The sequence below is a fragment of the Pelophylax lessonae genome (genome assembly GCF_965119305.1).
Source record: "Pelophylax lessonae genome assembly, chromosome: 7".
Taxonomy (NCBI): domain Eukaryota; kingdom Metazoa; phylum Chordata; class Amphibia; order Anura; family Ranidae; genus Pelophylax; species Pelophylax lessonae.
In genome coordinates, this window is record NC_138774.1 from 222,180,235 (window position 1) to 222,468,592 (window position 288,358).

General features: G+C 43.3%; 1 protein-coding gene across 2 annotated transcripts; it reads right to left on the bottom strand.

Annotated features, from left to right (window-relative positions):
• Positions 1 to 2,523: 2,523 nt before the first annotated feature.
• On the bottom strand, positions 2,524 to 218,655 carry NTNG2 (netrin G2). Of its 2 annotated transcripts, XM_082263920.1 has the most exons (9): positions 218,399 to 218,655; positions 190,349 to 190,628; positions 189,808 to 190,256; positions 109,394 to 110,037; positions 78,991 to 79,163; positions 69,955 to 69,981; positions 29,058 to 29,225; positions 12,037 to 12,171; positions 2,524 to 3,864 (listed from the first exon to the last, which is right to left on the bottom strand). In XM_082263920.1, the coding sequence occupies exons 3-9, from the start codon at positions 190,018 to 190,020 to the stop codon at positions 3,650 to 3,652; spliced, it is 1,575 nt and encodes a 524-aa protein (XP_082120046.1). In that variant the 5' UTR covers positions 190,021 to 190,256; positions 190,349 to 190,628; positions 218,399 to 218,655; the 3' UTR covers positions 2,524 to 3,649. The 2 variants fall into 2 exon arrangements, with proteins under 2 accessions (XP_082120046.1, XP_082120047.1); XM_082263921.1 differs by lacking the exons at positions 190,349 to 190,628; positions 218,399 to 218,655 and having other exon boundaries at positions 189,808 to 190,259.
• Between the last annotated feature and the right edge of the window lie 69,703 nt (positions 218,656 to 288,358).

Here is a 288,358-nt window from a genome sequence, read left to right on the forward strand (position 1 = left end):
GCTCAGCTTTTCAGCAAGCCACTGAGAGATTGAGCCAGCCTCATCTCATGGAGCTCTGAGAACTCAGCGATCAGCAGTGTTTGATCGCTCAGTTCTCAGTTTTAGAGCCAGCGGGGGACCGATGCTGCATCAACCTAGGTAAGTATGAATTAAAAAGAAAAAAAAAAGGCCAACTTCTCTTATGTCAATATATGAATATTCAGGTGTGAATTCAGGCAAAAAAGCGGACCTGATTCGCACCTGAACTGGTAAACAGGGATGCACCGGACCCCGGCACTCCGCGGCCACATATGTGTAAACCCCGGTCTGGTTCACTGTAGCCAGACTTGAAAAATTCACCTTTGAGATGTATACAGGGAACATAGCTTACTTAGTACAGTATGTACTTCAGTGTTTTATTCTGGCTGTAGTGCAACAGTTCGCCCCCAATGCTTTTTGTTAATAATCTGGCAATTCTGGAACACACCTGATTGTGATATTGGAACACACTCAGAAGGCTCCTTAATGCTTCTCCCATACAGAGATCCTGATGTAAAAAATACCAGTACTAAGAGTGGCAATCAGATCCAGACCGGTCTAGAAATTTTTAATGGAATTAGTGATGCCGGAAGCACGTGTTGGGTAGTTACACAATATAGCTATCAGGGAGTACATTCTTACTGGCCCTTTATGGAGCAGTGCTTGTGGATACAGTAGTTTACAGACAACTCTGATAAAGTTAAATCAAATAGACTTATTAATTTGTTGGGTTTTTCATCAGTAGCTCAGTATTTGATTTCACTTTTTGTATGAAATTGTGAAATTAATGAGGTCACCTTTTCATGGGCTGACCAACAGAGACCTACCACGTATGAATAGACTCTTCTTCCTCCCTTTCTCCGCAGTCACATTTTTATTTCTTATCCTCCAATACCCAAAAGTTGTCATGTGTGGCATTGTGTTTTATATTATTCAGCACTTGTCCTGTATGTTGTTGCAGCCCTCATACTCACCTGTGTTCCCTATTTATTCTCTGCATTATTCTGTCTATCCATGTTCCTGGGAAAGCCCAAGACATCCAATGGACTCCGAAGAAGGGTTGGGGCCCTGAAGCATGTCAGTGGCAATAAGCACCTGACAGAGGACCGAAGTGGTAACCACAAAAACTCCCTTTAATTACTACCATACTAGTGCATTGGTCAGTACCCTGATTTCTGTTTCTTGTCAATAATGGGGCTGTGGTGTACATCAAGCTTTCTGGGACATATCTTTGTACAAATGTCAGCGTCAGGCACCTCACAGAGTTTAGAGAGTGACATTCTTTTTAATTATTCACTTAATAAAATATTTAGGGGCATTATGCCCTAATGTATCCCTGTTTGCAGCTATTAGAGATGCCACCATAGCTCTCATGACGCCAAGACATTGCTGTTTCGGGTATAAGAGAAATTGGGATAATCTGAGTTGCTGGAAGACATATACTATATTACCAAAGGAATTGGAATGTCTGCTTTTAAAAGCACATGAACTTTAATGGCATCCCAGTCTTAGTCCGTAGGGTTCAATATTGATATTTAGTCCACCCTTTGCAGCTTTAACAGCTTCAACTCTTCTGGGAAGGCTGTCCACAAGGTTTAGGTTGAGTGTGTCTATGGAAGCGCATTTGTGAGGTCAGACATTATTGTTGGAGAGAAGGCCTGACTCTGCGCTCTAATTCATCCTAAAGGTGTTCTATCAGGTTGAGGTCAGGACAGTGTGCAGGCCAGTCAAGTTCCACCATCCAAAACTGGTTCATCCATGTCTTTATGGACCTTGTTTTGTGCACTGGTCCAAATCATTTGGTGGAGGGGGGATTGTGATGTGAGGTTGTTTTTCAGGGGTTGAGGTTGGCCCCTTAGTTCCAGTGAAGGGATCTCTTAAGGTGCCAGCATACCAAGACATTTTGGACAATTTTATGTGTCCAACTTTGTAGGAACAGTTTGGGGAAGGTCCCTTCCTGTTCCAACATGACTGCTCACCAGTTCAAAAAGCAAGATTTTTAAAGACATGGATGGACCGAGTTTGAGGTGGAGGAACTTGACTGGCCTGCACAAGATCGATAGAACACCTTTGAGATGAATTCGCGTGGAGATTGCGAGCCAGGCCTTTTGGTCTAACATCAGTGCCTGACCTCACAAATGGGCTTCTGGAAGAATGGTCAAACATACCCATAGACACACTCCTAAACCTTGTGGACAGCCTTCCCAGGAACATTTGAAGCTGTTAGAGCTGCAAAGGGTGTGCCAATTTAATATTGAACCCTACGGACTAAGACTGAGATGCCATTAAAATTCATGTGTGTAAAGGCAGGCGTTCCAATACTTTTGGCAATATAGTGTATTTCCTATGTCTCCAGAATTAAATGACTATTGCTTGTTTAAAACTAACACTACAATTAATTTTAGTTTTCCTTTATAGGTGTAATTGGATTTAGGAACAACTGAGGATTTAACTGAGGCCACTAAAATGAAAACTATCATAGTGAAAACAACAGACAACAAACAATGTTCATACACAATTTGTTTACTTTGGATATTTCTGAACATGTCCGAGTTTTCAGGATAAAGCGTTCTCTCTGTGTTTTTATTATAACATCGAAACAAAAATAATCTTCTACAAAAAGAAAATGGATATACAATATATCGATAGAATCTGTTTCTTTATCATACTCTGCCCTGCGATAATTTCTTTTTTAAATATATTCTTGGTTTACTATTTGAACTGCTCCAGTTGAATGGAGCAGTTACATTGAACCCGTAACCCTAAAAGAGGTGCCCGTAACTCTCCAACCCCAACCACCCTAAACCCTTCTCTTCTGCACAAAGAGTAATTGCGTGTCACAGTGAACATGAATAGATCTTACACTAAAATGTAAAAGTAAAAACATAAAACTGTATTATGTATCTTCTTTTTCCAAAAATAACATTTCTTCTGGGGTCTGTAAGTGGGATTGCACATTAAGAAATTGACTCCGCCCATCGCCACCCCCCAGAAAAACACTATGTGGGTTAGTTTAGGCAGACATTCTCATAACACAAAGAAACAGCAAACAGTCAAAGCCAAATAGTTATGATTCAGATGCTTCCTCCCGCAACGGTAACAAATGCCTGTGCGGTCGACTTTTATACCCATCTCTATGCTTGTATATTTACTGTTTTGGCACAGGGTCCATTTTCTGCATCGTAATAAGAAAGGGCCTTTCTAGAATCCACCTTCCCTCTTTGCAAGATCTGTCACCCTTCTAAGTCTCCGCCCTGATTTAAAAAGAGGGGGAGGGGCTTCAGGTGACATCCATTTTGTTTGATTTATCACTTAGCTGGTGGCCAAGTGCAGGTAGGTATTGCAACTAATGGTGTCCCTTCAAGGTTATATGGGCCACACTACAAATCTTCAAAAGATATGTCACTTCTTCCACCTGAGGACTGCAGCAGTAATAATCTCCACATTGTACGAATGCCATGGGCTTTTTCTTCGTAAGTCCCAGGTCACAAGGCGATAAGGCACTGCAGAAGCTGAGTTACCATCATTACTTCCCCTCAACCTTTTTTCTTTTTTAGTTCTTCCTAACAGGGGAGTAACGAGACAAGTAGACACCTCCTGCAGTGTGTTCAGCCAATCTTAGTCATGGGCTTTAAATGATTTCAAGGCTCAGTAATAGTGTACAGACAAGGAGTAAAACTGAGATGACCATGGTGCTGGAGGCGGAGTCACAGTTCCTGTGGGTGGAATCACATTTGGCATCTTGGCATAAGGCTCCTTTAAAGCCATTGGGGCAGATGCATCGCTGGCCTTCGTGGCAGGTGCCGCCGTTCTGGCAGATGAGCAGTTCATCATCGCAAACATTGGCTAAGAAAGGGTAAGAAAGAAAATATATATCAAAATGACTGTACATAAAAATAACCAGTGCTTCAAAAATGGTGAAAGGAGAGAGTTTTACCCAACAGTATTTTTTAAAATCAGTAAATACTTGGGCACATTAATGCATGTAGGATTGCCTCCAAATAAAGAGATACCTAAAGCTATCCTAAATGAAGCTGTCTGTGAATTCCAAGACCTTAGGAACCCTGAATGATAAATTTGCCTTCTAATAACTTTGATTGATCTCTACTTACCATTTGACTTGTAATAAAGAAAGTATGCCTTCCCTTTTTCTAGATTAGCAGTCTCCAAACTGCAGTCCTGGGGCCGGATGCGGCCCTTTTCTTGTCTTTTTGTGGCCCTATGGGGCTCTGTACCTTTCAATGACACCAACAATGGGTAATAACTCCTGTCGCTAGCTGACACCGACAATAGGTCACTATTCCTATATTTATACTCTTTTGGGTTCGGCTTTGCTATTTTTATCAATCATTTATTCATTAATTTATTTACTTGAGCCTTGGTATTTTTTAAGTATAACCAGCCTTGGCCAGGCGTATATGTGATACTTTTCCATTAATTAATTGTTTTTTATTTTCCAGGTGAGTTAACAGTAGTAATAGACTGTCGTATAAACAATTTGTATACCATCACTCATCTGTTTTATTCATGTTTTATTTATTTATATTTTTATTCCTTTATCTATATATATGATGTTTCTATATGATTAATATTTGCGGCTTATTGGCTTGCCAACTGTTTTTTGCAGTTAATATTTTGTGGGTATTCATGTTTTTTGTAATTTTAAATTTTCTTTGGTGCCTTTAAATGGAATTGGTGCTGGTATGGGTTAATTCCCCTAGCAAATATGGCGCCCGATTGCTGACACTTTTGGTAAATAACAACTTGTCTAGCAATTTCCAATATTTAATTTGTTGTGAGATGTCCATGGAGCGGCAGTTTCACTGGTCTTTTAAATGATCTAGCCATAATTTTTTGCCTTTTGAAACATATATTTTTACCGTAACTATGGGCACTGATCCCTTTGCAAACATGGCGCCCGATGAGTAACGTCATGGCTAGGGGCGGTACATGCTCTCTCCTTGTTCTATTTAAGTGGTGGCGCCAACACACCGCTTGTACCCCCAGGAAGACGTCACCTGTGACGAAACGTGCAGGGACCGGCGTGTTGACGTCACCACGTGGACTCGGAAGGACGGGCGTTAGTGTTAGCCGGCCGGCTTCTTTTTGTATTACGAGCACATATTGCTGCATTGAATATGGATGCTTACATGGCTCACGGTCGTTGATTGTCTCCGGTGGGAGATCCACTACACTAATGGTCCTGGTTTAGTGTATTTACATCCCTGTACCGCTACCCATCCACTGGAGTGCTTTGATTGGCTCGTTGATTACCTTTATCTGGTAAACTCACAGGTTTGGTGGTTTGTCAGACGCACCGTGGAGGAATCCATACTTATTGCTGTGGTGGAGGACTTTATATCTACACGCCTTGTTGCACCATTTTTTATTTCTATTCTTTGGGACATTATCAATTTATGGTTTATCTACCTTTGATTATTTCTCCTTTTTTTAGTTGGTCATTTATTCACTAGTGTGTATTTATTAGTTGACACACTGTACATTTTACATTGTTTATTTATATTCATTTATTTATATATACCCAATCACCTGTAGCGCAGCTTCACGTTATACAATTTCTTTAAGGTGTTATCCCACTATAAGCTGCAGCTCTTTTTCTTTTGCTAGCGCGGTTAATTTTTTATTTATTACAGGTCACTATTCCTCCCATGGACACCATCAAAAGGACACAATTCCTCCCATTGAAATGATCAATGGGGCGCAATTTCTTCAATTGACATCAATGATGGGACACAATTCCTTTCATTGATACCAAAGATGGGGCAAATTCCTTCCGTTAAAACAAACGATGGGCCACTAGTCCTCCCACTGACACCAACAATGGGGCATTATTCCTCCCACTGACACCAAAAAAAGGGCACAATTTCTTCCACTGACACCAATGATGGGACAGAATTCTTTCCATTGACACCAATGATGGGTCACTATTCCTCCAACTGACACCAACAATGGGGCAATATTCCTTCCACTGACATCAACGAGGCACTAGTCCTCCCACTGACATCAATGATAGGGCATTGTTTAGTAACTTTGGACACCAGAACATTGTTTAGTCCCACTGGACACCAGGACATCGTTTAGTACTACGGACACCAGTACATTGTTTAGTCCCACTAGACACCAGGACATTTTCTACTCCCACTGGCTCTAGTCTGGCCCCCTAAAGTCTGAAGGACGGTAAACTGGCCCTTGGTTTAGAAAGTTTGGAGACCCCTCTAGGTTCTGTCCAAAGGGTCCCTTTCTGGTCTTTCATGCTAAATACTGATGTCTATCCATTTATGACAGACTGGCACTTCTAAACCCACCTTGTATAACCAGCATGCTGGATTTGCTTACAATTATCGCAAGCGGCTGCTGTAGCCCCTATCGATAATCACTGTCTTTTCCTGGCGGGAATGGCTTCCCCCACCCCCCTGCCAGGAAAAGACAATGGCCTGGCAGGAGATATTCCTGCATCAACTTTGTCTCTGCTGATGGGGGAATCGAGCAAATTTCTTCCAACTGCAGGAGAGAAATTTGCTCTGAGTATGACCGGCCTTAGTGTCATCTGCAAACAAAGGGTATGTTTATTCCCAAACTTTATATCATTTTATAGGCTAAATAGAGGGGGTCTTAACACTGAACCTTGGGGTACACCACTAATAACCCTAGACCATTGAGAGTATAAATCGTTCATCACTACTATTTGATTAGAGGCTTTAAGCCAGTTTTCTGTTTATTTACAGACACAATTCTCCAAGCCTATAGATTGTAACATACACTTTAGCCATCTCTGGGGAAGTCCAAGTATATCTACATCTACTCTCTTATCTAAGTTTTTTGTTTGCTTCCTCATAAAAATGTAGCACCCTCCTAGGTAGGTGCTAGTGAGAAAGTATAGTTTTGAGCTCTGTCTGCTTACCAGAGGAGCTGCAGGTAAATCTATATTGCTCTCTGCCTATCAGGGAGCAGGACCTATAAGTAAGGTCTGCTCAATGTGCTCAGTATGCGATTCATTCAGTCTGAAGAGTGTTTCACGCTGGTCAAATAGGGAGGCATGTTGGACAGTGGGAGGAAACCGGACAAATGGGTGCATAGGCTTTTGATACAGTCCTGGTCATTGGCAGAGGGCAGGTTGCCTCGGTGCATTCTGGCATGCTGTATAAAAGCCAGGAGCACATGTGCTGCAGGGTCTTTGGCTGGAGAGCAGAGTCCCGGAGAGAGGGGGGTGGCTGCCTTCTCCTCTGTAGAGGTGTCATGCGGTCGCAGGAGGTTGTCCTGAGGACCAGAGGAGCAGTTGAGAGGAGCTGAACCCTGAGGTCCAAGAAAGCTGACTGAGAGGGGAGACAATAGAGACCCGGGGACTACAGTATCGTGAGTACAGGGACTCGTGTCAAGGTGCCTGACCTGAGGGGGGCCACCCCTGCTTGAAAGATAGTCAGTAGGACGGGTGTCAGCAGAGAAAGAGAAAGAGGATACTGGGGAGTGTGTCCTGAAGATAATTGTTTGTTCACCGAGTCGTCTTAGGAAAAGAGACTCAATCCAAATTCATCCAAAGTGGCAGGGTGAATCAACAGCCTGGCTGTATCAGAAGATAGGAGTGCTCAACATTATCCATAATTAAATTGGAGTATCCTACTATTTCCTTCTCCTATCCCCATTTTGAAAAAAAAAAAAACACAAAACAACCAAAAACCCCTAGACTGATTATTGGAGTGAGCCGTGTGAAGGAATTAAGGACTTGTATCTGTCATGACTGTGTGCTGGTAACTCAGGGGGACCCGCAGAGTGAATAACTGGCAGTCCTTATGGGGGACAGTGCTACAAAAAGAAAGTGGATTTGACAACATTGGTCATTTGTGAACCAATGCTATCAATCCTTGATATTGTTTTCTAGCAAGAATTTCATGGTCATTTATCAAACTCTCATGTATAGTACATTCCGGCTATAGCAGTTAAACTAACAGGTCTGTAGTTACTTGGTAAAGACCTTATGTTCTATTGAAAGACATGTAATAGTTCTTTAAATAAAATGGCAAATCCTACATCTATCTCCCATTTATTATTCGGGTCTTGTACATTTCTGGAATATATCTTAGTGTGCAGCTGATATAAACATAATTTAAACTCTTTTCATTAAGGTCAAAATAACACAAATCTTCCAGCACAGCAGAGCAAAGGGCAGGCTGCATCCTGGGCAGATTTAATGTGTCTGCGTTACTTAATCACTTGCGAGTAAAGGTCTTCCACGCAGAACTGTGTCTCCAGAGCACACTGGGAATTATAGACCGAGACTAGACAGACACATGGTGGCAAGCTCTCGTAATATTATTTTGTATAATTTTCACTTGCTGTTTTTATATAGGCTTATTAAAAGTGGAGAGAATAAAACTTTAAAAAAAACCTTTGTTTTGGACAGAGTGTGGAGCAGTGGTCCTTTTTAAAGAGGAAGTAAACCCTCCTCTGCAACTTTTACCTATAGGTATGCCTATGATAAGACTTACCTATAGGTACTGTAAATATCTCCGTTTAGGAGATATTTACCTTACATGCAGCCAGTGACATCACTGGCGCATGCGCTCTGAAGGAACGGCCGCTGGTGCCGTTCCTTCAGAGCCCCGTGCTGTGACCGTCGGCTCCCGCGCGCGTGCGCGGTGTGACGTCACCGCGGCTCCAGCCAATCGGATGGCCGGATGCCGCAATCCCGGAAGACGGGCGACTGAACATGTCGTCCGTCATAGAGGTAAGCGGGCGGCACGGCGGGGGCTCGTTCAAGGGTAAGTATTTCATAATGAGCTAGTATGTGATGCATACTAGCTCATTATGTGTTTCTCTTGCAGGTTGAAAAAAAAAAAAATTGGGGTTTACAACCTCTTTAAACAAAAAAAAATTCACTAAGCCCTACCTGCATTTAGCAGTGGGGGGTCACTCTGACTGGCATTGGGATGTGTATCTTGCCTGTAAATACTTCAATAACACACTCATCAATGCACAATGGCTTTTTCGATAAGCTTTGTTGCATTGTGCTTCTCATCCGACATGTTTCATTCTCTTTCAGGGCTTAGTCAGAGTGGACATATGATTAGGGAAAAGAGGGTGAAGGATCCAGAAAAGTTCAGTGGCAGAGGCAATGAACTCTGTGCAATAAAGCTTAAAGTGTTACTAAACCCACAAGAGTAAAATCAGTCAGTATATGCAGTAAAGCATGCTTGTTATACTCACTGTGGAACCAAAGGAGTTAATCCTCTGCATTGTGTAAAAAGTTTGTTTGCTCCTGTATACACAAATCCTCCTCTTCTTCCACTGACTCCAAAACAGGTCCAGATAAGACAGAGTCCATGGAGTCAGGCTGCACATGCTCAGTTAGGTGTGTATTGCTAGAAAGTTTTTTTTTTTTTCTTAGGAGGGTGCATGTGATCAGCACAGGGCCAATCAGCACGGTCCAGACAGGGGGTCAGGGGTCTTGGACCCTAATAAGACAGCCAATGCAGTATGAAAACTCCTCCTACAAGCTTTAACTAGACACTGATAGAAGTCACAAGATTGCAATATACTGCTGATGAGAAAAGGTATTGGTTTATATTTACTAAAACTATTGCATTTCCATGTTCTGTGTACTGTGGGAGACCAGATATAGTGAATGCAGGGTCCTAGGTTTAGTAACACTTTAATGAAAAGAGATACTACAAGTTGTGTGGCGTATGCTAATAAATTGATAATGCCCCCTCTTCCACAGACTCCTTGTCGAAAAAAAACAAAAAAACAAATGTCTCACCTTTGAAATACGATGTCTCTCAAGGATGAAACCTGTATTTTGAGTCACATTGCAAATGTAGCACTACTCCTTTGGGAGACGCAGATAATACTGTCCAGGTCTTCCCAACTTCTGCCCCACAGCCAGGCACACAACAGGCTCATTTGCTCTTTCTCCGAAGACCAGTCTAGGGGATGTTGTTTGTGTTGTTTCTATTTTTGGAGAACTTGGATAGGATTGAGGGAAGTGATGGGATACTCCAAAGATAAGAACTATGTACAACTGAGGACTTTGTATTACTTTAGGACAAGCTATGATGAAGTCTGGGCTTGTACCAAATAGTAGACTTCAGCTTAAGTAGTATTAGAGCCACTAGAGCAAAGTCCTTTTAAGTAGAAAAGTGTCTGTACAAAGCTCTTCAGAACATCTGCTAGTGTCAACTTTAACTCACCCACAGCTGAGTATAACTATAAGCAGTGGTGTATTTTGGTTTTGTGCTGCCCTAGGCAAGACTAAAATTTGGCGCCCCCCCCCCCCCTCCTATGTAAATTTGCCCCACTCCTTATTTTTTAATGGATGTGACTCCCTCCAAAATTGAAGGACTACAAGTCCCAGCATGAACCTCTGATATGTCACGGGGAGGGTGGGAGAGAGAGAGAGAGGGGGGTGGGTGAGGGAAGAGGAAAGAGAGAGAGAGAGGAGGGATGAGAGGGAGAGGGTGGGTGAGGGAGGGAGGGAGAGAGAGAGGGGGGATGAGAGGGAGAGGGGCGAAAGAGAGGGGAGGGTGAGAGAGAGAGGGGGTGAGAGAGATGAGGGTGAGAGAGGGGGGGGGTTGAGACAGAGGGGGGGATGAGAGAGGGGATTAGAGACAGAGAGAGAGAGAGGGGGATGAGAGAGATAGAGAGAATAAGGATGAGAGAGAGAGGGGGGTGAGAGAGAGAGGGGATGAGAGAGAGAAAGAGAGGGGGATGTGAGGTAGAGAGAGGGGGGGAGAGGGGAGAGGGAGGAGAGAGAGGGGGATGAGAGAGGGGGGGGGGGGGGTGAGAGAGAGAGAGAATAAGGATGAGAGAGAAAGGGGGGTGAGAGAGAGAGAGAGGGGATGAGAGAGAGAAAGAGAGGGGGATGTGAGGTAGAGAGAGGGGGGGAGAGGGGAGAGGGAGGAGAGAGAGGGGGATGAGAGAGAGAGGGGGGCTGAGAGAGAGGGGGTGAGAGAGAGAGAGGGGGGAGAGAGAGAGAGGGGTGAGAGAGGGAGGATGAGAGAGAGAGGAGGGTAGGGAGAGAGAGAGGAGGGTATGGAGAGAGAGAAAGAGAGGGGGGTGAGAGAGACAGAGAGAAAGGGGGATGAGAGAGAAAGAAAGAGAGAGAGAGGGGGGAGGAGGTGAGAGAGAGGGGGGTGAGAGAGGCAGCTTTATCAATCAGTGGCCAATAGAGTCTAAGGTGGAGGAGGGGGCGGTTTTTTGACGCCCCCCTGTAAAGTGCCGCCCTAGGCCTGGGCCTTGTTGGCCTAGGCCAAAATACAGCACTGACTATAGGTTTTGCAAGGCCCAATGTCCTCAGTGTAATATAGCTGTCAAAGATTAGGGAAGGTACAAATACATCATTGCCTCTAACTCTAAACGTCCCTAGATGTCCAAATGAAAAGCTACAGCATACCTGAAACAAGGTCATTTTTAAGGTCTTTGGATCTAACCTCCTTCTTAGGTTTATGGTCAACTTTGAACTCATTTGTACCCATTTCAGTCTGAATGTTAGATGACTATTCCAGTTCCTTGGATCACGAGAGTCTTCTTCTACCCAACACCTAGACCTCCCAATGGGATACCACTAGTTTGTTTTTTTCAAATATAGTATTAGCACCTAAGTATATCTACCTACGCTTCCAGCACCATCAATCTTCCAGTAATTACAACCTGATAGAGGTTATATTTCTTCCTTATTTTACTGAGGAAAATTTTTTGGTGCAATCTGTCTCTTCACTGCTCAGATTTCCTGTCATCCTCCTTCCCAACAGGAAGTATGGGGAAGTCTCCAGCAGGAACTCAAACCAATATAAAAACTTGACAGAAGTTCTATGCTTTCACAGCTCTGTGCAAAACTAGGGACTATTAATGCCAAGGTTATAATTTCATGTACCGTACATCGAATAAAACTGCCATATAACCCTTTTGAACTTGCCCTCATAACAAAGTACTACAATCTTATAACCAGACTATCCATCTTGTACATGACTCCTATGTGTTAGGCTCATGGGTTATGTTACTTACGGTGGCAGCCTTGCCTCCAGTGGTAGCCAAGGTAACACTCATCACACTTGGTCCCGGTGGCTCCAGGCCGGCACACACAATCACCATTTTCAATGCAGCGTTCATGCTCCGATCCATGCTGGTTACAGTTGCAATCTGCAAACACAGAAGAATTCTCTTAGCTAGAGCTTAGTCTTAATAAGCAACATAATTATAATGACATATCCATACAATGGGGAGAATTTACCAAAATGGCAGCACCCAGAAACTGAAGCAGTGATGCATAGTAACCAACCGATCCAACCCGATTGATTGCCATGCAAAGCTGCTTCCCTAGATTCTGGCTGCTCCAGTTTTACTAAATTCCCTCAAAAAATATTTTAAATATTTCTTAAAGTCTAAATCCAATCATTACTTCTCCATTCCCTACTCTCCTTAGATATTTATTTATTTTACTGTTCGTAGGGTAACTTTTTACATTTGTGGTTTTTTTTTTATAGGGATAGACTGATATGGTTTTTTTTTTAGGGCCGATACCGATATTTTGGTCACAACGTATCGGCTGATATGGGCCGATATTGTTATACATTTAAAGTTTTGAAAAATAAAGACAATTTTTGACACAAATCTGGTACTGAACATGTTAATTTTTGTTTAATGCTTAATGGCTGGCTTGCTGGCACCCTGTGGTGGATGGCTGGCTTGCACCCTGTGGTGGATGGCTGGCTGGCACCCTGTGGTGGATGGCTGGCTGGCACCCTGTGGTAGATGGCTGGCTGGCACCCTGTGGTGGGTGGCTGGTAGCCTGCACCCTGTGGTGGGTGGCTGGCTGTCACCCTGTGGTGGGTGGCTGGCTGACTGGCACCCTGTGTTAGGTAGGTGGCTGGCACAGGGGCTGTGGGTGGCTGGCTGGTAGAGGGCCTGTGGGCGGCTGGCTGGTACAGTGCCTGTGGCTGGCTGGTACAGGGCCTGTGGGTGGCTGGTTGTCTTGCATCCTGTCTGTGGTTGGCTGGCTGTCTGGCACCCTGTGGTAGGTGGGTGGGTGGCTGGCACCTTTTGGTGGGTGGGTGGGTGGCTGCCACAGGGGCTGTGGGTGACTGGCTGGTACAGGGCCTGTGGGTGGCTGGCTGGCTGGTAAAGTGCCTGTGGTTGGCTGGCTGGCTGGTACAGTGCCTGTGGCTGGCAGGTACAGGGCCTGTGGGTGGCTGGCTGGCTGGTACAGGGCCTGTGGGTGGCTGGCTCGCTGGTACAGTGCCTGTGGCTGGCTGGTACAGGGCTTGTGGGTGGCTGGCTGGCTCCCTGGTACAGTGCCTGTGGCTGACTGGTACAGGGCCTGTGTGTGGCTGGCTGGCTCACTGGTACAGTGCCTGTGGCTGGCTGGTACAGGGCCTGCGGGTGTGGGTGGCTGGCGGGCACCGGGCTGCTGTCGGTGGGTGTATGGCTGTGATACACTCCCGCAAAAATATCAGCAATGTCGGCCAGTTCCGGGGCTGATACCGATATATCGGGGAAAGTGCATATCGGCCACCGATAATCGGTCTGTCCCTAATTTTTTATAGCTCTGCATAGAAAATACAATAAAGATACAAAAAAAAACTTTGTATCAGAAATATAATTGCTTTTACAGAAAGGGAAAAATCGCAGAATGACATGTAGCACCCTACAGGTAGGTGCTAGGTAAAGTATAGTGGGTCTTGGCTGCCTAACAGCAGGGCCATGATTTCAGCTGGCTGCCATGTCTCTCAGGTGTGTCTGCTGAGAGGGGAGTTTCCCCACTGGCTCCATGAGAAGGTTCTCATTGGGCAGTGGAGGAAACCCAATCAGAGACACACTCAGGCCTGTATCTATCCCAGAAGGCAGATTCTGCCGTAGAGGATTCTGGGAGTGGGTATAAATTCTAAAGGAACGCATGATGCAGCGTCTTTGGTAGGAAGCAAAGTACCAGGAGGTAGAGTACGGCTGTCTCTCCTCCTGTCAGAGGAAGCGGGTGTCCCGGGTGGCGCCCTGGGAATCCAAGGAGTGTGAAGCTGAGCTGCAGAGGGGATCCATATGCCGAGAACCAGCGGAGAGAGAGAGGGGTCCAGTCCCAGGAAAGCCTACAAAGGTTGTGAGTACTGTGGATTGCCCCTGAGGTCTGCCTAGTGTCAGAGGGGGCCACTCCGGAGAAGGTTCTATGGATCCAGGAGTCAGCTAACTGTTAAAGGGGGTGCCTAGTCAGAGGACCTTAAAGTATTATAGAGGGTACCTAGTCAGAGGACTCTGAAGTATTAGAGGGGGTACCTGCAGTTTGGGCCCTGAAGAGTCAGTGTACAGTGTGCAGTGTACAGAGTTAAGAGTTGCAGCAGCACAAGTAGTGACAAGGAGCTACCTCAGCCAGTGAAGGGTTAGAGGGAGCTGTTCAGTGACTTTTGAGCTACACTAAGTTTCAGGAGTCAAGAGTTCTACAGTCCTGGAGCTTCTGAGCTAACAATCCAAGTTAAAGTCGAGGTTTCAGCACTAATTCAGTCAAAGCAGCATTTGAAGCGTTAGGAAGCGCTGGTCGGCATTCAGCTGGCACCAAGACAGTGCTAGTGAGCATTTTTTTTGTACAAAGTCCCAGTTAAGCCTAGAAGAGCCAGAGGAGTATCCCACTCATTCCCTTCTCCCATCCCCTAAATACAATAAAAAAAACAAACCAAAAATGCCAGAATGATCATTGTCTCAGCTCTCACACCTGGGTTCACAACTTTAATGTGTTGGAAGTGTCCAGACCCACCTCAGGCCCAAGGCCTGGAAATATTGCTACAGACATTTCCTTTTTGATAAATTATGAGCTACATTTGTTCCCATACAGAACTCTGTTTTACTGTGTTCATTACAGCTAAATGCAGCTGGTTTAACAATATAGCAACACTCCTCAAACTTGTTTGGTCAGGATTTTTGCACCTTGCTGACCATGGAACGTACAGGTGTACAAGATGCACCTGGTTTAGTTTGGCTGGTGGAATGAGTGCACTGTGGCATCTTCACTTGGCGTTTAAGAGGACCATGTCCCAGCACTGGTACCACTATTACTAATTGAACACTTGCTAACACCTGATAGGATCTGGCCTGTTAGAAATGTAACATAGGAAGATCCAAATTTATAATTCTTGCTCCTTGGGCCAACTGTCATATCGTTGCCCATTCAACTATCCCAGAAAATTACCTAGCTTGATTATCGCACAAAATCAGAATGCCCTATCTAGACAAGGCACAAAAGAGACAGCTCACTCTATGCGCCTGCCTATGGCATGATATAAGACTAGACACACAGTTGCCTTATCCTGCTAATTCAGTTCTAAGTGTACGGCAGGGGAGGGAAGGGCTGGGAGGCAGGGGGTATATTCCAACTAGAAAAATAAAAGGAAAGACAAAAGATCAAAACCCCATAACTTAGTATAGTATGTTTTCAGTGATTAAAGAGAGCACCCACTCTGGTACAAGAGCAGCACCCTCACATTAGATCATTGCAGATTCGTTTTTTGGGCTACCCACATATTTTTCTTTTATGCTAGTGCTGGATCCTCACTTGGTCAATCTATTAACACCAGGATCATATGTAGCATATGGCTGTTATTTTTTTATTTTATTTGTATTATTAATATTGAAATTTTCTTTATTTTATGTGTGTTGGTTTGGTCAATTGACGTGAGCTTTTTGATGCATTAGGAGCAGGATAAATTAGATTGGCATTGAGTGCTGTGGGTTTTTTTTGGGTCTTCTATAACCCAATCAATTAGTTGTAGTGAAATATAGTGGGCTGGTGGCACCGTATAGAGATACTTTCCCCATGTAGACTTCAATCGGGAGTCAGGACCCCTAGTGTATGACAACATATTAACTACCGGTTAAGTCACAGCACTTAGTAGAGGGAAGTCTTCCAGCATCCACCTACTTTGGAGCTCCATGCACTAAATAGCCTATGAACCAAGGCTAGTAGGGTTAGAAAGGCCAGTAAGTGTTTTTTAAATAAGGGGACACAGGCAGGGCCGGTGCTTCCACTAGGCAAACTAGGCAGCTGCCTAGGGCGCATTGCAACCTAGGGGCGCAGCCATGAGTCGGCACTCTCTGTCCATCATAAATGATCCTTGTGAGCTGAGGGGAGGGGGCGGCAGTGGGGGAGAAAGAATGGACAGAGGAAGATGCCAGGTGTCTGGGGCAGTGGCTGAACTACCAGGCCCTGGCTTTCCACCACTGTTGGGGGGGGGGGGCAAGAGGCAGGAAGGGAGCCCACAGGAGTGCTGCCTGCATGATGATCCTATTTGGCTGGAGCTGAGTGGTGTAAACCCTGGGCAGGAAGTGACTCTCTGCACTGAGCTGGTGGGCAGCCGTTCATTTCCCTGGGTCGGTATTAAGCAGGGAGCGGAGAAAGGCTGAACCTGACCCCAAGCTTGGCACTGGAGGGCGGCACCTTTACTATAGCAGAAACGACGAGGCACCGGAATGGTCTGAGGAGGTTGGGGATTAGGGACGTGCGGAGCTCTGACTGCGGCTTCTCCCTTCACCAGGAGCCTGTGGTGAGCACTGTGGTCCAGGAGAGGAGCATCCTAGGAGAAGGAATCAGCAGGATCATGGTGAAGGAGGGCAGAGTGTGGGCCACTCTCTTCATACTGCCCAGTGAGGGTCCCCAGAACAGGGGATCAGGGTCCCTGGGTGTGACATGGAGGTTCCCTGGTGTGAAAGGGAATCAGGGTCACCAGGTGTGCCATGGGGGATAGGGGACACCGGGTGTAACAGGGTTTTGGGGTCACCAAGTGTGCCATGAGAAATTGGGGTCCCTGGGTGTGCCATGGGGGATTGAGGTCCCCAGGTGTGACATGGAGGAACATCAGGTGTCCCCAGGTGTGACATGGAAAAACATCAGGGTCCCCAGGTGTGACATGGAAAAACATCAGGGTCTCCGGGTATGACATGGAGGAACATCAGGTGCCCCTGGTGTGACATGGACGATCATCGGGGTCCCTTGGTGTGGCATAGAGGGACATTAGGGTCCCCAGGTGTGACATGGAGGAATATGGGGGTCACTGGTTATGACAGCATAACATAGAGGAGCCATCAGATCAGGGTCACTGGGTATGACATAGAGGAGTTTTTAACCCCTTCCCTTATACATTTTATTTTTTTGGGGGCGGGGGGGGGGGGGGGGCGCAAGTAGCTTGTCTTGCCTAGGGTGTAAAATAGTCTAGCACCGGCCCTGGACACAGGACAACCATAGGGGTTTGTTTACTAAAGCTGGAGAGTGCAAAATCAGGCTCACTTCTGCAAAGAAACTCAGCTTCCAGGTTTTATTGCCAAAGCTTATTTGCAGAAGCTGGGGTTAGAAGCTGATTGGTTTCTATGCAGAAGCGAGTCTGATTTTGCACTTACTAAAAAAACACCATAATGTCAGTGAATTGGAAGCTCTTCTCTTTCTGTAGTGTATTTTGATCAGTTCTCTCTCTCTAAAAATGTCCTGTTTCTGGGCAATTTTACCCTGCTTTTTTACCCTGATGACCTGCTCTCTTTATTGTTATTGAAAGTTTGACAGCAATATGCCAGTGACAGGACATCACCTGTCTTGCATCAATTAATTACTGGCTAATCTATTTTTGCCAGTCATAGCAGGTCTATTAGCGTTTGAAGAAAAAGCATGTGAGGTTGCTAAAACTACCTAACTATAACAAACTGAAGTTAATCAGATAGGGTTGCTGCTATAGTATCTAAGCCAGGAAAAAAGATCAATTTCAAATATTTGCTACCTGTGTACATTCTCACTGTTTCCAAAGAACTACAGCTTTAAGGAATCCCCTAAGGACAATATTTTAAGTATTTGTCTATCTTCAATGTTGCCCTTAAATCGCATGTCTCTCCCTACTGTATGTAATTTTTGTTTGCATTGGCATGTTCCTCATGGCAGTGCCCAGCTTCCCAAGCCTTTTTTTGGACAGAAGTTTACCTGTATTAACTGGGTTCACCCCTATAGATTTCCATGGGATTCATTGCTAAGTTCACATTTGCTGTAGTGATCGGCCGATATCGGTTTTTCGTTGCCGATACCGATATTTTGGTCAATGCATATCAGTATCGGCCGATATGGGCCGATATTTTTGTACATTTAAAAATAATTTTTTTTTTTACTTTACAGGTACTCTTGTGGAGGGATTTAAAAGACCCCAAACCCGTCCTCTGCACTTTAAAGCATTTAAAACGCCAAGTTTGGCTGTTTTGAATGCTGTCATTTTTTTTAATCTGGCGCCAGACAGTACCCGGAAGTGATGTCAGTCATGACATCACTTCCGGGTTTTTGCACGAAGACTCGATCAGAGCCGAATTAGGCTTTGATTGGGTCTTCGGCGGACGTGCAGGCTGGTTGCCCGGGTCTCCCCATGGGACAGGAGATCCGGGTGAGCCGCGGAAGGCGGCGGGAGGCGGGGGGACGTCCCTTCCCCCTCTCACTCCTTGTAATGACAGCCGAGCAGCTTCTCACTCGCATTGGTTGTCATTACAAGACAGCCGACCCTCGGCTATGGATGCCGGTACCGGGGAGATGCCTCTATCTGCAGGCATCACTCCAGTACAAGCACTTTCCCGAAATATCGGCAATATCGGTCACCTTGGTATATATATCAGGGAAAGTGCTTTGCCAATAATCGGTCAATCTCTAATTTGCTGAATTTCAAAAAGGATAAGCCAATGGCAAATCAAACCTTGTCAAATTCGCACATCTCTTACTGTCACATGGCAAAGGGACCTGGTCTTTGGAAAGGGTTTTTCCCCCAACCCCTTAAAGTCAGGAGGATGAAGTAGTGAGGGATTGCAGGCAAGGTGAGTCTAAGGCTCCATGTACACGGGACGTTGTTGAAAGTCCCTTTGAATGCTGGAATTTTTAGGACGTTTGAAACGTCTGTTCGGTCGCGTTTGTACCCGCGTTTAGCGGGCGTTTGCGTTTAGAACCGTTCCTAGAGGTCAAAAAAATTATTCCCCTTTAAAATGGAAAAACACGGGTCATCGCGTTCGGTCGCGTTCGGACGCGTACGGTCGCGTTTTTGCGTTTGAAACGCCGGGAAACACACGTTCGAACGCAAATAATTGCGTTCTATAAAAAGTCCCTGAACGCAACTGCCTGCAAATGACTGCAAAACGACCCTGTGTACATGGACAGATAAGATAAAATATAGATGGGTTCAGGGGCTTCTGAAAAAAACGCCCAACTGCTCCTAAACGGCCATTTCCAGCGTCCCGTGTACATGGAGCCTAAGGGGTCGGGAGATATTTTTTCCAAAGACATTGGGGTTTATTTACTAAAACTGCAGAGTGCAAAATCTGGTGCAGCTCTGCATAGAATGCAAACAGCTTCTTTTTTCAGCTTCTTCAAATACAGTGCCATGAAAAAGTATTCACACCCCTTGACATTTTCCACATTTTGTCATGTTACAACTAAAAAAATAAATGTTTTTTATTAAAATTTTATGTATTCGAGCAATATACAGTGTCACATAATTGAGAAGTTTTCAATTTATTTTTCAAATAAATATCTGAAAGGTGTTGCATGCATTTGTATTTAGCCACCATGAAGCAATACTTTCAGTTTAGGTGGACGGCTATGTATTGGTAGGTTTGCAGTTGTGCCATACTCTGTTTTTGGATGACGGATTGAAAAGTGCTCCCTGAGATATTCAAAGCTTGAATATTTTTTTATTTATAACCTAACCCGGCTTTAAACTTCTCCACAGCTTTATCCCTGTCCTGTCTGGTGTGTTCCTTGGGCTTCATGATGCTGTTTGTTTTCTAAGGTACTTAAAATTTTCACAGGTTGACTCTATTTACTAATTAGATGACTTCTGAAGGCAATCTGCTCAACTAGATTTTAGTTAGGGGTATCAGAGTAAAGGGGGGGCTAAATACAAATACACGTCACACTTTTCAGATATTTATTTGTAAACAATGTTGAAAACCACTTATAATTTTCCTTCTACTTCACAATTATTGCCACTTTGTGTTGGTCTATCACACAGGTGTCAAACACAAGGCCTGCGGGTGGCCATTTCATGTAGCCCTTGCACCTCTCCTGCAACTGCGGCACTCCCCTTGTCTCTGCCCCCACCGTTTCCCTGTAGTCGGCAGCAGAGAGGACAGAACTCCTTTGCCAGATCCTGCACTACTCTGTGCAGCTGCAGAAGGGCTTGTCTTTGCCCCCCCTCCTCAGTAGACCGCATCAGAGAGGAGGGCAGAACTCCTACTACAGATCCTGCACCTCTCTGTGCAGCCGCAACACCACCTTGCCTCTGCCTTCCCTGGTCTCAGCATTCAGCAGACTCTGGAAGCTGTCTCCAGCCCTCCTCTGGTTCTCCTCCAGACCCTGAACTTCTTCCCAGATCTACCCGCATCTTTTTCCTGGCAGCAGCACAAGGTAAGGGGGTGCATTATGATGTAAGGAAGGGTGGGTGACTCTTGATTTCTCATGTAAGGGTCTAAGGGGGCGTGGGGTGCTCTGGACATCTGCTCTGGATACGATGAAGTGGAATTTGACACCCCTGGTCTATCACATAAAATCTCAAAAAAATATATTTACGTTTTTGGTTGTAACATGACACAATGTGGAAAATGTCAAGGGGTGTGAATACTTTTTCAAAGCACTGTAAGTTTTAATAAAAAAAACCTGGAAGCTGATGGGGTTTCTTTGCGGAGCTGCACCAGATTTTGCACTCTCTAGTTATAGTAAATCAGCCCCACTGTCACTTAGTCCTGCGTGGGCAAGGTCTTTTTAGTGGACGTTGAACGAAAAATATTTATTTGTGACAATGGCATGGTATTTGATTTAGTTGAGTCCATATCATTTTCACAAAACATGTTGTTTAGCTGTATCAAATTCATCCTTTACAATACCTGTTTTGAACATGTATATATAAATGTGAGAAGAGTTGTTACGATAAACCATGTTCTCTGAGACAACACTCTCCATGATCAATAATCACTGCAGCATTGAGGCACACTTTGTATGGTGCTCTATCTTCAGGCTGGAAGTAACCATTCCTACCAAGAAAGGACCAGTTTGATAGCGTTTGCTTCCAAGGCCAACACTTAACGTTCCTCCCTGGTCTGCCTGGGATAATGGTGTATTTCGCACAGCATTGGTGAACTGTAAGTGCACAGTATACCTTTCTGCCAACCAAAATGCACAAACTGCAACAAGAATGGCCCAAATTTCCTTTGCCTCACCGCTTGTTCCCACACTTCAACCAACCAGCACCCTTGGTCTCTCATCAGCTATTGTCATCCTATTTACCTTGTATTTGCCTACAGACAGGCCAATCTTCATACTACATAGTGAACTGAGTTTGCTCAACTAAAACGGTTTACCTTCCTCTTTTCTTCCATATCTCACCTGGGCTTTTCTCCATGTCCAAATACATGTTGCTATTTTGCAGGGAGTTTCTTCTACCCTTACTTACCTATTTTTCCTGTGGCATTCGCAGATCTAGTTACCCCTGTACAGAATGGGTTCTCTAACCCCCCCCCCCCCCTTGAGACATTGCAGCTTTTTACCCTAGCCCTAAGCCCCTACCATTCAGCCACTCATTTTTTTCTTTTTCCTCTCGATTTACCGTGACTTTATGACGTCAAGTTTAAAAGTTGATATTGGGTCTGCTTATCCAAAATTGAGGTATGTTCTCTGTCTTAAGGTATGTTCTTTATCTTCTTCAGGAACATGTAATACGCGGTTATATTTTTGTAATTCAAATATGTATCTGACCTATCTATTTATCTAAAAAACCTAAATAAACAATTAAAAAAATAGTTTTATATGATATTTTAATTTTATTTTACTGAGATAGTTCTTCTCAACAGTATAGACATCGGGTACTTGCAACTTCATGGTTTAGATAGCAGCAGCTCTTTCTCTTTGCATGGGTAAAACAATAACCCTCCCTCTTCGCCTCAGCTCTATAGAGGAGGTACACTTGCAAAACCCTAGGGGGTGGTCAGGATCAAGAGTGCCATACTCCCCTGGCATGAGGAAACCTGAACACTAACCACTTGGCAACCTGTCATCCACAGGCACTCTTGAGAGATTAAAGGGGCAACCTCTTACTATACTGCTCTGTCTAAGCTGTGCCACCCCATGCTAATATGCTTTTCAGTGACTGGGGAAATCCACCATTCAGAACAAGAGCAGGCTTCAAAGGGAAATCTATCAAAGACATCCCATTAGGTACCCCGTAACAAAGAGTGCTTGGCAAAGTGCTTCCCCTTGCACCATGCAGGGAAAAGTGACAGGTTTTCTTGATAGGGCATCTTTCATCACCCATCTTTGCTGTGCTCTCCTGCTACTTTTGTTTGTCAGAGCCCCTAGAAATGAACAGTACTCTCAGATATAGAAGCATGCAACCTCCTCCCCCTTTCCCCTTTGCCCCAGGATGCATTGCCATTGCTCATAAAAAGGAGAATAGCTGAGAAACCATCCTTTGTTATTAATATTGCTGGTTCCATTTGTGACTAAACCTAATTCATGAGTAGGGTAATGTGCATACATAGACACAGATCACTGACTTTATCACCCATCTGGTTGACAATACGAGTCTATAACACATTTCTATGTGGGCTTACTACAATGCTACCTGGTAAGCTGTTCAATATTCAACTGTGGACTCTGTACATGTCACCTTGTCATTTCTGTAGACATTAGATATGTGCTACTATCTTCATACAGGCGGTCCCCAGGTTACAACAAGATAGGGTCTGTAGGTTTGTTCTTTAGTTGAATTTGTTTGAAAGTCGGAACAGGTACATTTTTTCTACTCATAAAGGAAAGGTGTCCCCCGTAATTTTTCCAATCATCACATTAGGAATATTCAAGATTTGATGGTTCTTGCCATTGAGTCTATACTCAGGGGTACTCTCACTGATAGTGAGCGCTTTTCTATACTATGCAAGAGAGAGACCTTCTGGATATATAGGCTCAATACTCTATCTCCCCACGGCCTGAATGAAGAGCTTGATACTCATGTTGTCGTGTAAGAGCAGAGACATGATGTTATATGATTATGATTCAATTTTTTTTTCCTTATTTGCATTTCAATTTTTATTTTATTTTTATCCTTATTTGCATTTTTATTGTTATTTTTATTATGTCAGCTAGTTTGTTCATTTGTTGTTATTATTATCAGGGCCGCTGATAGGGGGGGACCTCCAGCCCTCTTGTAGGGGGCCCGAGCACACAGGGGGGCCCACACAGAGAGGAGGATTAGTGATGGACAACAAATACAGAAATCTTCCTCCAGCACCTGAATCTGATCTGTCCCTCTCCCTGCTATCAGCTTTTATCTGTTGAGAAAGAGACAGTTGTCCCTCACTAATCCCCCTCCCTTGTGTGGCCCCCCTCCCAGCACTTATCTCTGCTCAGGAGCTTATTTGTAAATTGTAACTTTGTTTCTCTCTCTCTGTCTCTCTGATCACTGAGCTCCAACTGCCCAGCCTGTATATTTTTCTCATCTCATCTTTTTTATTTAACATAGTTTTTTTTTTTAGATTTAGCAGGAATTATGCGAGTTATGTTATATTTGTGTCTGATAATAGTGATTTTGTTGTAATTTAGCTAAATATATCTTTAATATTTTCTTGGGGGGGCCCTGCCAGGTAGTCTGTACTGGGCCCCGCGATTTCTAACAGCAGCCCTGATTATTATTGTTCCTTATTTATTTTTATTCATTCTTTGTCAGCAGCCATCTTTTGGGAGGAGTAAGTGCAGGTGACGGGGGGTTTCCCCCCCTTCCCCTTCCTATTTAAATTCTTCTTTGGTTTTATATGCCAGCTGTAGACCTGAAGAAGGGGTTTACCCCCGAAACATGTAGTCGGTCAACGGTTCCTGGCATTTTTCTCCTCTCCAAACTGTAGCTGGCCGCCCTTTGTATTCACTCTGCAGACTCTCGTTGGTGATCTGCCCGTCTGGTGACGTCATTTCTGGTCACCGTAACGGTCTTCTCAGCAGGGAGAGACGGCTGATTCTGTGCACTCTGCGGTTACTGCCGACACCTCACCTTGATGTGGCCGGTGTCACTACAGTCGGGTGCAGGACAGGTTTCATGATGTTCCCTTCTTTCTCCATCATAGAACTCTTCTATTTGGCCTCTTACCATCCTGTTGCTGGGCGGTATTGCCCGCTCCTCATCCCATCCTCCTTCTGGGAACACAAAGTTATTAGTCATCTGCACTGGCGCCATTCAAGGTACCGCTGTTTTGTAAGCAGGAGTCATTTGTAAGTCGGATGTTTGTAACCCGGGGACCGCCTGTACCTACTGTATATGACTATTGATTGGATGTAATTTTTGCTGTTTTCTTCTTTTAATAAAGAATTTATTTTAAACAGTTAGACTTGGTGCTCTTTCAGGTATACAGGCTGGTGAGGAGCAAGGGAAAGGTAAGTATCAGTTGGTGTGTGGGGCTATTAAAAGAACCTGTCCCATTTCACTGAATAAGCATAGGTCACCACTTTTGTCAAAGGAAATACATGACTTCTATGCTATCATTACAATGAACAATTCCCAGCGGCGGTCAGGGCCCAGCCACTGCAAAAGCTCCACTTCATATGTTCCTCCTCATATCATTCACTGACAAGTGTCTGTGGATGATAGCAGGGAAGCCCCAGCATTACTTAAAGGTAATTACATTACTCTTGTAACGGTGAGTAACCTCTTGTGCCGATAAGAGTTTGTTAAGAGTCAAGATAATATATTGCTGGAATATTCCGATCAACTCAAATGCTCTTATCTGGACAGAGTCTTCACCAGCACAGGATACATTGTAATCCAATTACCAAAGACTTGTGAGCCATTACTCAGCAGGCACGCTTTCTGCAGCTGATGCACCAACCCTAATGTGTTTATGGCTTGTCTTCATACCTAAGTGAGTGAATTACCCCAGCAGCAGACAAGCAAGACATAAAAATTGTAAGTGAATGGACTTATAAAAGCCCATCCGGAAAGAATATATAAAAGGGCATTTAAAGGGAACCAGTTGTAAAAGAAGTGGCTGTGTTGCTGTTCCAAAGCCCTTGCTAAAATTGCTACATGCCTGGATCTCATTTAGTTGCTCTGTGTTTAATACTTAGTGAATTGTTCTGGAAGAACATACCTCCCAAGTCCCCATGTGAAAATCCTGTGTCCCACAGACTTGCCACATGTCTTTGAGATCTGATAGTGGAAAATGTATGTATGTATATATATATATATATATATATATATATATATATATATATATATATATATATAAATATATATTTATTAGGGACACCGATATATCGAGGGCCGATATGCACTTTGCCCGATATATCAGAATCAGCCTTATGATTTACCCATATTGCCGATATTTCGAGAAAGTGCATGTACCGGGGTGACGCTTGCAGCTAGAGGCATCACCCTGGTATCGGTGTCCATAGCCGACGGTCGGCTGTCTTGTAATGACAACCGATGCAGCTGAGAAGCCTCTCGGCTGTCATTCCACCTTCCGAGGCTCGCTCGGGTCTCCTGTCCCACCGGGAAACCCAGGCATCCTACCTCCACCGCCGCACCATCGCCGCCTGACCGAGTCTCCATTTCTTTGAATTTGACGCTTTCGGGTACTGGCGGCGCCGAATTCAAAAACTTACAGCATTCAAAACAGCCAAACTTGGCGTTTTGAATGCTTTAAGTGCAGAGGAGGGGTTGGGGTCTTTTAGACCCCCAGATCTTTTCACCACAGTACCTGTAGATATTAAAAAAATATATATATTTTTTAATGTCCGAAAATATCGGCCGTTACCGATATCCGATGACCAAAATATCCATATCGGCGGTAAAAAAATATCGGTCGATCACTAATATATACAGTGCCTTGAAAAAGTATTTTCCACATTTTGTCATGTTACAACCAGAAACGTAAATGTATTTTATTGGGTTAGACCAACAGAAAGTGCAACATTAATGTGGAAGGAAAATGATAAATGGTTTTTAAAATTGTTTACAAATAAATATCTGAAAAGTGTGGTGTGCATTTGTATTCAGCCCCCCCTGAGTCAATACTTTGTAGAACCACCATTTTTTCCAATGTCCCTTCATTCACTAAGAACTCTGGTCTCTTATCCAACAAGGTCACTATACTGTGCAGAGTTCTCTCCTCACTCCCATCACTACATCTGTTACCGATTACCAACTAAAATCTGCTATGGCTACCAAGTGCTGCCAAAGAAAAGAACCACGAACATTCAAATTATATACATGTGTACTACAAAAAAAATTTAAACATATATACAGTATTTTTATATGTAATTGATAATACGATAATATAAATATCATGCGATGCGGATGCGATGTCCGCCAGCCACTTGGATCACTCCCAATGGAGACAGAACGGCAGTCTGCCGATGTAAACACGGCAGACCACTGTTCTGTCAGTCAGGGGCAGACTGGCAACGTTCAGCCCAGGGGGCAAGTACAAACCAGAGGCCCATGGTGCAGCGACTCTCCCTCACCCCCCCCCTCCCACTCCTCCTCCTGACCCCCATTCCAAGCTGAAGCCCCGTTCCAGATACTCTCTACTTACCGTCTGAATCCGGGTTTCCAACCTGGCCAGTAGGGGGAGGTTTGGGGGAGCTGGGCAGCTCCCTTGGGGCTTGCCGGCACAGAAGAGTGTCCAGTGGGGCATGGAACCGGCTTCTGTCAGACACAGTTTACACCATCCATGCTGGGGGGGGGGGGGTGCTTTAGGCCTGCGCTCTGTCCTTGTCTTCATCCAGCACTCAGTAAGTCAGCGGTGGGGACTTTTTACTTCTCTTCACCAGGAATCCTTTAGGCATGTCTGTGGCAGAAGTGGTGCAGCCTTTTTATGGGGCATCAGAGCAGCCCGAGGGGCAATTGCCCTCCTGCCCCCTAGCCCAGTCCTCCCCTGCTGTCAGTGATGAACATAGGGATCCTGTGTTCCTTCTATTTAGTAACACAGATCTCTGTGTTTATCCAGTAAGTAAATCCCTCACACAGTTAGGAAGCACCCCTTAGGCTCACATTTAACCCTTTGAGCGTCCCACAATCCCACGAATCACCCACTCACCAGTGGGGAAGCCGATGCACGGGGCCGGCAGCCGTGATCGCTCCCCGTGAAGAGAGAACAGCGGTCTGCTGTTGTAAGCACAGAAGACCATTGTTCGCTCAGGAATCAATGCTGAGCTCCTGTGTTCCTCCTATACAGTCTCTGTATTGATTTCACAAGCCCATCCCCCTCACAGTTAGAAAACATCCCTTAGGTTCACAGTTAACCCTTTGATTGCCCCTGGGTTAACCCCTTCCCTGCCAGTGTCATTATTGCAGTAACAGTTAGGGGTCTGATCTGTCTGCCGCAATGTCACAGTCCCGCTAAAAATCGCTGATCGCCGCCATGATTAGTAAAACAAAAAAACAATTAATGAATAAAAACTACATAAATCTTTCCCCTAGTTTGTAGACGTGATAACTTTTGTGTAAACCAATCAATATACACTTATTGGGATTTTTTTTTACCAAAAATATGTAGCAGAATACAAATTGGCCTAAATTGATGAAAAAAATTAGATTTTAAAATTTTTTTTATTGGGAATGTTTTAGAGCAGAATGTAAAAAATATATATATATATATATATATATTTTTTTTTTTTTCAGAATTGTCGCTCTTTGTTTATAGCCCAAGAAATAAAACCGCACAGGTGATGAAATACCACCAAAAGAAAGCTCTATTTATGGGGAAAAAAGGACATCAATTTTATTTGGGTACAGTGTCCCATGACCGCTTAGTTGTCAGATAAAGTAACGCAGTGCAATATTGCAAAAAATGACCTGGTCATTAAGGGGGTAAAACCTTCTGGTCCTTAAGTGGTTAATGCAGCAGGTGAAAGACACATCATGCTTACTTCCCTTCGACATCAGAAGATGTCCAGCAGTGCCATAAGCACAGAACTAGTGGAGACGAATGGGACCCAGGTACACCCATTTACTGTCTGGAGAAGTCTGGCCAGAAGGGTCTTCATGGAAGAACTGCAGCCAAAAAGCCATACCTCCAACATGAAAACAAGGCTAAGAAACTTAACTATGCACAAAAACATAGGACCTGAGGTGCAAAAAAATGGCAGCAGGTGCTCTGGACTGATGAGTCAAAACTTGAAATATTTGGCTGTAGCAAGAGTGTCTGCAGGCAACAGTGAAGCATGGTGGAGGTTCCTTGTAAGTTTGGGGCTGCATTTCTGCAAATGGAGTAGGAGATTTGGTCAGGATCAATGGTGTCCTCAATGCTGAGAAATACAGGCAGATATTGATCCATCATGCCATACTATCAGGGAGGAGTGTGATTGGTCCCAAATGTATTCTGTAGCAGGACAATGACCGCAAACATACAGCCAATAAACAAGAAAGAATCCTGGAAGTGATGGCCCCCACAGAGCCCTGATCTCAACATCATTGAGTCTGTCGGGGATTACATGAAGAGACAGAAGGATTTGAGGCAGCCTACATCCACAGAAGATCTATGGTTAGTTCTCCAGGATGTTTGGAACAACCTACCTGCCGAGTTCCTTCAAAAACTGCGTGCAAGTGTACCTAGAAGAATTGATGCCGATTTGAAGCCAAAGGGTGGTGGTCAGATTTTTCTCCTGTTTGCTCCTTTTGCATTTCATAAATTGATAAAAAAATATTTAAAATATATATATTTAAAAGTATTCTTACTTACATCATTTTTTTTTTTTACACCTGCCTAAAACTTTTGCACAGTACTATAAATAAAGTATACTTATATACAAACATACATGCACAATGGCCAACAATGGTGGGCATTGTTTCCCACAAATTATGCTGAGACAGCAAAGAGAATTTTACTCACTTGACTGAAAGTGAAGGTAAATCTCCCCAGCTAGAATATAGACAATAAAACAAACCCTGACAGGTATTCTAACCCTCCTCATTCTATCCAGAGATACAAAAAAAGCATTGGTTTAGAAATATTTTTAGCTCTCGTTCTCTCAAGAACATACTACAAAAACGACTCACGTATGCAGACATTCTCATCGTCCAGTTCAGCAGAAATATTACGGTAGAAGCCCAGCCGGCAGTGCTGGCAGTGCTGTCCTCGGGTATTGTGCTTGCAGCTGACACAAGTCACCACATTCAGGAAGTCGATTAAACTGCAGCGGCTGGAGTGGCCGTAGCATTCGCAATCTGTAGAATAAAGAACAAGCTTGTGAGATTGAACCCACCTGACTCCAGTTTACCCTGGGATGTTCAGTGCTTCAAGTGAATGTGTCATGTACACAAAGTGACGATAGTCAATTTAATAGTGTGCCAGTCTTGGGCAAACCCTTCACCTGGAACTTGTGTCAGCACTCTGGGATGAAGCTGTAATTATGTCACTGTATAACAAAATAAATAAATAAATAATAAAATAAATAATCAACCCCTGAAGAAGTCACGTGACCGCGACGTAACGCGTAAGGCGTGAGCGGAGGCAGGACGCTCGTGAATTACTGCTGACAGCTGTGTATTTTCAATGTGTGTTTTTTATTGCATTTTAAATAAATCATTATATACTGCACAATGCGAGTATTCCTCTTATATCTATATCAGTGAAAATATGGTGGAAAGCAATTGGAAAGATTCCTAGGAACATCCTTTCAGCAGCAGGGATAATACACCATTGGAAATAAAGGACAGGTGACATCTAGTGGCAAGCAAGCTAAGAGCAATTTGATAATAAAGGCAGATTACAAGGAGTGAGGTGTAAAGGAAGAAGATCACTATACAGTATATCACTTACTACTATTGGTGAAGGGACACATTGAAGTTTTTTGGAGAACTTCTGTGTACACAGACTTTTATATTATTTTTGTATCATTGTTTTGTTATTGGATCCGTAAGAAATTTTGATTTATTTTCTTTATTGCTCTTTGCAATCACACTGAGCATTTTAATGACCTGCTTTGCACTTTATTTATTATTACGTTATTGTTTGATGATATATATTTATATAGCATTTACAGCTTATTTATTTATTTATATTTTACACATTATTTGAAGGTATCACCCATATATATATATATATATATATATATATATATATATATATATATATACACACATATACACTTAGCACTTTAGAGGGTAGCACTACACTATTATATACACTTTTTTTGCACTATTCAAACTGCTAAGGATAAGTGCTCTTGTGCCAACAGCAGCCATATTTATTCAATATTTCACAATGTATAATCATTTATTCTGTCACCTTAATACCGTTATCCAGAGAGAGACCAACATATTTACTGAATAACAAAATACTATTGGTTCCCATGCCATAAATTGCCGTTGGGTCAACCTTGGTTGTGCCCTTTTTGGTTTCAAAAATTTCTTTAGGAGCTACGGGCCCCTTTCACAAACAGAATTCTGAAACTGGCCAAGATCAAAGATGTGGCTACCATGAACTGCTGGTTGGTAGGATATTCTACTGAAAACAGGCATCAATATATTAATTATGTTAAAAACAAAAATGTAATATATTGCAGTTTACCGGTCCTCAGATGAGGGGGCTGTATTAGTTTTCCTTTTTTTAGACATTTCCCCCTTTATTTTTACTTGGCAATACTGCGAATAGCTCAATTCCTGTCCCTGTCTTATTACTCCATTGTATCTATGGTGGCAGCCATGGTTGTCCCATAGGATGGGCTTCAAACTAGGGATCGACTAATTATCAGCAACACCGATATATCGGGGGCCGATATGCACTTTCCCCGATGTATCGGAATTGGCCCCTGAGGTTACTGATATTGCCGATATTTAGGGAAAGTGCTTGTACCGGGTGATGCCTGCAGCTAGAGGCATCACCCCGGTACCGGTGTCCATAGCCGACGGCCGGCTGACTTGTAATGACAACCGATGCGGCTGAGGAGCCACTCGGCTCTCATTACAAGGAGCAGGAGTGGACTTCCCCCCCCCCCCCTCCCGCGGCTTGCCCGGGTCTCCCATCCCACCGGGAGACCAGGGCAGCCTACCTCCACCGCAGCTGCTGCTGAAGAGAAGATCTGGGTCTCCATGTAAAAAAACAAGAAGTGATGTCATGACATCACTTTCGGGTACTTGGCGCAGAATTAAAAATCTGACAGCAATCAAAACAGCCAAACTTGGCGTTTTGAATGCTTTTCGGTGCCGAGGAGGGGTTTGGGGTCTTTTAGTACCTTTAGAAAAAAAAAATAAATAAAAATTTTTTACATGTCCGAAAATATCGGCCAATATCGGCCGATACCGATATCCGATGACCAAAATATTGGTATCGGCATTAAAAAAACAATATTTTGTTCGATCACTACTTCAAACATGTCTACCTTTGGTAATTTCCATTACATGGTAGATTATTGGGATTAGTAGTTTACAAAAGAGAGATAACATTGTTCATATTGTTTTTTTCACTACCAGGAACTGACCAATACACAGCTTTTTTTTCGCAGGATCAATTGCTAAAAATATCCTCAGGCCTGAAGAAATAAAACAATTGCAGCCACTAAATCTAAGGATCGGTAAACTGCAATAAATTACATTTTTGCTTTAGAATTAAATTCTTCAAATGACACAATCTTTTTTTTTTTTTTTTTTCAATAAAAAGCTTTATTGAGAATATTTAAGCAAACATATGCTGTAAACATAGTACAAATTGAAGCAAAAAATAAAGACACAATCTATTTAAGACACTATTTATATGGACTATGTCCATAGTTTATACCACAATAGAGACATTATTCTTCTATACTTAACAGACTGATGTCTGGTAGTGTTTTCTTTTTTCTGACCAGCAGTTCATGGTAGCAATAAGACATCTTCCATTTTGGCTAGTTTCAAATTCAACTTGTGAATGGGACTCCAATCACCAGGACAGGAAACACAAAATCTCCAAGAGCGACACAGACTGAAATACACTTTTTAGTAGAGTAGGGGAAGGCTATGAATCTCATCACCTTTTTTTTATTTTTCTGTGTTGGAGATTTTCCGTTAAATGCGTTGACGCATCTCTGTGTCATTTATTTTGAACAGCAACCCAATCCAAGGCAGTGGTCTCCAAACTGTGGCCAATGATGGGACAGCTATTCCTCCCACTGACACCAATGATGGGACACTATTCTTTCCACTAACACCATAACACCAATGATGGGACACTATTCTTTCCACTAATACCAACGATAGGGAACTATTTCTCCCACCAATACAATGATGGGACACTATTCCTCCCACTGATACTAATGATGGGGCACTATTCCTCCCACTTATACTAATGATGGGGCACTATTACTCCCACTGATACTAATGATGGGGCACTATTTCTCTCACTGATACCAATTATGGGCCACTATTCCTCTCACTGATACCTTTGATGGGGCACTATTTCTCCCACTGATACCTTTGATGGGGCACTATTCCTTCCACTGATACCAATTATGGGGCAATATTCTTCCCACTGATACCAATGACCTTCTGGACTAATACCAAAGATGGGGCACTATTCTCCCCACTGAAATCAATTATGAGGCACTATTTCTCCCACTGATACCAATTATGGCCCACTATTCCTTCCACTGATACCAATGATGGGACACTATTTCTCCCACTGATACCAATTATGCAACACTATTCCTCCCACTGATACCAATGACGGGGCAATATTCTTCCCACTGATACCAATGATGGGACACTACTCCTTCCACTGACACCAGTGATGGGGCACTATTCCTTCCACTGTTACCAATGATGGGGCACTATTCCTCCCACTGACACCAATGATGGGGCACTATTTCTTCCACTGATACCAGTGATTGGACACTATTCCTTTACCAGTCACCAATGATGGTGCAATATTCCTTCCACTGACACCAATAATGGGGCACTATTCCTCCCACTGATACCAATGATGGGGCACTATTCCTCCTTCTGCTAACCACCAACCCCGAGGAAATGTTTATTCTCACTGAAACTAGGCCTGGGGCATTTTCTACTTCCACTGCCCACTATCCGGCCAGTCTGAAGGAAAGTAAACTGGCTCTTTGTTTGAAAAGTTTGGAGATCCCAGCACTAAGACAAAGCACCAAAAATGTGTAACATATCCAATTTTTTAAACATTTTTGTGCATTGAAAGCCCATTGATTTTAATGGGCTGCCTTGATGCAATGCTCATTAAATGTGATTTAACGCACACGCGTTACTGAAAAATGTAAAATTTCACTTATAGGTTATATAGACACTCTAGAGAAGGAGAGGAATATAACAGGCAAGTATGAAGGGGGCTGTGCTGGGTAACTGACTCTTGCTAAAGTAGTCAAATTTTCTATCAAGTTCAAAGGCACATTGCAAGTGAATAAAAAATAATTAATGCAAAGGGAAAATGCTGCAAGAAAGCATTTACAACTCGTGCTGTTTCTGTGCTATTACCTGCACATTTTGAAGGCGGTGACAGGGTCTCTGGTATTCCCATATAAAGGCAAAGCCTAGTCTATGCTCCCATCTTTCATAGTAGAACACCTCATTTTGTATTTAGCGATTGGTCATGTACCTCGTTACTACACTGAGCCACTGTCATTTTGAGATTTCTCGAAGTCGTTAAAATCGAATGTGCATCACAATGTAAGGAGCTGTTGGATGTTTCAATCGAGCATTATTCTATCCAGAGAGGACTGTGCCAGATCCATGACCTTGCCGCAGGCTCTGAACGATGTTACGAGATTTAATCAAACACCAGTAGGGAAACTTACACGTAAGTGTCAATCTCCCTACAGCATGGCTGGAGGCCAGCATCTAGGCTGAAAGGGGGGGTTCTGACAAGGAATTCTGGGACAGTGGTGACGATACTTATATTCAAGGGCAACGTGATTAAAGAGGGACTCCGACATACTGTAACTAACCTCGTTAACCCTCGTTTTTTAATGAAGGGTTATTTAAATCCCTGAATATGACTAAAGAATACTTTTATCTATTTTCGCTGGAAGGGAAGAAAATAGAATGTACAATCCAGCCCATGCAAGCTTAGTGTTCCCTGCATAGAGCAAGCAGACCTATTATTACGTGAATTTTAAAAAAGCCATCAAAAACTTTTTTTTGGATAGAATGGGGAGGGCTAGATATTCTGCCAGTTTTTTAATACTGAGCGGTCAAGCATGAAGCAGAGGAATCTTTCTGTCTGTGGCAAAAAAACTTGACAGAGGTACTCCCTATTCTAACCAAAACTAGTAACAAAAGTTTTGCCTGAAATTCCACTTCAAATTGCACCTCTAGCTAAAACGTATATCTTGGAAGGGAAGTGTGGACGGGTTTTATTTATTTCAGGTTTTTACCATAAGACGTGGAAATGTTGCCTTCCCTCCTCTCTTCTCACACCATCAACATGGCTGGAGAAGGCAGTTGGGTGCTGTACATACTGTAGCTTACTGAAAACATCACATCACCTTGCCTCTGTACTGCTCTCAAGAGCCCTCAAGCATGATGCATGCAGTAGGTTAGCTCTTGGGAGGAGTTACACCCAGACGTAATGCTGAGCCTCCATGACTAAAAGAACTGAAGTCCAATAAATTAATGGGGAGGGCCAGGGTTCAGTAAGGAAGGGGAAGAAAGGACTAGATGATGCTGCAGTAGTGCAGCCAGGAAATAACTTTCTGCAGCTTCTAAAATACACTGTGAAAAGCTCACAGTGAAATCAAAGTGATCAAGCGCACTACAGAAGAAGAGCTTGTACAACTGTGCAAGACTTAAGGCAAGGCTAGAGTTTAGCTTTAGGTATTTACTTGCAAAAGTAAAAAAATAAATCTTTGGCTTGATATGCGCTTTAAATGTTTTTCCCGTATATCTGACCACTGGAGCAACAGTGACTCTATGGCGTAACGCGTAGGGGGGAGGCACCTGACGTCACAACACTCTGACAAGGATTGTGTATGAACGAGAGTGGTAATGTGCACAGCCATGTCTCGCTGTTGATCCGCGATTACACCTGTCCCAGAGGGACATAAGCGGCAAGCGCTGTTTGAGCAAACTTAATTGTGAAGTCACAGGAAACAAGGTGAAAGCACACCTGGTGGAGGGGGAGCACTTTATGCACAGCAGTATAAGCACGGCTTGAATATTAATTTAAAAAGACATCAGTGGAGATTTTTTTGAAGACTTTTTTTTCAGCATTTCTAATTCTTTGGATTTCATTATTCTAATATTTTATTTGGATTGTTTTGAACACTTTGTCACTTGAATTTTTCACATTGGACTGCAATAAAAGTTGGTTATCCTCATTTAGGAAACACTTGTATTGTGGATATTGTATGGACATTATAACATGGATTTTTGTATGATATATTGAATTGATGCAATTGTAGTTTTTTTTCACTTTATGGGGACACAGTGTGGCACAGTGTTTTTTTTTTTTTTAACAGACAACACTGTTATTGGGTAATGTGTAAGATAGTGCGGGTAAACATCAGTAAAACATCCCAAAGTAAACAGAAGCCAGTCTGAACAAGGAATTAAAAAAGCCATTTTACAGTTAAAAACATTAAAATAAAAATAAGTCAAGATATTAGCCACTTTATATATAATGACTTATTTGAATTAGATGAATGGGCAGGAATGAACTTATTGTGTAGGAATTCTTTAAATGCAGATGAGGGAGTGAACCATGCATTGTGATAATGGACCATGCAGATGAATACAGAACCAACAGCCCATGCAAATGAACAAAGACTTGAAAATGCAGATCAAACATTTTAGCACAGACACTCCAACATTCACTCCTCAGATACGGCTTCTCAACATTATTTAACCAACTAGCATTATTTAACCAATCATGTAGAAAAACAATCCTTCATTGCTGCTACATCTGAGGTTATTTAAAACAACACACCTTACATTTTGACTCCATCAACATGATGCATCTGATATTTTTTTAGATAACAATGAAATAACCAATTTTGTGAACAGAATGTCTTACCTACCTGTCCAAGAGGGGGATTGTCCCTCATTTAGATAACGTTTTCCATTTAAAATGAACTCAAGGACTGATTTTTATTGCATAGTAAAATTGGACCAGTTTGGACCAATGTAAGTATACATCTTCCATGTTTTTGGGACCACTGTGGAAGCAGAGAATCACTGTTGTAGACGCCGCTACTACAGTGATTGCCACGGTCTTCTGGGGTTCCTGTGCCAAGCAGCTGCCGTTCCTCATCGTGAACAAAGGAATTCACTTGTTCACTTTAACAGGACATAGTATGTTTGGAATCTAAAATATGGACTTTGATATGTATTGACTTTTGGGACATGGCACAATCATACACAAGGTGTATCCACAGCACCACCCAGTGGATAACATATCATTTAATTCCTTTAACAGAGCCTTGTTTTTTTTTTTTTTTATTAATGCAAGGCATTCTCTGATTAGAGGAGGTGGAGATTGTGACATAACTGCTCCGCCTCTTCATTTCATCCAATTAGAGAAAACCTTGCATTTACTTAAAAATAAAATACAAGGCATTCTGTGAATGGCACCTGTGCTGAGCAAGCGATCCCCCGTGCTCACTATGGAAAATGGCAGCAGGACCCAGAAGACAACGGGAATTACTGTAGTAGCCTACGACTACTACAGTGATTCTCCACTTACAGCAGTCCAACAGGTATGAAATATGTATGCTTAGTTGGTCTGAACTAGATCAATATAACTATGCAATAAAATCCATATCTGGGGTTATATTTAACTTTCAGTTGTGTCCCTCAGACACAAAAGTGGAAGAGATTGGCCAGTGATTTATCCCATGCAGTTAAATGAGTTGTGCAGCTGGTTCGGACTATTTAGCTTGAGGGGGCCATTGGTTCTTTTATTTAAGTAATGAATGCCAATTTTTAACATCACCGAGCTGCTAGAAATTGCCAGTGTTGCTTACTTTTCCAATCATAGGAGGTTCACACTTGGGAGCAGGAGATAAGGCCCTTGCCATGGGGAAGTGGTGACATCAACGGGAAGCAAAGCAATGTCATAATTTCTATTGCACAGATAGGACCAAAAAGTACAATATATCATGAAACAAAACACTTGGATTAGAAGACTAAGGGGGGTATACACGCTCTGGAGCAATAAAACTACGATATAAGAAAATAATTCAAATGTGAACCAACCTTGCCCTAAAATGTTTATGTAACAGGATCTATGTAGCTGTAAGTGCCGGTTCACACTACCGCAGCATTACTTCGGGGGCGACCACTGTAGAGGCAGGGAATCACTGTTGTAGACGCCGCTACTACAGTGATTGCCACGGTCTTCTGGGGTTCCTGTGCCAAGCAGCTGCCGTTCCTCATAGTGAACACAGGAATTCACTTGTTCACTTTAACAGGACACAGTATGTTTGGAATCTAAAATATGGACTTTGATATGTATTGACTTTTGGGACATGGCACAATCATACACAAGGTGTATCCACAGCACCACCCAGTGGATAACATATCATTTAATTCCTTTAACAGAGCCTTGTTTTTTTTTTTGTTTTTTTTTATTAATGCAAGGCATTCTCTGATTAGAGGAGGTGGAGATTGTGACATAACTGCTCCGCCTCCTTATTTCATCCAATTAGAGAAAACCTTGCATTTACCGCAGCATTACTTCGGGGGCGACCTATGAAGTCGCAAGTACCGCGACTTCGGCGCGACTTGCACGGACTTCATATAATGAATGTCAATGCAAGTCGCTCCGATGTCGCCCCAAAGTAGTACAGGAACTACTTTCTAAGTCGGAGTGACTTGAGTCGCTCCTATTAGAATGGTTCCCGTAGCACTGCATGGGCTGCGACTTGTCAGGCTGACCAGTCGCCTGACAAGTCGCGGTAGTGTGAATGGGCACTAACTGTTTCTGTTTTGCATGCAGTAAATAGACTGCTCCTGATGAATAAATAACTGTGCTTTAAAGGCTAACTCCACCTCTTTCACCATTTTACATGTGTATTTAGGGTGTAACATGTAACATGGTGCCAAGCAGACCCCCTCCTCCCCAAAAGGCACACAAGGGTTCCTCTTGCCCACAGCCACAGTCAGTTTTTAATTCTGCACGGTTGTGCAGGCTTAGCATAGAGATCTGCAAATTAACAAACTACAAGTCCCATATTCCACCATGGCCAACAGACTCAAAGTTTTAATGGAATACAAGTGCAATGATCATCACACTTGTAGTCTATTGACACTTCCTCTAGCTCTCCAACTGAAAGCTCATACCTCAGTACGGACAGGGAAATAGTGGAAGAGTCTGCAGGAGCCTGATCGAGGGCAAGATTCTGTTCTCAGCACAATGCGGTCCCAACATAGGATGACAGGTGTATAGGGGAAAGGGCTTTTCTTATATGAACTCTACAGACTAAGTTACGCAGGCCATGCATGGGTCAAATTGCAAACAAATTTTCTTTTGAAAATCAGAAACTTAGTGCGTTTTGTAATCCGATGATGCCCTCATTGATTTAGAAATTCGACCAACCAAGCTGTCAATTTCATTTCATGTTGCGACAGAAAATAATTTTTGTGGCCAGGAATCTTTTTTTCATTCGGGGAATTTTTATTTTCTTGTGCTTATGCGCATTTTTTTGATTATATTTATCACATGATTCTCCCATCATTGACCGTTTGTTTTTCAAAAAATTTCCAACATGCCCGATCACTCAAATTCGATGGCCGCACGAAAATTATCCATTGCTGCGGCCCACTATTATTGCGAAATTTGAAAGAAAATACTTAGATAAGATTTTCGAAAGAAAAATTGTTTTGGAATTCGACCAATGTACACCTTATAAGTTCTGAGAATACTTAATTCATCATTCGATTAAATCAATTTCAGCTACATTACTTACTGGAGTCTCTCCGGGCACACCTTTCATCAACTTAGCAGAACAGGAGGCATCATGTACAGCTCTAAAGGGCTCCACAGGCATCTGTTTTAATACTAGCACACATATGTTTGGGCTCTACAAAGCGCCTGCACTTCAGAACTATTTTTGCCTTAGAAACATTTTAAGGTAGGTCAGGTTCACGCTAAATTTTAACTTGACTTTAAAGTTTCTCCTACTGGTTCCTTCTAAAGAAAGTTGGAATCAAAAAAGCACACAACTGCATTGTACAACCTTTACCTTTTGGATTCTTGACCAACGTATCGGTGACATAGGCCGGGGTCGGTTCAGGTGCTATAAAAGTCTTTGAGGGTGCTTGAAGGTAAAAAAACCACACACTTTCTGGTTATGAGTCACAGCTTGGCTGAATAACTACTGATAGGTACTGAAACCACAGCTACCATCACAGCAAAATTATCAATTGTGTCTATTCTACTTTGTTAGTCATTCTTACACTCTATCACCTGTACAGACTGTGAGAATAACCAACACTGGGACCTTTTAGAGATATTCCCCAACCAGTTCCTTGTGAGTCACATGTGGGCCATAAGTACCTGAACTTGTCTTTATATCAGCCTCCTATTATCCCCGCACAGCAACTCCCAGAATAGAAAATGGAAGGGTCAGTCAAACACGGCTCTACAGTATTGAGGTACACAATGCTTACTTTATGAAAATGCTTGTATTAGAGGAGGGATAATAGGCGTTCTACCTCCTTGTCTAGTTACAAGCAAAGATGAGTCTTCGATCACGGGTTATAGCTTATTTACATTTTAATCTCCAGGGAGGTCCAGGACCTGGCTGTGCTATTTAGTAGGGATGCCAAGATCACAAACCTGAACAGAATTACCTATCGTTTGGCAGGTAAAGCAGTTTACATACACTATATTACCAAAAGTATTAGGACGCCTGCCTTTAAATGCGCATTTCATTTTTTGGCCCAGTCTTAGTCCGTAGGATTCAATATTGAGCTGGCCCACCCTTTGCAGCTTTAACAGCTTCAACTCTTATAAGAAGCCTGTCCACCAGGTTTAGGGAATGTTTGACCTTATTTCCAGAAGCGCATTTGTGAGGTCAAGCACTGATGTGGACAGAAAAGCTTGCAGTCTCCGTTCTAATTCATCCCAAAAGTGTTCTATCGGGTTTAGGTTGGGACTCTATGCAGGCCAGTCAAGTTCCTCCACCCCAAACTCACTCATGCTTTGGAGCTTGCTTTGTGCACTGGTCCAAATCATTTGGTGGAGAGGAGATTATGGTGTGGGGTTGTTTTTCAGGGGTTGGGCTTGGCCCCTTAATTCCAGTGAAGGGAACTCTTAAGTCGTCAGCATACCAAGACATTTTGGACAATTTCATGCTCCCAACTTTGTGGGAACAGTTTGGGGATGACCCCTTCCTGTTCCAACATGACTGCACACCAGTGCACAAAGTAAAGTCCATAAAGACATGGATGAGCGAGTTTGGGGTGGAAGAATGTGACTGGCCTGCACACAGTCCTGACCTTAACCCGACAGAACACCTTCAGGATGAGTTAGAGTGGAGACTGCGAGCCAGGCCTTCTGTCCATCATCCGTGCCTGATTTCACTAATGCACTTCTGGAAAAATAGCCAAACATTCCCAAAGACACACTGCTTAACCTTTTGGACAGCCTTCCCAGAAGAGTTGAAGCTGTTATAGCTGCAAAGGGTGGGCCAACTCAATATTGAACCCTACGGACTAAGACTGGGATGCCATTAAAGTTCATGTGCGTGTAAAAGCAGGCGTACCAATACTTTTGGTAATAGAGTGTATATGTGTATTAGGCAGTTTGCTTGAAGCTCAGCTTTAACAGTACCATCAATGTGAATTTTTTATTCTGTACTAGTATTTTATACCCAGCAAGGCTCACCAGCACTCATTATGCCTGCACGTGGCTCACAAGCTGACAATGGTCAGTACCCTCTGCCCCACCTCTATACCTACAGCCAAGTACCTGATTTAGAATGTTTCTTGCCAGTAGACGTTGTCAGAGGTGGTTCTCTGGGAGTTGGCGGGGCAGCTGAATATTATAAATATAGACAAAGAGAAGAAAACAGCACAAGCTGTACAATATTTGAAATTGCTTTATTATTTTTAAATAAAAGCATTCAAAATCTGACAAAATAAGTTGCCAATGACAATCAAAGCGTTCATGACATAGTGTCTGCGTACCCTTCTGTCCTTTATTGCCAGTCACCAGTTTTTGGGTTTAGGCATAAGAAAAACGAAATGGGTTATTAATAATGTTCATCAGTTTTAGGCTCCATGCACACTGGCTTAAATAGGAGTTTTGCGTTTTGCCTGTAGAAGCAGCTCAATGTTATCCTATGTGTCCATGTACATTAGGAGGATTAGAGGCATAGTTTAAGCTCAACATTTAGAGGAAGGAAAAAAAACCCTTTTTGTTTTTTTTGGTCTCCTAAACGGGTCTAAACGGTGTACAAAAACCATTCTATATGAGCATTTTTTTCTGCCAAGGGAGCTGCCATTTTTTTTAAGCTGAGTGAGCATGGAGCCTTATAATGTTCCTGCCCAGCTAAACAATACCACCTTCCCCAGAGTAGAGTTGGCTTTAAAGAGTAACTCCACTTTTGTTGAAAAAATTAAAAAACTACAATCTCCTCTGGTTGACCGATGTGCATTGGCGGGATTTTAACAAACTTTGTAGCAGATTCATTGCTCTGAAGAAAAAAACAGTTTGTTTTATGCCCACCTTACCAACCGTTCAGTGTCCTCCACCCCTCTCTGCCAATCCCTTCACTGGCTTCCACTCACCCAACGAATAAAATTCAAAGTGCTAACAATAGTTTACAAAGCCATCCACAACTCTGCCCCCAGCTACATCACTAACCTGATCTCAAAATATCAACCAAGCCGCTCTCTTCGGTCCTCCCAAGACCTCCTGCTCTCTAGCTCTCTTGTCACCTCTTCCAATGCTCGCCTCCAGGATTTCTCCAGAGCTTCTCCCATTCTTTGGAACTCTCTACCCCAATCTGTCCGACTGTCCCCTAATCTATCCATCTTTAGACGATCTCTGAAAACCCTTCTCTTTAAAGAAGCCTACCCGGCTACTAACTAATAACACTGTTTCACTTGCTCCATCAGCTCATCCCCACAGCTATTGCCTTTTGTATCAATTGACCCTCCCTTTTAGATTGTAAGCTCTAACGAGCAGGGCCCTCTGATTCCTTTTGTTCCAAATTGTATTGTAACTGTAATGTCTGCCTTCATTTTGTTAACCGCTGCGCCAACTGTTGGCGCTATATAAATCCTGTATAATAATAATAATAATAATAAATATGTCCTTTTCTGGTTCAATATTTTTTTTATTGTAGGTATGCCATTAAAGCGGCTGTATACCCAAAAAAAAAAAAAAAAACCTGCAAGACAATGGCATTTTTTTACTAGTATGCATCGCATTCTAGCACAATATGAAATACCTTAGAATGAAGCCCCCGCAGCGGAACCGGTCAAAAGCACAAACACACACACAGAAAACCGCTCAGGTGTGAGAAGTCCAACAATCCAAGTCGGGTGCACGTTAGACCCGCAATCCCGACAACTATAATCTTTGGAAGTACTCCAACTTGAAAATTGCAAAAAAGTATTAAAGAATCCAAAAATCCATGATACACAAAATAATCAGAGACAGGAGACAGAGCATAGTTGACGCGTTTCACGAAATCATATTTGCTTAATCATAACTAAGAATCATGGATTTTTGGATTCTTCAATAAATTTTTGCAATTTTCAAGTCGGAGTGCAGTCCTCTACTTCCAAAGATTATAGGCGCCCGGTAATTCAAAGCTCAGACGTCTCAAAGCTGAGACGGCTGACATGTTCAACCCGGCGTTTCTTCCGGGTTCGTGGGCTTCGGCGCCACAATGACGTCACTGCCGCACATCCACGCAGGAGCCCTTGTCACGGCAAGAAGCTCTGAAAATCCGGCACGATATGCCGGACCTTCAGAGCGCATGCGCCATTGACGGCAGCGGCTGCATGCAGGGCAAATATCTCCTAAACAGTGCAGTAGATATTTATTTTACCTACAGCTAAGCCTTATTATAGGCTTACCTGTAGGTAAAAATACCAAAGGGGTATACAACTGCTTTAACACATATAGTATTATCAAAAGCACCTAGTCAGTCCACGCAGGGGCTATGACTGGTGGCATAAAGAACACAAAATACACAACATAAACAAAGAAGGGATGGCCTCCCATCTAAACAAGCACAGAAATCTTGAGTGCAACATACATTTAGCTTGGGGTTAGCCTCATAGGATGCAAAAGAGACCAGGACCCATATCCTAATAACTCTTTTGTATATAGTCCTGTGCATCTGTAGGTTTTTGTCCTTTTCAGACTGAATCTCAATGAGAGGGTCTGGTTCATAATAACCACCTGATGCACTCTCAGGTTTCTAATGACTAAAGCTGCAAGGTCTGCAATCTTTTCGAAATATTCCAGGCAATTAGACATCCAATTGCAGGGGATGCCTACAATTTCACCAAAAACATCAGTGGGCCAAACAAACAAGCAGGACAATGACATATCTGGGGACAACAACTGTGTACTAAGACAGGGGCCCCAACCCCTGGGCCACAGATCGGTAGTGTTCCGTGGCCTGTTATTGACCAGGCTGCATGGCAGGAAGTGAGGGGTGACAGGAATATCACAGACCGCGGTCACAGCTCACCTCCTTCTGTGCCATTTAGCCTGCGTGTCCTCTTCGCATCCCCTGCCCAGTGGTGATATCATCCTATCAGCAGAGCAGGGGAGAGCAAAGCTGGAGATCTGCACAGAAAACAAGAGTCTTTTCATATTAACCAGCGGGTAATCACTCACTTGTTAACATGATAAGTTGGGCAGCTCCTGCCCTCCGTCCAGATCTGCAGCTCCTCCCACCCTTTGCTCTGCTAATAGGATGACATTGGTGGCAGGAGATGCGGGAGAGGAGGCACAGGCTGATAACGGCCTCTGCCCTAGGAAATGTAGGACTGTGCAGGGGAGGCAGAGATTTACAGGGTCACTGTGATGTTAAACAGGAAAGGGGGGGGCATGATTGAAACGGGGGCCTGTGATTGCTTGGGGCACTGTAATGTAAAGGGGCACTGTGTTATAAAGGGGACTGCGCTGTAAAGGGCTACTGGAAGCATTACAGTGCCCCTTTATATCACAGTTCCCTCTTTACAGTGCAGTTCCCATTACATTAATTTAAGGGATCTGCACTGTAAAGGGGAACTGTAATGTAAATGTGCACTGTAATGTAATGTAAAGGGGGGGGGGGGCTGTGATGTGAAGGGGAACTGGGGACACTGTGGCACAGCTGTGGACTGAATATCTCCTCCCATCCCCCCCCTGGAAAAATTAGCTACCACTAAACGGGCCCTGGTGTTGAAAAGGTTGGGGACCTCTGTACTACGACACAATTCAGATTTTGGGCATCCTTGCAAAAAAAATTCATTTTTGGTGGAATACTCACAAAGGGAAATCACATCTAAGGGATGCAGACCCTGCCACTTTCTTTATTAGAACACTGCAGGTGCAGCAGCTTATTGATAATTTCAAAATCACATCTATACAAATTCACTCTGCACAAGGACACAAACAGCTATTTCTTCAGAATAACAAAAGGTAGGAATCTGCCACAAAGTTTATTAAAATCCTTGCAATGTACAGAGATCACCCAGAGGGGAATGATTTTTTCCCTCAACAAAACTGGAGTTACTCTTTAAAGGGTAACTTCACTTTCATGGGGAAAAAAAAATAGCAAATAAAGAAAAACAATATAGCGTATACAACTGCGACACAAGTCATATTGTAATGTTATTAAAAATTTCCTTTACAATCTGTAGCTTTTGTAAGTTTCTGAAAATGCAATGCAATATGGCCACCTGGAGCTGTTCTGTACACAGAATGTATACTGACCACACCCCCAGAAACATCATTTCCTGCTTGTGTGATTGGCTCACCAATTTTCCCAGAAGTCTACCTAAGATACAAGTTAGATTTCTGGCATCCCCTGCAACAAAAATGTCATTTTTGGTGAGATACTCCCAATAGGAACACGCCCAGCAACTTTCCTCATTAGAACCCTGCAGCTGCCGCAGCTGATAGATAATTATGAAACCACTCTCATTTGACCCACTCAGCACAGAGGAACAAACAATGATTTCTTCAGAATAACAAAAGATAGGAATCTGCATCAAAGTTTGTTATAATCCTTGTAATGTACAGAGATCACCCAGAGGGGAATGTTGTTTTCTCAACAAAACTTACGCTTTAAATGAAACAGAGTTAGGCTTTACATTATAACATGGGTTGTGTAGCAATTTTATATGCTATATTAATAATTTCTTTGTATTTTCTATATTATTATTTTTTGTTATTTATTATATTTTTTTCACACGAAAGTAATGTTAACCTTTAAATGAAAACGACTTGTGTTTATGTCATGTAGGCCGATGGCAGGCCTTGCAAGGTTTTATGGTCAAGTTTGTAATAACAAGACGATAGCAAGCAATGAAGAACGAAAAAAGACAAAACAACTGAAATAAAAATTATGAAACAAAACCAATTTCCTTCCTCATCATTATAATGCTAAGCAAGTGGCTACAAACATGGCGGCAAGTGTGATGTATTCATTTGACATCTGAGGGGTTCCGAGAATTCTCTGTGTGCCATTGAACATGGTGAAGGCCTCGGGGATAATTTGACTTTAATGCACAAATGACCTTTTTTTTTTGCCTATTGACTTCCACAGATGGAGAGCTACAAGTCATCGTAGACATGCATGAGACCCCAGGCTACTAAATGCCATTGGACAGGTGCTTGTAGCTCTGGGCGAGACAGCAAGGCCTCCGTTTCCACGGTAACAGCCCCTCTGTCTGCCGACAATGTTTGATCAGCTGTGATGAGAGAGAATGGGGAATGGGGTAAGAACGACCTATCGTAATACACGATGAATAACAAGAGATGGATCGCTGAAATTACAAATCTGCACTTGGTTGTGGATTTGTTACATATTTATTTACTCATTCCCATGGAAATGATTAACAATTCAGAAGAAAATATAAAAATCAGTACAATTGTTGCAATTTTGTTAAAGCTTTAGTTAGAATATAATGCAAGGTACCTTTATGCATGAAAGCTGCAAGTACCATTCACACATTTGTAGCCTTCTGACATGGTCTACTAAAATGGTATTTAAAGCGTAAAACTTTACACATAACAACTTGATAAAAAAATAATGTTCTTCATCAAGGAACACACATTCCACATTAATAATTAAGCTACCAAAATTAGTGTCTGCTGTATATTACCTCCAGCATTGTTCCTGTTTCTTCTTGCTGGAGGCTGCCATTTTGCTGAAGCCCAGAGCACCTGAACAGCAGTAAATAATAAAGGAGAAATAAACCCATCGATTTACCAGTCCAGAGCCCCTGAACAGCAGTAAATCATAAAGGAGAAATAAACCCATCAATTTACCAGTTTCAAAAAAGTTACATTCTTGGAATGCTGGGATTGCTAACTATCACCTTTGCTTGTTTCCTCAACTGTCATCAAATGGCTGGTGTCATAACTGATCACATGTGCAGCATCATGGCAGTTGCAGATCAAACAGAAGCAGCTTACATGGCTGTAAAGAATGTGAGGGTTTAATTCTGCTTTAAAGCTGTCAGCAGATCGGCCTCTAAAAAATCAGCAGTGCCTAAAAATGCCTAAAATGGAGAGCAACTGAGCATGCGCAGAGCAGGGTGAGACAGTGTATTACAGGATTTTAAACAGTATAGACACTTAGGGGTTTATTAACTAAAGCTAGAGAGGGCAAAATTTGTTAACATTCTGCAGAGAAACCAATCAGCTTCTGACCTCAGCTTGTTTAATTAAACTTTAGAAATAAAACCTGGAAGCTGATTGGTTTCTCTGCAGAATTGTGACTAATTTTGCCCTCTTTAGCTTTAGTAAATAAACCCCCCTTATTTTTAATGATTTACATAGCTATACCTGCATAAGGGGCTAGCATTAAGTGATCTAGCAGCAGGGCCATCTTACTGAATGGGCACGCTGGTCAGTTGCCCGGGCGCCCCACTTGCCCAGGGGGCCCCACCGGCCCAGCGACCCGATTCCCGTGTGCATCCCGCCACCAAACTTAGGAGGTGGCGGGATGCACTATGGGGCAACAACTGAAGCCCCATAGTAACTCTATGGGTGACGTCACTTCCCATTCATTTCACAGCCATTGTTGGCCGTGTCCTCTGCAGAGCTTCCGCCGCTGGAGATCGGGTCGGATCGGCTTAAAAAATGTAAGTATACTGATTTCTTCTTTACAGGGCTAGATAGGTTAATGTTAGATCATGGAGATCTATAGATGCTGGGATTTTAGTTTTAGAGTGGACATATCCTTTAAAGCACCCTCCCGCTCTTGTTTTGAATTGTTATACACAGATCCTAATGGGAGTGCTGATTGTCACTTTACCACACCCTGCCCATAAGACATCATATGACATCCTTAGGTTGAAGTGGTACATAGCAGGATCGTATGATCTCTGCAGTTACACCAGGCGGCTTTGTTTACATTAGCCACCTGCCTTTCTCCCTCTCAATCGGGAGATTGCGAGTGGCCGCCGGTCACTTGCGCGGGGATGGTCGTGAACGAGTGGGGGTACGAGCGCGCTTCCGGCGACGCACGCTCACCCCCTACACGCTCCTGGGCGAGCGACGTAGTACTACGTCGCTTTGCCCACGAGGGGCTGACTGCCGCAGTAAATTTACTGTGGGCGGTCAGCAAGTGGTAAACAGTGCATGTCAGAGCACAAACCAAGCCATAAAGTCCAAGTAATTATCTGTAGACCTCTGAGACAGGATTGTATCAAGGCACAGATCTGGGAAAGGGTACAGACAAATTTCTGCAACATTGAAGGTCCCAATGAGCACAGTGGCCTACATCGTTCGTAAATGGAAGAAGTTTGGAACCACCAGGACTCTTCCTAGAGTGGGCTGCCCAGCCATAATGAGGGATCGGGGGAGAAGGGCCTTAGTCAGGGAGGTGACCAAGAACCTGATGGTGACTCTGACAGGGATCCACCGTTTCTCTGTGGAGAGATGAGAACCTTCCAGAAGAACAACTACCTCTGCAGCACTCCACCAATCAGGCCTGTATGGTAGAGGGGTCAGACGGAAGCCAATGCTGAGTAAAAAGCACCTGAAGGACTCTAAGACCATGAGAAACAAAATTCTCTGGACTGAATAAAACAAGGATTGAAATCTTTGGTCTAAATGGCAAGCGTCATGTCTGGAGAAATCCAGGCACCGCTCATCATTTGGCCAATACCATCCCTACAGTGAAGCATTGTGGTGGCAGCATCATGCTGTGGGGATGTTGTTCAGTAGCAGGAACTGGGAGACTAGTCAGGATCGAGGGAAAGAGGAATGCAGCAATGTACAGAGACATCCTTGATAAAAACCTGCTCCAGAGCACTCTGGCCCGCAGACTGGGGCGAAGGTTCATCTTCCAACAGGACAACGAATCTAAGCCCAGATAACAAAGGAGTGCATACAGGACAACTCTGTAAATGTCCTTGAGTGGCCCAGCCAGAGCACAGACTTGAACCCGATTGAAGAGATCTGAAAACGGCTGTGCACCGATGCTCCCCATCCAACCTGATGGAGCTTGAGAGGTCCTGCAAAGAAGAATGGGAGAAACTGCCCAAAAATAGGTGTGCCAAGCTTGTAGCATCATACTCAAAAAGACTTGAGGCTGTAATTGATGCCAAAGGTGCTTCAACAAAGTATTGAGCAAAGGCTGTGAATACGTTTTCCTTTTTTATTTTTAATAAATTTGCAAAGATTTCAAACAAACTTCTTTCAAGTTGTCGTTATGGGGTATTGTTTGTAGGATTTTGAGGGAAATAATGAATTTAATCCTTGTTGGAATAAGGCTGTAACATACCAAAATGTGAAAAAATGTAAGCGCTGTGAATACTTTCCGGATGCGTTGTACTTCTTTACAAATAAGTAAAATAACTAAAGCTGTAGAGAATAAAATGTTTTTTTTTTTTTTTTGGTAAACTTCACCTTGCATCATAGTAAGCCATATTTCCAATTAAACGATTTAACGCCAAAAAAAAAACACATTTTTGAAAGTTTTTTTTATAGAGCAATGTTTGGAAAGGGTTAAGGTTCCTATTAACTGTTTCCTATAGAATTTAGTAACCGCAGTAAGATGTTGTGTTGCCTAAAGGTACCTTCAAGTGCACTTGGGAACATGGAGTCACACAGAGTCGTGCTTCACCCAGGATATGGAGATGTTAAAAAGGTCTAATGCTGGCCAAACACGCACAGAATTTCGGCCGTTTGCAGACTGAACGATTATTCGTCAGTCGAAAGCGAATTGGCCACTAACTTACAGAATAAACTCTTTTACATAATCGTTTTCATGATCATAATGATCGTTCCATAACATGTACAATACGAGTCAAAATATTATTTTACCATACACGTAACAACTTTTGTAGAAATGATAAGAGTTTTCGCTATGGATCCATCGACATTAGCCGGGCACACGATTAAAATCGTCCACTAACGGCACGATTTTCAAACGATCTTTCCTAAAATGACCATTTTCGGCCGAAATTCTGTGCGTGTATGGCCAGCATAAGTCATACTGTGTATACAAATTTACCAAAAAAGTAGAGAAGAGGGGTGGCTATAATTTTAACCAATAAAAAGATGTCGCAAACAACATGGTCGGAGGGTTTAGATACTCTCTCATGTTTTTATTGTTGTATAAGCTTCCATTGTGAGATTTCCTCTAACTTCCTGTAATAGTAACTGGGACAGAAAGCCAGATAAAATTTCCATTGATAGCACGGACTAAAAACAACACATAAAAAATGGTATTGCTATATACTTATACGTACGGTCCTGGTGACAACGTTGTCACTGGGACAGGAAGTGAGGGTAAATCTCACCAGCAGGAACACATGCAGCAATGAAAACCTGAGAGGGGTCTAAAGCCTCGTACACACGCACCGATTGTTGGCCGACCGATCGGCCGTCTTTTGTCCAGTGTTGTTGTGTTGGTTGAAATGTGCCTAGACAGCACACGAATTTTGTCGGTCAACAATAACCAACTGCAGAAGTGATGTCATGTTCTGGTTTACTTTTCGTGTGTTTTTTCTTCTCTGAGCATGCCCAGTCTTGCTCATCACATTTTTGTCTGCCGAAATCTGTACTGACTGAAGAACAATCGGCCGTTCTGGTGACTGCCAACAAAAATTTTATAGCATGCACACCAGATTTTGTTCGGCCGAAAAGTCGCAGTCGGTTGTCGGAAAGCATCATACTAACAAGCCGACAATCGGCCAATCGGACGTTGGCCGAAAATTCACGGCCAACAATCGGTGCGTGTGTACGAGGCTTTACTCTTCCACAGACCATAAGAAAACTATTTTGATAGGAGTGAGCCGTTACAGAAATCCTGTAACTAAAACAGAGATGTACTTATTTTTTTTCTTGCAGAGCTGGTGGTATCTTTCAGATGTTTAACATTTAGCCTCAGCTCCGAGAATGATATTTTTCTCACAATTTTTACTGCTACAGAAGCGGATCCAAACTTTAATGTCTAAAAATAAATCCTAGTTTGGTGGTTTTATTTGAGTCAATCACTGACGGATGATTCTTCGTCAGTGTGGGTTGCCCTGGCAACACAAGACTAGCACAACTTTCAAACTTTTCTAAAAGTATGCATATGGATGTTTCTAGGACAGTTTTGTACAGCTCTGTACTTGAAAAACCCTGGTTGACCTCTCATTTCGCTTTTAGTTTAAATTAGAAGAGAAAATTGGGGCAATTTATGAGAACTAAGAGAAAGAATAAAAGTGCCTATAACAGCCAATCAAAATGCACCGAAAATTTTCTGTTTCATACGCTAACCTAAAATAGATTTAGCGGTTTTGCTTGGGTCAGGGCTCCACGCCCCACCAGGATTTAACTGCTGCATGGCTATCACTGGCTGAAAGCATAGTTTCTCTTGTATTTGTAGACATTCTCTAAAGCACAGGTGTCAAACACAAGGCCCATGGGCCGAATCCAGCCCTCCAGGCCATTTCATGTAGCCCTTGCACCTCTCCTGCAGCTGCTGCATCTCCCTCATCTATGCCCCCAACTTGTCTCAGCAGATGGCAACAGAGAGGACAGATCTCCTCTGCCAGATCCTGTGCTTCCCCATGTAGCTGCACAGAGGACTTTACCCACCCCCCCAACTTAGCAGTTGGCAGCAGAGAGGAGGACACAACTCCTCCTACAGATCCTGCACCTCTCTGTGAAGCTGCAGCACCCCCTCCTCTCCACCTCCACTGGTCTCAGCATTCAGCAGACTCCAGCCCTCCTCCAGACACTGCAGTTGCTGCTTCCCAGCTCTGCCTCCAGCTTCTTCCCAGCAGCAGCACATGGTAAAGGGATACACTGTGATGTAAAGGATGAGAGGGTGGGGGGGGGGCTCTTGACTTCTGATAGTGCTGGGCTACAGATAGAACTGGCCCTCTGAGGGCGACTATAATGGGGATGCGGCCTGCAGTGAAATTGAGTTTGACACCTCTGTGAGAGGATGCTCTACTGACGAAGTCAGAGGAGAGGATGCTCTACTGACGAAGTCACAAGTTGGTAAAAGTTAGGTGCAATGCCAAGCTCTTTGTCAGTCACCACAATGCCAGGAACAAGGTAGAAGAGCTTACTGATAGGGTCTTGAACTGCACTGAGCCTTGGATGGGGCTTTTAAACCCTTCCCCACCCTGTCCAAAAGACAGGAATCCATCCACCTGATTGCCAGAAAGTCTTCTTTCAGAAACTTCACATTAGACCTTTGCAAATCAACATATTATTTCAACAGCTTAGCTTACAATGATCATTGTTGCTTATTCATATAATAGACATACCTCTGATCTTTTCAGGTATTTCCTGGCGCTGGACTTTAGGTTCCAGCACTGGTGGTGTTGGTGAGCTTCGAGGGGCTTCAGACAAACAGATTGCAAAATGAAATTTAGAAAAACAAAATTCTTAGGATAGGGGATCACAGTGCTTCTCACTACTACTAGAGCTAGAAATCGGGAGCAGAGAATAAAATAACTGCTAACAGTAGGCTTTGATGGGAGGCTTTGGGAGGCTGGGAGGCTTTGGCATGTTAAGAGGTCAAACAAAGGGTCAGGCCACCTATAAACAATTATCTCAATTATATTTGGTGTAGATCAGTAATATAAACCTATCAGCGAACACAATTCCAAGAGAAAAATGAATCTGTGATTTACCTATGCAGGTAACAAGTTCACTCAAGTGCCCCTCTCCCTCTACTTATACTCGCGCTCTATTTGCTCCCCTGCCACCCCTGTGTAAGCTCCAAGTGGGTCTGCTTGGAGCATGCATACAGCTAAGGATTCTACCCCCCACCTTAGGCTCCCATCAATGCATTGCAATGGGATTTTGCTTAGCTCCAATGAGTGTACAGGGCAGTGGTTGAGTGTACAGAAAGTGTAAGCAGCACGTGACCCAATTAAAGCAGACTCAATTTAACATCAGCATGCATGTTGATGTAAAACATCGAACACTGCTTAAAAAAAAAAAAAAAACTATTTATGATTTATATATTTTTAATTTACATCAACTTTCTGTTTCTCCCCTGAAGGCACTGGTGACAAAGCCATGGCCCCTTGAGATGCCCCCTGAGAAGGCAACGTCAATAGTGCCCAGTGTCAAATTTCGATTTAGTTTTAGTCATAGTCTTTTGGCTAAAATGCCATTTTAGTTTTAGTCGTACTTTAGTCATCTGAATTGTTGTAATTTTAGTCGACTAAAATCTCCAGTACATTTTAGTCCACAAAATTCCTCCATTTAATTGCCTAAAATCTCCAGAACATTTTAGTTAACTAAAAATCTAATGGGTTTAGTTAAATTGTAATGCATTATTTAAGCATTTCTCTAGAATTGCTAAACTCATTTTATACTTATGGAGGCAAAATCTAATAACATGTTATTATTTATGGTATTAAGGTTTGAGCATTCACTACAGACACAGATTTAGCCATTGTGATATAGAACATCGTTTAAAAAAAAAACGAGTTTCATAAACAAACAAAAATATTGCTTTTTAATAAACAAGTGCAACTTTAAAAAGAAAAAAAAAAATATATATATATATATACCGTATTTTCCGGCGTATAAGACGACTGGGCGTATAAGACGACCCCCCCTATTACATGATCTACCAGTAATACTTATACTTAGGTTACCTTGGAGATATTATACTCGGAGTATAAGATGACCTCCCATTTTTGGGGGATTTTTTTGAGGTTCAAAAGTAGTCTTATACGCCAGAAAATACAGTATATAAAAATAATTATATATATATATATATATATATATATATATATAAAAATAATATAAATAACAAATAAATAAAAAATTGTAAATTCTATTGGCTGTAATGCTATTGCTCACACTGTATTGCCTGAATATATTACCAACATTAAATATTAAGAAAAAAAAGAAGTCTTTCAGCAATTTAGTAGATGCCCCCCTACATATTCGTATCTGGTTGCGCAGTGTTCATTTTGACGTCAAATAGTCCTTTGACTAATATGCCATTTTTGTTTTAGTCATATTTTAGTCATCTGATTTAGTTGTATTTTAGTCAACTAAAATAGTGTTAATTTAGTCTACAAAAAAAGTTTATTAGACGAAATGAACACTGCCTTTAGGGAGATCCCATACCTAATCTGTACTCTAATACTGTGCATGTGCGAGATGAAGTGAATTGACATCATGCTTTTCATCATGTGCATGCACGCTACAGCATTAAATTAATTTTCTGCTACATAAAAAAAACATCCCATGAGAAGATATGAAGGCAAAATATGTGCAGCTGATTTTTCATAGCAACAGTTGTGTGGAAAAGTGAAAATCAGTGATAGCTTCCATGGCTAATTTATTCATTTCTGTATTTATTATAAAAGTATGGAAAAAAAAGAAAGCTTTATAAAAAAAATGGCTTCTGGAAAAATAATTAAAACTATGTGCTAAGTAAAAGCACACGACTTCTCCTTTTTATGATGGTAATATTGTTCACACAGTATTTTTTAAAGACAAAAATTATGCTAATAACATTCTTGCCAGTGGTGCCCGACTACAACCGGAGGTCATAGAAAATGGCTGTACCCCTGCTGCTTTAATTAGGTCACATAACTTATAAATATTACACAATCATCAGCGTATGCTTTGACAGCAATTGTCTTTCAGGAAAAATATCAGCATGGTCTTTTCAGCAAGTAAAGAAACCCCAGAGACTTACAAGTGTGTCCTTAAACTTTTTTCATTAATCTTTCAAATAGATTCACATGCCAACATATGTTTGAGGCTTTAACTACTGCTATGCGAGCTTCAACCTCTAGGAGGTGCTACAGCAGGCAGCTGTCTCACTATTTGGAAATTCTTTTTAAGCCTGTAGCAGCTGGCGGGGACCTACCTTCTGTGTGGTGGTAAAATTTTCGTGAGGGAGGGGAGCCCACCTGCAAGGGGGCTGCAACAGAGGAACTTGTGTCCACTGATGAGAAATCTGACACAGAAGAATCTGAAAAGTTGAAGGCTTCCATATAAACTCAGATAACTATTATTAACCTAAAGCTAGCCACAGATGTAAAACAATTGTCACCTGATTGGAAACATTTGTATGGACATGTACAGTATATGGACATAATCCAGCCCTCTGCACACCCCCTGATCTGGAAGATTGAAGTTGATTGTAACATATAGCTTTTCTTCATCATCATAAGGGCCAATACTGTTGTAAAAACCAGTTCACTTTGAGCCAAAATCGTCTTTTTAGACCATCTCGGTCATTTAGGCAAGTGCATTTTTTTGCTAAATGACTGTCAACATTTCAAAAAAGATTATACACAAGAAGGACCCTGCAGCGGTTTGATGCTTACTGTTACATTTTTGAAAATTCAAAGAGCGTTCAAGTCACTTTCAGTAAAGCCTCGTACACACGCAACGATATCTGGCCGTGAATTTTCGGCCAACGTCCGATCGGCCGATTTTCGGCTTGTTAGTATGATGCTTCCGACAACCGACTCCGACTTTTCGGCCGAAACAAAATCTGGTGTGCATGCTATAAAATTTTTATTGGCCGTCAACACAACGGTCGATTTTTCGTCAGTTACTACAGATTTCGGCAGACAAAAATCTGAATGAGCAAGACTGGGCATGCTCAGAGAAGAAAAAACACACGGAAAGTAAACCAGAACATGACATCACTTCTGAAGTTGGTTTTTGTTGGCCGATAAAATTCATGTGCAGTCTAGAGCACATTTCAACCAACACAACAGCACTGGACAAAAGACCGCCGATCGGTCGGCTGATAATCGTTGCGTGTGTACGAGGCTTAACAGGAGGGCATGGTTTCTATGCAGCCCAAGCACATGAAAGAAGGTGCAAGAGGTCAAGATGAAGGAAAGCTCTTACAGTTGATGAATGAGCCCTTCTGTAGAAGGACCACACATTATTAAAGATTGTTAGGGGCTGTCACTCAGTGTGGATGTTGCTCTATGTTTAAAGAACATCTAAACCCAAAATCAAGAATGCAATACATTGTGGCCTACCAGTCCTTAGATGTGGTGGCTGAATAATTTTTTAGATTTTTGTTCTTTTATTTTTATCCTGCTAATAACCTAATTTCTGTCCTGAGGTGGCTACGCTCACTCACTCTACTGTATCTACAGAGAAGCAACGTTGTCACCCTAGGCTTCTCTACTGGTTTGGACTACAAACCCGTCTTCTTCTCTTCACCTTCATTTCATGGAGAATGGGACAACTTGTACTCTACAGAAGATAGCTTGGAAGTGACAAGGACATTGTATTTCTTTATGTAGAATGGGACAATTTGTACTCTACAGAAGATAGCTTGGAAGTGACAAGGACATTGTATTTCAAGATCAATAGGTACTTGCTGAAAATGTACTTAACCTGAAAAATCTAATAAAATATTGTGGGTGCAGCTCATAATATTGTATGTATTGTTTCATCACCAGTGAATTGTGCTAGCTGCTTTCTTTATTGTATATACAGTATTTTAATATATATTTTCACATTAGTGTAAGCGCAGGTAGAGTGTGGTTTGATATATCTGAAAAATATAATGACTGATAATCTGCTCTATATTACATTTTTATTCTTAGGTTTAAATGTCCTTTAAGTTTGACTTTGGTCAGGTAGCACCATCAAACGAAGAAATGCAGATACAATGCATTGCGAAAGTATTCGGCCCCCTTGAACTTTTCGACCTTTTGCCACATTTCAGGCTTCAAACATAAAACTGTAATTTTGTGTGAAGAATCAACAACAAGTAGGACACAATCATGAAGTGGAACGAAAATTATTGGATATTTCAAACTTTTTTAACAAATAAAAAACTGAAAAATTGGGCCTGCAAAAATTATTCAGCCCCTTTACTTTCAGTGCAGCAAACTCTCTCCAGAAGTTCAGTGAGGATCTCTGAATGATCCAATGTTGACCTAAATGACTAATGATGATAAATAGAATCCACCTGTGTGTAATCAAGTCTCCGTATAAATGCACCTGCACTGTGATAGTCTCAGAGGTCCGTTTAAAGCGCAGAGAGCATCATGAAGAACAAGGAACACACCAGGCAGGTCCGAGATACTGTTGTGGAGAAGTTTAAAGCCGGATTTGGATATAAAAAGATTTCCCAAGCTTTAAACATCCTAAGGAGCACTGTGCAAGCGATAATATTGAAATGGAAGGAGTATCAGACCACTGCAAATCTACGAAGTCCTGGCCGTCCCTCTAAACTTTCAGCTCATACAAGGAGAAGACTGATCAGAGATACAGCCAAGAGGCCCATGATCACTCTGGATGAACTGTAAAAGGTGGCGCTACAAAGTATTAACTTAAGGGGGCTGAATAATTTTGCCCGCCAATTATTCAGTTTTTTATTTGTTAAAAAAGTTTGAAATATCCAATAAATTTCGTTCCACTTCATGATTGCGTCCCACTTGTTGTTCATTCTTCACAAAAAAATACAGTTTTATATCTTTACGTTTGAAGCCTGAAATGTGGCAAAAGGTCGAAAAGTTCAAGGTGGCCGAATACTTTCGCAATACACTGTAAATACAGCAATAACCATACAATGCATAGTAAAGACTCAAATTATTTTTTTGGCAAGTTAATGTCTGCCACTAAATGAGCCAATATAGATGAGCTGACCCTAACAAAACAGAGAATGCTAATAAATGGTAAGTCTTCTCCTTGGTGGAACAAGAATCTCAAATACTTCCCTGAAGCTGATGAAGGGCTTTGGATGAAACAGAATTTTATCTGATTTGCTAAAGGCTTGCAAGAAGTCACAATTGTTATATGATTATACAACGCCATAGCTTTTAGTTTAATATTTAAGTCGGTGATCTCTGCGACTTGTAGGGAAATTCACAGCCAGCCAACAGCAGCTGAAATAGTTTCCGTTAGATTTAGGTATAGTAGAAAAGAATTAGAACGTGTCAGATTTTTACTGATGCCTTCATGACCATTTTCATTGATGCCTTCATGACCATTTTCACTGATGCCTTCATGACCATTTTTACTGATGCCTTCATGACAAGAACTGCTTTCTGAAGACATCTGTCAAAGTTGGAAGTTACTGCTACTTGGGGACACAACTTTCTACTCCCTGTCATGTCTGTAGGATAGGTTTTAATCCTTCCTTACTCTATTAAAAAAAAATGTTTGGGCTTAAGTTCCACCATGAGAAAGTCTTAAACAATCCTTAAAGGAGATGTACAGCCAAAGCCCGTATGGCTATACATCTCCTATGGATCACAGGAGTGCAGTTTTTTGCACTCCTGTGACCTGTTTTCAGCAGAGAGCAGGTTGAAGTCCACTCTCTGCTGGCGTCACCAAAGTTGGTCCAGGTACTATGTCATTGCGACCTTGGAGTCGGGATCTGCCAGGTGCCAGGACCGAAACCCGGCTCAGCCTCTCAGCGAGCCACTGAGAGCCTGAGCCAGCCGCTCTCTGCCCCTCCATAGCCCAGCGCTCCAATGAGCGAGGAGTGGGCACAGAGTTGCTGACTGACAGGCAGCAGCTCTCTGCTCGGGGAGCTGTCAGAACTGAGCGATTGACGGTGTTCGATCGCTTGGTTCTCAGTGCAGAGGCGTCGGGGGACAGATGCAGCATCGGGCCGACGCTGCATTCAACCAGGTAAGTATAAAGGGGGGAAAAAAAGTAATCCCATACATCTCTTTTAAAATAAAAGCCAGATCTAGCAGAAATATGAAGACTTATGGGTTTTTAGGACATTTCAGAATTCAAACAAATTTAGAAAACCTGAAAATAATGAATTCAGAGATTTTGAGAACTTTTAAAATATTAGAGTTTAAGCATGGCTTATGGCACTTTTCCACTAAAAAGTACCGGCTCGGCTCTACTCGGCCCTGCTTGGCCCGGTTTGCTTTTCCACTACTGGTACCAAATGGTACGGTGTTGGAACGGTTCGGTACGGTACGGTTTGCTTTTCCACTAAAGTAGTACTAAAGTTAAGTGGGTGGGATGACAATGATTCTCTGACCAATCAGTGGCTAGTAGTGACTGCATGCAAAGGATTGTGGGATATGGTACTGGGTATGGTGCCTCTTGGAACCACAAGGTCGAGGTGGTACTGTTTTTGAGAGCCGTACCGTTCGGTTCCATGCAGTGGAAAAGCGCCGCCGTACCGTACCGAACCGTTCCTACACCATACCATGCTGTACCAGCAGTGGAAAAGCACAAAAGCAAGCCGAACCGTTCGGTTCCATGCAGTGGAAAAGCGCCAATAGATAACTAGAATAAACAGTTTTGCAAACCCTAACAACGAATATTTAGTTATTACTGGTTTTGTTCAGATTTATATTTAAAACTTAGAGTACTAAAGGAATTTTAAAGAATTCGAACAGAAATTCTAAATGCCTCTAAAAAGGAATTCAATGTGGCATTCTTAACAATTCATCTAAATTTTGAGATTTCATACAGGAGTTTTTATATTCTAGCATTATTCTAAAAAGAATCATCACAAGCTAGAACATCTAGACTACATTAGACTCTTCTAGATCACACCATCTATTCCTTTTGGTACCTTCTTTCTTCTCTGTCTTCAGGATGTAAGTAAAGGCTGAAGTCTGAACATCTGGATCCACTGATGACCAGAAGGTAAAAAAAATATAAACCATTAGGTTTAATCTAAAAAGGTACAGCCTAGCTACTCTAGAGGAAACTTCTAATGTGGATTAAAGGAAAATTATGCAATTTCTAGTACATTTTATTTTTGACAGTTCTATCCAAATTTTCTTGAAAACTAATGGTCTCGAACCATGGTGAATATAATCCTTCAATTTCCAGAAGGCATCTGGGGCTGCCATTGGTGATTTCATATTGTTTAAAGTGATTTTAAACTTAAGCTTTTTTTAAAGTAACAAACAAGTTATACATACCTGCTCTGTGCAATGGTTTTGCACAGAGCAACCAACGGCGCTCCTGGCTCCACTTGCCTTCAAATACACACCCTAGCAAGCCGCTTGTTAGGGGAATACTCATGCGGGCTTGCTCCTGAGTACCACTGGCTGCATCCATTGATCATCTCTTGTCATAGGATTTGATTGACAGCAGCAGGAGCCAATCACTCCCGCTACTATCAATCTGAACTGTAAGGAGGGAGAGAGCGGAGAGACGCTGCTCTCATGCACAGCGCTGGATCCAGATAGGGCTCATGTAAGTATAAGAGGGGTTGGGATGGGAGGGGTATCCTTATTACAAAAAGTGTTTTACCTTAATGCTGAGACTGAAAAAAAAAAAAAAAACCTTAAGGCTTTAAAAACACTTTTAAGGTCCATGCACATAAGGCGGCTGGAAAAAAATGCCAGAACCTTTGGAAGAAAAAGCAGCATAAAAAATGCTCATATTGGCTCGTATTGCACAAGAGTTTATGAGAGTTTATGGGCATCTGCTTTTATAAACTTTTTTTTCAAAGCATTCCCCTCTTCTGCTTATTTTCACTGTAATCAATGTACACTTGAAAACACCAAACGCTCTTAAATGCTGCATTGGTGAGCATTTATGAGCATTTATGCACGTCAATAATTTTTTTGTCCGAAAGCTCCTATCAAAAATGTGATCTGATGGGGTTTTTTTTCTGCCTGAAAACTCTTCTCTGCAAATGTGCCTGTAAACTCCCAAATGTGCATGGAAAAATATAGCTGCTTAAACAGGCTGAAGAAAAAATGCCAAAAGTCTTTAAAAGGAACATTTTCTATGCCCAGTGTGCATGAACCCCAAAAGCGCACACTGCTGTATGTCAGGTGACCCAAAAGTGAGCTGAACCAAGCCTGATCAAAATTATTTTGAGCAATCCAACATCGAGATCTTACTATCCTAAATACAAACTCTGCATGGGTATTTTGGGTGTTCACACCTACCTTTGCATCTTCTATCTCAGCCTTTCTCAACCATTTAAACACAGGGTAACCCTTGAAATAACTTTCCGGTCTCAGGGAACCCCTGATGAAAATGAGTATATCTACAACTCATGATACAATATTGTGATGGTCAGTGGGAAGAATGCTCCTTACACTTATAGTCATTGGGCAAAATTACCCTCTCACAAAAGCCTGTGGTGTCAGTGGGAACTTATCTGAGAGGCATAAATTGCTCATTGGGGAATTTTCATCTCACTCCCTATCCTACAGACAGGACATTACTCAAGGAATCTCTAGCAACCTCTGGAGGAACCCTGGTTAAGAAACCCTGTTCTAGCTGCTATAAATGGGTACAGCAGGTGTGAAGACCCAAAATTTCACCAATAAAGTGCCCGAGACACAAGAAACTGCTTGATGGTTTAAACTCTTCTGTAGCTGCAATATCAATTTTGGTAAAGCTGACCCTTAAATAAAAAAAACAAGGTAATTACTGTTTAAATTTTGTAATAAAATATATACAAAATGTAGTGGAAAGTGCAGCATAGAAGCAAAGAGAAACCTTCCTAATTAGACATCAGGATGCCAAAAGTGATTTAATTGGGAAAGGTGTGCAGTAACCCACGAGAAGCAGCTTTTAATACACAGCAACAATAAAACATGGCTGCAGGGCCGGTGCTAGACTATTTTACGCCCTAGGCAAGACCAGCTACTTGCACCCCCCCCCAAAAAAAAATAAAAAAGGTAGGGGTTAAAAACTTCTCTATGTCATACCCAGTGACCCTGATCTGATGGTTCCTCCATGTTATGCTGCCGTACCCAGTGACCCCCATATTCCTCCATGTCACACCTGGGGACCCTGATGTCATTCTATGTCACACCCAGGGACCCTGATTTTTTTATATGTCACATTCTGGGACCCCAATATTCCTTCATGTCTTGCTGTCATACCCACTGACCCCGATGTTCCTCCATGTCACACCCAGGGAACCCCGTGTTCCTCCATGTCATGCTGTCATACCCAGTGACCCCAATGTTCCTATATGTCACACCAGGGGTCCCTAATGTTCCTCCAAGTCATACCCGGAGAGACCCTGATGTTTTTCCATGTCACACCTGGGGACCCTGATGTTCCTCCATGTCACACCTGGGGACCCTGATGTTCCTCCATGTCACACCTAGGGACCTCAATCCCCCATGGCACACCCAGGAACCCCAATTCCTCATGGCACACCTGGTGACCTCGAATCCCTGTTACACCCGGTGACCCCTATCCCCCATGTCACACCTGGTGACCCCAATTCCCTTTCACACCAGGGATACTCCATGTCACACCCAGGGACCCCCCCTGTTCTGGGGACGCTCACTGAGCGGTATGAAGAGAGTGGCCCACACTCTGTTCTCCTTCACTGTGATTCCTTTTCCTAGGACACTCCTCCCCTGGACCATAGTGCTCACCACAGCTCCAGCCGAAGAGGATCATCATGCAGGCAGCACTCTGGTGGGCTCCCTTCCTGCCTCTTGGGGCCCCCCCAACATTGGTGGAAAGCCAAGGCTTGGTAGTTCCGCCACTGCCCCAGACACCTAGCATCTCCCTCTGTCCCTTCTTCCTCCCCCACTGCTGCCCCTCCCCTCAGCTCACAGGGATCATTAATAAAGGAGAGTGCCGACTCGTGGCTGCGCCCCTAGGTGGCAAAGCGCCCTAGGCGGCTGCCTAGTTTGCCTAGTGGAAGCACCGGCCCTGCATGGCTGCTGATTTGTTGCTGGGGGGTCTTCATGCTTTCTTCATAACAAATGTCTCAATTCGCTAAAACTAAATTACCACCGAAAAATTAGCAGTAAAATATGCATAACTTTTTTTTAGTGTTCGCAATTTATAAAAAAAAAAAAACGCTTCTAAAATAATGCACGCATTCAATTTATTTTGCAATATTTAAAGTATTTTTTTTTTTTTTGCACCTAATTTTACCGCAGGCTGCCACAGAACATACAACATTAACAGTGGTATTCCTGCTGCTGGGGATCCCCTACAATTTATAACAGGCTCTTCAGGTCTGGTATGAATGTAAAGGGGGATCAGACACCAAGAAAACAAAAACAAATGGCATGGCCCCCCCCCCAAAAATCCATACCAGCTCCTTATCCAAGCATGCAGACTGGCTGGCTCCCCCTGAACCATACCAGGCCACATGCTCCTTGCACTGCAGCACAACTAGTTGTGCTGCTGCTCCCTCTCCCAGTCTGAGTGTTCCTGTACATGGACTGCAAGAGATGGTTAGTTAGCAAATTTGAGGCACTGACACTGCGTGCATTTAAAAAATAAATTTGAGGATGTGGTAATGAATATAGAGCTGCATTAATTTGTGTCTTTTATACCTGCCTGGAGCTCTGCTTTAAGTTTTGGTGGACTATTACTTTTAAATTTGAAGTTAGGCTGGAAATCCCTTTTAAAATGCATAGAGATTCTTACTGCCTTTAAAAATTGACTGCGTTTTGGCAAAGAATTAAAAAGCCATGAATCTGTGACTCCTTGTAGCAGCCCTTTTCACCCTTTGATGAATTACTTTGTAATTTCCTTTTGCACAGAGAGGGTGAGCATTAGACCTACAGAAAACGAGCCAACGAAACTTCAGAATTGTTTGGCATAAGTACAGCACTTTGATGCATGAGAAAGTCTTTGAAGTAATTACTCCATTGGAAAGGTGGGGTTTGGTGAAAGCACTCATTTGTCCTGCTTAGCATGGCCTGAAGTCTATACTGCTAATTTTTAGGCTGTTTAGCTTGTTTAAGATTTTAATCTATTTAAATAACCCTCCAAAAAGTTATAGAGGCACTCCAGTATCTGCTTTATGTTAATGTAGATCTAAACCAATCATTAAAATTTAAAAAAAAAATCTAGCATGTCACTGCAATTTCAACAGTTGTGTTCAATCTAGGTAAAATTGCAGTTTTCATTAAAGTAATTGCTGGTGACCCTGCTATGAACACCTCAGGCACCTCCAGTTATGGGGTGACAACTGTCTCCCAGTTGTGTTCCTGTGTTGTCACCATTTCAAATGTTCTCTTGGTGGAGACTACAAGTGACTGGGCCAACAAGCATTGTGCAGGCATTGTCCACCTTAGGGAGCTGGACCAAATCAATGATGTGCAGCCAATGCTGGAGTGAGTGCATGTAAGCAAGAAGTGGCCTAAAGAAGATGGAGGGGGTCAACAGCACCAAGATTGCCAAATAGGATATAAAAATGGCAAATGTTATTATACCTGGACCTTTATCAATCGAAATGTCATCCTGTTGGGGTTTAGATCTAATTTGACATGATGCCATCTATTACCCTTTATTAGCCAGAAGAGCCCTTTGCCTGTGCTCTCTTTGATTTAATTTTACTTTATTACCGGGGCTGTACTTTCCCTGGCCACATAACTAAGGCCCATCAGCTGCCATCCCACTACTCCATGACAGCACCCTTTGCGGCCACTAATGGCGCTTTTCCACTGCATGGAACTGAACGGTTCGGCTCACTTTTGTGCTTTTCCACTGCTGGTACCGCATGGTACGGTGTAGGAACGGTTCGGTACGGTACAGCGGCGCTTTTCCACTGCATGGAACCGAACGGTAAGGCTCTCTAAAACAGTACCACCTCTATTGTGGTTCCAAGAGGTACCATACCGGTACCATATCCCACAATCCTTTGCATGCAGTCACTACTAGCCACTGATTGGTCAGAGAATCGTTGTTATCCCACCCACTTAACTTAAGTACTACTTTAGTGGAAAAGCAAACCATACCAAACCATACCGAACCGTTCCAACACCGTACCATGCGGTACCAGCAGTGGAAAAGCAAACCGGGCCAAGCAGGGCCGAGCCGTTACTTGCAGTGGAAAAGTGCCATAACTCATTCCCACTGGACAGTGGAATGGCAGTTGGCTGGGCTAAGCAACATTAGAGAAATGCTTCTCAAACCTTTTTAGTCTTGTCCCTATTTGAAAGCAGCTAAACTTTCATACCCCTCCCGTACACATTTTCTTTTGGATCAGACATATGCTAGTTTTAATAGTGCAGTTACAGATTTTACCATATTAGAGATAAATTAATAAACGTCAACTAAGCATTAATACCAAGGTCTCAATTGAACCCAACAGCAGAAAGGTTCTGTTACTGGCACTGAATGGGCTTTACCTGCATGTCAACCTGTCCTCCACTAACTATACAGTATATAGACCAATACCGACATCTCTACGCAGCTTTAAAAGTGGTAAACAACAATTTTATCATGCAAATACTTGCTACTGTATCTGTCAATCACCCAAGCGGCAAACTCCAGCATAGCAGTAAATTCCCGCTCACCCAACTCCCAGACAGCTGCAACAGCGGGTCAGGACTTACTACACCAATATCTCAGTACAGGCCGCATGCTGCTGGGACTTTAGGAAGCTGGATGCTGTTACTTGCAGGCTGGAGGGGAAATCACTGACAGCTTTTCGGTGTTTGGTATCAGGCTGCTGTGCAGAAAGACATCCCTAATCCATTCCATTGTGCCCCTACATTTTGACAAACACTATGTTGGAGGAAATCAAGCCCCAGTAACAAAAGTGAAATTAAATCAGAAAGGGGCATTCAGTACCCTTTTTTTGCTAAGAAAGGCAGCAACTTCTAAAAGTTTTAATATAGGTTCAGTTGACCTGTGGGAGGACAACATTGTTTTATTCCACCTAAAAAAAAAATTGAATTTTTGTAAAATCTTACCGTAAAATTCCTTTCTCTGAGTCCTCTGACAGTCACCGCCCCTCATATAGTCTTCATCAATGGGTATTTACCTCTTATCCACAGGAGTAAGCTAGGCAGAAGATTTGTTAAAAACACAAAACTTTACATAGACACATCTACAGGGGCTGTCCCTCTGGTCCAATACCCCCGGCTAGCCTCATTCCCAATTCAGTTTGGTAGCAAGCAGTAGATAGTCCATGAACCCCAAAAGAGGGGCGGGGGCGGCAACTGTCAGAGGACTCCGAGAAAGGAATTTTATGGTAAGATTTTACGAAAATTCCGTTTTCTCTTACGTCCTCTGACATTCGCAGCCCGTCATATAGTCTTCACCAATGGGATGTCCCAAAGCAGTGTAGACATGAGGGGTGGGAAACGCAACCGTCTTAAGGTAACGAAGCACCCAAGGTCAGATAAAAGAACCATATCTGAACCAGAAAGGTAACTCACCGGGTAACAGGAAAGCTCAACAGGAGTGAACAAACCCAGGAAGGTAAAATAACCAACGGGGAAAAAACCCCCACAGGAGGGGACAGGCTAAAAACGCCATGTCTCCCCCAAGCACTTCCGCACTCAGAACTTTGCGGCCAAAGGAGGCATCTGCTGATGCCGAAACATCAAGTTAGTAAACTGTGTAAAGGTGTGGCGGGACGACCAGGTCGCCGCATTGCACAACCGGGACACCTACGCCTGATGGCGAAAGGCCCAAAACGCACCCTCCGCTCAGAAGAGTGCACCGTGACAGGGAAGGGCGGAGCCCAACCCCTAGGCAAAACAAATAAAAAGCTATTAGTGCAAAGTAAAACACACTTTGCAGAAAATAAAATGTAATAAAACAGAAGAAAAGGCTGAGACTGCAGCCCCAGCACAGGGAAGCCTGCCTACTCCTATCTAGGCAAAAGACAAACTGAATTGGGAATGAGGCTAGCCGGGGGTATTGGACCAGAGGGACAGCCCCCTGTAGGTGTGCCTATGTAAAGTTTTGTGTTTTTAACAAATCTTCTGCCTAGCTTACTCCTGTGGATAAGAGGTCAATACCCATTAGTGAAGACTATATGAGGGGCGGCGACTGTCAGAGGACGTAAGAGAAATACAATTCAGAGCAGGTCTGTTTTAACGTTCTGTTCTGAGTCCCTTGTAGGACCAGCTGCTTTTTTTCGCCAAGTGTTATAGAGGCCCTGACTGGCTAAGTATTTTATAATATAATACAGAAATTATATAGCGCTAATAGTGTGTACAGCACTTTACAATATAAAGGGAGACAATAGAGTTAAAATACAATAGGATACAAGAGCATTAGGAGGACCCGACTCTAGGGAGCCTTTTCAATCGAAAGGTGAGGGGAAAGTGGTACAAAAAAATATAATAACTTTCAGGGATGAGCTCATGAAGAAAGTGAAAGTACAGTTTTTAGGTGGAGGGTGGGGTACTTTTTACTGAGTGTTTAGGGATCATTTAAAGGCGAACAGAATAGAATGAAAGATACCCAGACAGATTTGGGTAGGGGGTTCCAGAAGATGGGAGAGGCTCTGAAGAAGTTCTGGAGGTGGGAACGGAAGGAGGTTGATGAGGAAGCTAGAGAGAAGGAGGTCTTGGGAGAACCAGAGAAGACAGTTTGGACAATATTTTCAAAATAAGGTTGGTAATGTATTTAGACATCACACGCCAAAAATCAGATGTCGACAAAGTATTTTATTCAACACATTTTTGCCACATTTTCCGGGTGGCACAGAAACTATAATATTGCCCTTTAACCTAAATGAAACCTTCACAGACATGTGACATAGCTATTGAAGAAGGCCTTTTCTTCACCCAAAATAAAGGAATAAGGATCGTGGACAGCAAATACTGTATTCGATCTTTATCCTGCAATCCGCTGACTGCAACTCCTAGAATGATCCTAGTCTGAGACCTCTTCTGGTGAAGAAGACTTTTAGGCAGGGCTTTTTTTCTCAGAGAATAGGTGCAGGAACTCCTCCCTTCTGAGTCACCCCTTGACTCTGCCCCCCTACCCACCTCCGAGCACCGTTTCTTAGTTCTACCTCTTACCCACCTCCTAGTACCACCCCTTTTAGAGAATTGATGATAACAAGAGAGGCAATATAATAGATCTAGCAACAATGGACACCCCAGCGACAATAGATCCACCCCTGCATCAATGGACTCCCAACAGCCAGCATCAATAGACCCTCCAGCAGCAAGCAACATTAGACCTTTCTCTCAACAGTAGATCCCTCCCGGCAATGATTGACCCCCTGCAACATAAGAAACCGCCCCAGCAATAAAAGATACCCCACCAGCAACAACAGACTTCCTCAGCAACAATAGTTCCTCTGCACAAATAGATCCCTTCCAGCAGCAAATAGATCCCCCAATAGCCAGCATCCACAGACCCTCCAGCAGCCAGCAACAAAGACCCCTCCCTCAACACTAAGTCCCTCCCAGCAACAAAAGACCCACCCCAGCAACAATAAATCCCCCATGAGAAACAAAAGACCTCCTCAGCAACAATAGATCCCCATCCTCTGCAAAAATAGATCCCTTTCAGCAACAATAGATTCCATATTAGCCAGCATCAATAGACCCTCCAGCACATCCCAGCACCCCTTGCCATTACATATATTTAGTTCTGGAGGTTCCTGAACTGCGTTCCCCTGCGTTCCCACTAAAAAAAAGCCCTGCTTTTATTTAGGTCATGTCCACAAAGAGCAGTGTGAAAAACTGGTCACACATCCTGAAACCAATTTTACTCCAGTATTTGCAGCCAGTGGATTGGGGACTTGTGATATTGACCAAAGTCATTCAAGTTTCCTAAACTTCAGGATCTATGTCTCTAGGAAAGTAAATCTCTTCTTTAATACTATCCTACAGCAGTTTAGTTCTGTCAATCTTCTGGCATCCTAAAATCTCTTCAGACAGGTGTGAAGACAACAAAAGGATGGCGTCAGCAGTGGTGGACGCTACTTTGGGGGTTGGGGTTACTCCTGTTCATTGTAACTGAACAAACCTTGGGTGGTGTCAAGCACAAATGTCACTTGAGTGGTGGTTAGTTCAGTTGTTTGAGCTGGTCTGGCTGTGGTGACCTCTGGCCTTGCTGTCTCAGGGACTAGTGAAACACAAACACAGAACAATGTCTATTGGCTACTTTGAAAGATTTTCTTTTGGCCAACGACGAGCCAAGCAATTACATTCCTACAAATTAAAATAGTTTAAAGACACACAGCATTTACAACAAAATGTCTGCCATACTGTGATTAACAAACACTCAAATTTAAGACATTTAATTGTTGTCTTGACACATGGACATCAACTTTATGACTGGCAGAAGCACAAGGTAAAGTAATATGCATCAAAGTACCAAGTCCTTGTTTATAATGAAGAATCTCTGAAATATGGGGAAATCCTTGGGTTAGGATAAGGCTAACTAATTATAACACACAGAATTATGTTCTTTAAAACCCGAGCATAACATTTGCGACAAAGTCAAAAGCTGTAGTTACTTTTATCTATCACAAGGTGGCGATGCAGAGCCAATAATAAACACACTACGCCAATTCACCAACAAGCAACTAACAGATACGAAACTGTCACAATAAAAAAGAAAAAAGTGAATAGTATAAACTGGTGCCATATAAATATAAACACATTATTGTTCTTTTTATAAAGAAATGCTTATTTTTACTCTACTTCTGTCATGCCGGCGGCTTTCTATGCAAAGCAGAGACAGATTCAGAAACACTGTTTACAGAAATAACCTTGGCCTCTGTTACAATAAAACGAACAGTTATTTATGTTTGAAAATCTCAGTCCCAGATGTCAACGTGCCATTGTTTTGAATACCCAAATGTACATGTGCCATTGCTCCTGGACCATGATTACCTTGGTGCCACCATTCCAAGGTATGTAATGTCATTGTGCCATTGCTCTGGGATCCTTAAGCCCCGTACACACGTACCGATTGTCGGCCGTAAATATTCGGCCGACGACCGATCGGCCGATTGTAGGCTTGTTAGTATGATGCTTCCGACAGCTGACAGCGCATTTTCGGCCGAACAGAATCTGTCGTGCAAGCATTAAAACTTTTGTTGGCCAACACCAGAACGGCCGATTGTTCGCCAGTCAGTACAGATTTCGGCCGACAGACAGCAGATTTGCAAGACTGGGCATGCTCAGAAAAGAAAAAACACAAGGAAAGTTAACCATCACATGACATCACTTCTGCAGTTGGCTGTTGTTGGCCGACAAAATTTGTGTGCAGTCTTTTGCAGTTTTCAACAGACACGACAGCCCTGGACAAAAGACGGCCGATCGTTCGGCCGATGATCGGTACGTGTGTACGGGGCTTTAGTGTCAGCATGGCACCATTCTGCGATTACAGATGTCGGTGTGCGAATATTGTGAGATACTAAATGTGAAATGTATGTCTCTCTGACTATAGAAACTGTGTTACGATATCAAAATGACAGTCCTAAAATTGCACACATCCCTTGACCATTTTTCAAGTTTCGAGAGCTTTTCTCAGGTTTGCCTGGCAGGTTCTTGAACCAATCTGAGGGTCACACACACACACACACACACACATCTAGGAGCGCACACACCAAAAAAAACAAGCCGCTGACCACAGTGAGCGTTCTATGAGGATGCAGGGAGGTGAGAAGAGGGAGAGATGAGATCATGGAGATGGGATAGAAAGGACATGACAAGGACATTCCAGGGATCTACTCACTGCCGAGAGTGGAACCTGATGCTGCACCTGGAAGAGAAAATAAGGAGTTAGCCTGAGGAACTGCTTGACCAAAAAAGTTGTAAGAACAGGAAAAAAAAAATCTTCAGAAGAAGCGGATGTTGCCATTCTTCAAAGTGGTTCGTTTCTTTCATCATAGCTAAAACTGGAACAAAGTTTACGTTAATTAGTCAAATTCCTGCAGAACCGTACTATAGCAAATTAGGTATGCTAAATTTGATCACATCGAAAACTTCCAATACTTCTAATGACAAGAAAAGCTTTTACTCCACATAGGAGCTGTACTGAAGTTTTTATTGGAAAAAAAAAAATGTCCATATGCTTTCTCTGTGCCCCTGCTCAAAAACCCTGAACATCGCTGCATCGATAAATTTCAGCAGAAAACAAAGGATTTATGAATCCAGACTATTTTGTTGCAAAAGAGGCCAACCAGATCAGATTGGGAGGCTTCCTAACAAGGCATATGTGGACACATTTCCTATTTCCTGCCTAAAAGTTGAAAACCTCCTTAAAACAAACATGGCACAAACCTTGGCTATGCAAACTAAGCACATGCCTTAAATGGGCAAAGCAGTGACAACCACATGTCAAAATGACCAGTATGTTCCATCTTGTATTTGAGAGCATTCCATTTAGATTCTCCAGTCTCCTCCAATAACCCAGAACATACTGGTATAAATGGTTCCTTAGAAAACTGGTCCTAGATGTGTAGATTTGTGGAAGGGTCATTAGGTTGAAAATTCCTCCCGGGAGGAAATTCTAACAAGGACTAGTAACTTTTAGTCTGGGCTGGAGGGGGGACCCAACCAACTACACCTTTCATGGTAGGGACAGCAAGTGTGCCACATTAATTAGTGGGCAAGATGAACACCTATGCTCTTATAGGACATTTTAACTCACCTGGAGAACCTACATTCCTATAGGACATTTTACACACATGGAACACCTACATTCCTATAGGATATTTTACACACATGGAACACCCATGTTCCTATAGGACATTTTACACACATAAAGCACCTACAGTTGTATTCAAAATTAGTCAACCCCCAATGCTGTAAAGGGTTTTAGGGAATTTAGTGTACATTTGTAATTGTATTCAGAATGAAATCCTACAAGGACTTCTAAAAGAACCATATGCAACTAAAATGACATCAATTGGTTTTGTAAAACAGTAGTAAATGTTTCTTTTGTGAATTCTTCATTGACACAATTATTCAACCCCTTAAAGACTACCACTCTGATGAACAGAGGTTCATTGAAGTGTTTTCAATCAGGTATTGAAAACACCTGTGGGTGTCAGGGAGCAGCAATAAAGCCTAATAAGCACCAATTAGGCAGCTTTAAAATGACTGTGATACTCAGCTCCTTCTAGACATTTACTGGTGTGGTTACAAACATGGTGAAGTCAAGAGAATGGTCCAGGAAGACAAGAGAAGAGGTGATTACTCTTCACAGGAAGGGCAATGGCTATAAGAAGATTGCAAAGATGTTAAACATACCAAGAGACACCATAGGAAGCATCATTCGCAAATTCAAGGCAAAGGGCACTGTTGAAACGCTACCTGGTTGTGGCAGAAAGAAGATGCTGACTTTGACTGCTGTGCGCTACCTGAAGCGTAGAGTGGAGAAAAGTCCCCGTGTGACTGCTGAGGAACTGAGAAAAGATTTGTCAGATGTGGGTACTGAAGTTTCTGCTCAGACAATACGGCGCACACTGCGTAATGAAGGCCTCCATGCCAGAACTCCCAGGCGCACCCCCTTGCTGTCTCCAAAGAATAAGAAGAGTCTACTGCAGTATGCCAAAAGTCATGTGGACAAACCACAGAAGTTTTTGGATAGTGTTCTGTGGACTGATGAAACAAAATTAGAACTGTTTGGGCCCATGGATCAACGCTATGTTTGGAGGAGGAAAAACAAGGCCTATGAAGAAAAGAACACCTTGCCTACTGTGAAGCATGGCGGGGGGTCAATCATGCTTTGGGGCTGTTTTGCTTCTGCAGGTACAGGGAAGCTTCAGCGTGTGCAAGGTACCATAAATTCTCTTCAGTACCAGGAGATATTGGATGACAATGTGATGCAGTCCGTCACAAACCTGAGGCTTGGGGGACGTTGGACCTTTCAACAGGACAATGATCCCAAGCATACCTCCAAGTCCACTAGAGCATGGTTGCAGATTAAAGGCTGGAACATTTTGGAGTGGCCATCACAGTCATCAGACTTAAATCCGATTGAGAACCTCTGGAGGGACTTAAAGAAAGCAGTTGCAGTGCACAAGCCTAAGAATGTGACTGAACTGGAGGCTTTTGCCCATGATGAATGGGCGAAGATACCCGTAGATCGATGAAAGACACTTGTGTCAAGCTATGCTTCACGTTTAAAAGCTGTTATAACTGTAAAAGGATGTTGTACTAAGTACTAAGATTGAATGTCACTTGGGGGTTGAATAAAACTGATAATGATGTGAGCACAGAAAAGACATTTGTGGTTATTTCATTATAAATCTTATGTTATATTTGTCTGACCTACACGTGCCTCTTTGATTTAATTGTAAGCAGGATGACTGAATGATCAAAATCAATGTCAAACTGGCCAAAACAATCAATTTCAGTGGGGGTTGAATAATTTTGAACACAACTGTACATTCCTATAGGACATTTTACACACCTGGCCCACCCACGTTCCTATAGGACATTTTTTTTTAAACTTGTTTATTAAGAAAAACATGTACAAGATGCATATACCAAATACATATATCATATGTAAACATAGGTTATAACAATCTGAGAAAGTTCAACAGCAATATTTGTGGACTTGTACTGTCGAAGACACATATTCATGCATCTGGCAATAATTAACAGGCTGGCAATGAAAAGAAACAACAGTAAACAAACCAGAGTTATGTCTATTGAATTGCTTACCAATCAGGAAAGCACCATTAGCCCTCCGAAATTTCAAGCAAAGTCCAGAGTATACACAAACTTCCTGAGTAACGTCATCCATACAACAATGTCCACTAATGGTGCTATTTGGCAAATGATGCAGCGACTCATTGGTATCTTGTAGAATCCAACAGGGGTCCCCAGATCTTGGTGAACTTTTCAGGACACCCCCTAGCCTCCTACGTTTGTTTATATAGTGGGAGGTTTTGATTAACTAGGGGTTTCCATAAATCATTGGTTAGGGATTCTGACCTAGTCCAGTACAACACAACTACCTTTCTGGCATAGTACAGTAGTAGTCGTAAAAACACTTTAGTTTGTTATGAAAATCAACATTCTCAAACACCCCCAGAAGGCATAATTTAGGAGTACAAATATTAAGGAGCTCAAAGGCTCCTGAAATGAAGGCAGCCACTGCTGACCAGAAGGGTCTGACCACAACCTATAGGACATTTTACACACCTGGAGCACCTACATTCCTATAGGACATTTTTTCACACCTGGAGCACCTACGTTCCTATAGGATATTTTTACACACCTGGAGCACCTATGTTCCTATAGGGCATTTTAACACACCTGGAGCACCTATGTTCCTATAGGGCATTTTAACACATCTGGAGCACCTACGTTCCTATAGGGCATTTTAACACACCTGGAGCACCTATGTTCCTATAGGAAATGTTTTCACACCTGGAGCACCTACATTCCTATAGGACATTTTAACACACCTGGAGCACCTACGTTCCTATAGGGAACCTACGTTCCTATAGGGCATTTTAACACACCTGGAGCACCTACGTTCCTATAGGGAACCTACGTTCCTATAGGGCATTTTAACACACCTGGAGCACCTCCGTTCCTATAGGACATTTTTACACACCTGGAGCACCTACGTTCCCATAGGGCATTTTAACACACCTGGAGCAGCTACGTTCCTATAGGGCATTTTAACACACCTGGAGCACCTACGTTACTATAGGATATTTTTACACACCTGGAGCACCTACGTTCCTATAGGGCATTTTAACACACCTGGAGCACCTATGTTCCTATAGGGCATTTTAACACACCTGGAGCACCTACGTTCCTATAGGGCACCTACGTTCCTATAGGGCATTTAAACGCACCTGGAGCACCTACGTTCCTATAGGGCATTTTAACACACCTGGAGCACCTACGTTCCTATAGGGCATTTTAACACACCTGGAGCACCTACGTTCCTATAGGGCATTTTAACACACCTGGAGCACCTACGTTCCTATAGGGCATTTTAACACACCTGGAGCACCTACGTTCCTATAGGGCATTTTAACAAACCTGGAGCACCTACGTTCCTATAAGGCACCTACGTTCCTATAGGGCATTTTAACACACCTGGAGCACCTACGTTCCTATAGGGCATTTTAACACACCTGGAGCACCTACGTTCCTATAGGATATTTTTACACACCTGGAGCACCTACGTTCCTATAGGGTATTTTAACACACCTGGAGCACCTACGTTCCTATAGGGCATTTTAACACACCTGGAGCACCTACATTTCTATAGGGCATTTTGAAGGTAGCTATATAATGCCCAGGAAAAGTCACCCATTCTGATCAAGGTCTGAATAGTGAAATATCTCCAATCAGGATAGTTTTTGCACTGGCCCGGGGGGCGAATCTCCCCCTGTCCTCCAGCTCAGCCCTCCACTGTGAGGACTGATAGGTTTCTATGTACTCTGTAAAGCACCATATGGTAAGTAATAATAATCTGTGCAGCAAAGTTACATAAATGTCAGCCGTCTAGTTTCCTTTGCTAGTATAAGTGATTCCACCTATAACATACAGTATTAGTAAATGTTATAAGGAACTATTTCAAATAAAGTAACCTTTTGTCTACAGCTTACTAGTCCTTTAAATCTCCCCCGGGGAAGGGGCAAGACAGAGGATGGAGAGTTTTGAAAAATACAGAGAACAAGGATCTGAGTCTAAGCCCTGCGTGTCTTTGTCAGGTCCTTTGAAGGGATACAGACGGCCGGCTCAATCTGACAAGCTTGTTCCCTTTGAAATCCTCCTTCTCTCCGCAGTAACGGTGACACCCCAGTCACAGTCCTCTGAATGCTTCAGTTTTAGCTTTGATCAATTTAAAGTGCAGATGTTTAAAGAAAGAATAAGAGGAAGGAGAGAGAGGGGGGAAAAAAAAATAGCGGTCTCTTTGGAAAACTCCAAGAGGACATCATCTCTGAAGTGATTGTATTTTGTGCATCTAGTGAATGCTTAACAAGATAATCTGTCTGTAATTTTCCTCTGCTTGACACAACAGTTTAAGCTTGATCACTTATCAGTCTCTAAGTGAGCTCCGGAGAATGTAAGGTTCCTTAAAGCAACCCGTAGGGGGAAAAAATGATTACAGCGGTACTTCTTGTATTGGATGACTGCATATCAGGTCTATTTTTCAACCCAGTGCCCCAGGATCTCTGATTAAGGTGGCTTTGCTGGTCATTGGCTTCTGGTATTCCCCTTTCTGTGCTACACTGTTGGCTTAGTTTGAGGGCCAGCCTCCCTAACCACTAAAGGTGGACAAAAGTGGTCACTCTTTGTATAGCAAACAACTATTGGAAGACATTGGGTAAAAGGAACAGAGCTGATGTGCAGGTTACCAGGGTTTTTGTTTTCTGTCCAGCCCCTTGGACCAGATAGGTGTTTCTCTTTGGTCAATGGCTCTGGCTTTCCCTCTCCTGTATCTTATTGTTGGCTCATCACTGTGGCAGGCAGCCTCACTCGCAGAGAGAATTAGCGCTTAATTTCTGAAATGGTGGACTACAGGAATCATTTTAACCAAATGTAAATGTGAAAATTAAGATGATAAAACAATAATGATATGAAGCAATATAACTCAATGATCGTTGAATAAAAAGTGCTAAAAAATGTATATAGATGACCAATGCTAGATAATAAATTGATAATAAATAGATGAATGCTAATGGTGAACAACGAAATAGAATAAAGGTGCTAACAAGGAACATAAATAAATAAATAAAGTGATGAGTGCCAGATCATAAAAGTGATGATAAAAAATAGAAAATATATAAATGCTGATGGTGGGCAACCAAAACGGTTGCGCAAATGACGGTGATAGAGATAACGGAATAAGTGCAGGTGAGAAAATCTGTGCAAAATATGCAAACGTGCAAATATAAATAATAGTCAGCAAAATGAATGCTGCAAAGTATTTCCAAATAATATATATATCAATGAATAAATAAATCAAACAAAGCACAAAATCTCATAAAAATATGTGCAAAAATATAAATATATAGTGCTATTAATATCAAGTGAGGGTGGTAAAAGTTCATATGTGATCCAGTGACACTACAGGAACAATTCCGGTGACAGCCAAGTTTTGTGAGCTAGGGATCCAGATTAAGTGCAATGGCTGCTCACCTGCATTAACATTCAAATGAGCGTTTTAGTGCAATCAATCACCATAGGGGACCTCCGGATGTTCTCCAATAATTAAGGGGCTTATTGATGTAAGTACGTGGATCTCCACAATATAATGCCCGATCAGTATTCGCTTCCTTATAGTGTTGTCATCTTTCAGGTGGATAATAGATCGATATTCCTGGGACACTCGCTCATCAAAAATAAGAAGGGGCTCTCATAGTGTAGTAAATCAGGATATATTTAATGGTATAAAATGCAGAAAACTTACAGTTAAGACTGGATAAAAGCTTGTAGTCAGCACAGTACCGCCGATGCGGTATACTCCGATACTTCCGGTCTCGGCCGTAGACCGGAAGTGACGTCACCACGGCTTCTCCCGACGCGTTGCGTCACAAACACACGTGACTTTATCAAGTGTTGGTTGCCCACCATCAGCATTTATATATTTACTTATTTTTTATCATCACTTTTATGATCTGGCACTCATCCCTTTATTTATTTATTTATATTCCTTGTTAGCACCTTTATTCTATTTCGTTGTTCACCATTAGCATTCATCTATTTATTATCAATTTATTATCTAGCATTGGTCATCTATATACATTTTTTAGCACTTTTTATTCAGCGATCATTGAGTTATATTGCTTCATATCATTATTGTTTTATCATCTTAATTTTCACATTTACATTTGGTTAAAATCATTCCTGTGGTCCACCGTTTCAGAAATTAAGCGCTAATTCTCTCTGCGAGTGAGGCTGCCTGCCACAGTGATGAGCCAACAATAAGATACAGGAGGGGGAAAGCCAGAGCCATTTACCCATTTTAGTATGTTGTGACACTACTGAATTGGCTGCTGATTTCTGGTTTTCCACTATATTTATCATCTTTAGAATTTGCATCATCTTATACCTTACTGGTAGCGCATAGGTTCACTTCTTTTATATTAGAATCAGTTTAATCATCTTTTTACCTTCACTGATTCGCTTGCCCTGGAACTTTCCCAACAGAGATTAAGAAAGTTTTCTATACTAGACATTCTTCCCAAGGGCCTAATTCCCCAATCTATACAACTAATGCTTACAAGGTATTATATATTGCCTGGAAAGTGGACCTCTTCTGTACCTCAATCATTCAGATAGTGAAATGGGAAAACAACACAGGGGGTGCCCACAAAAATTCTATGCATGAAGGTAAAAAACCTTCAGTGTGCAGCCCTCCCTAATACTTTACCTGAGCCGGATCCTAATCCAGCGATGTGCATGAGAGAAGATGCTCTCCCAGTCTCTTTCTTCTCATTGGCTGAGACACGGCAACAGAAACCATTGGCTCCTGCTGCTGTCAATCACAGCCAGTGAGGAGGAAGCGGGGGGTGGGACTAAGCCATGCTCTGTGTTTCCTATAGACACAGAGTAGCTTGAGGGGCACTCAGCAAGGGAGATGGGCCTGGAGTGCCGGTGGGGGACCTAAGAAGAGGAGGACCAGGGCTGCTCTGTGCACAAATATTGCACAGAGCTGGTAAGAGCCGGTTCACACTGGGGCGACTTGTCAGGCGACCTGGTCGCCTGACAAGTCGCCGCGGGTCACATGCCATAGATTAGCACAGGACCTGTTCTAAGTCGGAGCGACACAAGTCGCTCCGACTTAGAAAAAGGGTCCTGAGCTACTTTGGGGCGACCTGGAGCGACCTGCATTGACTTCAATGATATGAAGTCCGTGCGTCATGCTCCGAGGTCGCGGTGCAAGACTTCACAGGTCGCCCCGGCAAGTCGGGTCGCGCCTATGTGAACCGGCTCTAAGTGTGATGTGTTTATTATTTAAAAATAAATAAATAAATAAATTGGACCATTGGAACCACTTTCATTTTTTTGTTCAAACCGCTGATTGAATAAAAAAAAGTAAAAAGAATTATGTATAGCCTGCCTTACCAGTTTTTTCTTTGTTAGTTTGGTTGTATACAAAATGGAAAAAATAAACTTTCTGCTTTAAAAAAAAAAATAAAGTTTTCCATATGACCTTGATCACTGTCCTACGGAAGTGGTTGCTTGGGACCTGCTTAGTAGATATTAGAGCATTGCCTAAAAGAGGGTAATCCAAACTACAGCCCTCCAACTGTTGCAAAACCACACGTCTCATGAGGCATTGTAAAACTCTGACATTCCCAGACATAACTAGGCATGATGGGAATTGTAGTTCCTGAACAGCTGGAGGGCCATAGTGTGGACACCCCTGGCCTAAACAGACAGGTTTGGAAACCTAGATCAACAAAAGGTCACTTTCCATGTAAAAGATCAACAAATATCTAGCCAAATATCAAAAGGTAAGGATGGAATATATGGCCATATCTGGGTTTTTAACATAACATGTATGTAGACAGGATGAAGGGATGTTGGCTTTCCTTTGTTGACCACCTGAACTGCGGGTACTTTGTTTATTTCCATTGACAGTATCCAATCTACCCTAAACAGCAACATTTGCTAAACCAAGTTTCCCCATTAATTGGCCTGGTATTGAAATGAGCGAACATCTCCAAATCTGGGTGTAAATGTAGGAGACAAAGTAAATATTAGTCAGCTCAGGAAATCTGGTTTTCCAAGGAGTAGGAGACAAGCACAATATAAAAACTGAAATTTGAATCACATTACTTACAACCATTGGGGGATCCATGAGGTAATGGGATGTAAGAGCCAGGACGCCAGGAACGGTTGCGAAAACTCTTCTTGCACCTGCCGCAGTCCTGTCCGGTGGTGTTATGCTCACACTCACATTGTAGGGCCCCATCTCGGAAGTTACATGCGTTTGAATGCAAGTTACATTTACATCTGCATATAACAGAGAATAAAGTCATACAATTTGTTCAGTAACAGACCAGAAAATACATCATCAGCATTTGCAATTGTTTGCCATGGATTCTGATACAGCATTGGTGTCTGGCCATTGGACTGAAGCCGACCAAACACATTACAATCCTCTATTAGGACCTCCATGATTAAATGAAAAGGGTGCAAAGGCATAGGGTATACCTGGCTGGATTGTTTGGAATGGATTAGGTGGGCCTTCCAGTAAAATGAAGGGTCCACTTATAGTCAGGGTCCCCTCCTGCTTTAAAATCTCCTACTTTTAGTAGTTCCAAAGTGTATCGGTAAAGAACAAAGCTTACGTTTATACTAACCTTACCGTCTTGGGCCTGGGATGCATAGACGAGGATGACGTTAAATTTCCTCTAACTAGATTGTCGGGAATACAGGGTAGCCAAGAAGATACTTTCCCAGTGGACCGGACTGCAAGATTTCACCTCCTCTACATTCCCCAAGAATCTTCCTGGAAGAATGTTGATATCATACCCAAGGATGAGGACGTATAAACCTGACTTTTTTATCTACACATGCATTTTGTAGCCAATGCCGGGACAAGGTCATCTAGAGCCCAGGGTGAACATTCCAAGCTGCGAGACCCCCCCTCAACCCCCCCCCCTGAAGATCTATAAGCATTACTTTTTAGCAAACATTGGGCACTAATCTGCATGCTTACCCCTTAAGCATAAGATCATCCTCCTCCCAGAACTACTCTGCCCCCCTGCTGAAATACCCCCTCCCAACACAAATATTTGCCTCCCCTATTCCCCAAATCCCCCCAGAACAAATGCCCACCCCCCCCCAAAAAAAAAATCCCCCCCCCAGCACAAATTCTCTACCCTTCAAAACCCTCAAATTTCCATTCTGAGTACTCCCCCTCATTCCAAATCCCACCCAAATTTTCCCTCTTAGCTCAACACCCCCCCCCCCATTTATCTCTACCAGCAAAAACCTCAAATCCCCCCTCCTAGCACAAATTCTCTTCCCCCCATCCCACCTCCCAACACCATCCATAGCAACCCCAACTTTTTCCCTCCTAGAACTATTCTTACCCCCTTCTGCCCCCTAATTCCCCTTCCCAACACAACCCCCCCCCCCCCGATCATCCCTACTAGCACAAACTCCCACTCCCCCCCAAAAAATATCCCCTTCTAGCACAATTTTCCTCCCCTCTTTGCCATATCACCTCTTCTAACCCAAATCCCCCCTCCTAGCACAAATCCTCTACCCCCATCCCAATTTCCCCTTCTAAAACAATTGTTACCTCCTGCTGCCCCCTAATTACCCTTCCCAACACAACCCCCCCATCTCACATGATACCACAGTGCCCAGGACAGCCGCCCCTCCTGCCAACCACTTGTCCTAGCCCTGTTTGTAGCACTAGAATTATATGATTTTAAAAAGGGGGAGGGGGCCCAGACATTATATGCAGACTGCACTGTACTGCAAGATCCACTTTATTTTGGCCTCTGCTCCACTTACATGTAATTTTTCTGTGTTGTTTTGCTTTGCGTCAGATTACTATTGTTCTGTAATATGCTGACATCTAGTGGCAGTTTTGGACAAGTACAACTTGTTTATTGTGTTGTAATGGTATCTCTCCCTGTCCTCCCCTCCTGTTTAGTGCTAGTTAATTCAGTTCTAGCTAGAACCTCCCCTGTTTTTTCCATGTTCCCACTGTCAGTGTTGGTTTTAGGACAGTCACTGTCTTACAATTCAGAAGACTGGAAAAAAATGTACTCTGTTAGCAAAAGTAAAATTGTCTTTGAGTCAACGTCTGAATCTTACTGAAGAGTTAAGCTGCCTGTGGATGGTGCCAAGTCAGCAGGTGATCATACTGTCCAGACATACTAGGCATAATGAGATATGATGAGATATGTCATTACATAAAGCTGTGAAACAGAACACTCTTTATAGTTATTGTTAAAATTAGATTGCACAATCAGATTAAGATGTCTTTGGCCAGCTAGGCTATGTCAGGGCACACTATATGTAGGTTTTCTAGTAACTGACTTTTTGGCTAATGTTTTCTGTTCACAAAAGTTTACTTTCACATAATGTACAAGAATATTATAGTATTAGTATGATTTTATAATGCTCATCAAGATATTTAAGTAAAATTTGCAGGAAGATCAGGAATTCGTGTTCCAAAGAAAATAAATCCTGACTAGCAATAAACTCTCTTTCCATGACGGAGCCACATCTACATTTCAGCCATGTCCACTTGCATAGCAAACAGCGAGGTTGTGAATTATTTAATGTCTCTGGCCCACTGCTTTCCTCGCCTGACACTCCAATCAGAGAGGTTATTGGAGAAAAGCCCCACATATACACATTGCTACACAACACTTGAGCGCACACAGGCGCAATTCAGAATTCCACACACAGAAGCCTTCAGGATTCTGCAGGCTGAATTTAACTCTCTTAGATCATGTACTGTCTCTTCCAATATGACTTTGCTTTGCGCATGCAAATGAGGCCTGTATAGTTCGATTTTTCACCAGTTGCAGATGTTCCAGCAGTCAGATGAAATGTACTAGTCACTTTCCTCTGATTAGATGGCTGAGAAGTCTCTGGGTGCAAGAGTGGCATTTTATCTTTTACACTGGGGGGTTAATGTGCAAAGACAGGTGCAAGGATAGAGAGTCCAATGCCAGATATATTGGGATAAATTTACTAACATTCGCCTTCTTTTAAGAATTGCCTACCTCTAGTGGTCAGAGGCAGAAGTGTAACAAATGCTAAGGTTTATAGCAGAATTGCCTCCCTCTAGTGGTCAGAGGCAGAAGTGTAACAAATGCTAAGGTTTATAGCAGAATTACCTCCCTCTAGTGGTCAGAGGCAGAAGTGTAACAAATGCTAAGGTTTATAGCAGTGATGGTCAATGCTCTTGGTATTAGGGGTTTAATTTACTAAGACTGGGAAGTAAATTAGAAAAAGAAAAGTGTTGCGCTATCAATAATCATATATTAAAGTGCATATAATGATAAATATTCCATTCATACCACATAATCTCATCAACAAATAATATGACAATTTATAATATCAGTGCCATCATGCAAAAACAAAAAAAAGCCAGAAAATATAAAACAGTTCAATACAAGATCCTCAAGGTGATATTCAAAGCATACACTTGAAAATTCCTCAAAGTGGAACTCCCCCCAAAAGGGGAAGTTCCGCTTTAAGGACTCATCCCCCGCTCCTCTTGCACAACTGGCACTTTTAAGATGCGGGGCGGGAGCAGGTACCCGATTTTGACAGGTACCTGCTCCAACTACCATTCCGAGGCACTCGGCAACGGAAGTTCTCCTCCCTTCCCCCTGCAGTGTCAGTATCCTAGAAGACTGCATCCACCAGTCAGGATGCGTAGCACGACTCGCGCATGCGCAGTGGGCACCCGGCCCATAGTGAGGATGCCGGCGCCACTGAGGAAAGGCGAGAGGCTGTTTTTTTAAAAGTCAGCAGCTACACTTTTTGTAGCTGCTAACTTTTGTTTTTTTGATAGGTGCCTGGAGCTCCTCTTTAATGCTGCTAATAATCACCACTGCAAGTGCTCCCCTCCAAGATGAGCAAAACCAGCTTCTTACCGGAGAATAAAAAACGCTATTCAGGTCTGTAATTGCCTTAGTGAGCTCAACCCTCACTCTGGATATAAATCTGGGTGGATAAAAATCAATGCTTAAAAAAATCTGATTTTTTTAAATTTAAATCTATTTTTTTTTAATTTAAATTAGATTTTTTCCTATTTTTATCAAATTTATTTTAATAAAATGCTTTTGGGGTAAAAACCTATCTAAAAATAGTTTTCTATTTAAGATACGTTAATAATTTAGTTTATTCAGCATGAAATGGAGCTTAGTTATGTAGCATGAGGCTGTATATTCTGCAATATTTACATTTTTGGTAAACTCATTCAATAAATCCAAGCTCTGCAAACTGAGATAACATGCACTGTATTGATGCCTACACACAATTTCACACTGACCATGAGATAAAACAAAGTTCAGGAATATTCCTTTATCCCATGGTTTTGCAAAGCTATGTACACTACAAACTGTATGATCGAATCTGTTCTGATATCGCTGTTTTACTAACCTGACAGCTTATTATTCTAAATAGGAAACATTAATTTGTTTGCAAATATTAAAGATTCTAACTACTAGCAAGAATAAGTTCTTCCATTTAAAGAGCACCTGTCATTTCAGATTCATCATGGCAGCGCCTGTTGGCGGGCATCCTCTAACCTGCTGCCGTCACGTCCCTCGCCTTATTGTGTCACTGCCGCAGTACCAGTCCTCCCATAAATGTATTGGGACTGTCGATGAGTCAACAGCAGGTCAGAGGAGGAGTCGCTGTAGGACAGAGATGACAGTTGCTCTTTAACCACTTCTGGACCGGAAGGTTTTACCCCCTTAATAACCAGGCCATTTTTTGCGATACGGCACAGCGTTACTTTAACTGATAATTGCGCGGTCATGCGACACTGTACCCAAATAAAATTAATGTCTTTTTTTCCCACAGAGCTTTTTTTTGGTGGTATTTGATCACTTGCGTGGTTTTTATATTTTGCGCTATAAACAAAAAAATACCAACAGCTCTGAAAAGAAAAAAAAAAAAACACAAATCACATTTCACTGCATTTTAAAAAAACTAAACACTAAACTTAGCCCATTTTTTTTGTATATTGTGAAAGATGATGCCACGCCAAGTAAATAGATACCCAACATGTTACGGTTTAAAATTGCGCACACCCGTGTAATGGCGACAAACTACGGTCAATAGAAATCTCAATAGGCAATGCTTTAAAAAATTTTAACAGTTACCAGTTTAGAGTTAGAGTGTAGCTCTTTTTTTTAAACTATTGCTCAGGCTCTGGCGATTGCGGCAATACCTCAAATGTGTGGTTTGAACAGCGATTTCATTTGCGGCTTGACTTCTGTATACGTTTTTTTCCGTGCACGAGCTAACGGTGACAGGGGCGGCTAAAATTTTTTTTTTTTTCTAATTGATTTTATTTATTTTTTTAACTTTATCACAGGTTTTTAAAAAAATAAAATCTCATCACTTTTATTGCTGTCACAAGCAATGTAAACATCCCTTGTGACACCAATATGTAGTGACAGGTACTCTTTATGGAGGGATCGAGGGTCTAAAAGACCTTAAACCCCTCCACTACACTTCCATGTATTCAAAACGCTGAAAACTGCATTTTTGAATACAGTCGTTTTTTAAATCTGCCGCCTTTTGCAGCAGAGTAGCCCGGACGTGACGTCATGGATGCCGCCTCCGGGTTACGTCATCGGAGACCCGATTGAAGCCGCTTCCGGCTTAGACCGGGACTCCATCCAGCCGGCGGACGCGCCGGCTGGTTGCTCGGGTCTCCTGGTGGGACGGGAGACCCGGACAGAGCGGCGGGAGGGGGGGACGTCTCCTCCCGCTCACCTGGGTATCGATCGAGTGGCTCCCGAGCCGCATAGGTCGTTACCAATGGAAAGCTGACCGCCGGCTCTAAACCACGGTACCGGGATGGTGCCTCTAGCTAGAGGCATCACCCGGTATAACACCGCAAAGTCAGCCGACGTACCCCTACGTCACTTTGTGGTAAGTGGTTAAAATGTTTTGCAGGTTACCCGTTTAGAGTTACAAAGGAGGTCTAGTGCTGGAATTATTGGTCCGCTCTAACGTTCACGGCGATACCTCACATCTGTAGTTTGATCGTTGTTTATATATGTGGACGTGACCTACGTATGGGGTCACTTCTGCGTGTGAGCACGGGGGGGACAGAGACGATTTTATTTTTATTTTTTTTATAATTGTTTATTTTAATTATTTTATTTTTTTACTTCCCCTTTAAATTTCTCTTTTTTTTCTGATCACTTTTATTCCTATTACAAGGAATGTAAACATCTCTTGTAATAGGAATAGGGCATGACATGTCCTCTTTATGGAGAGATGTGGGGTCTATAAGACTTCACATCTCTACTCTAGGCTGGAAAGTTTGAGATAAAAAACCCCCCAAAAAAAAATGATCCCAGCTAAACACACGGCAGTGTTTACAACTGCTGGGGCCGGGCCTGACATCATAACATCGCACCCGGCCTCTGAGAGTCATAGAGATGACCGGAGACCACCTGGTCCTCGGTCAGCTCTATGGTAAACTTCCGCTGCCGGCAGATTCCTTCTCCAGGCCGCTGATTGCACAGCGGCGGGAAGGGCGGCGTCCCCTCTCACCGCCTGTAAAAACAATTAAAAGGTCTAACTGCTGCTATGAATGTTTTTATTGTGCAGGGAATCGCCGGCTGAAAAAAAGGTATCTGAATGAAGCATGCAGCGGAGGGCATCATTCAGATATCTCCACTCAAACCTAAAGAAGTCATCTGCCTTCCCAATTTCTCCTTTTATAGCCACCTCAGAAGCACTGCGATCGGAGACTACAGGTGTAAGTCATGAGCCAGAGTGAAAGCACACATCCTGAGCATCCCTTTAGATCCTTCTATCCCTTTATCCCATGTTCCTCTCTGATAACCACTAAATGGTGCAGACTTTTTGCGGTGATCAGTTGCTTGGTTACTGTTCCAGAAGCAGGTCTGATAGAATGGAATCAAGCAACTGATGGCAAACTGCAGAGCTAAAGCATACCCCCCAACAGTCCCAGATTGTGCAGGACTGTCCTGCATTTTGACCCTATTCTTGATGTCCCATGTACAGGGGCTGAGTCGCCCTGCCTACAGCTCATTCATATGTGTAGCACTAATCCCTTGGGAGCTGCTTGAAGCGGATACCCCTGGGTTACCCATAGCAACAACTTATGAACTCTTAGTACTTTAAGTGTTTGGCTAAGTCAGGAAACAGTCCAGGGATTTGATTTTTTTTTGTATTTTATTAGAACTTGGGGTGGGAGAAGGGATGAGTGGAATACTCCAACTTGATGAACTATGCACAACCGGAGGACTTCTAGCCAAATTGAGTGCAGCAAGGCCGCTGCTTCACCTTGCCACTGAAGTGAAGTATTAGATAGGCGAACTATGTAGTGAATTACTCTTCAGGGCTCCACTTGGCACCCCCTTTACTCTTGCTCTTCAGGGTTCTACTTGGCACCCCCTTTACTCTTGCTAACTGTGTCAGCTGACCTTCTGCCCTCTGACTTCACTGGAGTGGTCCCCCTTCCTGGGCAGACCCCTTGGCAAGCCCCCTGGTACTCACAGACACTGTTTTTCCCAGTTGACTCTGCCTGCAGCTCCACCGTCAGCTTTCCAGGACCCCCAAGGCTCAGCTCCACACCTGGCTCACCAGGCCGACTGCCTGTAACCACTTTCCTCAGACTACAGAAGGAGAGACAGCCGTCACCCTCCTTCTGGGACTCTGCTTCCCGCCAAAGACACCCTCTCACATGTGCCCTTGGCTTTTATGGTCAATCCCAGGATGCACTGCAGTGGTGCCCTTCCACTGGGACTGCCACAAAAGCCCGTTTGCCACTGGCTAGGTTTCCTCCGCTGTCCAACAGGGTCCCCTATTGGATACAGAGGGGACACTCCCTCAGACCAAGTGACTCACACCTGGACACATGCAACAGGCATAACTAACAGACCAGGCTCCCCTGATAAGCAGATGGAGCATAACAATGCTTTTATCCTAGCACCTACCTAGGAGGGTGCTACATATGCAAATCACAATGGGATGAGTGACCAGACTGCGAGATGTGCATGTGAATGAGCTTTATCGCTTTATTTATATGCAAATCCCCCTGAAGCTCATTCATATGGCAATCTGCATGAACAAGGCCATTATGGCTGAAACGCGCTAACCTTTGCTTATGGAGTTAAAATAAAATTGACAATAAACGCACAACAAAAGTGAGGAAGGGAGAGCGGGAATAAGCCGGGGTCAAGCCCAGAAGCGGGTAGTCAGTCTTCAACCAAGCCGGGGCCGAGTCCAGAAGCAGATAGTCTGCCGATGCCAGGTCATCTGCTGAAGCCGGGTCAAGAGCCAGGAGAGTGGTCAGCCAAGCCAGGTCATACATGAAGGAACACGGAGAACAGAAGACTGCTAGCAGAGATGCACCTTGGAGCACAAACACAAGGCTAAGGACTGCAACCCATCAGGTGATAGATATAGTCAGGTGTGCAGCATCATCACTGTGCAACACCCAGGCAGCAGGCAAGTGATGATGCAATCAGAGTTTATAAGAGGCAGCAGTCTGCTCATGTCCAAGATGGCTGCCAACAGGAGGGCAAGGTAAGACCTTGACAAGTCAGCAGGTTCATCCCCTCCCATGGGCATACAGCTTCAAACAACCACCTGTAGTACAGCCCGCAGAAAAAAAATAAAATAAGAAAATGGGAGGGAAGAAAACCCATTGGCTAGGAATTAGCAGGAATCCTAAGTTTCCCAAACACATTTGTAAGGGCAGCCTTCAAATTCTAGTTGGTAAATTGGAAGGGTTGTATAAGTGAAGCAATTTTCGAGGAGGTGAAAGTACGTTCTATAAAGCGTCTCCATCTGGAGAAGAAACGCCTCACTGGAATTATTTGGACTTATTGAGGAGCATGTATGGAGTGGAGGATGGTCTTCTGTCCATTTACCTGTGAATGCTCCCTGCTTGGTCCTTTTCCTCCACCCTCTGGGTCTGCCCCACTTGTGTCTTCACCAAAGCCTGGTTATTTCCCCTCTCCCATCTTTTTTTCTTTTCTCTGGGTATAACAGGGATATTTATTGGCATCTATTGGCACCCTTTGAGCCCCTGAAGAAGCCTAGATTGTGAAACGCGTTGGAACACAGCACCCTTTTCTCATACTGACTATGTATATTTGTCAACAGTCACGGTTTTGTACTTCCTATGTTTGACTCTGTATTTTGATCTAATATTGGGAGGGTGCATAGGGTGCTGATTATGGACACTTTCATTCTGTCATAAGTTTTTACTATTGGGATGTTTCCTTTTTAACAATGTTCTTTGAAACAAAATTATGAATTTTATCTAAAATTTGTGTGGATTTTTCCTGAGGCTAAAAAAAAACTTGAAAATCCCTTATACTTTTCATTATGTGCTTGTTTTTTTTTTTTTACCAATGTACTTTATAAATTGGCAAATTGGTGGAAGGTTATTTCCCCAGCGCCGTTCATCAGCACAGATGGAGAAAGCAAAACGAACTGCTGTGTACCAAGCCAATCTGAAGGGCTCGGTACCATGTGATCACTGTGATGGCCAGTCACTGTGGTCTCATGCTACTGTTTACATTGGTGATCCCTCCCTTTCCGCTCAATAATGAGAATAAGAAGCAGATAATTCATTCATCCAGTTTCACTGATTTTTTTTTGTTACTTCTTTCATGTCCCCTCCATCTCATCTCCATTGTGTTTCTATGTAAACCTGTATATTAACCCTTCACATTCCTTATTCTGCACATCTGCACATTAATCCTTTCACCTCCTCCTCCCTCTCTATATGACCTGTATAAGCAGTATTAATTTGCAACATTACCAAGCTCTTAACCCCCTAAATACCAAGTTTTAACCCCCTAAATACCAGAACGTTTCCTTGGGGTGTCTACTTTTTTGAAGACAGTCAGTTTGTTTTTGTACTGTTCTTCATTTTTATTTTATTAGAAAGTAAGGTAAACTATTTTTTTTAATTTGGTCTTTAGTAATTTGGTCTTTTTTTCCAAATAGAGGCTAATAAATACTGCCAAAAGAAAGCTCCATCTGTCTCAGAAAATAAAATAATTTGGGCTCATTGACCGAGAATTGTCAGTTAATCTGTAATAGCTTTGAAAACTGAAAAACTGCAGGGTAATAAAGGTTGGTACTTAAGTGGTTAATATAGTCCTATAGTGAGGAAATATGATGGCATGCCATTCCTTTGGAAAAAAAATAGCTTCTTGGCTGTCATGCTTTTCCAATGGCTTCCAAAGTACTTTCTAGTCCCTTACTTAAACAAGTACGCAGTTAGGTCATAACTCAGTTCTGACTGTCATGCATGCTTGATCTAAGGTTGCCGACATAATTTACAGAAGACAGGCTGGAAACTACCATTTATAAACATGTGCGGTTTGTTTCGTTCTGAATTAATTTTTGGACAAATTTGTGGTTATTCAGATATATCCGAATACATGAATTGCAGCATAAACAAAGTTTCCTGAATGCTCCGAATAACAAAACAAAATTTGTTCAAATTTTGGAAATTCAAATTAAATTTTGAACTGAATTTTACATCGAATTTCAGGCGAATTTGGATTGTAAACATATTTCTGAAATCAAAGACGGTGTGTATTACCACTTTCGAAATAATGCTTTTTTTGTTAAGCCAAAGATAAATTTAAAGAGTCATTGTAATCATTTGATAAAGATTTTTAGTTTGTTTACTTTGCCACATTTGAATCGAGAAAAAGAAAATCAAAAGTTTTAGAATTCGACCGATTAAAAATGTATTTATTCAAATGCTTTGAATAAAAAAAATAAATAAAAATAATAATATCATTAAAATAGAAGAACATTTGAAAAAGACATCAAACGAATTCCAAATAATTACGAATATAAATCCAGAATACGAATTCAATGAATCAACCAAATTTAACGAATCTAAACAAAACAAAACGAAACAAATTTTTTCGTCATGCACATGTCTAAAATTTTGGTAATAGAGGTCTGTAAATGCAGCCTCCGTATTTCTCTCATTACGGTTTCATATTAGGGAGACCCTGTCAGTCTTTAAAAAAAAAAAATGTATCTGCAATACCCAGAGCCAAACCAATTTACTAACCTCTCCAGTGGCCCACATCCCGTACCTTTCCTCTGTTTCAGTGCTACGGGTTCCAGCAATTGCTTTGGCATTTGACAATTCCTGGAAGGTCAGATAGCTGTGTCCCCATGCTGTAATTCCATTTTCTAACATCTACCTCACTGCTGTGTCATGTAGTATGTACGAGTCGAAGAAAGGAGCCACAATATGATCATATGGGTCGAAAGAAAGAACCACAGGCCTTAACCTCATGCCTAGCCCTATGCAAGTACTGACTTTATGAAAGTCAGTATTTACTAGGGATCGACCGATTATCGGTGGGGCTGATTATCAGAGGCCGATATTCACCTTTTTGAAGTATCAGTAATGAAACTTGCTGATATGACCGATAGCACACGTCATTGCGTATGTTGTGCCATGCGCTTCCGCGCACTGGGCCTGCACGTTCTGGCCTCTTATACCACCTCCCTCGCCTCAGACAGTGCACACCACAGAGGACATGCCAGCCAGCCACCCACCCACAGCAAAGTGCCAGCCAGCCACCGCAGAGTGCCAGCCAGCCACCCACAGCCTAGTGCCAGCAAGCCAGCCACCCACCCACAGCAGGGTAACAGCCAGCCAGCCTCCCTAAGCCTGGTGCCAGCAAGCCATCCACAGCCTGGTGCCAGCCAGCCAACTAAAACAGGGTGCAAGCCAGCCACCCATAGCAGGGTGCCAGCCAGCCACCCACAGCCTGGTGCCAGCCAGCCAGCCACCCACAGCTTGGTGCCAGCCAGCCACCCACAGCAGGGTGCCAGCCACCCAGCCACAGCAGGGTGCAAGCCAGCCACCCACAGCAGGGTGCCAGCCAGCTATCCACCCACAACAGGGTGCCAGCCACCCACAGCAGGGTGTCAGCCAGCCACCCACAGCCCCTGTGCCAGCCAGCAAACCACAGCCCCTCTGCCAGCCAGCCACAGCAGGGTGCCAGCCAGCCACCAACAGCAGAGTGCCAGCCAGCCATAGCAGGGTGTCAGCCAGCCAGCCACCCACAATAGGATGCCAGCCAGCCACCCACAAGAGGGTGCCAGCCAGCCAGCCACCCATCCACAGCAGAGTACCAGCCAGCCAGCCACCCACAACAGGGTGCCAGCCAGCCAGCCACCCACAGCCCGGTGCCAGCCAGCCACCCACAGCCCCTGTGCCAGCCAGTCAAACACCCACCCACCCACAGCAGGGTGCCAGCCAGCTAGCCACAGCAGGGTGCCAGCCAGCCACCCACAACAGGGTGCCAGCCAGCCACCCACAGCCCCTGTGCCAGCCAGTATCTGCATTCAGTATAAACTCTCTTTCATTTTTTTGCAGTGGAGATGGATGCAGACAGAAAAAGTAAAAGCGTGGTCTGGGACTATTTCTCGTCTCAATCATCCCCAGGAAAAGCAGTAGTGTGCAACACATGCACAAACAATGTGAGCATGGGATCAGCAACTGCAAAAACCAAAAATACGTCAAATCTTTGGGTCCATCCAAGAGTTCCTCATGTTGAATTATATAATGCAGCACAGAAAAAACAAACTAAATCACAAAGTTAAATACCTTCACTATCCAAGACAACAATAACAGATAGGTTTCAGAAAAAAAACAGGTAGCTAAATTCGGATAGAAGACCCAAACTGCTGGACAGAATAATCACAGAGATGATGCTCACTGATAACCAGCCATTTACAATGGTGTCTGACTCTGGATTTGAGCGGTTGATGTCCATGGCTGAACCAAGGTACACATTGAAGAGTGAGAAGTATTATTGCACGCAAATGCTGGGAAAGATTCACCAAAAGGTAGTTTAGAAAGCAAAGACTATGCTGCAACCAGAGAATGTTGGCAACTCACTCTCATTCACGACTGACTGCTGGTCAGGACAAACAGAGTCACTAATGAGTCTTACATGCCACTACATTGACAGCGGATGGACAAAAAGGCAATCGGCGTTGAATACAAAAGTGATGCAAGGATCCCACACTGGAGAGTACATTAGAGAAATGTTTCTAGGCATGCTTGAAGACTGGGGACTAAACAAAGTGATGCTTGTGCTTCGAGACAGCGGAGCAAACATGGTAAAAGGAATGGGGCTTGCTGAAGTGTCAGACTTCAGTTGTGTCATCTGTCATCCCATGTGTGAGAGTGCTGAAGATGCTTCTTCAAGAGAATGAAGGACCCAACACACTTAGCATTAAAACATGTAGGCAGGTCACGAGGGACAGCCTCACCAAAGGTTTTGAGAACCATGAAGAAAATAAAAATGTTGTGCTGGCATGTCTTTTGGTTCCTCAATACAAGAATCATGCTTTCTCTTGTGATTATGTATTGGCCAAGGCAAAACAATGGCTGACAGAAGATATTCAACAGGAGGTGGAGGAGGTTCCTGCTGAAACATCAAGTCAGGAAGAGCATGTTTCTAATCTGGAAGAGCAGGATGCTGCAAAAACAGACAAACGTCCAAAAAAAAAAACAACGGAGAGAAGAGGATATTCATCATGGTCGAATTGATGCCATTCTCAGTGTTTTATTGGGGCCTCATGCAGAGGATTCTTCTGAATCTGCAATAATCAGCCTGGATAATGAACTCTATCTCTATTTGAAGGAATCAGTAACTGACTGAAGAAGATCCTCTTAAGTGGTGGAAAGAAAATGAGGCACCAAAGACTTTCTTCTCATGCTAGAAGATACCTTTCTGCTCCTCTTTGCTCGGTACCAAGTGAGCGTGTTTTTAGTGAAGTGGCCGCAATTTATGAAAACAAAAAGAAGCCGTTTAACTGGTGAACATGCTGAAATATTCTGCTTTCTGCTTAACTGGGAGCATTAACCACTTAAGCCCTGGAGGATTTGGCTGCTCAAAGACCAGGCCCTATTTTGCGATTCGGCACTGCGTGACTTTAACGGACAATTGCGCGGTCGTGCGATGCTGTACCCAAATGAAATTGACATCATTTTTTTCCCACAAACAGAGCTTTCTTTTGGTGGTATTTGATCACCTGTGTGATTTTTACTTTTTGCGCTATAAACAAAAAAATAGCGTCAATTTTGAAAAAAATTATATTTTTCAAATTTTTTTATATGAATTTCCCCCCCAAAAAAATGTAAAAATCAAAATTTTTTAACATTTTAGGCCAATTTGTTTTCTGCTACATATGTTTGGTAAACAAAAATGGCAATAAGCGTATTTTGATTGGTTTGCGCAAAAGTTATTGCGTTTACTAACTAAGGGAAAGATTTTTGTCATTTTTATTGTTTTTTTTTTTAACGAGTAATGGCGGCGATCTACGATTTTTTTTAGCGGGACTGCGACATTGCGGCGGACAGATCGGACCCTTGACTGACATTTTTGACACTTTTGGGGGGTACCAGTGACATTACTACAGTAATCAGTGCTATACATATGCACTGTTACTGTAAAAATGACACTGGCAGGGAAGGGGTTAACTTTATTAGTGATCAAGGGGTTAAGTGTGTCCCTAGGGGCGTGCTTCTAACTGTAAAGGGGCATGGCTAGTGATTTAACCACAGAGACATACGATCCTCCTACATAGCAGGATCGTATGATCTCTGCAGTTACATCAGGGAAAATGACAGGCGGCTTTGTTTACATTAGCCGCCTGCCTTTCTCCCTCTGCACCGGGAGATCGCGGGTGACCGGCGGACATCAAAAACCACCGGTCACTCGCGCGGACATGTTAGGGAACGAGCGGGGGTGGGAGCGCACCTCCGGCGGCGCGCGCTCGCCCCCTAGAGGCTCGTAGGCGAGCGACGTAGTACTACGTCACTTTGCCTGTACGGGGCTGACTGCCGCCATAAATAGTCGTGAGGAGGTCGGCAAGTGGTTAAAGTAAGTATAGTGTCCACTGTCTAGCTTTTGCACTGCAGTAGTGATTTCAATTTAATTATTGCAGTGAGTGTACGGTACTACTGCAGCAGTTTATGCCATTTTTCTATGTTTTGGGAAGCCTTTAAAAAGTTGTTATTATTCAAGCACATTATTTTTCACAGTTGTCTACTTCTAGGCCTTGTTTGTTCACCCACACCATAGACCAGGGTTTCTCAACCAGGGTTCCATGGAGCCCCAGGGTTCCTCAAGAGGCTGCTAAGAGTTCCTTGAGCAATGACCAATTTCCTCCTCTCAGATAAGTTCCCACTAACACCACTGATCTTTTTAGCTATGTATAAGGAGGTAATTCTTCCCAATGACCACAAGTTTAAGGTGCATTCTTCCCACTGACCATCACACTAATGTATAATGAGTTGTACATATACAGTAGTCCTTTTTAGCAGGGGTTCCCTCAGTCCGGAAAGTTATTTCAAGGGTTCCTCTGTGTTGAAGAGGTTGAGAAAGCTGGTATAAACAAAGACGTCCGTTTTGCTGCACACGTTCTGCAAGTGCACAAAAAAACAATTGTTCTTCTCTTTACTCGTCTTCTCTATGTGCCCTGTTCACACCACAATGTGCATGAAAACTGATGTGAACCCGATGTCTCTGCAAGTGAAACCTGTGCGATTTTCCCATCAGTTTTCATGCAGGTATGGTGTGAAGAACGAGTCCTAATGTTAAAAATTTTAATATACATTAACATGTTTAGTGCCGAAAATTGTGTTGATTTTAAAAAGAGTGACCAAAAAATCGTTATTGGCTCTGAAAAAAGGATATCGGTCGATACCTAGTATTTACACAGGATCTTATGGGGAGGGGGGCTCCAGCAGTGCGCTGGGAAGGCAGCAGGCTCTGTAAAGCTACAGTATTCACTCACGGCCACTTTATTTGGTACACCTGTTCAATTACTTGCCTGCTGAATGAGCTTGAGCACAGTGGCCTATAGTCACCTAAATATACTCCTGCCTTCTTACACATTCACATGCCTCCTTGGTGAAAAGTAGATGTGCTGACACATTGTACACGGTCCACCATTGTCACTATCAGGAAACCCTTAGAGCCAGTTCACACTACCACGACTCAAAGTCGCCCTGACTTTGGGCGACTTTGAAGTTGCCCGTGCAGCACGACTTCATCGCGGCTTGCAAACGACTTCTCATAATAGAAGTCAATGCAAAAGTAGTACAGGAACCTTTTTCTAAGTCGGAGCGACTTGAGACGCTCTGATTAGAACGGTTCCATTGCACAGCATGGAGCGCTACTTGTGAGGCGACCAAGTCGCCTGACAAGTCGGAGTAGTGTGAACCGGCTCTTACCCTTGTAATGGTTAGCAGCTGATGATGGAGCACATACAAGAAGTGGCTTAAAGGAGCTGCAGGAGATTGGCAGCACTGTTATTCGCTTACCAGCCACTTTATTTGATACACCTGTTCAATTGGTAATACAAATTGCTAATCAGCCAATCACATGGCAGCAACTCAATGTATTTAGGCATCTAAACGTGGTGAAGATGACTTGCTGAAGTTCAAACTGAGCATCAGAATAGGGAAGAAAGGGGATTTAAGTGACTTTGAACGTGGCATGGTTGTGGGTGACCGATGGGCTGGTCTGAGTATTTTTAAAAACTGCTGATCTACTGGGATTTTCATGCACAACCATGTCTAATGTTTACAGAGAATTGTCTGAAAAAGAGAAAAATATCCAGTGAGAGGTAGTTGTGTGAACAAAAAATGCCTTGTTGATGTCAGAGGACAATTTGCACAGGCTAACCAAGATTGGACAAAAGAAGACTGGAAAAACGTTGCCTGATCTCGATTTCACCTGCGACATTCAGATGGTAGGGTCAGAATTTGGCGGAAACAACATGAAAGCATGGATCCGTCCTACCTTGTATCAATGGTTCAGGCTGGTAGTGGTGGTGTAATGGTGTGGGGGATATTTTCTTAGTACACTTTAGGCCCTTTAGTATCAACTGAGCATCATATAGCGCAACGGCCTTCCTGAGTATTGTGGCTGACCATGTCCATCCCTTTAGGACTACAGTGCACCCATCTTCTGATGGCTCCTTCCAGCAGGATAATGCGCCATGTCACAAAGCTCCAATCATCTCACCACTAGTTTTGTGAATATGGCAATGAGGTCACTGTACTCCAATGGCCTCCACAGTCACCACATCTCAATCCAGTAGAGCACCTTTGGAATGTGGTGAAATGGGAGATTCGTATCAGGAATGTGCACCCGAAAAATCTGCAGCAACTGCGTGATGCTATCATGTCAATTTGGACCAAAATCTCTGAGGAATCTTTCCAACACCTTGTTGAATCTATGCTACAAAGAATTAGGGCAGTTCTGAAGGCAAAAGGGGGTCCAACCCGGTACTAGCAAGGTGTACCTAATAAAGTGGCCGGTGAGTGTACCTCTTAATGGTCTGTAGTGCTATTTTGCTGTGCAGAACCACATCAAAGGTTATATTTGTCAATGGCTCTGCTACATCAAACACTGCCAGAACCCTGCAGGTATCCCTGAGTCACGCTCGGGGTGGATGTGCAGAGCGCGCAGCGGTGTCTTACCTTCTCCTGGCGATCCAGCGATGATCTCCCATTGCTGTGATCGCCAGCCGAGATCCCCGCCGCTCGTCCGTCGGTCTGATGACTTCCTGGTTCCGTTCCCTGCAGCAGCAATGGTGCATGGGAGCAGAACTAGGAAGGGAAATTCAAATGTTGCACAAAACACAAAGACATAACATTTATATTATATTTTATATATATATATATACATACACATATATATATATATATATATATATATATACATATATATATATATATATATATATATATATATATATATATATATATATATATATATACACACACACACATATATATATATATACATATATATATATATATATATATACACACACATACACGTACATGTATATATATATATATGTATATATATATATATATATATATATATATATATATATATATATACACACATACACATGCACGTATATATATATATATATATATATATATATACATACACATATATATATATACACACACACACACACATACACGTACACGTACATATATATATATGTATATATATATATATATATATATATACACACACATATATATATATATATATATATACACACATACACACATATATATATATATATATGTATATATATATATATAATATAATATATAACGCATGAATTAAAATCTAATCAATAATATAATTTTATTATATAAGATTATATATATGTATATATATATATATATTATATAATAAAATTATATTATTGATTAGATTATAATTCATGAGTTTGTGTTTCAAATTTATCACATCTGGGATGTCTACTAGAGTCTTGTTTTGGTCAGGTTTAAATCAGTAATTACTAAGAATTGTAGGCCTATAATACATAACGCCAAATTTCCATGCAAAATATTGTACCGCTTTTGGTACATAATTCCTGACATAATCATACCGCCAGGGAGGTTAACAAAACAGACCAATGTAGGCACCGTGGGGCAAAAAAAAAAAAAAACCACGAACCAGCAACCTGCGCAACTTGTACATACCTAGCCTCATACAAGACCTCAGTGAGCTAACACGGAGAAGCCCTACCAGCTCAGACAACTGTTGCATGGATGTGATAAGGGAAACCCTCGGAATTCATGAGTAGACAGCAGTGATGCAGCAGCCACTTCTACCGAGGAGTCACGCTAATTACTTCAGAATTGATTCACTTCTCTGGAATCAGACCCTGGTTAAGTGGCTGCGTGTGAACATCACCCCATGCCTGATTAACTTCAATTAGACCCTTTTAGGCCATGACTGGTGACAGAGCAAAACAGGAAGGAATATAGCTACCGTGATGCTATACTATTGAGTTGGGAGACAAATGATCCCACCGAGACCAGGAGAGAAGGAACAACTATCATTAAGTACCTTTGGATGGTATTGATTTCATTATTGTCTTAGGTATGAATAAATAGATGGAGGTCCTCTTTGCAGGACAAAGGGAGGCGTCCATGTTAGAAGTAAACTGTGGTGTATTTTTAGTGGAAGCTCAAAGTTAAAGTTCATCCTGAAGTCATTTTTAGATGAAATTTTTTAATAACATCTGCACCTGTTTTTGGTTTATAATTTTTATGATTATATTATTTATAGAGAGATTTGTAGGTGTTCCATGTGTAAATCAGACGGTGTTCAGTAATGATATGCCACTATAAGGGTAATGCACACAGAGCTTACACATGGCTGGCGTGATTTCCTGATGCATTCTAATGGCCGATGAGCCGCAGGTGCTTTGTATAGCCTGTCATACAGGTGTCTTATGGCATATCTTCTAAACGTGAAAGTTCCATGCTCAGAAAAAATGGACGCACATGCATGGGTAAATGTACGGACACGTACAGACTTGTATGGCAGCCTGTATGCAACACATGTGGCTCCCCGGGCATGGGAAAGCAACAGGAAATTACGACAGGCATCTAAAATGGCTGTGTGAGGCGCTATAACAGTGGTCTCCAAACTGTGGCACGGAATCCGGCCCTATGCTTGCTTATTTCCTTTACTGACCCCAACGAAGGGGCACAATTGCTCCCAATGACACTGGTGATGGGGCACAATTCCTACCGATGACAACAACGATGGGGCACAGTTCCTCCCAATGATGCCAACAATGGGGCACAATGTCACCAATGATGGGGCACAATTCCTCTCCATGATGGGACACGATTCCTCCCAATGATACCAACAATAGGGCACACTTCCTCCCAAATGAAACCAATGCCGGGGCACAGTTCCTTCCAATGATTCCAACAACTAGATGCTATGTCACCAATGATAGGGCACAATTCCTCTCAATTCCTCTCACAATAGGGTGCAATGTCAATTCCAATGACCAGAATAAATGAATATTCTGGCTAATGCCATATTTGGTAACTGCTCAGGTCCCCCCCCCTTTTTTTTTTTTCTTTGAGTGTCTGTTGACAATATTTTCCTGTTCTTGTGGTTTAAGGGGAGGAGATGGTTTACCACAATAAAGTGTTCAAAACTATATATTGTAGTGGTGCACCGAAATGAAAATTTCAGTGCCGAAAGCGAAAATTCAAGATGCACTTGGCTGAAACTGAAATTGACCGTTTTTAAAGAATATATATTTTTATAAAAGATTGTATTATATTCGACTTTTTAATTAATATCGTGAATTTAAATGAATATCAATTTATTGTCGGCCATTATTGGCACCTTCTAAAACGTTGTAAATAATCCTGCTTGCTGCATTTTTGGTGCGGATTTGGCAAACGGCACCAAAAACGCACCAAGAATCCATCAAAATGTACCTGTTGCATTTTTCATGCATTCTTTGAGTCACATGGCCTATAAAAAACACAGCATAAGAAAGGTAAAATTGTGGAAAAATCGCAATAAAATAGCGGCAAAATCGCGGGCATTTTCGGCAGCCATTATCAGCACTTTTCTTTCTTTCAGCACGATGCCGAAAACCCTATTTTCGGCCAATAATTTTTTCAGTAGCTGACATTTCAGTGCATCACTAGTACATTGTGTGTTTTGAGATCATTACCCCTCATTTCCAGTTTATTTGTTTGGTAAATTATGTAGACATTATGTACCTCGTCTAGTGTGATCGGATACCGGAAAATTACTGCCAGGTTGTGCTCTTGCAAGCTATTCCTGCTTCTTTGTGGAGCTCTTGCTCGCGTATATTTGTAAATGCACATAGTCTAAATATAGTATTACGAAAAAAAAAATATTCTGGCCAATGGAATCAATGAACTTGATGCACCTAAAAGCATCTAAACACATGTGCAAAGCGCGACTTTAGGTGAGTTTTGTTTAAGCTTCTTTCCTGCCTGAAGCAAATGTGCCCAGGAGAGGAAAAAAACATCCTGTCTGTATAAAGCCTAAAAAGTGAATCACCGCAGCTCACTTTGGGGTGCTATGTGTAAATGAGTCCTTACAGCTCAATCCCTATTCTGGGAGCTCGCTCTAAGAACAGAAAGCTCGGATGCAATGGATGCATCAGAATGACCTCACATATGCGTTATGTGGTCGGCAAAAGGGAATCCTATACTTCAGATTTCCAGTTATTGCCTGGTCTGTCTCCAATTACTCAGGGGATTAATACATGCAGGACACATATCGACAGCTTAACTTGATGAAGAAAATGAGCCTTGGGTAGGCCATGAAACATGATGTCACACTCTGCAAGCTCAGCTAATCACAGCTCTGTAAAAGAAACCACTACAAGACCCATAGAGAACGCAGACTATCGACACCACGCTGCAAAGACTTAAATATTACAAGACCCATAGAGAACACCAACTATTGACACCACGCTGCAAAGACTTAAATATTACAAGACCCATAGAGAACGCCGACTATCGACACCACGCTGCAAAGACTTAAATATTACAAGACCCATAGAAAACACCGACTATCGACACCACGCTGCAAAGACTTAAATATTACAAGACCCATAGAGAACACCGACTATCGACACACTTCAAAGACTTAAATATTACAAGACCCATAGAGAACACTGACTATCGACACCACGCTGCAAAGACTTAAATATTACAAGACCCATAAAGAACACTGACTATCAACCCCACGCTGCAAAGACTTAAATATTACAAGACCCATAGAGAACACTGACTATCGACACCACGCTGCAACGACTTAAATATTACAAGACCCATAGAGAACACCGACTATCGACACCACGCTGCAAAGACTTAAATATTACAAGACCCATAGAGAACACCGACTATCGACACACTTCAAAGACTTAAATATTACAAGACCCATAGAGAACACTGACTATCGACACCACGCTGCAAAAACTTAAATATTACAAGACCCATAGAGAACACCGACTATCGACATCACGCTGCAAAGACCTAAATATTATAAGACCCATAGAGAACCCTGACTATCGACACCACGCTGCAAAGACTTAAATATTACAAGACCCATAGAGAACACCGACTATCAACACCACGCTGCAAAGACTTAAATATTACAAGACCCATAGAGAACACTGACTATCGACACCACGCTGCAACGACTTAAATATTACAAGACTCATAGAGAACACCGACTATCGACACCACGCTGCAAAGACTTAAATATTACAAGACCCATAGAGAACACCGACTATCGACACACTTCAAAGACTTAAATATTACAAGACCCATAGAGAACACCGACTATCGACACCACGCTGCAAAGACTTAAATATTACAAGACCCATAGAGAACACCGACTATCGACACACTTCAAAGACTTAAATATTACAAGACCCATAGAGAACACTGACTATCGACACCACGCTGCAAAAACTTAAATATTACAAGACCCATAGAGAACACTGACTATCGACACCACGCTGCAAAGACTTAAATATTACAAGACCCATAGAGAACACCGACTATCGACACCACGCTGCAAAGACTTAAATATTACAAGACCCATAGAGAACATAGATTATCGACACCACACTGCAAAGACTTAAATATTACCTGACATTTATTAAGTACAACAATAATGGAATGCCTTTGGTCTGTCTTTTTAAAAATACACTATATTGTCAAAAGAATTGGGACAACTGCCTTTACACACACATGAACTTTAATGGCATCCCAGTCTAAGTCCATAGGGTTCAATATTGAGTTGGCCCACCCTTTGCAGCTGTAACAGCTTCAACTCTTCTGGGAAGGCTGTCCAGAAGGTTTAGGAGTGTGTCTATGGGAATATTTGACTGTTCTTCCAAGAGCGCATTTGTGAGGTCAGGCACTGATGTTGGACAATCAAGTTCCTCCACTCCAAACTCGCTCCTCCATGTCTTTATGGACCTTGCTTTGCGCACTGGTCCAAATCATTTGTTGGAGGGGGGATTATGGTGTGGGGTTGTTTTTCAGAGGTTGGGCTTGGCCCATTAGTTCCAGTGAAGGGAACGGATAAGGCATCAGCATATCAAGACATTTTGGACAATTTCATGTTCCCAACTTTGTGGGAACAGTTTGGGGATGGCCCCTTCCTGTTCCAACATGACTGCGCACCAGTGCACAAAGCAAGATCCATAAAGACATAGATGAGCGAATTTGAGGTGGAGGAACTTGACTGGCCTGCACCTCTGATAGAACACCTTTGGGATAAATTAGAGCAGAGACTGCGAGCCAGGCCTTCTCATCTAACATCAGTGCTTGATCTCACAAAGATGCTTCTGGAAGAATGGTCAAACATTCCTATAGACACACTCCTAAACCTTATGGACAGCCTTCCCAGAAGAATTGAAGCTGTTATAGCTGCAAAGGGTCAATATTGAACCCTACAGGCTAAGACTGGGATGCCATTAAAGTTCATGTGCGTGTAAAGGCAGGCGTCCAAATACTTTTGGTAAAATAGTGTAGGCGTAACCAGTACAGGGTAATACTACTATACAGGGTCCCATTAAAGCAAAGTTACATAGGTTGGTGCCTAGGAAGGCAAACATTAGATGTTGCTAGAATCAGATACATTTTTTTATTTTCCCATTTTATGTGATTCTTTGGGAAGATCGACTTCTAGGATGACTTGGATCTATTGATACTCGTTTTAAACCAGATTTCTGACCCTAATATGGAGTTAACTTTACCATCAGCCATGACAGTAACACCACCGGCAATATAATAGAGGAAGCTGATTGGATCTTCTATACTTGCATATCACGCCTGTCTAGACTCTTATAATTGGGAGTCTGGACCTCTGGTAAGGAGGCGTTTTATATCAATATCGGTGGATGATCAAAACGCACATCAATTACACTCGCTGCTATTGGATGTTCATCAAGGACTTCCCCTGCACTTTTTAGAACAGCACTAGTTGTACCCACTTTATGGACACTTGTTTATACAATATCTATGTTTAGCGCAGCAACATTTTTTATTGTTTCACATTTATCACGATTGGTCATGTTGTGTTGTTGCCAGCAGCTTGCATTTTTATATTTAGTCTTTATACCTGCGCAATCATTTTTTTTGTTTATAGTGTCTGATAAAAAGAACAATGTATTGCAGTCAACAACTAGCTGATATCTAAGAGCAGCACAGATAGTTCTTATTTCAACCTCACGATAAAACAATTCCATGCTAGAAGTAAAAAAAAGAGTAGCGCTGTCCTTTTTATTTTTTCCTGTGCTGTGAATGTCGGCTCCCCTGGGTGTTCTCACATGTTAGCCGTCTCATTGCTGTTTTTGTTCCGCCATTGATTTCAGTGCTAAAATAGCCATGCACTAAATTAGCTGCGTAGTGACATTTTTATCCTTTTAACTCACATTTCATCAGAACTTTGTTTTTCCTGGCAGGGTAATATCATCGACAACCTGTGACTAGACAGCTGACAATTCAAGTTGCAGCTTTTAAATAATCACTTAGCAAGCATTTCTGAAGTGGCCATATGGAATTCTAAGGACGGAGCGTATGCCAAGCATTGCGGTGTGATAAGCAGGACTGGATATCGGGTAGACGGCCCCCAAGACCACCTTCATTTATGCTCTGCTTAATGGTCATAGAAGTTTGTGGTCACAGAGTTCCATGCAGAATTAAAATTATTTCCATGTGTAACTGAAGCTGAATTTCTTGATTTTATGTTCTTCCCTAAGAATCACATAAAATGGGAAAATAAAAAAACTGATCTGGTTCTAGCAAAATCTAATTTTTGCATTCCTAGGCACCAACCTATGTCACTTTGCTTTAATGGGACCAGAGATGTATAGTAACTAAGTAGAACTACTTCACTACTGTACTTAAGTACCGAAAGGCGGTATCTGTACTTTCCTAGAGTAGAATTTTTTTCTCCTACTTCCACTTTTACTTCACTACATTTTTTCAATGATTTCAATACTTCTACTCCAATATTTTTTTTTTTTGTGCTGCATAGTTACTCGTTACAATTATAAAAATGACCACTGCCAGAACAGTAGATGGCAGGTTTCATGAAGCTCAAAACATGTGTATTATCAGCGCATACGAAAATAAAAGCTACTGTATGTATAAATAAAAGCTGCATTTGAAATAATAAAAAACAATATGATGTTCAAACTTTTGACTTCTTTCTTTAATAACTACATACCACAGTACTTGTACTTTTACTTTCAGTACTTGAGTAGCAATTTTTTTTTCAAAAACTACTGGTACTTTTACTTTCAATACTTGAGTAGCAAAATTTAAAACAAAAACTACTTGCAATACTTAAGTACAAAAAATGTTGAATACTTTAGTACTTCTACTCAAGTCACTTTTTGATCGAGCACTTCCACTTCTACTCAAGTCACTTTTTGATCGAGCACTTTTATTCAAGTATGGGTTTCGAGTACTTTATACAACTCTGAATGGGACCCTGTTTAGTAGTATTACCCTTTACTGGTTACTATACACCACATTACCTAAAGTATTGGAACATCTGCCTTTACACGAACATGGACTTTAATGGCATTCCATTCTTCAGGGCCGGATTAAGACCATCATGGACCTGGTGCTGGGGATTTTGGTGGGTCTTTTGAAAATGCAAATAATTAAAACAAATTAAATATTCAAACAAATTAAATAAAATAGAGAGGGGGGTGGGAGGGTGAGAGAGAGGGGGTGAGAGAAAAGAGGAAGGGTGAAAGAGAGAGAGGGGGAATGGGAGGAGGGGGGTAAGGGAGAAAGAGAGAGAGGGGGTGAGAGATAGTGAGACACAGAGAGAGAGGGGGGCTGAGAGAGAGGATGCCATTAGTTATTCTTAGAATTGTAGTAATGTGGCGGCATAGTAGCCTGTGATTTATATATCAATGCCGCCGTGATTTGCTTATAAATGCCACCATGATTAACATATCAATCATGTGAACACTGCACACAGAGCAGGGCTGGAAAGCATTGGTGACTCACTCACACTACTGGGCTGGGCCTATCTTAAGGAAGGGGCCTGGAGCTGCAGCTCCAATAGCCCCTATGTTATTCTGGCCCTGCCATTCTTAGTCCGTATGGTTCAATATTGACCCTTTACGGCTATATTAGCTTCAACTCTTTTGGGAAGGCTGTCCACAAGGTTTAGAAGTGTGTCTATGGCCCCCTTCCCCTCTTCCCTAATATTAAAGTTAAATGAGTCCTAATACAGAAATTGTGTCATGTTTTTGTTGCTTTCTGTGGTCCCTTTAAAATGTCTTACTTTGTCTAATGTCACCTGATGAAAAGTAATATGGAATCCTTCACAGATATACTATTTTACCAAAAGTATTGGGACACCTGCCTTTACACAGATATGAACTTTAATGGCATCCCAGTCTTAGTCCGTAAGGTTCAAAATTGAGTTGGCCCACTCTTTGCAGCTATAACAGCTTCAACATTTCTGGAAAGCTGTCCACAAGGTTTAGGAGTGTCTATGGGAATGTTTGACCATTCTTCCAGAAGCACATTTGTGAGGTCAGACACTAATGTTAGACAAAAAGGCCTGGCTCACAGTCTCTACTCTAATTCATTCCAAAGGTGTTCCATCGGGTGAGGTTAGGACTCTGTGCAGGCCAGTCAACTTCATCCACCTCAAACTCTCTCATCCATGTCTTTATGGATCTTGCTTTGTGCACTGGTGTGCAGTCATGTTGAAACAGAAATAGCCCATGCCCAAACTGTTTCCACAAAGTTGGGAGCATGAAAGTGTCCAAAATGTCTTGGTATGCTTTACGCCTTAAAAGTTCCCTTCACTTGAACTAAGGGGACAAGCCCAAACCCCTAAAAAACAACCCCACACCATTATCCCCCCTCCAAAAAATGATTTGGACCAGTCCACAAAGTAAGGTCCATAAAGACATGGATGAGCGAGGTTAGGGTAGAGGAACCCGGATGGCCTGCATAGAGTCTTGACCTTAACCCGATAGAACACCTCTGGGATGAATTAGAGTGGAGACTGCGAGCCAGTTCTTTTTGTCTAACATCGGTGCCTGACCTCACATACATCTCTGGTCCCATTAAAGCAAAGTGACATAGGTTGGTGCCTAGGAATGCAAAAATTAGATTTTGCTAGAACCAGATCAGTTTTTTTATTTTCCCATTTTATGTGCTTCTGCAAAAATGGTCAAACATTCCCATAAAATTGTGCAAAAAGGTAAATCAGCGCAATTAAATATAAAGTGGTATAGTGTTAAGACCCAATAATTTGGGACACATAAAGAAAATACAGCAGCTATATAGAACCTCCTTCACTAACGGGGAAAATGAACTATAGACAAATATGTATACAGCGCTATATAAAATCAAATAAAGTGACAATGTGCATCATATAACATTCCCATGGACACACTCCTAAGCCTTGTGGACAGCTTTCCCAGAAAAGCTGAAGCTGTTATAGCTGCAAAGGGTGGGCCAACTCAATATTGAACCCTACATACTAAGACTGGGATACCATTAAAGTTCATGTGCTTGTAAAGGCAGGTGTCCCAATACTTTTGGTAATATAGTGTACAATCTCCTTAAAGGTAGCTATATACACTATAATCTGATTGTACAACCCCCAGCTGCAAAGTGTAGGGGTGTACATACGCCATGGAATTATCTCCCTATTGCCTTTGGTGGGGAGTATTTATGCTGTACACATGTTCAAAAGCATGTGGTGGTGCACCATTTACAGGGTTGAGGTTGTGTACAAAATATTACCTGCTCACCCCTTGTCAAACACCTCTGAAAAGGATCTGTGGTGCATCACTTTTCAGAGGTGTTTGACAGGTGGTGAGCAGGCAATATTTCATACACCACCTGTCTTAACCCTGTAAATGCTGCAACAGACACATGTTTAAATATAGCCCTGATGTCCTTTGAGTGCTGTATGTATGACCCCTCGGAGTGATTCCTCTCACTTCCTGTTCCTATGATACAACAGGAAATGGGGTGAGGGGGGATCTCACTAATGGGAACATAGCAATAAAAAAAACTTTTGCCATCCTTCCATCCTTTAAGAAAACTCTTTATCTTCTTGTGTTTTAGCAATTCATAAAATCTGAGAGCGCTTACTTAACATTCTTTTACTCTCCTCTTATATAAGCCCACTAACACCACTCACAGGCAATCCTGAATTCCCTACAGGGTTGCGATCAAAACCTCCCCCTTCTTTTTCTACTTCTAAAATCAATTTCTTAATGACAGATGTTATTGATTCAACCAGCCTGAAACCTTTGACACAAATGAATGAGTTTTTGCCCTTTCATTCAAGTAGGTGGCTATTGTATTTCCAACTCTGTAACTTCTATAATTCATTAAAGACTACAGGTGATCCTCATCGTCCCTTTACCATTTTTTGAATATTTTTGTACACAACCTGACCCACCTACACATACTCTTTCCCTTCTTGATAATTTTTTCCTAACTGAGGAGCTAGGAGTTATTTTTTGCGGAGGAAGAAGTTGGTAAATCCTGCATATAGACCCAAAAATCTTCTGTTGCGAGTAGAATACAGGAACAAAATTATAAAGTCATTACGAGATGGTATCGCTGTCCTTGGATACTACACAAAATATTTCCAAATACATCAGACCAATGTTGGCGATGTCTGTCGCATGTTGGTACCATGCAACATATTTGGTGGAGTTGCCCTGTTTTGCACCCATTTTAAAATATATAGAACCTTTGCCTCAGAGACAGTGCCCCACACTCCACAAATAGCACTATTATCTATGTTACCTGAATCTGTTTCAAATGTTAAAAAGGAGAGTTTTCGTTTCTTCTTAGTGGCTGCACCTGTCCCCTCAATACCCACCAGTGCTGCTAATCAGTGCCCACCAGTGCCATCTATCAGTGCCCATCAGTTACACCTATCAGTGCCACCCATCAGTGCAGTCTCATCAGTGCCTCCTAATCAGTGTCCACCAGTGCCCCCGATCAGTGCCCACCATTGCCACCTATCAGTGTCCACCAGTGCTGCCAATCAGTGCCCATTAGTGCCTCATTATCAGTGTAACTTATAAGTGCTGCCTACCAGTGCCTATCAGTGCCCATGAGTTCTGCCTATTAGTGTCATCTATCATTGTCCATCAGTGCCACCCATCAATGCCCATTAGTGGCATCTATCAGTGCCAATCAGTGCCCCATCAGTGCAGATCAGTGCCACCCATCAGTGCAGATCACTGCCACCCATCAGTGCCCATCAGTGCCACCTGTCAGTGCCCACCAGTGCCACCCATCAGTGCTGCTAATCAGTGCCTCATCATCAGTGTCACTTATCAGTGCTGCTTATTAGTGCCGTCTACCAGTGCCATCTATCAATGCCCATCAGTGTCACACCTCCCTGTGTTGTCTATCAGTGCCACCTAACAGTGCCCATCAGTGCAACTCAGTGCCTCCTGATCAGTGCCCACCAGTGCTGCCTCATTCATGCACATCAGTGCCACCTATCAGTGCCCACCAGTGCCACCTATCAGTGCCCACCAGTGCCTCATCCTCAGTGTCAATTATCAGTGCTGCCTATTAGTGCCACCTATTAGTGTCCATCAGTGCCACCTATCAGTGCCACCTCTCCATGTCATCTATCAGTGCCACCTATTAGTGTCCATCAGTGCCACCCATCAGTGCAGATCAGTGCCTCCTGATCAGTGCCCACCAATGTCGCCTCATCAGTGCCACCTATCAGTGCCCACCAGTGCCAAATATCAGTGCTGCCAATCAATGCCTCATCATCAGTGTCACTTATATGCCTATTAGTGCCATCTACCAATGCCTATCAGTGCCACCTCTACATGCCACCTATCAGTGCCACCTATCAGTGCCCATCAGTAACACCCATCAGTGAAGATCAGTGCCTCCTGATCAGTGCTCACCAGTGCCGCCTCATCAGTGCACATCAGTGCCCACCAGTGCCACCTATCAGTGCCCATCAGTGCCGTCTATCAGTGCCCATAAGTGCCACTCATCAGTGCCTCCTGATCAGTGCCCACCAGTGCGCCTCATCAGTGCCCATCAGTGCAGCCTACCAGTGAAAGAGAAAAATTACCGCTTTGCAAAATGTTATATCAATATGAAAAACGTTTGTTTGTTTGTTTGTTTTTTTTTTTTTTATAAATGTTTGGTGTTTTTTTGTTTGTTTAGTAAAAAATAAAAAACCCAGTGGTGATTAAATACCACCAAAAGAAAGCTCTATTTCTATGAAAAAAATGATAAAAATTTCACATGGGTACAGTGTTGCATGGCCACACAATTGCCATTCAAAGTGTGAGAGCGATGAAAGCTGAAAATTGGCCTGGGCAGGAAGGGGGTATAAGTGCCCAGTAAGCAAGTGGTTGGGGCACCTATGAGCTTTACTATATGTTTTCATGTTGTTAATTGTGTTTCTTTCTTTCCTTTTTGTAAACCTTTACAAATATCTATAATGAAAAATGTCAATAAAAATATATTATACATATATAAAAAACAGAGGTTCTAAACCTTTATTAATCTATCTGAAACTAAAAAGAAATGTCAGCTGAAGTCACAACATCACAGATCTTATCCATCAGACACTCACCTGGCTGTCACCTCTATATTGGAAATGGCGTAGAAATACTTTCTCAGATTATCCCGCTGCACGTAAGTCCCACCCAGTGCCGGGCGCAACAAACGGAGCCGCAGGTCAGTGAAAGTGAAAAAGTCCTTTAAACCTTTGGCGCTCTCCATCCGAGTGTACAAGTCCTCCATCTTTTGCAGATCTGAGCCAGCAAAGATTGCGAAACGTCGTCGAACCTCAAAGAGCACATTTTTCTCCTTCTTGGAACCCGCCCAGCGGGAGTACTCTTCTGTGCACAGCACGCGGGTGACGTTATTTGCTATGAGATTCACCACCTTCTTGGGGGTCATGCTAAATGCTTCAATACAATCATCAGCGTAGTATTGGTAAGGGTGCCAAGTTCTGCCATAGTCTAATGACTTCTCCAGCATCATCATAGTGGGCCGTCCATACTCAAAGGTGACTACAATGTCATCCGTTAACTCAATAGTCTTGTTCCAGGATAACGTGATGTTAGCCTCCAGAGGATCTGGGTATCTTTTCCATGTGACGCTTTGCCAGTAAGTGGCCAGGTCTTCTTCGTCTTTGTCCACCATGAGACTAGGCGGGTGGGCAAGGTCAGGTGTGAAGGCATCGCACTCATCGCTGCAGAGGTACGGGTTCTCCTGTTGGAAAGAAGGCAAAGGTTTTTGGTTTTACATGTGGCTACATGACAAATTCAAGTCAGCAATGCTCAGAGCTTTCATTGGTTTTATTTTTTATTCATTGTTACATTTTTATTATTTTAATTTTATTTAAGAGCCCATTCAGACTAGCGCGACACGACTTTGGGGGGCGACCTGTGAAGTCGCGTGCACCGCTGTGCACCGCGACTTGCAGAGACTTCATATAATGGAAGTCTATGCAAGTCGCTCCAGGTCGCCCCAAAGTAGTACAGGACCCTTTTTCTAAGTCGGAGCGACTTGTGTCGCTCCTATTAGAAAGGGTCCTGTGCTAATCAATGGACCGCGACCGAGCGCGACTTGTCAGGCTAATGTGAATGGGCTCTTAATCTGAACTTCATTAAGGTAATAAATAATGTTCTGGGAACTATCTCCCTCACCCCTCCCGCTTCCTTTCCAATTGTAGAACTACAGGCAAAAACCTTTTTTTTTTTTCTTTTTTATTATGGCTAAAGCAAGGGAGGGTTATAACCCCTGTCAGATTTTTTTTTTTTTTTTCACCATCTGTCTCCCATTGCAGAGATTTCCCTTCACTTCCTGTCCCATAGGCCAAACAGGAAGTGAGAGAGGAAATCTCTGCAAATCAAGTGAGTTCCTTGGGGACCCCCATGTCACCAGAACTAGTGTCCCCCTTGGAAGATTTCCCCTCTGATTCTTTTCGGGGACAACCCAAAATAGTTTTTTTACTTTCACTTTCAATGCTAACAGTAAACAGGACAAATAGAGAGACTGAATCTCCCTAACCGCTTGCTGACCGCCGCCCGACTATATACGGCGGCGGTCAGCCCCCCCTGGGCAAAGTGACGTATATATAAGTCACTAGCCCGCGAGCCAATAGGGGGCGAGCGCACGCCGCCGGAGGAACGCTCCCGCCCCCGCTCATTCTCGGACACTCCAGCGCGAGTGATCGGCGGCTCGGATGGTCACTCGCGATCGTCCGCTGCAGAGGGAGAAAGGCAGGCCGCTGATGTAACCAAAGCCGCCTGTCGTTCTCCCTGGTGTAACTGCAGAGATCATAAGATCCTGCTATTTAGGATCGTATGTCTCTGTGGTTACATCAAAAGAAACGCCCCTTTACAGTTAGAAGCATGCCCCTAGGGACACATTTAACCCCTGCCTCTCCAATAAAGTTAACCCCTTCCCTGCCAGTGTCATTTTTACAGTAACAGTGCATATTTATAGCACTGATTACTGTAGTAATGTCACTGGTCCCCCCAAAAGTGTCAAAAATGTCAGTCAAGGGTCCGATCTGTCCGCCGCAATGTCGCAGTCCCGCAAAAAAAAAAAATCGCAGATCGCCGCCATTACTCTTTAAAAAAAAAAACCACCAAAAATGACAGAAATCTTTCCCTTAGTTAGTAAACGTAATAACTTTTGCGCAAACCAATCAAAATACGCGTTTTGCAATTTTTTTCTTTACCAAACATATGAAGCAGAAAACAAATTGGCCAAAAATGTTAAAAATTTTGATTTTTTACATTTTTTTTGGGGGATTTCATATAAAAAAATGTGAAAAATATTGTTATTTTTGCAAAATTGACGCTCTTTTTTTGTTTATAGCGCATGATCAAAAAAATCGCACAGGTGATCAAATACCACCAAAAGAAAGCTCTGTTTGTGGGAACAAAAGGATGTCAATTTCATTTGGGTACAGCGTCACACGGCCACGCAATTGTCCGTTAAAGTCACGCAGTGCCGAATCGCAAAATAGGCCCTGGTCAGGAAGGGGGTAAAATCTTCTGGGGCTTAAGTGGCTAATGGGGGCACAGACAGCAAAAAAAATGACAAGTATTCTAATCCATCTCCACTCTACCAAAAAGCTATAAAAAAATTTAAAAATATTTTTTTATTTATGCTTTGATTTTTAAAGTAAAACTAAAAGCAAACCTTTTTTTTTAGTTATAGATCTAAAAGAGGAAAATTGGACCGGACTTTAAAGGCGAAATAGAATGCATAATATGAGAAAACAAAAATATTTTATTGGTGTACAAATTTCATAAAAAACACATAAAGTTCAATTGTTAAAAAAATAATCACATACAAATCATGTGTTTTTTACATTTGTACACCAAAAAAATATGGTTTTTACTCATATTACGCGTTCCATTTTGCCTTTAAAGTCTGGTCCAATTTTCCTCTTTTAGATCTTAGTATATTTAGGGATGTGACAAAGGAGTATTGTCTGTATTATGTTTTTGGGGGGTTTTGGAAAGAGTGGAGAGGGATTAGAACCCATGCCACGTTTTTATTGCTGTCTGTGCCCCTATAAGGGAGGATCACCCTCTCTATTTGTCCTGTTTACCGATATATTGAAAAGTAAAACAAAATCGTAAATTTTGGATTGTCCCCAGAACAGTAATAGAGGGGAAATTATCCAATGGGGACACTAATTCTGGTGACCTGGGGGTCCCCAAGAGATTACATAAATTTGCAGGAATTTCCTCTCACTTCCTGTTTAGGCAATGGAACAGGAAGTGAAGAGAAATCTCCCCAATGTGACAAAGATGGTAAAAAAAAAAAAAAACCTGACAGCGGGTATAATCCTCCCTTACTCCATGCAAAATGAGAAACACATTTTGCCTATAATTCTACTTTAAAGCTGAACTCCAGGAAACATTTAAATTACTCCTGCAGTGGTGCATCCCCTGCAATTTCCTATTGAATGCAGTACTCTCCAATCGAATGATTTGAAATGCGGGGCGGTGACCTTAGGACCTTCACCTTGTCCAGAGAATGCTTGGCATTTATTGAGCAAATGCTAAGTGTTCCCTGAATGGCACTCATGCTGAGCGAGAAACCTTTTGTTTTTTCAGAAGGGCAACTTATCGGCATGGAACCTGGAAGTTAGTGGCAATTACTTTAGTAGTGGTGCCCACTATAGTGATTTCCAGCTTCCACTGTGGTCTTTAACCAGTTGCCGACCGCCGCAAGTACATATACTGCGGCGGTCAGCCCCGTCCAGGCAAAGTGACCCGCCCCCGCTCGCTCACTGGGATCCTGGTATGACATATACATGCTTACATTAAGGTCCAAGCTGGACCAATGTATCCATGCAAAAATCTGCATACCTGTAATAAAGCATACATTATAGCAATGTGTAGGTGTTTTTGCACTTCTTTTTAGCTGTACCATCATCAACGACTAAAAAATTGCAGCTTTTAAATGGACTGATGCTAGAGCAGCCATTCTCAACCAGGGTTACATCGAACCCTAAAGTCCCACAGAGGTTGCTAGGGGGTTCCTTGAGCAATTTCTGCCTTTCAGATAAATAAACACTGACCCCAAGGATCTTTTTAGCTATCTGTAAGGTGGAATCCTCCCAATGATCTTAGATGTAAGGGCTGTCTTAATGCTTTGGCACGCCTGGGCATTTCCCAGGGGCCCCAGGTGCATGGGAGTCCCATGATCAAGGCCAGGACAGCGGGGGAGCAGGCACTGTGTTGGGGGGGGCTTGCATTGGCGATTTGTGCTGCTCTTCTTTGACAGGGGTAACTGCAATGTCACTCCTGTCAGAAGGAGCAGCAGTTGGCTTCTACTGGAGACAGGATTTAGCTTTCTCCCCCCCCACTTGCAGGAGGTGGAGAACTCAATTCAGTCTCAGTGCAGGAGATGAAGGAGAAGCTGCCTTCATTGCAGGTGGAAACTGCAATGTGTCTGTGAGTACCAGCGGGAGAGGGGGGACCACAACTGTGATGTAAGGGGCACTGTGATGGGGACACCTTATGTATATGGACACTGTGACACTGTGGACACTGTGATGGGGACACTGTGATCTGATGTATGCGGACACTGTGATGGTCATACCTGATGGATGGGGATAGTGTAATAGGGACACTGTGATGGAGACACCGGATGTATTGGTACACCTGATGGATGGGGATACTGTGATGGGGACACCTGACTTAAGCGGGCACTGTGACTGAGACACCTGATGGATGGAGGACACCTGATATAAGGGGGCACTGTGATGGGGGATACCTGCTGGATGGGGACACCTGATATAAGCGGGCACTGTGACTGAGACACCTGATGGATGGAGGACACCTGATATAAGGGGGCACTGTGATGGGGGACACCTGATGGATAGGGACACCTGATATATGCGGGCACTGTGACTGAGACACCTGATGGATGGAGGACACCTGATATAAGGGGGCACTGTGATGGGGACACCTGATGGATGGGGACACCTGATATAAGGGGGCACTGTGATGGGGGACACCTGATGGATGGAGGACACCTGATATAAGGGGGCACTGTGATGGGGGACACCTGATGGATGGAGGACACCTGATATAAGGGGGCACTGTGATGGGGACACCTGATGGATGGGGACACCTGATATAAGGGGGCACTGTGATGGGGGACACCTGATGGATGGAGGACACCTGATATAAGGGGGCACTGTGATGGGGGACACTTGATGGATGGGGACACCTGATATATGCGGGCACTGTGACTGAGACACCTGATGGATGGAGGACACCTGATATAAGGGGGCACTGTGATGGGGACACCTGATATAAGGGGGCACTGTGATGGGGGACACCTGATGGATGGAGGACACCTGATATAAGGGGGCACTGTGATGGGGGACACTTGATGGATGGGGACACCTGATATATGCGGGCACTGTGACTGAGACACCTGATGGATGGGGACACCTGATATAAGGGGGCAATGTGATAAGGAAACCTGATGCAGACTGGTAGGGGCCCCAGTGCATTACTTTTCCCAGGGGTCCATGAAGCTATTAAGTGGGCACTTTGTAAGGAGCATTCTTCTCAGTGACCCTCACACCAATGTACCTGAGCTATAGATAACACAATTATTATCAGGGGTACCTTTAAACTTAAAAGGTATTTCATGGGTTCCTGCATGTTATAAAGGATGAAAAAGTTTGCAGTAGAGCAGCCTTTATTAACCTTTTCAACAAAGAGGAACCCTTGAAATAACTTTCCAGTCTCAGGAAACCCCTGCTAAAAATGATTATATCTACAACTCATGATACATTAGTGTGATGGTCAGTGAGAAGAATGTTCCTTACACTTGTGGTCACTGGGAAGAATTACCCCCTTATAAATAACTAAAAAGATCAATGGTGTCAGTGGAAAGTTATCTGAGAGGCAGAAATTGCTCATTGCTCAAAGAACCCCTAGCAACCGGAGGGACCCTAGGGTTCCACTGAACTTTAGTTGAGAAACCCTGCAATAGAGTATTGATCATACAGACTTTCTTCAAAACATGCTAGTTGTCTGGCTGTCATGCTGATCCTTTTATAGTGTAGCTACGAGAACGTGTGCTGAATTAGCTAAAACAGCAAGGATGAGGTCAGTTACTGACGCTGAAAGAGATGACCTGACCCTCAATGGGCATTCAATTCAATTTAATTCCAAACGTGTTCGGTTGGGTTGAGGACAGGGTTGTGTGCAGGTTACTGGAGTCCCTTCTATACCAAACTCATCAAACCATGTCTTCGTGGTCTTGACTTTGTGAAAAGATTCTTCCCCAAACTGCTACAAGGATAGCGATGCACAATTATCTAAAATGTATTTTTATTCTGTAGCATTAACAGTACCCTTTATTGATAAGACTTGAATTTAGATAGGGTACTCACAGACTTTAAAAAATGATATCCAAAATCGCGCAAAAAAGGGAAGTTATCGCATCAAAGATAATTATTCAGAAATGTCTGATCATATATAACAGAAAGGGAAAACGAAAGTTCTGAGGCTAAAATGACTAAAATATGCTAGGATGCTAAGGCTCGGTTCACACTACGTCGCTCCGACTTAGGGGGCGACCTGTGAAGTCGCGTGCAGCGCGACTTCGGCACGACTTGCACGGACTTCATAAAATGAATGTCTATGCAAGTCACTCCGAGGTCGCCCTGAAGTAGTACAGGACCCTTTTTCTAAGTCGGAGCGACTTGTGTCGCTCCTATTAGAACCGGTCCTGTACTACTCAATGGACCGCGACGGTGCGTGACTTGCCAGGCTGACCAAGTTGCCTGACAAGTCGTAATAGTGTGAACCGGCACTAAAGGTGCATAATAGTCTATTACATAGTTACATAGTTAGTGAGGTTGAAAAAAGACCTCAGTCCAACCTATGATGTGTGTGTGCTGCTAGCCGTACATTGTATACCCCTGTATGTTGTACATTGTATACCCCTGTATGTTGTACATTGTATACCCTTGTATGTTGTGGTCTTTAAGGTGCCCATCTAATAGTTTTTTGAAACTATCAATGCTCCCTGCTGATACCACTGCTTGTGGAAGAGTATTCCACATCCTTACCGCTCTGACAGTGAAGAACCCCCTACGTACTTTAAGGTTAAACCGCCTTTCCTCTAGTTTTAGTGAGTGGCCACGTGTCTTATTGTATTCCCTTTCTCTCAATAGTTTGTTCCATATGCTAGGGTCGCCAGTACAGTATTTGTACATTGATATCATATCCCCCCTCAATCGTCTCTTCTCCAGAGAGAATAAGTTCAGTGCTTGTAGTCTTTCCTCATAGCTGATGTCCTCCATTCCCTTAATTATTTTTGTTGCCCTTCTCTGGACTCTCTCCAGTTCCAGCACATCCTTCCTGGGGACCGGTGCCCAGAACTGGACAGCATACTCCAGATGTGGCCGGACCAGAGTCTTGTAGAGCGGGAGAATAATCTCTTTATTTCTGGAGTGAATCCCCTTTTTTATACATCCCAGTATTTTGTTGGCTTTGCTTGCAGCGGCTTGGCATTGCATGCCACTGCCAAGCCTGTTGTCTACCAGTACCCCCATGTCCTATCCCATCTTAGATTCACCCAGAAGTTCCCCCCTATTAGAAGGTCTTCTATTTACATCCAAAAACACTAGTAGCAGCTCCCCAATGAGACTGAAGTTATCTCTTTAAGGAAAAAAGGAGACAGCAGAGGACACCAACTAAGTGTAGTATATATGGAAATTTTATGGCAGAAGAGTGGAATGATTCGGAGAGTCAATGCTCCTTCATTGATGCTCCAAAACGTGTAGCCAAGCCCCGACCTTGCAGTCCTCCTACGTGTGGCATTATCTCTGGTCCTGTGCCTTCCGTGTACTCCACCATGGCTAAAGCACTTCTTGGATCGGCTGTCTGTGCTTTCCATGTAGCTGGCGGCCACTACTTCGGAACTCAACCACCACGATCGGCTGTCTGTGCTTTCCATGTAGCTGGCGGCCACTACTTCGGAACTCAACCACCACGATCGGCTGTCTGTGCTTTCCATGTAGTTGGCGGCCACTACTTCGGACCTCAACCACCAACAGTCCACCAGGATGAATACTGTCTAGCCTACATGAGTGTTGATCAGAGACACGCTTTTACTTGTTTTTACAATGTGAGTTGCTACTTGATTTTATACAACTACATTTCCATATATTCTACACTTAGTTGTCTCCTTTTGGCTATATAGGTAGGCGTAATGGTAAGGGTCTTTAGATGTTTGCTGTAGAGTCTACCATCAATATAGATAGATTGCTTATTTTTCCGGTCAGTCTAGTTTCATTCAATGGGAAATTAGGAATGCCAAATTTCACAAATCTGGTGTGATGAGTAAACAGGGAAAGCCAACTGCTCTAACTAAATAAATCAACCTTCTATAATATATGAAGAAAATTGGAACTGGATTGACAGGAGGGGAGGGATATCATTAGAGCCAGAAAATATTGGTTGCACATGAGAAAACATTGGAAATGGAAAAAACATATAAATATAGGGCTTTAAACTGAATACGTCATGCTTGTTATGTATAAGGAGCCACAACACCTTAGAAAAGGGAGACGTGAGAGCAGCAACGTGCTATCAAAATCTATCCCTGGCCCATTTATTCTAACTTGCTGGTTTGATCTGAATTCACTTTCAATATCCTGTAATTACATTAAAGGACACAGCGGGCAGAATGTTCTCTGCAGACAGGAAAAAACACTGAAAATGCAATCTTAAATGTCTTAAAGCAGACCCAGGACGCGAAGGGCAGCTCATCCTATTCCTTACCCCAGGCTCACACATTTGCAGCAATTTTTTATTGTTTTTGGAGAGCACTTTTTTTTTTGACAACTGCCCTCTCTAACTTCATCAATTCTTGCCTAGGAGACGATGAAGTCAGCCTGGCCTGTCAATCCCACCCGCAGCCTCCTGGGACACATCATACATCCCAGGAGACTCTTCCTCCATCCAGGCTCATTTGTAGTAGGGTACATACTATTTATTTATCAACGAGTATGAGTATCAATAATTTAGATCAAGTACTTACCAATACTTTGCAGTGCGATTTGCATCAATATAAAAAAAATTGGTGCATGCGATTTGTTTAGGAATGCAGTGTGATTCCTGTCCAAATCGCATGTGATTTCCCCCACTTCACCTCTGTGTGTGTGTATAGAAAGGGAAAAGCACCATCTAGTGGGCAGTTTAATAAAAATGTTAGAACCCACAGTACATATCTTGCCAAATGCAGAATCTGCATAGGTGTCCCAGTCCCGCTGATGATAGCAAATGACGACCGCTAGAGGTGCTCACAGGGCTGGAGGAGATGTGGAGGTGGTCCGCTCCTAAGCTGACATTGCGTCCGCCCTATACCCACAGGGTCCCGGAACATCTCCTCCAGCCCCGTGAGCACCTCCAGCGGCCTTGATTTGCTATCATGGGCGAAGCCAAGACACCTATGCAGATTTTGCATTTGACCAGATATGTACTGTGGGTTGTAAAATTTTTAATAAACTGCCCACTAAATGGCACTTTTGCCTTTCTATACCCATGTACACAGCAGCGGTGGGGGAAATCGCATGCAATTTGGACAGGAATCGCACTGCATTCCTGTTCAAATCGGTTTTGGTATTGAGAGCATTTGCGCCAGTAGCGACACTCGTGCAAATGTTTGGTATCGGCACTGATCCCTAATTTGTAGTATTTTTTTCAGGTAGCAGGAATTTTTTTTTTCTTTTTTGGCAGGTGCCCACTTCCAATTCCTCATTCCTAGGTGAGGGTGATGTCAGTCTCCTAGGGCACGTTACACATTCCGAGAGGGTGTAGTACCAGTCTTACTGAAATGCCATGCCTCAAGCGTATCTCAGGAAGTTAAATCCAAGACGGTGGCACCATGGGCATCCGCAGGTAGGGGCAGGGGGGGGGGCATTCTTTACCAGTTTTCAGAGGGGCGAGCACCACTCAAGTGACCCGTCAGCTCTCTCCTCTCCCCAAATGACAGCTTCCTGCAGCGGGCGGGGCCAAGGATTCCTCATTGATGTCAGTCGTGAGGGGAAGAGGAGAAGAGGGGGAGAGGAGTAGAGAGGCGGTGGGTCACCTGAGCGGCGAGTGGCGCTCTCAAAACCTGTAAAGAATGGCTTATTTTTATAGAACACAGACACAGGGGCACACAGGAATATTAAACAGACTGTAGACAGGATATAAAACTTTAAATGAAACTACAGCAGCAGAGGGGGGGGGGGTGCACTGACGCAGGAGCAGACAAGCAGGGAGAGAGGGGGGGGGGAGGACAGAGGAGGATAGGAGGGCTGCGGGTGAAGGAGGCACGTAAACTGACCACAGTGTCAGGGCTCAGCAGCCATGGCATAACGTGGTCAGTTTACAGAGGGGAGGACATAGCCAGGCAGGATCAGCCAGGTATTTTAGGTGATAGAAGGGGCCAAATTACACAGCAAAGCACTGTGCTGTATAACATGCTTTAAGAGAACAGGATCAATTTATTTTTTTTAGGTTAACAAATGCTTTAAAAATAAATGCTGGTATTTGCTCTTTAAAAATAAATACTCAAAATAAGTATAATGACTAAGCCCTTCCCCTTCATGACATTGTTAAAAGGGGGCGGGGCATTTGTGACCAAAAATGATGCCTCCTATAGGGAGGACAGAGCTGTTCTCAAGTGGGCTGGTAAAGTCCGTCTGAACAGATGGCCGACCCAATGGCTTCAGTATTTCTGACTTTTCTCTAATTTTACTGACTTGTGTACTTGTGTACAGAGCCACCGAGGAAGAGGCTTATGCCTTGAAACGCGTCAGCCGTCATCCTAATAGGACAAGGGACATTCGTATGGACTACTCTCGATACTCAAGATTTTGAGTCCGATGTGATTGATTTATACCTTTGCTCGTGAGTAGCCATTTTTATGTTTTAACAATAAATATAATATTGAGGATAATGCGCTAGGTCGATACGCCTTTCTTTGTGTTTCTTTTTTTATTCACCGTTTCATCAAGGGGGAGGGGGCCCACATTTAAAAAGCAGACCTTGCTTTCAGGTGCAAGGCCCACTTTAACACAAAAGTATTGGGAAGCTTGCCTTTACACCCACAGGAACTTTAATGTCATCCCATTCTTATTCCATAGGGTTTAATATTGAGTACCCTTTGCAGCTATAACAGCTTCAGCTCTTCTGGGAAGGTTGTCCCAGACGGACCACACCATACCCTCCCCCCCGGACCACACCAGCTCCAGCCAGCACACCCAACCCCCCCCGGTTGCCAGCTCACCCACCCTGGGCAGGCAGCGGCTTCCCCCTGCGTCTCCTCCATGGGTCGGGCTTTCCCTGCGTCTCCTCCCTCCTCAGCCAATAGCATGGCCTCTGCTTTTGGCTAATCTGAAAACGGGTCTCAGGATCCGCTTCCTGATTAGCCAGGAGGAGAATCCGTGGGGCAATAGCGAATATTCATTCGCCATTGTCACACAACTGGGTGGGCTCAGGGCGCAGTGCTCTGCGCCCTGGACCCACCCTTTTTTGAAGCCTTTGGCTCTAATCACGTGCTTCAAAAAAAAAAACCCCATTGGAATCCATGCATCCGGTGCCCTGCATGTAGATTAGGGGGCCGGACGCATTGGATAGGGGGGCAGAGCCCCTGTGCCCCCAATGGACTGGCCGCCACTGTTACAGAGGCTCTGGACACTGTACAACCCCCTCATGGCTATAGCCCGATCTCCTGCCTAGTCTTTGAACTGCTCTGGTGAACAACAGCAGATTAAGTTGCTCTACCTGAGCCAACTCCTAAAATGGTGCATTCAAATGAATGCATAGTGGTTCTGTACATAGTTTATTCAATGTTGTCAGATCGTAAACATTTAAGATTAACTTCACGTACATCAGTATATGAACAAGAGCCCTCACTCTGAAGTTTCAATCAGACAAAGCCAGCCTGAGAGCAGACAGCATCTGCTGGAATGTCTCTTTAGCTACCTCATAGAACTCTGGGAGTCCTTTATCATATAATAAATGTTTATTTGTAGAAATAATGATTGTATAAACATGATACAAAAAAAAAAAAAAAAAACCACAAAAAACAAAGAAATGCATGCATCAATTGAAAAAAGTCCAGGCTAAAAAAATTAAATTGACCCCAAATATTGGGCCCCATTAAAACCTGTGCATTGCAGTAGCAGGTGGTAAAACCTGCGTTTTAATGCACAGCCCACACACCCCACATGTGTTTCAGCACACCGTAATGCTCAGATGTGAACCATGTGAGTTCGGGTGTGCTTCAGGACATTCAAAATAAATGGGCTGCCTTGAAGCAGCGCACTTTCACACACAAGAATGTGTTGCATTATTGAATGTCTGAATGGGTACATATAATTTTACTTTAAAAGAAGCTGCTGGTCAAAGTAGATATACAGAAGCTGGCATGGGCTATACTTAAAGTTGAGGGCTACTCAGCACATCTCTGCTGTCAGCAAAGTTCATGCTCCTTATTGGAGATCTCTAGCTCTGGTTCATCACAAAGTGTGCTGGAGCTCTACAGAGAACAAGGATACTACTCTGAAGTATGCTGACAGGGGACAGGCTTTTCTTCTCAGGCTGTAGCTGTTTTTTAAAGAAAATGTAGCACCATAGCATGAGCTATTTACCACCCACCCACTCAAACTAAATTTACATAATCTCCCCTGCTTAGGGCAGGGTAGCTAAAAAAAAAAAGAACTGTAGGACTTTGCACAATTTTTGTTTTAATGCACCCGGAATGTTTTTAGATGTTCAATTGAGCTTCAAATGAACCCACTCTAGGGGCATATCTCCTATAGCTCCAAACGCCTCGGGTAGTGCCTGATTTTTACAGATCCTTCACAAAACCGCATTTAACAGACTGATCCATCTAACACCACTTAGCAAGACATTTCCACCTGTAATGAAATAAAGATCATATGTATTCTATGCTATGTCTGTGATAATTCTCATGGGAACCAGACTGAAGTGGTTTTTAAAGGATCAAGAGAAAAGTCTATATAATGATTGGAAATGATGTACAATGAACCTTGAATACTAAGTGAGCTGTGGGAAATATATATATTTGCATTCACCTGATAGGAAAATATTCTCTCTTGGAGCTGGGCCCATTTTTGCTTTAAACTGCATTAGTACCACCAGCAACATCTATCATCCTATTTCTTTTGATGAAAATATGTAAACCTGTAACGGGGGAGTAAGACTGGTGATCCGTCACATCCTCCATTTTTCCACAAGCTAGGGTCACATGAGAGGTTCCCCCTCGTGACGGGTGTTTGGACTATGCCAGGCATTGAACAGGGTCACTAACCCTTGTGAAGGGCAATACTTCGCCCGAGGTCATGCTCACCAATGCCTGGGGACCAGGCAGGTGCCACGGTGATGGGAAATATCAAAGATTCAAACATTCAGGCAGTCTCCTAACTCCATGATTAGCTCTGTGTGTGCAGCACCAAGGATATGGAGTTCCTCCTTCAAACTTTTTCATATAATGTTCTACACACTCATGTTGTTGTATGTGTTGCATTCGGAGGGGCAGGCTGAGCCTCTGCGCATTCCACCAGTCAGAATAGGGTCCCACCTAGCACGCAAATCTCATGCGTGCTCTCAGTTCCCTCTTCTCTTTCCATACCAAGTGACCAGGCCTAGATTTCCGTAATGCTACTCAAGTCCCAGTGACCGACGGAGATGGACAGCTAGGCAGGGAGTCCAGGGAGGGAGAACCGGTCACCTATCGGGTACCCCGCCAATGACTGGTTGCGGTTTCTCCTCGTAGTCACTCATGAAACTTTACTGTAGTGTTGTTGCGTATATTCCACCTTATGGCTATCGACCCAAGTTCTTTAGTAGTATGCCTAGTGTGACGAGACCCTTGCTCGCTCTGTCCGCTCTCCCGACACTCCTCTGTTTCTAGTCAGTCAGCTTGCAGATCGCATCGTCTGATGGTTCGGTCAACCAAGGATCCGGGATCCGAACTACAGCTATGTGCCGTTCAGAATCCATTAGAACAAACACCAGGCAGGCTGTATGTAAGTTCAAACAGGAAGACAATTTATTGGAAGAACACGGCACACTTTTATACAGAATTTGGAACATCCTGCCCCCAACAACCGCTTTCCCATTGGTCAATTGCAAAGTACCTGCAGTTCCCATTCTGGTCCTCTCCAGACATGCAAATGAGGGCTCGAAAATGAGTCAGCCCTGATTGGTCAGACAGCTTGACCAGGAAATGCAAATGAGGACTTGAAAATGAGTGAACAGGGATTGGTCAGATAGCTTTGACCAATGCAAGGAGACACAAGCCCCAGGGGGCAGTCAATGTACATAATAGTCAGACACAGAACAATGGGTCCCTAACGAGCCCTCAATACACATTACTCTGTGTCAATATCTCCCTTAGCAGACAACAGGTGCGGTCATTAGCATTAGCCCACCTGACAATAGTTGAATGGGGAGCCACCCCAGACAGTCCGGCTCCTCAGAACTTCCTGGGATGACCATATTAGGAGTGGGCTTCCTGCTCAGAAACTTCATGGCAAAGGGAACAATTGACCTTGCTGACAAAAATGAAGCAATTCAACCCCTCACCCATCTGTCCTTAAAATCCAGTGATGGTGAACACCATCACATATCTTCCCCCGGGTAAACAGTCCAACAGCCACAGTGGGACCCCGAACGGGTCAACTTGAGGATGTTGGAAAAGTAGTCTTAAGGTTCTAGGTCTGTCTGCCGGGACAACCCATCCGCATTCCCATTTTGAGGCCCTGGCCGATATTGTATGGTGAAATTGTATGGTTGTGGGGCCTTTGTGTAATTGAGAAATCTACACGTATGTGTCTTCCATCAAGTTCCATTCCATTTGCATGTTCTTTTGCCTCCTTTGCGTCTTCAACATTTTCAAAGCAGACAAACGCGAAACCCCTGGAACGTCGAGACTGCCGATCATACACAATGGATACATCGGCCATTGGACCATATGTTGAAAATACTTCTCTTAGATCTCGCTCCGTTGTGTAAAGACTTAGGCCAAACACGCCCAAACAGCAGTTAGGATCAGGATTTACCGGACGTACTCTACTTCCTATATGCCGCCTTCGATTTGACATGGGAGAGCGACTGTGGCTGTGACGTCTGGTGGTCCCGGCCATGGTGGCCTCTGGGGCATAAGAGGAAGTTAAATGGCCCAAATCGTTCCCCAAAAGTACTTCTGCGGGTAACTCGCGTAGTAATCCCACTCGCACATATCGCTCCCCTGAGCCCCAATCCAAGAGGACTTGGGCGGTGGATAAACGTAGCACCTGGCCCCCTGCTACCCTGACTGCAACAGTCTGGCCGGTCCGGGCTGACTGGGGAATCATGTGAGGCTGGATGAGGGTAATCGTAGCCCCGGAATCGCGGAGTCCCTGGGCCGGCTGCCCATTAACCCATACTGCCTGGCGATGGTGCTGCCGATTATCTCCGGCAGCAGCTTGGACAGGATCCACTTCGAAAAGTTTGCCGCACTCTTCCTGAACATCTCGATGGTTGGGCTCATTCTGGTAGCAATGAGCCACTGGTCTGGATGGATGATTAGTCTCTCGATACCTCGTGGATTGGCTAGGGCAATGTCGTTGCAGATGACCAGTTCGGTTACAGGTATAGCACTTAGGTCCGGTAGGAGGGTTGGGTCGGGCTGGGGGTCTCGAGGCGGACCACTGAGGTATTGAAGTCGGCTTAGAGGCTGGTAAATTGGGCTGAGATAGTCAATAGCGCTCGTTTTCACCCGACCGTCGAGAGTCCAGATATTCATCGGCCAGAGTAGCCGCTTGCTGTACCGTCTGTGGTTGTTTATCTCGCACCCAATCCCGTACTACCGGAGGAGTGTGGTTAAAAAACTGTTCTAATAGTACTAGCTGGGTGATGTCCTCTATGGTATGAGCGTGGCTTCCCTGGAACCAGCTCTTAAGGTTCCGCTGCATATGATGTGCCCACTCCACATATGTTGTGTTGGTTTGTTTCCGGGATTCTCTAAACTTAATCCGGCTGGCTTCGGGGGTAATGGCAAATCGGGCTAGCAAAGCTTCTTTTACCCGGTCGTAGTCTTTAGCGTCTTCGTACTCCAGGGCCCGAAATGCATCCGCCGCTCTGCCAGTTAAATTACTCGCCAGTAAAACGACCCAATCTTGGGACAGTACTTCATGTATCTGGCATAGTCTCTCAAAGTCCTGCAGGAATGCGTCAATTTCCTCCTCTCCTTCCTTAAATAGTTTGAACGCCCGAAAGGGCAACTTACGGAAAGTCGCTGCATCTTTAGGCGTTGTCTCCGATTGCCGTATTTCTGCCATTCTCTGTTCATGTTGCCGTTCTCGTTCTTTCTCTTGTCGCTCATCCTGCAGCTGGATGCCTCTAATGGCATTCTGTATGGCGGTCTCTGATGGGTTAGCACCATATAATGCCAACCGCTCTCGAACTCGTTGCTGAAACAAGTCTTCAACTGACCGGGGTCCTGCATCACCACCCCTCTGATCCATCTCGGCTAGCTCACTGATCAGGGGGCCTTGTTCTTTGTCCCACCGGTCCCTCTGCGGCTCTCAAGTAAGTCTTTCAGCGTGGCTCTCCTGCATGCTGCATAGCTGGTCATTGACCGTGGTGGTTTGGAGTGTCCTGGTAACTGGAGAGCAAATCCCACCGCTGCCAACCAATGTGACGAGACCCTTGCTCGCTCTGTCCGCTCTCCCGACACTCCTCTGTTTCTAGTCAGTCAGCTTGCAGATCGCATCGTCTGATGGTTCGGTCAACCAAGGATCCGGGATCCGAACTACAGCTATGTGCCGTTTAGAATCCATTAGAACAAACACCAGGCAGGCTGTATGTAAGTTCAAACAGGAAGACAATTTATTGGAAGAACACGGCACACTTTTATACAGAATTTGGAACATCCTGCCCCCAACAACCGCTTTCCCATTGGTCAATTGCAAAGTACCTGCAGTTCCCATTCTGGTCCTCTCCAGACATGCAAATGAGGGCTCGAAAATGAGTCAGCACTGATTGGTCAGACAGCTTGACCAGGAAATGCAAATGAGGACTTGAAAATGAGTCAACAGGGATTGGTCAGATAGCTTTGACCAATGCAAGGAGACACAAGCCCCAGGGGGCAGTCAATGTACATAATAGTCAGACACAGAACAATGGGTCCCTAACGAGCCCTCAATACACATTACTCTGTGTCAATATCTCCCTTAGCAGACAACAGGTGCGGTCATTAGCATTAGCCCACCTGACAATAGTTGAATGGGGAGCCACCCCAGACAGTCCGGCTCCTCAGAACTTCCTGGGATGACCATATTAGGAGTGGGCTTCCTGCTCAGAAACCTCATGGCAAAGGGAACAATTGACCTTGCTGACAAAAATGAAGCAATTCAACCCCTCACCCATCTGTCCTTAAAATCCAGTGATGGTGAACACCATCACACCTAGACCTTACATACACCCCTTGGAATAACTTCAGGCCAGGCTCGGAACAGTTGAATCTAAGTATACTGTAACTTGGCAATGTATAACATGTAACAACATTTCACTCCTAACTGCCCCAGGTTACCTGCACAGATGAAGTCTCTTAGAGGAAAGTCCAAACTTGGTGGTGCTCTAACAGAGAAATCCATGTTGCAGGTTTCTTCGGCTTTCCAGGTGGCCCATAGGTCCCAGCAAGTCTTTAGCATAGATTACCCATGCGTTTCCCAAGTGTTCCCCAGAGCCCCCTTAGGATCCAGACCTCTTCCTTCGATAGAACACAGGAAGAAGGCTGGACCAAAGTGAAAGCACGCAAACATACTGGGAAAAGGGGGACAAAAACGAAACCCTTCCCCTTGACCTTGGCAGTCGGGTGCTGACTATACATACAGTAGGCTTTCTGCCTATACACCTTTCATTATTCCCGCTGAACGATAGCCTTAAATTGAAGCTGTTGAAAACACGAGCCAGGTTCTAAACAGTGGGATATGTAGTTGCCAGGGTGAACCATATAGTGTCATCAAACAAGAGGCTAAAGGCCTATTAAGAAGCAAAGAAGCAGTCCTCAATGCATTATTCCGAGATTTACTGCAGTGTTTCTGTTAGCTAAATTCACACATTTTGCTCACCATCCAACCAAACCATCTTTGAATATATATTATTCTTTTATTTTTCTCATCTACAAAATATTGTTTGCATCACATATTATTGGAAAGCTGTACTGGGAGAATATGGAGGCTGCCATTGCTTCTGGAAATGCCATTGGCCTGGAGGTCTCCAACTTCAGTACTTTCCAAAAATGACCTGGGACCAGCAAGTGGATCCTGAAAGTCAAAATGAAGTGAGTGGTTTAGAAAGAACTGAAGCCTTTCAATTCACAAGATTGGAGGAAGGAAAGGGGGTCATCAAGTGCAGGATCTATACGTCTCTCACTACAGGTTCTCTTCAAAACGGAAAAGTTAATTTTCCATTTAGGTCACGTTTATTTCATATATTAAACACAACAGATGATCTACTGAGTCATGTGCTTACGTACAAAGCTGTCATCTGTCAAACTACCTCAAATAAACCGTAAGTCTTATCAACACTCAAAAGCATGGCTGCTTTCCATGTATTAGGCTCTGATTTCTAAAGAGGGCCCTCAGCAGTCACACAGGCTGTCACTAATCTAACTAAACCTAAATTAAAAAAAGAAAAATAATTAGGAATTATTTTTAAACAGTTGTCAGCGCCTGTAGATATACAGTATCTCTATAAAGTTTACTTCCAAGTTTCATTTGCCAACACTGCCACCGTAATCCTACAAACTAGGATGGGAGCAATGGATGGGTGGTGTGGATCCCCAAAATGGTTTTGTTACCACCAAAATAGTGTGGAAATGGTGCAGTGTTTTGTCACTATATTGGTTGTTCTCGCAGATGGAAAGGATTCCAGAGCTGCCTTGGAATGAACCCTTTGGGCCAGACTTTCTCAACCTTTTCAACACAGAGGAACCCTTGAAATAAATTTTTCGTCTGCTAAAAATTAAAAATCTACAACTCATGACACATTAGTGTGTGACAGTCAGTGGGAAGAATGCTCCTTACTCTTCTCATCATTGGGAAGAATTATCCCCTTACAGAGAGCTAAAAGGAACAATGGTGTCATTGGAAACTTATCTGAGAGACAGAAATTTCCCATTGCTCAAGGAACCCCTAACAACCTCAGGAGGAACCCTGGTTGAGAAACCCTGCTTTAGGCAGTTCACAGATTTGACAGTCTTTATCAAGCCCTGACATAGGTCTGTCAATTTGCATCTCATCATGATTCTAACATCCACTGCTCAAGCACTGAGAAGGGGGAAGCCTTTCCCCTGAAACGCATTGCCAGTATTTAATGCTCCTAACCAAACATTTAAAAAAAAAGAAGAAAACAGAGCGCCTCTAAGTGCAGCAATTATTAAAGCATAAGACCACAAATTAGTAACAATTCACTAGATGGAGATATAGTATGGCTTGTAAGCTCCGGTGGTGTGTCAGGAGATGGTGGCAATCACAGGAGTCCTGGAGGGTAGAACACCTAATCCTGGTCGGATGGATGGGCGGACGCTGTGCTGAGGATCCTCCGTCTTCCGGGTTCCGGGTAGGGATGAACACCACGGACTACACTTGAAAAAAGAGCGTGCATGCCCATTGAGAGCCGTGCGCGAGCTCTGAAACGCGTCGTGTCATCCACAGTCTCCCGCGACGTCACGCAGTGTGCGCTGCGTTCCAGCATGGTCCTTGGTGTTCATCCCTACACAGAACCCGGAAGACGGAGGATCCTCAGCACAGCGTCCACCCGTCTATCCGACCAGGATTAGGTGTTCCACCCTCCAGGACCCCTGTGATTGCCACCTGACATCTCCTGACACACCAACGGAGCTTACAAGCCATACTATATCTCATCTAGTGAGTTGTTACTAATTTGTGGTCTTATGCTTTAATAAATGCTGCACTTAGAGGCGCTCTGTTTTCTTCTTTTATATGTATCCACAGCACCAGCTTCACTGTGTTCTCGGAGCTAGCCCTAAAAACAGCAACCATCATCATCATATATTGGCATAATTATTTTCACCTATTGGACTCTTTTATTGGACTTCTTATGGACCTTTTATCTATTTATTCTTCCATTATTGCCAGCTATTAGTCCAATATTTGTCCCTTCCCTCATTACCCCTTATGCTATGTATTTATTATAGGTACAGCCACCATCCCATCTAACCTATGCCAGAGCGCTTGCTTTCTTTCTTAAACATTTCAAAAAGACCTCTGAGTGATATGAACTTTTGTACTAGGTGCTCCTCAATACTCACCCTAGAATTTGGACTGAAACTGGGGGAGAAAGTCAGAAAGGAAGTTAAATCAAAAAATAAGTTCAAGCAAAATCGTTATGTTTTCCCAACACTTTTCATAGGCTCAAAAGAACCCACACAATCAGGGCCTGGTCTAAAAGTAGAACATCATGAGATGAAGCACAACAACCAGCTGCTGACTAGTGTAGATGATTTTTTTTTTATAGATGATTTTTATAGTTAGACCTGGAGAAAAGAAGGAGATACTGTACCTATAGACATAGGGCCTACATTACTGGGTTAAAAAAGGGTTTAGCATAGGAGGGGATTTTGAAGGTAAAAGAAAACTTGGGGTCAGGGGTACTTACCTGATTGGTGGGTAAGACAGAACAAAAAGGTCTTCAGGGTAGGCTTTGGAAGAAGGTTTTAGGTCTTCAGTCAGAATATAGCTAGTGTCAGGAAATCTTCCCACTCGTCGCTCCTCCTTTTAAGTGCCGGTTCACACTAGGTCGCTCTGACTTAGGGGACGACCTGTGAAGTCGCGTGCAGCTCAACTTCGGCGTGACTTGCACGGACTTCATAAAATGAATGTCAATGCAAGCCGCCTCCAGGTCGCCCCGAAGTAGTACAGGACCCTTTTTCTAAGTCGGAGCGACTTGTGTCGCTCCTATTAGAACCGGTCCTGTACTACTCAATGACCGCGACGGTGCACGACTTGCCAGGCTGACCAAGTCGCCTGACAAGTCATATTAGTGTGAACCGGCACTAAGTTTGATTGTTATTGTTATTCTGCCGTGGACTGTTACAGGTTTTGTAATCTGGATAGTCATAGCAGCTGGAGGGGGTACAGGGTTCTTGAAGGTGGTCATTTTGATAAAATGTAAATTGGAAGGGACCTGTCTTAGGTATGTTTCCCCTTATTTTGTATGGTTCAGTGACAGTGAACTGGGGTCGTTCATGGTTGTGTCTGCAGTTGTAGGTGCAATTGTCTCCGAGTCGATGTTGTGTGGCTGGAGGCCTACCTTACAGGTAATCAGTAAATAAAAAATGCCTGGAAGAACCTTGGAGCTTTATTCCTATTGCATTAAATATTATTCTGTTAATTATACATTGTGTTAATAAAAGGCCGCTATGGGCATTACAACTCCAGTTTGTGTCTTGTGTGGGATACTGATATATTGATGAATGGTGGTCAGGCAGTATGGGATACAACTCCTATTTACTACCCTAGTTAGCAGTTTAAATATGAAAATATATGAAACAATTATGCAAACATGACTGTACACTGACCACATAGGTCATTTATGTTACATGTACAACAAGAAATTAGGAAAAAACCATATACAGTATGGTAGAGTACTCTCAGTATTTCAATTTGTGGGTTATGTTGTAAGCACAGGCCTCAAATGTGGTCAAACTTCTAGGGGGAAACCCTGTTAGTATAAGTGAGCTGAAATAAGGGAAGGGACTTTATCACATTTTTCTGTTCCCTTACAATCTAGGAGGAACATTGTCAAATGAATAGAATTTTTTTGCCATTAAAAGTACAAAGCCGTGAGTAATTGCTTGGCATGTGAGGAAATTACTAGTTCCTCCATACGCCCCAGCAGATACACCTTGGGGCACTGTAGACCCAGGGTTTTTTTTTTCAGCGGGAACGTGGGGGAACGCAGCTCCAGCACCTCCAGTACTGAATGTATGTAATGCCTAGGGGTGCTGGGGTGTGCCGGAAGGTTTATTGATGCTGGCTACTGGGGGCATCTATTGTTGCTGGGGAGGTCTATTGCTGTTGGTGGGGGATCTATTGTGTCTGTGGGGGCTATTTTGTTGCTGGCCCCTGGGAGATCTAGTGTTGCTGGTGGGTCTATTGTTGCTGGGGGAACTATAGTTGCTGGGAGGGATATATTGTTGCTAGGGGGGACCTATTGTTGCTGGGAGGGATCTTTTGTAGCTGTGAGGGATCTGTTGTTTATAAGGGATCAGAAGTTGCTGGAAGGGATCGGTCATTGCTGGAGGACCTATTGTTGCTGGGAGGGATCTTTTGTAGCTGGGAGGGATCTATTGTTGTTGGGGGGTCTATAGTTGCTGGTAATGTCTATTATTGCTGGGGGGTTCTGATGTTGCTGGTGGGATCTATTGTTGCTGAGGGGGTATATGGTTGCTGGCTGCAGGGGATCTATTTTACTGCCTTTCATTAGCAAATTCCATACAAATTACTTGGACTAATGCCTGTGTAATCTTGAGGTCTATGGTCCTTTGAAGTCACTGCGACTTGAAGTCGCACAGATATGAATGGTATTTATTGGAAATCATGGGGTACAAGTTGTCATGTGACTTTGCAGTCCCAAGTCGCAGGACAAGTCGCACAAGTGTGAAAGGGGCCTTATTGGGATACTTATGAACATCAACATTCCAGTGTGGTACGTCAGACCCATGTGGTGACCTGCACCGCAACTTTTGGCTGCGGAGGAAAGAGGATTCTGTCATCACACGACTGGTATAGCAAGAACTATGCAGAACCTGGGCTATGCCAGGAGTCTGACATTGGTTACATGCGGTGATAAATGAGGCCCGCAAATAAGGCAGGGACAAGTTCTTTATGACAAAGCATAACACAGGTAAATTTTACATATTTCAGCTACCTGTAAAATGCAGATTTTGCTGTTAAAATATTTTTTAATGCAAAGTCAGCTTTAACAGCACAGCATAGTTGTCTTCGCACTCAGTTTTTCATGAAGAATGTTGCAGTTTTGCACATTCAACTTCAAATATAGATAATTGCCTCTGCAAAAGCCACAGCTGCAGCCCAGGTGTAGCAGCAAGACACCAAATTTATCACAGGTACATCCTCCGATGCAGCTCTTCTGTCCAGTGTGCTATTATTATCCAAATCATATGAAACATCTGAAATCCAGACAACAGAATGTCCTACCGGTAAAGAAGGGAAGAAGAGGTCCGCAAAGCTCTCTATGAATCCAAACTCATTGCATAGCACATACCTCATTTTATAAAAACTACAATTTCAGTGCAAAACAAATGTTATATATACAGTCTATCAGAGTGACTGTATATTTAACAAATTTAGGTATACTCAAAGTTTAGCCTCTTGGCTTTCCGTTTCACCATCTAGTCACAGCTTCTTCTATTCTTGGAAAAACACACCTTTCCTCAGTTGGACTTCTCTCCGGAGCTACCTATTCCTGGCTGACGGGTGCTCTTTACCTGTCAAAACTTGCCTACCACAACTGCAAGGGCTTTTTTAGCATGTAAGTAGGCAGGTGCAGTCTATTTTCTCCACTGCAGGTGGCGCTCAACTGCAGCAGCAGTGCAGTGGGTTTCCTGGGTCACTGGGCAGTGATCCAGTTGGATGCAAACAGTCCATGTGACAGACAGGCCATCTTTGGTCAAGCAGAGTCTATTTAAAACCCTGTCTCATGGGTTTGGAGCGTATTTAGCACATGGATAGTGTAGGGCAGTGATGGGGAACCTTGGCACCCCAGATGTTTTGGAACTACATTTCCCATGATGCTTATGTACTCTGCAATATAGTTGAACATCATGGGAAATGTAGTTCCAAAACATCTGGAGTGCCAAGGTTCGCCATCACTGGTGTAGGGACAGGCTACCCATCTGTCAGGGACAGTATTAATGGCAGGGAAAGGTTCCAGATGAGAAGGGAAAGCATAGGGATTAATCACTATCCTGGAAACCTCCCCACTTGGGCTTGGACTGGCCAGGCAGGATTCTGCCCCTCAAGATAGACGCTGCCGCTGTCATCCATGAGTGTTCCCATTTGGGCTTCCTTCCGCAGGGATTGTTGTGAACTGTTTTACTTTGACTTCAAGGAATTGTAAAGTCAGGAAGGTTTTTTTATCTTAATGCATTCTATGCATTAAGATAAAAAGCCTTCTGTGTGTAGCAGCCTCCCCGGCACCCCCTAAAACCTACCTGTGCCCCCTCTCTATCCAGCGAAGTCCATGAGTCCCTCGGCCGTGCTGGGAATCTCCCTCCAGATTGGCTGAAACACAGCCGCGGCACCATTGGCTCCCGCAGCTGTCAATTAAAGTCAGCGAGCCAATCAGGAGAGAGAGTGGGAAGGGCCAAATGGCAGCTCCGTGTCTGAATGAACACACGGAGCTGCAGCTCGGCTCGGGTGCCCCCACAGCAAGCTGCTTGCTGTAGGGGCACTTGATAGGAGAGAGGGGCCAGGAGCAGGAATGAGGGACCCGAGAAGAGGAGGATCCGGGCTAATCTGTGCAAAACCAACTGCACAGAGGAGGTAAGTATGACATGTTTGTTATTTATTTATTTTTTTTAAAACAAGACTTTACAATCACTTTCAACAGAAGTTCTTTCAATTGCATCTGTACTGAGTGTGTGTTATTTCCACCGCACCATGCTGCATCCACCCACAAGTCGATAGATAGATAGATAGATAGATAGATAGATAGATAGATAGATAGATAGATAGATAGATAGATAGATAGATAGATAGATAGATAGATAGATAGACTATATTACAAAAAGTATTGTGACGCTTGCCTTTAAACGCACATTAGCTTTAATGTTCCTCCACCCCAGGCTCGCTCATCCATGTCTTTATGGACCTGGCTTTGTGCACTGGTCCAAATCATTTGGTGGAGGGGGGATTATGGTGTGTCGTTGTTTTTCAGGGGTTGGGCTTGGCCCCTTAGTTCCAGTGAAGGGAACTCTTAAGGTGTCAGCAGACTAAGACATTTTGGACAATTTCATGCTCCAAACTTTGTGGGAACAGTTTGGGGATGGCCCCGTCCTGTTCCAACATGACTGTGCACCAGTGTACAAAGCAAGATCCATAAAGACATGGATGAGCGAGTTTGGGGTGGAGAAACTTGGCTGTCCTGACCACAACTCGATAGAACACCTTTGGGATGAATTAGAGGGGAGACGGCAAGCCAGGCCTTCTCTCCAGCATCAGTGCCTGACCTCACAAGTGTGCTTCTGGAAGAATGGTCAAACATTTCCATAGAAACACTCCTAAACCTTGTAGACAGCCTACCCAGAAGAGTTGACGCTGTTATAGCTGCAAAGGGTGGGCCAACTCAATATTGAACCCTATGGACTAAGAGTGGGATGCCGTTAAAGTTCATGTGCGTGTAAAGGCAGGCGTCCCAATACTTTAGTTATTATAGATAGATAGATAGATAGATAGATAGATAGATAGATAGATAGATAGATAGATAGATAGATAGATAGATAGATAGATAGATAGATAGATAGATAGATAGATATTGGTTGGATATCTATATAGGTAGGTGATAGATAGATAGATAGATATTGGTTGGATATCTATATAGGTAGGTGATAGATAGATAGATAGATAGATAGATAGATAGATAGATAGATAGATAGATAGATAGATAGATAGATAGATAGATAGATAGATAGATAGATAGATAGATAGATAGATAGCAGCGGCTGGCGACCCCTTTACACTACAGGGAGGGATCATTGCTCCCTCACTTCTAGAACTGCCAGAGTGCAGAGAGAGGATCAGAGAAAATAATTAATAGGTCCCAGCCTGGAACTATGTACACCCCTAGCAAGAGGGATGGTGAACTGTGAATGGCTGCTGCCACAGCTGCATCTCAAGCCTTCCCACCACTTGGACAGAGTAGTAGTGAGCCTAAGGACAGGACTTGGAGCAGAAATATGCCCAGGGGAAAGGGTCAAGATGGAAAATGGTGGTCCTGGGAATGTGCAGCGACCAGATAGAATGTATTCTGTAATGTGTGCTTGCCAGGAGCACAAAAAAGAGCAAATTGAGCTGCAAATAGAGAGCTATACGTGTGGCTGCTGCGCACTGTTGCAGTGCTGCAGTGCTGCTGTGCTGTAATTACAGCTGCAGTGTGTGCCACGAGTTTGGAGCCGAGAGACTAGCTGCATAAAACAGTAGCAGAGAAACGCAGGGCAAGTCACAAGAAGAGATTTCTGTCAATCACCAGGAGTTTTAGTCTTGAAAAGGAGGTCCAGAGCCTTGTGAGCTGCCTTTCACCTGACCTCATCCAGGTGCATTCACTATTGTTAGGAGTTCTACCAAAGGGGACTGTGTTGTTTACTTACTGTTGGGCGGTAGGAGTGTAGCTAGTCTGAATTTCCGCTTTAGGTAGTTCTAACCCCCTGACATGCCACATTTGGCATGTCATTTTTTTGGGGGGGGGGGAGCGGGTACCTAGTTTTGACAGGTACCCGCTCCCACTTCTGCTCGGAGCGCCTCGGTGCCCTGAGCGGAAGTTCTCCTCTCCCCCTCCCTCCCTGCAATCTTCTGGGACATGTCAGAGGTCCCAGAAGATTGCCGGCCAATCACGACGCGTAGCGCAACTCGCGCATGCGCAGTGTGTACCCAGGTGAGAAGCCGCAAACTGTCACAGCCGGGTGCCCACACCAGTGATGCCGGCGCCGCAGAGCAGAGGGAGAAGAGCGAGGCTTTGGGCGGCCGCATCGCTGGACCGTGGGACAGGTGAGTGTGTGTTTATTAAAAGTCAGCAGCTACACTTTTTGTAGCTGCTGACTTTTAATAAACACAGAAAAGGCTGAAACTACGCTTTAAGTAGAACTGTTATTATTAGATGGGCCAATCTCCTGAAGAGTCAATCATCTACTGAGTTGCTAACTGAAATTGCCTGTGCCAGTGTTCAATATTGTGTTTTTGTTATTTGCATTGCATTTGTCCAAGTCCCCTTTTACACAGACATCCTGATCAGGTCCATCTGTCAGTTTCAGGTAGAACTTACCAGAAGCTCAGTGCAGCTTTATGGACAGCATACTTGCCCACTGTCCCGTTTTTTCTGGGACAGTCCCGGCAAATAGGAGCCTATCCCAAGTAATTTACATTGTCCCGGCAATGTACTTATTTACACTTTTTGCACTTTATTTATATTTGCATTTTTTGTATGGTCACATCTGAGCACATTTGACACTTTAGAATTACAAGGAACTGTGATGAGAATTTTAAACTTTAGGCAGAAGTAGTGCAGCTGAATGGGAGAATTATTCCAATTCTGCTACTTTGGCCTCAAGTTTAAAATTCCCTTTTCAAATTCCTATAATTCTCTCTTTATTGAGTAGACCCTATAATCTGATGATAAGTAGGCAGAGATTAATTATGTGGAGTGGGCGGAGCTTCAGTGAAGTGGGTGTGGTAAGTACTTGATAGCTGTGCTGCAAAGTGTCTCTGGAAATTTTTTTAAAATGTTGGCAACTATGGGACAGGTGGGTGTGAATGGACTTGTATCCGTTTATCCGTTTACAACAGAGATGTATAGTAACTAAGTAGAACTACTTCACTACTGTACTTAAGTACCGAAAGGCGGTATCTGTACTTTCCTACAGTAGAATTTTTTTCTCCTACTTCCACTTTTACTTCACTACATTTTTTCGATGATTTCAATACTTCTACTCCGATATTCTTTTTTTTGTGCTGCATAGTTACTCATTACTATTATAAAAATTACCACTGCCAGAACAGTAGATGGCAAGTTTCATGAAGCTTACATGTGTATTATCAGCGAATACGAAAATAAAAGCTACTGTATGTATAAATAAAAGCTGCATTTGAAATAATAAAAAACAATATGATGTTCAAACTTTTGACTTCTTTCTTTAATAACTACATAACACAGTACTTGTACTTTTACTTTCAGTACTTGAGTAGCAATTTTTTTTTCAAAACTACTGGTACTTTTACTTTCAGTACTTGAGTAGCAAAATTTAAAAAAAAACTACTTGCAATACTTAAGTACAAAAAATGTTGAATACTTTAGTACTTCTACTCAAGTCACTTTTTGATCGAGCACTTCCACTTCTACTCAAGCCACATTTTGATCGAGCACTTGTACTTTTACTCAAGTATGGGTTTTCAAGTACTTTATACAACTCTGGTTTACAACCGCTTACTTTCGAGTCTGTCCAGGTCTGAGAAAAAAAAAAAAAAAACAGAAAATAATTACTTTTCTGTTATTTCTGACCCAAACGTGACGGATCAGAGGTAGCCTGATGTCCACGGACAGCAGAGTCTGTTTACATCAGACGGCCCATAGAGCTGTCACGGGTCCGCTCTTGCTCTATTTTCTAATCATTAGTGGGGTCGAAACGATGTTCGATTTCGAACACAGTGACGACAAAATTGGAAGGAGCAGCATGGAAGATTTTTCAAACAAACAAATTTCTAACAATGTATATAGTTTTTGTTCAGTAAAGTCCATTCATTCCAAAATCAAATGTTAAAAGCAAAGCAAACAAATTTTTAGCTACTTTCAAACGATTTTCATCAAGTCATTGTATTAAAGATTATCATACAACTTTGGTATGAGTATTTATGAACGTTTATTCTAAAATCTACTAGTGTATTACTTTTTCTGTGCTGTCCAATATTTTCTCGTTTTATGTTCTCCCCCCCCGATGAATCTTGCTTCAAATTCTTGAAATATCAAATGTGGCACAAAAAGGGGGCTGCAGGGAACACAAATGTGGAAACACTAAATTGCATAGGTGCTGTAATTTCATGGATCTCTAGCAGTCCTATGCAACTGTGTCTTCAGTCTATAAGCCCCTGTTCACACCAGTGTGACTTGTCATGCGATTTGACAGTTTGATATCGGATGACAAGTCGCACCCTATTCGTGGCTATGGAACCGGTCAAATTGGTGCAACTTGCCCTGATTTGAAAAAGGTTCCTGCACTATTTTTGGCGATTTCATGTGTGACTTGCATTGACATCTGTACATAAAATTGCATAGATGTCAGCAAGTCGCACATGAACTCGCACTGACCAGCAGCTTTGCAATGGCGCTAAAGTAGTGCAATTTCAAGACTGCATTTGCTGTGAACCGGAGCTTACTGTCTCCTTAACGTGGCCCCAGTCTTCAACATGTTCTATAGCATGTCTGCTGTGTCTGGTAATCTCCCGTAGAACGTCTACAGTCTCTGACAGCTTTCTGTAACATTACAATCATAGAATATTTTGTGCGGCGTGCGCGGTGACATTGGGGGATGACACCGAGGCTCCATCATAGTTATCAAGTGTTGACCATACTGCCCTAGGTGATTACAGACTATTTCTCAAAATAGCCTATTGCCTTGCGAATTGTAATGTTTGGTGACTTTCTTGGTAGTTGGTTGTGAGGATGTGGTGTATTGGAGATCTGCTAATCTGTAAATTAAATCTTCGTCTTTTGCAAGAAAGAGTAAATGTGATAATTGGTTATATTTGGTAATTTTAGCAACTCTGTCATTTTCTCTCCAATTAGAATGCATGTAGCCTTTAGGTCCCATGCAAACTTAGCATAAAATACTGCTTATAAAAGCATTTGGCATTTTTTTTTTCCATGTACAAATGTGAGAGAGATGCACAGCTACACTATATTGTCAAACATATTGGGACGCCTGCCTTTACACGCACATGAACTTTAATGGCATCCCAGTCTTAGTCCGTAGGGTTTAATATAGAGTTGGCCCACCCTTTGCAGCTATAAAAGCTTCAACTCTTCTGGGAAGGCTGTCCACAAGGTTTAGGAGTGTGTCTATGGGAATTTTTGACGATTTTTCCAGAAGCACATTTGTGAGGTCAGGCACTGATGTTGCAGAGAAGGCCTGGCTCGCAATCTCCGCTTTCATTCATCCTAAAGGTGTTCTTTCGGGTTGAGGTCAAGATAGTCAAGTTCCTCCACCCCAAACTTGCGCATCCATGTCTTTATGGACCCTGCTTTGTGCACTGGTACGCAGTCATGTTGGAACAGGAAGGGGCCATCCCAAACTGTTCCCACAAAGTTGGGAGCATTATATTGTCCAAAATGTCTTGGTATGCTGACACCTTAAGAGATCCCTACACTGGAATTAAGGGGCCAAGCCCAACCCCTGAAAAACAACCCCAAACCATAATCCCCCCACCAAATGATTTGGACCAGTGCACAAAGCAAGGTTCATAAACACATGGATAAGTAAGTTTGGGGTGGAGGAACTTGACTGTCCTGACCTCAACCTGATACAACACCTTTGGGATAAATTAGAGCGGAGCCAGGCCTTCTCAACCACACCAGTGCCTGACTTCACAAATGGGCTTCTGGAAGAATAGTCAAAATTCCCATAGAAATACTCTTAAACCTTGTGGACAGCTTTCCCAAAGGAGCTGAAGCTGTTATAGCTGCAAAGGGTGGGCCAACTCAATATTGAACCCTAAGGACTAAGACTGGGATGCCATTAAAGTTCATGTGCGTGTAAAGGCAGGTGTCCCAATACTTTTTGTAATAAAGTGTATACATATACAGTATCTTACAAAAGTGAATACACACCTCACATTTTTGTAAATATTTAATTATATCTTTTCATGTGACAACACTAAAGAAATTACACTTTGCTACAATGTAAAGTAGTGAGTGTACATCTTGTATAACAGTGTAAATTTGCTGTCCCCTCAAAATAACTCAAAACACAGCCATTAATGTCTAAACCACTGGCAAAAAAAGTGAGTACACACCTAACTGAAAATGTCCAAATTGGGCCCAATAGCTATTTTCTCTCCAAAGTGTCATGTGACTCGTTAGTGTTACAAGGTCTCAGGTGTGAAAGGGGAGCAGGTGTGTTAAACTTGGTGTTATCGCTCTCACTTTCTCATACTGGTCACTGGAAGTTCAACATGGCACCCCATGGCAAAGAACTCTCTGAGGATCTGAAAAAAATAATTGTTGCTCTACACAAGATGGCCTAGGCTATAACAAGGATTGCCAAGACCCTGAAACTGAGCTGCAGAACGGTGGCCAAGACCATACAGCGGTTTAACAGGACAGGTTCCACTCAGAACAAACCTCGCCATGGTTGAACAAAGAGGTTGAGTGCACGTGCTCAGCGTCATATCCAGAGGTTGTCTTTGTGAAATAGATGTAAATAGAGTGCTGTCAGCATTGCTGCAATGGTTGAAGGGGTGGGGGGGTCAGCCTGTCAGTGCTTAGACCATACTCCGCACACTGCATCAAACTGGTCTGCAAGGCTGTCGTCCCAGAAGGAAGCCTCTTCTAAAGATGATGCACAAGTGTCACGGAACCATGAACCAGACGTACAACAACAGATAAGTGAAAATAAGAAGGCTTTAATGAAAATCAAGCTGTAAAGCAAAAGTCCAAACGGATGGCGAAACCGAGGCAGAGTCCTTGTGAAGCCAGAGGTCAGGAACCAGGAGGGTAGTCAGACGAAGCCAGGATCAGGAACCAGCAGGGTAGTCAGACGAAGCCAGGATCAGGAACCAGCAGGGTAGTCAGACGAAGCCAGGATCAGGAACCAGCAGGGTAGTCAGACAAAGCCAGGATCAGGGACCAGAAGCAGCAGCAGTCTTAGAAGCATGTGAACACAGGAGGACCAAGCAAGGAACTGAAGCCACAGACCTCCTATATATATGAGCTAGGCATCCAGCTCCTCCCAGTGGGAAGGAGGAGCCGCAGGGTGGGAGGCTACAAGAAACCCAGAAACCAAGATGGCCGCCAGCACATGTCAAACGAAGGAGAACAGCAAGAAGGTAAGACCATGACAGTACCTCCCCCTCAAGGGCCCCTCCTCCGCGGAGTAAAGAACGGTTTCTGAGGGAAGCGTGCGTGGAAGGCTCGGAGCAAGGCAGGAGCATGGACATCTGCGGAGGGAACCCAGGAACGCTCCTCTGGACCATAACCACGCCAATGAACCAAAAACTGCACCCGACCGCGGACCAGGCGTGAGTCCAGGATATTGCTCACCTCATACTCCTCACGATTGCCCACTTGGACCGGACGGGGCCGAGGAACCGAGGAAGTGAAACGATTACACACCAGTGGCTTCAACAGGGAGACATAAAACACGTTGGAGATCCGCATGCCAGGAGGAAGCGCAAGGGCATAGGCTACCGGGTTTACCCTGCGAAGCACTCGGAAGGGACCAACAAAGCGAGGCGCCAGCTTGGGAGTGGGCACTCGAAGGTTGAGGTTGCGGGTGGACAACCATACACGGTCTCCGGCCTGGTAGGAAGGAGCAGGGGCTCGTCTGCGATCAGCCTGGAGTCTCTGGCGCTGTGCAGAGACCTCAAGGGACTTCTGGATCTGTACCCAAGAAGCACGTAGGACAGAAAGATGATCCTCCACAGCCGGAATATCCTGGGGAGAGAATACCTCCGGTAACACGGCAGGTTGGAACCCATAATTGGCCATGAAGGGAGACGTCCCAGAGGAAGAGTTCACCGCCGTGTTCCTGGCAAACTCAGCCCAAGGCAGGAGGTCAACCCAATTGTCTTGGTGATCGGAGACATAGCAACGAAGGAATTGTTCCAAGGCCTGATTGGATCGTTCTGCGGCCCCATTGGACTGAGGGTGGTAGGCAGAGGAGAAGGAGAGATGAATCCCCAACTGGGAGCAAAAGGCGCGCCAGAACCTGGACACAAACTGACTCCCCCGATCCGACACAATCTCCTTGGGCAAACCGTGCAACCGGAAGACCTCCCTGGCAAAAATCGTGGCCAACTCCTGTGCAGAGGGTAACTTCTTGAGAGGAACACAGTGGCACATTTTGGAAAATCAATCCACAATCATGAGAATGACCGTATGGCCTCGGGATGCAGGGAGGTCCACAATGAAATCCATCCCCAGGTGTGACCATGGGCGCTCCCCGGTGGCTATGGGTTGCAGAAGGCCCAACGGAAGGTGCCGAGGGGACTTACTCTGGGCACAAACAGAGCATGCCGCTACATATGCGGCGATGTCGGAACGTAGGGAAGGCCACCATAACAGACGTGAAACAGCCCAGGACAGCTGATTCGTTCCAGGATGCCCCGCGGTCTTGGAGTTATGGTAGGTTCGCAACAACCGAGTGCGCAACTCCTCAGGCACAAAACATCTGCCGTTGGGTCTCTCAGAGGGAGCACCAGATTGAGCCGCCAAAATCTGCTCACCCAGGGGAGAGGTCAGGCTGGTGCGAATGGCGGCCAGGATCTGATTCGGAGGTATGACCGAAGTCGGAATCGACTCCTCCCTGGACAGGTCGGAGTACTGCCGTGATAAGGCATCCGCCCTGATGTTCTTGGAACCGGGTAGGTAGGAGACCACGTAATTAAAACGTGACAAGAACAGAGCCCATCTGGCCTGACGTGGTGTCAATCTCTTGGCCTCAGAAAGGTAGGTCAGATTCTTGTGGTCCGTCAGGATGAGGACCGGAACCACCGAACCCTCGAGCAAGTGCCTCCATTCTTTAAGGGCCTGCACGATGGCCAATAACTCCCTGTCACCAATCTGATAGTTGCACTCCGCGGAAGACAGTTTCCGGGAGTAAAACCCACAAGGAAGCAGAGGACCCTCTGGTGTTCTACGCTGAGACAGAAGGGCGCCTACTCCCGTCTCAGACGCGTCCACCTCGAGGACAAAGGGCAACCCAGGGTTGGGATGCGACAAAATCGGAGCCGACACAAAGGCGGACTTTAGAGCCTCAAAAGCTCGGATGGCCTCGAGCGGCCAGACCTGGGAATTACTGCCCTTCCTGGTCAGATCCGTGAGAGTCTTGGCTAGCATGGAAAAGTCCCTGATGAACTTCCGATAATAATTGGCGAAGCCCAAAAGGCGCTGCAGGGAGCGAAGACCACTGGGCTGGGGCCACTGTAAGACAGCCGAAACCTTCTCAGGATCCATGGAGAACCCCTCAGCGGAAATGATGTAACCTAAGAAGGTTACCTGGGATCGGTGAAATTCGCATTTCTCAAGTTTACCGAACAGCTTGTTCTCTCGTAACCGTTGCAACACTCGTCTGACATCCAGAATGTGGGTCTCCATGGATTCAGAATATACCAAGATGTCATCCAAATAGACCACCACACACTGCTGCAACAGGTCACGGAAAACATCGTTAATGAATTCCTGAAAGACTGCGGGCGCATTGCACAACCCAAAGGGCATAACCAAGGATTCATAATGACCGGTCCTGGTGTTAAACGCGGTCTTCCACTCATCGCCCGCCTTGATCCTTACGAGGTTATATGCCGCCCTCAGGTCGAGTTTGGTAAAGACCGTGGCCCCTTTAAGGCGATCGAACAGCTCGGAAATCAAGGGTATCGGGTAAGCGTTCTTGATCGTGATGCGATTGAGACCCCTGTAATCGATGCAAGGCCTCAACTCACCGCCCTTCTTTTTCACAAAGAAAAATCCAGCCCCAGCCGGGGACGAGGATTTGCGAATGTGTCCGCGTGAAAGCGCCTCCTTCACGTACTCCTCCATGGCCTCATTCTCCGCTACCGACAGTGGATAGACCTTGCCACGAGGAGGAACGGCGCCAGGTTGTAACTCGATGGCACAATCGTATGGGCGGTGCGGAGGTAGGGCAATCGCGCGCACCTTATCGAATACATCCCGGTACTCCTCGTATTCAGGAGGCAACAGAGAGTCCGAGGAAGTACACAGCAACTTGACAGGCCCATGGATGCAACTAGCCCCACACTGCGGTGACCGCGAGAGGATCTCGGCCTATCTCCAATCGAAAGTCGGATTATGCTTCTGGAGCCAGGGGTACCCCAAGACCACCGAGTAGTGTGGAGACGAAATAACCTGGAAGCAGACCGACTCTCTGTGAACGGCACCAATGGCTATCCCCACTGGAAGGGTCTCATGAGTCACGTGTGGCGGCAGAAGGGGTCTGCCGTCTATCGCCTCAAGAGCCAGTGGAGAACCTCGGGCCTGCAGAGGAATGGAATTGGCGGCAGCGAACACACTATCAATGAACAAACCACCAGCACCAGAGTCCACCAACGCCTGGGTCGTCACTGAGCCCCCGACCCAGGAGAGGACAACAGTGATCAGTGGTTTGTCAACACGGGAAACCGGGGACGAGGAAACTCCACCCAAGATCTGCCCCCGACAGGATCTCAGGTGCGAGCGTTTCCCGGACGGTTCGGACATGCCAACCGAAAATGCCCACCGAGACCACAGTACATGCATCGACCCTCGCGTCTTCGGAGTACCCTCTCCCCCTCGAACAGGCGAGCAAAGCCCAGCTGCATGGGTTCACCCCCAGCCAAGTCATCCCCAGGAGGCGTGGGAGGAGAGGGAGGCACGGGTGGGACAGCAAAGGTAGGCGCCAATCTGTTAGGAGGCCTCCGCAGACTCTCCTTAAAGGAAGGTCTCTCCCTGAGTCTGGTGTCAATCAAAATCAAGAAAGAAATAAGAGACTCGAGCTCCACTGGTAGGTCCTTAGCTGCAACCTCATCCTTCAAGGCATCCGAGAGACCATGAGAGAAAGCAGCGACCAGAGCCTCATTATTCCAGCCCACCTCTGCTGCCAGGGTACGAAACTCAATGGCGTATTCAGCTACGGATCGTGAACCCTGTCTGATGGACATAAGGAGCTTCGCAGCAGAGGCAGCACGAGCCGGCACATCGAATACCCTCCGAAGAGAAGCAACAAAACCGGAAAAACTCGGCAACCACCGGATTGTTGTTCTCCCATAAAGGGCTGGCCCAGGCCAAGGCCTTGTCCGAGAGCAGCGAAATTAAGAAGCCCACCTTTGATCTCTCAGTAGGAAAGGCATGTGGCAGCAACTCGAAATAAATGCCCACCTGGTTAAGGAAACCTCGGCACTGAGTTGGCTCTCCCCCAAAGCGCTGTGGAAGGGGGGCAGAACCGGTCATACCCCGAAACACCGCAGGCGCAACAACAGGTGTCGGGGTAGACTCTGGCGCAACAACCGGAGCGGCAGTAGGAGCGGGCCCAGGAGCGACAACCGACCCATCGGCAACGGGAGCGAAATGAGCCGTGCGTTCAAGCAGGGTTTGCAACGCCACGGCGAACCGACCCAACAGGTGATCCTGCTGATCAAGTCTGGCAACCAGCGTGGGTAGCGAGGATGGCCCTGTACCGTCAGAATTCATGGCTTGGTCCTAATGTCACGGAACCATGAACCAGACGTACAACAACAGATAAGTGAAAATAAGAAGGCTTTAATGAAAATCAAGCTGTAAATCAAAAGTCCAAACGGATGGCGAAACCGAGGCAGAGTCCTTGCGAAGCCAGAGGTCAGGAACCAGGAGGGTAGTCAGACGAAGCCAGGATCAGGAACCAGCAGGGTAGTCAGACGAAGCCAGGATCAGGAACCAGCAGGGTAGTCAGACGAAGCCAGGATCAGGAACCAGCAGGGTAGTCAGACGAAGCCAGGATCAGGGACCAGAAGCAGCAGCAGTCTTAGAAGCATGTGAACACAGGAGGACCAAGCAAGGAACTGAAGCCACAGACCTCCTATATATATGAGCTAGGCATCCAGCTCCTCCCAGTGGGAAGGAGGAGCCGCAGGGTGGGAGGCTACAAGAAACCCAGAAACCAAGATGGCCGCCAGCACATGTCAAACGAAGGAGAACAGCAAGAAGGTAAGACCATGACAACAAGAAAGCCCAAAACAGTTTGCTGAAGACAAGAAGACTAAGGGCATGGATTACTGGAACCATGTCCTGTGGTCTGATGAGACCAAGTTAAACCTATTTGGTTCAGATGGTGTCAAGCGTGTGTGGCGGCAACCAGGTGAAGTGTACAAATACAAGTGTGTCTTGCCTACAGTCAAGCATGGTGGTGGGAGTGTCATGGACTGGGGCTGCATGAGTGCTGCCGGCACTGGGGAGCTACAGTTCACTGAGGGAACCGTGAATGCCAACATGTACTGTGACATACTGAAGCAGAGCATGATCCCCTCCCTTTGGAGACTGGGCGTCAGGGCAGTATTCCAACATTAAAACGAACCCAAACACACCTCCAAGATGACCACTGCCTTGCTAATGAAACTGAGGGTAAAGGTGATGGACTGGCCATGTATGTCTCCAGACCTAAACCCTATTGAACATCTGTGGGGCATCCTCAATCTGTAAGGTGTAGGAGCGCAAGGTCTCCAACATCCACCAGCTCCGTGATGTCGACATGGAGGAGTAGACGAGGGCTCAAGTGGCAACCTGTGAAGCTCTGGTGAACTCAATGCCCAAGAGGGTTAAGGCAGTTCTGGAAAATAATGGTGGCCACACAAAATATTGACACTTTGGGCCCAATTTGGACATTTTTACTTAGGGGTGTACTCACTTTTGTTGTCAGTGGTTTAAACATTAATGGCTGTGTGTTGAGTTATTTTGAGAGGACAGCAAATTTACACTGTTATACAAGCTGTAAACTCACTACTTTACATTGTAGCAAAGTGTAATTTCTTCAGTGTTGTCACATGAAAAGATAGAATAAAATATTTACAAAAATGTGAGGGGTGTACTCACTTTTGTTAGGTACTGTGTATGTATATATGTATCTGTATATATATATATATATATATACACTGTATATGTGTATATATATATATATATATGTATGTATGTATGTATCTATGTATGTATGTATGTATATATATATATATATATATATATATATATATATATATATACACACATACAGGGCTTTTTTCTTAGAAATTAGGTGCAGGAACTCAACCACGACCCCCCCCCCCCCCCCAAACCCCCTTCCCAACCTGGTCAAAATTTCACTAACAGATGGAGGGTCTCAAATGGCATTAAATACCAGGAGTGAACTATGTACAGAGTGCAGAGTTCGGTGTGGTTACACATAGGGTGCAGAGTTCAGGGGTGTGCTACGTGCAGAGTTCAGGAGTGTGCTACGTACATAGTGCAGAGTTCAGGAGTGTGCTACGTACATAGTGCAGAGTTCAGGAGTGTGCTGCGTACAGAGTTCAGGAGTGTGCTACGTACATAGTGCAGAGTTCAGGAGTGTGCTGCGTACAGAGTTCAGGAGTGTGCTACGTACATAGTGCAGAGTTCAGGAGTGTGCTACGTACATAGTGCAGAGTTCAGGAGTGTGCTACGTACATAGTGCAGAGTTCAGGAGTGTGCTATGTACATAGTGCAGAGTTCAGGAGTGTGCTACATACATAGTGCAGAGTTAATCCTTCTTCCGCAGCTGCTTATGCATCCCCCATCCACATCTCACTTTCCCCTCTCTTCTTCTCTAGTACTTCCCCTCACACTGTAGATGGCTTAGCCTCTCTCACTTGCAGGGAGATCATCCAGTGGGGATGTCAGCATCTGCACTGCACCCCAAGCACCGGAATCTCCTTTGTTCCCATACTCCACTTGGAAAACACAGGAATTCAGACCTCTGTGTTTATGAGTGACAGTGGTGAGAAGGGAGTAGAGGGCCTGAGCCAAAGGTGGTGGAACTGAGTTCCACCAAGTTCCAGCTGAAAAAAAGCCCTATATATATATATATATATATATATATATATATATATATATTGCAGTCGGCAAATGCCTACTATCACTTTAACTTATTCAATAATCTTTGGAATTATACAGGCACTTTACATCTGGTCAATAATGCCTCAATCCTACCTCCTCGTGTTACCATTCACCGCTATTTAAAAAAAAAAAAAAATTTTTTAATTAATATGGAAAATTGTATTAAAACCTATTGTTGTGCATTCTTTTAGACTAAAACAAACTCAGCCTGTATTTTGAATGCAGTGCCCTTGATGTACAGACATCACAATGGCCGCAGGCAATGCTCGAGGGTGATTTCCACAGCACGGCATGCTGGGAGCTGCATCACTTTTTTCACTGGCCATCCTAAAGGTAAGATTGATCATTGCTCGTAAGACTTGCTGACTTATCTGGTCACGGAGGGGTTAAAAGCCCTTCCATGGCTAATTCGGTCTGCTCAGTAAGCAAAAAAATAAAGGGACAGGGAAAAGGGGGGAAAAAAGCCTTCTTTGCGAAGAAGCTATTTCCTGCCTACTGGTAAGAAAACTCTGAGCTGAGATAAATTATTCACGCGGCGGAAATGGGGCCCTTGTTTCGGAGAGTTTCTAAATCTGGATTCTTAATGTGCTCACTCGCTCTCTGTTTGTGGGTTTATTGATTCCTGCATCTCGCTGGCATCTGCCTACACCCAACACACACTCCCTCTATAGTTTATTGCAAGGTCACCACTAAGCATAGGTGACTCCGTCCAATGACATCCTTTCATGTTAGCTTAAAGTCATCATGTCATAATCCTGAGCTATTCTAACGCAGCATAAAAAATACATGAGCAGAGGTTGCATCTAGTGAAAAACGCACGTTAAAATGATCAATAGATCTAGAAATATAGGCAGCTGAAGTTAGACGCAAATCTCATTTTCCTTGAACAAATCAAGCATGGACCCCCGCTATCTATACACACACACACATACACACACACACTTGCATCATTTTTTTTTTTTTTTTTAACTTTGTGTTAAAGCGATACTAAAATCTCGTTTTTGTTTTTTGTTAAAAATAACAAACTTACTTACTTAAAGCGGAGTTCCGGGCACAAAAACAATTTTTTTTTTTGTGCCCCTCCGCTAGGTAGACCTGACCTGAAAAGGAATTGGATAGTTATTTTTATTTTTTTTGTTTACTCACCTTTTTATTGAAGATCGTAAATACTCACCTCTGACTGCTTCCCCCCTCGAGCCGCGGCTCACCCCGTCACTTCCTGCGCTGCGATGATTCCTGGGAGCTAAACGTCATCGCTCCCAGGAATCAATGCGCCGCACCGGCCCGCTCGTCACTTCCGGGCGACGCCGCATTCCCCTGCTAAACAGCTTCTGGGCATGCCCAGAAGCTGTTTAGGAATGCGGCGCCGCGCCGGAAGTGACGAGAGGGGCCGGTGCGGCGCATTCTGGGAGAAGAAGATGCGGAAGAAGACGCAGAAGAGGACCGCGCCTGCTTCAGCTGCCCACAAGAGAGATGGAAACGCTGTGGAAGAAATTTTCTAAGTAAGTATTTCTTCTAAAAGGTAAGTGCGAACTGGGACAGATCAGAGGCTAGCCATTGTGGAATGTGCTAGCCCTGACTGTCCCGGGGGTATGTTCATCAAAAAATGACATCTGTGCCCGGAACTCAGCTTTAACATACTTACCTCCTCTGTGCAGTGGATTTGCACAGAGTGGCCTGGATCCTCCTCTTCTCGGGTCTCTCTTCGGCACTCCTGGCCCCTCCCACCTGTTGGGTGCCCCCACAGCAAGCAGCTTGCTATGGGGGCACCGAGCCTTTCAGATCTGATCCATTCAGACACAGAGTCTGGGCCCCGCCCCATTTTGCTCCTCATGGGCTGACTTGCTTTCATTGACAACAGCGGGAGCCAAAAGAGCCACACTGCTGTCCCAGCCAATAAAGGAGGAGAGTCCAGGGCAGCTGAGACACTCCTGCAACATCACTGGATCTAGATAGACCTCAGGTAAGTATTAGGGGGGCTGCTGCACACCGAAGGCTTTTTATCCAAATGCATAGAATGCAATAAGATACAAAATCTTCGGCCTTTACAACCCTTTAAAGCAGAAGTAAAGTACGCTATAATTTTTTTTTTTTTTTTTTTTTAAGGCCACCCAGGTGGGTTATGCCATAATATACTACTATGTACAGCATATTTGTACATTATGGCAGACTTATGCTTGCCATGCACTATAGGAAAAATTGTTCAAACTAATTTTCGAAAAACGAGCACTCGGATGTGAGAGCAAACGATCGTGCCATTATGTAATGACCGATAAATCGTTCAATAGACATACATGAATCAGTTTTTTGTTAATTTTTTCACATATACCTAGTGCAAACAGTTTGGACGAGAAACACATTAATCTTTCAATTTATCGTTCGTTCGGCAGAAAATTTCCAAAATTGTCCTTCGTTTTCTCAGCTCAGTTTTTTTCGTATAGTGTATGGCCAGTATTACAGTCATATGGTTTCCTCCAGCACAGCGCTTGGACCAATCTGGCGGCTCCAGGCGCTTCCATCTTCACCCGGTCTTTCCTTCTGGGTCCCATGCCTTCGGCCACTTGATAGGCCGGGGCGAAATGACACCACTCCTGCGCATGGGCATGGGAGTCACATCACTGCAGCACGGATCGGGGTCTGTTCGGGGGTGTAAATGTTCGCTGAGCTGTGCATGCGCGGCTCAGTGAACATAACAGCTGACAGGCAGAAGAATGCCTATTATGGCAGAAGAGACCAATAGGGTCTCTTCTGTCATAGTTACATAGTTAGTCAGGTTGAAAAGAAAGACACAAGTCCATCTAGCTCAACCAATAAAAAACAAAAATGAAAACACAACCATACAATTCCATATACACAATCCTATACCCGCAGTTGATCCAGAAGTAGGCGAAAAACTCCAGCAAAGCATGATCCAATTTGCTACAACAGGGGAAAAAAACTCCTTCCTGACCCCCCGAGAGGCAATCGGATATTCCCTGGATCAACTTTACCTATAAATTTTAGTGTCCATTTATATTACGTACATATTATATTATGTACACCTAGGAAAGAAGCCCGGCTTTTTTTTTTTTTTTTTAAAAGCAATCTACTGAGCTGGCCAGAACCACCTCTGGAGGGAGTCTATTCCACATTTTCACAGCTCTTACTGTGAAGAAACCTTTCCATATTTGGAGACCAAATCTCCTTTCCTATAGGCGTAAGGAGTGCCCCCTTGTCCTCTGTAATGACCTTAAAGTGAAAATCTTAACACCAAGTTCACTATATGGACCCCTTATGTCAGTGGTGTCCAAACTTTTTTTTAAAGAGGGCCAGATTTGATTAAGTGAACATGCATGAGGGCCGACCATTTTGCCTGACATTTGAACCATTAAAATAAATATACACACATATATATATATATATATATATATATATATATATATATATATATATAGGAAATAATAAGCATCAGTACTTTATGAATAAAATCACACTTACAGAAACAGGCAGTAGGATTGTAGAAGTGACACCTCCTCGGTCAGCTCCATACATACACACACACACACACACACACACACACACACACAGACACACACATACATACACACACACTCACACACACACATACAAACACATACATACATACATACAAACACATACACACACACACACATACACACACATATATCACACTTACAGAAACAGGCAGTAGGATTGTAGAAGTGACATCTCCTCGGTCAGCTCCACAAGATCCTTGGTCGGCTCCTACAGGTGGCTGTGTGCGGTGAAGGAGAGAAGGCATGCAATTTTCAAATTCATTCTGCACTCCCGCACAGTCGTGGGCAGCGCCGGGCAGATAGGGCCGAGCGGGGGGCGGAGCGGGACTCGGGAGCAGCCGAGCTGCCGAGGGAGGCCAGAGGCCCCGCCCCCGAACCATTGCATCAGGACGGGGATGTGAGGAGTCTCAGAGAGAAAGGCATTGACAAAAGTCAGCAGTGTCTCCGGGGGCCGTATAAAACTAAAGGACGGGCCGCAACTGGCCTGCGGGTGGACTTTGGACATGACTGCCTTATGTATTTATACATGTTGATCATATCCCCCCTTAATCTCCTCTTCTCAAGAGAGAATAAATTCAGTTCATCTAATCTTTTCTCATATCTGAGCTCCTCCATGCCTCTTATCAGTTTGGTTTCTCTTCTCTGCACTTTCTCCAGTTCCCCAATATCCTTTTCGAGAACTGTTGCCCAAAGCTGAACTGCAGATTTCTGATGTGGTCTTACTAATGATTTGTACAGGGGCAAAAAGATCTCTCCCTCTCTCTCTGGAGTCCATGCCTCTGTTAATACAAGAAAGAACTCTGCTTGCTTTGGAAGCTGCAGCTTGGCATTGCATGCTATTATTAAGCTTATAATCTACCAGAACACCCAGATCCTTCTCCGCTATGGATTCCCCCAGTTCTCCCCCCTCTAGTATGTATGATGGATGCATATTCTTAGCCCCCAAGTGCAAAACTTTACATTTATCAACATTAAACCTCATTTGCCACATACTTGCCCAATGAAACAGTGCATTGAGGTCAGCTTGTAAATTGGAGACATCCTGTAAAGAACTTATTGCACTGCAAAGCTTGGTGTCATCTGCAAAGACTGAAATGGTTCTTTTAATCCCAGATCCTATATCATTTCTAAAGATATTAAACAATAGGTGTCCCAACACTGAACATTGGGGTACACCACTGATAACCTTATACCATTCAGAGTATGAATCATTAACCACTAATCTCTGAATTCTATCTTTTAGCCAATTTTCTATCCAATTACAAACTGATCTTTCCAAGCCAGTATACTTTACCTTACACATTAGCTGTGTGTGGGGAACTGTGTCAAACACTTTTGCAAAATCCAAGTATACTACGTCCACAGCCACCCCTCTGTCCAAGGTTTTACTTACCTCCTCCTAAAAAGAAATCAGGTTTGTTTGACAACTTCTGTCTTTCATGAATCCATGCTGTCTGTTGCTTAAAATATTTTTTTCCAGCAAGAACTTATCTATGTGGTCTTTTATTAAACTCTCCAGTATCTTCCAGACTATAGAAGTTTAACTAACAGGTCTATAGTTACTTGGCAAAGACTTTGTTCCCTTTTTAAATATAGGCACCACATTGGCCCTATGCCAATCCAGTGGTACTAATCCAGTCTTTAACAAGTCCCTAAAAATTTGAAACAAAGGCTTTGAAAAGACAGATCAAATCTTATAGGATGCGTGGGTGGATGCCATCTGGTCAAGGAGCTTTATACACCCTTATTCTGTCTAAATATTTTTGGACTATATCACTTTTGAGCCATTGTGGATCATTTGGGGCTTTGTCAATACCGTCGTCATTATGGCCATGAGCTCCCCATGCTCCTTTGTATACACAGACCTGAAGAAAGTTTTTAATAAATTTGCCTTATCTTTGTCCCCAGTCATCCACTCCAGATTATTTTATAAAGGGCCTACATGCTCAGACCTAACCTTTTTACTGTTAATATATTTGAAGTTTTTTTGGGGGTTTGTCCTACTATCTTTTGCAATCTATCTTTCATTTTGAATTTTTGCGTCCTTGATTTCCTTTTTACATATTCTGTTATATTCTTTGTAAAAATTAAACAATGATAGTGTTCCTTCATTTTTATATTTTTAAAAGCTTTTCTTTTTATCTATAGCTTTTTAACTTTGGCCGTGAGCCACATAGGTTTTATTTTTAGCCTTTGAAACTCATTGCCCATAGGGATATACTTTGCAGTGAGTTCACATACAGTTTTTTTGAAGAATTCCCATTTCTGTTCTGTGTTCATCGATGCCAATATTCCCTCCAAGTCTAAGTCTTGGAAAGCAGCCCTCATCTTTGGAAATTTTGCTCTCTTAAAGTTAAGTGTTTTTATATTTCCTGTATGCATTTCTTGCTTACAGCTAACATTAAATGAAACGATATTATGGTCACTGCTACCAAGATGTTTTTTTTATATGAATATTGGTAATAAGCTCTTCATAGTTTGGGATTACCAGGTCCAGCAGAGCATCATTTCTAGTGGGGGCCTCAATAAACTGCACCATCATTTGTCTTGTAATAGGTTCATAAATGTTTGCCCTTTAACAGTTTCAGCCATGCTGTTACTCCAGTCAATGTCTGGGTAGTTAAAATCACCCATTATTATAACTGTCCCAGCTCTTGCAGCTCTTTCTATCTTTGACAGGAGCTGAGTCTCCACCTCCTCATTAATACTGGGAGGTCTATAACAAACTCCAATGATAATCTTTGTATTACGCACACCCATGTACATTTCATCCCATACTGCTTCAGATTCAGCACACTCTCCATCAACTAGGTCATCTTTCACACTCACTTTGAGATCACTTCTCACATAGAGACAGACACCACCACCCCTCTGTTTTACCCTGTCTTTCCGAAAGACAGCATAGCCAGGAATATTAATAGCCCAGTCATGTGGAGAATGAAGCCAAGATTCAGCAATACCAATTAAATCATAGTTCTCCTCGTGCATCAGAGCTCCCAACTCACCTATTTTGATTGGCAGACTTCTGGCATTGGTGAACAAACACATTAATTCCTTGTCACATTTTGCACACTTTTTTGCATATTTTTTATTTTAGTACAAATAGTACCATCTGCCAAAGCTCTCCCCCCATCTTTCCCCATTCCACCCACCAATAGGGGCTGACACCTCTCTGACCTGTCTGCCCCATTATATTCTAATTCACCCTCCCCCCCTCAATCCTAGTTTACATTAGTCATAAATACCCTGCCTGTCAGCCATTTGATTACAAAACAAGTTTACTTCCACTTGAAGCTACATGTCCGAGCCATATAAACCTTCCTACCTGCACCTTGCCTTTTTTTAACTGCATTAGATGTACATTGATCATGTAGTTTTATGATGTCATTTGTTTGTCTATACACACAGCCTATAGTAGAGTACATTTTCATATTCATTCCTGTGTCAGAAGTTTCTGTTGTGAGGCATGTGGCATGGCACTGAATAGGTTAATGTCTATAGACAGAAGTGACATTTCCTGTGAAGGAACTATATATCCCACAATCCCTGGGTCTCTCAGTCTAGCACTGGTGTAGGTGAGAGCTAAAAAGTATTTAGATCTGACACAGACACAAACAGGCAGAGCAATTAGCAGAGAACTCACCAAGCTGGAAGAGATGTGTTTCATCATTTTAGCACTCCCACGTTTGTGATGTAACACAGAAGAAATTGAAAAGCGTTGGATTGGCCGCTGTGTGATCCAGTAGTTGCCTATCCCTTTAGTAAAAAGGACAAACTAGATGAACGAATACATGGACGAATACATGGACATAGGGGAATCGATCAGTCATGACACTACAAACTGCAGCTATGACATGTGAGCCCATCATTACAAGGTAAGGCAACAAACAACACATGGAATATTCCTACACTAATACTTAGTTAAAACAATTAAAACATTTGAAAGTGTACAATGCCTTTAATCACTTTTGGGCAGCAAGGCCAGGCTAGATAATGTACCCATGCATGGTCCAGCCTGTTCTGGTTTAGGGGCATGCAGCGCGCGGCTCCTGTGACCTCTGTGTCCACCGATCAAATACATATATATTCGCTAGCATACCATGGATCCTCAATTGCATTCAAATCTTCATTGAAGAATGATCACATCACAGAAGACATAGTGCAACATTTCGGAGCCACTTAGGATGACTTCATCAGGCACATGTCCACCTGACACAGCAGATCACAATCACTGGTAACCGCTGATTGGTCATAGCAATCATATGATACCAATGTATACAATTTGCCATGAATGGATTTCCAGTTTCCAGCTTGCTTACAGTTGTGATCTGTGATTGTCCCACAACAATCACATGGTACCTGGATACTTGTCTGGTGTAATCAATTTTCAAATATATACCATCGTTTATAGAGTAGACAAGCCCTCAACATTTCCACACTTCTGCTCGCAATAGGCAAGTGAAATAAACCAAGGGTCAGTGTGGAGCCGCATCGGAAACCCCATCTGTGCAGCTCCACACTGACCCTTATCTGAGAAAATGAACTCCCACCCCCCTGGAAAACCCATCCACCTGCTCCTCTCCTTCTCCTCCTTTCATGACCACTTCATCCTCCTGATCATCTCCTGCCCTCAGGGTGCAGACTGTCCTGGAAGGAGGGGTTTCATTCCTTCAGCATGCCCTGAGTTTCACACACATCCCTTCTCTCGCCCTTTCTCCCTGCCAGTGTGCTCTGTCCTTTAAGGGGATGTAGGGGCGAGAAGTTTAAAAAGAAGCAGCTGACAACCACACTGAAACAAAAACTGCTGACTGAGCTAGTAAGCCCCCGGGGACCATTCCAAGTGGATGAGCACTGTCACTGTCACTAATCAGACCCTGCCCCGCCTTTCTCTCCCCCTGCCCCCCTCTCTATCCCCCTGTCCCCTCTCTTTCCCTGTTCCCCCTCCCTCTCTCTTCCTGCCCCCCTTTCTCTAATCTTGCCCTCCCCTCTCTCTCCCTGCCCCCTCTTTCTCCCAGCTCCCCCTGTCTCTCTCCCCTGCCCCCCTCACTTTTCCTCTTCCTGCTTCCTCTCTCTTCCTGCACCCCCCTCTCTTCTCCTTGCCCCCCTCTCTCCCCCTGCCCCCTCTTTCTCCCAGCTCCCCCTCTCTCTCTCCCCTGCCCCCCTCACTTTTCCTCTTCCTGCTTCCTCTCTCTTCCTGCACCCCCCTCTCTTCTCCTTGCCCCCTCTCTCCCTCTGCCCCCTCTTTCTCCCAGCTCCCCCTCTCTCTCTCCCCCTGCCCCCCTCACTTTACCTCTTCCTGCTTCCTCTCTCTTCCTGCACCCCCCTCTCTTCTCCTTGCCCCCCTCTCTCCCCCTGCCCCCTCTTTCTCCCAGCTCCCCCTCTCTCTCCCCCCTGCCCCCTCACTTTACCTCTCCCTGCTCCCTCTCTCTTCCTGCCCCCCCTCTCTCTCCCTGACCCCTCTCTCCCTACCCCCTCTCTCCCTGTCCTCCTCTCTCTCTCCCTGCCCCCTCTCTCCCTGCCCCCTCTCTCCCTGCCCTCCTCTCTCCCTGCCCCCCTCTCTCCCTGTCCTCATCTCTCTCTCCCTGCCCCCCTCTCTCCCTGCCCCCTCTCTCCCTGCCCTCCTCTCTCCCTGCCCTCCTCTCTCCCTGCCCCCCTCTCTCCCTGTCCTCATCTCTCTCTATCCCTGCCCTCCTCTCTCCCTGCCCCCCTCTCTCCCTGTCCTCATCTCTCTCTATCCCTGCCCCCCTCTCTCCCTGTCCTCATCTCTCTCTATCCCTGCCCTCCTCTCTCCCTGCCCCCTCTCTCCCTCTACCCCCTCTCACTCTCTCCCTGCCTGTGTGCTCAGTCTGTGAAGAGGATGTGGGGGCAGGAAAATTAAAAAGAAGCAGCTGACAGCCACACTGAAACAAAAGCTGCTGACTTAGCCAGAAAGCCCCTGGGGACCATTCTAAGTCTGATTGTCACTGACCAGCCCCCCTCTCTCTCTCCCTCCCTGCTCTCCCCTCTCTCCCTGCCCTACTCCCTCTCCCCTCTCTCTCTGCCTCCCTATTCTCCTCTCTCTCCCTGCCCCCCTCTCTCCCTGCCCTACTCTCTCTCCCCTCTCTCTCTCTCTCCCTCCCTGCTCTCCCCTCTCTCCCTGCTCTCCCCTCTCTCCCTGCTCTCCCCTCTCTCCCTGCCCCCCTCTCTCCCTGCCCTACTCTCTCTCCCTGCCCTACTCTCTCTCCCCTCTCTTTCCCTCCCTGCTCTCCCCTCTCTCCCTGCCCTACTCTCTCTCTCTCTCCCCTGCCCCCTTTCTCTCTCCCTGCCTGTGTGCTTCATCTGTGAAGGAGATGTGGGGCAAGAAGATTAAAAAGGAGTAGACCAATTTGTCACCCAACTGTGCTCCCGTGTTATCACCCCATCACATGTGCGCCTGGTAGAGAGGAAGTAGAAGTAGAAGAAGTGGCCATGCTAACACACATAGTGCAATTATGGTCCACTAATGTCTAAAGGGAGCCAGTCCAAAGCAATGATGCGTGGCTAATGCTGAAGCAAGTGCATGTAGACGGGAAGTGGCTAAAAGAGGCTGAAGGAGATCAGCAGCTCTGATTTGCCACAAAGGATTAAAAAAAAAGTGAAAATAGTATTTTATTAAAAAAAAAAAAGGCAATTGCTTACGACATGCACCTAATGCCCTTCAGTTTGGTTTACAGGTTTTGTTCAGTCTGTCTGTCAGCTGTCAGCTCAGCACAAAGACGATTTTCAAGTAATCCCACAATCTCAATTCAAAAGTGATTTTGCAGATTTTACCAGTAAATGAACTAAAGAGATCTATCGATATGGAGGAAAGTTTCTCCCCGCACTGTGCATGTCCAGACAGCTGTATACAGGGAGACGGCTGATGCTGAATTTGGTGCTTAAAGACAGTGGAGCTCTTTAATAAGGCCGCAGGGGATTTGTGATCCTCTTACACAGTTATTACAATTTTATCACTAATCCTGCATAGGAGGACACTCCGTGTCACTACAAACCTAGGGACCTCCGCGGGAGAAACAGAATGTCATTGTACACACAAAGCAGATGGGATCCACTAACTGCTCCCTGACATCACTAAAGCCGGTCACACACCTGTTAGATTATGCGTGGATATGATCTATCAGATCCGAAAAATTATACCCTATAGTGCCAGTGTCTACCGGACTGTGTAGAAACACTTTAGCTAGGCACTTGCACTAGAAAGTGGGCACTTGCACTATGGAGCAGGGACTTGCACTATAGAGTAGGCCTTTGTACTATGGAGTAGGTACTTGTACTATGTACAGTAGTAGGCACTTGCACTATAGAGTAGGCACATGTACTATGGAGTGGGCAGTTGTATTATGGAGTAGGTACTTATAGTTTGTACAGCAGTAGGCACTTGCACTATGGAGTAGGCACTTGTACTATGGAGTAGGCGCTTGCACTAGGATGCAGGCACTTTTACTATGTAGCAGGCACTTGCACTAGGGAGTAGGGACTTGCACTAGTGAGTTGGCCAATTGTATTAGGGAGTAGACGCTTGCACTAGGGAGAAGGTACTTGCTCTATGGCATAGGTACTTGCACTAGGCATTTGCACTAGGGAGTAGACACTTGCACTATGGAGCAGGCACTTGCACTATAGAGCAGGCACTTGCACTATGGAGCAGGCACTCGCACTATGGAGTAGGCCCTTATACTATGGAGTAGGCCCTTATACTATGGAGTAGGCCCTTGTACTATGGAGTATGTATTTGCACTATGGAGTAGGCCCTTGTATTATGAAGTAGGTACTTTTACTATGTACAGTTATAGGCACCTGCACTATGGAGTAGGTATTTGCACAATGGAGTAGGCCCTTGTATTATGGAGTAGGTACTTTTACTATGTACAGTTATAGGCACCTGCACTCTGGAATGGACACTTGCACTATGGAGTAGGCACTTGCACTATGGAGTAGGCCCTTGTACTATGGAGTAGGCCCTTGCACTATGGAGTAGGCCCTTGCACTATGGAGTAGGTACTTTTACTATGTACAGTTATAGGCACCTGCACTATGGAGTAGGTATTTGCACTATGGAGTAGGCCCTTGTATTATGGAGTAGGTACTTTTACTATGTACAGTTATAGGCACCTGCACTCTGGAATGGACACTTGCACTATGGAGTAGGCACTTGCACTATGGAGTAGGCCCTTGTACTATGGAGTAGGCCCTTGCACTATGGAGTAGGCCCTTGTATTATGGAGTAGGCACTTTTACTATGTACAGTTATAGGCACCTCTATGATGGAATGGACACTTGCACTATGGAGTAGGCACTTGCACTATGGAGTAGGCCCTTGGACTATGGAGTAGGTACTTGCACTATGGAGTAGGCCCTTGTATTATGAAGTAGGTACTTTTACTATGTACAGTTATAGGCACCTGCACTATGGAGTAGGCCCTTGTACTATGGAGTATGTACTTGCACTATGGAGTAGGCCCTTGTACTATGGAGTAGGTACTTGCACTATGGAGTAGGCCCTTGTACTATGGAGTAGGTACTTGCACTATGGAGTAGGCCCTTGTATTATGGAGTAGGCACTTTTACTATGTACAGTTATAGGCACCTGCACGATGGAATGGACACTTGCACTATGGAGTAGGCACTTGCACTATGGAGTATGCCCTTGTACTATGGAGTAGGCCCTTGTATTATGGAGTAGGCACTTTTACTATGTACAGTTATAGGCACCTGCACTATGGAGTAGGCCCTTGTACTATGGAGTATGTACTTGCACTATGGAGTAGGCCCTTGTATTATGAAGTAGGTACTTTTACTATGTACAGTTATAGGCACCTGCACGATGGAATGGACACTTGCACTATGGAGTAGGCACTTGCACTATGGAGTAGGTACTTGCACTATGGATTAGGCCCTTGTACTTTGGAGTAGGCACTTGCACTATGGAGTAGGCACTTGCACTATGGAGTAGGTACTTGTACTATGTACACTTATAGGCACCTGCACGATGGAGTGGGCACTTGTACTATGGAGTAGGAACTTGTACTATGTACAGTTATAGGCACTTGCACTATGGAGTAGGCCCTTGTACTATGGAGTAGGTACTTTTACTATGTACAGTTATAGGCACTTGTACTATGGAGTAGGCACTTGCACTGTGGAGTAGGCCCTTGTACTATGGAGTAGGCACTTGCACTATGGAGTAGGCCCTTGTATTATGGAGTAGGTACTTTTACTATGTACAATTATTAGCACCTGCACGATGGAATGGGCACTTGCACTATGGAGTAGGCACTTGCACTATGGAGTAGGCCTTTGTACTATGGAGTAGGTACATGTACTATGTACAGTTATAGGCACCTGCACTATGGAGTAAGCACCTGCACGATGGAGTGGACACTTGCACTATGGAGTAGGTACTTGTACTATGTACACTTATAGGCACCTGCACGATGGAGTGGACACTTGTATTATGGAGTAGGTACTTGCACTATGGCGTAGGCACTTGTGCTATGGGGTTACTGATCTAGCAGATAAAGGCTAAGAAAAATCTAAGGTAAAGGCTGACACCTGCAGCTTTTTTCGGTGAGGCTTCTTTCAGACAGGCAGCAGCACTTATCGCCCTCTGAAAAGTGATCCACGGTGAACAGGTTAACAGGCATTCTGGAGGCTTTATTACAGCCTCCTGACACCTGTCTTTATATTTTTAAATTGCCGTAAGGCAATTTTACATTGTGGGTCAGCACTGCAACTTCAAGCCAAGTGTTTGGCTCATGGCTACGGTGTGGCCCCAATGATCTCAAAAAGCAATTATGACAGGAGGGGCACCTTCCAAACTCTGAAGCTGAGTTATAAATGCTGCGGAGGCAAAGCATTGAAGCTGTGGCATGTGTACAGCCCTATCAGGCTGTTATGTTAGTATATGGGTGGGCAGCAGGGGGGTGGTAAGAGTGCAGCTCAGAAACCTGTTTTTACCACCCCTCCATCCGCCTATGTGAAAGCCTTTAAAGTGACACTATGGGTTTGATTTGCCAAAACGGGAGAGTGCAAAATATGGTGCAGCTGTGAATGGTAACCAATCAGCTTTTAACTTCAGCATATTCAATTAAGCTTTAAAACCCGGAAGCTGATTGGTTTCTAGGCAGAGCTGCACCAGATTCTGCAGTTTTAGTAAATCAACCCCTAAATATCCTTATTCTCCAAATATAATCCTCACACATCCACAACTTTATGGTCTTGTAATCTATTTTTCATTAAATTGTCTCTTGCTGTGTTTTTTTGCCTCCTTGCAATGTCCTTTGTGAGCTCCCAAACCTTTCCTTTCTCCCTCACTTCCCTTTGGAGTGATGCACATTAGTTGAAATAAGGAGGATAAAGAAGAACATTTGTAGTTTTTAATTCAGTCGAAGTACAGGAAATATAGCGGTTTACGCGTTTTGGTTGTTAGCATTATTTATAGTCATAAAGGTGCATATTAGTTGTGGTCATGTACACTGCTCTATACACCCTACACTGCCCATAGTCCATCTCAGGAGGTGGTTACATTCTTACATACAGTGGGTACATGGAGAACGAATGTAGCCATCCTCTAACTAGAGGTCGGATCACAGCAACAACAAAAAAAAGGAATTTGGAGATTTAGAGGCGGAGAACAATAGATTGGATTTTTCTGAGTAAAGAATAAATATTTAAATCATTTTTTTTCTGAACTAGAGTTCCCTGATGCATCATGACAGCATACAATGGGTTGTGGCTCCGCCCCCGCTGTATCCTGCCATGGAAATGCACCAAGAAAGGAAAATTAAGGAAAGGTAATGTGTCACCTTAAAGCTGGGCCCATACAAAGATTCTGGTAGATTTATTGCAAGATTGATTTTTGAGCTTTTGAGTTACACATTTGAATTGAATACTTGCCGCAGGGAAGTCACTGGATCCACCACATACAGTAAGATCCCGCTTTTTTTGTTTTCTCTAGACCAGTGGTCTCCAAACTGTGACCCAAGAGCTGGATGTGGATATTTGCTTGCCTTTACCTAGGCCTTGGGGCACTATTCCTCCCAAAGACACCAACAATGGGGCACTATTCCTCCCAAAGACACCAACAATGGGGCACTATTCCTCCCAAAGACACCAACAATGGGGCACTATTCCTCTGAATGACACCAATAATAGGGCACTATTCCTCCCAAAGACACCAACAATGGGGCACTATTCCTCCCAATGAAACCAACAATGGGGCACTATTCCTCCCAATGACACCAACAATGGGGCACTATTCCTCCCAAAGACACCAACAATGGGGCACTATTCCTCTGAATGACACCAATAATAGGGCACTATTCCTCCCAATGACACCAACAATGAGGCACTATTCCTCCCAATGACACCAACAATGGGGCACTATTCCTCCCAATGACACCAACAATGGGGCACTATTCCTCCCAATGACACCAATAATAGGGCACTATTCCTCCAAATGAAACCAACAATGGGGCACTATTCCTCCCAATGGCACCAACAATGGGGCACTATTCCTCCCAATAACACCAACAATGGGGCACTATTCCTCCCACTGACACCAATGATTGGGTACTATTTCTCCCAAAGACACCAACAATGGGGCACTATTCCTACCAATAACACCAACAATGGGGCACTAATCCTCCCAATGACACCAACGATGGGGCACTATTCCTCCTAATAACACCAATAACGGGGCACTATTCCTCCCAATGACACCAACAATGGGGCACTATTCCTCCCAATGACACCAATAACGGGGCACTATTCCTCCCAATGACACCAACAATGGGGCACTATTCCTCCCAATGACACCAATAACGGGGCACTATTCCTCCCAATGACACCAACAATGGGGCACTATTCCTCCCAATGACACCAACAATGGGGCACTATTCCTCCCAATGACACCAATAACGGGGCACTATTCCTCCCAATGACACCAACAATGGGGCACTATTCCTCCCAATGACACCAATGATTGGGCACTATTTCTCCCAAAGACACCAACAACGGGGCACTATTCCTCCCAATGACACCAACAATGGGGCACTATTCCTCCCAATGACACCATTGATGGCACACTATTCCTCTGAATGACACTAATAATAGGACACTATTCCTCCCAATGACACCAACAATGGGGCACTATTCCTACCAATAACACCAACAATGGGGCACTAATCCTCCCAATGACACCGATGGGGCACTATTCCTCTCAATGACACCAACAATGGGGCACTAATCCTCCCAATGACACCAACGATGGGGCACTATTCCTCCCAATGACACCAATAACGGGGCACTATTCCTCCCAATGACATCAATGATGAGGCACTATTCCTCCCAATGATGCTAATGATGGGACACTGTTTCTCCTGATGACGTGACACTATTCCTCCCATGCGTCTATTGACACAGAGTGGGTGTCTCAGCCTCGGCACAGCATTTGATTGACAGTAGCAGGAGCCAATCTGCCCAGGGAAAATGGAAACAGCATCGCAAGCTGCTGCTCTCGTGCACATTGCTGGATCAGATCGGGGTCAGGTACGTATAAGGGGGGCTGGGGGGGATTTTGTAGCACAGAAGTTTTTTCACCTTAACCACTTACGGACTGCTCGTCGCAGTTTTATGTTGGTACTTTGACGTTAAATACTGGGGTTATGGCAGCAGATAGCTGCCATAACCCCAGTATTTCTTTAAACTGCGGGAGGTCCGCTTTAATATAAGGGTGGTCCCAGTGGCGGATTCTCCACGGATCACCTTTAAGGGCGGCGGAAGTGGTGCCCCTCCCGCCGCTTCCTGGTCATTTTACCGAACCCGTCAGGTAGCAGGGAAAACGATCCAGTCCGCTGTCCCCTCAGGCAGGAAGTCGAGTGAGGGCAAGATGGCCCTCACTCAACTTTATGGCCTTGGAGGACCAGAGTGAAGTCACACTTCGCTTCCTAGCAACAGATTTACAGAGCCCATTTTTTTCATCCTGAAAAAAAATTACTTTTTTTTTCTTTTTTAGTGTAGATAAGATCTTTTTGACCCCAGATCTCACATTAAAGAGGTCCTGTAATGCTTAATTCTGTTACAAGGGATCAAAACATTTAAAAAAAAAAAACAGTGTAAAAATAAAAAATAAAAGATAAAATTAAAAGGAAAAAAAAAACAATTATAGCGCCACGTCCCTGTGAGCTTGCGCGCAGATGCGAACGCATACGCAAGTCACGCCCACATATGTAAACGGTATTCAAACCACCCATGTGAGGTATCGCCGCAATCGTTGGAGCGAGAGCAATAATTTGAGCCCTGGACCCTCTCTATAACTCTAAACTGGTAACCTGTATTGTAGAAATTTTTAAAATGTCACCTATGGGAATTTTTATGTACCAATCTTTGTCGCCATTCCACAAGCGAGCGTGCGTGGGTATCTATTTACTCGGCGTAACATTATCTTTCACATTATAGAAAAAAATTGGGCTAACTTTACTGTTTTTTTTTATTTTTTAATTCAAAAAAGTGTATTTTTTCCAAAAAAACTGCGTTTGTAAAACCGCTGCGCAAATATGGTGTGATAAAAAAATATTGCAACGATCTCTATTTTATTCTCTAGGGTCTCTGCTAAAAAAAAAAAAAAAAGAATATTATACTGGCTCTTTGTATAGAAAGTTTGGACACCTTTGCTCTAGACGGACTAAAAGTGCGCAAAACTGAAAGATTTTTTTCCCCTATTTTTTGGATTAACGGGATTGTATTTTAGTAATCAACTAAATTACTATCTGATTGACGAGAAAATCCTCCACTTTGATCAGTTCAGCAAGCAAGTGGAGCTTTTCTAGTTTCCCGAGATGCAGCAACATATTGAACAATTTCTTTTCTGATCGATCACTCCCAATAGGAACAATCAATCTACAGTCATGATCCATTCCACTGATATGCCGAACACAGGGGAGTGGATTTTGATTGATAGCTAAAATCTGATCATTGATCCTTTCTCAGTTTCCACCATGCAGATTGCACTTGTATACAATTGTATCTCAAAGTATCTCAATGCTGTTGTTTGATGCAGAACGATTGTCAATTTCTTCCCTGGCTGAATGACTCTGAATGAATCCAATCTAAACTGATCAGAAGGGAAGTTATAGCTGATCAGTTGTTTGGGCAGTAATGTTTTTATGAAATCGCATATAGGATCTGACAATAAAAAAAATGCGTGTGTGGCCACCTTTGGTTTAAAGCGGTTGTAAACCGCTGAACTTTTTTTTTTTTCTTACCTGCAAGACAAAGGCATAATGTGCTAGTATGCATCACATACTAGCACATTATGTTAAACACACCTGAAAAGGAAGCGTTCCAGTGATGCCATCGCTGAAGGCAGTGGCCATCTCTACCCGGTCTTCCTTCCGGGTTCCCGTCTCCGGCTCTGAAACGGCATGGGTGGTCGTTCCTTCAGAGCGCGTGTGCCAGTGACGTAACTGGCTGCTAGCTCAGTAAATATCTCCTATACGATGCATGTTTAGGAGATATTTATAGTTACATACATAGTTACATAGTAGGTGAGGTTGAATAAAGACAATAGTCCATCTAGTTCAACCTGTGTAGGTGTGTGTGGCCATAATCATCTTGTATATCCCTAAATGTTCTGATTCTTGAGATGTATGTCCAAGAGTCTTTTGAAAGCCACCATACTTCCCGCAGAAACCACCTCTTGTGGTAGAGAATTCCACAATCTTGTAGCCCTAACAGTAAAGAACCCCCTGAGTTGCCTGAGGTTAAAACGCTTCTCCTCTAATCGCATTGTATGTCCTCGCATCCTCATGCAATTCCTTTCGACTGAATAGCTGTTTTCCTATGCCAAGATCACCATTGAGATATTTATAAATTGCTATCATGTCCCCTCTCAGGTGTCTCTTCTCCAGGGAGTATAAATCAAGCGATTGCAGACGCTCTTCATAATTAAGGTTATACTACCTATAGGTAAGCCTTAATATAGACTTACCTATAGGTAAAACTTGAAGATGGAAATGTACTTCCTCTTGAATAAACGTTTAACCTAAACTCACCAGTCAATCTAATATCTATGGGTATTTGATCAATTACGGCATATTTCAATTGATTTCAAACTAACTGGCGTTATTTGTTTTCATTGAAAAATTGCTGTAAAGCTTGTGACTCAGCCCTTTACACATCTTTCCTATGGTGGCCACTCATGCTTCAACTTTATTAAACAATCAATATGTCCAATCAAATAGCCATAGCTTACCTTCAGATCGATTTTGATCACATTCAATCAAACTGAGTCGATCGGCCAGATCGGCTAGGGGGTAATATCTTGCATCAATCAGCAGCACTGAGATACAATTGTATTTTGATTGATCAGATTATGAGATTACATGATAAAAATGGAGGTGCCATCGATAGGATGGTAAGGTAAACCACTTGAAGACCACCTAACATAAAAACATTCACCGGCCACTTTATTAGGTTCACCTGTTCAATTGCTAGGCAACACAAATTGCTAATCAGCCAATCATATGGCAACAACTCAATGCATTTAGGCATCTAGATGAAGTGAAGATGACTTGCTGAAGTTCAAACTGAGCATATAAGTGACTTTGAATGTGGCATGGTTGTTGGAACCAGACGGACTGGACTAAATATTTACTGGGATTTTCATGCACAACCATCTCTAGGGTTTACAGAAAATGGTCCAGAAAAGAGAAAATATCCAGTGAGCGGCAGTTGTGTGGACGAAAATGCCTTGTTGATGTCAGAGGAGAATGGGCAGACTGGTACCAGATGATAGAAAGGCAACAGTAACTCAAATGACCACTCATTACAACCAAGGTAGGCAGAATACCATCTCTGAATGTACAACACATTGAACCTTGAAACAGATGGGCTACAGCAGCAGAAGACCACACCAGATACCACACCTGTCAGCTAAGAACAGGAAACTGAGGCTACAATTTGCACAGGCTCACCGAAATCGGACAACAGAAGATTGGAAAAACGTTCCCTGGTCTGATGAGTCTCCATTTCAGCTGTGACATTCAGAAGGTAGGGTCAGAATTTGGTGTAAACAACATGAAAGCATGGATCCATCCTGCCTTGTATCAACGGTTCAGGCTGGTATTGTTTTTCTCAGGAGGCGATTGGCTTTTTTGTAAAAGCCATCCAAACGGCTAATCCCACCAACCAATGGAACTCCGGAATCTCCATCCCACCAGAGAACCCGGCACTGAATTGGGTGGTTATGCTGGCTTGCCATAGAGCCCATGGAGGAACAGAAGGTCTCCGATGAGCTCTATAGTACAGGAGACCCGAAGTGACGAATACTTTTGTCACTTACGGTTTCCCTGGAGATAAACAGCGCTATTTTAAAATCTTAAAGTATTTGAACACACCGATCTTAGTGTGATCAGATGCTTTTGGGACAGAGGAGACATCTGGGGTCTAATAGACTCCAGATCTCCCCTGTCACTGTCTTTTGCTGTCACAAGTAATGTTTAAATTCCTTGTGACAGCAATAAAAGTGATAAAAAAAAAGAGAAAGTGTAAAAATAAAAAATAAAATAAATGATAAAATAAAACATTTTTAACCACTTGCCGACCAGTCACGTTAACTGTACTGCGGCAAAGTGGCTCGTTCCCGTCCAGCGACGTAGACCTACGATCTGACCCTGTGTCACTCAGTCACCTCCCCCCACACACGTCAGTAAGCACGAGGCATACATTAACCCCTCCCTCTCCAATAAAATTAACCCCTTCCCTGCCAGTGTCATTTTTACAGTAACAGTGCATATGTATAGCACTGATTACTGCAGTAATGTCACTGGTACCCCCAGTGTCAAAAATGTCAGTCAAGGGTCCGATCTGTCCGCCGCAATGTCGCAGTCCCGCAAAAAAAATCGCAGATCGCCACCATTACTCGTTAAAAAAAAAACACCAAAAATGACAGAAATCTTTCCCTTAGTTAGTAAACGCAATAACTTTTGCGCAAACCAATTAAAATACGCTTATTGTGATTTTTTTTACCAAACATAGGTAGCAGAAAACAAATTGGCCAAAAATGTAAAAAAATTTTGATTTTTACATTTTTTTGGGGGGGAATTTCATATAAAAAAAATGTAAAAAATATTGTTATTTTTTCAAAATTTACGCTCTTTTTTTGTTTATAGCGCAAAAAGTAAAAATCACACAGGGGATCAAATACCACCAAAAGAAAGCTCTGTTTGTGGGAAAAAAAGGACGTACATTTCGTTTGGGTATGGTGTCGCACGACCGCGCAATTGTCAGTTAAAGTCGCACAGTGCCAAATCGCAAAAAGTGGCCAGGACGTAAGACAGCAAAATCCTCCGGTGGTAAAGTGGTTAAAGTGTGACAAGTTCCTCCACCCCAAACTCGCTCATCCATGTCTTTATGGACCTTTCTTTGTGCACTGGTGTGCAGTCATGTTGGAACAGGAAGGGGCCATCCCCAAACTGTTCACACAAAGTTAGGAGCATGAAATTGTCCAAAATGTCTTGGTATTCTCACGTCTTAAGAGTTCCCTTCACTGGAACTAAGGGGCCAACCCCTGAAAAACAACCCCACACCATAATCCCCCCTCCACCAAATGATTTGGACCAGTGCACAAGGCAAGGTCCATAAATACATGGATGAGTTTGGGGTGGAGGAATGTGAATGGCCTGCACAGAGTCCTGACCTCAACCCGACAGAACACCTTTGGGATGAATAAGAGTGGAGACTGCGAACCAGGCCTTCTTGTCCTACATCATTGCCTAACCTCACAAATGAGCTTCTGGAAGAATGGTCAAACATTCCCATAGACACTCCTAAACCTTGTGGACATCCTTCCCAGAAGAGTTGAAGCTGTTATAGCTGCAAAGGGTGGGCCAACTCAATATTGAACCCTATGGACTAAGACTGGGATGCCATTAAAGTTCATGTGCGTGTGAAGGCAGACGTCCCAATACTTTAGGTAATAGAGTGTACAATCTCCTTAAAGGTAGCTATATACACTATAATCTGATTGTACAACCCCCTGTACACTCATATTTTAAATTAACAAAACTGTATAATATGAGGACAAAAATGTTCTCCCCTCGGAGCCCCAACTTTAGTTTAAGGATGCCTCTCTGGTCATGTGATCAATGCTGGCTTTTAATTGCCTGACAACATGCCAATAGACAATTTTCAGTCTCTAATGAGGGCAAAGATCCACAATGCACCTGGAAACCAGTTGACCTGATGTCGCTCAGAGCGGCTTTGTCTTTTATTTCTGGCAGGAAAGAAGAGGTTTTTTTTTAATTCATAAGACAAATTTGGCAATGTTGTTGTGTTGCTTCTGACTCATGCTGTTTGATTTTTTAATAATTGGTCCATTTCAAGAAGCCAGCAGATGATTACTGCACCAGCCAGCAACCGCCGAAAAAGCTGTCATCACTTTTGGCTCCGTTTTCTTCTGAATAACATTGGTTTCCTTTACATGAACATATTGGAGATTCTTCAAGCCTCAGTCCATTAAACAATTACATGGGACAGTATCAGGTTTCTGCATTATTGCCCTATTTCTTTTTTTTTTTTGGAACAACCTGTCCCTCTTGGCTTTTCAGTGATCCCTCGGTTAGGTTATGTTCACATCCGTGCGTTCCAGGGACGAGTGCAAAATTGTGCACTTTCCCGACATGCACAGAAGCGTGCTGCCCTTTAGTAGATGTGCGGCAGTGCCGTGAATCCTTAATGGTGCCCTTACGCATCAGCTAACACGCGCTTTCCTTATATGCCCAGAATTGCACAAAACCTAGGACGCTGCTCTAGATGTGCGTCCCAATAGCCGGTGACTCCTACTGTTGGGTGCAGACAGAAGAGAAAGCTTGTCCCAGCTCTATGCAACTCCTAGTAAGAAAATGTCATACTGCCGCACACCAGCTTAGCCCATGTCTAAAATAATAAACAACTTTAGACTGGCTCCATCCAGGCCCTGCCCCTATATGTTTCGCCCTGCCCACAGGGCATAGTTATGGAGGTTGTTATTACAGACATGGGCTGAGTTGGTGTGTGGTGGTTGGATGTTTTCTTACTAGGAGATGCACAACAAACATGCTGCCCTTTGGCAGATGTGCGGCAGTGTCAATAATTCATAATGGTTCCCCCTACGCATCTGCTAAGGCAGAAAAGAGCTTACCCTGGCTCTATGCAACTCCTAGTAAGAAAATGTCATACTGCCGCACACCAGCTTAGCCCATGTCTAAAATAATAAACAACTTTAGACTGGCTCCATCCAGGCCCTGCCCCTATATGTTTCGCCCTGCCCACAGGGCATAGTTATGGAGGTTGTTATTACAGACATGGGCTGAGTTGGTGTGTGGTGGTTGGATGTTTTCTTACTAGGAGATGCACAACAAACATGCTGCCCTTTGGCAGATGTGCGGCAGTGTCAATAATTCATAATGGTTCCCCCTACGCATCTGCTAAGGCAGAAAAGAGCTTGACCTGGCTCTATGCAACTCCTAGTAAGAAAATGTCATACTGCCGCACACCAGCTTAGCCCATGTCTAAAATAATAAACAACTTCAGTCTGGCTCCATCCAGGCCCTGCCCCTACGCGTTTCGCCCTGCCCACAGGGCAAAGTTATGGAGGTTGTTATTACAGACATGGGTTGAGTTTGTGTGCGGTGGTTGGATGTTTTCTTACTAGGAGATGCACAACAAACATGCTGCCTTTTGGCAGATGTGCAGCAGTGCCATTAATTAATAATGGCACTCTTATGCAACTTCTAACGCACGCGTTTTTGCATGTTCAGCAACACCATGGGGTTTTAGCTTGGTGCGTGTACAACTTTTTTAAAAGAGAAAGTGCAGAAACACGCATAGGCTCCAGCGCACTTGCATAGTGTAAGCTGGCCTTACATGAATCAAAATTTGTCTGGCTCAGAATTTCAATCCATGTATAGGGGTAAGCTGGTTGTACAGAAGTTGATATACCAATTAACTTCTTTACAACCATCCCGTTGGAAAATGTATGCACAATCAGCGCCGCTGGCTATATTGCTCAGTGGGAGTGATTCCCCCTTTCACCTTAAATGTGTGGATTTTTTTTTTTTTTTTTTAGCGAGTTGAATGAAAAAAAAAAAAGACTAATATATGGGCTGCCTTCAGGTCACCAAAACCTGACCATACAGTCAATTTTAGTTATACTAAAACTCAGGGCCAGGACAAGGGGTGGGCAGGAGGAGCGGCTGGGCACAATGGGGCGCTCTCACCCTAATTCTAAAGAAAGGGGGGGCGCAGTTTGGCATCTTTGCCCTGGGCGCTGGATGACCCTGCCCCAGCACTGCTAAAATGATGTAATATGGAAACTTACCTAATCTATCCAATCAGGCACTTGCACTACATAATTGTTGGTGGGTATTATCAAACAAGAATCATGGTAAAGAAATTATAGAAAAGCCCTGATGGGTTTAACTGACTAGCTTTGCACACAATTGTTTTATGATCAGAAGATATGACAGGGGCGTCCTTTTCGTACTAATTTCTAGCCCTAAAAAGTGACCCTGTTTACCGTATCAGAAAGTCGGGAGACATGCTTTCCGACAAGCGGCGTTGAGCAGAGAAATAAGCGTGCGGCCCCCTCACGGGTTAATGACTGTGTGTGTGTTTTCTATAGCAGGGATAATCTGTGTGTTTGGGCTGAGTGCTAGATGAGCTTGCAGGTCAAACCCCCCCCCCCCCCCCTCCATCTGTAATCCAGGCATCAGCTGATTGTGTAGGAGCCTCAGCATTGTCCTGAGCTCTCAGCTCCCATCTGCTAGGAGGTGAGCCAACTCTGGAGTACAAGCCTGGGGGGGGGGACACGGGCTGCAATGCACAGGTATTAACCCCTTGTGCTAAAGACAACTCAACAGCTTGCCATACACTGATCAGAATTCAGATGGTTTAGCAGGCACCAGCCAAATCTCGATCAGTGTGTGCCCGAACATGATTAACAAAAGTCGATCATTTGATCAACTTCTGTTGAAGGGATATGTTGGAAACGTTGGTACCGATCAGGGAAGTGTTGGAAAATGTAATTGATATTTATTAGAGCTGCACGATTCTGGATAAAATGAGAATCACTATTTTTTTGCTTAACCACTTAAGCCCCGGAAGATTTTACCCCCTTCCTGACCAGGGCCTATTTTGCGATTCGGCACTGCGTGACTTTAACGGACAATTGCGTGGTCATGCGACGCTGTACCCAAATGAAATTGATGTCCTTTTTTCCCCACAAACAGAGCTTTCTTTTGGCGGTATTTGATCACCTGTGCAATTTTTTGATCATGCGCTATAAACAAAAAAAGAGCGTCAATTTTGCAAAAATAACAATATTTTTCACATTTTTTTATATGAAATTCCCCCCCAAAAAAAATGTAAAAATCAAAATTTTTTAACATTTTCGGCCAATTTGTTTTATGCTACATATGTTTTTAAAAAAAAAAAATAGCAAAAAGCGTATTTTGATTGGTTTGCGCAAAAGTTATCGCATTTACGAACAAAGGGAAAGATTTTTGTTGTTTTTTTTTTAACGCGTAATGGCAGCGATCTGCGATTTTTTTTTCGTGGTACTGCGACATTGCGGCGGACAGATCGGACCCTTGACTGACATTTTTGGGGTTACCAGTGACATTACTGCAGTAATCAGTGCTATACATATGCACTGTTACTGTAAAATTACACTGGCAGTAAAGCGGTTAACTTTTTTTGAGAGGGAGGGGTTAAGTTTCTCCCTAGGGGCTTGATTCTAACTGTGATTGGCTGTGGCTTGAGGTGTAGGAACAGTGATCAACGGTCCTACATAGTAGAACCGTATGATCACTATTTCTACACAGGGGAGAATGACAGGCGGCTTGTTTACATCAGCCGCCTGCCTTTCTCCTTCTCCACCCGACGATCGCCGAGTGACCCCAGGGGTTCGGTGGGTCAGTCTCGAGGGTTCGGCACACCCTCTGCTAGTACCACTTCGCTGTCAGGGACTATTTCTCCAGTTTCGGGCATGTGCTTCCGCTCCCAGTGGCGTAGCGTGGGGGGTGCAGGGGGGGGCAGCCGCACCAGGCGCAACATCTGGGGGGGGGGGCGCATCTGCTCCGCAGTGTCATGTCACTCACTCTGTCATGATAGGCTGGCCGCCGCCGCCCGCTGAGTCTGCTCGCACTTGCAGCTCTCTCTGCCCCTGGCTCACTCTCACTGCTGGCTGTGCAGCTCGGCTCCCGGCCGAATCCGATCCAGCCGGAGCCGACGTCGCCCACTGTGGAGTGGTGGGGGGGAGACAGGCAAGGCGTGCGGTGTGGAGAGGGACTGTCTGGGGGAGGGACTTACCCGTGCAGCGGCCGCCCAGGCCAGGCAGCCGCAGCAGCAGAAGAACCCGGCAGGTGAGAGGCCAGAGAGCCAGTGGTGACAGTGGTGCTGCAGCCTGCAGGAGGAAAACCTAGCCTGTGATCGGGAGTCGGGACACAGGTGAAAAAAAGGTAGGACTGGAGTAGTACTGGCTGTACTAGTCTAGTGACTGACTGTGTGAGAACACTGAGAAGACTATGTAAAGGGGATCTATTTTATGGGGAACCTGGCCTGCTGTAAGGGGGGAGATCTAAATGGGGAACGGGACCTCACCTCACCCTGGCCTGCTGTAAGGGGGGGATCTATATGGGGGACATGATCCCCCATATAGATCCCCCCTTACAGTAGGCCAGGGTAAGGTGAGGTCCCCCATATAGATCCCCCCTACAGCAGGCCAGGGTGAGGTTAGGTCACTCTGGGGTCCCCCATATAGATCCCCCATTACAGCAGGCCAGGGTGAGGTAAGGTCACTCTGGGGTGCCCCATATAGATCCCCCCCTACAGCAGGCCAGGGTCCGGACCTCACCTCACCCTGTCCTGCTGTAAGGGGGGAGATCTATATGGGGGACGGGACCTCACCTCACCCTGGCTTGCTGTAAGGGGGATCTATATGGGGGACCTGGGATCTATATGGGGGACCTCACCCTGGCCTACTGTAAGGGGGGATCTATATGGGGGACCAGGTCCCCCATATAGATCTCCCCCCTTACAGCAGGCCAGGGTGAGGTGAGGTCCCGTCCCCCATATAGATCTCCCCCCTTACAGCAGGCCAGGGTGAGGTGAGGTCCCGTCCCCATATAGATCCCCCTTACAGCAGGCCAGGGTGAGGTGACATGAGACATGATAATGACATGAGAGTGGCACTTGCCAAGATAAAGCCGCGCATTTCTGAACTGGTCTCTGAAAGACAACAGCAGAAGTCACACTAATTTGCAGTAAATATTATTATGTTTTTGTTTTTGTGTGAAAATCATGTTTTAATGATTTTGTTCTTTGTTCTTAATGGTTTTGTTCATTTTGTGCACCTCTGTATAAATATATACGTAAAATAATATATACCTATGTTTTGAATTTGAAAAAATCATATTTTATTTTTCCAATTAAGAAGGGTTCGGTGAATGCGCATATAAAACTGGTGGGGTTCAGTACCTCCAACAAGGTTAAGAACCACTGCTTTAAGTGGTTAAACTGACCTCATTTAGGAAGTTCATCCCTTTGATCTAAAAGAACCAAATGATACAATGTTTCTCCTTATCTCTCAGCCCTTAGCAATGTTGTGATAAACTTTGCCTGTTTTTATTTATTTATTTTTCTTTGACAGGTGTCAGAGGTGAGCAGAGAATGGCTCTGCACTGAATCGTGGAAATGCCGGATTAAGATCGCGAGGGGGGTTGAATCAAGATCGCGATTTTTTTAACGATTAATCGTGCAGCTGTAATATTTATTGATCAGCAGCTGCGGCCAATCAGCTGCAGAGTTTGATCAGTATATTTCTCACAGCTGCGGGTCAGAAAACAATTCCTCAGCGGAGCGGAGAGTGGGGATTCTCCTCTATCCACCTTGTTATGTGAATAGAGGAGTCTCTAAGGGAGGTAGGGCAGTAAAAACGGGCAGCTGAGCTGCAGTTTTACAGTTTCTCGGCCACCCACCGCAATTCAACAGCACAGCCTGACAGGCCTGTACACATGCCACAGCCGTGATACTTTGAGGCCCCAGCAGTTTTGACTTGACTACAGAGTTTGACAGACAGCACCGCCTGTCAAACTCGTCCAGTGAAATCAATAGGGCTGCACCACAACTTCAAGCCAAATGCTCAATCAGATGCTTCACAAGCTGGTAACGGTTTGAAAATAGGGTTGCACTGATACCATTATTTTTTTTACGAGTACTGATACTTTTTTTTTTTTAGCACTCGCCAATAATAAGCGATACCTACCGCAACTGTTTTGTTTACACTTCAGCTGTCAGCCATGGTACAAAGCACTGCAAATTATTTACAAATAAAATAAAAAATCTTTTTTGGATTTTGCACTTTTTTTTTATGTGAAACGTGTAAATATATGTTAAAGGTGTACAAATATTAACGAACAAAGCAAACCAAAAAAAAGTTTTAATTAATAACAGTTTATAAAATAGAAGTGAAAAAAATAAATAAAAAAATTCAGCAAGAAAATAATAATTAAATGGAGGAGAATTAGGAGTTAATTAAGGCCGATTAGCGTAAACTAAGGGTTAATAAAGGGGTTAAACTTTCCCATTCCCATAGACACACTCCCAAACCTTGTGGACAGACTTCCCGGGAGAGTTGAAGCTGTTATAGGTGCAACTCAACCCTACAGACTAATGCCCCATACACACGTGCAGATTATCTGCAGACTTTTGTCTGCAGACTTACCTTTTCTATGTAGTGCAAGGGCCTGCTGGATTGCATACAAATTGAAAGTGTTTAGGTTTGACCTCATATTATATGGTTTTGGTAAGTCTGCAGACGTAAGTCTGCAGACAAAAGTCTGCAGATAATATGCATGTGTGTATGGGGCATAAGGCCCCTTTCACACTATCCGTCCGTCGGACGGAGTCCGTTTTTCTCAGCGGGGAATCGATCTGCCGATCCCCCGCTGAGCAGGAGGATGACAGCTGTGTCTCTGCGCTGTGTGCGGAGACACAGCTGTCAGTTCCCCATACATCTCTATGGGGGAATTGGATGGGAACGGACCATCGGTCCGTTCTCATCAGATCCAATCCGATCCGCTGGACGAATGGAAAATAGGGTTTCCATCTGTCCAGATTTGATGGATCGGATGTCAGCGGACATGTCTCCGCTGACATCTGATGCCCCATAGGGATGCATGGGGGGACCGTTCAGATCAGCCAAAAAAACGAACAGGCGGATCTGAACGGTCCGCCTGTGTGAAAGAGCCCTAAGACTGGGATGCCATTAAAGATCATGTGTGTGTAAAGGCAGGTGTCCCAATACTTTTTGTGATATAGTGTATGATATATATATATATATATGTGTGTGTATATATATATATATATATATATATATATATATATATATGTGTATGTATGTGTATATACACAGTATATATATATATATATATATATATATATATATATAGTTAGGGTTTATACAGACCAAAGGACTTTTACCACCCCCACATGACATGACTGGGCTGCATCCTATTTTAGAGAGTAAATATATACAGTGTTTTCCAACATAGGGTTTAAAAAAAAAGTGTGGCCATACTGTAAGTTTTTGTTAGGGGGTATCCTACCTTTTAAATCATTCGCCTAAAGTAAAAAAGAACATACCCTGTTAAAATTATAGCAGGGGGCCCACATTCTGTTTGGCTCTCTTGCTATAAAAATACCTGCTTTTATATATATATGCCATGTTGGCATCTGTGTGGTAAAGAAATTGTAGAGGGGAGGGAGGGCATACAATAAAAAAAAATGTAAAAAAAAAAAACATTGACCATCCTGTGGCAACACATGCTCAGCACTCAACAATTTTTTAGGGGCATTTTTAGGATTGGGAAATACCTGGGGCACCCATGGGCACCCCCATGGAATCAATGTTGCAGTGCACCTAGCATGCCAGAGCGAATGATGAGTGTGTCACATTCCACTAACAATGTGAGGGGCTTAAAGAGGCATGTTTAAATACAACCTAAGCCTATTTCAAATATGCCACAGTCCAATAAATATGGAGTACGTGATGTGTAATACAACAGAGTGCAAGAGTCAGGAGAATGTAATGTATAAGCAAGTGTACAGAGGGCAGGGGGCAGGAGTACATAATGCACAGAGTACAGAGTTCGGGGGTATGTGTGTTTTTTTGGTGGGCGGAGTGGGAACCTACTTTTGACAGGTACCCAGCTCTCACTTCCACTCGGCGACTCGACTGGAAGTTCTCCTCTCCCCCACCCTCCATGCAATCTTCTGGGACACATCACAGGTCCCAGAAGATTGCCCGGTGTTCTGCCCAAGGGCGTCCGCAGGACTTTTTTCAGGGGGAGGGGGCATCATTTTAAGGTCACCCATGCTCCGCCCCTTTTCAACAATGTCATGAAGGGGAGGGGCTTAGTCATTATACTTATTTTGAGTATTTATTTTAAAGAGCAAACAGTAACATTTATTTTTAAAGCATTTGTTAACCTAAAATACATAAACTAAAAATTGATCCTGTTCCCTTAAAGCATGTTATACAGCACAGTGCTTTGCTGTGTAATTTGGCCCCTTCTATCACCTAAAATACCTGGCTGATCCTGCCTGGCTGTCCTCCCCTCTGTAAACTGACCACGGTATACCATGGCTGCTGAGCCCTGACACTGTGGTCAGTTTACGTGCCTCCATCATCCACAGCCCTCCTGTCCTCCTCTGTCCTCTCTCCCCCCCCCCCTCTCTCCCTGCTTGTCTGCTCCTGTGTCAGTGCCCCCCCCCCCCCTCTGCTGCTGTAGTTTCATTTAAAGTTTCATATCCTGTCTACAGTCTGTTTAATAATCCTGTGTGCCCCTGTGTCTGTGTTTTATAAAAATAAGCCGTACTTTACAAGTTTTCAGAGTGCCAATCGCCGCTCACGTGACCCGCCGCCTCTCTCCTCCTCTCCCCCTCCCCTCCTCCTCCCCTCCCAACTGACATCAGTGAGGAATCCTTGGCCCCGCCTGCTGCAGGCAGCTGTCAGACGGGGAGAGGAGAGAGCTGACGGGTCACGTGAGCGGCGCTCGGCCCTCTTAAACTGGTAAAGAATGGCTTATTTTTTTAAAACCCAAACACAGACACACAGGATTATGAAACAGACCAGACAGCATGGCATAAAGTGGCTTAACAACCACTTGAAAGGGGAAGTTGAGATTCCAGGGGGAGGGGCATTTGCGTGAATCGACTTAGGGGTACGTCAGTTCGCGAGAGTGGTGCTGGGGGGAAAATGCGCGCTGCCGGCGGCACGCTCCTGCCCCCACTAGGCAGCGAGGATGCCGATCTATGAAATTGGCGGCCGCAATTGCTGCCGGGTACCCGCAATCGCTCCCCGCTGAGAGAGAAGGATGGTCAGCTATTGTAAACACAGCTGACCGTTCTTCTCTCTGAAATGATCACAGAGTGATCTATATAGGATCACCAGGTCTCTATAATCATTTTACAAATCCCTCCCCCCACAGTTAGAAAACACTCCCCTAGGCTCACAATTAACCCTTTGATCACCCCTAGGTTAACCCCTTCCCTGCCACATTATTACAGTAACAGTGCATATTTTTAGCACTGATTATCGTAGTAATGTCACTGGCCCCCCCAAAAGTGTCAAAAATGTCAGTTAGGTGTCCGATCTGTCCGCTGCAATGTCGCAGTCCCGCTAAAAATCGCAGATCGCCGCCATTACTAGTAAGAAAAATAAAAAAAAAAAAAAAAAATTACATAAATCTTTAACCCCTTCCCTGCCCGTGTCATTAGTACAGTAACAGTGCATATTTTTGGTCCCCCCAAAAGTGTCAAATGTGTTAGTTAGGTGTCCGATCTGTCCGCCGCAATGTCATAGCCCCACTAAAAATCGCTGATCGCTGCCATTACTAGTAAATAAATAAATAAATATAAATGACATAAATCTTTCCCCTAGTGTGTAGAAGTGATAACTTTTGCGCAAACCAATCAAAATAGGCTTATTGCGATTTTTTTTTTAACATAAATATGTAGCAGAATTCAAATTGGCCTAAAAGGATAAAAAAAAAAAATATTTTTAATTTTTTTTTTTTTTTTTTGGGGGGGGGGGGTATGTTATATAGCAGAATGTGAAAAATATTGTTTTTTTTTTTTCCCAGAACTGTCGCTTTTTTTTTTTTATAGCGCAAAAAATAAAAAATCGCACAGGTGATCAAATACCACCAAAAGAAAGCTCTATTTGTGGGAGAAAAAGGACAATTTTATTTCGATACAGCATCTCACAACCGCGCAATTTTCCGTTAAAGTAACGCAGTGCCGAATCGCAAAAAATGGCCTGGTCATTAAGCAGGCAAACCCTTCCGGTCCGGAACTGCGACACTTTTTGTAGCTGCTGACTTTTTAACAAACACAAAAACAGGGAGAACTCCGCTTTGACTGCCAGAATAAAAGCAGATATTACATGGGAGGCTCTTCCCTCTATGATCACATGGTCAGTCTCTGCATTATAATAAGAGAAATACTGCTGGGAACAGCAATAAGCTACATGAGCTGACATTTCTTCTGTATTCCTTAAAGCGGAGTTCCGGGCACAGAATCGTTTTTTTTATTTTAATGTCCCGCAAACAGTGACCCTTACACCACTATATATCCGCTAATCCTGTTTCTTAGACTGGAATAATCTTTTTGCAAGTATGAAATCTTACTTTATAAAATTTTGGACGAGCGCCGCCATCTTTCTTGTGGATCGCCGAGTCCGTTGTGGGGAAAGGTCTTCCCTTCTTCCTCATCCGAGTGGGCGTAGGCCTGTGAGTCGAGCGCGAAATCTCGCGCATGCCCAGTACTATGCGATCGGCATAGTACTGGTTTACGTAGGGTCGGCAATGTTAGAGGAAATAGCGCGATGATAAGAGCGGCCGGCCGCCTACGTCACTGCACAGTGCATCTTGGGAGCGCCGAGTAAGAGCTCCCAGGACGCATTGCGGGACCGGAAGTGACGGGGAGAGCCGCGGCTCTGGAGGGAGGAAGTCGATGGAAAGGCGAGTATATAATGCTCTCTAAACAGGTAAGGTAAAAAAAAAAAAAACGGGAATATCCAATTCAGGCTCAGCATAGGGTAAGGAAGACCATGCAGTGAATTATACAAAAACGATTCTGTGCCCGGAACTCCGCTTTAAGCATATACAAGTCCCTATGCAAAATTTTTTTTTTTTTTTGCCCATTTTACAAAATCATATCCGCAGACTGATTTAAAAATTCCAATACTGTTACCAAAAATATTGCAAAAAAGATTTGTGCAGCTTTTATTTAATAAACCCATTCAAAAGCAGAGTTACCCTTTAACCACTTGCCGACTGCCGTACGACTATTTACGTCGGCAGTCAGCCCCTCACAGGCAAAGTGACGTAGATCTACGTCGCTAGCCAGTGAGGGTCTAGGGAGCGAGCACGCGCCCTCGGAGGCGCGCTCCCGCTCCCGCATTGGTCACGGACCCCCCCCCCGCGCGTGTGACTCTGCGATCGTCGCTGCAGAGGGAGAAAGGCAGGCGGCTAGTGTAAACAAGCCGCCTGTCATTCTCCCCTGTGTAGAAACAGTGATCACACGGTTCTACTATGTAGGACCGTTGATCACTGTTTCTACAGCTCATGCCACAGCCAATCACAGTTAGAATCACGCCCCTAGGGACACACACAGCCGCTCCCGCTCAAATAAAGTTAACCCCCTTCACTACCAGTGTCATTTTGCAGTAACAGTGCATATGTGTAGCACTGATTACTGTAGTAATGTCACTGGTAACCTCAAAAGTGTCAAAAATGTCAGTCAAGGGTCCGATCTGTCCGCCGCAATGTCGCAGTACTGCAAAAAAAATCGCAGATCGCCGCCATTACGCGTTAAAAAAAAAACAACAAAAATGACAGAAATCTTTCCCTTTGTTAGTAAACGCGATAACTTTTGCGCAAACCAATCAAAATACGCTTTTTGCAATTTTTTTTTTTTTACCAAACATATGTAGCGTAAAACAAATTGGCCGAAAATGTTAAAAAATTTTGATTTTTACATTTTTTTTTGGGGAATTTCAATTAAAAAAATGTGAAAAATATTGCTATTTTTGCAAAATTGACGCTCTTTTTTTGTTTATAGCGCATGATCAAAAAATCGCACAGGTGATCAAATACCACCAAAAGAAAGCTCTGTTTGTGGGGAAAAAAAGGACGTCGTTTAGGTACAGCGTCGCACGACCGCGCAATTGTCCGTTAAAGTCACGCAGTGCCGAATCGCAAAATACCCCCTGGTCAGGAAGGGGTAAAATCTTCCGGGGCTTAAGTGGTTAAATAGTGGTGCTTAGAATTATAATTTTCCCAGTAAAAGAATAGCATACATACAGTTTATGCTGGAATCGTATTGCTTGTATTTATAGTTCAGCATAACATACACTTTTTTTTTTCTTGCAATGATTTTTAATGAATCAAGAGCTAATTAGCATGAAATGCTGAGCGATAATTACAGCGGGAATACGGCTTGGTTTAACACAATCTGATGCATCAAGCCCCATGGGTCATAATCAGGACAATTTTTTTTTTTTACTTAATAGAGAAAGTGGAAAACCCCTTTAACTTAATCAAATGTTTAATTCTACAACCACTCTCCCAACTCCCAAAGGAGCAACATAGTGAAATTATGATATTTTTTTTTTTATTTTACTTGGGGATCAGCCCCTGGCCAATGGTCCTGCTCCTTTTCTTCTAAGCTACAATCGGCCCTAAGTGCATTATTGATTCGAATTTCTACAAAGTAGGAAAAGTGTTGTGATGTTTAAAAGCTTGCTCAGGATAAGAGCTGGATGGAGAGACTACTGAGAGAGGACATTGCAGCGAACACATCAATATTTTATCATGGAAAATAAAGATCAGCTCATTTGAATGACATTATTGAAGAGGGATACTGAATACAAGGGATAATTGTGGAAAGCTTAGTATGGCAGAATTCTAGTTGTCAGGAAATCATCAGCATTAAGATTTCTGCAGCGTGGACAAGGTTGTCTGGTACGTTCTTAACCACTTAAGGACCGGAAGGATTTTCCCCCTTAATGACCAGGCCATTTCTTGTGATATTTTAACTGACAATTGCGCTGTCGTGCGACGCTGTACCCAAATAAGATTGATATCCTTTGGTGGTATTTGATCACCTCTATGGTTTTTATTTTTTGCGCTATAAACAAAAACAAGACAGACAATTCTGGGGAAAAAAAACATTTTTTACTTTCGGCTATAAAACATTCCCAATAAAAAAAAAAAAAAAATCAAATTTTTACATCAATATAGGCCAATTTGTATTCTGCTACATGTTTTTGGTAAAAAAAAAATCCCAATAGGTGTATATTGATTGGTTTGCGCAAAAGTTATCGTGTCTACAAACTAGGTGAAAGATTTATGTCATTTTTATTTATTTATTAGTAATGGCAGCGATCAGCGATTTTTAGTGTGGCGGACAGATCGGACACCTAACTGACACATTTGACACTTTTGGGGGGACCAGTGACATTACTACAGTGATCAGTGCTAAAAATACACACTGTTACTGTACTAATGACATGGGCAGGGAAGGGGTTAACACCAGGGGGTGATCAAAGGGTTAAATGTGTGCCTAGGGGGTACTTTCTAACTGTGTGGGGGATGGACTTGCTGGATAAACACAGAGACCCGTGTTCCTAAATCAGAGGAACTCGGGATCCCTGTGCTCATCACTGACAGAACAGTGGTCTGCCGTGTTTATATAGGCAGACTGCTGTTCTGTCTCCACAGGGAGCGATCGTGGGTGCCCAGTGGACATCTCATCCGCCAGACCCGCTGATTGGCTCCCCCTCTAGCCAATTGGCATGTGTGTGTGCCTATGGCAGCGCGCGTACGCCCCTACTATCTGCTACACGAAGCGACATACAGGTACGTCATTTCCCGTAACAGAGCCGATCTGCCGCCGTATAACTACGACGGCTGGTCGGCAAGTGGTTAAAGGAAACCAAAAAAGAGAAGAAAAAAAGAGGCTATCGCTGCGTACTTCCCTTCTGAAAATGCTTGTTAGCTGGCTGCCTCTGGGGTACAAGTACTGACCCAGTGTCATCAGGGCACTTTATCTTTGTAGTGGCCCAGAATCAGTGAAAATCATACTGAAGCCACTAGATTAGCATGACAGCCAGGAAACAAGTACATAATGGAAGCATCCATAGGCATGTGCAGGGGGTGTGCCAAGTGTGCCTGGGCACACCCTAATCACTATGTGCGGTGCCGTATCCACCTACTGCCCGGGCTTTCCCCCGTGTTGGCCCCCCCACCCTGCAGTACTGCTGGCTTCCCTCTTCTCCTCTCTTACCAGCTACATTACCAAACAGGTTGCTAGGGCGGCCCCCGCCTGGCGTCTAGCAACCAGTGTCATCAGATGGACAGATGCGAGACCCACGCCTAGTGCTGCTTGGCTCTAGTCTCCACCCATCTCCTTCTTCTCTGGTCTGACTCCGGCGCCCAATGGCATGCAGAGGGAGGGAGTGACTTACAGCAGGGACTGGCTGGTGTGATCGTCTTCACTGCTGCTGCACTGCTCAGATCAGCTGCCCGACCTCTCTCCTCCTCCTGCCCCACTGAGGGACCTCACCCACTGGTATAGTAATGAAGCAGGTGACACTCACCACCAGAGGGGATATTAATGAAGCCGGTGACACAGGAAACTGGAGGACAGTAATGAAGGTTACACAGAGAAGTGAGGGGATATCAATGAAGGTGACAAAGGAAACCGGGGGACAGTAATGAAGGTGACACAGGGAAATGAGGGGCTATTAATAAATGTGACACAGGGAACTAAGGGTACAGTAATGAAGATGACACAGGGAACTGAGAGGACAGTAATGATGGCGACACCGGGAACTAAGGGGCCATAATAAAGGTGACACAGGGAACTGAGGAGACAGTAATGAAGGTGACACAGGGAACTGAGGGGACAGTAATGAAGGTGACACAGGGAACTGAGGGGACAGTAATGAAGGTAACACAGGGAACTGAGGAGACAGTAATGAAGGTGACACAGGGAACTGAGGGGACAATAATGAAGGTGACACAGGGAACTGAGGGGACAGTAATGAAGGTGACACAGGGAACAGAGGGGACAGTAATGAAGGTGACACAGGGAACTGAGGGGACAATAATGAAGGTGACACAGGGAACTGAGGGGACAGTAATGAAGGTGACACCGGGAACCGAGGGGACGGTAGTGAAGATGACACAGGGAACTGAGGGGACAGTAATGAAGGTGACACAGGGAACCGAGGGGCCATTTATAAAGGTGACACAGGGAAAGGAGGGGACAGTAATGAAGGTGACACAGGAAACTGAGGGGCAATTAATAAAGGTGACACAGGGAACAGAGGGGACAATAATGAAGATGACACAGAGAACTGAGGGGACAGTAATGAAGGTGACACAGGGAACAGAGGGGGCTATTGATAAAAGTGACAAAGGGAACTGAGGGGACAGTAATAAAGGTTACACAGGGAACCGAGGACCACTTATAAAAGTGACAGGGAACTGAGAGGACAGTAATGAAGGTTACACAGGGAAATGAGGGGACAGTAATGAAGGCGACACAGGGAACTGAGGGGATAGTAATGAGGATGACACAGGGAACTGAGGGGACATTAATGAAGGTGACACAGGGAACCGAGGGCCATTTATAAAGGTAACACAGGGAACTGAGGACAGTATTGACAGTGACACAGGGAACTAAGGAGACAATAATAAAGGTGACACAGGAAACTGAGGGGCTATTATTAAAAGTGACACAGGGAACTGAGGGGACAGTAATAAAGGTGACACAGGGAACTGAGGACCACTTATAAAGGTGATACAGGGAACTGAGAGGACAGTAATGATGGTTACTCAGGGAACTGAGGGGACAGTAATGAAGGTGACACAGGGAACTGAGGGGACAGTAAGGAAGATGACACAGGGAACTGAGGGGACATTAATGAAAGTGACACAGGGAACTGAGGGGCCATTTATAAAGGTGACACAGGGAATGGAGGGGACAGTAATAAAGATGACACAGGGAACTTAGGGGACAGCAATGAGGGTGGCACAGGGAACTGAGGGGCAATTAATAAAGGTGACACAGGGAACTGAGGGGACCATAATGAAGATGGCACAGGGAACTGAGGGAACAGTAATGAAGGTGACACAGGGAACCAAGGGGTCATTTATAAAGGTGACACAGGGAACTGAGGGAACAGTAATGAAGGTTACACAGGAAACTGAGAGGACAGTAATGAAGGTTACACAGGGAACTGAGAGGACAGTAATGAAGGTTACACAGGGAACTGAGAGGACAGTAATGAAGGTGACACAGGGAACTGAGAGGACAGTAATGAAGGTGACACAGGGAACTGAGAGGACCGTTATGAAGCCACAGGGCAGTGAGGGGATAGTAATGAAGATGACACAGGGAACTGAGGGGACAGTAATGAAGGCAACACAGGGAACTGAGGGGATAGTAATGAAGGTGACACAGGGAACTGAGGGGACATTAATGAAGGTGACACAGGGAACTGAGGGGACACTAATGAAGGTGACACAGGGAACCAAGGGCCATTTATAAAGGTGACACAGGGAACTGAGGGGACAGTATTGAAGGTGACACAGAAAACTAAGGGGGCAATAATAAAGGTGACACAGGGAACTGAGGGGACAGTATTGAAGGTGACACAGAAAACTAAGGGGACAATAATAATGGTCACACAGGGAACTGAGGGGGCAGTATTGAAGGTGAGGCAGGAGAATGGGGGACAGTAATGAGGGTGACACATGGAACTGAGGGGCCATTAATAAAGGTGACACAGGGAACCTAGGGGACAGTAATGAAGGTGACACAGGGAACCGAGGGGCACCTTATAAAGGTGACACAGGGAACTGAGGGGACATTAAAGGATACTGATAATTGCTTGCCCAGCCGCCTCCATCTGGCCTCTGGCAGCCTCGTATTGCAGGGAAGCCCCCTCAGCCACATGTGCATGTGAGAACTCTGCAACTGGAACGTTTGTTTAATAATGAATGTGTATCAGAGAGAGAGGTGAGTGCAGAGCGTCTGCAGAGAGCGTCATCTGCACGCTACGCACTGCATCACATGACTCCCAGGTGCCGCACATCATGATCCGGGGGTGTTGTTGGGGGTGGGTCCCTGAATGGCAGTTTGGAAATGTGGTCACCCTAATGAAGCCACTCAGCGCAGAGCGCTTCCCATTCATTCACTGCCCTGTACAGCTGAGGTCGCAGAGAAGGGCATGTGTGTTTGAGTTTTGGGGTGCACACCCTAATGCAATGAGCTGCGCACACCTATGGCAGCATCTATAAAAACATGACAACCAGGAAACAAGTATTTTCAGTAGTGACAGCATTCATATATTTTTTTTTCCAGCAGTCATTTGTCTGCTTTCATTCCCCAACCTGTTCTGGGACACCTACGCTATAAACAGTACAATAGTCCATAAATTTTCATATTGAATAGATGTTTTGTGACACATCACCTGCATCAGGGCTGAGACAGCTGGAAAGGCACAGCTACAGTTGTAGCAGTTGTACCATCAGGAAGGTGACAGCTATAGGGACTCGGTAGGAAGGAGGTGAACCTTATACGGAATGTATTAATGTTTTATATGTATGTTCTTTATTTTTTTATGGCAGTTAAATAGAAAACATTGTATATGAATATTTTACATTTTTATATCCAGCTAGCAGTTAGAGCTTTAGGCTTTATTTTTTTATAAAAAAAAATCCAGATGTTTACATAACTCAATAGCTCAAACTGAAGGCCTCATCCACACAGGACGTTTTTTTTTTTTTTTGCTTCCCCTGGACGCCCTTCGCTCCAGGGGAGTAAAAAGCACCTTAAAGTGGAAGTTCTTCCTAAAACGAATATCTCTAAATCTTCTTGCAGCCACAATCTAAGACTAACCTATCTAGCCCTGTAAAGCAAAAATCGCTATACATACCTTTTCTGCAGCCGTTCCGGTCTCCAGCGGTGGAAGCTCTGTGCAGGAGACAGCGGACATCGGCTGGGAAATTAATGGGAAGTGATGTCACCCACGAGGTTCGTTGTTGGCTGCCTCTTCTGCACCCGTCTATACAGAGAAGCCTCCGCTGACAGCTCAGCGTGGGACCAGGGCGGCTTTAGAAAAGGTATGTATAGTGATTTTTGTTTTACAGGGCTAGATAGGTTAGTCTTAAGGCCCGTACACACGTACCGATTGTCGGCCGTAAATATTTGGCCGACGACCGATCGGCCGATTGTAGACTTGTTAGTATGATGCTTCCGACAGCCGACAGCGCATTTTCGGCCGAACAGAATCTGTCGTGCAAGCATTAAAATTTTTGTATGCCGACACCAGAACGGCCAGTCAGTAAAGAATTCGGCCGACAGACAGCAGATTTGCAAGACTGGGCATGCTCAGAGAAGAAAAAACACAGGGAAAGTTAACCATCACATGACATCACTTCTGCAGTCGGCTGTTGTTGGCCGACAAAATTTGTGGGCAGTCTTTTGGCACTTTTCAGCGGACAGGACATCCCTGGACAAAAGACGGCCGATCGGTCGGCCGACGATCGGTACGTGTGTACGGGGCTTTAGATTGTGGCTGCAAGTAGATTTAGAGATTTTAGTTTTAGGCTGAACTTCTACGTTAAAAAAATTAGCCAAAAGCTACGTTTTGCAAGAATATGATGAATGGAAAATCAGGCGCTAAATGCGTTTAGGTGTGTTTATAGGCATTTAGGCGCGTTCAGCATTATTTCTGCTGAAATGCACCTCTCCTGAACACACAAGTGATGTTCTTTTTCTGCCTCTATATGTGTCTCCCTGGAAACACCTGTAAATGCCTTGGTGTGCATGAACACATAGGCTAACACAGAGGGACTTTTAGAAGCAGAACAAAAAGTCAAAAGCCTGTTGAGGCCCAGCGTGCATGAGCCCGAAATATGCACACACAAGTTATTGGAGGTTTCAATGGAAGACCGAATGTCTGAAAACAAACAGCTTCTGCTGTGCTCTGTCTTTAACCACTTGCCCACCGCCCACAGTATATTTACTGTGGCAGTCAGCCTCTCCTGGGCAAACCGATGTAGTACTACGTCGCTCGCCCAGGAGCCTGTAGGGGGCGAGCGCGCGCCGCCAGAGGCGCACTCCCGCCCCCGCTCGTTCACGGCCATCCCCCTGCAAGTGACCGGCGGCTCCGATGTCCGCCGGTCACTCACAATATCCTGCTGGAGAGGGAGAAGGATGGACAGCTGATGTAAACGCAGCCATCTGTCATTCTCCCTGATGTAAGTACAGAAGCTATGCGATCCTGCTATGTAGGATCGTATGTCTCTGTGGTTACATCACAAGCCACGCCCCTTGACAGTTAGAATCACGCCCCTAGGGACACACTTAACCCCTTGATCACTAAGTTAACCCCTTCCCTGCCAGTGTCATTTTTTACAGTAACAGTGCATATGTATAGCACTGATTACTGTAGTAATGTCACTGGTACCCCCAAAAGTGTCAAAAATGTTAGTCAGGGATCCGATCTGTCCGCCGCAATGTCGCAGTCCCGCAAAACAAATCGCAGATCGCCACCATTACTAATTAAAAAAAAAAACAATAAAAATTACATAAATCTTTCCCTAGCTTTTGCGCAAACTAATCAAAATACGCTTATTGCAATTTTTTTTTACCAAAAATATGTAGCAGAAAACAAACTGGCCTAAAATGTTAAAAAAGTTTGATTTTTACATTTTTTTTGAGAATTTCATATAAAAAAATGTGAAAAATATTGTTATTTTTTCTAAATTGACGCTCTTTTTTTGTTTATAGCGCAAAAAATAAAAACTGCACAGGTGATCAAATACCACCAAAAGAAAGCTCTGTTTGTGGGAAAAAAAGGACATCAATTTCATTTGGGTACAGTGTTGCACGACCGCACAATTGTCCATTAAAGTCATGCAGTACCGAATCTCAAATACGGCCTGGTCTTTGAGCAGCCAAATCTCCGGGGCTAAAGTGGTTAAAAAAACATTGCGCTCCCATGCCATGAATATACTCTTCATATATTGCTGATTTTCAAAACGAAAAATTGATATAAGTTATATTTATGAAGGCAATTTTTTTGAACTGGACAATCCTTGAACTGTTTTAGCCAACAAATCGTCTGCAGCTACTGTACACCATATGCACTTAGCCAGAAGCAATATATAGCAGGTACTTACATGAGTGCAAAAATACTCTGCTGGATCCCCACATGTAATTCCAGGGGGGTCCACCCTTATTATGGCATACTCTTTCATAACCATCGGCTTTGGTTGGCAGGCGTAATATTCCCAGGATGGGCCATCATCAGACGTCACCAAGGATTTACAGATGTCATAGTGTCCCAGTCCCAGAGGCAGGTAGTGTACGAGAAGAGCAAACAACGGCAGCATGGTAACTGGCAGGGGCGAAAGCGTCCTCCTGGAGTGGAGAAGCCTAGGAGACTTGAAGGGGAATCTTTAGGGGGCTCAGCTGCTACTGTCAGGATAAGCATGGAAACACCTCATTGACAAATGTGCAGAGACTTTCAGGGTGCTCCACCTCCAAAGGACAAGGTTCGTGCTTTGTACATTCGAAGATCTGGAGATCTCAGACCTTTATAGAAAAGTCCATGTGTTGCATAAAATTTCTCCAAATTTCCAGTTCTCTTTTTGTCTGCATTGAAACATCTATTGCTTTACACAGTACCGATCAACACTTTGATTGTCTGCTCCTAGACACAACATGAGATCGCCAAATTTGTCCATTATTCTTGATGCAACTCCAGAAGAAGACATATTTCATTTTTGAATGCTTTTAGCAAGAAAGGATTACCAAATCTTACAAAATAAAATCTATGTTCTTTGGTGGTAACGTTGAAAAGTATAGGTTCAATGAACTACGTTGTACTCTTCCAATCTTACATCCAAATAAGAAACTCAAAGGTTGTCCTCAACTTTTTTCTGAACTGTCCTCTTATTCATCTCGATGAACATCATGACATGTTCTCAAACAGCTATTCCTGCAAGAATATAATAAACAAGTTTACATGTTAGGAGAAAAGAAAAAATGGGCTTGGGAGCACAGTTTTCATCCATTGTATCTGCCAACTGAATCCACACAACAGATGCTTAGTCTTTCCTATCTAGACATCTTTTTCCCTCTTAGAGTCACTGTATTTAGTTCATAACAAAATATATATTTATATATGTTTTTCAAGAAAGGAATACATGCACAAGAATGGCAATTAGAAGACATTTTAATATTCTCTCTCCTACATGCCATTACCCCGACGTTGCTATGGTGCATGCAGCTTGGTGACATTACCCCGATGTTGCTATGTTGCATGCAGCTTGGTGACATGTTTCCAAAAGTGCATCAGGATGTATTGAATGGCATTTCTGTGACTGGGAAGCCCTGTGGTGACCTCTGTGAACAAGACTCACTGATGACCTTGGCAAGCTCAGGCAAAAGGAGTTCCCACAACTCTAGGAAGTGATAGACAACTGGCATTACTGCTCTGGACCACCTAGACTTAGGCCTGCGCGCTGCACTGTCTATGACCCATATGGTTTCAGCACTGTTTGAGGCACGCAATGGGAGGAAGTACACCAATGGGACCATACAGAATTTAAATCCACAACGCCTTTTAAAAAACAAATCAATAAAGAGAACGACCTCTCTGCAAGAGTTTCCAATGTGGAAGAAGTTAGCATGTATTTTTTTAAGTATGCAAGTGTATACAGTAAAACCTTGGATTGCGAGCATAATTCTTTCCGGAAACATGCTTGTAATCCAAAGCACTCTTATATCAAAGCAAATTTTCCCATAAGAAATAATGGAAACTCAGATGACCCGTTCCACAACTATTTATTCATAAGTCTTTCAGTTTATAGTCTATATACAAAGATTATATCAATGTGTGTCATCATAAAATGTCCATCCACAAATGGCAGCCTCCACTAGGGGATTAGAAGCAAAATCCAGCAGGAGCTACAGAGTATAAAAGAGAAGAGAGGTGCCTCTAAGTGTAGCAGTATGGGGACATTTAATGAAGGTACAATATTTAGCAACTCCCATGGTTGATGATTAAAGAGGCGCATCTAAGTATGCAGGCATCCGGGGTAAAGCTGTCCACATAGACCATCTTCTGAACCACTGGCTCTCACCGATGTCAGTCTGCAATTGTGATTGGGAAGACTACCCTGCAGTAGAGTGATCTGAAAGTGAGACTTTGAATCGCTCGTGGAGCGCAGCGTGGAAGGGTGTGATGAAGATGGCAGTGCGGAGGATGGTCTATGTGGACAGCTTTACCCCGGATGCCTGCATACTTAGATGTACCTGTTTTAATCATCCGCCATGTGAGCTGCTAAATATTGAACCTTCATTAAATGTAACCATATTGCTACACTTAGAGGCGCCTCTCTTCTCTTTTATACCCAGTTGTGACATGACGCTACTTGTATATCAAGACATCGCTTGTATATCAAGTCAAAATTTATTTTAAAAATTTGCTTGTCTTGCAAAGCGCTCTCAAACCAAGTTACTCTCAAACCAAGGTTTTACTGTATTTTTTTTTTCTTTTTTTACTTTCAGCTTCTTTTACTTGCAGCTAAAAAGATCATTGGTGTCATTCTGCTGGTTGGTCCAAATAGTATTGATCCAAGAACTATGTGGGGCACCATCAGAAGGAAGGTTAATCAGCTACAGCTCAAGGAACCCCTAGAAACCTCAGGGGTAACTTGTTGAGAATGTCTACCCTAGGCTCTTAGGAAGTGGGCTGAATGACACATTGGGTGTTCTTTGACCTGGAAGAATACCATAGCCTAATGACTAGATTGATGAGTTTGAAAGGGACAACATGGGGGAGAACGTAGCAAAGAAAAAAATTAAACTTGGATAGAAGGTCTAAAGTTACAGCATACACTTCTTTTTTTAACATTAGAATTGTAAGGCCTCATTCACATGAGCGCTGAGACCTATAGTCTGTGAATAAGCAATATGGTTAGGAGGCTAGATCCACCAGGTGCTGCTGCAGGCTGTCTATAGGGATGCAGCGGCTGCACACAGACAAACACTGTCTGCATTCAGGGCCACTCACCCACACGGCTGTCAAATTGGGATGAACAGCTGTGTCCATGCAGGCGCTGAATCCCCATAGATCTGAATGCGTTGCCTTAATGCTGCACCTGACGGCTCCAACTTCTTAAACACACAGCCATTCATGGACAACGGGGCTCAGTGCCTGTATGAATGAGGCCTAAAAACAATACAGACAATAGACAATCTAATATAAGCTTCCTTTTCTGTTGTGAGTGCTGCCCGTCTGCTGTCCATCTCTTTTTTTATTCAATAAACCACGGTTTCTAAGGACTACATAGCCCATGGTGCCTCGCGGCTTGCAAATAGTGAAGATGTGAAGATTTCTGCTTCCTGAAGTTCAGAAAGCAGGCTCTGGGAAATGTGTGACCCAAGCAGTGCATAATCACGACTGGTCATATGTATCACTGCATTCAATGAAGTAAATGTGCATGGGATTCTTCAAAAAAGTATGTTTGCAAACTTCAAGATTGTTTATTTATTTTAGGCTAGAAATTCAATGTCAAAATGAACATATAATTTTAGGTTTTGACTTTATATACACTAAAAGTGGTTGTAAACCCCAGTCATGAAATTTGAACTAAGCACATAATTCTGTAGTGTTTACTTATCTCTCCCCAAAGCTCTAAGTGTCGTTTCTCTCTGTTGCTTCGTTCCTCTGTTATCAGCATGAATCACTTCTGAGAAGTTTTCATACACATGAAATACCAGGAGCTAAAATTTGTGTCAGGGTGGGAGGTAAGCACACAGCTTGTCTATTCAAAATACTGCTCTGCATGTTCCTTCGTTCCTCTGCCTATGTGGATGAGGACGTGCCTTTCTTCCAATCAGCTCTCACAGTGTGTCTAAGAGCTGTAACTGCAGTTCTCCACTTCTTTCTCTGTACTACTCACAGATGCATAAGGATTGTATCACTTTGAAGGGGTATAGAGAAGAGAAGACTGCAGTTAAACACGTAAAACCTATGCAGGAGGATTTGTTTAATCTCTGTGCATCATCTGAGGCTAGTCACTTCACTGGGTATATCTGAGGGTTTCCATCCACTACTTCTGCAGCCAATTTGGGATAACACCTGCTTTGTATGTGTTGTATGTCCTCATTTACTATATATTTATTACCCTTTTTAGATACTCTATTCTGAACCCTCCAGCAAGGACAAATCTTAGGTATTTTTCTTTGTTTTTCTCCACCACGACCATAATTAATCCTGTTTTTACTGTGCAGTCAGATCTTCATTATCAATTGTAACTAGATTTCAACACTGCCTGTCCTAACAAAGGGTTAAAGGTGTTGAGGCTGGGTTTTTTCCATTGAACGCTAACAGGGTTAAAACAACCTTGCAGTCAGCCATGACACCTTTCCTGAGAAACATCAAAAAGCTAAGAATTTTTATTTTATTTTTTGTAGGCATGCTGTGTGAATGAGAATGCATAACAAACATAGTGGGGCTTTCTCAAAATGTATTGCAAAAGTGGAAATACACTTTAAATTAGCAGACAGTAATCAATAATCCAAGTAACACTTACAGTTAGCACCATTCAACACCCAATAGTACACTGCCAGCATGAGAAGCATACTACAGTAATTCCAGCATACTACTCAAATGAGCCCCAGATGCCCTATCCTACATTTTATGCAAATACCAATGTTCTGAAATCAAGGAGACTAGACATAACCCTATAGCTGTGATCAGGGCTTGGGGATGGGTGGTTCACTTTGTTGTGGGAGTCAATGAGTCTATATATAGAGAGCAAGAGATCTCTCTCTCTCTCTCTCTCTGTACATAAATAAATATATATATATATATATATATATATATATATATAGAAAAAAAAGTAAAAAATAGAATCACTGAGTTGGAAAAAGGATCACCCCCTCCTAAAAATGACACTCAATCAGGTGAAACTATTCACCTTCTCAATGGCACACAAAGCCATTTGACTTTCAACTGTAAATAGCTGTAGTCATTTTGATAAGCTCAGCATTAAAAGAGCTTTCCAGGAACATTTCAGTCCCTGGTAGTGCAACTGAAGCAAACAATCAACGATGGGTGGCAAAGCACTGTCAAAAGATCTCCAGGATAAAGTTGTGGATAGGCACAAGTGAGGAGATAAATATAAAAAATTTCAATGGCTTTATCACTGCCTAGAAGCACAGTGAAGCCTATTATTAAGATGTGGAAGCTTTTTTGTACAACACAGACCCTCCTTGGATCAGGATCTTGCTCCAAACTGGAGGAAACTGGTCAGAAAGACAACCAAGAGACTCTGAAGCATTTGCAAGAATTTATGACAAAGAGTGGTCATTTTGTGCATGTGACAACACTATCACAAATTCTCCACAAATGTGGCTTTTGTGAGAGGATTGCAAAAAAAAAAAGCCACTCCTTAGGAAAGGCCACATGCAGTCACGACTGAGTTTTGCCAAACCACACCTTGAAGATTCTGAGGCCACATGGAAAAAGGTATTACGGTCTAAATGGTGGTAATGGTGACAGCAAAAAAAGTCCTTTAGTATGCAGACCCATCCTTCTCTGAGGTGGAATGGCAGATGAATACTTTTAGTCCCTCACAGATTCCCCTGCTCAAAGAGTGAGTCTGTTCTTTTTTAGTTTTGGCGTTAATGTTGGTATGAACTAAAAACAAATCATTTGGCTTTAACAACAAACGATATGTCTGGTGGAAATCCAATACAGGCTACCATCAAAATAACACCATTCCTACAGTAAAGCATGGAGGGGGTAATATCCTGTTACGGGGGTGTTTCTCTGCATCAGGGACTGGAGCACTTGTCAGGATAGAAGGAAAAATGGATGGGGCAAAATACCATTAAATTATTGAGAAAAATCTGCTGCCCTCTGCCAGAAAGTTGTCAATGGGAAGAAGGTTAACCTTCCAACATGACAACAACCCAAAGCACACGGCTAGTCAGAGCCCAGACTTATACCCCATTGAAAATCTGAAATTACCTGAGTCCACAAACGGTCACCATCAAATTTAACTGTACCTGAAGTAATTGTAAAGGAAGAATGTTTTTTATCCTAATGCATTCCATGCATTAAGATAAAAAAAAAAACCTTCTGTGTGCAGCAGCCCCCCTCAGCCCCCCCCCCCCAATACTTACCTGAGCCCCCTTTCTATGCAGCGATGTTGCAGGAGTCTGTCAGCTGCCCCGGACTCCCCTCCTCATTGGATAAGACAGCAGCGCATTGTGATTGACTCCTGCTGCTGTCAATCAAAGTCAGTCAGCCAATCAGGGGAGGGGGGAGGGGTCGAGTTGCAGCTCCGTGTTTGAATGGGCACAGGGAGCTGTGACTCAGCTCAGGTGCCCCCATAGCAAGCTGCTTGCTGTGGGGGCACTCAACAGAAGGGAGGGGGCAGGAGAGCCGAAGAGGGACCCGAGAAGAGGAGGATCGGGGCCACTCTGTGCAAAACTAACTAAACAGAGGAGGTAAGTATAACATGTTTGTTATTTTTAACTAAAAAATAAACTAGACTTTACAATCACTTTAATCAGTTCTGCAAAGAAGAGTGGGCAAATATTACAAAGTCTAGATGGGCAAAGTTACTAGAGGCATAACCCAACAGACTAAAGGCTGTAATCTTTTGACAGTGCCTTGCCACCCATAGTTGATTGTTTGCTTCAGTTGCACTACCATGGACTGAAAAGCTCCAGGAAAGCTCTTTTAATATTGAGCTAGTCAAAATTACTACAGCTGTTTACAGTTGAAAGTGAAATGAGTTTGTGTGCTATCGAGACTGTAATTAGCTACATCAGATTGAGTTTGCAAGTACATTTTAAGGAGATGGGGGTGCCTTTTTCCAACTCAGTGATTCTGTTTTTGAATTTTTGATTTTTTTTCTGACATATTGGTGCAGAGCAGAGTGTGTCTTAATTTCAGCCTGCAAAGCAACGAGATGTGATTATTTTAAAGATGGGTGATTCTTTTTTATACCCATTATATATATATATATATTTATGTATCTATTTAAACAATAGTATAAAACACTATGGTCCCCACATTAAAGCAGTCTGATTCTGTAATTCTACATTTACGCATAGCTTCCAAATATTATAATTCCATATAATGCATTATGTTATTGTATATTTAGATATACAATTTATATAAAAATTGTATTGAACAAATGCAGTCCAGCCCAGCAGAGGCCTGTTATTATCTCTCTTTGACGTCCGAAGCCCGTACACTAGGCAGAGGCCATTAACGGGGTAAAAATACATAACATACTAAGCAAACAGCCAAAGCGTAACAAGGGAGATATTGCAATTAAAATCTATAAAACTAATATAAAAGACACATTTGTACTAGAGGACTCGGACAGTGGTTATTAACAAGTTTTAAATATTTTACAACACAGAGCAATTTAGATCAGAACGAAAGTGAATTAAAAATGTAATTTTCTGTTGTATATTTATTAAAGGAGTATATTAAAGCTGATATGAAGGAAAAAAAAAAAAAGAGTAAACAATAAAAAAGACACTGGCCACCTATTAATGCAGAGGAATGTTTTTCTCCACCATGACCATATATATATATATATATATATACTGTATATTATGTGAATCAGTGGCTGGCAGGATTGTGGATGCTGTGTATGTGTCACCTAGGTTTTACATACACATGGTGTCTCCAGGGATTATGGCAATATGGAGGAAACAAACTTTTTTTTCTCAGATTTTTAATCATTTGTGTTTTGGGTCTTGGAGCCTGGAAACTTTGTAGGGCTTTTGGTGGGATAAAGTCTCCATTCTTAGGTCCACAATTTACCTGGCAGTGAGACCCCATTAGTCTCAGCTGTGCACAGGCCTTTTTATATGCTAAAGGCCCGTACACACGATAAGAAAATCTGAAGGGAAATTTCATCCGACGACCGATCTGCCGATTTTCGGATTGTTAGTATGGTGCTTTCGACAGCCGACTCCGACTTTTCGGCTGACAAAACCCTGATGTGCAGGCTGCAAAATTTTTGTTGTCCGTAATACAACGTCCGATTTTCGTCTCATTAGTACAGATTTCGACGGAAAAAAATCTTAAGAGCAAGACTAGGCATGCTCAGAGATGAAAGAACACATACAAAGCAATCCAACACATGACATCACTTCTGAAGTAGAATTCTGTCGTACGGGAAATTTCGAATGAAAATAACCTCTTCACTTTCCACATCAGACTAGCATGCCACAAAAAACGGATGACAGATCGTTCGATAATCTGATCGTGTGTACGGGGCTTTAGTCAATTTCCAGTTAAGAAGTGAATGTATATGGAGAACTGGTGATCACCAACACACTCATGCGTAGGAAGTGTTTTATCTTGTTCTGCTTTTAACCAGCATGGGAATTCTGACATACATGCCCACTGTATGTTAGCAAAATGTTTTCCTTCTCACAAGTCTAAGCAGAGGAAGAGGATATACGAGGCACTGACTGGCAAAACTGTGAACAGTATGTAGATGACACCTAGGTTTCTGGTGGTTTATTGCAATGTGAAAAAACAAACTTTTTGTTGTTGGGTGTCTTCTTCTTGTGCATGGTTTTTCACTTCCGCAATTTGAGCATTTCACCTTTCCAACATACATATAGAGAGCCTAGACCAGTGGTTTCTAAACTGCGGCTGGATGTGGCCCTATGTTTGCCTTTATTCGGTCCTTAAGGCACCATTCCATCCACTGACACCAATAATGGAGCACTATTCCTTCCACTGACACCAGTGATGGGGCACTATTCCTCCCACTGATACCAACAATGGGCACTATGCCTCTTATTGATACCAACACTGATGCCAGGGTATTTTCTAATCCTTAGTGTAGCGCTAATCAATGTACTTAAAGTGAATAGTACAAAACCATCATAAAAGTGTGATATATTCTGAGGAATAAAACAATATGACATGTGATAAGTCCCAAAAAGGCAATACTGTGAATAAAGTCCCAAACCAAAAAGTAAGTGTAGATTTCCAAAATAAAATGATATCCAACAGTGACAGGAAAGGTAATGGGAGGCAGCTTACCAAAGCGAGATGGCCACTCAAATGAATGAGATAGCATCAACAAGCATATGATAACACCAAAAGGACTTCAGTATCTCCAAGGGGAATCAGCGCCAAGGAAGATGCAAATCCTCACAATAGGTCCGCAGTATTCAAGCAAATGTGAACATATGGGGAATATATAACAGAAGACCATAGCGTAATCCCGTAATGCATAAAAAGATTATTTATTAAAAAAGCACTACTCACAAGCAAGACGATACAATCAGGCACATAGATAACAGAAAACTGAGGGTTCGACCGCGGTGTCCCGCATGTTCTCAACAGCGTGTAGAAAGTAAGGTCGGCACAGATGGGGGAGTGTGGACTTTGCGTTTGGTGCTGCCGACGCGTTTCGTCATCAAAAGATGTCGTCTGGGCGTGATACTGAAGTCCTTTTGGTGTTATCATATGCTTGTTGAGGCTATCTCATTCATTTGAGTGGCCATCTCGCTTTGGTAAGCTGCCTCCCATTACCTCTGCACAGTGGTGTCCTTTCCTGCACTTCCCTGGGTGTCACAAGAGGATTTTTCTTGTCACTGTTTGATATCATTGTATTTTGGAAATCTACACTTATTTTTTGGTTTGGGACTTGATTCACAGTATTGCCTTTTTGGGACTTATCACATGTCATATGATGTCACACTTTCATGATGGTTTTGTACTATTCACTTTAAGTACATTGATTAGCGCTACACTATATTTGTATTTTTTATGTATTGGATCGCCGTCTGTTGGTCTAGTGTTAGCAGCTTTTCTTTTCGGTTTAATATTTATGTTCATCTTTTACCGCAGAAATTCTCCCTTTTTTTTGTACTTTCTAATCCTACTGACCACAGTCTGCCCCCCCCCCCCCCCCCCAAAGCCTGAATGATAATTAACATGCTCTTTGCTTAGAAAGTTTGGAAACCCCTGGACAAAAGTGAAGAGAGCCTAGACGAAAAGAGGAATCGACAGTGGCTTGGGTCAGATTTTCCCCAGTCTAACACACAAGTTTTGATGCTCTTTTACAAAGGGCATTTTCTTGTTTTCCTGGTCCTATCCAGGCTTAGAAGTTTGTGATAAAAAAGGAATGTCTACTATGCATCAGAATTAGAACTAGATTATACTCTGTAATCCTTCTGACCTGGTCAGACATGCCCCCCCCCTTTCTCTGTTCCATTAATCTGTAGAGGGACACTTGCGATTAGGAGTGTGACCATTACTCATCAAAGCTATTATAGAGCATTGGTGAAGGAAGGCAGGAAGAACATTTCCAATAAGATATAAAAAGTATTTTTACTTTAAAGCGGTTGTAAACTCAATTAAAAAAAAAATAAAAAAAAAAAACCTGCAAGACAAAGGCATAATGAGCTAGTATGCATCGCATACTAGCCCATTATGTGTAACTTACCTTAAAACGAAGCCCCGACACGGACCCCCGGACATCGCTGCGGGCGCTGCCATGGTCCCTCGTCGTCTCTTCCGGGTTCGGCGGCTCCGGCGCGCTGATTGGCCGGAAGAGACGGCTCCGGCGCGATGATCGGCCGGAGCCGCGATGACGTCACTCCCGCGCATGCGCGCGGGAGTGATTTTTCCGGCAAACTCCGGCAAACTAATTGAAGGTCCCCCCCGGACCTTCAGAGCGCATGCGCCGCTCGCGCGAGCGGCTGCATGCACTGTAAATATCTCCTAAACCATGCCGGTTTAGGAGATATTATTTGTACCTACAGGTAAGCCTTATTATAGGCTTACCTGTAGGTCAAAGTGTCAAAAAGCGGGATACTACCGCTTTAACTTGGAATTTTACAATTCCAAGTTAAACCTAGTAAAAAAGAATTATAACATATGGCAGGACATTACTGTAAAGATAAAACACGTGAGGTGGGATTTTCTCTTTTAGCAAAAATGGCAAGATCATCAAAAACAGAAACCAATGGGAATGGTAGACTGAGCCACCCACCAATGTATATAACCAACATGTGGGCACTGTTTTGTTATGGTGGTGGTTCCAGTGGGTTCACTACTCCAGGGCTCACTAATGCCTCATTTCCACTGAGTGGATCGATTCGGGTCAGTTCGGTACGGTACGCTATTTTGAGTGTTTCCATTATGAAAGTGGCCCATACAACCGAACCAAACCGCACCATTCCTGGTCCTCCTTCAGATGTAGGGCCATAGGAAATGGTACGGTACGGTTAGGGCGGAGCTACTGGCGTCACACGATACACTCCACTGATTGGTGGACAGGAAAACGTCAATAGAAAGAAGTGAACTCCGCGCTAAGGATATCTAAAAGGTACAAAGGTGTAAATAGGTTGCAGTCTACCCTGAACTACAGTCAGTAGACTGTATAAAATGAAAGAAGAATTTTGGGTAATTGGCGCTGCCTGTATTGAATACTGCGGTGTGTAAATGAATAAATGCACCGTGATGTGTATATAAGATGTAGTGTACAATAAATTATCAGTGCAACAAATAGGTATACAAAATAAGAATATAAAAATATAAAATCAACATATAAAAAATACAGTGATTAATAAATATCCGTGATAAAGTGCAATCCGAGTGACAGAGTATATGTAAAAAAATATAAAAATGTAATAGAATAGTGAATAAATATAATATATGGATTGATACAATGATGGTACAGTATAAACAAGAAAAAGCGACAGTGGCAAAAAGTGCTGAGAACTTGCACTAAAGATATAGTATGTGGTCTAAGCGTTCAAAAAAGAAAAAAGTGACAACAATAGTGCAATAAGGTACACAAAAAGTGACTAATAAATATAGTATAGTGCCTGGCTGGAAGAAAGTCCTAATAGCCAGTGATGCAATGGTGATAAATAGAAAATGAATTAGTCCATAACCGGATAGATATACAGGCAACTTCGTGAATAGATCTTATAGTGACCCCGTGGTGGGTAACTGGCGAGGTGCTGGGTGACCCCTAAAGTAAATATCCTACTAACCAGATATACCCACCCCACACAGGGGTATAGAGCGGGTATTGGAGTGCAGATGAAACTCCCTCCGTTGGCTCCTAACTCCCTTCTTTAATGGGGGGATGTTGGGGGTCGTCCCTGGGGGTCCGAGGTGTCCCAGAAGAAATGCAGGATCCTACGGTCCTCTCCTATGAGGGTGGTAGTATGTCCAGTGGTCCGTACATGGACTCCGGCCACTCAGTAACAAAACAAACACCACGTTTGGTGTGAATCCTGCATGGCCCCTGGTGGTCCGACTTGCAGTGGAAACACTCACCTGAATAGGCCGGATCATTCTAACCCTTCCAAACTGTACCGACCCAAACCGTTCCGCTCAGTGGAAACGAGGCAAAAGAGGCATAGCATACATCATACTAGTTTTGTTGTGTAAGCAACATAGAATTGTGGCCCTCTTCACTGCATTCTTCTTGTGCTCATAAATGTCTCTTGATTTAACAGGAGGTCATCAGAAACCATCCAATAAAAATCAAGGACAATGTGATGTGAAGAACCTCCTTGCCCATTTGTGCCAAAGTGCAGCTGTTTTAGGCTACACAGAGAGTAGGCATAGCAACCTCAATAGGAGGAACTGTCGTCAGGTTAAATACCCCCCAATGGCTCTTTAAATCTCTCTTAGATTTTTGTGCCTTATCATCATCCCTTAGTTTTCGATTATTCAATAGCTTTCTGAAACCAAGCACTACACTAAAGATTTGTTACTGCTTACTATCACGTTAACCTCTTGTTGACAAATGCCTTGTACACACTAAAATCAACTTTTTTGATTCCTTGAGAGTCCACAAATTATTAACCACTTTACCACCGGAGGATTTTGCTGTCTTACGTCCAGGCCACTTTTTGCGATTCGGCACTGTGTGACTTTAACTGACAATTGTGCGGTCGTGCGATGCCGTACCCAAACTAAATTTACGTCCTTTTTTTCCCACAAACAGAGCTTTCTTTTGGTGGTATTTGATCACCTGTGCGATTTTAAATTTTTGCGCTATAAACAAAAAAAGAGCGTAAATTTTGAAAAAATAACAATATTTTTCACATTTTTTTATATGAAATTCCCCCCCAAAAAATGTAAAAATCAAAATTTTTTTAAACTTTTGGCCAATTTGTTTTCTGCTTCCTATGTTTGGTAAAAAAAAAAATCACAATAAGCATATTTTGATTGGTTTGCGCAAAAGTTATTGCGTTTACTAACTAAGGGAAAGATTTCTGTAATTTTTGGTGGTTTTTTTTTTTAACGAGTAATGGCGGCGATCTGCAATTTTTTGCGGGACTGCGACATTGCGGCGGACAGATCGGACCCTTGACTGACATTTTTGACACTTTTGGGGGTACCAGTGACATTACTACAGTAATCAGTGCTATAAATATGCACTGTTACTGTAAAAATGACACTGGCAGGGAAGGGGTTAATTTTATTGGAGAGGGAGGGTTTAATGTATGCCTGGTGCTTACTAACGTGTGTGGGGGGAGGTGACTGAGTGACACAAGGACAGATCGCAGGGTCAGCTATGCTGAACCCTGCAATCTGTCACTGTCTGTCACTTAGGAGATCCGCCCGCTTTGTTTACACAAGCGGGCGGATCTCCAGACTCGATTCCCCGATGATCGGGGAAGAGCGGCGGCGATCGCCGCCGCTCCTCCCCTGGCCCGACTCCCGCTGTGACTGAATACAGCGGGAGCGAGCCTCCGGCGGCACGCGCGCCGCCCACAAGGGGGGGGGGGGTCGAGCGACGTAGGTCTACGACGCTGGACGGGAACGAGCCACTTTGCCGCAGTACGGTCAACGTGACCGGTCGGCAAGTGGTTAATCTCATCCTTTTATGTAATTATACAATACCAATATAGTTTAGTCCACTAAGGGAATCCAACATAGAGTGATATCCTCCCGTAAAGACAGCTGGACAGTACTGGGAAATCAGGTACAGAATAGACAGATCAGCTTTTGGTGATGGTACCCTTTAAGACCTGGGAAGTCTATTATTAAACAACAGCCGAGCTTGTAAAGGGAGTCACACCGGTGACACACAAGAAATCGAGAGTAAATATTAGGCTTTGCAGCCTCTGTGCTATGGGAATAGTATGCACACATTGATCTGACTTATAGCATTCATATATCCACGTTAAGGTCTCTTTCACCCCCTCGCAAAGATGAAGGCCATTTGATTGAGACAAATGACTGGTACAGGCAAAAATCCATCTCTCCTACTGGAGGATCTGAATGTTATCAAGATTGCGTTAGGCCCCACACCGCATCCTCATCACCCAAACAAAGCTCCCCTTCGCTCCCTCCCTGTAATAATAGCAATGGAAGCTTATTGCAAAGAGATCTCTGTCCACCAGCTCATCTGCGCGGCCCCGTCTCATGCGGTTCCCAATTAATGGAGGAGACTTTTCATCTACAAGTGTTACTTGTACCGGAGCGAAACTGTGATGCCCGAAAGAGAAAACCTCATTAAATCTACGATAATAGAATAATTAACCCCCAAAGAGCCAGCAGGCCGAGACACTGTGTTTTATGGTCAATTCATTTATTCATGGCAGATTAGTTGATGCAGATGACTTAATTAAGTTCCTGCAATGCAAATTTCCAAATATCCCCCCGATTAGTCAGCAAATCACTAGAAGGATGTAGGATTATACACAATAAAATGACAATTCATTTTTAGACACGGTCTGCAGCTAAAAAATGTGTCTTTTGCTGCACAAAGGCCGTTATTGCCATAAGCACCCCGTCTACTGAGGGTATGCAGTTGTTTGCTGATTTTCAGAAGAGTGCATGCTGTATATCTCTAAAGCAGGGGTCTCCAAGCTATGGTCCTCCAGTTGTTCAGGAACTACAATTCCCATCATGCCTAGTTATGTCAGTGACTATCAGGGTTCTACAATGCCTCATGGGACGTGTAGGACCACAATAGCTGGAGGGTCGTAGTTTGGATCTCCCTGCTCTACAAGGTCATTCTATCCAAAAGTGTCATTTTCAACGTTTTACCTTTAGCTTTGTAAAAGTTTATTTTCTCTTTTTCTCATTTACTAAGATCTGGGGAAATTCCCTTAGAAAAATAGAAAAGTGATAGCAGAAAAAAAAACATTTTTCATTTTCTTTCATTAACTTTATTGTCTGAGTATAGATCTACAGTATGGTTGTCACAAGCATGTTTGAAGCCATTTACTGTTAAGTGTCTCACTAACTCTACTAGTAATTTATTCCAAGCATCAACTACCCCTACAGTAAAATAATACTTTCTAAGATTTGTTTTCAACTTTCCTCCAGTTAGTTTAAGGTCATGTCCCCATGTTTTTGATTTTGGTTTCATACTTAAAAAAATGCCCTCCTAAACCTTATTCACCCCCTTGATGTATTTAAAGGTTTAAATCATGTCTCCCCTTTCCCTTCCTTTGTCCAGACTGTACATCATTGATGTGCACAGCCTATTGTATTAGTGTGTGCACCTCAAAGCACAAACACATGCGTGTATATCAGCAGAGGAGTGGGTGGTGTCAGTAGAGCAGAGACTGGTGTCAGTCTGGAAGTGGATGGTGTCATATTTGTGTCAGTAGGGCAGTGGATGGTGTCATAGTTTTTATTTTTATTATTTTTTTAAATATTTTTTATTTTATTTTTTTTATTATTTTTTACAATATTATTATTATTTTTTTTCAAACATATTTTAGGAGCCCTGTTTGGGGGGGCTTTGGTGAAATATTAAGGGTCTAAACAGAGAAAGGGAGTGAGGACAGAGTTTCTCCAGTCCCTTTCTCTGCAGCCTCAGCTGCACTGGACAGTGAATGAATGGGAAGTGCTCTGTGCTGAGCGGCTTCCTGTTTATTCACAAACTGAAGCATAGTAAACATAGTTTACTATGTTTTAGTTAAGAATAAACACAGGAAAGATTGGTACAGATCATTTTCTGTGTTCATTCATTCATCTATGCCGATACTAGTCATCAACAAAAAATAAAGATATTAAAAAGAGTAAATTTTAATTTTTTCATAGAAGAGAATGTAAAAAAACAAACATTCTAAAAACATGTATACAGTCCTGCCAACATTTGTCATGCAGTCAACAGAACCCAGAGAGAAGGTGGTATTAACGCGTTTCACCCAGATGTGGGCTTCTTCGGGATACACTTGAGGTTTGTATAATGTATTTAACTGATAAATAAACAATATATAATATTTTAATCATTACACGGTAGACTACCAAAAATATTCAGCATACATCGGAATAACAATATAGAAAACATAAAAAATAAAGTATCATAGGAGAAAAAACACATCCACATGCAAGAAAAAAGAAAACAAAAAAAAAGGGGAGAGGGAGAGTGGGGAAGTGTGGTAATTGTGTGAATGACACTGAATTTGTCAGGGAGGGTGGACAAACTGGGGAGGATAAAGAAAAAAGCACGTGAGCACACAAGTTCCCTGGACACTCACCCCCATATGGGTGAAAAAAACAGAAAAGTTATACAGAAGCTGATTTATCAAGGTTGGTACATGTCCAAAAAATGATAAAAGAAAACAGCAGCTACTAAGTGTAAAACATATATGTTAGATATATGTAAATAAAAAAACAGAAGGAAAGGGGATGGAGAAGGGAAAGAGAAAGAAAAACAAGAAAAGGGGATACAAACGATGAAAAATAGAAAAGGGGGTGGGGGGTGAGATTTAATACCCACATGGCCAGCTTACCAGGAAAGAAAAATCATAAAATTTCTCTGACACAAGAAGGCACGCGAGTCAAAGGCCAGTGGCCTGAAGCATAGCCATAGATAGGGAGCGTTATCACAGCCTTAAAGCGGTAGTATACCGCTTTTTGCCACTTTTAACTACAGGTAAGCCCATAATAAGGCTTACCTGTAGGTACAATTAATATCTCCAAAACCGGCACAGTTTAGGAGATATTTGCACTGCATGAAGCCGCTCACGCGAGCGGCGCATGCACTTTGAAGGTCCGGTAGACCTTTAGCTTTCCTTGCCAGGAGTTTGCCGGAAAATGAATGCGCGGGAGTGACGTCATCGTGGCTCCGACCAATCACAGCGCCGGAGCCGCCAAACCCGGAAGAGACGCAGAGGGATCATGTCAGCTCCCACAGCGGTGTCCAGGGGTCCGTGACGGGGCTTCGTTCTAAGGTAAGTAATTCATAATGAGCTAGTTTTTTTTTTTTTTTTAAGGTTTACAACCGCTTTAAGGATACCACCAATCAGCAAATATGGGTCAAAATGATATCAGCTGTCTATAAGAGAAAAAGGAGTGAACTGATTCTAACTAATTGAGAGTCTCTGCACCACACTAAGAGCAGAGCCATATGCCTCCAAAGCCTCCTCCCACACATCTCCATGGATCTTGTTCCATTGGATAATATTGGATGAACTGTCATGATTGGCTCCCAAAAGCTGTGTACGAACATTCAGATTATCATATGATCATATAATTATATATATATAATTATCGTATACGATTTGGTATGATTTTCTGATCAGTGAACGGGTGGCTAAATGTACACCTCCACTGTATCTAAAGCCTCGTACACACTTGACAAAAATTGGACGAAATATCCTCAGTTTTTTCTCTCTCATGCTCAGCGGTCATAACCGTTTTTAGTTGACAGTGTATAAATGTTCACGAAATTTCTCGTCTGTTTTTTTTTTTTTTTTTTTTGGGACATTTGTTCCTAGACTTCCGGGTCGTCAGCAACTTCAGATCATGCGCAGTCTTTCGTATCCGATTTTTTTGCGGAAGTACTGCATACACATTAAACGAAAATTGGTCGTCTGGGGACGGACGATAACAATTTTGGTGTTTGTCCCTCTGTTTTTTTTTCGTTGAAAATGTCGGCATCGGCTGCTGAAAGTTGTGTACACACTAGCCGAAAATCGTACAATTTTACCTCGGAAGGGAATTTTCGGCAGATTTTCTACTAGTGTGTACCCCACTTAAGGACACAGCATAGCAACCCTTGGATAGCAGCATTGTCCACCTATGGTGAGGGTGGTGTTAGATTGACTTGTAGATGTTGATTAACGTTATATAAGTGGCCAAAAAAACTAAAGACCAACTACAGATAACTCATTTTAAGCAGTTACAGCAACAGTATTTTTTCTTTTTAGATTAAAGGTTTTACATCAGTGAATAAACCTTTTTTATTGGTTGAACAAGATGGACTTTTTTTCAACTAGACTAACTATGTAACTATGTATGTAAAAGCTGATTGACCATTGTAAGGACCACTGTCAGTGTTAAACGGTTTGTCTCAACTGCCACTTTTGCTGGACTTTTGCTGGACTTTTGCTGGAATTACTGGTTGGATCACCAGGTAAAAATAAAGGGGGAAAAAAAAATGAAAACTAACCACATCTAAAGCCCCGCACACACGCAACGATTATCGGCCGACCGATCGGCCGACTTTTGTCCAAGTTGTGTTTTGTTGGTTGGAATGTGCCTAGACTGCACACAAATTTTCTCGGCCAACAAAAATCTACTTCAGAAGTGATGTCATGTGTTGGTTAGTTTTCTTTGTGTTTTTTCTTCACTGAGCATGCCCAGACTTGCTCATCAGATTTTTCCCTGTCGAAATCTGTACTGACTGCAGGAAAATCGGCCGTTGTGTTGACGGCCAACAAAAATTTTATAGTCTGCACACCAGATTTTTTTCGGCCGAAAAGTCGGAGTTGGTTGTCGGAAGCATCATACTAACAAGCCGAAAATCGGCAGATCGGACGTTAGCCGAAAATTCCCTGCCAATTTTCGACGCGTGTGTACGGGGCTTAAGACCTCGTAAACTGGAATATATTTCAAATTTGTTTTTGGGTTTAGATAGGCGTTTATTCAACCCAAGACTTTGATGAGGTACTAAGAATAAAAGGCATAATATAGGACTAGAGAAGATGTACTGTAGCACAGCTCAGAGTAAAATCAAGGACATTTTCAAGGACAAAGAGTAAACTTTTACTATCAATAGGAACCTATAGGTGTATCTGACCCATCCCCTCCTAATTAGTTACTGGGTGGCCTCACCGACCAGTAAGGAGATTAATGATGAGTTGTTGGCAGTCACTGACTTTTTAGATGAAGTCAATATTTGCATATGACTGCCAATGCATTCTAGGGTACTTTAGGACTCCCTGGGCACTTTAGAAGAAAGATGGAACTGCATCCAGATGTCTGAGATTACTCACTTTTCAACCCATACAGGTAAGTAAGGAGATTAATGACGAGTTGTTGGCAGTCACTGACTTTTTAGATGAAGTCAATATTTGCATATCACTGCCAATGCATTCTAGGGTGCTTTAGGACTCCCTGGGCACTTTAGAAGAAAGATGGAACTGCATTCAGATGTCTGCCTTTACAGGTACAGAGATTACTCACTTTTCAACCCATACAGGTACATGTGCCTTTATTAATTACAGGTATTTGTAAAAAAAATTAAAAAAAATTAAGAGCATGTCCCATACTTATCAACAAAAGGAGCTGGCACAGAAACAGCATGGCGCCCACTGAAATGATCTTACAAGGCAGGGACAGACAACAGATTATATTAAAATCCAATTTAAGGGATTGGCTAGGTTTCATATAAGCAGCACCGGAAACCAAGGGCCACTTCATATATGAATATTTTTCTGAGATGTAATGAATATTCTTTTTTACTGCAATTAAAAGCAGGGGCTGCCAAATATTAAAAGTCTATGTAGCCAGTTCAGATCATGTTCTGCTTTACACTGAAATGAAACATCATTTTTCTGCTGCTTAATGCACATTTCCAGGACCCGTAGGAATAGATGGTAGCATGATAACGTCTGTTAACACATGTTAGAAGCCTTTACTATATGGTGAATGGAAAAAGGTGAGTTTTAAAAATTATATTGCAATTATTTAAAAAAATGCTGCAAATATTGTACATTAACATGATTTTAAAATGCAAAACCTCATACTAAATACATCACTGTGCGTGCATAGATGTGAATTAGCCATTAATGCTAAAATATATAAATATAAATATATATATATATATATATATATATATATATATATATATATATATATATTTATTTATTTATTTATTTTCTAAACGGGCATTTCCTATTCAAATGTTCATGAGCTGTCACAGGGCAACTAACAATGTACAACGTGCAGTAATTAAAGGCTACCAATCATAAATGATCTTTCACTGTCCTGTTTTGAAAGGTGAGGGTTGATTGGTTAATAGTTGTTACTGATCGTTAAACATCACTAGGGTTCTCTGCACTGCATTATAAAATATGCCTTAATCCCTGGAAATGACAGGATATGGGGCCACTAAATTTTAGGAGAACATGTTAAAATAAGCATATGGAAGCTGCCACTGTTAATTTGATTTTTTTTAAAGTACATGCTCTGATTTCATTACTCAGTTATAACTTATCAGACTTCACTGCCTGCATGCTTGTTCCAGAGGATCAGCATGACAGCCCCAGAGACTGAACCTTTAATGACCAAATTTATGACAACTTTCATGTTTCTATCCTCACAGGTTGTCCTTTGAAAGATGATTTATCCTAAATAAATATAACAATTGAGTTTATCTATTTTTATATATCCTATCCCTGGGTTTCACATTATATTAATAAATGCTAAGGAGGTGAGTGCATCCAACTGGATCATGGCGCCTGCTATCTCAGGCTGGGGAGAGGTTGATGTCATGTTTTCAACTGAACTCCTAGACAGTAAGTCAACTATGCATAAAATATATATATGTGATACATGTATAATATATATAAATATATATATATATATATATATATATATATAAGATCATTTATGATTGGTGGCCTTTAATTACTGCACGTTGTACATTGTTAGTTGCCCTGTGACAGCTCATGAGCATTTGAAAAGGAAATGCCCATTTAGAAAATATATATATATATATATATATATATATATATATATATATATATATATATATATATGTGTGTGTGTAAATTTGTTTTTTTTAACCTTTTCAGAAAATAGATAGTAACAATATTAATACCAAAAATAATTAAAAAAAAGGTTTTATTATTAGTATTATATATATATATACATATAATACTAATAATAAAACCTTTTTTTTAAATTATTATTGTTATTATTATTGTTCTCTGAAATCTGTTTATATAATCTGTTTTCTGAAAAGGTTAAAAAAGCTAATTTTTTTCTGTGAATGCAAACACAAATCTGCATAAGTAAGGAAAAAAAAAATATATATATATATGTTTTTTTTTTCCTGCCTGTTACCCATTTCAAGTTAATTCTTCTCCTGAATGAAACAACAGAGGAATGCTGACAATTTAATTTGCTTGGCATGCCATATTTTAATGATCGCATTTCACATAAAAAAATTTTAGGTGCCCCTCGAGCGGCTAGTTATATGTCAGACAGTGCAACCAGCTTTCTTACTGAATACCTACTATGAAAAAAAATCTATTACTAGAATGCTAATTAAAAAGCAAAACATAATGTTTTTCTAACAGTTAAAGTGTTTGTAAATCCAGACGATGAGCTTCTCTTATTTGTTTCTTTTCAGCCTGTTAAATATACCAATAATAGTGTTATGTTATGTCTGTTTGACAGGTGCAAAAAATATCTATTGATCCTGCCAAAAATCTAGTGAGATAACTTCCTCTACTGTCTGCCTATGCTGTTAGCAGTTATTGTTTCCAGCTTTCTCTGTTCACTACAGAACACCCCCCCCCCCCCACCCTTATAGGGAAGAAAAGGTTCTCCATGTTCTTCAGTCCCATCCTAGGTGACAACGCTGCTCATCTATTGGTACAGTACAGAGAGTAAGCATTGTCACCCTAGGACGGGAAGTGTGTTACTGGCAGGATCACCAGATGAAAATAAAGGCAGCAAAATGAAGAAAAGAAAAACGAATGCAGCCGCCACATCTAAGGACTGATAAGCTGCAATTTATTACATTTTTATTTTTTCTGCGTTTACATAAACTTTAAGGGCAAATAAAGTCTGTGTTCTATAAAACAAAGCAGGTATGTATGTACGCTACACACTGGTTTGTACCTATAAAATATGACTGCACACATATAATTACAACTAACAGAAGCCATTTCTTCATCTATTTTTAAATACACTGTAACAGTATATATATATATCCAAAAAGAGTCATCTGCAATCCTATATGTCATTTGCTTCTGATAGAGTCACTTTATTCTTTGGAACAAATATATTTTTATCCACATAACTGTTATTTGGCCCCAGACAGATGGCACTAAGTAAGTTTTCCCAAATAAAGTCTCTGTGTTCTGTTACCACCAGCAATGGATTTCCTCTTTCTATCCTTTCCTATTGCTGTGAAAGTGCAGACCCCGGTTATGACCCAGTGAGAGCGCAGAGTGGGTTATAGCTCATAAAATAATGATTGTATATAGGGGAGTGGAGGTAGTAAGTGAAAATGTAAGAGAGTGTTCAATGCATTATTTATTGTAAAACAAGGTGTACAAATATCCCTTTAAGGGAAGGAAGAGCAACCAGCAATGAAAGAACTAGAAGTTTCAGCATGCTCCGCCAGCTCATGCTTGGCGTGTATAGAAGATTCTACTTTATGGTGATCAGTAAATACATTTCTTTCATTGTTGTTGGCTCCAGTAGATAATATCTAATAATATAATATAATATAATATAATATCTATACATCTCTCAGGAGAGCCGAGGGAATGGCAAACACATTACTGCTCAATGTTAACCCCTTAACTGCCGGACCTGGAACAAGATGTAGTGTAAAAAAATGTACAAGCTAGTGTAAAAAATAATATGTATGCATAAAATAAATAAACACATGTGTATCTGTATCTATCTATCTATCTATCTATCTATCTATCTATCTATCTATCTATCTATCTATCTATCTATCTATCTATCTATCCATTCATTCATTATCTATCTATCTATCTATCTATCTATCTATCTATCTATCTATCTATCTATCTATCTATCTATCTATCTATCTATCTATCTATCTATCTATCGTAGTAATAACTAATTAGTTACATGAGTCTTATAGCATTTATGAGAACTTTTATGAATGAGTATCCATCCACCCATCATCTATCTATCTACTGTAGTAATAACTTTCCAATTATTTACTTTGGCCTTATAGCATTCTTAGGTACTTTCATGACTATGAGTATCTATCTATCTATCTATCTATCTATCTATCTATCTATCTATCTATCTATCTATCTATCTATCTATCTATCTATCTATCTATCTATCTATCCACCTTGATTGGTCTCTTTCTTCTGTCTTCTGAGTATCTCTCTCTATATATGTCACTATCCATGCATTTCCTTCCTATACATTATCAGTCATTGCAGTATATTTTTGAAGGCCCAATTCTTTTTTGTATTCTGTAAGGATGCCACCGTTTTATTGTAATACCACATGCGGTGTAATCACCCCCTCCGTCTCTCTGGCACATAGCATTACTGAGCCTGATTCAAGCTGTTAGCGTTTTGTAAATAATAGCGCACAAATGACGCCGCTGGTCAGTAGCGTATGGAGTCATCGTGACAGCTGAGAAAGTTTAGCTTCTGCTGCCCTCTCTCCCTCCAAGCTCCATTCATCAGGCTGAATTTTGCCGGTGACATATAAATTTTCAGCAGGCATTATTAGATGCCAGCCAGGCATACACTGGAAGCAGAGGATCGATCCCTGTTCCCTCCTTTTAGGAGAACTTACTCACCACTGGGGACTGATAAGCAAAGTATTGTGAACACAAAATTAGATTGTAACCCGAGTCTCCTTCTATGTTTTTTTTTTTTCTTTTTCTTGTATTGACTGAATATTTTTTGTAGACATCTTTTCTTCCATTAACCTTTTCCTGCCATCAAACACCAGTTAGAGTCACCTAAAAAGAATCTTTTATATGCAGCGCAAGACTGCACTAATGTAAAATATCGGAAACAATGTAAACTTTGTGTTTTCTTTCTTTATATGCACAGTGCTGGGGCTGAGTGATAAACAGTGGAAAACAGTTTTGACGTCTTCATGATGATGATGAAGAAAGAGAATAAGAAAGATATCAATGTGTCGTGTAAATGTGTCATGTGTGCCATAAGCTAACACTTAAATCTGTCAGATGACAGAATCTCTCTAGGAATTTACTGCACAGGTTACTAAGATTCCCATCGAATAAATCTCCTTCATGGAAACCAACCTTTATATTTTACAAAGCTGCCCTTTAGGCCTCTAAAGAGACATATCCAGGGATGGAATTAACTGATTGCACAGTATAGAATGTTCTCTGGGTATAAGCTGTTCTTTTAGGTTTACTATGATGAATTGATTTTGACATTTTTTATTGTCTTATATTTATGGTTTGTATGCAGGGAACTAGCTTGACTTTTATAGGGAAGATGATGCTGGAAGTACGGCTTCCTGAAAAGTTCCGTGCCTTCCAGACTCTGTTCTTCTGAGCTGAGAGATTCATTCCCCTCAGCCGGGAGCCTGATTACAGAGTTAAATCATATAAATATTTTAAATGTGACACACATTCCTGGAGGAGTGATTTATTATTATGCAGAAGAATTAGGTAGTATTTTAGGAATTGGACAGATTTATGGAACCTAGAAGATTACATATTTGCATTATTATCTCTGCATCTATCTATCTATCTATCTATCTATCTATCTATCTATCTATCTATCTATCTATCTATCTATCTATCTATCTATCTATCTATCTATCTATCTATCTACAACACATAAAGTATGTTTCCATCTATCCATATGTTTATCTATCTATTCAATTATCTACCACCTATCTACCTGTATAGATATTCAACCAATATCTATCTATCTATCTATCTATCTATCTATCTATCTATCTATCTATCTATCTATCTAACTATATATCTATTCAATTACCTACCTATATAGATATCCAACCAATATCTATCTATCTATCTATCTATCTATCTATCTATCTATCTATCTATCTATCTATCTATCTATCTATCTATCTATCTATCTGCATTGATATCCAACCAATATCTATCTACCCCATTGTCTATCCATCTATCTATTCAATTATCTAACTATCTACTTATATAGATATCCAACCAATATTTATCTATCTATCTATCTATCACCTACCTATATAGATATCCAACCAATATCTATCTATCTATCTATCTATCTATCTATCTATCTATCTATCTATCTATCTATCTATCTATCTATCTATCTATCTATCTATCTATCTATCTATCTATCTACATCCATATCCAGCCAATATCTATTACCCCATTGTCTATCTATCTATTATATTATCTAACTATCTATCTAAATAGATATCCAACCAATATCTATCTATCTATCTATCTATCTATCTATCTATCTATCTATCTATCTATCTATCTATCTATCTATCTATCTATCTATCTACCTAACTATCTAGCTATCTTGCATGCATTCTATCTAGCTATCTACTATTTATAATCTATCTATCTATCTATCTATCTATCTATCTATCTATCTATCTATCTATCTATCTATCTATCTATCTATCTATCTATCTATCTATCTATCTATCTATCTATCTATCTATCTATCCCCCCACATAGTAATAGTGAGAAGCTGTGGTGGGGGTGTGTGGTACACAGAGGGTGCTGCTAATAGTTTAGAAAACTCAGAGAGCAGCAGAAATGACTGTACTGAAAGGAGGAATGCAAATCAGAATATGTAATAAAATAGCTTAATATGCAGATCAAGTAGCAGAGCCGCTGTTTATTTGTCAATCTGGAGAGAATCTGCTTGCACTGCAAATGTTTCTATGAACTGATCCACTAGCAGTAGGAAAGCTCCCATACAAACTAATCTGATATTACAGCTATAGCCTGGCTGCATGTGTGTAATGTGGAGACTACAATCCCCTCATTACAAAGTCCGCTGTTTATATCCTGAGCCCCATTCACATCACATTCCTCTAAATCAGGTGCAGGTAACTTATGCCTGCCAGGGAAGGGCTGGCTTGCTGTTCTGGGTTTGTGTACACCTCTTGGCGGCTAAAGAGTTAAATACAAATTTAAAGGGCCCTGGACTTGCCAGTTTTTTAATGACTGGTGGATAGTGCATAGATGTGTAAATCATTAATGACACTATCAATCTATCTATCTTATAATATATATATATATATATATATATATATATATACATATATATGTGTCTGCCTTTCCATTGTATTTGTATTTGGTTTTCGCAGCTTGCACTCTGCACACAGGACCCATTGAAAACAAACTCCAATAACTTACTGGACCTTTACTTTACAACAGTGCCTAATAAATTAAAATGAAGTTTGGATAGCAGTTACGAAATAAAGGCTGCTTTATTTTATTGCTTTTTTACTCCTTTACCTAATACACCTACCTGCTAATGCATTTAATAAACAGGTGAATGTATATGAGTTTTAATACACAATGCTCCAAAAACATCACCAGTAGCTCTATTGTGGAAAAATGTAATGCTTTGGATATAACTTTTAAAACTTCATACTAATGAAAAATGCATGTCTTCCGTTTAGGGCACGTTTATATTACAAAGATATTTTAGATATTTTATCTATTTTGTGCTGCCCATAGACTATGTATACAGCCAATGATAGATAGATAGATAGATAGATAGATAGATAGATAGATAGATAGATAGATAGATAGATAGATAGATAGATAGATAGATAGATAGATAGATAGATAGATAGCAATGTGCAACTGGAAATAACTGACAGATGGACAAATATGAGATAGATGCCCATTAGTGCAAGATCTAAAGGGATGTAACCCAAATCTATTACATGCAGATAATACAGATATTTAATCAGTTTTTGTGCTACCTGTATATTATGTATACAGCCAGGGTGCATAGATAGATAGATAGATAGATAGATAGATAGATAGATAGATAGATAGATAGATAGATAGATAGATAGATAGATAGATAGATAGATAGATAGATAGATAGATAATGAAAAGGATACTTGTCAGGTAGACAAGTATGAGATAAATGTCTATCTAGGACTTTGAATATTCCATTGATACAGTTGGCACTGCAGCATGTGCTCCAAACTCTCATTATGTGCTGGAAGCCCAAAAAGTTGGCAAAAAAGAGACTCTAGTCCAGGATCAGTGAAACCAACAGAGAGCAGAGTAATCTCAGATTACTATAAATACAGTAATCCAAGTACATGTAAATGTAGTTTTCTGCTATGAGAAGAGGATGGGTGATGGGGGCCATGGACACTCCAGAAGGTACCAGGTGAACTATGGAAGGGTGTATGAATGTGGGATCTTCAGTGCCAGAGAGTGGATTGACCTGTGTCCTCCACATCAAATGTCCATCTTCATGTCATGCTCCAATCTTCAAGTCCTGTGCCCTCTCTCATGACCTGTGCCCGCCATGTCCTATGCCATCATGCATGCCCTGTGCCCTCCATGTACTATGCTCATCTTCATTTCCTGTGTCCACCTTCATACCTCTTTTGCCCACATCCATGTAGTGTGCCCATCTTTATGCCCTGAGTCCTTCTTTATGTCCTGTGCTCATCTTCAATTCCTATGCCCACCTTTATCCCCTGCACCCTAATTCATGTCCTGTGCCCACCATGCCCTAAGACTTCCTTCATGTCTTGTGCCCACCATGTCCTGTACCCTCATTTATGTCCTGTGCCCACCATATCCTGTACCATTCTTCATGTTCCATGCCCACAATGTCCCATGTCCACCTTCATGTCCTGTGTCTACCTTCATGTCTCTTTTGCCCACTTCCATGCACTGTGCTCACCTGTATGCCCTGAGTCCTCTTTAATGTCTTGTGCTTATCTTTATCTCCTGCACCCTCCTTCATGTCCTGTGCCCAGCATGTCCTGTACCCTCATTCATGTCCTGTGCCCACCATGTCCTGTATCCTTCCTAATGCTCTGTGCCCACCTTGTCCTATGTCCACCTTCATGTCCTGTGTCCACCTTCATGTCTCTTTTACCCACTTCCATACCCTGTGCTCACCTTTATGCCCTGAGTCCTCTTATGTCTTGTGCTCATCTTCAAGTCCCATGCCCTCCTTTATCTCCTGCACCTTCCATGTTCTCTGTCCACCATGGCTTAAGTCCTGTGCCCACCATGTCTGTCCTGTGCCCACCGTGTCCTAAACCCTCTGACATGTCCTGCGCCCACCATGTCCTGTACCCTCCTTGATGTCCTGTGCTCACCATGTCCTATGTCCACCTTCATTCCTCTTTTGCCCACCTTTATGCCCTATGCTTATCTTCAAGTCCCCTGCCCACCTTGATCTCCTGCACCCTCCTTCATGTCCTGTGCCCACCATGCCCTAAGCCCTCTGTCATGTCCTGTACCCACCAAGTCCTATGCCTTTCTTCATGTCCTGTACCCACCAAGTCCTATGCCTTTCTTCATGTCCTGTACCCACCAAGTCCTATGCCTTTCTTCATGTCCTGTACCCACCAAGTCCTATGCCTTTCTTCATGTCCTGTACCCACCATGTCCTGTACCCTCATTCATGTCTCTTTTGCCCACTTCCATGCCCTGAGCCCCCCCCTAATGTCCTGTGCTCACCTTCAGGTCCCATGCCCACCTTGATCTCCTTCATGCCCCTCCATGCCCAGCACCCCCCCTATGCCCGGCTCACCTGAGGATGCCAGGTCCGGAGGGGTCCCATAGCCGGGCTCTCGTTCAGCTCACATCCACAGAGCGGCGGGTCCCCGGCAGCCACAAGTAAACTTTTGTTTTTCTCGGTGTCCGGTGTAAAGTCCAACTCCGAGCAGGACGGCGGAGCTCCCCTCCCCAGTGACAGCCAGGGGCAGATGGCGAGAGGCTTTGTGAAATCTCCGTGCCGCTCCAAGTTAATGCTGGAAGATAAATCCCTCAGCCATCACTTCCAATCACCGGAACACACACCAATCCGCTTCCCTTAAAGGGACGGCCGGGCTGAGCAAACAGGGAGAGCCGCGAGCCGGAGTCAGGAGGATCGGCGTCTGCGATCAGCACCACGCTGTGCGGACAGCTCCCGGGACGCCACGCCCCCCGCCACACCCCACACTGACAGCAGGGCGTGGCCTTCCCCTCCCCGAGAGGACTCTTCATTCCTCCATCAGATCGCAGCGCACACAGGGGACCGTCCGCCGGAGACATTCATCAATCCCGGCCCGGAGCCTGGAGATGGATCAACTTTCTTTTCCCTGCATTTCCTTTCTGCTGAATGCAGATTAAACAATACCTTTCCATAGGAACACATATAGGGGGGTTATGCTAAAGGCAAATAGGCTGAGCGCCTTGTGGGGGAAGTTGCACTTTGCATAGGAATTTTCACCAGTAAATTTCACTTTGCAAAGAATACCCAACCATGCGGTGCCGGAACCAGTGCTGGGACAAGGTCATTTAGTGCCCAGATGCCAAACTGCGCCCCTCCCTTCCCTTAGGGCAGGGGTCTGTGTGCCCACATCTCTGCAAAAAACCATTGCACCCAGGGCAGCCGCCCCCCTCCTCCTACCCACCCCTTGTCCCGGGCAATGTCATCCAGAGCAGTGTTTCCCAACCTTTTTTCAGTCAAGGCACCCTTTAAAATTATAGAGAATCTCAAGGCACCCTTTACATATATAGAGAATCTCAAGGCACCCTTTAAAATTATAGAGAATCTCAAGGCGCCCTTTAAAATTATAGAGAATCTCAAGGCACCCTTTAAAATGATAGAGAATCTCAAGGCGCCCTTTAAAATTATAGAGAATCTCAAGGCACCCTTTAAAATGATAGAGAATCTCAAGGCGCCCTTTAAAATTATAGAGAATTTCAAGGCACCCTTTAAAATTATAGAGAATCTCAAGGCGCCCTTTAAAATTATAGAGAATCTCAAGGCACCCTTTAAAATTATAGAGCATCTCAAGGCGCCCTTTAAAATGATAGAGAATCTCAAAGCACCCGTTAAAATTATAGAGAATCTCAAGGCACCCTTTAAAATGATAGAGAATCTCAAGGCGCCCTTTAAAATTATAGAGAATCTCAAGGCACCCTTTAAAATTATAGAGCATCTCAAGGCGCCCTTTAAAATGATAGAGAATCTCAAGGCACCCGTTAAAATTATAGAGAATCTCAAGGCGCCCTTTAAAATTATAGAGAATTTCAAGGCACCCTTTAAAATTATAGAGAATCTCAAGGCACCCTTTAAAATTATAGAGAATCTCAAGGCACCCTTTAAAATTATAGAGAATCTCAAGGCGCCCTTTAAAATTATAGAGAATCTCAGGGCACCCTTTAAAATTATGGACAGTCTTGAGGCACCCCATTCTAAAATGCAAAAAAACTTTTCTAATAGTTATACATAATGAAGCAACCTCCACACATGTAGGACACCCAACGTTAGAGGTTTTCTTCCAAAGCAAATACACTTTTGTACACTGGTACTGACTAGTATTCCAATGTTTCTCTTCTCCCTCAATGTCTCTCTATCAGTCAGCTAATGCGACCCCAGCGCTGATGGAGAGAGGCAGAGGAGGATCAAACAAGGATGCCTCAGAGGCATCAGACATCCTCCTTATCAACTGATGACAGTATTGGTTGTTAGGATGCCAGTGTCTAGAACAGGGTTTCTCCTGATGTTGCTAAGAGTTTATTGAGAAATGGGAAATTTCTGCCTCTCAGATAAGTTTCTAATGACATCATTGTTCCTTTTAGCTGCCTGTAAGGGGGTCATTCTTCCCAATGATGAGAAGAGTAAGGAGCATTCTTCCCACTGCTCCAAAACGATATGGTGATACCACCTTTCCCCTGCGCTTAGAATCCAAGCTCCCCGACCACACTTCCCACGGGACTCACATATGGCGTCTCGGATGGCTAGAGTCTTGCTGCCCTAAAAGGACTGGGGTAGTCCAACAGTACTACAGGCAAAAAGAAACAAAAAAAGGGTGCACCAACCTAGGGCATTATCCTCAATAATATGGCTTTATTGGTACAACATATAAAATGGCTACTCACAATCAAAGGTAGGAAATAATCATATCAAGCTCAATCACTCCAGTGTCAGGAATAGTCCATGTGTTAGTCCATAGTCCTGTTAAGATGACGGCTGACGCGTTTCGAGGCTTAGCCTCTTCCTCAGGGCTCTGACACTGGAGCGATTGAGCTTGATATGATTATTTCCTACCTTTGTTTGTGAGTAGCCATTTTATATGTTGTACCAATAAAGCCATATTATTGAGGATAATGCACTAGGTCGGTGCGCCCTTTTTGTTTCTTTTTGCCTGTATTCTTCCCACTGACTGTCACACTAATGTGTCATGAGTTGTAGATTTTTCATTTTTAGCAGGGGTTCCCCGAGACCAGAAATTTATTTCAAGGGTTCTCCTGCGTTGAAAAGGTGGAAAAAGGCTGGTCTAGAAAGTCGTAATGGCTTTTTGTAACTTAAAAGCAGGCTTCGTCCACCTGCCGGTTTATTGAAAATTTTTTAATACATTTTTAGGCATTTTGCAAAGGCACCCCTGAAGAAGCCTCAAGCCACCCTAGGGTGCCTGGGCACCCTGGTTGGAAAAGGCTGATCTAGAGCCCAGGGTGAACATGCCACCAAACTGCGCCACCCTGAGAGTGTTAACACTCTCTTTTTATTTGAAAAGTTGGGCTGCTCCCGCCCTCCATGCAGACCTGCCATTTTTCCCACCCTCTGACCTACTGTGAGTTTAACAGCAACAGTTGCATCAGCAAGAAGGTGAGTACACACAAGTGGCCCGGACCTTACCTTTTGTGTCACTTGCCCCTCAGTTTTAGATTGTAAGCTTGTATGAGCAGGGCTCTCCTAAAGGTGGCCATACATGAATCTTTTTCTTTTTGATCAGCCGCAGGGCTGTTTGACAAAACTGAATGTATTCACCCATCCACACAATTGAGGTAGATAGAGTAATCTTCCCCGCTAAGACAGTGGGGATTCCTCCTCTGTCAGAATACACTGATGAGCACTGCAGCCCATTGACTGCAGTGCTGATCAAACAAAAATTTTCCAATAAGCCCATTCGTGAGAAGTCACTCATTAGATCGACTTCCCATGAATGGGATTGGCCATAGATAAATCAAAATTAGTTGGCACTAAATAAATCCTGTATATTACCAATAATTTATGCTTCTTCCAGGAGCAAGGTGCATATGGCATTTGGAGAATGGGAAACTAACAATGCCAGTCTCCGTGTCCTGCTCTGGGAATGTTTCCTTTGATGCCTCTGTCAAATGTTGCATACCATTAACACTTTTTTTTTTTTTATAAAGAGGTTGTATTTTGCCTATAGGTAAGCCTATATTAAGGCTTACCTATAGGTGCTATAAATATCTCCTAAACTTGTACCGTTTAGGAGATATTTACAGTGCATGCAGCCGATGACGTTATCGGTGCATGCGCTCTGAAGGAACGGCCACCCGTGCCTTTCCTTCAGAGCCCTATGCCGTGAACAGCGGCTCCCGCGCATGCGCGGGGGTAATGTAATCGCACCTCCGGCCAATCAGATGGCCGGAGGACGCGAACAAGGAAGCAGGACAGCCGGACATGTCAGCCGCCCTGTCGCTGAGCGGGCGGCACTGCGAGGGCTTCGTTTTAAGGTAAGTATTTCATAATGAGCTAGTATGCGATGCATACTAGCTCATTATGCCTTTGTCTTTACAGGTTTTTTTTTATCATTTGTTTTATGAGGGTTTACTTCCTCTTTAAGGCAGCACAGTGCAATGTGTTTTTTCCGATATAGGGATGGAGACGCTGGGCATACCTGCCGGTGCCTCATTTAAAGTCCCACATAGCCCACATTAAACCGTAACGCACCAATCTCAAAAGACTTTAAAGGAGACCTGTCAAGAAAGAGATGCAGGGGCTTCCCTGACTGAACATGTTAGTTGCCTGGCTGTTGTGCCGACTCAAAACTTTGAATCATTAGCCTGGATGGCCATAAAATCCTCTGATCTCTCAAGGTGCACTCACACTGGCAGTTTTAACCATGCCCAGGCATGGTTCAACCCCTTAGACTGGTTCATTTGAGTAGAGTGAGTGCTCTGAACCATTCCCGGGATCAGTTGAGAATACCGAGCCCAAGACTACTTGGGAAAGGTGGTCCAGGTCATGGTTTACCTATGGTCCAGTGCCGTTCACTTCAGTGTGAGCATAAATCGTGCCTGAGCACAGAACTCTCCATAGATCACGACCACTGAAGCAGGGATCAATGTGATCTGGTCGAAAAGGTGATGATGTAAGTGTGCCTGGGAACGTTTGCTTTTAGCCCAGTGTAAGTGCAGACAATTGGGGGGGGGGGGGGGGAATCAAACACAGGCAGAGTTCAGTTCAACTATGCCCAATGTGAGTGCACCAAATGTATTGAAGCCATAGACATGATGCTAGTATTTTAAAAATCTCATCTTCGAATGTAGCACTATCCCCACAGGGGCTGCTGGTAACTGGCTCCCCTATTCCTGCACATCCAGGCAACAAGCATTTCCGACTTGCATTCAGACATAGAAATCAGTTCATGGTCTTGTTTTTGTTGTTTCATTGGGGAAAACAACTTGGATAGGGTGTAGGCATTATGGGATCCCCAATTTGACTTGAAGAATAACAGATGAGGACAACTTCCTTACTATGTACAGAGAAAAGATTCTGGACTGCTCTCCTTGCTGGAAACACCCAGTCTCTTGGATCAGTGGCAAAGTCCCTTACGGATCAGGAGCTCTTAGCCCCCTTTGGAAAATAGCACAAAAATGTAGCAAAACTGCATGCAGAAGTATCTCTTCTCCTGTTGTAGAACTGCACCAGCTCCACTGCCTGCAGGAACCACCAGCTCCCCTGGCTGCTTGTCCACCAGCCCACCTGGCTGCTCTGAAGATCTCCCAGGACAAGGGATAAAGGAACACCAGAGTGCTGTCCTTCGAAAGCTTGCTACATGTGGCAGTCTCTCCCTTTGTCAATCCCAGGGTGTGCTGATGTACTCATTCTGTTCTCCTTGCTCCCTGCTGCTCTTTGGCAAGATTCTTTCTCAAACCTGATGCTAAATAGATTCCTTCAAGCCAGCCTGAGCTCCAGCCTGGAGGCAGAGTTACCCCACCCCCTCCCCAGACCCGGGGGTCCCCTCCTAGGCCACGACAGCATTGGCAGCACTCCATCTTCCACCCGACTTTCCTGCTAGCATGGCTCTCCCATAGTTAAGGGCTGACCAAGCCACCCTGCCAGGCCCTCTGCCTGGAGATTGGCCAGATTCCCTCAACTACACAGATCAGGACCTCCTGGCCTCTGCCCACTAACTTCCAGAAGCATCTCCATGCCTTTAGGCCCAGGGGGAGGTACCAGAGACCTGTACTGTAGAGCCATTCAGCCTGACCTGTAGTAACCTGCCCTGATTACAGACTCACACAGCCATGAGTCAAACAAATACATTTACCTACACTAACACTAGTAGTACACTAGAAGGTGCTACATATTGTCAACCATGGGTTTCAGGAAAGAAAACCATTTCATTCCCCCATTAGCACAGTCAGGGTTGATGGGGGAATCCCTCCCATTGAGCCATTGTGTTCTCCCGGTGGGGGGCCGGGAAAGCTAGCAAAAATCACATCTAAAATCTGGCAGGCTGGTTGTACCGATCCCTGGTAGGCTATCTTTTATTGTCATCATTCTTTTTACTTTTTTTTGCGGGATAAGGGTAAGTCTCTGTACGGCATCACCCTCTTTGGAAATTTGGTTAGCTTCAGACCACCAGCTGTCGATCTACAGGGTGGTCTGGGCCCCCACCAAACCAATTAGGGTCATGCTTCTCACACCTTTCTTCACTATTGCATGTCTATACTATCACAGCTTATTCTTGGTTTTCAGCCTTTCTCCAGACCACAGTATGGCTCATTTTTGGCATTGCATGTTGCTAGATTTTTGGATTATCACATTTTTATTTCCAGCCGCCCCACCATGGGAGTGGCTACCCACCACTCTGACTTTCAATATCTTTTTTACAATTAGTATATTATTAAATAAAAATAAAACTTTAATTGGCTTAAACTCAGTGTCTCCCATGTCCGCCGGTGAGAGGATTTGATGGCTGCGCACTTGGGTCTGTGATTCCAGTGAGCCTAACAATAATAGGTAAGACTGACCTCCCATTTGTTTTGCTGAGAAATCACTATGAAAAACACCCCCTAGCATTTCTGGCCGTGGCCATCTTGAGTAAGGGCAGAGGATTCATGAGGGATTTAAGTCCTAGAATCCATCTCCCCTTAGATAAGGCATGCGAGCAAGAGGGTATGCTTAACTGAGAAAACCCCTGCTCCCCTCCGGAAGACTCTTGGAATGTATGACATAATTTGCCTAGGCCCAGAAACCGGGAAGTAAATGAAGAATTGTAAAAAAAAAGTTTAAAACAAGTAAATACAATATACTTTCCTATATATTTAATATTGATAGCAGCATAGGCATTGAAAAAAGTAATTGTTGATTGAGAGAGTGAAATTCCGCATTAAGGGAAAAATACATTTTTGCTTTAGAACCACTTTAGGGAAATCGGGGTTACTCCCTCATTACCTACTCCCATTTCTGGCCTGTAGATCTGTCACTCTGTGCACAGCGCAGTTCAGACTGCAGACAGGCTGATCTTTGAGCCAAAAAGGAAGAATGGCGAAAATACTGTGAGCCTGACTGTGTATGCTGTAAGTGGGGGGAAATATGCCCAAATTACCAGCGGCTCATGCATGGGTAGCGCTACAAGAGAGAAATTCTGCTACTCAAATGTCTGACTTGGAGATGCAAATGTCAAGACTGTGTGCCCTGCTACCTGCCAGGTCAATGACTCAGAGCACACATGCAGCTTATGTTGTCCTAATGCCCATCCTGCATACATAGGTGTGCACAGCCTATTGCATTAGGGTTTGAACCCCAAAGCTCAAACACACATGTAGCCTCAGCTGGGAAGTGCTCTGTGCTGAACAGCTTCCTGTTCATTCACAAACTGAAGCACATAGTTATGAATGAACACAGTGAGTGATTGGCACCAATCACTCACTGTGTTCATTCAGAAAAGGAAGGGGCCTGTAAACTACATATTTACTGGTCCCTTCCCCTGCTCTACATCTGAAAACATTCCACTTTGTGCCTGCAGCAGCAGCAGTCAGCAGGAGAGGAGAGGAGAGGAGGGAAGCCAGCAGCTCTGTGGAGGGAGCGAAGCCCGGGCAGCAGGGGAAATCTGCACTGCACAGGATGATTGGGGTGTGCCCAGGCACACCCTGTGTGCACGCCCAGGGCTGGCACAAGGTGTGGGCAGGAGAGGCAGCTGCCCTGGACACTGTGGTAACATGTGAGGTGGGGGGGCACAGCAAGGGGGTTGGAGAGAGGGGACTTGTGTTGGGAGGGGGGATTTTGGGGCCAGCAGGAGATATGAATTGTTCTAGGAGGGGAAATTTGGGGAGGTGTGCTAGGAGTGATGATTTGAGGGGATTTGTTTTGGGAGGGGGGATGTGGGAAGAAGATTTGTCTTAGGAGGGGGAATTTGGGGGGATTGTGCTATAAAAGGTAATACCATGGGGGGAGGGGATTTTTTTTGTGCTAGCAGGTATGACTGGGAGTATTTGTACTAGGAGGGAAAATGTGGGGGATTTGTGCTGGGAGGTGGGATTGGAAGTGGGGGAGAGGATTTGTGCTCAGAGGGGAAATTGGAGTCGTAGAGGATTTGTAGTAGGAATGGGGAGAATTATTTTCAGGGACTGGTGGATTTATGCTAGGGGCATATTGGGATTGAAAAGATTTGAGCTGGGGGGGGGGGGGGGGGTTTTGGCAAAGATTTGTGCTTGGAAGGGGATTGCAGTAGGAGGTGGATTTTTATTGGGAGGGGGGGGAATTAATGCTTAAGCATGCAGATTAGTACTGGATTTTTTTTTGAGGGGGGGGGGGGGTTAGCATGCTCGCCCTGGGCTCTAGATGACCTTGTCCCCGCACATGCCTATGCCTACATACCTGCTCCAGGTCAGGGATTTTTTAGGTTTTCAAGCAAGAATGAGAATAAAGTTGCCATGGGTGACAGCTTGATTATTTCTTAGGTTTTACTCATGAAAATTACAGACATTTCGGCTGCGTGAGTCACACCAATATGTTTTTCTGTACTAATGTGCTTTCCATCACTGAGCTTTATCTTTAGTCAGCAAAACCATACTTAGTCCTGTAGGAAATAATAGCAGTATAAATGCTGTAAAGCTTTATGTATTAATGTTTCCCTTTGCTTCTGTTATGCTGTTATGCTTTCGTGTAAGAACATTTTCGTCATCTGCTCTAGTGCCCAAACTCCCTTGTTGCGTTAATATGAAAGATCAAGTTCACCTTAATTACGCATTCTGCTTGTATCCTATTTTACTGTATTTTCTCTATTACATCTAACGTAAGCTTGTTGGTCGAATGAAAGCAACTACAGTATCATACAATCATTACCAAGCGCAACACCTGATAATGCATGGAAGTACATGTGTTAATGCCTATAACAGATGTAATGCCTTACTGGATGACATTTAGTCATTGCCCCTGAGGGTGACAATTGCAAAGCATGGCTGCTGAATGAGCTTGAGCACAGTGGCCTATAGTCGCCCAGATATACTCCTTCCTTATTACACCTTCACATGCCTCCTTGGTGAAAAGTAGATGTGCACATGGTCCACCATTGTCGCTATCAGGAAACCCTTACTGAGCAATGATTAGCAACTGATGATGGAGCACATTCAAGTGGCTTAAAGGAGCTGCAGGAGATTGGTAGCACTGATATACAGTATCTCATAAAAGTGAGTACACCTCTCACATTTTTGTAAATATTTTATTCTATCTTTTCATGTGACAACACTGTAGAAATTACACTTTGCTACAATGTAAAGCAGTGAGTGTACAGCTTGTATAACAGTGTAAATTTGCTGTCTCCTTAAAATAACTCAACACACAGCCATTAATGTCTAAACTGCTGGCAATAAAAGTGAGTACACCCCACAGTTAAAATGTCCAAATTGGGCCCAAAGTGTCAATATTTTGTGTGGCCACCATTATTTTCCAGCACTGCCTAAACCCTCTTGGACATGGAGTTCACCAGAACTTCACAGGTTGCCGCTGGAGTCCTCTTCCACTCGTCCATGATGACATCACGGAGCTGGTGGATGTTAGAGACCTTGCGCTCCTCCACCTTCTGTTTGAGGATGCCCCACAGATGCTCAATAGGGTTTAGGTCTGGAGACATGCTTGGCCAGTCCATCACCTTTACCCTCAGTTTCTTTAGCAAAGCGGTGGTCATCTTGGAGGTGTGTTTGGAGTCGTTATCATATTGGAATACTGCCCTACGGACCAGTCTCCGAAGGGAGGGGATCATGCTCTGCTTCAGTATGTCACAGTACATGTTGGCATTCATGGTTCCCTCAATGAACTGTAGCTCCCCAGTGCCGGCAGCACTCATGCAGGCTCAGACCATGACACTCCTACCATTATGCTTGCCTGTAAGCGAGACACACTTGTCTTTGTACTCCTCACCTGGTTACCGCCACACACGCTTGACACCATCTGAACCAAATACGTTTATCTTTGTCTCATCAGACCACAGGACATGGTTCCAGTAATCCATGTCCTTAGTCTGCTTGTCTTCAGCAAACTGTTTGAGGGTTTTCTTGTGCATCATCTTTAGAAGAGGCTTCCTTCTGAGATTACAGCCATACAGACCAATTTGATGGCCTTATAGTCTGAGCACTGACAGGCTAACCCCTTACCCGTTCAACCTCTGCAGCAATGCTGGCAGCACTCATATGTCAATTTCCCAAAGACAACCTCTGGATATGACAATGAGAACATGCACTCAACTTTTTTGGTCAACCATGGCGAGGCCTGTTTTGAGTGGAACCTGTCCTGTTCAACCGCTGTATGGTCTTGGCCACCGTGCTGCAGCTCAGTTTAAGGGTCTTGGCAATCTTCTTATAGCCTAGGCCGTCTTTATGTAGAGCAACAATTATTTTTTTTCAGATCCTCAGAGAGTTCTTTGCCATGAGGTGCCATGTTGAACTTCCAGTGACCAGTATGAGATAGTGAGAGCGATAACACCAAATTTAACACACCTGCTCCCCATTCACACCTTGTAACACTAACAAGTCACATGACACCGGGGAGGGAAAATGGCTAATTGGGCCCAATTTGGACATTTTGACTTAGGGGTGTACTCACTTTTGTTGCCAGCAGTTTAGACATTAATGGCTGTGTGTTAAGTTATTTTGAGGAGACAGCAAATTTACACTGTCATATAAGCTGTACACTCACTACTTTACATTGTAGCAAAGTGTCATTTCTTCAGTGCTGTCACATGAAAATATATAATTAAATATTTACAAAAATGTGAGGGGTGTACTCACTTTTGTGAGATACTGTACACTTACCGGCCACTTTATTTGGTACACCTGTTCAATTGCTTGGTAACACAAATTGCTAATCAACCAATCACATGGCAGCAACTCAATGCATTTAGGTATCTAGACATGGTGAAGACGACTTGCTGAAGTTCAAACCGAACACCAGAATGGGGAAGAAAGGGGATTTAACGGACTTTGAATGTGGCATGGTTGTTGGTGCCAGACGGGCTGGTCTGAGTTTTTTTTTTAAATGCTGATCTACTGGGATTTTCACGCACAACCATTTCTAGGGTTTGCAGAGAATGGTCCAAAAAAGAGAAAATAACCAGTGTGTGGCAGTTGTGTGGACGAAAATACCTTGTTGATGTCAGAGGTTAGAGGGGGATGGGTAGACTGACTCAAGATGATAGAAAGGCAACAGTAACTCATACAACCACTCGTTACAACCAAAGACTGCAGAATACCATCTCTGAATGCACAACACATCGAACCTTGAAGTAGATGGGCTACAGCAGCAGAAGACCACACCGGGTGCCACACCTGTCAGCGAAGAACAGGAAACCGAGGCTACAATTCGCACAGGCTCACCAAGATTAGACAAAATGTGGCCTGGTCTGATGAGTCCTGATATTTGGATGGTAAGGTCAGAATTTGGCGTAAACAACATGAAAGCATGGATCCATCCTGACTTGTATCAACGGTTCAAGCTGGTGGTGTAATGGTGTGGGGGATATTTTCTTGGCACACTATGGGGCCCTTCGTACCAATTGAGCATCGTTTTAACACCACGGTCTACCTGAGTATTGTTGCTGACCATGTCCATTCCTTTATGACTACAGTGTCCCCATCTTCTGATGGCTCCTTCCAGCAGGATAATGCACCATGTCACAAAGCTCAAATCATCCCAAACTGGTTTCTTGAACATGACAATGAGGTCACTGTACTCCAATGGCCTCCACAGTCACCACATCTTATCCAATAGAACACCTTTGGGATGTGGTGGAACGAGAAATTTGCATCATGGATGTGCAGCCGACAAATCTGCAGCAACTAATGTTATCATGTCACTATGGACCAAAATCTCTGAAGGAATGTTTCCAACACCTTGTTGAATCTATGCCAGCAATAATTAAGGCAGTTCCAAAGGCAAAAGGGGGTTCAACCCCGTACTATTAAGGTGTATCTAATAAAGTGGCCAGCGAGTGTAAGTTCTGTAAAAGAATTCCAGGTTTGCCATGTTTACACAGTTACATTGGTCAAGTTGGACCGTGCATATACCATACTTGTGGTAAACCTGTATTAACTGGAAAACACTGTAGGGCGGTGATGTCACACTCTCACCTTATCCAATCAGAAAATGCTTTGCATTCACTGAAAAAAATACAAAGCTTTCTCTGAATGGAAACTGACCTACTGCATTGTGAACACAGGTCGCTGGCTGCTCGGCATGGGACCCAGAAGCTAGCAGAGATCACTGAAGTAGTGGTGCCTACTTTGCACTAAGCGATTGCTTAGTAAATTCTTGTTTATCTCTTCCATTACAGCCTGGCAACTCCTCCCCTGTCAGAAGCCCAATTTGTGGGTGTTCCTATTGCTGGCAACAGTCTATTGTATCTGTTGCAATGGTAAACATTCACTGGCACGTCCCTCCCCCTGAGTAGCTCATACCGAGTTCATCAGTTTGACCCCGCTCTGCTGTGACACGCAATCTCCCTATGCATGTGTTGTGACAGGGCTTATCTTGAACAATTGCCTGGTGCCAGGACCAATGCTGTGGAAAAGTTTACATCAATCATTTTCCTTCTTTGGAGCAAAGTAGTCGGACCTTGGTAAGGGGGTGGTGGTGGGAAGGGGCACTGTCAACCACGCTAGCTCTGGATCTACAGTACATAAAAAAAAAGGACAAAGAGCCATATGCATTATGTCCTCAACCCTGAATAAATTCCAACCAGATAGGTTGAGAGCTTGCAAGTCTTCTTTCCTTGCTCCTGGTGGGTAAAGGGAACAAATAGAGAGCTAAGAAAATATGTGTTTATGCTGCTGGAGAGGGTGGCATTAACCTAAATATTTTATGCTGCCCTGCATTAGCTAAGCACAGGTTCCATTTAACAGGGTGGTCAGGCAAAAATCATCTGACCACCCTAGGAGTTACGACAGAGCTTATTGGGCACATCCAAATGCTGAGTCATTGTGAAAGTGTCACAATTTCATTGCAAGGTTCTGTAACATTTTTTTATAATGTAGCAGGTAGTGAAAGACTGCTTTGTTTAAAATGAGCCAGGATGTCCCCAAGAACAAATAAATGCAAACTGCAGAGGCAGTGTAATGCTTTGGGCAATGTTCAGCTGGGATGCTTTGGTTCTTTAGACAATAATAAAAAGCAGGAGGACTTTCTCCTCCACACGGGGATCCTGTCACATTCCACCTGGCGGTACCAGCAGCTCCTGTAGCCCGCTCCAACTGGCATTCTGGACCTACAGTACACTTATTGATGTGCCTGTTTTTTACTATCTTTTGTAAGTAGCCCTGTTGTAGGGTTTAATAACCACTTCAGCTTCGGAAGGTTTTACCCCCTTAATGACCAGGCCATTTTTTGCGATTTGGCACTGCGTTACTTTAACGTAAAAATTGTGCGGTCGTGCGACGCTGTACCCAAATACAATTGATGCCCTTTTTTCCCCACAAATAGAGCTTTCTTTTGGTGTTATTTGATCACCTCTGCGGTTTTTAGATTTAGCGCTATAAGCAAAAAAAAAAGGGTGACAATTTTGAAAAAAAAAACGCCATATTTTTTACTTTCTGCTATAAACCATTCCCAATAAAAAAATTTAAAAAATCTAATTTTTTTTATCAGTTTAGGCCAATTTGTATTCTGCTACATATTTTTGGTAAAAAAAAATCCCAAAAAGCTTATTTTAATTGGTTTGCGCAAAAGTTTTAGCGTTTACAAACTACGGGATAGATTTTTGGAATTTTTATTTATTTTTTTGTTTTTATTAGTAATGGGGGCGATCAGCGCTTTTTAGAGGGACTGCGACATTGCAGCAGACAGATCGGACCCCTAACTGACATTTTTGACACTTTTTGGGGACCAGTGACATTAAAACAGTAATCAGTGCTAAATATTATGCACTGTTACTGTATAAATGACACTGGCAGGGAAAGGGTTAACACTGGGGGTGATCAAAAGGGTTAATGTATGCCTAAATAGGCTTGCTGACTGTGCAGGGGAATGGTTCTGTGACAGGCACAGAGAGATCGGGGTTTCAGCTTAGCTGAAACCTCTGATCTCTCCCTGCCTGTCTGACAGAAGACTAGCCTGCTTTGTTTACATAAGCAGGCAGGTCTTCTGTCAGTTTATCTGACGATTGTGAGAGGCCGGCGGCAATCACCGCCGCTACTCTCACGACCTGTCTCCCACTGTGTCTAAACATAGCGGGAGCGCGGCTCGGGTGGTGGGCACGCGCCGAAATCACGTAGTACTACGTGATATTGCAAAGCCGAGCCGCCCTGCCGCAGTAATACTACGGTGGGTGGTCGGCAAGAGGTTAAAATACACCGTCTTACTGCACTTAGAGGCGCTTTTGTTTTAGTCTATATATATCCAGAGTCTGCTAAACTCCACCAAGAAGCCTGCCCTAGTGCCTTGAACATTTTGGACTTACTATGGACTTATACCTTATAACTACATTTCTTGCATATTAGGTATTATGGCCAAGCCTCTGCGCCTTTAACCTCTTTTTCATGCCTTGGTTCTTGCCATTCATGTGGATGTTATTTGACATGTACCACCTACCTAAACATTGTTGCTGATCAAGTACACATGTTCATGTCAATGGTATTCGCTGGTGGCAGTGGCCTCTTTTATCAGGATAGTGTGCCCTGCCACACTGGAAAAAGAGGTCAAGAATGGTTTTAGGAACGCAAGTTCAATGTGTTGACTTGGCCTGCTAATTTTTCAGATCACAATCCAATCGAGCATTTGTGGTATGTGCTGGAAAACCAAGTCTGTTCCATGGAGGCCTCACCTTGCTAATTACTTAACAACTTCCCATCTGGGCCAATTCTGGCATTTCTCTCTTACATGTAAAAATCGTAATTTTTTTGCTTAACCACTTACCTACAGTGCACTTTCACCCCCTTCCTGCCCAGACCGATTTTCAGCTTTCAGCGCTCTCACACTTTGACTGAGAATTACTCAGTCATGCAACACTGTACCCATTCAAAAATTGTGTCCTTTTTTTCACACAAATAGAGCTTTCTTTTGATGGTATTTAATCACTACTGGGTTTTTTATTTTTTGTGCTATAAATAAAAAAAGACTGAAAATATTGTGAAAAAACGCATTTTTCTTTGTTTCTGTCATAAAATTTTGCAAATTAGTAATTTTTCTTCACAAATTTTGGCCAAAATTTATACTGCTACTTATCTTTGGTAAAAATAACCCAAGTAAGTGTATATTATTTGGTCTTTGTGAAAGTTATAGAGTCCACAAGCTATGGTGTGAATCATTGAAAATTGATCACACTTGATCACACCTGATGTACTGAAGGCCTATCTCATTTCTTGAGACACTAAAAAGTCAGGAAAGTACAAATACCCCCCAAATGACCCCTTTTTGGAAAGTAGACATTCCAAGGTATTTAATAAGGGGCATGGTGAGTTTTTTGAAGTTGTAATTTTTTCCCACAATGCTTTGCAAAATGAAGATTTTTTTTTTTATTTTATTTTTTTTTTACAAATTGCCGTATTAACAGGTTATTTCTCTCACACAGCACATGTATACTTGCAACTACACCCCAAAACACATTCTACTACTCCTTCTGAGTATGGCGATACCACATGTGTGAGACTTTTTCACAGCCTGGCCACATACAGAGGCCTAACATCCAACCAGCACCGTCCGGCATTCTAGGAGCACAAATTTCACATATAATTTCCTGACAACCTATCGTACTTTTGAAGGCCCTGGAGCACCAGGACAATGGAAACCCCTATAAAATGACCCCATTTTGGAAAGCAAACACCCCAACGTATAATTTTTGAGGCATAATGAGTCTTTTGAATATGTCATTTTTTTCCACAAGTTTTTGGAAAATGTGGAAAGAAAATGAAAACACATTTTTTTTTACACAAAGCTGTCCATTTATGCAATATTTCTAACACATAGCATGTACATAGCAAAAATTGCACCCCAAAATACATTCTGCTATTCCTCCTGAGTATGGCGATACCACATGTGTAACACTTTTTCACAGCCTGGCCACATACATAGGCTTAACATCCAAGTAGCGCTTTACACAAAGTTGTCCATTTATCCACTTTAAGACTGGGCCTATTTTTGACACTTGGTGTTTACAAGCTAAAATCATTTTTTTGCTAGAAAACTACTTGGAACCCCCAAACATTATATATTTTTCTTTAGCAGAGACCCTAGAGAATAAAATGGAGATCGTTGCAATATTTTTTATCACACCATATTTGCGCAGCAGTCTTCCAAATGCGATTTTTTTGAAAAAAAATCACTTTTTTGATCTAAAAAATAAGAAAACAGTAAATTTAGCAAATTTTTTTTCCATAATGTGAACGATAATGTTACGCCGAGTAATTAGATACCCAACATGTCATGCTTCAAAATTGCGCATGCTCACAGAATGGCGCCAAACATTGGTACTTAAAAATCCCCATAGGCAACATTTTAAAAATTTCTGCAGGTTACTAGCTTAGAGTTACAGAAGAGGTCTAGGGCTTAAATTATTGCTCTCGCTCTAACGATACCTCACATGTATGGTTTGAACACCGTTTACATATGTGGGCGGGACTTGCGTATGCGTTTGCTTCTGCGCGCGAGCTAACGGGGACAGGGCGCTTTAATTTTTTTTTTTTTTTTTTTTCCTATTTATTTTATTTATTATTTTTTTATTTTTACACAGTTTAAAAAAAAAAAATGTTTTGATAATTTTTATTCCTATTACAAGGAATGTAAACATCCCTTGTAATAGAAATAGGCATGACAGGTCCTCTTTATTGTGAGATCTGGGGTCAAAAAGACCTCACACCTCACAACTACACTAAAAAAGAAAAAAAAAAAAAAAATTGTTGAAAGAGGAAAAAAAAAAAAGCAAAAAAAAAAAGCGGCCCTTTAAACCGGTTGCTAGGCAACATCTTTTGACGTAGCTCCGGTCCTCCAAGACCATAGAGTTGAGTGAGGGCCATCTTGCCCTCACTCGACTTCCTGTCTCTGAGGATCCGGGACCGGATAGTTTTCCCCGCTGCCGGCGGGTCCGGTAAGCTGGGAAAACGTCTGGGACGCGGCAGGAGGGGGGGGGGGCACCTCTTCCCCTGCACCGTAAGGGTAATTCCGCGGCGAATCCGCCACTGGGACCACCCTTATCTGAAAGCCGACCGCCCGCCGTTTCAAAAAATACCGGGGTTATGGGGGCTATCTTCTGCCATAACCCCAGTATTTAGCTTTTAATGGCCGACGCATATAGTCGTTAGGCGGTCAGTAAGTGATTGCATGTATATGGCAAACAGGTGACGATGACTGATGGGGTGACAGGTGACGATGACTGATGGGGTGACAGGTGACGATGACTGATGGGGTGACAGGTGATGATGATTGATGAGGTGACAGGTGACGATGATTGATGAGGTGACAGATGACAATCACTGACCGGGTGACATGTGACGATGATTGATGGGGTGACAAGTGACGATCACTGATGGGGTGTCAAGTGACGATGATTGATAGGGTGACAGATGACGGTGACTGATGGGGTGACAGGTGACGATGACTGATGGGGTGACAGGTGACGGTGACTGATGGGGTGACAGGTTACGATGACTGATGGGGTGACAGATGACGATGACTGATGGGGTGACAGGTGACGGTGATTGATGGGGTGACAGGTGACGGGGCGATGGTCACTGATGGGTGACAGGTGACGGGCGATGGTGCACGGCGGTACTGATGGCAGTCTCTGGTGACCGGTGAACTTTAGGCTACATTCACATGTGAGCGTAGCGATCACGGGCAGAATCACTGCGATTCTGCCCGCGATCCAGAAATCATTGCAAATGGCGGGACGCCTGTGCGTTGCCCGCTGTGCGATGTTGCTGCGATTTCTGCCTGCCGAATCGCGGTAACATCACGCAAACAATGCATGACGCCCCAAAGAAACTCTTGTACTTTTTTGGGCGTCATGCGATGTTTGCGCGATGTTACTGCGATTTGGCAGGCGGAAATGGCGGCAACATCGCACAGCGTTTGGGGTGCTATTGCAAATCACGGGCAACGCACAGGCGTCCCGCAATTTGCAATGATTTCCGGATCGCGGGCAGAATCGCGGTGATTTTGCCCGCGATCGCTGCGCTCACATGTGAACGTTATGGGTGTCAATTTCTGGGCACTGATGAGGTGACTGTTGGGTGACAGGTGACATTGGGGGGGGCTGGGGACTGTGTGGGGACCTTTATTACTGTGATTTTAGTGTGATTTTACTTTTTACATGTGTACAGAGCAGTAACTCACTATTTCTAGCTCTGCTCCCCTCATACTGGAAACTGTATGAGGGGAGAAGAGCTAGTAACAGTCAGTTACTGCTCTGTGTTTACATTTTGTGATCGGCTGTGAATGGATTCACAGCCGATCACATAGTAAACAGTCACTGTCAGTGACTGTTTACTACCGCCGGTGACAGCTGTGTTCCTACGGAACACAGTGCCACCGACATGACCGCGCTGCGCGCTCCCGATCGCGCATGCGCGGTCATCTCCCGGCCGCCTCCATTGTGATCGGCTGTGTCATTGGAACACAGCCGATCACGTGGGAAACAGCCATGCCTATTGGCTGTTTCCCCCCTGCCGGTGACCGGCTGTGTCCCGGGGACACGCCGACACCGGCAGTGCACGGCGGCGCGCCCGCGATCGCGCGCCTGCCGTGCATTTACTGGGTCACGTCATATGACGTCCGCCCAGGATAATAGCCGCACCGTCCCGCCGTCATATGACGGCGGGCGGGCGGTAAGTGGTTAAACATTATACACTGCTCAAAAAAATGAAAGGAATACTTTGAAAACACATCAGATCTCAATGGGGAGAAATATCATGCTGGATATCTATACTGATATGGACTGGGTAGTGTGTTAGGAAGGAAAGGATGCCACATCGTTTGATGGAAATAAAAAATGGTCAACTTACAGAAGGCTGAATTTAAAGAAAATCAAAGTGACAAAATGATGCGGCAGGCTAGTCCATTTTGCTGAAATTTCATTGCAGTAACTCAAAATGGTACTCAGCAGTTTGTATGGCCCCCATGTGCTTGTATGCATGCCTGACAACGTCTGGGCACGCTCCTAATGGTGTCCTGGGGTATTTTCTCCCAGATCTGGACCAGGGCATCACTGAGCTCCTGAACAGTCTGAGGTGCAACCTGGTAGGGTTGCATTGACCAAAACAATATTGTCCCAGAGGTGGTCTAATGGATTTAGGTCAGGCAAGCGTGGGGACCATTCACTGGTATCAATTCCTTCATCCTCCGAGAACTGGCTGCATACTCTTGCCACAAGAGGCCGGACATTGTCTTGCATCAGGAGGAACCCAGGACCCACTGCACCAGCATGGGGTCTGACAATGGGTCCAAGGGCTTCATTTTTATACCTAATGGCAGTCAGGGTGCCATTGTCTAGCCTGTAGAGGTCTGTGCGTCCTTCCATGGATATGCCTCCCTAGACCATCACTGACCCACCACCAAACCGGTCATGTTGAACAGCAGAAATGTATAGTAACTAAGTAGAACTACTTCACTACTGTACTTAAGTACCAAAAGGCGGTATCTGTACTTTCCTAGAGTAGAATTTTTCTTTTCTCCTACTTCCACTTTACTTCACTACATTTTTTCAATGATTTCAATACTTCTACTCCGATATTTTTTTTTTGTGCTGCATAGTTACTCGTTACAATTATAAAAATTACCACTGCCAGAACAGTAGATGGCAGGTTTCATGAAGCTCAAAACGTGTATTATCAGCGCATACGAAAATAAAAGCTACTGTATGTATAAATAAAAGCTGCATTTGAAATAATAAAAAACAATATGATGTTCAAACTTTTGACTTCTTTCTTTAATAACTACATAACACAGTACTTGTACTTTTACTTTCAGTACTTGAGTAGCAATTTTTTTTTTCAAAACTACTGGTACTTTTACTTTCAGTACTTGAGTAGCAAAATTTTAAAAAAAAACTACTTGCAATACTTAAGTACAAAAAATGTTGAATACTTTAGTACTTCTACTCAAGTCACTTTTTGATCGAGCACTTCCACTTCTACTCAAGTCACTTTTTAATCGAGCACTTGTACTTTTAATCAAGTATGGGTTTCGAGTACTTTATACAACTCTGTTGAACAGTGTTACAGGCAGCCTAATGTTCTCCACAGCTTCTCAAGACCCTTTCACGTCTGTCACATGTGGTCAGAGTAAACCTGCTCTCATCTGTAAAAAGCACAGGGTGCCAGTGGTGGACCTGCCAATTCTGGTGTTCAATGGCAAATGCCAATTGAGCTCCACAGTGCTGGGCAGTGGGCACAGGGCCTACTAGAAGATGCCAGGCCCTCAGGCCACCCTCACGAAGTCTGTTTCTGATTGTTTGGTCAGGGACATTCACACCCGTAGCCTGCTGGAGGTCATTTTTAGGGCTCTGGCAGTGTTCATCCTGTTCCTCCTTGCACAAAGGAGCAGATACCGGTCCTGCTGATGGGTTAAGGATCTTCTACTGTCCTGTCCAGCTCTCCTAAAGTAACTGCCTTTCTCCTGAAATCTCCACGCTCTTGAGACTGTGCTGGGGGGAACAGTGACCCTTCTGGCAATGGCACGTATTGATGTGCCATCCTGGAGGTGTTGGACTGCCTGTGCAGCCTCTATCGGGTCTCGGTATCGCCTCATGCTACTAGTAGTGACACTGACCCTAGCCTAATGCAAAACTAGTGAAAACAGTCTGAAAAGATGAGTAGGGAAAACAAATGTCTGTGGCCTCCACCTGTGAAACCATTCCTGTTTTGGAGGTTGTCTCATTGTTGCCCATCTAGTGCACATGTTAGTTTCCAATAACAACAAAGCAGCTGAAACTGATTAACAACCCCCTCTGCTACTTAACTGACCAGATCAATATCCAAGGAGTTTAATTGACTTGATGCTATAATCTGATTAAAAACGGTTCCTTTAATTATTTTGAGCAGTATATATATATATATATATATATATATATATTTATTTATTTTTTTTAACAAGGATCCTAGAGAATAAATTGGCGGTCGTTGCAATTTATGTCATTTATGCCATATACAGGATACCTTTCTGGATATGCAGGATGCCTTGACTGGCATTTAAAATGGTTGTCTTTCGAGTTAATTAATCTCATTTTACTGTTATTTCTTTACATGTGTCACTGAGCTTGCAAAAGCTAAGAATATATCAGATGACCGAGACAGTGGAAATTCCCTATCTTTCAGAATATCAACTCTGTCTGGACAGCTGACCGCAAAACCTAGAATAACTTCTAATAAAAGTCCCTTTGGAAACTTCTTCATGAGCATCACCGAAAATTCCCTGATGACATACAATCACAATATAGATTAACCCAATGCTTACTATAATTAGTTGTTAACTTTGATTGGACAAAAGATGTTAATAACAACCCATTTCTTGTACGTCAGATTGTAATGACAAACCCATTTTTGAGTATATTTAACCACTTTACCACTAGAGCATTTTGCTGTCTTACGTCTGGGCCACTTTTTGCGATTCGGCGCTGTGCGACTTTAACTGACAATTGCGCGGTCGTGCGACGCCATACCCAAACGAAATTTACGTCCTTTTTTTCCCACAAACAGAGCTTTCTTTTGGTGGTATTTGATCACCTGTGCGATTTTTACTTTTTGCGCTATAAACAAAAAAAGAGCGTAAATTTTGAAAAAACAACAATATTTTTCACATTTTTTTATATGAAATTCCCCCCAAAAAAATGTAAAAATCAAAATTTTTTTAAATTTTTAGCCAATTTGTTTTCTGAAACCTATGTTTGGTAAAAAAAATTCACAATAAGCGTATTTTGATTGGTTTGCGCAAAAGTTATTGCGTTTACTAACAAAGGGAAAGATTTCTGTCATTTTTGGTGTTTTTTTGTTAACGCGTAATGGCGGCGATCTGCGATTTTTTTGCGGGACTGCGACATTGCGGCGGACAGATCGGACCCTTGACTGACATTTTTGACACTTTTGGGGGTACCAGTGACATTACTGCAGTAATCAGTGCTATATATATGCACTGTTACTGTAAAAATGACACTGGCAGGGAAGGGGTTAATTTTATTGGAGAGGGAGGGGTTAATGTATGCCTGGTGCTTACTGACGTGTGGGAGGGGAGGTGACTGTGTGACACAAGGACAGATCCAGGGTTCAGCTATGCTGAACCCTGCAATCTGACCCTGCCTGTCACTTAGGAGATCCGCCCGCTTGTGTTTACACACAGCAGCGGATCTCCATACTCGATCCCCGACGATCGGGGAAGAGCAGAGGCGATCGCCGCTGCTCCTCCCCTGGCCCGACTCCCGCTGTGACTGAAAACAGCGGGAGCGAGCCTCCGGCGGCGCGCAAGCGCCGCCCACAAGGGGAGTGTCTGACGACATAGTACTACGTCGTCAGACGATAACGAGCCACTTTGGCGCAGTAGTACTACGGTACTCAGCGGTAATGTGGTTAAACTCCAGCACGCTGTAATAAATAAGGTCACTATGATTCAGCCATTTTGAGTCTTGTCTGATCTCATTATATATAGCTATATATTGTCTGATTTGGTATCACTGACTAACAGGTAACAGGTATTTTGTACCTGAGGAAAAATTCCACATGATATTTGCGATTTGTGCAGCAATTTTTCAACCACAATTTTTTTTGTAAATAAATACACTTTAATGAATTTTAATGCAAATAAACACAATATATAACGCAATTATTTGTAAAATATACTGTAAAAGATGATGTTATGCCAAAAAAAAAAAAAAATACATACCTAACATGTCATGCTTTAGAATTGCGCACACTTGTGGATTGGTGCAAAGCTACAGTAAAAATCTCTATAGGCGACACTTTAACATTTTTTACAGGTTACCAGTTTAAAGGTACAGAGGGGGTCTAGTGCTAGAATTATGGCTCTCTCTGTAATGTTTGCGGCAATTCCTCACATGTGTGGTGCGAACATCATTTATATATACGGGCATGACCTACATATGCATTCGCTTATGCGTGCGAGCACGAGGGAATGGGGGCGCTTTAAAAAATGTTTATTATTGTTGATTTTATTTTTATTTTTTTCCAACAGTCTTTAATTTTTTTTCTTTTTGATCACTTCTATTCCTATTACAAGAAATGCAATAGGAATAAGACATGACAGGCCCTCTTTATGGAGACATCTGGGGTCAAAAAGACCCCAAATATCTCTTCTACCCTGGAGATAAAAAAAAACAAAACAAAAAAAAAAAACATCAATCTCTGCTTTCCAGGGGGAAAAGATGGCAGTGTTTACAACTGCCAGATCCTGAAGTGATGTCCTGACGTCGCTTCAGGCCTCCCAGGATCATAGAGATAGCCGGGGCCATCCAATGGCTAATCAGATGATAGGATGACTTTTTGGCTTTTACAAGAGAGGGTATCACCCTCTTTTTTTTGCTAGGTGGGGGGAGAATTTGTGCTGGGAGGGGGGATTTGGAGAGGGAGGAGGGAATTATTGCTAGGAGGGGATTATTTTTTTATTTTTTTTGGGGGGGGGGGAGGAATTTGTGCTAGTAGGGATAATTGGGGGTTATTTAGGCTAGGAGGGGACATTTAGATGAGAGGATTTGTGCTTGGTGGGGGGATTAGGGGGAGACTTTGTGCTGGGAGGGGGGATTTGGAGAGGGAATTATTGCAAGGAGGGGAATTTTTTTCTTTTTTTTTGGGAGAGGGGGGAGGAATTTGTGCTAGTAGGGATAATTGGGGGCTATTTAGGCTAGGAGGGGACATTTAGATGGGAGGATTTGTGCTTGGTGGGGGGATTAGGGGAGATTTTGTGCTGGGAGGGGGATTTGGAGTGGGGTGAGAGGATTTGTGCTTGGAGGGGAAATTTTAGGGCTGAGAGGATCTGTGCTAGGAGGGGCGATTTATTTTGGGGGAGATTTGTTTTGGGGGGATTTGGAGCGAGAGAGAGAGAGAGAATTTGAGTTTGGAGGAGGGATGGGGGGGGGCAAAGATTTGTGCTGGCAGGGGGATTTTAGCAGGGGGCAGATTTGTACTGGGAGGAGGGGGGGATGTATGCTTAGGGGGTAAGCATGCAGATTAGTGCTCAACTTTGTTTGGGGTGGGGGGGTTTATGCTGACACATAATGCTCATAAATCTTAGGGGGGGGGCAGTTTGGCATGTTTGCCCTGGGCTCTAGATGACCTTGTCCCAGCACAGGTGTGGCTCTTTCCAATGATTGCTTTACACAGGTTAACGTTAAGCCACCAACATCTGTCCATAACGGAAATATCAGTTATGCCTGGACTATCCCTTTAACTCCGAGTGGCAGAATACTGTGTGCACATTAGATTTATACTACTATTTGAAACAGAATGAAGGGAAATGTCTTCATACATTATTCTCAGTAGCACGTTGTTTCTAGATGGGTTACACAGGGTTGTAAAAATCGTGTTTGTCTCTAAGCCTGTGATACATATTGATGTATCCGTGTTTCAGGGTCTACATTTCCAAATGCTGCTTTTGGTTTGCAGAGAACACTGTGCTAATACAGAGATTATGTGTGGGTGAAGCAGCCGTAATAAGTGTATTAACTGTTTGCTGATTAGAAGCTTCACCATAATGAAGAAATCTTATTAGTATGAATGCATGGGGGGGGAGTTGTGCTGTATGCCCACACTACATATGTACTATAGTTTGTGTATACCCAGTGTACGGGATGCCTTTTTAGTATTTATGCTGAAGAACTTTACCGGAGAGGGGTTTAGAGTCAGAGGATATTCCAAAACTTTAATAGAAATGAATGGGGGGGGGGGGGGGGGACTTCCTAGTAGAAAATCCACACAAGTGCAGCACGCACTACAGTCCCAAATCAGGTCTTACAATATCCCAGGAGCTGTTTGCCACCCAGCAGCCAGAGGTAGATCCTCACTGACAGGGCTGCTATTAGAAATCACGAAATCACGGGGGCCCCGTACAGCCTACCTGACAGGGCCCCCCCCTAGCCGCAAGTGACTGAGGTCATAAGTCCGTTTCTCTAAATCCTCAGCTGCACAAATGAATGAATAGGAAGCGCTCTGAGGCTTCCTGCTCATTCACAACTGAAGCATAGTAAACAGATTACAATGCTTTGGTGATGAATGGACACAGGAGTGATTGGTACTGATCACTCACTGTGTTCATTCAGGAAAGGAAGAGGCCAGTAAATGACTTCCCCCTGTTTGCCGGTAGGAGAGGAGGGAAGCCGGCAGTGCTGTGGGGGAAAGGGGCACACAGGGGGGCCCGGACAGCAGAAAAAAGGGGTGCATGTGCTAGAACCAATCCCCTTGCAGTGCAGCCAGAGGGAGGGAGAGGAAGAGAAGCTGGCAGCGCTGCAGTGGGAGACAGAAGAGGATCAGTCTCTGCAAAAAGGCAGTACAGCCGACCCTCCTACTGCTTTATCAGCGGCCCTGCTCTCTGAGGGAGATAAAACATCCTTCTCCAGACCAGGACCTCAGGACAACACCCTCCAACAAAAAGTCCACTGGACACCTCCCCCAAGCTCTCAGCCCAGCTGCTGCTGAGGCCCAGACTGCAATCTCTTGTCTCAGGAACTCTCTCCCAAGGACAGCAGCTCCAGTAGAACTTGAACTCTCCTGGAGAGTATAGAACACTCTGCTCAGGCCTCCCAAACATTCATCACCTTCCGAGCCACCTTATGGACACATCCTTCCAGGGATTGGCTGTAGTGTGATAAATATTCCTGCTGGCTATTTTAATCTCCCTACCCTATATTCTGGAAGCCTCTTCCTGAAGCAGGTGAGAGAAATCAAACACCAAGTTCAGGATGCCCTGAACAAACTGTAGCCACATGCCACTGGCTATGGAGTCTAATCCTTCCCACCACCACAGCACCTAGAGACAGTGCACAGCAGCAGTGGGTGTTCTGTGTGTGTGAGAAAGCCCTTTTCCCTCCCCCCTCCCACCCTCTGGCAGTATTTCAAGGGCCAATCAGTTTAAAGAAGAAGGCATAGCTGCCGCTTTGCACCCTGGGAGATATAGTTTACGAGGACAAGGATCAATGTACTGTGCAAAGGAAAGAAGCTTCAGATACCAAGGGACCATGGGACTGAGGAGGAGAAAAGGAGTGGCTTTTTATCATTCTGCACTGGAAAGTCTGGAGCTTCGGAGCGCTGAGAGAGCGAGATAGAGAACCTCTGTGTATCACCTCCTGATCTCAGGGAGTTTGGCCTGTGAGGTCCTGGGACCTGTGTCTGAGTTGAGAGTGCCTGGTGCAGCATGGCTGTTGACACATCCTACACCACCCGACCGCTGCCCTGGAAAGTCGAGATGCTACTGCTGCCGGTTACCACTGCTGTTCTCTGGAAGCCTTGGGAAGGACCTAAAGGGGGGGGGGGCTCCCTTTCCACCAAGCGTATCCTCAGCCATATCCTGGGAATGGGGGAAAGGTTATGGGCTCAAAATTATTGCTGCTGACATAGACTGTTACTGAGCGCAGCACACAAGTTACTTTTTTTTCCACGTGTTTCATCACTCTAGTCTGACCCAGCATCTCTATCCCAATGACATTGCACTCATACTAGTTCTGAGCTGTTATTCTACTGAACTATGTCTGTTGAACTGCCTCCATCTTCCAGCTGTTTAAAAAGACCACTTCACTGCAAAAGCCTACGTCTACTGCATACAGTTCTGCTAAGCCAGTTGTAAAGTGCACCAACTCTTCTTAAATGGCCCCAATGATAGCCAGCAGAAGAAACATCCTAAGGACTGCCTCTATAATTTAACATGCCCGTTAACTTAGCCTATCACTGATCATTTCTCTTCTGTTAAGTAGTGATAGAGCTTACCAGACTGCCCTATGATTAACATAGCCTCAGCTAGTGCACATTGACAGTATAGCCTTCCCACGATTGTTACACTTTATTTTTACAGATTATTGCTGCACTACAGTACTACTGATTTCTTTGTGCTTATTCTTTGCATACCAAGGTGTATCCCAACTGTTATTATCTTGATCCTTGTATTCTTGCAAATTATAATACAATCGGTTCTCCGTTTTATTATAATCATTGTGCGCAAGTGTATTCTTGAAACTGTATTGTTGTTGAACATATAATACTGATATTGGCGATTTCTTGCAATATTTTGGGGTTGAACACTCAGGTGGGTGTTAACAGAAGAGTTGAGGTGGTCAAGGCAAAGAAGAGGTGACCAATCTAATCGAGCAGCTCCTTCAGGGGTAGCACTACAAGACAAAACAATTAATCCCTTAACCACCAGCCTAACTAAAGGAGGGCACTACATGTACTGTACATGCTGTCTACCCCACTATATTAAAGGTAATAAATGCATGAGTTATCGCCCCCAAAGGGACATTTGCTAGATCATTCTGCCAGGCCCCATACTAGAAAGACCGCGTATTATCCTCAGCCAGCTACATTGGTCTGTTCCTACCTGTCTCAGCACCAGACTACAGAGCCATTTTGAGGCTAACAATGCAGAACACTGAATACCTTCCTCTGGTCCAAAATGACCCGCCTACCTTGGCCGCTTGAACTTGTGAAATTAATCAGATTGAATATTTAGAAAGTACGATAGCTCTGGATGAAGATAAATCAGACTCCCACAGTCTCAAGTGGACAGTCTGGAATAATTTCCAGCATTCCTCTAATTTCCATACTTTTACTTCCTCTACGGTTTGACCTTGTGGGTCCCTTCTTGTGTGGGCCTTCTTGTTGATCCTGCCAAAGCCTAAAGTTCTCCACCCCCTCCCTAATATCCATGTCCCCTTCCTGTCCCTTCCCTTTTTTTTTTATTCATCTCTTCTACATTTGCGTTCTATATATACTTTCCTTCAGGATTGGATGTTGCTAGGTCCTGGGATGTGCTCTTCCTTTCTGTTACTCTGTTGCTCCCTCATGGCCCTTACTATGTATTTGCAGGGAGGTGTTAAGATTTATTATTCTTTTTTCTTGTCTTTAAATAGCATGTGCTAATGCTCCTTGACTAGGTTCTGATACTTTTGAGACTAGGGTCTCCTTGCCTATTTTACATAAATACTTGTATTTCTTGTGGATATTGTTTCTATTGCCGTTAGGTATTGTCTACATACGTGGAAACAGATTGTAAGGGCTTGGTTTGCCTTGTTTGTACCCTTTGAGTACACTTCATGTTTTTTCTAAGTGGACTATTATATTTGCAAAATAATTTAATAAAACAGATTAAACATCAATTACACTTAATTTGCCACACTGCATAAGTGAGCTTTTCCTCATTAGGTGACCAAACCAAACTTTGTAGAACAAACTTATTTACTGAGTTTAGTTCCCAATGTTGATACAAAAATGGTATATTGCTCTACATAGGAGATATTTTTTACCCCACCCAATATCAACAAGGGTTTTGTGGAAGTCTAGGATTCCTCCAGAGGTCACAAGGGGTTCCTTGAGCTGAGGTTGATTTACCTCTTACCTGCCTAGTTTCAGGGCCAACATAACCGAGCAGAGCATTACATCAATCATCTTTTTTAGCTGTCTGTAAGGTTGACCGTCTGACTGACTGTAAGGGGGGTCATTCCTCTTTCTGGCCACCAAAGTAGAGGGCATTCTCCACACTGAATTTGTTTCAGCAGGGGTAGCCAAGACCTGAAAAATATTTAAAGGGTTAATTTCCTCTACCATGGTTTATTCAGCAACTTACCCATTAGTTGATACAATTCACTCATCATCTCTGTGGTATAGACAGTATTAATAATGACAATCCCCTAGAGATAGCTTAGATTGAGGCAACGGTGAAGGCTGTACAAGGGTTTAGGCCAGGGGTCTCCAAACTTTCTAAACAAAGGGCCAGTTTATTGCCCTACAGACTTTAGGGGGGACAGTGGGAGTGTTGGTGGAATCTTCCCCATTGTAGGTGTCAATGGAAGGAATTGTGCCCTTTGATGGTATCAGTGGAGAGGAATTGTGACCGGTTGTTGGTGTCAGTAGATGGAATAGTGCCCCAAGGACCAGATAAAGGCAAGCAAAGGGCCACAGTTTGGAGACCACTGGTTTAGGCTGTACAAGGGTATGCATACCTTTGGCTCAAGCACTTCCCACACAAGAGGCTGGCAACTTCACACTTCACCTGATCCTTTTATAGATGAACTCCCTTCTCCACTAACAATCCCATTGCAGAATGTACGGCTTCTTCTGCTTTCCCACAGGACCAAAATAAAAGGCTCAAGAAAAATCCCCTAGGGTGTGGGACTTTTTAGGCAATAACCAATCCTTGAGTAATTGTCGTAAAACACGTAAACAATTTTATTAATGTTATACAAAGTATGAATAAAAAATCTCTATACCTGGGGAACACTACCCTTTACACCCCCACAAAGGCATGTGACCTCCCCTCTGGCCAATGCATCACTGCACACAATTAACCCCACTTATCCTGGGCAATAGTTCACACAGAAATACAGTGCCTAACTTTAACACCTGCCAACATGGAATGGGCCTCGAGACTTCATGCACACTGGTTGTCTAGCCCCGATGCACGAGGCTTTGGTGTTTAAGCAGCATTAAACCCAAAAGCAAACATCTTAGATGTGATGACTGCATTTGTTTTCTTTTTTAGGCTTTCTTCCTTCTATTTTCAGCTGGCCAGTAAGCGCGCTGTTTTTCAGAAGAACAAGCTCTCTTCCAGATGTATAAGTTCACAGGAATTAAATAAACCATGCAATGCTAGCAGAGGTGCTTACAATGCATAAAACCATTATCCCAAAAGTCAAGTCCTCAATGTTTCCCTCCTTGTTGGGCACCAAGCAAAGGTCACATGAGAGGCCCGTCCCGGGGGGTTTCTGGGCTACACTAGGCACTTTGTACAGTGTCACTTCCTTACACATGGGATATCTTTACTTGATGCTTGAACTCTATAAACTCTTTTGATGCGATTTCATCACCACAGCCACTTGTGCATTTAGGAGGGACACGCAGAGCCCTTTCACCTCTTCACCTGTCCAGCGTATCATCGTTACCTCACTCCTAGTGTGGGTATGGAGTTTCAGCTGCACATCTAGCGTTGACTCCTTTCGTGCACTTCACTTAACTCTTCTGTATTGGTGTACAGGCTCAGGGCCCTGGCAGTGAAGATCTGCTACCGTTTCTAATGGAGACGGGTCGCTGCAGAAGGAGTGCCGACAACATCTTCCTCGCCATGAAAGGCTCTCTCACCTGCCACATGTACTTTTTTAGCCATCTGTGTCCCATGTAGGGAGATCCCTTCAGGGTGAAACTTTAATGTGAATTGCTCCATAGTACTTACAGCTACAGAATTCATGTAGGTAAAGGCAAAATCTTAATTCCCCCCCCCCCCCCCCCTCTTATATTCATTTTGCGATCAGTGTCCCATTATGGAGATTTACTGGCACCTCCTATCCAATTCAAGAAAGGAAATCACCAGAACTAGTGTCCCTATTGGAAGATTTCCCCTTTATTTCTGTTCTAGTGACAACCCAAACTGTGGTATTAGGGTTACAAGGACATATAATGAGGGGGGTTTTGCCTAAAAGGAGAAGTAGGGACAAAGCTCCTTTGGCCCCTCTTTCTCCTGTAGGTTACAGGAGGGCACTTATAGGATAAGCTCCCAAGATGGACTAGGGACTGTGTAGTGTGCATAGAGCAGCGCAAATGACTGCAACTAATGTACACAGCCTAATGTCTCTTTATATATAACTTTTTTTTTTTTTTTTAATTTATAATAATGGTTTTAATGTACAATATCATTAATGCAAGTAAACAATTTTTTTTTTTTTTCTAAAATCAATTCTTGATCAAATCAATCAAGTTCTCTGATACATCTACAGACATACTCTATTATACTGCACCAGAGTTGTATAAAGTATTCGAAACCCATACTTGAGTAAAAGTACAAGTGCTCGATCAAAAAGTGACTTGAGTAGAAGTGGAAGTGCTCGATCAAAAAAAGTGACTTGAGTAGAAGTACTAAAGTATTCAACATTTTTTGTACTTAAGTATTGTAAGTAGTTTTTAAAAAAATTTTGCTACTCAACTACTGAAAGTAAAAGTACCAGTAGTTTTGAAAAAAAACTGCTACTCAAGTACTGAAAGTAAAAGTACAAGTACCGTGTTATGTAGTTATTAAAGAAAGAAGTCAAAAGTTTGAACATCATATTGTTTTTTATTATTTCAAATGCAGCTTTTATTTATACATACAGTAGCATTTATTTTCGTATGCGCTGATAATACACATGTTTTGAGCTTCATGAAACCTGCCATCTACTGTTCTGGCAGTGGTAATTTTTATAATAGTAACGAGTAACTATGCAGCACAAAAAAAAAATATCGGAGTAGAAGTATTGAAATCATCGAAAAAATGTAGTGAAGTAAAAGTGGAAGTAGGAGAAAAAAATTCTACTCCAGGAAAGTACAGATACCAACTTTTGGTACTTAAGTACAGTAGTGAAGTAGTTCTACTTAGTTACTATACATCTCTGTACTGCACACTGATTTCTACTAACACTTGCATTTAGAAAAAATAAATATCATTTTGGGCAAATATGGGATTCTTAGGTGTAGCTGTCCCAAACCGTTCACCTCCTTATTTTTTTTAATTGTATTTTTTTTAATTTGTAGTTTTTTTATTTTTATTACAGTAAACCCCCCTCCATCGCGGGGGTTACGTTCCGGACCCACCCGCGAAAAGTGAAAATCCGCGAAATAGAAAAACCCTATTAAATACACTGTAGGCATGTTTTTTTTACTGTCACTGTACATTTAAAAGCATTTTAGGGTCTTTAAACACACTTTTAAAACAATAGAAACTCATTTAAACACATAAAAGATTCTGAGAGACAGAGCAAGAGCTATGGAAAACACAAAAATATTTAATTTTTCATGATTTATATAGTAAAATAACATTACAGAAAAAAACGCAATATACCGGGACCGCAAAAACTGAACCGTGATGGAGCGGGGGTTTACTGTATATTGGATCTGGCAGTGATTATAATGTATTATATGGTCTATATAAATAAATAGATATCTCATTAGGGTCTTGGCCATTATGTATGGCTAGCATTAAACAGATCATACGTAGGTGTAGCCCTGCACAGCCACATTCTTTTCAAACTGTGACAGTGGGTGCAGGGTGCCGATTCCTGGTCAGCTGTCACAATTAGAAGGGGGATCAGGCAGAGGCTACAGGAGCAGTAACATGTTATATGTTTAACCCTAAAAGCAGGTGGAACATGTAACATATTTCCAAAGGTGAACTTATCCTTTAATTCTGCGCTCCTGTGACCCAGATTTAGCCAACAGCGAGATAAAACCCACCGTCAGCTGACATCACAGCCAGTTCAGACTCTGGAGAAATCCTGATTTTAACCATTTCAGCCCGGGAAGGATTACCCCCCTTCATGACCAAGCCATTTTTTCAATCCTGCACTGCGTTACTTTAACTGAAAATTACACGTTCGTGCGACACTGTAACCAAATAAAATCAATGTCCTTTTTCAAAACAAATAGAAATTTCTTTCGTGGCATTTGATCAAAAAAAAAGACCGCCAATTTTGAAATAAAAAACATGATTTTTTACTTTCTGCTATAAAATATATCCAATACAAAAAGGTAAAAAATCTGATTTCTTCATCAATTTAGACCAATATGTATTCCGCTACATGTTTTTGTTAACAAAAAATCCCAATAAGCGTACATGGATTGGTTCTTGCAAAAGTTAAAGTGTTTACAAACTATGGGATAAATTTATAGAATTTTTAGTAGTAATGGCGGCGATCAGCAATTTTTAATGGGACTGCGACATTGCAGCGGACAAATCTGACACTTTTTGGGGACCAGTGACACCAATACAGTGATCAATGCTAAAAACATGCACTGTCACTGTACTAATGACACTGGCAGGAAAGGGGTTAACATCAGGTGCGATCAAAGGCTTAAATGTGTTCCCTGGGAGTGCTTTCTAACTGTGTGTGGGGGAGGTGCTTTGACTGGGGGAAGACAGAGATCCGTGTTCCTGTTTAGCAGAAGCTCAGGATCTCCAGATCTCCATCTTCCCCCTCTCACAGAACGGCGATCTGCCTTGTTTACATCGGCAGACCTCTTTTCTGCCTCTCGAATCACTGGATCACTGGATTGCCATTGAATATCGGGCAGCGCGTGTGTGTGCACCAGACCCGGAACTAGAAATCACATACAGGTACGTGATTTCGCACAGGAGGGCCTCCCTGTCGCAGTATACATGCGTGGGGGCGGTCTGGAAGAGGTTAATGTCAGGATCCACCAAGATGCCTGAGGTCTTACGGCATGGCACTTAGGGACTGAGCCAGCCGGGGCTGCTGTTAGAAATCACGGGGCCCCATACAGACTACCTGGCAGGGTTCCCCCCGAATATATAAAGAAAAAATTTTCACTAAAAATACACTAAAATCATTATTAGCGGACACAAACATAACAGAAAACCCATGTAAATTAGCCCTTTTATTTGTTTTTCACATAAAAAAAAAAATACATGTATAATTCTTTTTAAAAATGTTAAAAATATTTTCAATTATTTTTTTTTTACAATTTTTTTAAAAAAAATATTACAAAGTTAAATTATTTTTTTTTTTTTTATATATATTAATTTGCTATTTTTGTACAAGAAAGGAAAGCCTGCAGTGCTGTGGGAGGGGGGGAGAAGCAATTACAGGAACAATGCCATTTGTCTGTATCTCTCCCCGCAGCAGATGAAAGCTGGTAGGAGAGGGAGAAACTGGCTTTCAGCTGCTGCAGAGAGCCACACAGGGCTTCCTTTTGTAATTGCTCCTCCGCCTGACTGCACCGATTCCCCATGCTGTTGGGGCCCCCCTGTGTGCCTGGCCCCCTACAGGAGGACTGGTGGTCCCCCCTATCAGCGGCCCCAGAGCCAGCTACCTGACAGTAACAGGCTTTCTGCTCACTGAAGACCAAGAACTGAGTGATCAGCAGTCATTGATTGCTCAGTTCTCAGTCTTAGAGGTGGCAGGGGAATCAATGCTGCATCCACCTATGTGAATGTTTGTTATATTGAAATCCTGCATTTTTCTTTTTAGAAAGTCAGGTGTATGTATTTCTAGGAAATCTGTAGGCTATCATTGCTGTACACGTTCAGAAAATGCTAGTTTCCTGGCTGTCTCTGGCCTTAATATTTTCTGAGATAGTGGCTCAGAACAAGCAGCTAGAGTCCAATGTCTGTCTTTTGTAATATATATTCATAGTGCTGCCAAAGCAGCCCATTCCATGTTTTAGCTTAGTATTAAAAATGAGATTAAACATTGCAGTGATATAAAGTGGGGAACTTTGTAATCTGTTCTCTGGCTAGAGCAGGCATGTCCAACCTGCGGCCCACAGCCCCAGGCAATGCGGCCCACTGCCCCCTGACAATTAATTTTTTTTGATGGGGATTAAGGAATTTAGGTTGGGGGCACGGCCACAGTGGCTTCCAACTAACTGTAGGCAGAGGCTGCCTCGGAAGGGATCATCCTCTAGTTGTGATAAATTAGTGCTGGGGTGGGCGGCAGCACGGGAAGAGCGCGGTGGCCTTTTTTTTTACTTATATACCTTAACTATAGTATTTTTTTTTTATATGCGGCCCGAGAAAATTTCTCTACACTCAATGTGGCCCAGAGAAACCAAAAGGTCGGACACCCATGGGCTACAGCTAAAATAAAACCTCTACCCTGTACAAATTTCTAGAGAAATACACAGACATGCAACGACATAGAATCTACAGATCACATTCAGTTTGGTTAAAGGTGACGGTTACATTCGGTCATGTATGGTCTATGTGCATTTGATCAAGGACCTCAAAAGCAATGAAGGCTTAGGACAAGCATGAGAGCCAGGCAGCTAGTATTTGCAGCCAACCTCTTTGTTGGTAATGGCAGCCACAGTCTGGTTCCAGGTCTGCTATTCAAAGTTGAAAAGGTTCCATTTTACTACTCAAGAACTGTTCAGCCTGGAAATCAGAAAGAGGCGGCGTCCATTGGAGGCTTTTTTCCCATGTTGCTTCAGTAAACTACTGGTGCCACCAAACCCTGCAACTGTGCTACAGTCAGAAATGAATTTACTTCCCTTAATCTGAATTTTATGTATTCCTAAGAATTATGCAAAAATCTAAGATTCATGCAAGCTCCCACATGGAACACCTGCTTCTTGTTGCTTGTTCCTGTACTGTGCAGTTGTCTTAGGGACACCAAAATGGATGATGGCAACAAGAGGACCTTGCAACTCAGGAGCAATATGTCCTTATTCAAGGCCATCCTTCACCTCACCCTCCATAAAATGCTAGTTAAAACTGCAAAAAAAATAAATTAATATCCCCTAAATACCTGTAGGGGAAAACAAAATTGGCTAATTTACTTACCTTTCCCCCAGCTTCCTCCAGAGGTAGCTAATCAAGGAGGACATCATCGCCTTCTGGTGTAGAGAATCCCCGGTTATAGGAAACCCTGGATGTGGGTTGCCATCATCTCTAAAGGCTGCAAAAAACAAGAAATTCCCCCTGGGGATGGGACTATATAGGCAACCACACTTCTCCTTCTGGTGAGATCAGGGGAGGACTGGGCCAGGGGGCAGGGGGGCAATTGCCCCCCGGGCCTCTCTGATGTCCTGTAAAAAGGCTACACCGCTTCTGCCACAGACATGCCATAAGTATTCCTGGTGAAGAGAAGTAAAAAGTCCTCACCACTGACCTACTGAGTGTGGGATGAAGACGAGGACAGAGCGCAGCCCCCCCCCCCCAGCATGGATGGTGTAAACTGTGTCTGAGCAGAGGCCGGTTCCATGCCCCACTTGAGACTCTCCTCCTCTGGCCAACCCCAACCGAGCTGTCCCAGCCCCCCCTCCAACTGCCCCCTGCTGGCCAGGTTGGGAACCCGGATTCAGCCGGTGAGAAGAGAGTACTGGAATGGGGTCAGGAGGAGGCCGGGTAGAGGGATAGTGAGAGCGATGCCGATTCGCTGCACCATGGGCCTCTGGTTTATACTTGCCCCCTGGGCTGAAAGTTGCCAGTCTGCGCCTGGGTGAGATTCTGGGAAATGTTGAGTAACGCAAAACTCTTGAGAAGACAATCCTACACTGTGCTGCAGTTCTAGCAAGATTTGGGCTACTCAGCATTCCTCAGGATCTTGTTGGCAGGAGGAGGACATCATCTCCTACACTACATTATTATTATATTTCATTTTAATTTTGTGACTACAAACACAGGTTCACTGTTCCATAAACCCATGCAAGAGCCGTCTTTACCCTGAGGCTCCATTCACACCTCAGCACTTTATAGCTTGAATCCTGAAGCACCAAAACGCTGGAGGAGAAAAAAAATCAATTATTCTCTATGGACTTGGTTCACATCTCCACTCCAAGTCGCCTAAAGCAAAAATGCCTCAAAAAAGTTTGAGCTTTTTTTGGAGCTCAATTTGGGCAGATTTGCATGTTTTTATTATAGAAATGAATAGACATACGCAATTTGCACATTTTTTGCACTTTTGTGCATTTTGTTGTGCGTCTTTGCACGATTTTCTGCTCAAATGGAAGAATGTAAAAAGAAAAAAAAAGTAATATATAAATAAATAAATGTAAAATAAATACACAAATAACTAAAAATCATCATTAATAATAAATAAAATAAATTAATAATATGTGGTAATAAATAAATAATAATTAACCCCCAACCTTACAAAAAAATATAATTATTATAATAATAATGATAATAATAAGAATAAGAATAATAAAACAAACACCCAAAAATAAATAAATAATAATATGAATAATAGTTACATATTATATAATTATATGATAATAATAATTATTTTTTTTATTTGTATTAATATTTAATAATTCTAAAAATAATGTATTTATTTAGTGTAGGGTTAGGGTGTTTTTTTAATATTTTAATATTATTGTTTTTTTTTAAGGGTTAGGGGTTATGGTTAGAGGTTATTTATTTATTATTACATAGTATTCATTAGTTGTATTTATTTATTAATTAATTATGATTATTTTAATTTATTTGTATATTTATATTTATTTTACATTTATTTATAAATGTATTATTAGTAATAGTATTATTATTATTATTATTATTATTAACATCCTAACAAAAAAATAAAATTAATAATAAGTCAATGAATAAAATATAAACCCCTAACTCAAACCCTAACCCCTAATCCTAATGCTAATCCCAACCACTTATCCTAACCCCAACCTAACCTTAACTCTAACCCCTTACCCTAAAACAAAAAATAATAATAAATGAATAAGAAAAATAATAAAAAGAAAAAAACTCAAGGAAAAGCAAAAAAAGCTGAAAAACCTAGCAACAAATAATGCAACACATGATAGCTTTCTATATTGGAAAAAAAAAAAGAAAAAGGAAAATGCCGGAGCTCAAACACAGTATAAAAATGTGCAAAAAAACACGCCAAAATCGTGCATAAGATTGTGCGAAAAAATGCCAGAAAAATGCTCAATGACGCTACGCTCAGGTGTGGATGCAGCCTTACAGGAGGCACAGGTGTTTCATACAGCTGCATGCAGGCAGCCTGGTAAAATCATTGATAGGTGGGCAGTTCAGTTGCATAAATTATCTAAGTGGATCTCCAAGTGCCTCTCTGAATGTGCATCCATGCAGGACCGATATTTGGATCAGAATAGCGCTGGCCTGCCTTCTGATCCTGGCCTTGGTGCCACACGGATGTACATAAAGCAATATTTGCAGAAGCATCGGCTGTCTGCAGAAGCTGCAAGATTTGTAAATGTAATAATTATGCACAAATAAAAAAAAAAAAGACCCTTTTATGAAGAAATTGGTGTACTGACAACATACTGTATGTTTTACCTATTTTTTTTTTTTTTTTGTACAGACACTAGAATTTGTGCCAATATTGCATTTGGTCACCTTGGATTGAGACCTCATCACTGACACTCCCTATAACCCTCATCTTCCATGTGTCCTTGCAACTGACAATTAGAATTGATGTACACGTTTGCACACTATTTGAAAAATAGAAATTCATTATACTAATGAAAAATTCTCTTTTGACAAGGAATGTGCATGTTCAGTGATTAGATAAATCAGGGAACGGCCCTTTAAACTGAAATAATTATACGAAGGGCTTAGTCACACGGGAGCCTGACCCTGTACAGCGTGAAGAACAGTTTATTTAGCTTTTTGTCCTGGCGCTTAGCTGCATGCAGACAGCCTATATAAGTGAATAAATATGCACCAGCTGTGCAGACGGATCTGCTTAGCTGAGTTTGACAGGTACGTAGGGACGGGTGCACATCCCTAAATGCACAGGCTCTATTTGTTTTCAAGGAATAATAATAAATAAACATTATTTATAGAGTGTGCATTAAATGTGTACTTTTGTTTATTTGTAGGGAGCATAGCGAAGGACTTATTCACTCTGACTCATTCACATGTGCATGCAAATTTCAGCTTTTGGTATTGAGCTTTGTAAACAACAGACATTTGTAATAGAAGAGGTATGGAATGCCTGGAAATAGGGTGGATTGGATTTAAATCAAGTCGATTTAAATTACGATTTAACTCACAATTTAAAACACTAGTAAAAAGGCTTGATTTAAATCGACTTGATTTAATTTATAATTTTTAACCACTTGCCGACTGCCACACGACTATATACGGCGGCAGTCAGCCCCTCACAGGCAAAGTGGCGTAGGGTTACCTCACTAGCCTGTAAGGCTCTAGGCAGCGCGCGCCGCCAGAGGCACGCTCCCGCTCGCTCACGGACCCCCCCCCGCGCGCGAGTGAGCGGCGGACCCGATGTACGCCGCTCACTCGTGATCGTCGGTTACACCAGGAGAAAGGCAGGCGGCTAATGTAAACACAGCCGCCTGTCATTCTCCCCTGTGTAACAGCAGAGATCATACGGTCCTGCTATGTAGGACAGTAGATCTCTGCTGTTACATCACTAGCCACATCCAATCACAGTTAGAAGCACGCCCCTAGGGACACACTTAACCCCTCCCTCTCAAAAAAAGTTAACCCCTTCCCTGTCAGTGTCATTTTTACAGTAACAGTGCACATGTATAGCACTGATTACTGTAGTAATGTCACTGGTACCCCCAAAAGTGTAAAAAATGTCAGTCAAGGGTCCGATCTGTCCGCCACAATGTCGCAGTCCCGCAAAAAAAATCGCAGATCGCCGCCATTACTCGTTAAAAAAAACAATAAAAATGACAAAAATCTTTCCCTTAGTTAGTAAATGCAATAACTTTTGCCCAAACCAATCAAAATACGCTTTTTGTGATTTTTTTTTACCAAACATATGTAGCAGAAAACAAATTGGCCTAAAATGTTAAAACATTTTGATTTTTACATTTTTGGGGGGGGAATTTCATATAAAAAAATGTGAAAAATATTGTTATTTTTGCAAAATTGTCAATTTCATTTGGGTACAGCGTTGCACGATTGCGCAATTGTCCATTAAAGTCACGCAGTGCCGAATCGCAAAATAGGCCCTGGTCAGGAAGGGGGTAAAATCTTTCGGGGCTTAAGTGGTTAAAGAGCAACTGTCATCTCTTTCCCGCAGCAGCTCCTCCTCTGACCCGCTGTTGACTCAACGACAGTCCCATTCACTTTAATGGGACGGCTGGAGATGTGGCAGTGACCCTACAGGGCAGGGGACGTGGCGGCAGCAGGTGAGTGGATGCCCGCTAACAGGCGCTGCCATGATGGATCTGAAATTACAGGTGCTCTTTAAATGTAAGGACTCATTCTTGCTGGTAGTTAGAATCTTTAATATTTGCAAACAAAATAAGGGTTTCCCATTTAAAATAATAAGCTGTCAGGTAAGTAAAACAGCGATTTCAGAACTGATCATACAGTTTGTAGTGTACATAGATTTGCAAAACAATGGGTTAAAAGAATATTCCTGAACTTTGTTTTATCTCGTGGTTACTGTGAAATTGTGTGAATGCATCAATGCAGTGCATGTTATCCCAGCTTGCAGAGCTTGGATTCATTGAACGAGTTTACCAAAAATGTAAATATTGCAGAATATATAGACTCATGCTACATAACTAAGCTCCTTGTCATGCTGAAGAAACTCAATTATTAATGTATCTTAAATAGAAAACTATCTTTAGATTTTTTTACTCCAAAAGCATTTTATTAAATAAATTTGTTAAAAATCAAAAAAATCTGATTTAAATAAAAAAAATGTTTAATTAATTGATTTTTATCCTCCCTGCCTGGAAAACATGTGAAGGGGAACCGAGAGCCCCACCTGCTTACTGCATATGAAAATTCTAAATGTTATTATCCTATATTTTTTTTCCAGCCCTGGCCATTAAAAAAGTAAATACTCAGAAAGCCACTATACATTCCCTCCAAAAACCCACTACACCTACTATGACTGGATAGAGCATAAAGGCTTGTCACAGCACAAAAGTATAGGTCCAGTGTTGGTAGGTGGAAATCTCAGCAGAAAACAGCTAGTGCAGAGTGTTGGAATCAAAATTTGAGTTTTCCAATATGTGATACTGGGATACTTCATGGTGGTGTAGTAATTTATATATTTATATCGATAACCAATAGCAGTGGCGGCTGGTGCTCAAAAATTTTTTTTTTGGGGGGGGGGGGGTGGGGGGGCGCAAACAGAAAAATGTAATAGGCATTGCTTTGCGTCAAAAAACGCTGTAAAAATTGCGTGACTTTGAGGTCACAAAAGTGTTAGTTAGGTGTCCGATCTGTCCCGCTAAAAATCGATGAACGCCACCATTACTAGTAAAAATAAAATAAAATAAATAAAAATGACATAAATCTATCCCCTAATTTGTAGACATGATAACTTTTGTGCAAACTGTGAGGAAAATGTGTATCTTGAGATGCCATTTTGATTTTAGCACAGTGACATCTCAATATATGTCACTATATGTTAGAGTACTTCTTTATATCTTAAGAGTATGTTTTGCAATAAAGCAAGTTTCAGATATTAGCTTCGCTAGGATGCTAGAAGAATTAGCTAAAGTATATGCAATTATAATATACCAATTTATAACGAATGGTTTAAGAATACTGATTATTGATATATTCATATAACATGCAATAACATACATAGTTTAAACATATATTTGCATTAACACAGCTTGCATAAGTTTCTTAGCAATAGTAATTAATAGTATATTTTTGAATATGAGAGATGTTTAGCAGAAGTTGGGATGCAAACACCTGAGATGTTTTGCAGGAGCTGAAATGTTTTTGCAGAGGTTTCTCTTCTGCAAATGTAACCGCAAAATGTTCAGACAATAAAAGTAGGAATAGGGAAAGTTTTTGTGGTAACAGGTGGTATGAACTGATGTCACAATAACATGCTATTTTTTTTATAATCTTTGAACTATATTTGACTTTTTATGTATCTAGGGAGACTTCATAATCTGGTTAATTGATTGGCTAATCAAATGTGGGGTGGGTGTCAGAGGATATTAACCGGTTGCCGACTGCGCACAGTATATTTACTGCGGCAGTCAGCCCCGGCCAGGCAGAGTGACGTAGACCTACGTCGCTCACCTGTCACTGGGATTGGAGCCAATAGCGGGCGAGCGCGCGCCCGCTGAGGCGCGCGCCCACCTCGTTCAGGGAGGAGTGCGGGCGTGTGACCGGCGGACCCGATGTCCGCCGGTCACTCGCCGATCGTCGGTACAGCGGGAGAAAGGCAGAGCGGCTTATGTATACAAGCCGCCTGTCATTCTCCCCTGAGTAAAAATTGAGATCAGACGGTTCTAATATGTAGAACCGTTGATCTCTGTTTTTACACCAATAGCCATGTCCCACTACAGTTAGAATCACGCCCCTAGGACACACTTAACCCCTCCCTGTCCAATACAGTTAACCCCTTCCCTGCCAGTGTCATTTTTTCAGTAACAGTGCATATATATATAGCACTGATTACTGCAGTAATGTCACTGGTACCCCCAAAAGTGTCAAAAATGTCAGTCAAGGGTCCCATCTGCCCGCCGCAATGTCGCAGTACCACAAAAAAAATCGCAGATCGCCGCCATTACTCGTTAAAAAAAAAAACACCAAAAATGACAAAAATCTTTCCCTTTGTTGGTAAACGCGATAACTTTTGCGCAAACCAATCAAAATACGCTTTTTGCGATTTTTTTTACCAAACATATGTAGCATAAAACAATTTGGCCGAAAATGTTAAAAAATGTTGATTTTTACATTTTTTTGGGGGGGAATTTCATATAAAAAAAGTGAAAAATATTGTTATTTTTGCAAAAATTACGCTCTTTTTTTGTTTATAGCACATGATCAAAAAATCGCACAGGTGATCAATTACCACCAAAAGAAAGCTCTGTTTGTGGGAAAAAAAGGACGTGAAATTCGTTTAGGTACAGCGTCGCATGACCGCGCAATTGTCCGTTAAAATCACGCAGTAAAAAATCGCAAAAAACCCCCTGGTCAGGAAGGGGGTAAAATCTTCCGGGGCTTAAGTGGTTAAATGAATGGGAGGTCTTGGGCGGGATAAGATAATTTTGTGGTTGTATAGGATAATTTTGTGGTTTGAAGCTATATATTCTCAACGATGTCTGAAAATAAACGCAGTCATTAGAACCAAGCTATTGTGTATGGTTTTCATTGATTGTCCGGCTAGCTGAAGATTCATCCACAGGACAAACCTAGGGTGCACCCAAACTCAGGATCCTTACACAAACCAATCAATATACACTTATTGAGATTTTTTTTACCAAAAATATGTGGCAGAATACACATTGGTCTAAACTGATGTAAAAATTAGATTTTTATTTATTTATTTATTTATTTTTATTATTGGATGTGTTTTATAGCAGAAAGCAAAAAAATTTTTCTTTTGTTTTCAGAATTGTTGCTCTTTTTTTTGTTTATAGCGCAAATAATAAAAACCGCAGAGGTAATCAAATACCGCCAAAAGAAAGCTCTATTTTGAGACATGTATCTTCTACCCATTGCATGTTGTTGTTTTCGAGTTGAATGTGACAACCTTGTTAGTGTTGTTTTTTCTGTTTTTATTCTCTAAACTTAATAAAAAGACAAAAGAAAGCTCTATTTGTGGGGAAAAAAAAGGACATCAATTTTTTTTTGGGTACAGCATCGCACGACCACACAATTGTCAGTGAAAGTAACGCTGGCCTGAATCGCAAAAATTGGCCTGGTTATTAAAGCGGAGTTCCGGCCTCAAAATCGATAAAATTGATTTTGGGCCATACGCTTGCTGAGGGCAACCTGAAAAAGAAATGGATACTGGCGATTTTTTTTTTTTGTCACTTACCTTATTATAAAACAAAATATACTCACCTTTCTTCCACTTCCCCCCTTGGCGGCCGCGGCCCACGCCATCTCTTCCGGTTTGCGATGATTCCTGGGAGCTGAACGTCATCGCTCCCAGGAGTCAATGCGCCTGCACCGGCCCCGCTCGTCACTTCCGGTGCAGGCGCGGCATTCACTGCTAAACCGCTTCTGGGCATGCCCAGAAGCTGTGCAGGGATGCCGCACCCGCACCGGAAGTGACGAGCGGGGCCGGTGCAGTGCATTGTGGGACTCCGACGTCACGGAAGAGGACACGAAGAGGGACGCTGTGGCTTCAGCTGCCCACACCTGAGATGGCAGCGCTGGAGAAGAAATTTTCAAGGTAAGTATTTCTTCTAAAAAGTGCGAGCCGGGACAGTTCAGAGGCTATCCATTGTGGAATGTACTAGCCCTGACTGTCCCGGGGGGCCGGGGCTTTTTTTCAGTGGGAACGCGGGGGAACGTTGGGGAAGGCAGTTCCAGCACCTCTAGCACTGAATGTATGCCACGACAAGGGGTGCTGGTGGGTCTATTGATGCTGGATCTGTTGATGCTGGAGAGGATCTATTTTTGGATGGCAATTTATTGTTGCTGGTGGAGGATCTTTTGATACTGTGGGTTAATTGTTGCTGGAAGGGATCTACTGTTTGGGGAGGGGGGGTCTACTGTTGCTGGCTGCTAGAGAGTCTATTGATGCTGGCTGCTGGGAGATCTTTTGCTGCTGCTGGGGGTCTATTGCTGCTTGGGGGGTATATTGCTGTTGGCTTTGGGGGATCAATTTTATTGCTTTTCTTGTTATCATAACCAAATTCCATACATTCCACTACAAAATTATAATTGGCTCTATATTCTCTAAAAGGGGCTGTACTGGAAGCTGGGTAGGGGGTGGATCCAAGTGTCGGTGCTCAGAGATGGAACCAAGGGTTAGTGCTCAAAGGTGGGTAGGGGGCGGAGACACAAAGTAACTTAGAAAGGGGATTTCCTGCACCTTTTCTCTGAGAAAAAAAGCCCTACCCGGGGGTATTTTTTAGCTAAAATTGACCCCAGAGGCCGGAACTCCGCTTTAAGAGGGTAAAACCTTCCGGTCCTTAAGTGGTTAAAGTATGCGTATAAACAATGGTATTATTCCATGTAGACCCTCACTTTGTACACTGCTGGGGAAGATGTTGGAGCTATAAAAAAATAAAAAAAATAAGACTAATGAAAAATTTCAAATGAAAATGAAATGGTATGCACCCATACAGTGACTTCTTTTTGCAGTTTAGTTTTACAGGAGAGCGCACATCTTCAGCATAGGGAGGGAGTGGATTGGCACCTTGTATAACCTGACATGGGGGGGGGAGGGGGGGAGTCCTAGTATCCTGGCTCCATTTTTCTCATCGGATGCTTTTGACACTGACAGCTCAGTTTGACACCATTATGATGTGACTTAGGAGTGACAGGCTTCTTTGATGGCAGTGTCTGCTGTCAGATCGCAGCCCCCTGAAGCCGTACTGCAGTGAATATGCAAATCTGGATCAGTGTGTTGCAGCTGTGCAAAATCTGCAGCCCTGCAGAGTGACAGCTCAGTGACAGGCTCCATGGATTGTTGTTTTTATTGCTTGCTGCTAAATTCTTTTAATATAATACACTATATAAAGCCTGTGCTTTATTATCTTTTTCATTTATTTATTTATTTGTTTATTTATTTATTTATTTTTTTTTAGGGAGGTGCGGAAAATGAAATAGACAAGATTATTTGACTGTGAACACACTTGTTATTCTATATCACTTTGGTTGTGCTGTTGTATAGCCAGAGGCTAATAAATTCAAATCAGAAGTATACCAAAAATTGAGATGTCTATATACACTATATTGTCAAAAGTTTTGGGACACCTACCTTCACACGCACATGAACTTTAATGGCATCCCAGTCCTTCTCCGTAGGATTCAATATTGAGTTGGCCCACCCTTTGCAGCCATAACAGTTTCAACTCTTCTGGTAAGGCTGTCCTCAAGGTCTATGGGAATGTTTGACCATTTTTCCAGAAGCGCATTTGTGCTTCCACTCTAATTCATCCCAAAGGTGTTCTATTGAGTTAAGGTCAGGGCCCTGTGCAGGCTAGTCAAGTTCCCAAACTCGCTCATCCATGTCTTTATGGACATTGCTCTGTGCAATGGTCCAAATCATTTGGTGGAGGGGGGATTATGGTGTTTGGTTGTTTTTCAGGGGTTGGACTTGGCCCCCTAGTTCCAGTGAAGGGAACTCTTAAGGTGTCAGCATAAAAAGACATTTTGGACAATTTCATTCTCCCAGCTTTGTGGGAACAGTTTGGGGGTGCCCCCTTCCTATTCCAAAATGACTGCTCACCAGTGCACAAAGAAAGGTCCATAAGGACATGGATGCGTTCCACCACCCCAAACTCGCTCATCCATGTCTTTATGGACCTTGTACGAATGTTCCTTTGAAAATCTACTAGTGTATGGCAAGCTTAAAGTGTTATTAAACCCAAAACCAAAAGTGTATTATATTGAGGCTTACAAATCATTAGATGTGGTGGCTGCATTAGTTTTCTTTTCCTTGGCATTTCCCTCTGTTTTTACCTGGTGATCTGGCCAGCAACACACCTCCTACATTAGTGAGCCACAACTCAGGAATGGAGGAATGAGAAAAGGAGGCACAGTAGACAGAGGGGGGAGGGACGTGTTAAAAGTATTGGCAGATTTAGATACACTAAAAAATTAAAGCCAAACTCAATTTCACACTTTATAATCAGTTACAGAAAACAGTTTTTTCCTTGAGATAAAGTTTTTTCATAAATAAATAAAAGCTGATCATTTTAATCACCCCTGCTAGTGTTAAGTGGTTTGTCTCATCCATGTAAAGGGATACATTCTGCTGGAGTGCTTGTACTTTTGAAAGACACCAGATTTGAAACCAAAGAAAGAAAGCCTAATAAAAGGAATCGAATGCAGACATAACATATTAGAATTGTTAAGCTGCAACATAATAATTTTTTTGCTTTTGAGTTAAATACTGCTTTAAAAGGAGAAGGACAGCCAAATCTCGTTTGGGTGTACTTCCCCTGTGGATCAAAGGAGTTCAGTTCATTCTGCACTCCTGTAACCCATTTCCAGCAGACAGCGGGCTGAAGCTGAAGCCCGCTGTCAGCTGGCGCGTCACAGAGCTGGTGCAGGCTTGGGAGGGTCGTGACAATAAAGTCGGAATCCACCCACATGCTTGGAGAGGCACCCGCCTTAGCCTCTCAGCGAGCCGATGAGAGACTGAGCCGGCCACTCAGCCCCCTCCAAAGCCTAGGGCTCCAGTGAGCGAGGTGTGGGCGTGGGGGTGGGCAGAGCAGACAGCGGGCCTTTTGGCTAAGATCAAGTGTAGTATCTGTTCTTATCAGTTGGTATGGACCTTGATGGTTAGTATCGGCAGGGGCTGAAATGAACCGAGGCGCTCTGGGCGTAACTGGAGGACCGGAAGTAGGCACTGTCAGAAAAGCCGGGTGGGTCCGCTGCCTTCTGATTTGAATGGGTCCGCCCCTATCAGTTTGAAGGGAGCGAGAAAACTGGAGTCTTGGGCCAGTTAGTATTGCTCCTGGATGTAATTGGTAAGGAATGCGGATGGCGGTGGGAGGGCCTTTCCTCCTGGGTTGAATCTGGCCTATAAGGGGGGCCTTTTTCCCCAGTTGGAGGCAGGCTCTCCCTAAGCTGTCTACGTTCCAAACCTCCTGGTAGGAAAGGGCTACACTGGGTCTGGCCGGGGGCCGAGACTGAAAAAGCCCATGGTGTACGTGCCCCCGGGGTGGCAGCCCAGGGGTGCCTCAATTCTCACTGGTGAGGGGCAGCTCACCTGAGTTTTTGTGGCACCTTGGTCACTGCACCATCACACTTTTTTTGCACCTGCCTATTGGGGTGGGCCTTTTGGCCAGCACCAGAGGAATTTTTTATTCCTGGCCGGGGGGCCTGTCAAGGTCTCGCACTTTGGCACTACTCAGCACTTCTCCACTTCCCCTTTCCCCACTCCGTTTTTCTTTGTTGTGTGTTCACGTTTGTCCCTTTTTGGTTGTACTGTCACTTGCACGATTAGTACGGCCTAGGTCCTCGGGCCTGCCCTGAAAGTCTTGGGAGGGGGTGGATGTGGCCTTCTGGCTTAGTTCGCCCTCTCTCATGGGGTCTCCCTTCGGGGGAGCCCCACCAAGTACTTGGGGTGGGCTGTTTTGGCAGTCCCCCTGGAGAACGGGGTCTGCCCGGCTTCGGCTGGGTGGACCAAAGTGAGTACCTCAGTCCCTGTCAGGAGCTTTGCGCCCCGGGGGATCAGGGTCAGGGCCCTTCCTCTTCGGAGGAGGGCCATGTGTACGCCTTGTGCACTTTTTGTGTGTCTCACGTTTGCGTGTGTGCACTTTTTTATGCACCGGGTGTAAGTCTTTTGAGTGTGTTTCACACACCACGGGCTTTAAAAAAAAAAAAAGCGGTTACTGACAGTCACCAGCTCTCTGCTCAGGAAGCTCTGAGTACTGTGCGATCGGCGGTGTTTGATTGCTCGGTTCTCAGTGTTAGAGCCGGCAGGGGACAGATGCAGCATCGGATTGATGCTGCATCCACATAGGTAGGTATGATTCGGAAAAAAAAAAAAAAATAACTCCATACTATTTTAAGACTCCATCAATGAGAGCACTGTAGCTGAGTTCCCAGCTCCTCCAATCTACCAAGGGTGTCTAACAGTGTGCAGTTTTCCTTTATGGTGAATTCATAAAGAGAACTGTGACTCTGGGTTGGTGGAAAGGTCCTACTCCTGGAGTCTCAGAGAGATAGAACTCTAGTGGCAAGATCAATGGGCAACTCTTTCTATTCATAACCCATGGATATTAAGAGGGGGCGCCACTTTTCCAGCTGGACACTTCTATTTTAATACAGTATAATGTAGGATTCAGTAGGAGTCTTCAAAGAGTACCACTGCAAAGATGCCACCATCGGAATCAACGCAAGAAGTCAAGCTAAAGAAAGACTTAAATCAGAAAATACTTTTATATCAAGGGATACTAAGCAACTTTACTAATGTAACAAATTACTTTTGCCTATTTTCCCTCTGTTATGAGAGTTACCATCAAAGATATAGTCTAGAGCAGTGATGGCAAACCTTGGCACCCCAGATGTTTTGGAACTACATTTCCCATGATGCTCAACTACACTGCAGAGTGCATGAGTATCATGGGAAATGTGAAGCCGCTCGGCTGTCATTACAAGAAGCCGGAGGGGACATCCCCCTCCCCTCCTGCCGCCTTCCGCAGCTTGCCGGGAGACCCAGGCAACCAGCTTCACGTCCTCCTCCGAAGACCTGATTAAAGCCGTATTTGGCTTTGATCGGGTCTCCATGCAAAAACCCGAAAGCAATGTCATGACTTCACTTCCGGGTACTGGCACCAGATTCAAAAAAATGATAGCATTTTGAATGCTTTTAAGTGCAGAGGAGGGATTTGGGTTTTTTTTTTTAAATGTACGAAAATATGGGCCCATATCGGCCGATACCGATATGCAATGGCCAAAATATCAGTATCGGTATCGGCAATGAAAAACCAATATCGTCGATCACTACTCTAGTGCTCTCTGAATGATTTCCAAGGATTTATTGCAACATTTAAAAATCATGTACTCACAAGCAATGCAGTCTCAGCGCAGAAAGCAGGCAGTGGGCAGCATGAGAATAATCAATACAGCGGGGTGGCCGTACGTGTTACGTCCGTAGGCGGGACTTCATCAGTGGGGTACTTGGCGGATGGGCTATATCCTCACAGGACCCCAGTGTATGAAGTTTAAATTTATCTCTTTCCACACAAGACTTCCTTTCCTCTGTTAACCAGCCACAAACTGTTTTATATATGGACTTTATTTTATGATTATTGCACACTTTGGATGTCTTAACTTTTCCTGCAATTCATTATATTCATGCACTGCATTACTTTTTATGATTATTGTTTAGAGGTTTTGGTTTGACAAGCTGCAGCCGATTGAATAATTTATCACTATATTTATTACTCAATTATTGTTTAATAGATCGAATGAATGATAGAATGAATATTATTTTCTATTTTTATTTATTTAGCTAGTAATGGCTGCAATCGGTGACTTATAGCGCGACTGCGATATTGCGGCGGACAGTTGGGACACTGACACTTTTGACACTTTTTTGGGGACTAGTGACATTGGTACAGTGATCACTGCTAAATATATGCACTGTACTCATGACACTGGCTGGGAAGGGTTAACTGTGTGCCTAACCAGTGTTTTCTAACACTATGGGAGGTGCTTCTACTAGGGTAAGGCATTGATCCATGTCCCTGCTTTGCAGGAACACAGGATCCATGCCTTCCCTACTGACAGAACGGCGATCTGCCTTGTTTACATAGGCAGACTGCCGTTTTGCCTGTGTACCGAGTGATCAGCAGGTGCCGGCGGACATCGGGTCCACGGGACCTGCTGATCAGATCCTGCTGTATAGAATCACAGCGGGAGCATGCTGCCAGCGGCACACACTCTGTCTGGTATCCCAAAGTGTAGGATCAAGTATATATACACACACATGTGATTCTGATAAGCGCGGCCACCCTGTAGCAGTAAAACTGCTATAGGGCGACCGGCAAGTGGTAAAAAAAAAGTTTTGGCTGAATTTGCACTTTAAAGCTAGGAACATAAGCTGAGACAAATAGTATGGAGTGACAAGATGGATTTTAATGGCACAGCATAGTTTACAAACACTGATTTATAAAAATAATACATTTGTGCTTAATTAAAAAATGTCACATTAGCAACAATAAGATACATATAAAACAACATATTTGCAATAGACAAAATCCTCTAAGAAATAATCTTAGAGGATTTTGTCTATTGCAAATATGTTGTTTTATATGTATCTTATTGTTGCTAATGGAACATTTTTAAATTAGGCATAATAAAATTATTGTTTTTATAAATCAGTGTTTGTAAATTATGCTGTGCCATTAAAATCCACCTTGTCACTCCATACTATTTGAACTAAATTAAGGATGAGGCACTGACTATATTTATGGTGTCCATAGCGCTGTCCTATGGTGACACTTAATATCCTATCATATGCAGAGACAAGTGTAGCACACTCCTAGGTAAGTGCTAGGAAAAGTATAGGTGTGGCCCTGTCTGCTTATCAGGGGGGCTCTTGTGTTTCCAGGTGTGGTCTGTTGGGTCTGGGGAGTCTCCCCACTGCATCCAATGAGGGCTCTTGTTGGACAGTGGAGGAAACCTGACAAGTAGCATACCAGGGTTTATAGCTGTCCCAGTGGGCGGAGTTCACCACAATGCACCCTGGGATTGGGTATAAACCTGGCGGGGGCATATAACAGAGCATCTTTGGCGGGAAGCAGAGTCCCAGGAGGAGGCTGACGGCTGTCTCTCCTCCTGTCAGAGTGAAGGTGTCCTGGGCAGTCGGCCTGAAGGACCGGAGGTTGAGCTTGGCTGCTGAGAGGGATCCAGAGTGTTGCTGACCGAGTGGAGCTGCTGGGCAGGAGTTTCCAGGAAAAACAGTGTCGAAATATGCCCAGGGGTCTGCCTAAGAGAGGGGGCCACTCCATAAGGTCAAAGGGAAGAATAGTTTGGCGGTAACCGGCATCCGGCCAGAGTTAACCAGCGTCAAGTCAGCGTTGGAGGGCATTCAGTACTTCTTAGGTGTCTCCGCCCAATTGTGCATAGTTGAGTTAAAAGAGTATCCCACTCATACCTTCTCCCATCCAAGTTCCTAAATAAATCAAAAACCCAAAGATACTGGACTGGTCATTGTCTCAGTGCTCACACTTGGAGAACATGCCTTAATATGCTGTTGTTGTTAGCGGTAACCCAGGGGGAGCCATATCCAGCAAAACGGCTGGGAATTGTACAGTGGCGGCCTGTGCATAGGGGGCGCCAGGGCGCCGCCTCCCCTAAAAAAAAGGAGAAAAAAAATTACAAAAAGAACAATAAAGTTTAAAAAAAAATATTGCGTTCGCCGGCCTATGTGGTGGCTATGGGGGGGGTGGGGTTTACGACCCAGAAGAGGCGCCGATTGGCTGCCTTCTGGGGGCGAAACCTGGGCGCAGGTCATAGCGCTAGGACACCCCCACTTTCGTGATATACTGGCTGTGATTGGTCCAGTCTCCAGCCTGGACCAATCATCATCCAGGACATCCGATTGCTGGCCCGCTGACGTCGCAATGGGGGCGGTGCCGGTGCGTGCTTCAGTCACGCACCGTCACCACCCGATCTCCTTCCCGCCACCAGGACCGATCGGAAGACCAGAAGACTGAAGAGGACGAGACGAGCAGCGCCGTGGACGGTTCCCGGAATCCCGCCGCCGTCAGAAGAAGAGGACTCGAGGAGAGGAGCAGCGCCGTGGACGTCTCGCAGGCAGCCCAGGAGGAGAGCAGGTAAGTGATTGAAGCCGACCTGTGCCCTCACCTGTACCATGCCTATACCATCACCTGTACCATGCCGCCTATACAATCACCTGTGCCATGCCGCCTATACCATCACCTGTGCCATGCCGCCTATACCATCACCTGTGCCATGCTGCCTATACCATCACCTGTGCCATGCCGCCTATACCATCACCTGTGCCATGCCTATACCATCACCTGTGCCATGCCTATACCATCACCTGTGCCATGCCTGTGCCATGCCTATACCATCACCTGTGCCATGCCTATACCATCACCTGTGCCATGCCTGTGCCATGCCTATACCATCACCTGTGCCATGCCTGTACCATCACCTGTGCCATGCCTGTACCATCACCTGTTCCATGCCTATACCATCACCTGTGCCATGCCTATACCATCACCTGTGCCATGCCTATACCATCACCTGTGCCATGCCTGTGCCATGCCTATACCATCACCTGTACCATCACCTATGCCATGCCTATACCATCACCTGTGCCATGCCTGTACCATGACCTCAAAGTCACGCAATTTTTTTTACCGCGTTTTTTGCCGCGAAGCAATACCTATTACATTTTTCTTTTTGCGCACCCCCCCCCCCCCCCCACAAATTTTGAGCACCAGCCGCCACTGGAATTGTACTACACAAGTTTCTATAATATGGGACATTTCTTGTAAGTCAGGGACAGTAGGCAACCATGGGACTGATAGGGATAATGATAAACTTGCTGTTAGTGACAGGGAACCATGACTGTTCAATGCTGCAATCTGCATTTCCTTAATAAATTATGTATCTTTCCATATCAGTTTTAATAAGCGAAGATGATCAGACCCATCTACCATCTCTCTGTGACGACATCCTTGTGCCACCAGAGACTTGTATATAAAGCTGTGACAATAACATTGAATAATTTAACATTAAGCAAAATGCTGGTCGCAGAAAACATTATGAATGGCCCACTCAGACGTGTGACTATAACACAAAATACCCAGCAGATATGAATCACAGTCTTATTATTTCTGTTATTGTAACACGCCTTCTGCGGTGTCACTATCCAAGTGCACAACTCTGCTCTTATGATCTATAAATACTTACAGAAGAACTCCAGTCAAAATTTTTTTTTTTTTTAATTTTGGGTTGAGATGGAATTTAGGGGATTTTTGGGGGAAATTGTAATTTTACAGCAAGGAACACCAACCCTCCACAGTGCTATTGTAAAATTATCAGCGACATTTTGAGGAATTGCAGGAGAAAAAAAAGGCGCGTGATGGACTGTGTGTATATATATATATATATATATATATATATATATATATATATATATATATATATATATATTTTACAATTTCTTTTTTTATTGAAGAATTATGAGATATTGCAAATCATAAAAACATATGTGTGACAAACAAAAGAAAGATATGTGATATCATAATAAATACAACATGACTTGTAACTAAGGAACAATGAAGTAATATAATAACATAAACAAATAAAATAACTTTTTCATGAAAAAGGGTAAGGGGGATAGGGAAATGAAAAAAAAAGGGGGGGGGGAGTGGATGTTAGAAAGTGAAACTCCTAATCCAACCAGAAAGAATAATTGATCCTAATGTACAAAGATATCACTTTTTGTTGCAACATTTTTATAGCTTCTGGAAAATGTCAGCAAAGGCCTCTTTAGGAATCAGTCGCAGAACCGCTGTCACACATTCTTGAATTGCTGCCATGTCCACAAAAGGTGAGCCTTTCATAACGCTCTTCATGTACGAACATCAGCATACTGTGGCACTGACTCACTGGTGACATCACTGGTTGCATCCATTTGGAATATCTCCTAAACACGGCAAGTTTAGGGCATATTTAATCTACCTACAGGTAAACCTTATTTTTGGCTTGCCTGTACAAGTCCAAAAAAAAAAAACTTTTCTACCACTTTAAGCAGTCGATTTTATTAGAATTATGTCATGTTAAGGCTGGCCAACTTTAGCGCCATCAGGAGATCCTTTAATGCATTCTGTTGTCATTCTATTAACATTGGCTGCTCTGGCCCTAAAGAAAGGGGGGCTTTTTTCTCAGAAATGTGTTGGCAGTATTTTATAGATTAAAGCAGGGCTCCACCCAAAAGGGGATACTCTGCTTATCTGCCACCTCTACTGCCACATTCGTCACCCTTTTGGGGGATGGGGGCGGGTACCTGGTTTTGACAGGTACACGCTCCCGCTTACGGCTTGTTTGCCGTGGCAAAGTGATCCGGAAGTTTGGTCCCCTCCTCCTCATCTCCCCCAAGGTCGCCCATTGAGAAAGTGCAGCACAATTTTGCACATGCACAGTAGGAAATTGGCTGTGAAGCAACAAGGTTTCTCTTAGCCAAGATCCCTTAGTTGAAGAATAGGCTCAGATGAGGACACCGCTCGATGCCTAGACAGGTAAGCACCCTGATAGTAAAAGTCAGCAGCTACAGTATTTGTAGCTGCTGACTTTGAATTTTTTATGTGGTTGGGGGGTAGGGTCGGAACTCCTCTAAGGAGGGCTTTTTTTCAGCGGGAACGCGGGGGAACGCAGTTCTGGCACCTCCAACACTGACTGTATTTAATAGCAAGGGGTTCAAGGTCTATTTATGCTAGCTGCTGGGGGGATCTATTGTTGCTGGAGGAGATCTACTTTTGCAGGGTGGGGAGGGGTGTCTACTGTTGCTCAAGAGGTCTATTGTTGTTGGTGGGGGGATCTACTGTTGCTAGGGGTGGGTCCTATGTTGCTGGGGGTCAGTTGTTGCTAGGGGAGGGGGTATTTTGTTGCGAGTGATACATTATTGCTGGGGGAGGGTTTATTTTTGGTGGCTGCTGGGAAGTCTATTGGTGCTGGCTGCAGGTGGATCTATTATTGCTGCTGGGGATCTTTTTTTGCTGGGGGGGGGTATTTAGTTCTGAGTGGTTCATTGTTGCTGAGGGGGTCTATTGTTGCTGGCTGCATGTGATCTAGTTTATTGTTTTTCTTGTCATTATTAACAAACTCCATACATATTACTTAGTACCACAATGTTACATGGTTCTGTATTCTCGAAAAGGAGCAGTACTTGGGAGGTGGGTAGGGGGTGGAACCAAGGAATGGTGCAGGAGGTGGGTAGGGGGCGGAGACCAGGGGTGACTCAGAAAGGGGAGTTCCTGCACGTATTGTCTGAGAAAAAAAGCCCTGCCTCTAAGTCTTTAAAAGAGAAGTTTGGGATTTAATAAAAAAAAAAAACATTTATCCTCATCTAGGTAGATGCAGCATCTTTCCCCCGCTGGCTCTGCAGTGAGAACTAAGTGATCAAACACCGCTAATCTCTCAGTTCTCCCCCTCCACTCTGAGCCTCTCCAGGTCTCACTGAAGGGTTGGGCTATAGAAGGGGCAGGAAGGGCTGGCTCATGATCTCAGCGGCTCGCTGAGATGCTGCGTCAGGTGCCAGTCCAGGCTTCTGGGTGGATCCCGACGTCAGCCGGCAGTAAGTTTTAGCCCGCTGTGCCTGAAAGTTGGTCACAAAAGTGCAGAATGAACTGCATAGGAGAAGTATATAAAAAAAAAACTTTAGCCATACTTCTTCTTTAAAGAGTTTTCACCCCTGCTGTGCCCCTATGAAGGGTTTCCACTCTCCCTATTCCATTTTTCATTTTTATAGCATTGAGAATGTAACAGGAATAGCTGGAACAGAAAAAGGTGTACATGAACACCCAAACTCCCAGGTGGACAGGTGAGCGAGGAAGTATGGCAGGTAGATATTGCTGTTGGGTTATTCAAGACATAGAAGAAAATAAGGACTGACTTCTTTACAGATTCCTCTTGTAATTAAAACATCGCTTTTGGCTGGACTGGCTCTTTAAAATCATAGAGCCAGAGCTGTTTTATGATTGCATCTATGAGAAGCAACTCAAGAACAACAGATCTGTCCACTGAGAAGAATTTTCTCATGCAAGGAAAATGGGATTGTTATATAAATGTCAGATTTGACAAGTATATACATAGGGAGAATATGAAAATTTGCTATAGGGTAGAAGGTCGGAGCTCCCATGTGAGAATCCCAGGCTCGTCCCTGAGCAGATTACAAGAACAGAGTAAGAGGATAAATGAATTAGTAATAATATATCACACTTCGAGCTCAAGGACAGGGACTGACAAATGTGTGCATTCATTGTGTGTGAACAGATATTGAGGCATCGCCTTCTCGGTGTGTTTGGAAGCACAATCAACACTCATGCTTTGTGCAGAGTGAGCACTTTATGCAGCAATATTACTGAAGATTGTTAGAGAGTATAGCCGCCTTACCATGTTAAGGGCATTTCTAGGGCAAATGATAACTGTAAAAAAAAGAGTGCCTTTTAGGAGGCCCATTGAACATACAGGTCCAAGAAGGCAGCACAGACAGATAGACACACAGACAGATGGCCAATGCATTCCATAAGAACATTGCATCATTCATACCAGATCCTGCGCCTAAGGGCACACCTCTCACCACTGCCATGATACACCTCTGATGACAACTCTTTAAATTGGAGGGCACTAAAAAAGAAATAAAAGTTCAGACAAATTTTTCATTATTTGGAGATTTGGCTATATCTGAATCCCTGAATTACAGTACAAAACGAATAACTAAACTAAATAAAAGTTAGGACAAATGTTTCATTATTCGGAGATTCGGCTATATCTGAATCCCAGAATTACAGTACAAACGAATAACTAAACTAAATAAAAGTTCGGACAAATGTTTCATTATTCTGAGATTCGGTTATATCTAAATCCCCGAATTACAGTACAAACGAATAACTAAACTAAATAAAAGTTCGGACAAATGTTTAGTTATTCAGAGATTTGACTATATCTGAATCCCAAAATTACAGTACAAACGAATAACGAAACTAAAGTTGTCTGAATTTCCAAAATTCTAATTGAAATTCGACTTGAATTTTACATCAAATTCTTTTCAAATTCGAACTGTAAGCATATTGTTCAAATTAAAGACTGTGTGTCTTATTAGTGTACCATTTCGAAATAATTCTGTTTTTGTTAAGCCAAAGGGTGATTTAAAGAGTCATTGTGATAATTTGAAGAAGATTTTTCTTTTGTTCGTTCACTTTGCAAGTGTAAAATTGATAAACAGAAACGAATAAGCCTAAGTTTACACAGGCATTAGAAGCAGGTGTTTGAGAGGCGTTAAAAACACCCCTCAAACGCCTATAAAAATGATACAATGGACAGCACATACTGCTGTTCACACTATCAAAAAAAGAAGCGTTAGCGTCGCTTCAAAATTGAAGGAGATGTTGAAAAGCTTCAATTCAAGTCTATGGTAGCGCTTCGTAAACGCTCTGGCAGACAGTTGTGGAGTAGTGTTAGAAAACGCTAATTGGCTAACGCGTATGCGCGAATTAGCGCCTGGCTAATACGCATTAGCCAATGCGCATGCGCATTCGCTAACGTGCGTGACCTCACGCACATTATGCGTTCTCACGTTCTCACACGTTGACCCGGACTTTTGGCGCCAAAGGAGGCCTATTTAAAGGCAGCTGGTGCATTTGCACTTTGCTGTTTTGTCTTCAGCTCTCCTGTGTTCCCGAACCTGCTTCCTGTTGATTCCTGTCTGATACCTGTTGACCTTTGGCTCGTCCCTGACCTCGCTTGTTTGCTGGCCGTCCTGACCCCGGCTCGTTTTGACTACTCTTCTGGATTCTCCTTGTCGGCTCATCCATCTTCGGACCTTGACCGGTTACCCTCTGGTGGGGCGACCCTGGGGATCACGACCTGGTATCCACCTGCAACCAAATCCATCCTCACCATCAGAGGCTCTGGTGAAGACCGGTGGATGCTTAGACCCTGCACCTCAGGCTAGCCTGTGCTACTCACCTCGGGTTTCCATCCAAGCTCTGCCCACTGGCAACGGTAAGCCTTCTCTGCACGACAGGCTTCCACCAGCCTCATAACAAGTAGTTGCGGGGCGTTAAGATTAGCTTATTAACTGTAATAGAATAGGCATTTGTGGAACAGTTTTAACGCGCCTTAACGCTCATCAAAGGTTTAAAAACTGCCTATAGGGCATTTGGGGAGCAATTTTAACTCCTCATTAAAGCTTGTTTAGACGCCTGTTTGACGCCTAAACTAAAGCACATTAAGGGTGTCTAATGCCCATACTATCGCTATAGGAGCCCTATGAGGATGTCATGTATGACGAAACACGTCAGGGTATAGCTCCTTCCGAGGTCATTCCATACCATAAGCGCTGTTTTTCTGCAGGTTTTTGTAAGTGTTTTGTAATTTTCTGAATAAATGTTTTTTAAATGGTTTTACACTATGTTAGGCTTCTTGGCTTATTTCCACATATTTGCTTAAACCTGGAGATATGGTTCACCTAAGGCGAGGTCCATTCATATCAGAACTGTGGTGACACATTGGGATATCCATACTGAAGATTCCTGTGGCTTACGAGTTGCCGTTAATTATCCCTGCATGTTTGACTCATATACCGTATGGTACTTAGGTCCATAGCTTTTGGTAAGCGCAATACCCTTATCCATGGTGGTGGGTTTTATCACGCTGGTGACCATTGGTATCTGGATACCCTTGTCTTCATTTTCAAGCATTTTATTAGAAGCACTTGAATTTTATATGGAGACTTTTTTGTTGCAAATATGTGGACTAAAATATAAATATTTAAAAGCATTTGTACTTGACATTATTTTTTTTCATCTGGCTAGAACTTCTGTACAGTATTGTACATAGTAAAATGTTGATAGTAAGATTATCCTTTTATTAATTAGAACACTTTGCATATTTTGAATAAACATATTATTAATACAAACAAGATCAATGTGTATAAATCAGATGTTTGGTTACTCGACTGCCGCATTCAATTAGAGAAAAAAACTAAAATTTCCGATTCAAACGATTCAAAATTTATCGATTAGTTTCAAATAGAGAAAAAAAACAGTATATTCGAAAAATATTCAAATTAATTCTGAATACAAATTCCAAATACAAATTCCAAATATGAATTGAACTAATCAACCAAATTTAATTAAACTAAATAACTAGATTAACAAATCTAAACTAAACTAATTTTTTCGTCATGCGTGTAGCAAAGAAATTTTACTTTTAGCGTATAGGTGGTCAATAAAATGCTCCTCCGTTATATATTGATGGTTAGTCCTGTTATGTTATGGTGGACAGTGGTAACAAACAACTACCCACTGCCCCCACCTATAACTTGCCTTCACAGCAAGGAGCACATGGAGGGTAACCCATGGAAAACAATACCAAACAAAATTCCCAGCTCAACTCCCCAGCCAGCCTGCAACCAACCAAAGTATCCTGTCTAATAGTTTCCATTAAAAACAGGGATTTCGTTTGCACACATTTGCAAGTACATGCTTAGGCTGCAGAGCCACTCCAGGGCACCCCAATATTATCTACAGTGCTAACTCTTGCAAATTTATGAGAGCCTCCATAGTAGAAGCACATGCATTCTAATAGATAGATAGAGGGCAGGTGAGTTTGGAGGGAGCCCGCCCCTCCTTAAAGGCACCGGGACAATCTGGATACCCTGCACATAGCACAATGGCAGCAATAGGTGGGGGCAGTGGCCAGTTGTTTCTTACTGATGAAATATTGGTGAGGGGACACACTGGACACCTTTGCTGCCATTGTGCTATGTGCTGGATGTCCAGTGTGCCCCTGTCCCTTTAAGGAGGGCTCACAGCCTGCCCTCTATCTATTAGAATGCATGTGCTTCTACTATGGAGGCTGTCAAAAATTTACAAGAGTTAGGACTGCAGATAATTTTAGATAATATTAGGATGCCTTGGAGTGGTTCTGCAACCTATGCATGTACAGTATTTTCAAATGTGTGCAAACTAAAACCCTGTTTTTAGCGCAAACTGTTAGAAAGGATAATTTGGTTGGTTGCAGACTGGCTGGTGAATTTTCTGTGTTTTTGTTTTGGATGGTGCAATCCCAGCCATGTTATACATTGATAGCTAGTGCAAGCACTCAATTGTCATACATTTGTGGTCAGTACAAACATATGAACAAAATGCATTGGCATCAGTGGCCAGTAAGAAGAAAAATTGTCCAACATTGATGGTCAGTAGCAGGAAAAAATGTCCTGGTGTTAATGGTTTATAGAAGAAACAATTGGCCCAGTGTCATTGGTGAGGAGAAAGAAGAATGCCCCAGTGCCAGGGGTCAGTGGGAGTAAGAGTTCTCCAGGAGTTTGGTGGTCAGTGGGAGAAAATACACTCTTACATAAGTGGTCGAAAGGAGAAAAAAGTGTTCTGATATTGGGGTCAGAGGGAGGAAATTTATATGGGGCTTTGAGGTACACTAGGGGTTCCAGATTGGGCTGGAGGGCTCTGTGGGAGGCTGGAAGGTTTTTGCTCAGGTTGAGTGTTATTGTGGGGGGATGGGGGATTTGAAGATGTTTAGGGGTTAGCAAACTGGGTGGCCCTGTGTAGAATAAGGGTTCTGGAGAGGGCTTGAGGGAACTATGGGGGATGGGGGCTCTGGAATGGCTGTGGGTCTCTCCAGGAGGTACTGTAGGGGGTCAGGTGCTTTGTAAGGGCTCTGTGGGAGGTTGAGGGACATTTCAGTCCACTACCAGAGGTTGAGGGGCACTATGAGAGCTAAGAGGCACTATGGAGAGGTTGTGAGGCATTATCTGAGCTGGGGGCACTGTGGTAGGGGATCGGCAGATGACTGGATGCTCTTATGGGGCTAGGAGGGCACAGTTGAGGCTGTATTAGGCAAATATTCCAACCTCATTCCCATCAGTTTCCTCCAATCCCCAGTCATGTAACCGATCACATGATCAGGGAGAGTAAGCATGGGACCTCACTTGCTGGTGGGCTGGTGGACTGCTGCTCAGCATTATGGTAGGCATTGATCTACAGAACAGGTGTCAAACACAAGGCCCGCGGGCCGAATGCGGCCCCCCAGGCCATTCTATGTGGCCCTCGCACCTCTCCTGCAGCTGTGGCATGCTCTTGTCTCTGCCCCCACCTTGTCTCAATAGCCGGCAGCAGAGAGGACAGAACTCCTTTGCCAGATTCTGCACTCCTCTGTGCAGCTGCAGAAAGGCTTGTCTTTGCCCCCCCCCAACCCTTCTCAGCAGTCTGCAGCAGAGAGGAGGGCAGAACACCTCCTACAGATCCTGCACCTCTCTGTGCAGCCGAAACACCACTTTCCCTCTGCCTTCCCTGGTCTCAGCATTCAGCAGACTCTGGAAGCTGACTCCAGCCCTCCTCTGGTTATCCTCCAGGCCCTGCACTTCTTTCCAGATCCACCCACATCTTCTTCCTGGCAGCAGCACAAGGTAAGGGGGTGCATTGTGATGTAAGGAAGGGTGGATGACTTCTGATGGTGGGGGAATTTGACATCTTATGCAAGGGTGTAAGGGTGGGGTGGTCTGGGCATCTAGTCTTACAGATATAACCGGCCCTTTGAGAGCAACCATAATGCTGATGCGGCCCACAATGAAATTGAGTTTGACACCCCTGATCTACAGTGTCCCCCTGTGATACTAAAAGAGCAGTGCAGAGTACTGAAATGCTGGTTGTTCCAGCATGGAGAACTCAGAGTTCCAGCGCAAAGCACCTACTGCCACCTGCAACAGGGAGGGGCACTGCAGCTGTCCAATGAAGGTCTATGCCAAATGGTCTCCCCACCTTCCAGGTCCCAGCAATAACAGCTATGCCACTGCTTACAAGAAAAATAGTTACACCACCACTTACTTGAAAGGTAGTTACACTACTGCTTACATGAAAAGGCCAGGTCAAGCAACCTTGAGGTCCCTTCCTTCTATTCACAAGCGTTCAGTGAAAGACATGGAAAATAATTAAATGACACAATGTCATAAGTACTGTTCCAGCTCCTACTGGGATGGTGACATCACTGGACCTTATTACGGAATCCTGGGAAAGCTAGGGATCCCAAACAACATGTAACAATATGCTCCTGCACAGCGCTAGGGCATCTTCTGATAAGATTTGTGATGCTCAACTTTCGTATTGAGGCACAGTGAGGTCAGTGACGTTTACAGGAAACAACTGGAAGCTGGGTGCAGTTTAAACATTTGTTACATTTTTATTTCCTTTTTATGCTTTTCATCAAGAGTTTTTTCTATCATAGGGTTGGGGCTTTTTCGATAAATGGACCTCGCATTTTTATGCACGTCTTCTTTAAATGAAAAGAAACGTGGACTACAAATAAAGTAAAGTGCAATGCAAGTAAAAAATAAGTAAGAATACCATTATAACAGGATTGATCTTATAGAATAAACCCGGGGCCAGTGGTCCCTTGGGGCCCAAGCTAATGCCTTCGCTTTCAATTGCCATGCAAACCGCACTACACTGTAATGGTAACAGCTGCACTGCAAAGGTGCGTGGGAACACAAAGATTTTTCTTTTGACCTTAATTGAGCTGAATTGATCATATGGATGAAGTCTTAATACACAAAGTATTTTCTCTCTTGCAGCATTTGATTGATAGGGCTGTTTGTGAAATGTGATGCGTTCTGCAGAGGTACCGCTCTCCTTCATTGTACAGAATTAACTCTGTAAGCTACAACAGGATCTGCTCTGCATCAGCACAGCAAGGCTCCCTTATAAATTAACTACTCAGTGTGTTAAGCTGAAAGCCGTGAATCGAGGCTCATTTCTGCCTTCTTATTGGATTTGGTTGCTTCGTTATTCAGCATTATTCCTTCTTCTTGTAGTAACCTGAAGTAACCCAGCTTTGCACCTGCTTTCAGCTTCTGTGCTGTACAAGAGCCTCATTTGCTGGCTGATACACAGTTCATAGAGTCACAGGGATAATTAGAGTTTCTGCTGTAGAGAAAACGAGTCTAACACCAGAACGCAGCCTTTGAAATAGGTTCCAAGGGGGTCACAAGGTCTGCGCTTCTTAGGACAGTGGGGCAGATAGCAGGTGCTATCTTTGTCTGGCAGTTTAATGAGACTCTGCATAAGGGGATAATAAAGAATTTTTTAAGCTTTATTAGTGCTGTGTTGTCGAAAGGTACCCAGAGACATAAACTTGTAATAACCTGGAACCAAATATGTATGGTTATGGACATTTGGAGGGGGTGGCAATGAGGGGAAACTGCCCCCAGTTTAAAAGTATTCATTCTGTAGCCTGCCAAGGGATCTTAGTTTTCTATTGCCCGTTCGTAGTCTTCGGACCCTGATTTCAGTGTGGTCCATAGAATATATTTTGGCCTTTGTATGACCCACCAAGCCTCACCTATAAATACTTTTATTGAATAAAAATGTTTTTTTTTTTTTGCATTATTGAAACTACTGTGGTAACACACTTGCATCACTCAAAATACCTAATGAAACCCTCTTCGTGGTCAACAAGGAAAAGTCTGTTGCCTTCTCAAACACACACTCAAAACAAATGAGTCTTCTATTTTTTGAAATGCAAAAGAGAAGGGTCCTCCTTCAGGTGTCCACATCCCTTCACTGCCTGGGAACTTCCCACTGGCTGTTCAGTGGTGGGGTTCTCTCAGGTCCTGAAGACGGCAGTGGGGTGGTGATGTGGACAATTCCTACTGACTGACCAGTAGTAGTGTCCACTTAGGTCCTAATCACTGCAGTGACATGGCGATGTGGACATTTCCCATTGGCTGTCCAGTGCTGGAATCCTCTTAGATGCTAGAAACGGCAGTGGCATGGGGATGTGGACATTTTCCATTGGCTTTCCAGTGTTGGAATCCTCTCAGGTCCTGAAAACTGCAGCGGTATGGTGATATAGACTTTTTACATTGGCTATGAAGTGGTGGGAGCCTCTGAGGTCCTGAAAACTGCAGTGGCATGGTGATGTGGACATTTACCATTGGCTTTAATGTGGTAGAATCCTCTCAGGTCCTGAAGACTGCAGTGGCATGGTGATCTGGACATTTTCCATTGGCTGTTCAGTGATGGGGTCCTCTAAGGTGCTGAAAACTGTAGTGGCATGGTGATGTGGATATTTTCCATTGGCTTTCCAGTGGTGGAATCCTCTCAGGTCCTGAAAACTGCAGTCGCCTGGTGATGTGGGCATATGCTATTGTCTTTGCAGTGCTGGGGTCCTCTTAGGTACTGAAAACTGCAGTGGCATGGTGATGTGGGCATATCCTAGTGTCTTTGCAGTGCTGGGGTCCTCTTAGGTGCTGAAAACAGCAGCGGCATGGTGATGTGGACATTTTCCATGGGCTGTCCAGTGGTGGGAGCCTCTCTGGTCCTGAAGACTGCAGTGGCATGGTGATGTGGACATTTCCCATTGGCTATCCAGTGGCAAAATCCTCTCAGGTGTTGAAATCTGCAGTGGTATGGAGATGTGGATATTTCCCATTGGCTGTCCAGTGCTGGGGTTCTTTCAGGTCCTGAAGACTGCAGAGGCATGGCAATCTGGACATATCCCATTGGCTGTCCAGTGATGGGGTCCTCTAAGGTGCTGAAGACTGCAGTGGCATGGTGATGTGGACATTTCCCATTGGCTGTCCAGTAGTAGGGTTTGGTTATCTTAGGTCCTGAAGACAGACATGGCATGATGGGGTCACAATAAAGGAACTGCACCAAAACCAGTCAGCAGCGAGCCTAGACCTTAGCACTGGATTATCAGTCATTACTCATAGAAGAGGTGCAGCGAAGGGTCATTTGAAGGCAGACTCATGTAGGTTGAAAACCCTTTTAGAAGGTTTTTATTTCCTAAATGGGGGAACAAGTAGGAAGTGGTTTAGTGTATGTCCTAAGATAGCCTTTAATAATGTTCCACTTGGCAACAGAGCTAACACTCACTTTGTTGCAATACTTCATCCACTTGCCTTCAGAGCACACCCTTCAAAGCAGAACTCCAGACAAAAATAAAATGAAAATACATAGCCCATTAAAAGATGAAATAACAAAACCAATTTTGCCGCAATATTCACCTTCAATCCAAAAATTTTCCCAGCAGTACTTTTTGCCACTAGGTGTCCTCAGTCTTTAAATGATTTCCACGTTCCTCACTTAGGTGAGAATTATGCTTTTTTTCCCGTCCCCTGAACGTGCGCTGATGTGCCACAGGGCTTTGGGTCCCAAGCATGTCCTGCGGCACAGCTGTACACACGTGGCTGATATCAGCCTGAAGTCAGACCACCCCATCTGCATATTTGTTAGGAATCGGTACGTCAGTGCATGACTGCAACTGGATCAGCCTGGAAGCCAGGCAATTAGCAATTTCAAAAGGTGTTCATCAATGGTAAACCATGTTTCTTTCAGCTTGAGTTTAGTATGTTTCTCCAGCAAGTTCTATTCAGACACATAAGAGTGAATTTTTATTGGGGGCAGAATGGTCTGTGCGTCCGGCTTTTTCATCTTCAGAGAGACGTAAAAAGTCTTGCGAAGTACTTTGAAATATTTAATAATCCAATAATCGTGTTCTGACCCTCACCGGGTTTAAATATAATTGATGGGTTTTAGAGCAGGCAGAGGTCCATCAACCACCTGCATAGCTTCTTGTGTTATTCTCATCCTGCAATTTTATTTCTATCGATCTGCAGGAAGTCAAACAACAACCCCAGCTAAGCAATTGCCAATTACGACCAAGATAAATAAATAAATACATAAATAAATACATAGATGTCACCGAGTCTTTCTCCAGCAACCTCTGCAGCATGAGTTTTGTTTCTTCGCAGTGCAGTTCTGTATTTTTTTATGTGTAAATCTTCCATGTGAAAAGATGGAAGACATTTTCCCTTAACAACCAACTAGCTGCTTTCTTTCACCACTTCAGCCCTGGAAGGTTTTACCCCCTAATAACCAGGCCATTTTTTTGCGATTTGGCACTGCGTTGCTTTAACTAACAATTGCGCGGTCCTGTGAAGCTGTACCTAAATTTTGGAGGTATTTGATCACCTCTGCGGTTTTTTGTTTTTGCGCCATAAACAAAAAAAGAGCGTCAATTTTGAAAAAACACCAATATTTTCTACTTTCTGCTATAAAATTTTCCCAATAAAAAATTGTAAAAAATCTAATTTTTTTATCAGTTTAGGCCAATTTGTATTCTGCTGCATATTTTTGGCAAAAAAATTCCAAAAAAGCGCATAATTATTGGTTTGCGCAAAAGTTATAGCGTTTACAAGCTATGGGATAGATTTATGGACCTTTTATTTTTTTTAATTTTTTTTTTTATTAGAAATGATCAGCGATTTTTATCGGGACTGCGACATTGCAGCGGACAAATCTGACACCCGTGACACTTTTTGGGGACCAGTGACATTAATACAGTGATCAGTGCTAAATAATATGCACTGGTACAGTATAAATTACACTGGCAGGGAAGGGGTTAACACAGGGGGTGATTAAGGGGTTAAATGTGTTCCCTAGATGTGCCTACTACCTGTGTGGGGGATGGATTGAACAGAGGCACAGAGAGATCGGTGATTCAGCTTAGCTGAATCACACGATCTTTCCCTGTCTCTCTGAGAGGAGAGCCATCTTGCATTGTTTACATACCAGACGGCTCTCCTGTCAGTTTTGCCAAAGATCGCAGGAGACCGGCGGTGATCGAGCCTAAACCGCGTACACATGATCACGTAGATCTATGTGATTTTGCGCAGAAGTACTAAAGTATTTAACATTTTTTGTACTTTAGTATTGCAAGTCGTTTTTTTAAAAATTTTGCTACTCAAGTACTGAAAGTAAAAGTACCAGTAGTTTTGAAAAAAATTGCTACTTAAGTACTGAAAGTAAAAGTACAAGTACTGTGCTATGTAGTTATTAAAGAAAGAAGTCAAAAGTTTGAACATCATATTGTTTTTTATTATTTCAAATGCAGCTTTTATTTATACATACAGTAGCATTTATTTTCCTATGCGCTGATAATACACATGTTTTGAGCTTCATGAAACCTGCCATCTACTGTTCTGGCAGTGGTAATTTTTATAATTGTAACGAGTAACTATGCAGCACAAAAAATAAATATCGGAGTACAAGTATTGAAATCATTGAAAAAATGTAGTGAAGTAAAGTAGAAGAAAAAAATTCTACTCTAGGAAAGTACAGATACCGCCTTTCGGTACTTAAGTACAGTAGTGAAGTAGTTCTACTTAGTTACTATACATCTCTGGCAATTGGATACTTCTATGCCCTAGTAGCATTACTGGATCATTGGGACAAAGCAATTGGCTTACATATCGCTACAAACTTACTACTATAGGTTACAATAACTAGTGATCCTTCTTACCTCCAGCACCTTAGGCTCCGTTCACATGTCAGCGTATGGATCGCGGGCAGAACCGCCGCGGTTCTGCCCGTGATCCATACGCTAACATGTGAACGGAGCCTTAGCTGTGCCCAAGATACTTTGTTACTTTTGTGCTAAGTGATCTTCCCAAACTTCATGTGACTGCACAGCTACTATGCTTTGCATATGACGTTTCCACTAAGTTGTTAGAATTATTAATGGATTTCCATCCTGCACCCTAATTAGCAACTAGTTGCTCTTTACTTCTTTAATGCATTGCGGCAGTGGTGTATTTAGGTTTTGTGATGCCCTTGGCCTGACTAAACTTGTGCACCCCCTAATTTAAATAACATACCGGCAGGTAGCAGTGTGACCACTTTATGGGGGTCCCCTGTAGTGCATTTGCACATCCTTCCCAGCAAGGAGTATTATCTCCAAGGGTTAGAAAGGCTGGATTCATCTCTTTTTCATGGATAGTGTAGGACCCACTGATAATGGGGTACTTTGACGCAGTAGTGGGCTTGAGCACGATATGGCCATATGGTGGGACCAAACCCCCATTTTTATTTATGGATTGTCTTCAGATTTGGTAGTTATTTCTTTTGCATTTGCGCGCTATTCTTTTTTAATATACATGTCTTTTGGTTCATAGCTGCAGCAGCTTTAGAAATACATGGGTATGCTCCCCCAAATTTTTTGCCACTTTATGGGGGTGCCAGACTGATTTGCCTCCTGGACCCTGCCCTCCGGCCCAGTTCGCCCCAGAAGACTGGCACTATACTAAAAGTGTAGCGCAAGCCGGCGGGGACCCTTTTTCATGCGGGAGCCGGTAGGAGGCTGTTTTTTTTCAGTGCGGGTAGCAGCTTTTTTGTCGGCCTTGTCGGCCTAGGCCAAGATACAGCACTGCCAGGGGCAACTGCCCCTCCCACTCCCACCCATTATCCTGGCCCTGAGCATACCCTTTCATTGTATAACATCAGCACTGTAATAACATTACACACAATAGTTATATTTGACAATCCAATATGTTCTTACTTGAAAAATCACCTTTCCTGTGAGTACTGCCCTTCTGCTGGCCATCTCTTTTCACAACTGCATGCTTTGCATCTTCCCCTCCATTTCTAAAGACTAGATATCACATGGTACCTTGCTGCCTGCAATTAGTCATTTCTGATGATAAACTTCAAGATGGTTCAGAGTAATAGGGGCAGGCTAGAAATAATTGAAATACAATATGGAAATAAATAGATGATTTTATATTTGACCATAGATGATCTTTAATTTGCAGAGAATATAGCCTGAGAATGTTTGACTTTGTCTCATTTGCACAGAATGAACTTGCATGTAGTTTCAATGAATGAACATTTTTTTATAAGTACACCCCGATGTAATCAATTTTCTGCTTATTTTATTCCACTCTACTGGTCTCCTCTGGACATTGCAGCTACAATCAGGAGAAACTGCAGAGGAAAGGGGTGCAAAGGATTGGAAGGGACTAGAATACTCACTAATACTCAAAAAAAAAATACAAAACTATCTCCTTCCCTGGCTCAGTGGCTTGTACAGTTTGGAAGCTCGGCATTTAAAGCAGAATGCCGGACATTTCCTGTGTAAACATAAATAATCACTAACACATGGGGTGTAATGTGCTGCTGCATTATGTAATACTTTTACATTCATTCGATCTATACAGTGCCCAACGTCCAGTGCTGAATCTTACATTTCTGTCTGGAATACACAGATCACGCTGCAGCTCATCCATTCTAAAAACATTTTGCATTCCTTTCAATGAATGCAAGGTTTTCTGTGATTCTAGGAGGTGCGGATGAATGTCACAATCTCTCTCCTCCAATCACAAAGCACCTTGCATTCATTGAAAGACGTACAAAGCAGGGTGGATTTGATTTAAATCATGATTTAAATCACTAGTAAAAAGGCTTGATTTAAATCCCCCATCCACCTTGCTAGTTCAAAAAAAAGAATAATGTACAGTATAGCCAGCTTTACATAATACAGCAGCGGTTGCACATTGCACACACTTCATGAATGTTAATTGATTTCTGCAGTGCAAATGGCCAATGATCCATTCCACCAGTGGCGGCCGGTGTACAGAGGGCGCAAGGAGTTCAATGGGATTTTTTTTTTGCATCACCTGATTAGAGCCAGAGGCTCTAATAGGGCGATGCAAAGGGTGGACCCGGGGCGCAGAGCAGTGCATCCCGAGCCCACCCATTGTGTGACAATAGCGCATGAAAATTCGCTATTGTCACACCGATCCTCCTCCTGGTCAATCAGGAAGCGCATCCGATACGCGCTTCCTGATTGGCCGCAAGGCAAACCCCTTGCCATTGGCCGAGGAGGAGGCGGGAGCGGAAGGACTCGTGGAGTCGCGCCGCTGGTCACCAGGACTCAGAAGAAGCCGCCCGCCTCCGCTGCTGCTGGAAGGACTCGTGGAGACGCGCTGCCCGCCGCCGCTGCTGCTCCAGGTAGGTAAGGGGGCATGCACGCTGATCTCTGCATTGGGGCATGTACTCTACATTGGGGGCATGTATGCTGGTCACTACATTGGGGGCACGCACGCTGATCTCTGCATTGGGGGCATGTACTCTGCATTGGGGGCATGTACTCTGCATTGGGGGCATGTATGCTGGTCACTACATTGGGGGGCACGCACACTGATCTCTGCATTGGGGGCATGTACTCTGCATTGGGGGCATGTACTCTGCATTGGGGGCATGTATGCTGGTCACTACATTGGGGACACGCACGCTGATCTCTGCATTGGGGGCATGTACTCTGCATTGGGGGCATGTATGCTGGTCACTGCATTGGAGGTCACGCACACTGATCTCTGCATTGGGGGCATGTATGCTGGTCACTGCATTGGGGGCACGCATGCTGATCTCTGCATTGGAGGCATGTATGCTGGTCACTACATTGAGGGGAAAGTATGCTGGTCACTGCATTGGGGGC

Excerpts from the sequence above, each read along its gene's own strand:
- NTNG2 (XM_082263920.1), bottom strand. The coding sequence starts at position 190,020 with ATGCTGCCGTTGTTTGCTCTTCTCGTACACTACCTGCCTCTGGGACTG. Across the intron at positions 69,982-78,990 it reads TCATGGATCCCCCAATGGTT|GTGCAGCATCAGGTTCCACT; the intron begins GTAAGTAATGTG and ends TTTCTCTTCCAG. Across the intron at positions 3,865-12,036 it reads CTGGAGGCAAGGCTGCCACC|CCAATGTTTGCGATGATGAA; the intron begins GTAAGTAACATA and ends ACCCTTTCTTAG.